We start from the raw sequence: 225,338 nt of genomic DNA on the forward strand, positions 1-225,338 counted from the left end.
GCGTTTGTTTTCAGTTTTATTTACATTATATAAATTTTTCCACAGCAAAATAATTTTAAATAATTTTAAATATTTTGTATTTGTTTTCCAAGAATTTGATTTCGAGACGTCAGAACTAGATTTTGGGGTATCGAAATTTGTATGAGTGTGGTAATAGTGACAATAGTGACAATGGTGACAATAGTGACAATGGTGACAATAGTGTTTTTTCTTCTTTAATAGTTATCTCGCAACCCAGTTAGTTAAAAGACCGTTCTGTGCCAATAACAATATAGTGTCCAGGGTCTTTATTAAGAAGAAATTAATCTCCTCAAATTAGAATAAGACTTCAACTTTAAATTGACGTTAATCAATATTAACTGTTGGTATATCTGTATAACATATTCCGCCGGCACAGTCAATAGAATCTATTTACAAGTAAATAAATAATTCAATACCTGCTGCATGAAAGCATTCCCCCTTTTGGGAAGGAGGGTGGAGCGACTTGATTTTTCTGCACAAACGAGGGTTATGCAATCGAAGATAAACCAAAGGCATGCGGATGAAAGTGTCCTTGCTGCGCAAAAGTTTTTATTACACTCTTTGATTATGCTTTGATATTGATTGATCATAATTTGATATTGATCCACCTGGGCACATGTCACATCACACTTAACTGTGCATAGTCAGCACTTTTGAAATTAATAAAGAAAAGTAAAGCAATACCTAACGACGACGCAAATAGTGTTCATATGAAACAAAGTAACATTTGGGGGCTAACAAAATATTTAGAAAAAAATAATGGTACCGAATTAATTTAAACTTCTTTTTCAGATGCAAGCCGTTTAAAGTACATCTCTATGTTAACAACATCCCAACGGAAAGAAAGGGTTTAAATAGAACGATAATCTTACCTGGATGCCTGGAGTAACCCGGGAGCTGACGAGCTATCCCTCCCGTTGTCAGATTGATGGGTGGATGGAATATTCAACTCTCTTCGGAACCCTCCGTGGGTTATAAGCAAGTGGGGGAACAGAACGCGTGATCCTCAGCGGAGGGTGTAGGAAGGAGGAATGGCCTTACTCGAAGATGCATGTGCAAAGCATTGGAAGAGATAAGCTCATGAAAGTTTTGAATTACGCAACAGGTCCAATAAACAACCCCGGTGAAAAAACCGCCAAGGCTGGGCGGGTCGCTGGGGCTGAAGATCCAGGGTTCAGAATGCGTGGGTTATTGCTTGGCGGGGTTCCTTGTTGGATAACGATTCCCCAAACGTCTTTTTTTTTTCATTGAGTTTCAATTAGCACCTTTGGGTTAATCCCAGACATTAGGTTTTGATTGTGAGATAGCTTAAGCTTTTATTGAAACAACCGATCAATCTCAGATCTTGTAAAGTTTACATAATAAACAGGCTGTCTTAAAATGTATTGTACGCTATGTGTGTATCATCTATGCAACATTGCTCATAAAATGTTCGCTCACAATTACAATGACTTTCAAACAAGTACATATCGAATTATTTTTAAGGGGCTGAAGTCTTCTATCTTCAATCTTCAATGTTAAGATAAGCATGGAGGAATACAAGTATCCTATAAATCTGTTTGATACCACAATAAATAGCTTCCCACAGGACCGTCTAACTCCCCCCCCCCCCCCCCAAAAAAAAGAGAGATAAGCTCATGGTGTGACCGTGGTGTGATCACGGTGTATGGTGACACTCCTAATTTCTAAATTTAAATTCAAATCTCTTCCAGTCCCTGTCCGACGTAAACTCTTGGATCAACTTGTGCAAGTCACCAACAGCCTAGTAACATCCCATATAAAAAGCTACCCCTGGCTGAATGTTCACGGTCATTAGAGCACTAGTCAACGCATAAGGAACGACCAGACGCAAGCTGTTCTAGGCCCACTTAAGATAGCAGATTCCTAGAATTCCCGGGGGTAACATTTTGGCACAAAAATGCGATAAATGTTCCAGCCGAATCCTTCGTGGGGGGGGGGGGGGTTCAGTGGCCGGCCCGATCGAAAGGTGACAAGTCAAAGTTCTACTTCACATACGCACAAAGCTACGGCACAAAAGGTTCCATCAACATCGTGTGTGTTTATAATAATGGTTTAAGTTTCAAGAAAATGTGCACAATGCTCCCAAAGAACGACACCAAACATGGCATATACCATGGGGTGCACCCCCACTATAAATAGGGAGAAAACGGCGACGGCCCATTATTAAACATACAGTAGGCCTATATTCTGATGGGACAAGATACCTTTGAGAGCCAAATGAAAGGAGTGTAAAAAATATGCCATGTTGTGAACCAGGGGGAGGGGGTCTTCCAATTGGAGAAAATGTATATTTTTACCGAAAATAGCTCAGATTTTTTTTCGAGATTGATGCTTGGTTCGGGGAAAATTTTTTGAACAAATTGTTTTTAAATGTTTTGAGGGACATTACTCGACGCCTATCGATTGTGGGACACCGCAAGGGATATGCCCGTCCATCTCAAATAAGCCCACCAAACAATTTTCTCTTAACTGTAGGCCCTTAATCATCAAAATATTCTTTCACAAAAAAATTGAATTCATTGATATCGTTTAAAGGCAGTGGACACTATTGGTAATTATTCAAAATAATTATTAGAATAAAACCTTACTTGGTGACGAGTAATGGGGAGAGGTCGAAAACATTTTGAGAAACGACTCCCTCTGAAGTGACATAGTTTTCGAGAAAGAAGTCATTTGTCACGAAGTTCATTTAGATCTTTTAGATTTAGAATTTGAGGTCTTGAAATCAACGATCTAAACGCACACAACTTCGTGTTTTTATGTCATTATTATCCCGCAACTTTGACGACCAATTGAGCTCAAATTTTCACAAGTTCGTTATCTTATGCATTATATTGAAATTCACCAAGTGAGAAGACTGGTCTTTGACAGACAATTACCGATAGTGTCCAGTGTATTCATTGTAAGGAGTCTATTTAGCGGGATGAACCCCAAGGACTTCTTCATGATGTAACCGCCATAAGACCATCCCCTCGCCACGATGGGCGTGCGTGCTGTTCCCCTTTTACTTAGCACAATTTGGAGAGTAACCGTTCTTGCGATAATTAATAAATAAACACAGGAACTGGAAACAAGGAAGGAACGGGGTAGCTTATCAGTTTACCCTGTGTCGCCATGCAGACACAGGGTTGCAAGTCTAGTGACTTGTGTGAACAAAATAGTGATGTAACAGCACCAATATACTTTACGAAATACATCCTGCCGCCATCTTTTGCAAGTTCCATGTCTGTTTTTTTCGAGTTATGAAACAACATTTTATTCCACTTCTAACTTAAGTGTAATTGCCTATCATGCATTCGGAGACATAGTATGACTGCCAAGGTCAACTTTGAAGGCCAAAAACTTTAATTGTTAATAATTGCGTCTAAATGTACTGGCCCAACAATTCTTGAGTGCAGGCTGAGCTGAGGCCATTCATGAGCAAGGATTGCTCCATGGACTAACGAAGAGGCATTTGGTAAACTAACAGTAAAGATTCACTCCTGTTTTGAGAGTATTCTGAAATTAGGGAAAACTTTGGGTTCGAATCTTACTTTTTAGACTATAAAGCTCCATTCTTGAAATTGCGGCGGCAAAGAAGCAAAATGAAATGATTTCAACTTTTGAACGTGTAGTGTTCAGAGAAATGCAGGATAATATTATGAATTAAACAGTGTAGAAAAATCATATTAAGTTCACCTCGGATGGCCCATAGTGCAAGGCCTTGTTCGTAATTTCCTTATTTCACGCAACTTCAATAAATTCCATCCAATTATCTCCTTATGAACTATTTTTATTACTTCCCCTGTCTCAATGCATTACGTAAGTATGGATCAGTACTTGTTTGTAGCATGTTTGTAGATAAGTGGACAGAAAGTTCACTCTCTCGTAGCCATTTCCCTCTCCGGGCACTATAGGTATGAGCATGGAGGTAATCCTACCTCCATGGTATGAGGTTACTTAAGCCATGCAATTGAGCATGACCACATACAAATAGAAATATAACCCGACATTGACCGACTCCGGAGTTTTAAAAGTAGTTTTAGCATTGATTGCTCCGAGCATGAGCATAGAGAACGGACCAAGGAATTATAAAATGTCGGATTTGTTTGTGGGGCGGGGGGAGGGGGTAGGGAAGGGGGGTCGGCTCTCCTCAATGGTCGGACCATCAGGCCGAAGGCGAGGCTTTGGGCTTTGAGATCTGATCAAATTCCATGTAGGCGTTTAGCAAGGTGCACGTAGCGCAGGAACCTAGTTTTCGCCGACTAAAAAAAAAGGCACAACATTACGCCACGTACATTATACATCCATTGTCCTTTTGAAGGTTGGCCAAGTGGCTAAAATGGCCTGTAATGTGTAATATATCAACACAAATGTACAGGAATGCTGAACACGTAAACAACCTGACTTTTTTCATGACTGTAAATTGTAACCACGGTGATAATTAATTGTGACCTCAAAGGATCTGGAATTAGTCATCATTCATTGAAACATAATAAACAAGGAAAAGTAGAAGCATATTTCAGGGATATTTGTGTCAATCGTTCTCTTTTAAAACATCCGTCCGACATACTAATTTCAAAACAAACGCTTTTATATATTAACCATAACGGAAAATCCGAAGTTAGTATGAAAATTGTTTGATTGCGTTTGGTGGGTATACAATGTAAGGTTTGCGGAGACACCCAAAGAAAACTCTATAGAGTTGTGTCGTTTTGAAAAGAGCTGGTGGTTTTTAACAAACTCCGAGTCTTCTCAGAACCAAATTTACGCATAGAAAGATCAGATGTATGATGTGCCTTCATAAGCATTAATTTGTTAGGAAATCGCTGATCAAATGAAAGTGACTTTTAAAAGAAAAGAAAAAAAAATCAACCAATATTTTATGCTAGTTCGATCAATTCGATTTCAAGAAATCTGGTGGTTAGCCTGTAAAAGTTTAACAACACATAAGACAGATTTATTTCCTCCATGGTAGAACCATGATAAAACCATGGAGCAAAAAAACCAATGTCGAGCCAAATAATGGGAAAGACATTGGAGTTTACTACAGCAGGATTTATTGCTTGTAATCTCCAGACTATCAACACGCTGTAAATTTAAGTTAAACAACAAACAGAAAGCTGAATGCAGCAAAATAGCTCCCCAACAATGCAATGTCAAAACCTCTCTGGTCGTAGTAAACAGGTAGCAGGTACCTGTGTTTAATGAACTGCTTCAGTGAATTTGATGGGAGAAAAGACCACTCCAAAAGCTGCTTCTGAATGGGAAAGATTCACCCTTTGTCCGGCGGCAAGTGTCACATGGTCGAGATGATAGGGGTGCCGTTCACAGCTTGAAACACGCCGGGTGTTTTGGAGTTACAAAGGGGTGTTTCAGCTGGGATTACCTGCCTAGTGATCGATGTTCTATTCAGTTTCTCGTATAGAAACAATTTGAAACAAAAAATTACAGATAGTTTCTGTTTTAACCCGCATTATTTACAAGAGCAAAAAAATCACCCATTATAAGTAACTTAAACGCTAAGAATAAAAAAAAATATGCCTTTTTAGAAAAAAACCCTGAGTCTTGGGGTGACTTAAAAGTGTGGACAATTAACGAAGAGGTTAATCAGATAGAAGATAGAACAAGTGCAAATGAACGATCCCTATAGGTGTGGCGTTTAGTACAGTCAAGTGGATACAGAGAGATGATATTGAATGACCAGATTTGGAAAAATAACTTCAATACAATTCTCGTCGGCATAGGGAACCAGTGGAGAGATCGCAACACTGCTGTGATGTAACTTCTATCTACGATAGTAAACTTCCTGGGCGGTCCGCAGACCCGCCGGAAATGTTTGCAGGAATTGTGCCTTTGATTACAAGTATGGTATTTGGCTCATGGTTAGAGTAGGCCCAGTCCAGTCAGACAAGCTGTTCTTGATAGTTGATAGTATTAACAGGATGAAATAAATGCACGAAATACGGATGTACACTCAACTGTCGAATCCGAGCGTATTGTGCTAGTGAAAATGTTGCCCAACTCCTCTCAAGAACAACCCCACTTAGCAGCAAATGTGGAAGGCAAATGATTATCAGAACAACATTTTCGGGGGAAATAAGAAGTGCAGCCAGCCATAATATTAATAATTAACCGTTTGACAAAAAGAACTGTTTACTTTTTTCCAATCAAAATATTTATTGTTGGATATTGGTTTATTATGTCAAATATACACGTTTCATTTAAATTGCAATGAAGAACTTAAAACATGTACTAAGCAGATTCATACTCTTTTACAACCATGGCTAGGTACAATCATACATTGGTAGTCCAGCCAATGCAAGTTCAAAATTAAAGTTCCCATTGATACCAAGGATCTGCACAACAACGTATAAGTGGAATGCTAAGCTCAGTTCATAGTTTAAAAAAGATTGCAACAACTGCATTTGAATAAATTGCATAAAAAGCTTTACAAAATACTGTTCTTTAAATATTTACAAATCTTATGGGCTAATTCTTTGGGTTAAACGGCCAAACCAAATTAAGCGTTAGTGTCGGTAGACGCAGTTTTGAATAAGTTTGAGCAAAAAATAAATTGCACCATCATGAGTTTCTGGTCCATTGCAAGCACTCTTGTTTAAAGAGATTTATAATAATAGTAATAGTAAAAGACGACAATGTATTTGTATGCGTTAAAAATATGTGGTCTTTCGTTCTATCATTATTGAATCACCCCCAACAAAATGAATCAAAGAATGATGACGACATGCTTCCCTGTGCTTGGAATTATATGTTCAATAATGATTCGGCGATTTTTATATAAAACATGGATGAAATATACCCAATAACTTCCCGGGGTTAATTTCCTGTGAGTTTGTTGGGCGGTGTGAACAGGGTTCATGAAGGGTAGTTTATTTATGGGATAGCAAGATTGCAGTTTTCGTCAAATCGTACTAGCTCCGGATGTCTGCACATATCCAGCCAGAGGAAACACTCGTTCTGATAAGTCTGCCCGTTGGAGCCACAGAGTGGGGAGTATGACCTGGTCGGACAGCTCTTCTGGCATGGTTCTAGCATGGAAGAAAGGAAGAAAGAAAAACATGTTGGGGCAAATTAATTTATGCTCAAGTCGGGGTCCATTTTCGAATTTTAAACAACCTATTATGTAGCTTAAAATATCTCGATATCTACCCATCAGCATTAACAAATCACTCTGAGACCGATTGTCAACTTATAAGCACGTGATGTCATGACCATACGGTCGTAGTTAAATAATATTGTAAATAGGTTTGTTTATGTCATTGTTCTCTAAAAAATATCATCTGCTCCCTTTATATTTCGATTTAAAAAAAAAAAAAAAAAAAACTGAAAATATGCTGTCCACACGTGCTTAGGTATTTTCGATGGTTTAATCATATGTACAAAGATGATTTAATTTGAAAACCCCCATCCAAAAAACCAACGGAGTGCTCTAGACCCCCCCCCCCCCACCAATAACCACCCAATTTCAAACGTTTTTTGTGTAGATATTAATAAAGTGGTGGTCAAGATCGTAAGAAGTGTGTGTAGGTACGGTGCTCATCCATGCATGGTACATACCGGTAGTGCATAAGTAAGAGTTATTTCTATGACGTGAAACAACACATTAATACAGTAAACATATTTCCCAGTTCACCATAAAAAAAAACTGATGTTTTAAATTACTAACTTCTCCCGAAAAATAAAGGACTGTTCATGGTTTTAAGGATCCACCTACCATTAACGCAAAGCCCTCTATACGCAGTTTGAAGTTCTTGTCCGTCAATAATATTGGACTGACATGATGCCATTGTGATGAGACAAAGGGATGGGTACGAGTTCCCATCCGTTCCACACACGGGGTCATTAATCCCTGGACAGCTCTCTGGACAATCTACAAACCAGGATATAAAGACACAAAACAACTTATTAAACTTGTCTTTAAAGGCAGTGGACACTATTAATAATTGTCAAAGAATAACCCTCACAGTTGGTGTATCTCAACACATGCATAAAATAGCAAACCTGTGAAAATTTGAGCTCAATCGGTCATCGAACTTGCGAGATAATAATGAGAGGCAAAAACACCCTTGTCACACGTAGTTGTGTGCGTTTAGATGGTTGATTTCGAGACCTCAAGTTCTAAATCTGAGGTCTCGAAATCAAATTCGTGGAAAATTACTTCTTTCTCGAAAACTATGGCGCTTCAGATGGAGCCGTTTCTCACAATGTTTTATACCATCAACCTCTCCCCATTACTCGTCACCAAGAAAGGTTTTATTCTAATAGTTATTTTGAGTAATTACCAATAGTGTCCACTGCCTTTAAACTCGTGATACTATTTCTTTTGTCCTAATACGTTAATTTTTCTGGTAGAATCCAAACATGATCCAAACAATCGACTGGCTTCGGGTCTGGGCCCAATTTCATAATCTGATCAGCAGATAATTGTTATGATAGGCAAAATTAAGCGGTACACCAGTCGCAGCGATGTAAACTTAACGGAATTTTTGCTGGTAACCCATTTTTGTTGAGCAATACTTGTATGTGCTTAGCACGTTTTGTGCTTACGGACCCTGGCTCTATCCAACGGTGCTCTATCTTTATCTTGGAAACTGTGGAGTAATCGGTAAGCTGCCACAAAAACTTTTTTGTTTAACGATTTCTTTGAATCGATTCGTGGAAACAAACAAACAATTCCCCAACAAAAAGCATCACGACAGTGGTAATGTTGATGTACCAAAGAACACAATTGCCAGTCAAAGTTACTCATCGTCAGCCGGTGTAGGCGTTGAAGCTACGGAGTGGCTATACGCACCACACCATCTTTATTTGCATAAGAGAAACAAGTTGCAACCCCATTAATTACCGAATGGCCACATGCAAAACAAGGATCAGCTGGCGGCGAGGATCTAGACAAGTCCAGCACCCTCTTTTGGTCGGGCATGGAGGTTGTTGAGGTGTCCCGGTGTGGCGGTTTCAACTTTCCGCTGTGTTCAGTTTTCCGAATGGCCAAATACGGTAGCATTACGTCATGCGATGCCTGCGCACAGCAAGCGAAAGTAGTCAATTTTTAGTGCCGTATTGAGTTATCCGTTACCCTCCGGTAGCTGTCATGGCGGCGCCCACGAGTCGAGTGCAACTAGCGGCAAACGCGTGGATCGTATCATAATCTCCGGGTCGCACGAGATAATATGTCGTGCGCACGAGATAATAATGTTTTTGGCATGGACAAAATAATAAACTTTCATCCAGTTACTAGATGTTATTGACCGACACATAAAAAAACGCGCGTGTAAACTGGGTGAGAGCTCAGAATGGAATGTCTGCCAACCATGCATGCTGCCCAAAGACTATACTGTGAGAACGACAGCGCCCCTTTTAAACATGGACTAGTTGCTGCTTAACCATGGATGAGGTTCATGTAGATGGTTTAACTTACCCAATGGTTGATGGTCACATGATCCCTGGTGACGAACTTCGGGTTTGCTCTCGTCCCGAAGGCAAGCTATGCGTCCCATGTTGCACTCGCTGTAATAAGTCATGCCGTCACTACCGCAAACTGGATCAAACTGGTCTGAACAGGATTCGTCACATCCTGAACATAGAACATTTAATAATGAAATTACTTGTTTAGTTGGTTTAACCGTGGTTTAACCTGATATTTTAATCCCTAATGGGAAGCACATTTTAAACAAGGTCACACTGTTCGGTTCATTTCTTATTATATATATATATATATATATCAAATAATAAACCACACGGGAAACTGACTGGGTACATTTTTAAATGATTTTTTAGGATCGAACAAAGAAAAATTGACTAGAGCGGGATTTGAACCAACGACCTCCGGTTTAATATATATATATATATTTTTGAGCGGGGTTAATTTTTTTTATAAAATATATTTGTGTTGTTTGATAGTATGTTCAGCGTTCATGGATATTTACTGCCATCAGACACTATAAAAACAAACTATTTTCCCCAGGACACTGTTTCATAATTATTGATGGTAAATTTTTCTTGTTTTTCAGCTGAGCTATAAACCTCACCATACGTTGTGAAAGTACCAGCACAAAGACTGTTGTTCATATAGTCTCAGTTATACGTACGTTTCAAAGCAAGATGTCCACATCATCAAAAATTACAATGTCACACACTGCTAAGTTTTAGTTTAGTAGACTCCAGCACTGGGACATTTCATTTCCCTCTATGCTATATCGTTTGTCGAAAGAAAAGTCAGCGTCAACACTACACTAGTGTATAATAGGCCTACTTGAAACAAGGGTTAACATTGGTACCTTGAAAATGAAAATCGTAAACACTGTGGTGCGGGTATCCAATGGCCTCAGTGCAAATGAAAAATCAACGAATGAACTTTCCTTACCGTTTTCCCCTTGCTCAAGACACTCTCCCATGTGCACAACGGAGAGTGAATCAACCACCACCCTGTTCCCGCAGGCGACCACCCTAAGGTGGCACCATGAGAGGTAAGTCACGCCGTCTGAACCGCAGACTGGCAGGTACAGCAAAGAACACTCGTCTTCAGAGGGGCAATAGCTCTGACGCTGTGGTCTGTCGGGCATGGCTGCCGTTACGGGCCTTGGTGCCTCGGTTGGCTCTGCTACTATTGTGGGCTCTGGCCTCGGCAAGGCTGGATTTTGATCTTCAAAAAAGGGAAAGTGCAGTGGTTCGATGCATGGTCCGATGTACGCAACCTGACGAAAATTACAAATTACAACAGCAATGAGAAGTGAAGACAGACAATAGAGCAAGGAACATGGACAGACGCAGAGATATCCTACAAGGGTCACCGATTCAAAAACACTTAAAACACAATAGTGTATAGACAGAGAAAAAAACCATGGCAATAATTGCAAAGAGCAAACTAACAACACACTGTACTTCCTACAACAGTGGGAGTGGGTTCGACCTCCATTGTTCTCGTGCATAATTGACTCTTATCAATGCAATTTGTAACAATTCGCGGTTTTGACTGTTCTCACCCTATATGGTTCTAAAATACCATTTTTTATACCTCAGTAACAAACTGTTAAGTTTGATTGGTCGAGAATCAATCATGTGACGCGCAACAAAAACGCATTTTACATGGCTCGACGGGGGCCGGGTAACCTGAAAAGTGATGTACACCGGTGTACATCACCTTGATCGTTCCCAGCGTTGGTCGATTTCGCGCTGTGTACGAAATAACCGCGGGTTCGAGGGAATTGTTTCTTGTTCGTCTGCTTATTAAACAATGAACAGTCCGTCGTAATAATGTTTGAAGATGACAGCAGAACTTCGAGAAGAGGAATAACAAATACACAAAGGTATAACAAAACAGTTGTTGCACGTTGTGACTGGGGTCCATGCGTTTTGTACACCGTCGAGAGAAAATGGCACCCTCGGCTTCGCCTCGGGTTCCATTTCCCCCCTCGAGTGTACAAAACGCCATGGACCCCGTCACAGCGTGCAACAATTGTATATTGTGTACCTGTATGCCAGGGTCGCCAGCCTGGCACGCAGCTGATCGCAGGAGACATTCAGAGTTGTACGTCTGTCCATTCGTGCCGCACACATAGCTCGTTTCAAGCGGACAGCTCGTCGGACACGGTACCGTCGTTCGCGGCGTTGACTCCGGCGTGTTTGGGATGGGAGGCACGGTGGCCTCGGGGACTCCTGGAAAAGGCGGAAAGGCTGAAACGAATTCGATAGAAATGGAATAGAAATAAGGTTTTATTGAATGATGTCCAACATGCCTGATGCCCAAAATGGCTTGTGGTTAGACCTAAAAACAGTATGTAATGAGCGAAAGAGTTTTCAGTTTAACAACCAATCCCAAGATCACGTTTAATTTGAAAAAAATCATAATATACAACAAACCAAAACAATTATTTATAAATTAAATAAAACCCACTGAAATAAACCTGGACCTGAAAACGAATGGATTTTGTTATTTGTTTTCATAAGATAACATAATGCTGGAAGAAAAAACCACACAAACAAACACTCGACTACTATTAAACGAACAAAAACATATTCTCACCCATTGTTGTCAGAGGGGGTCTGTCTGTTGTAAACCTTGATGTCAAGCCAGATGACGTCATAGTTGGTGGATTTGTTGCTGGATAAGTTGGATTGACATCTAATAATAGGATTTAACGGGAATTATTAATGCCGAGTTCACTTGTAAAGTTTTAGTCTAACGGTCATTATTTCATAACGCTATTGTGCTACAGCCATTTCTCTGGGTGAAACGGCCACACGACTATCAATTTTTCTCTTCCTCCGTGTTTGTAGGGCCATGGTTTGAGGCAGAGCCCCATTGGGACTACATGAAGCTGTAGCAAGCTGTATAGAAACGACACATTTTGATCACAAAATGTTTGCCCTCCCCGGCTCATGAAACCGTAACTAGTTCCACACATTTAATGTGTTAGTTTGGTTTGGTTTGGAATAAAGGCAATGGTAACATAGTAACTTAAGTACTTAAGTGGCATAATCGACCACATTCTTTTTTAAGAGGGGAGGGTGTGGACCGTGGTTTATACTATAATCAAAATATTACTGAGCTTTGCAAAAGGCGAAGTGAGTGAAGGGTGCACCATCCTCCACGATGCCCACGGGCGCCATAGACCCACCCAAGGCTGAAAAGTCTTAAATAGGAAATTGATAATAACATGATTCCATACCGTTATTATCTTCTTCAGAGTCGTCATCCCCATCATCGTCATCATAATCGTCGTCGTCTTCATCATCTCCATCTCCTCTTTCTGTTGAGTCATCCTCTTCACTCTCATCCTCAATTTCTAATGGCTGACCTCTACCTCTTCCAGTACCGCCATAGTTACCCCCAAGAGTGCCTGCCACTGTACCTCCGGGCGGGTTTATACCCAACTCGCCCCTACGGCAAGGACCCTTGGAGGCTACTCTAATCAGCCGTTTCTCCCGACAACCTGCCTGGCGTAGATGACATTTGGACCGGTATGTACGGCCGTCGTCGCCGCAAACATTTACCTTGGTTGGTGGGCAAGGCAACCCACATAACGCTGTCGAAAGAATGGGGGGGGGGGAGGGGGCGGAGAAAGGTTAATGTAAAATATACATTTTTGATTTTTTCATTCTGCTCAATAATCTGTTTTCCTCCCAGGATGTATACATGGTAAGCTTGTTTCCTTGCATTTATGAGTGGGAAGTATGCCGACGCCCGAAACAAGACAGTTAATGAGTGGCTAGGTTTCTAGTCAAAAGGGCGGCAAGAGAAAAACCCGATGGCATAGGCCTGTCCATTGTTTTTTCTTACATATACAAGATCCGATAAGAGCCAAATTTCATAACGAAAAAAGAAATAATGCTTTGCAAATTTCTTTAAAGCAAACATGAGTTGGCTACCAGTCACAACAACGTTAACTTTATGTAAGATTGGCTGGTATTGTAACCCGTTTCTGTTTAGCAATGCTTTGCCTGGCAAGTTTTCGTGCTTACATGCTTTATGAAATTGGGCCCATTGTATAGTTATAAAATACAAGGTGACCCAAGTTCCAGAGACACAATGGATGTGTCTGTTGTTAGAGTAGTAAAAACAAAATTGCCCAACCATCGCAACGAAAATCAACATGCCTGATCTATCCCGGAAGTCTTGGTATGAGTCAGGTGGGCAGGCCCCAGTGTGTGCCACACGTAGCCCCGTCTGGCCTCTCTGCTTCAATTGCTGACACGAGGTATGACGAAGCCGGCAGTGACTCTGATACGTCAGACCGTCTGATCCACACACCGCCCCCTGGTTCAGATGGGCTGGGCACGGTCCGCAAGGCGGCAGAAGACCCGGGCGACCTCTTCCTAATGTAGAAAGTCGAAACGTGTGAATTTTCAGACATCCATGACAGTTTAAAAACAAAACAAAATAACCCGACCATATTTCTTGTTGAAATATGAAGCCTTACTTGTATTAAAATTGTTGAGTGAAAATAAACCCTCTCTAAAAAAAAACTGCGTTACTTCAAAGGGGGTCGATTCATAACAATAATACTAACAGCTCTCCAGTGCTCTATACAAGAACGTACGTGTGTTTTGAAGTCATTAATTTGTGGAATGATTTAAGTCATTAATACATAGGAACTGATATTTAGCACAACAAAACGTAAGAATGACAAGCGCGTATCTGAGCAAAAGTAGAAAATAAATGCTTTACCCGAATCATCTGCTTGCGCCAACCAGCGACCATCCAAAGAGAATGACAATAAGACCAGAGTCACGGCGTACCGGTACGTCCCGAGGAGAACCATCTGAGGGTTGATTATGTTGGTTTCTTCCTGCAGGGCAAGAGATTCATTCAAACACAGAGCAATAAAATCATAGTAATCGTGTCTTGTTCAAGTAATATTGCTTTTATAGCCCAACTTCTTTTTGCTTTTATAAACACCAACATACACCGTGCCCGATATGTGGCAGAGGTTGTGTCCCCACCCTCCCCCGCCATTCTTATAACATAATGGGTTAAATTTCAAACAATTATAGTGAAATCTGAAATCTATTATATTGTAATTGGCCTTTTCATCCACCGATATTTTGGTGCTCTCTCACTCGTCCTCCTTTTAATAGGTCCATGCTTGCTCGCTCAAACTTGAGCAACGATAAGCAACAGCGGGAATAACCAGCGGAACCATAAATTCCTCAACTATACACTATACACTATACTATACTAGTGATCACAATAAAGATTCGCATGACAAAATAAATGTAGATTGTTTGTTCTGTCTCCATTCCTCAGCCAAGGCCAGTAACAGTTTAATGCTGCCAAAAGCAAGTATTTGTGTAATGTTTAGCTTGAATACTATTACAACACTGAACGTACTTGCCGGTGTTTTGCGATATTATTTTGTACATAAAAGATGAAACTATAATAGTCTGCGTTTGAGTTCTGCTGAACTTAGTGTGACTTTTTGTTTAACTTTATAAATCTAATGAAACCATAAATTCCACTTACCAGTAGTAATGAGTATTCCGATTCAGTTTCTCAAAATGAAGTCAAATTGCGCCTAACCTCACAGCATAGTTTATACCGCAATCACTTCCAAGCCATGTGTTCTCTCACACAGACACATTTCGCGTCGCAGCCGTTTACGTGAATCTCGTGCATCCACATGGATGGGATTGTGTATACGTGCGCAAGGAAACGCACAATTAACCTCTTGAATTCGAGGTTAGCCAAGGCTTGTAAACCGATTTTTTGTAATGAGTTGAAAAGCAGACGTGCTTTATGATTGTACCGGATTACAGATGTGTGTATTTGCAAGGCGCATATCCGGTAGCGTTAATTAAATCTGTTTCAATTCCTTTGTTTTAGGCCAGTGTTATACACACTATCGGGCACGTGTACTCTAACAAAGGATTGCAAAATTAGGACAGGTACTTGGTCAAGTATTACTAATTAGATCAATAAATTAAGCTTCCTTTGATGAGTAAAATGACCGTACACAAAATAACTTCGAAATAAAAAAGTGAAGAACACTACACGCTGAGAGAACTTTCAAAAAGGAAGTTACAAACTTTAAATTTATCAGAGAAACAGACTGTATAAAGGGGCGTGACGTCAGCAGTCGCAGGATTCCGGACGTTTACTCTTGTCTAATGTTAATCAATAGTATTCACCTTAATTGCTATGGTTGTTTCACACACACACGCACGCACACACACACAAGCATGTTTATGGTGCAGACCGTGGACTTCTCTTTGTTCTCCCATTGTTTGGACATACTTTATTTTTCAGACGTCCCCGTTGGTTTTGTACACAAAATCTACCGAGGACTGTCCCCGGTGTGACTTTTTCTCGGATCCCTTTTGTTAATGTCCTCGGTTATCAATAGTAGCCATGCCCACACTCACACACACACACACAACCCAGCGCAAACTTATAGAGTATTATCATTAAAACCAAAATAAATGCAAAGTAATTAAGCTATGATGAACCATCGTGTCGGCAATGGTACTGCAAACATACGTCATTTGACACTTTACCCGGTGATGTTATCATGTTATGTTTTATTTTATTATTCCAGTCTCAGTATACTGGAAATGAGATAGATATCAACAACATCCGGTAAGTGGCCGGTTTTAAAGACCAGCTTGAACGAAGATGGCAAAAAGTGATCTTCGGTTGAGGCTTAATAACATGTTGATCGGTGATAAACGAAAAAGGGTAAAAAATATCTTAATTACGGTTAAAATGATAAACGAACACATAGTATCAGGTTTAAATAGCAATCCCCATTCCATTTGGTCCTGCTCAAGAAGCTGTTAAATAATTGTCTTATACGAAAGGCATTCCGGATGGAAGCGAATATTTTACGGTCCATTTTGGATGGAGCCGGATGATTGTGTATTAGCGAAAATAATAGACGAACTGCTCATACATAGACCACAATCTTTGGTGTAAAACTATGAACAAACGCGTGGTACGCGCTGCGCACGACTCTCAGCCAATGAAAGCCTTTCCCGCGTGCATGTTTCATCAAAGATGGCGGTCAATGCAAGGGGTCACTTGTTGTTTGATATCGGTCAATACGCTAACAAAATGAATGTTGCCAAATGCCAATTACGACTACTGCTATAGAAGGGCTACCTGCAAACCTACACTAAGCAGTGTCCAAATTTTGCACAATATAGCTTATTACACCCTTAAAGTTTTACAACATTTTTGTTTTCAAATTCAAGCTAACATTGGTGTATATGTTTGTACAGATCCAGACCGTCCAGAGAGTATCGGAGTCATTTCAATTTGATCACGGCTCTCATCTGAAGCCTGTCGATTCCTTGTTATACTCATAGTCCTAGATGAGTACAATCGGAAAGCGACTACTGCCAACAAAGATGCGAGTGCTATAGATGAGAACGCCACAGCTACTCTGGCTCCCATCGGGAGACGGGATACAACTGGCGGGGCAGCGGTACCAGGAATCCTAGGAGGGAGGGTATCGGTTTCCAAATTGGTTCTTAAGGAACATTTTGTGTTTTGGGGGCAGTTGGGAAACTTCGGAAGTTTTGGAAGTTCCCTAACCGACCTTTGTAGGCCTACTCCACATTTACAGCTTTGAGGGCCCGACTTGTCAACGCAATACATCGGCGCGGGCTTCGAAGGGAGGGATGTTGGAAGTGTTGGCTTGGGTGTGGTCATATCTTCATCGCTCTCATCTTCAGTGGTTTCTTCATCTTCTTCATCGTCTTCTCCCGGCTGCCCGGTAGGCCTATCCCCGCTGCCAGCATGGCCACCGTCGCCAGTTTGGCCACCGTCGGTTGTTTCTTCAGATGAGCTTGTTGCCGATGATGTTGTGTCCAACTCTGATTGGTCGTCGTCATCAGAGTCTGTCTTGGTCTTACGAACAGCTCCTGCTGTATTGAATGATTTCGTAAAATATTTTATTGGTTAAACCCAATGTGGGCCCTTCTTCTTCATCAAGGGCATGTTGAGTGGTGAAGAAATTATCTATTTCATGTTTCATGCAAATTGGTTAGCCTGATCATTTCAAACTTGCTCTGGTTTGGTTGCTGGTTGGCGATATGCGAGTTTCCCTGTAATGAACGAAATATTGCAACTATAAGGTAGTAATTTACCCCTGAATTGCTATAAATATGATTTTATATATAAAAACTTGGGTTGTAATTGTTTTAATGAGAAAATCCAGCCCAGCTCCCATAAACCACACCTTCTTAACAAATACTCTCATCTTGAAGTCTCACCCTCTTTGTCAGCGTATTGGTATTGGCAGGCCCCGATGTATCCGACTTGATTATTTTTGCCGCTAATACACGTTTGATAAAACAGATGGCAGGCACTATGGTAGGATTGGCCGTCCGTGCCGCATACCACCCCTGCTGATCTACCCTCCCTCTGACAATCGTCGAATTCTGCTCGACAATCTCTCGTTGAATTAATCACCTGTATTTCTGAGAGAGGGAAAGATATTGCATTAATTTTTTTTATTTTTTTATTTTTTTTTATTACTTATTGATTTTGGGGGTGAACAAAGAATTGACTGCAGTGGGATTTGAAACAACGACCACCGAAATAACGTACCGGTATACTAATTGCTGTTATTGCGCATAAATATTTATTCACAAATACCTCAGACAGTTTCGCTATTCCTATTGGTGGAGAGCGCGTCACGTGGGTGTATATAAACCTTTGTTTATGACCAAAAAAGTGTTGAAACATGGGCGTGACACGCGAGTTTGCACCTCCGTCTCGGTAAAATTATCAAGAACCAGCAGCCGATTTCACGAAACGCTAGGAGTTAGGACGAGTAACTCGTTCTAACGTAGGATTAATCTTAAGGTCTGCACGCTACAGCGCAGGGTTGGGACTCGTCTAAGTCCTAAGATCAATCTTAAGTTATGAAGAGTTTAGTGAAATCGACGGCAGGCCTCGTTGGGATTAAACCATTAGTTGAAAACCTCTTCACCACACATTGATTCCCTTATTGCTGACACCTAGATTTGGGTATGTCACACAATGACCACTAATGGCGGGTGCTTTCTATTGGAACTTATACAAGCATGTTTCTCTTTAAGCCACATTACAGCAAAGTATTTCCTATATTTATGCTTTTCCCCAACCCTTCAATGTATATTGTGACTCACCGTTACTGTTACATTTTACTGATGAACCAAAGAACAGAAACGCTTGAAGCACATACGATGACGTCACAAGATGCGTAAGGAGGACCATGGTGACGTTCTCAAAAGAGTGGTAATACGTCATATTATCATACTGGATTGGATATAAGACAATAACAGACAGTACGTCTGGTCATCATGCATGTAAATCGTCGTTTTGATTTGAGTTTTTGCAACTGCAACCTTGAAAGGTATGCCAGGTAGATTGAAAGGTCAAAGGTCACTTCCTCCTCCCGTATTAAGGCCGTGTCCGAATTGGCGACTTCGGCTACAGCTACGGCTAGGGCGCGCGCATCTGCTATTCTTCAACACTGACAGACGCGCTGATCTAGACGTAGCTGTAGCCAAAGTCGCCAATTCGGACACGGCCTAAACAACAAAACAGTGATTGGCAAAACACAATGCACTTGTCCTTATTTCCTCCATGGTCAGACTAGATCACTTAATATCATTGTGATTTGCTAATTATCCAAATAAATTTATAAATCAAGTTGTTACGCATTGGGAACATTCCTATATTATAGGCCTACCCAAATGCAAATCTAACTCATCAACTCATACAAAAAAGTGCGTTCGTGGTTTGGGGCCGGTTCAACAATAATGTGCGAGTAAATTTTGTTTTATCAAATTGACTTCTTTATCATGTTTAGTGGTAAATCACTGCCAGATTACCGGTGTCAAAATGAGTAACACAACTCGATTTGACGCTATATTTTTAATATCTGGTACAAGAAGATGTTAATTGGGCATTACGTATGCAGTTACGAAGAGTAACATTATCAGTCTTTTACGTATTTACTATATTATCGTATCTGAGGCTACAGCTACTTGACGTATCTACTCAAAATGAAATCCTACCTTTATAAAGACGTGATTCCCATCATGGAGTTAAGACGACGACTTTGAATCACCACATTTTACCGTGGGGTTTTAAAAGAAACGAACAGACTACAAGTTTATGCTATACATGAACAACCATACGATTGTAGTTCTCAGAATAAGATGAACAACCTCGTTCTTACAATGATCGAACCCCTATCACGTAAGGTACAGTGTTGATGTTTTGGCACTACCGGTGTTTGATGGAACGATTTTGGGGGTACTGAACACACCCTCCTAATGTATAATTGTATGACAAACAATAGCTGTCATAATATAACCATCTTGTTTTCGGGGAAAAATTTAACTATCGATGGAAGTAGAAAGTATGGGATCTTATCTCCTTCATTTTTTTTTTACGCTGTCGCATTTAGGATCATGGGCGATATTTTTTGCTGATTTGACCGTAGGCCTTGCCAGGGTCCTTTCTCTATGCTCTATGGTAGAACTAAAAGCATTTCTCCGGTGTGCAGTTATATTTGCTTTATAAGTGTAATTTGGTGTTTTAAGACTGGACCAAGCAGTAACGAATGTTGCTTTTTATAAGCCGTAGTACTCCATTTAACAGCGCACGTTTCCTGGCAGGGTATAGTGTTTTAGAAAACCTATACAATGGATGTGAGGTTGAGTATAAATTAAGTATTCATTTATGATTCCTGTTGACTCACATCCGTTTGATACCTTCCTGCCCACTGAGTCTCTTATCTCTTACTGGTACACCAAATACATTGTCAGTATCAACACGCAAAGAGTTGAAACTTTGCAGGGGGTGGAAATACGATAGTGTTTGCGAAAGTCTTTCTCCAGAAGACGATTAGAGCATACTGGTCGAAACGTCGAGTTGAAACCAACGGTTCTTTTCAGAACCACACCAACGCGTTTAGAGATTATCATTATGGTGTTACCGCAAACCTTTGCTATATAATATCTGAAACGCTCAAAGCTACCTGGATTTTGATAAATTTCTCACAATCATGAAACTATGCCTCTTTTTGTTTTCCTTTTCTAAAAATTTAATTTTAGATTTCTGTTTAATATCTATAAAGAATTTTACTCTTTTAAATGAGCAGGGTCTGGGAGGGCACATCCTCTTCTCCCCTTATTTTTTTAAATTACTGTATTGTCCAAAAAATTAAAGCAGAACTTCTATTTCATAAAAACTGCTTAAAGACACTGGACACTATTGGTAATTGTCAACGTTTTAATTGTAATTTTCAGAGTTGGTGTATCTCAACATCATGCATAAAATAACAAACCTGTGAAAATTTGAGCTCAATCGGTCGTCGAAGTTGCGAGATATTAATGACAGAAAAAAACTACCCTTGTCGCACCATGGTCACACTAAGTTATGTGCTTTCAGATGATTGATTTCGAGACCTCAAATTCTAAATCTGAGGTCTCGAAATCAAATTCTTTTTTTGAAAACTACGTCACTTCAGAGGGAGCTGTTTCTCACAATGTTTTATATGATATAACTGGCATACAGATCCTTGTCATTTGATTGGTGGAACTTTCTTCACGTGACATTCACTATTACTCCCATCCGCACCGGCGATCAAAAAGACCTATACGCCCATGGGAAATAGCATTTTCCATTCAACAGTTAGGATTATCCTTGTTCCCAATGTTTTTGAGCAGTACAGTGCCGCCGCGCCGCTGCTAAAACAATTAAAGGAGCACCTGTGCAAAAGGTTGTGATCCGATTTGTGCATTGTTGCCACTACGCGGCGCTATATGATTTTTGGTTGTCAGTAATTTGTGTGATTTTTCATAATACATCAAATACATCAAATGACAAAATGTCAGTTATATAAAACAAATATTGAGTGGCTTTAATTTGTGGAATGGAAGGAATAATTATCGCTAGGTAAAATTTGGACTGTTCCATTTCACTCGGCTTCGCCTCGTGAAATGGAACAGTCCAAATTTTACCTTGCTATAATATTCCTCCCATTCCACTCAATATCCCATTCCACTCAATTTATAGCCACTCAATATTTGTATACTATCAACCTTTCCCCATTACTTGTAATCAAGAAAGGTTTTATGATAATTATTTTTTTGAGTAATTACTAATAGTGTCCACTACCTTTAAAGGCAGGGTATTCTTTCGGGAAGACCATTATTATCACTTTGTGTCTCAACATATGTATTAAATAACAAACATGTGAAAATTAATTGGGCTCAATTATTGGTCATCAAATTTGCAAGAAACATTTTTTAAACAAAACTGTTCAGTATATAGATAAGGCTATTTTATATACATAACCTCATTGCACTTAATATGACAATTGATTCGCTAATTCGTCAAAAGGTTTATTATAAAGCAAATTATATTGTTAAAAATAAACGTAAATTAAAATAGTTCTCCAATATAATTAAGCAAAGTTATTTTTATAATCAATTAAGCAGATTTTAAATTATTATGGGGGAGAAGCAAATTTGACAAAATTTTAAAAGTGCTCCCCGGTCCCCTGTTCCGCCGCCCGTGGGGGAGCTAGACCGAGGCCAGTGAGGGGTGTGGGCTACAAACTGTTATTCTAGTTTTCATGTTTACTAGAATTCCGTCTTATATTTTTCCAGAAACTCCGGCATTTTGACTCCGAATGATGGTGCTTTCTGGCTGCAGTCATCAAATGTAACATCTTCTTCACTTGCTACACAGTACTGCTTTACGTACCGGTACTTCTTGTCTTTGCTGCCCTTGTCGGGGGTGCTGTCGGGGGTGTTGTCGGGGGTGTTGTCAGGGCTCTTGTCGGGGGTAATGTCGGGTGTGTTGTCAGGGCCTTGTATTTTATCTTCACAACCTTTCAAGAAAGAAGAAAGAAATAACGAAGAAAGAAATAACAATGAAAGAGTAGAAAGACTTTTCCAAAGACTATTTTCGTGAAGAACAACGTTCCCTAGTGGAAAGAAATCCGTTGAGGAAACAATTTTTTTTCGGACAAGGATGATTTTATTAATTGATTTGAACAACCCAACGATTCCACAAGTTATGCTTCAGCTTTGGTAAGGATGCAGAACTAGCTACCTTATTGAATAATAATAATAATACTCACTTGGCTCTTTACTCGACCCCGGGCATGTCGGTTTAAAGACTGCATTTTCCTTTTGCAAAGAACAAAAACCACAGTACCACTTCTTTTTCTTGTTTCCCCTCCCGCACACAGGTTTGAGCGCTGGAAAAAACCATCGGTAATCGAGAAAATCAACACCCTTTTGAAAGTTTCACAAATCAAAAAATTAAAACATTGCAAACAAATAAATTTGACAAAATGTCGTTTTTCCCGCGAACTATTGATTTTATAGAACAGGTAGATTATAGGCTAATTCGCTTATATTAAGAATAAGAGGATCGGAATGAACTACCCCTCGCCAAAGAAAATGGTGGTTCAATGTTTAAGGTTTTGCTTAAAGGCAGTGGACACCATTGGTAATTGTCAAAGACTAGCCTTTACAGTTGGTGTGTCTCAACATATACATAAAATAAAAAACCTGTAAAAATTTGAGCTCAATCGGTCATCGAACTTGCGGGAAAGCAGTCCGGAGCTGGGTATTGGAAGAGTTGTGACAATGACTGACCAGTTTTCGTTGACCGAGTGGTTACACCATGGAGGAAGGAATAGAAGGAGCTCGAACGACCCGCAAAACCGCAGAGTAACAAAAGAATACCCTGACAATGCCCCGTCTAACCAGTGGAAAAAGATAGGAGACCTCCAGCTGGACGGCCGATTAACGAGCAGGATTAGATTTCGTTGTACAGAACGCGCGGTACCGCCGCTCTGCACCGTTGCCTTAGTGTAAAGTTGAATCATTGGAGACAAGAATTTATTGTGAATACACACGTTTTCATTTACCATTTGTGGTGTTTCACTGAAACATCATGGCATATTTTTTCATTTTTTTTGACTTTCCGGTCACTAGCGGTGGTTCAAAATTTGGGTATTAGCACACGAGGGTGGTTGGTATTCAATTGTGTTTTTCGATTTGGTGAGCACAAGTGTACACAATTTTTATCAGGTCTCAAAAAAGTTGTTTTTCTGTATTATATCCATACGACATACGACACCATGGTTGAGTGAAGAACCAAGTGCGCACGCGCAAACTCACATACGCCAGTCAGTTCGCCTATTGTCTGAAGGTATATCGGTGATTACGAGGTGTTGTTAAACGACCGCGGTACCGCAGGTTCGACTTTTGATGTCCCTTCGTTCGAGCTCCTTCTATTCCTTTCTCCGTGGTTATACTGAAAGCCAAAAGTTGCACAATGTGCAGTCTATAGTCTGGCACCCTATGGGCATGTAGTTTCCTTAATCGTGGTTTCTGTGAACCAACAATGGTCGTACACTTACTCTTTGTTGGCGTTGTGTGCAATGCATCAGCGGTACACCTTTTAGTGGTAGAACCTGCAGCTGTGGATGATTTAAATCTTCAATTACAAATTTCGACAAAGCAACAAAATTCATTGCAAGACAATTGTCGGCAATACCATTGTGATTTGTATTGTGACATCATACTTTACTTAGCAACTGCGATAGATTTGCAGTAAAGATCAATTTTAGCTCTTAGTGAGTTTTTTTTTTACCAGGACGAACTACACACGTTCGTCCTGAAAAAAAAAACACCACACACCGGGGTCGACCCAGGGAAGCTAAACGAACGCACCCTACACAAGTCTCATTGGGTTAAAGGAACACGTTGCTTTGGATCGGTCGACGGAGTTGGTCTTTGAAAAGCGTTTTTATAAAATTGATATGGTTAGAAAGATGTTGTCAAAGTAGAATACAATGATCTACACAAATATGCCCCAAAATTGCGTGGTTTTCGTTTTACCTCGTCGACTAACACGGTCGGCCATTTATATACATTTTATAACAAACGGTTTCAAACGCTTTTTTATAGACCAACTCATCCGATCCAAGGCAACGTGTTCCTTTAACAGAAAACGGGATTGAATGGTTTGCTATACCTGAACAATATGACGTATGGACAATAGTAATAGGTCCGGGGAGGTCTTCTTCTTCTTCATGGTCAATGGAACACAAATCGCAGTACAACCGATAAACATTCAGGCCATACCTAACACACTTGGAGCTTTCACTCAAGTCTGTGAAAAAACACAATGAGAACATTATTCTTAGATAGGGCTACTCAACGATACAACATCCATGTTCCGGTGTCCATGGGAATTCTGTCCACCGGAGATTCGGTCCTTCATATGGGAAATTAGTGTGCTTTCGAAAGACCACGGAAGGGACACAGGACGGTGAACAAATTCTAAGTGCGTTTTTTCCCCAGTGAAGATGAGGTACAATAACAACGTGTGCCTTATGGAGGAAAACTCCATGGCCTTACCGTCCCAATCATGGAGTTTGCATGTCGATGCAACACAAGTACACGTGTATAGAGGGTATTCTAGACACGCTTGGTTGGTTGCGCCGATATGAGAAAGACGGTACATGTACAACACGTACATAAATGCTTAGTGGCCTCATCTTTCCTGGGGTAAAAATACACTATAAGGGATTACTGATTGTATATAATAGAGATCAGTGTATTAGGGAGCAGGAAAATCGATCGACGCATGCGCCAAACTGAAGTAGACTCCGTCGTGAAGAGATTGAGGACGCTATTTTGGTGAAACAACGTCCGGTCTGTACGACAACGGACTGATGTCGTTTGTACACGTTGTATGGTGGGGAGACTTGTGATAGACTCGATTCAAGCCCCGTTCTCGTGCGAGAGATCCTAAACAATCATATCCGACTTCAAAATGTAGCGATTGTGGTCCCGAGAATGACCAGGCACAGGGGGGCTAGGTTGGGGGATGCCAACATCGCAAAAGTTGTCTGATGTTTAGGCGATGAGACTGTAAATAAAAAGGACCCTTATGGGGACTGGGACTTGAATCATTTCTATATCACCATGCGGTCCACAACATCCAGGACGGGAGCACTCAAGCGTGAGAATACAGATTACTTTGCTATGCTCTCTCCCGTCCTGTGTGCTCCGTGCCAAAAATCGAAAGCTCGCTATTAACATGGGCTGGAGGAGGATGACTCTGAAGAGGGCGCTATCAGCAGAAGTTAGTACACACATATACACAGTTTGCCATACTTATGGGGGACCGAATCTCCGGGGGACAGAATCTCCTGCCACACCAACAGAATTTTTTTAAAGGAAGCTTACTTCTTGCCTAAGGCTAGCCTGCATTTTGAAACCATGTTTGTATATTTCATTTGGTTGGGATAGCCACCGGGTTAGCTCGGAGTCTCTAGTGGTAAGACATTTTCTCTAGCAGTGCAATGGTCATGGGTTTGAATCCCACCAGAGTGATTTGACTGTATGAAGGTACAAAAACTTCAAATGGCTTATGAAATAATTATCTGCATCATGGTCGTCTGTAATAAGTTAGAAGAGCAAGCATGCAGGGCTGGGTTTTTACGAAGTCATGCTCTGTAGTTTTTCCCTGCACACCTCCGTAAACCCGCAAGAATCCAATTCTTGACAAGCACTTCGCACCATATATGGGTTTGATTGTAGTACCTGATACCGTCTACTTCAGAACAATAACACCGATAATCACGAGTTCTTCACCGGCAACCAATTGTAAATTGTAGTAATATAATAAATTATGTGAACACTGAGCTTGTATGTCGCTCAATGATCCAGTGGATGATGCAAAACAAAAAACAAATCCCAACCATCAAATCCTAGTTAGGCCTATATTTTCTGTTGAAGGCAAAGTGTAAAGATTAAAGAACTAAGGTTTTCAAACAAAACTATATTAATTGAAGGTCTAGGGTCATAGGGTACACATTATTTTAAACCAATCATCAAAAGATACTGCATTGCGGGACATAATCAGAAAGATTCGACAGAAACTACAGTGAGAAAAATTGTGAATTGTTAATTATTTATATAAACCAACCTGGGTCCTGAATCAGAACGCTGCTGAGGATCCTTCTACTTAAAGCATTGATTTATACATATTATTTATTATTTATAACTATTATAACGCCGTTATGCACATCTCCCTCATTGGTGGATTATTTCAAACAGCGTTACAACGTATAGTCTCCTACTCAAGCCAGGAATTGGCAGTTAACATTCCGCCATTGATCAATGCTCCTGAAACGAAACTCCTAAAGAGTATGCCTATTATAGTCTTCAAAGAAATGTGAAGATTTCTACATTTATCGACAAAACATAATAAATGAGAGGTTTCAATTTAAAACATTCACGAAATGTGTACGACGACTCAATAACAAAGGCATTGACCAGGGGGCATGGAAGCAATCGCCTTCGTTGCCTCCGTGAAGTATCGGGCCCGCCATTGCCAATATATTATTTCATGGTATTTCAAAGTTTACTTGAATCGCCTTTGCGCATCGCCAATGTTACACCGACTACTATATCTGTTGACAAAAAAGAGAGAGAGATAAAGAAAAAAGGAAAATATAGAAAAATATTATCAAGTCATAAACGTTGAGTTAGAAAAATATTATCAAATCATAAGCGTTGAGTAAGCAAAAATACCAATCAGTGAATCAGTTCGATCGATCAATCAATCAGTCAATAGATCAGTTGATCGATCATCCAATCTATCAATCCTTAGATACTATTATTCAACAGTTGTTGCTTATCTGAGTACATCACAGGACTCACACGAAAAAAAGGTATTACATGGTTTAAGTCGTTTAAAGACACTGAACACTATTGGAATTGTCTAAGATCTCAACACATGCATAATATAACAAACCTGTGAAGATTTGAGCTGACTTGGTCGTCGAAGTTGCGAGATATTAATGAAATAAAAAACACCCTTGTCACACGAAGTTGTGCGCTGTCAGCTGATGCTTGATTTCGATATACTTCAAAATCTAATTCTGAGGTCTCAAATTAAAATTTGTGGATTTTTTTTTCTTTCTCGAAAACTACGTTACTTCAGAGGGAGCCGTTTCTCACAGTGTTTTATACTAACAAGAGCTCTCCATTACTCATTACCAAGTAAGGTTTATGCTAATAACTATTTTGAATAAATACAAATAGGGCCCAGTGTGCCTGCCTTCAATGGAGATTATCGTGGGAGATATTCCGGGGAGGGGGGTGGGGTGGCATGATTAGATATGTACCAGTCGCAATAACTAAAATCAGGTTTGGCACACGAACGAGTATTTGTACATCTTTAAGCCAACTTGAAGTATTCGCACAATGACTCGCTTGGCAAATCAAGAAGTAATTTTTTGCACAAAGTATGCAACCTCGTAACTGAACGATTATAATTGTATTAGAATCTTATTTTTGACCGCGCGAGGGCGTTATAAATAGTATTTTTATCACTCCCGGGGGTACACGCGATTCGCCAATAGAAGTTCTGTCAGTTTGTTGGGCGGCCGTTGTTTCAATTTGCTTTAGAGGTGGATTATAACAGCTCATTTTAATGTCCATGTTGGATTAGCTGTCTGTGGTGGTAATGTGTTCCAATTTTTAATTATTGTTTTGGGTATGAATGAATGAATACCGACGAGTCATAATGGAGATCAATGATACACCTCCGGAAGTGATTGAACGCGCCCTCAAGCGGGCAAAAATATGGCCCATTGGACATACTATGTTAATGATACAAATTGTAAAGATTTTTTTTTTCTTTTTTTCTTTCGATTGGAGTTATTCTACTCCGTTTATTCTACAAACGACAACATACATCACTCAATCCACATTAACAAAGAAGCATACTAAATACTGCTATTACATAGCAAAAAACGAACATTAAATAAATATTCTAGTATATACAAATATATAAAAAAAAAAAAAAAAAAAAAAAACTTTAGCGTGACATTTTCACGAAATTGTAAAGATTTATTATTTGATTCAGTTTTACCTTTTGGGAAGATTTCTTCTTGTGACTCATCTGATTCATCTACGAAAACAATGAAATTAAATACCAATAATAGTAATACTTTCATGCGTCTATTTCTAAAGAACTCATGATTAAGTTACCATATAGCGGCATGACTGCAAGTATGTTACTATTAGTACACAACTGTCAATACGTTGGCAAACTTTCAATTAGTTGACGGGGTGGTATAAACTATCACTGTTGGTCGAGTTGTTTGGTTATCTGGTGCAAATAATCTTCTCAGTGAGATATACAAATTATTATTACCGGGATAATTTTCAGTATCGGCATACTGCGACATGACAAAATGATCGTCTCAATTATCTGAATAAGTGATATGGCATTTCTGGGGCTCCGTATAATTCATATTCAGGAAATGTTCTGTTTTTGTACTTTGTAATTGGGAAGTGCAAAACTTCCGTTGCCAGTTGGTATCAATGTCATATAAGTAGAGTGTTAAACTTACCGGCGCTTAAATCGTCATCACAATTTGCAATCCGTGAAACAATACACAGACCTATACAAAGCTGAAGACACCATAGCCCGATGGTAATGGTGGGTCTACGGATTCTCATTCTCTTCGTACTTTGTGTAAATGTCTGTGGAAGAAGGAACAGTTAAAGGCAGTGGACACTATTGGTAATTGTCAAAGACTAGCCTTCACAGTTAGTGTATCTCAACATATGCATAAAATAACAAACCAGTGAAAATTTGTGCTCAATCGGTCATCGAAGTTGCGAGATAATAATGAAAGAAAAAACACCCTTGTCACACGAAGTTGTGTGCGTTTTAGATGGTTGATTTCGAGACCTCAAGTCTCGAAATCAAATTCTTTGAAAATTACTTCTTTCTCGAAAACTATGGCACTTCAGAGTGAGCCGTTTCTCAGAATGTTTTATACCATCAACCTCTCCCAATTACTCGTCACCAAGAAAGGTTTTATGCCAATAATTATTTTGAGTAATTACCAATAGTGTCCACTGCCTTTAAAGGAGATCCGTAATTAGCTCTTAGTACAACTCGCCCATCCACGCCCCCTCCTCCCCAAACGAAGACACCCACACACACACAAGCGCTGGTCAGAATTGACTCACTGGGATTCCGAGTCATTCTGGCACATAATAATATTAATTATTTGTGTTCACTTACATGGGTGACTAAAATTTAACTGTTCACGAAGATTATCAAAGTTTAATGTAAATTCACAGTATGAGATGACAAAACTGCCAAAATAAAACGTATAAATTACAAATATCCAAACAAAGACTCGCACACAAATTATTTTTCAAATGTGTACAACAATAAACATCCGTTCACTTGTATTCTTTATAATGCAGACCTATTATAGTCAATAGAAAACTACATTTTAAAATAATGCTCTTTTTCGATGTTTGTGTTTCTTTTATGGTACGTAACCACGACCACGATTAAAAGAAAACAAGGTGTAACAAGAAAACCCCTTACAAAACAAAACTAAACTTACCGTAATTAAATCAGTGACTTATCTCAGCAGAGGTTCACACGTCGGACAAAAGCTCGAGTTGTAGTATTTTCGGTATATTATTATCAATACGTGTAAATTGTGTCCTCCGTTCTAAAGCCGGATCTTTCACTTCCTTAACACTCATTTCCCCGACGCTATGCATGAAATATCTTTGGCTCTTACCAGCGTCCATTATTAGATATCTCTAATGATAAGGACCAATCACATGGTGTGCTCATTATTACCATTTTTCGTTTGAAACCCGAAAAGGATTAAACGCACATTTCATCGGCCAGGATTAGGCCTACCACTTCCTTTAATACACATTATTATTGGCCTGTAAATTTTCTCGCAGCACCAAAGATTATAAATCAAATTCACTTCGGAAACAATGAAGCAAAACTGAACGGGCTTATGGAATTGAGATATTAAATTTCATAGGAATTGGAGCTAACGGATGGGACGTAAAGCCATTGGCCCCGTGTGTTGTGTTATGCACGTAAAAGAAAGGAGAATGAGTTCGCTCCGCTGTTCCTGGTTTGATTGACAGCATATTGCGCCCCATACATTGTAAATCATTAAATTGTGCTATGAATAAAAGGAGTAGATCTCATGTATCATAATTCAAACGTAATCCCACAGATATGCACCTAATACTTTTGTCGAGTAAGTCTGTGTGTAAACGCGTAGGCTAGGCCTATATATATGCCACATCGTTCTAATGTTATCGCGAATTTTGTACCATGCCTATAATCGACCATGTAACCTTTGTTTACAACAAGAGTGACCTTGTACGTTCCATGTCATTTCCTGAATGGCGAGGGAAACACTGTTTACATGGAGAAATTCAACACAAATTCAACGGAGTTAAAAAAAAAAAAAAAAAAATGTATGCATATACAAGATTTGAAAAAATGTTAAAAAACTTAAGTCTTACAATCTCATAAGAAACGTAAGATTTTGATTTTTCCCCGTTAAGCCAGGTTCAAACCTTCCCCAAATGCGAATCGGGTTTTGACATCACAGTGCTGTTTGGGCAGCGAGTTGAGAGCAAGTCAACTGTCTGGGACTTATTATTTGTTGCAAAAATATCTACATCAACATTCGTATCGCATTAGCATGGAGATGAATTCGGCTTCAGGCCTGTAAGAAGTATGTGCAAATCTGCCGTCAGGAAGTCCATGGCTGGAATGTGACTTTTTGCAAGTGGTGTCACAGTTTACAGTAGACTGATGTAATACTAAAGGCCTGTTAATCTTCATCTGATGAAGGACAGAGTTACACATTTGAATCTAGTATTCGAATGTTCGAATTAATAGTTTATAAAAAGTACAAGATATTTTAGACGCGGATTTTAAAGAAAATGTTTTTTCTTGCAGCCCCATTTGATTCGCTCCAATCTAAGTGAGCATTTACAATCATTTATTGTCTGTGTGCTCATGAAGCTGGAAGATAATAAAGATGGCTACCAAATAATGAATAGCATAAATATAACAACAATGTGTTCTTACTGTGATTGTTCTTTCCTGCGGAAATTTCTTGAAACATCAAGAAAAACACAAAGCTCGTCGCACAGAGAAGCGTCATATTATTAGGTAGGCCTGCCATCCCACGACGTGCCATCATGAACTTCAGTTCCAACGTTTTTGGCTTCTCAAAATGGCGCGAAACAATTTCCAAAATTATAAACACTTGAACATAATATAGTGGTCAGAACTGACTGTCGTATTTATTCATATCGTATGTTTTCCTGCTGACACAAGAAATAAAAGAGGGTTTAAAACAAAGGATGTGTGGGTTCTGTGTAGCGGTATCCTTAAGTAAGTTGGATTAAAGGAAAAGTATGGACATAACATGTGACAGATAAGACAAGCGAAAATAAACGTCTGTACACAAAATCTCTGCTATATTGTTCAGTTGTTGAAGTCATTATTGTTAACCACTTAACAAGAACCTTATTGATGGCATACCACTCCACAATGTTTTTGAAAATGCTTTGCTTATCAGTTTGTGCATCACTTGAACCATGGAGGATCCGTGTTTGACTGTGATGTGAATTACATCTCAAATTGCCAGAAAAACAAACCTTTCCGCGAGTCACTACAATATGATTGCATAGTTAACTTGATTATACACACTCTCACATGTTGGTTTGATGGTATGTCAACAAGTTTCTCCTTCCCAAAACATGCAAGCACCTTTAAAGATGAGATCGCGTGAAACGGAAGAAATTGTTTGCATTGTTATCCATACCAAAGAATCTGGGTATCCGGCCTGTCAGACCTCAAAACTGTACAAAGGATATCTAGACCGCGGAAACAGATTCCTTTGAAGCAAACATGTCATATGCTTTCGATCGAATCAAAACAACTGATTAATAATCACAAGAAAATGGCATTGCAACGAGATTGTGCATGGTCAATAAAACATCTGAAGTTAAAGGAACACGTTGCCTTAGATCGGACGAGTTGGTCTATGAACAGCGTTTGAAACCGTTTGCATATGGTTAGAAAGATGTTTTAAAAGTAGAATATAATGATCCACACAAGTATCACTCAAAATTGCACGGTTTTCATTTTACGTCGTGAACTAACTCGGTCGACTATTTATGGGAGTCAAAGTTTTGACTCCCATAAATGGCCGACCGTGTTTATCGACGAGGTAAAACGAAAACCACTCAATTTTGAGGCATATTTGTGTAGATCATTGTATTCTACTTTTACAACATCTTTCTAACCATAACAAGCGGTTACAGGACGCTTTTCAAAGACCAACTCGACCGATCCAAGGCAACGTGTTCCTTTAATTCCTTTAAGAATAAGTAAAGCTTTCTTGGTGCACAGAAGACGCAGGCTTTTGTTTTCTGCTTCTTTTGAAAACCACTGTGGCGTAGCGACAACGAGGGACGCATACCTCTGTGGGTATAGGGGAGGCTCTAATTCCTGGGGAAGGGTTTGTAGGGCTGAGCTGCACTATGTGGGAATAGGGGAGGCTAATTCATGGGGATAGAGCTATATACATGTAGCTCTATGGTGGTAGGGCTGAGCTGCACTGTGGGTATAGGGGCAGCTCTAATTCCTGGGGATGGGTGGTAGGGCTGAGCTGCACTTTGGGTATAGGGGAGGCTCTAATTCCTGGGGATGGGTGATAGGGCTGCGCTGGCATGCTCTGTGTGAGTATAGGGAGGCTTTAATTTCTGGGGATGGGTGATAGAACTGAGCTGCACTGTGGGATAAGGGGAGGCTCTAATTCCTGGGGATGGTTGGTAGGGCTGAGCTGCTCTGTGTGTGTATAGGGGAGGCTCTAATTCCTGGGGATGTGTGGTAGGGCTGAGCTGCACTGTGGGTATAGGGAAGGCTCTAATTCCTGGGGATGGGTGGTTTCGCTGAGCTGCTCTGTGGGTATAGGGGAGGCTCTAATTCCTGGGGATGGGTGGTATCGCTGAGCTGCACTGTGGGTATAGGGGAGGCTCTAACTCCTGGGGATAGGTGGTAGGGCTAAGCTACACTGTGGGTATAGGGGAGACTCTAATTCCTGGGATGGGTGGTAGGGCTGAGCTGCACTGTGGGTACAGAGGAGGCTCTAATTCCTAGGGATAGGTGGTAGGGCAGAGTTGCACTGTGGGTATAGGGGAGGCTCTAATTCCTGGGGATGGTTGGTAGGGCTGAGCTGCACTGTGGATATAGGGGAGGCTCTAATTCCTGGGGACAGATGGTAGGGCTGAGCTGCAGTGTGGGTATAGGGGAGGCTCTAATTCCTGGGGATGGGTGGTAGGGCAGAGTTGCACTGTGGGTGGTAGGAGAGGCTCTAATTCCTGGGGATGGTTGGTAGGGCTGAGCTGCACTGTGGATATAGGGGAGGCTCTAATTCCTGGGGACAGATGGTAGGGCTGAGCTGCAGTGTGGGTATAGGGGAGGCTCTAATTCCTGGGGATGGGTGGTCGGACTGAGTTGCACTGTGGGTGGGGGAGGCTCTAATTCCTGGGGATGGTTGGTAGGGCTGAGCTGCACTGTGGATATAGGGGAGGCTCTAATTCCTGGGGACAGATGGTAGGGCTGAGCTGCAGTGTGGGTATAGGGGAGGCTCTAATTCCTGGGGATGGGTGGTAGGGCGGTGCTGCTCTGTGGGTAATAGGGGAGGCTCTAATTCCTGGAGATGGGTGGTACCGCTGAGCTGCACTGTGGGTATAGGGGAGGCTCTAATTCCTGGGGATGGGTGGTAGGGCTGAGCTGCACTGTGGTTATAGGGGAGGCTCTAATTCCTGGGGATGGGTGGTATCGCTGAGCTGCACTGTGGGTATAGGGGAGGCTCTAATTCCTGGGGATGGGCGGTATCGCTAAGCTGCACTGTGGGTACAGGGGAGGCTCTAATTCCTGGGGATGGGTGGTAGGTCTAAGCTGCACTGTGGGTATAGGGGAGGCTCTAATTCCTGGGGATTGGTGGTAGGGTTGAGCTGCACTGTGGGTATAGGGGAGGCTCTAATTCCTGGGGATGGGTGGTAGGGTTGAGCTGCACTGTGGGTGGTAGGGGAGGCTCTAACTCCTGCGGATGGGTGGTAGGGCGGTGCTGCACTGTGGGTATAGGGGAGGCTCTAATTCCTGTGGATGGGTGGTAGGTCTGAGCTGCACTGTGGGTATAGGGGAGGCTCTAATTCCTGGGGATGGGTGGTAGGGTTGAGCTGCACTGTGGGTATAGGGGAGGCTCTAATTCCTGGGGATGGGTGGTAGGGCTGAGCTGCACTGTGGGTATAGGGGAGGCTCTAATTCCTGGGGATGGGTGGTAGGGTTGAGCTGCACTGTGGGTATAGGGGAGGCTCTAATTCCTGGGGATGGGTGGTAGGGCTGAGCTGCACTGTGGGTATAGGGGAGGCTCTAATTCCTGGGGATGGGTGATAGGGCTGCGCTGGCATGCTCTGTGTGAGTATAGGGAGGCTTTAATTTCTGGGGATGGGTGATAGAACTGAGCTGCACTGTGGGATAAGGGGAGGCTCTAATTCCTGGGGATGGTTGGTAGGGCTGAGCTGCTCTGTGTGTGTATAGGGGAGGCTCTAATTCCTGGGGATGTGTGGTAGGGCTGAGCTGCACTGTGGGTATAGGGAAGGCTCTAATTCCTGGGGATGGGTGGTTTCGCTGAGCTGCTCTGTGGGTATAGGGGAGGCTCTAATTCCTGGGGATGGGTGGTATCGCTGAGCTGCACTGTGGGTATAGGGGAGGCTCTAACTCCTGGGGATAGGTGGTAGGGCTAAGCTACACTGTGGGTATAGGGGAGACTCTAATTCCTGGGATGGGTGGTAGGGCTGAGCTGCACTGTGGGTACAGAGGAGGCTCTAATTCCTAGGGATAGGTGGTAGGGCAGAGTTGCACTGTGGGTATAGGGGAGGCTCTAATTCCTGGGGATGGTTGGTAGGGCTGAGCTGCACTGTGGATATAGGGGAGGCTCTAATTCCTGGGGACAGATGGTAGGGCTGAGCTGCAGTGTGGGTATAGGGGAGGCTCTAATTCCTGGGGATGGGTGGTAGGGCAGAGTTGCACTGTGGGTGGTAGGAGAGGCTCTAATTCCTGGGGATGGTTGGTAGGGCTGAGCTGCACTGTGGATATAGGGGAGGCTCTAATTCCTGGGGACAGATGGTAGGGCTGAGCTGCAGTGTGGGTATAGGGGAGGCTCTAATTCCTGGGGATGGGTGGTCGGACTGAGTTGCACTGTGGGTGGGGGAGGCTCTAATTCCTGGGGATGGTTGGTAGGGCTGAGCTGCACTGTGGATATAGGGGAGGCTCTAATTCCTGGGGACAGATGGTAGGGCTGAGCTGCAGTGTGGGTATAGGGGAGGCTCTAATTCCTGGGGATGGGTGGTAGGGCGGTGCTGCTCTGTGGGTAATAGGGGAGGCTCTAATTCCTGGAGATGGGTGGTACCGCTGAGCTGCACTGTGGGTATAGGGGAGGCTCTAATTCCTGGGGATGGGTGGTAGGGCTGAGCTGCACTGTGGTTATAGGGGAGGCTCTAATTCCTGGGGATGGGTGGTATCGCTGAGCTGCACTGTGGGTATAGGGGAGGCTCTAATTCCTGGGGATGGGCGGTATCGCTAAGCTGCACTGTGGGTACAGGGGAGGCTCTAATTCCTGGGGATGGGTGGTAGGTCTAAGCTGCACTGTGGGTATAGGGGAGGCTCTAATTCCTGGGGATTGGTGGTAGGGTTGAGCTGCACTGTGGGTATAGGGGAGGCTCTAATTCCTGGGGATGGGTGGTAGGGTTGAGCTGCACTGTGGGTGGTAGGGGAGGCTCTAACTCCTGCGGATGGGTGGTAGGGCGGTGCTGCACTGTGGGTATAGGGGAGGCTCTAATTCCTGTGGATGGGTGGTAGGTCTGAGCTGCACTGTGGGTATAGGGGAGGCTCTAATTCCTGGGGATGGGTGGTAGGGTTGAGCTGCACTGTGGGTATAGGGGAGGCTCTAATTCCTGGGGATGGGTGGTAGGGCTGAGCTGCACTGTGGGTATAGGGGAGGCTCTAATTCCTGGGGATGGGTGGTAGGGTTGAGCTGCACTGTGGGTATAGGGGAGGCTCTAATTCCTGGGGATGGGTGGTAGGGCTGAGCTGCACTGTGGGTATAGGGGAGGCTCTAATTCCGTGAGATGGGTGATAGGGCTGAGCTGCTCTGTGGGTATAGGGGAGACTGAAATTCCTGGGGATGGGTGGTATGGCTGAGCTGCACTGTGGATATAGGGGAGGCTCTAATTCCTGGGGATGGGTGGTAGGGTTGAGCTGCACTGTGGGTGGTAGGGGAGGCTCTAATTCCTGGGGAAGGGTTTGTAGGGCTGAGCTGCACTATGTGGGAATAGGGGAGGCTAATTCATGGGGATAGAGCTATATACATGTAGCTCTATGGTGGTAGGGCTGAGCTGCACTGTGGGTATAGGGGCAGCTCTAATTCCTGGGGATGGGTGGTAGGGCTGAGCTGCACTTTGGGTATAGGGGAGGCTCTAATTCCTGGGGATGGGTGATAGGGCTGCGCTGGCATGCTCTGTGTGAGTATAGGGAGGCTTTAATTTCTGGGGATGGGTGATAGAACTGAGCTGCACTGTGGGATAAGGGGAGGCTCTAATTCCTGGGGATGGTTGGTAGGGCTGAGCTGCTCTGTGTGTGTATAGGGGAGGCTCTAATTCCTGGGGATGTGTGGTAGGGCTGAGCTGCACTGTGGGTATAGGGAAGGCTCTAATTCCTGGGGATGGGTGGTTTCGCTGAGCTGCTCTGTGGGTATAGGGGAGGCTCTAATTCCTGGGGATGGGTGGTATCGCTGAGCTGCACTGTGGGTATAGGGGAGGCTCTAACTCCTGGGGATAGGTGGTAGGGCTAAGCTACACTGTGGGTATAGGGGAGACTCTAATTCCTGGGATGGGTGGTAGGGCTGAGCTGCACTGTGGGTACAGAGGAGGCTCTAATTCCTAGGGATAGGTGGTAGGGCAGAGTTGCACTGTGGGTATAGGGGAGGCTCTAATTCCTGGGGATGGTTGGTAGGGCTGAGCTGCACTGTGGATATAGGGGAGGCTCTAATTCCTGGGGACAGATGGTAGGGCTGAGCTGCAGTGTGGGTATAGGGGAGGCTCTAATTCCTGGGGATGGGTGGTAGGGCAGAGTTGCACTGTGGGTGGTAGGAGAGGCTCTAATTCCTGGGGATGGTTGGTAGGGCTGAGCTGCACTGTGGGTATAGGGGAGGCTCTAATTCCTGGGGATGGGTGGTCGGACTGAGTTGCACTGTGGGTGGGGGAGGCTCTAATTCCTGGGGATGGTTGGTAGGGCTGAGCTGCACTGTGGATATAGGGGAGGCTCTAATTCCTGGGGACAGATGGTAGGGCTGAGCTGCAGTGTGGGTATAGGGGAGGCTCTAATTCCTGGGGATGGGTGGTAGGGCGGTGCTGCTCTGTGGGTAATAGGGGAGGCTCTAATTCCTGGAGATGGGTGGTACCGCTGAGCTGCACTGTGGGTATAGGGGAGGCTCTAATTCCTGGGGATGGGTGGTAGGGCTGAGCTGCACTGTGGTTATAGGGGAGGCTCTAATTCCTGGGGATGGGTGGTATCGCTGAGCTGCACTGTGGGTATAGGGGAGGCTCTAATTCCTGGGGATGGGCGGTATCGCTAAGCTGCACTGTGGGTACAGGGGAGGCTCTAATTCCTGGGGATGGGTGGTAGGTCTAAGCTGCACTGTGGGTATAGGGGAGGCTCTAATTCCTGGGGATTGGTGGTAGGGTTGAGCTGCACTGTGGGTATAGGGGAGGCTCTAATTCCTGGGGATGGGTGGTAGGGTTGAGCTGCACTGTGGGTGGTAGGGGAGGCTCTAACTCCTGCGGATGGGTGGTAGGGCGGTGCTGCACTGTGGGTATAGGGGAGGCTCTAATTCCTGTGGATGGGTGGTAGGTCTGAGCTGCACTGTGGGTATAGGGGAGGCTCTAATTCCTGGGGATGGGTGGTAGGGTTGAGCTGCACTGTGGGTATAGGGGAGGCTCTAATTCCTGGGGATGGGTGGTAGGGCTGAGCTGCACTGTGGGTATAGGGGAGGCTCTAATTCCTGGGGATGGGTGGTAGGGTTGAGCTGCACTGTGGGTATAGGGGAGGCTCTAATTCCTGGGGATGGGTGGTAGGGCTGAGCTGCACTGTGGGTATAGGGGAGGCTCTAATTCCGTGAGATGGGTGATAGGGCTGAGCTGCTCTGTGGGTATAGGGGAGACTGAAATTCCTGGGGATGGGTGGTATGGCTGAGCTGCACTGTGGATATAGGGGAGGCTCTAATTCCTGGGGATGGGTGGTAGGGTTGAGCTGCACTGTGGGTGGTAGGGGAGGCTCTAACTCCTGGGGATGGGTGGTATGGCTGAGTTGCACTGTGGATATAGGGGAGGCTGAAAGTCCTGGGGATGGGTGGTATGGCTGCGCTGCACTGTGGATATAGGGGAGGCTCTGAAATTCCTAGGGATGGGTGGTATGGCTGAGCTGCACTGTGGATATAGGGGAGGCTTTAATTCCTGGGGTGGGTGGTGGGGCTGAGCTGCACTGTGGGTATAGGGGAGGCTCTAATTCCTGGGGATGGGTGGTATGGCTGAGTTGCACTGTGGATATAGGGGAGGCTCTAATTCCTGGGGATGGGTGGTATGGCTGAGCTGCACTGTGGATATAGGGGAGGCTCTAATTCCTGGGGATGGGTGGTATCGCTGAGCTGCACTGTGGGTAGGGGAGGCTCTAATTCTTTGGGATGGGTGGTAGGGCTGAGCTGCACTGTGGGTACAGGGGAGGCTGAAATTCCTGGGGATGGGTGGTAGGGCTGAGCTGCACTGTGGGTAGGGGAGGCTCTAATTCTTTGGGATGGGTGGTAGGGCTGAGCTGCACTGTGGGTATAGGGGAGGCTGAAATTCCTGGGGATGGGTGGTATGGCTGAGCTGCACTGTGGATATAGGGGAGGCTCTAATTCCTGGGGATGGGTGGTATCGCTGAGCTGCACTGTGGGTATAGGTGAGGCTCTAATTCCTGGGGATGGGTGGTAGGGCTGAGCTGCACTGTGGGTATGGGGAGGCTCTAATTCCTGGGGATGTGTGGTAGGGCTGCGCTGCACTGTGGGTATAGGGAAGGCTCTAATTCCTGGGGATGGGTGGTTTCGCTGAGCTGCTCTGTGGGTATAGGGGAGGCTCTAATTCCTGGGGATGGGTGGTATCGCTGAGCTGCACTGTGGGTATAGGGGAGGCTCTAATTCCTGGGGATGGGTGGTTGGGCTGAATCTGAAGTGAATTCCTTTAAGAATAAATAAAGCTTTCTTGGTGCACAGAAGACGCAGGCTTTTGTTTCCTTCTTCTTTTTAAAACCACTGAGGCGTAACGACAACGAGGGACGCGAAGCAAATTCTCGTCCACTCCACCGTCAGCCCTTGTCAGAGAAGGTTCCCTAATATTTAAAGAAGACAGTTTTCGCCACTGCTGTTTTCTTTAGCCAATATAACAGGTTTGGACTTGGCTTGGTGGCGTTTGCCCCTTACAGGGAAGAACTTGCTCAATGGTTAAGGTTGTAAGTAATATATATTAATTTATTCGCCAAGGCGATTGCAGGCATTTTTCATAAGTTTAGGCCTCGGCATTTGCAGGCCTCAACTTGTTTGTAACGTTTATTTAAAGGAACACGTTGCCTTGGATCGGTCGAGTTGGTCTTTGAAAAGCGTTTGTTATAAAATGCACATGGGTAGAAAGATGTTGTAAAAGTAGAATACAATGATCCACACAAACATGCCTCGAAATTGCACGGTTTTCCTTTTACCTCGTCGACTAACACGGTCGGCCATTTATGGGAGTCAAACTTTTGACTCCCATAAATGGCCGACCGTGTTAATTCGCACAGTAAAAGGAAAACCACGCAATTTCGAGGCAAATTTGTGTGGATCATTGTATTCTACTTTTACATCTTTCCAACCATATGCATTTTATAGAAAACGGTTACAAGACGCTTTTTATAGACCAACTCGTCCGATCCAAGGCAACGTGTTCCTTTAACTCTTAACCACAAATCCACTGGTAACAAACGGAAACAAACGCCGTTTCACTTATATACACCATGCCCACGAACATTGGGTTGAGCTACAGTTTGAACCGGGAGGCAGCAGTTACGTCAATATTACAATTTGACAAAGTCGACAAAAGAACCTTATAATACCCATTTTCTTTGCATATCTAAATAACTAAATTATTGCCTAATGATCTCATGACTACTTTAGGAATCGCAAGTTTTACTGTCAATCTCTCTACATGTAAATCACCTCACTCGTCTTGAAACCAGTATCCACATACGATATAATTGACTCCATCTTTTATATAAAACTACTCCCATAACAACATTATGTAGGCTTTAAAATCTTTAACATTTGAATGTCCTCATAGTAAAATAAAACGATTGTATTTTTAATGTCAAAATGTCTGATGTAGCGTATTTTTTTAATCGACCATACGTCTTTCAATTTAATGGCCGGAGGTTTGGTCATGAAGTGACAGTAGTGTGTTTTGCCGACGTGTCCTTAAAACATTAAAACAAAATTGCAGCAAACTAGTTTAATGGAAACAAAGTTCAAAACTCATTTGTCAACTTTCTGGTAAGTTTTGAAAAGTGACAATTTCGGAATACCTCACAATACAGAATGTAATGAACAGTTGTACAATGCGGGTCATACAAAATTACCAGAAAATATATCATCCGAAATTGCTTACAGAGGCTTCGCCGACTTGGAAACCAACATCAAGAGTTGTACAAGTTAGTGAGGTACTTAAAATTACCCATATTAATGGTCCATTCGAAGAACCATATTGCATTGTTGATTCCTAATATGCAAATAAGGCATAAACATTGATGATTCCATTGTAACTCTGCCTGGAATAGTTACATGAAAAGGTTATAGACAGAGCTTACAAACCCGTAAATATTAGCTCCTGTGCACAAAATGGTTTGTGACGATTGAGCGTGGATTGCTGTTTTAAACAGCCGGGTCCAATTTGGACTGACCCAGTTCCAGATCTGGAAGGCCTGGAAATGTTTTTACAAAAGGGGACTTTAACTCGGATAAAAATGGCAGGTAAACATAGTTATTTCGTCTCTATGAATAAAATTTCGTTTGCTCAAAAAAATTTGTTTCGTTCCTCGCAATGTACTTTCGGGGAAAGAAAATCAGTTTCGTGGAAATAAAATGTTACTTTCTGTTTTGTTTTACTATTTTAGTTTCGTTAACTGTCCCAACTTGGTCCCTTATACGTATGGGGATCTATACTGGTCGGTTTGAACAGGCCCGCACAATCACTGAAATTCTTCAACCGAGAGGTGCAGTGATGCTAGGTGGATACCTAAGTGATACAGGAAGATGTTTAAAGGCGGTGGACACTAATGGTAATACTAAAATTAACACTTTTTAGCATAAAAACTTACTTTGTAACGAGTAATGGAGAGCTGTTGATAGTATAAAACATTATGAGAAACGGCTCCTCTGAACTAAGTAATGTAGATTTCGAGCTAGAAGTAATTTTCCTACAATTTGATTTCGAGACCTCAGAACTAGAATTTGAGGTTCCGAAATCAAGCATCTGAAAGCACACAACTTCGTGCGACAAGGCTGTTTTTTCGTCCATTATTTTCCCGCAACTTCGACGAACAAAATGAGCATAAATTTTCACAGGTTTGTTATGTTACTGCATAAAACACAACAAAGTTAAACGGTATTAACATTGTGTGTGATGGTGCCCAACAACCCTTTATTCATTGAAAACGTCCCACAATCTGAAACTTGTCGGTTTCGAACCCCCCGCCCCCCCCCCCCACAGCATCAACCATCGTAAACATTTGCTATACGTACCAGGTCCCCATCAGCAAAACATATGGAATTTCATACCGCCAATGGTTGTAAAATTTAGATGCGTTTGACGTCATCATTACATAAAAATTAATGCAGTAAAACAACAATAACAACCAATAAACATGGTTTGTTGCTTTACAACTTCTACGAGATGACGTGGCGGGTAGAGAGCGACTGCAGCTGGTGATCAAACCAGAGACCACACCCTATATCAGTCCATGTCATCCCCCAGAAGTAGACACAACCAGCTTGAGACAGATCAGTGAAGACTTAAAACCATCTATATCACCCAAGACTAATTACAACTAGACTACACGTAAAGCGAACCGTTCTATTGCAATGTAAGTGGGTACAACAATAACTTTATTATTTGATTAGGTAGTTATTTAGTTACTCTTTCACATTTTATTCTCAGACAATACATTTTCATATTCACATTAATAATGGCCGGGTTTAAAACAAATACAATTTTTGAAATTTTCCCCAATAATGTTTTGGATGGAACCATGAAATAACATTAACTTCTTCTTGCAGTTGTGCTATAGGATATTCTTTTCGACTTCATCGCTTTTTACAGTTTTTTTTTGCAATAGTATAATTTTTTATAGCTTTACATTTTATATATTTTTATGATTCGTAAATCAATGTATTTACAACTACGCCTAGATTTTAATGCCCTAGGGCCCTTAACCAGTTACTTGAAGACAACATTACTGAGTCATTGGACTGTTAATCTTACAGTATGCTGAAGTTTGTTGGACTGGCGTTGGTGATGTGGCTTGTGATGGCACCATTGGTGTTTAAAGGAGGAGAAGTGGACGCTGCTGGTAAGTAATGGATGCACCATCCATAACTTTTAGCTTGGGTAACACGCCTGTATGCTTCGTTTTTGAAAAGGCAAGGGGGCCAGGGCACAAAGGCAGTTGCGAATGTATGAAGTATGTTCAAGGGCACAAAGGCAATGACAAGGAGGGCATGAAGCCAAACGCATTTGCTACCTTCGTGAAGTATTAGGCCTGGAGTAACAAAGAAAATAAACAAATAATGCAATTAAGACAAAACACATGAGATGTAAACAACACAGAAACGCCTCCTTTATCAAAGAAGAGCTATAATCAGTTTACTTGGAGAGCCATAACTCATGTTTAATTTGAGCAAACAGAAGTTGAAATTCATTGCCCCCCATAAAAAAATTAAAAATAGAATAAAATTAAAAAAACAGCATGACAAACGAATGACATTGACCATGCATGAACGACAACGAAATTGAATGCATAAACAGTTTACAAGGGAAAGTTTGAATTAAACGCATGCGAATAAAATTGAAAAAAGATGTTGCAGAAATTGGCTGGAAAAACTATTTAATTTAATACCATTTCATTTCACAGTCAAGAGCGGAAACTGTCTCTCTCCAAATTCGCTGATATCCATTGACAGCAGGGAGTGTGAAGTAGATGACGAGTGTAAAGGAGCTAATAAGTGTTGCGACAATGGCAAGGGAACATCTTGTGTTCCTCCCATTTAAGGTATACAAACTTGTCACAATTTCATTCGCAAAATGCAAATTTACAACAAAGACTTTGACAACTCGGTGTACAACAAATCCGCATTCGTACTATCAACACTTACTGGTCATTTCTTGAGATGTCCAAAGATGGCGCAAAGTGAACCTGAAATCTGATTTTCGGATGCAGGAATAATTATGTATGCCAAGGCAGAGTCAGTTACAAATTCCGTCTCACTATCAAGCTTATTTCATGAATTATTGTCAACATTACGGAAGCACTCAATTTAATATTACAAAATACACAATGTTTTTTTCGTTGGGGGGGGGGGGGGGAGAGTATAAAACTCAGGACTCAGTGCTAACACACATCGGTGAATGGGTAAAAACCAAAGTTAATAATAACGGGATGTTTTCCATATTTTATTTTGTTCAATTAAAAGGTGGTCACAACAATTATTTATTTTTAACACGATTGAATGTTTTCCAAACATTCGGCCGTCCATGCCAGGCAGTGCAGTTTGTTTATCAGCAAAAAATAGAATGGTCCAAAATTCAAGTATAACCTGCTGTCCGTCCACAAACAAGGAGTTGTTAAACTATAATACATGAGACATAAAATGTTTTATTCTGCACTCTAATAGCTCCTGGGCAAGAATCAAATCGAACTCTGGGGTCTATAGATGGCCTGACCCACTTAAATGATTCAGGCTTCCCCTACAAGGATTCTTTGTGAATTTGACCCAGTTCTGGGTCGTTCTGACACAGATTCCGGGTCATACTGACCTAAAATGGGTTAGGATGTCACACGGGGCGCGGCCCGGATCAGGGTCAATTCTAACCCAGGGGCTTTTAGAGTGTGTACTCTCACGCACTCTTACGTCTTTGTTTCAGGAAATACTTCGGGAAGCAGATCAGAGCCACGGTCTACCTCGGCTGGAGAAACATATCTTATAGACTCAGCATAATGTGCACATTTTAATGTACGTGAAACTCAATTTCAACTCTATTACAACACTACAAGAAAAACAGCTAGGCTGCTGCACCAGGCTGTTGTCAAAGCTGTGTTCACTTCGTAACTACTCTAATCCGTGGAAAGGACAAATAAACGTTATTATCGCATTCATGCAAAGACTGTATTGAAAAGTAAACCGTGTGCTGATCTACGACATCGATGTATAAACTATATAAAAAATGTATTAACCATGGAGGAACTGTTGTACCTACAAACTGTGAACTGAGACTGGATAACAATTATTTATTACTTGGTCTAATTGCATTTAATTCCCCACCCCTACGAAGAATAACTTTCAGCGACTACAGAAGACGCTCTCTTAGAATTCATCCGATAGTTGAAACACTTGTTCCAATGTACAAAGACATTAAGTCATTCATGTTGTGCCTTTGTTACATAAACTTTACTGTGACAACCGAGCGGCAAAACAAGGAAGTTTACCCCACATGTAAACCACAAACCCATTAATGCTAAACAACTTTCGATGAAATCATAATCGCAGTTTAGTTTACATTTATAATGTGTACACCCGTGTCAACGGAGTAATTAAACTGCTTTATGAAAATAAACCAGTCAGCTTCAGGTTAATGAAACTTTTTGCCCATTCGTTCTATGTCTTATTAAATTTCGTTATTTCACACGCATTTATAATACACCGTTGTTTTTGCCACACATTTTTAAACAAAATAGCCTACGTGCTTTCAATAGTGTAAAACACTCACTCTGTGGGGATCGAAAAACACACCAAAAAGCACACTAGGCCTACTTGCGGACAGGAATGTAAGGGCTTCTTTTTGTGCACAATGGTCAACAATCGTACACCATACTATAACTCCCCGTATGTTTTTCCACAAATCTGGGCTATAAACTTCGCATTATTTTGGTCAATGAATAATATTAAACAGCCGTCAGCCGTGACTGGCTTAGAGTTGTGCGCGCGTTATTAAAAGACATCAGCGCCGGCGGTCATAAGATCCTGAAAAACGGTCTAGTGACGTCGGGGCACTATTACTAGTTTGGGGGAAAATTGAAAAGCAAAAAGTGTTTCCACTTTATTATTTTTTATATTCCCGCAAACTTTTCTGTACCGTGCATGCGATGACGCAAACTGAAGTTGAACATTAGCACGGTGTGTCGCATGCTGGTTGTCACAAAAAACAGTATTTTGGATTAAGTATAAATATATTTTCTTATTTGCATTTTACCCCAATCCCCCTGTATTGTAAATTGTCCTGAACCCAGTGCCCGCAATTATGTCCATTGTGTAGTACCGCGCCCACATTTGTATGGTCTCAGTCCTAACTCAATAAATTGCATATTCAAAGGGTAGATTTGAATAAGAAAGAGATTTTTGCTGGAGTGATGTGTGAGGGAATACAGTGCATATTTATGCTAATGAAACGGCAATAGGGGGTAGAGCAATTGAGTTTGGTAGGATGTGAACACAGTCCTTCCGAGAGAGCTTGTACTGGATGCACTTCACACCCTGTTTCTGATGTGCGGTAGTATGGCTTTTTGAAAACCACATGTTTTTCAAAGAAGTACATGTATATTGAAAAAACCAACCTGAAATTTTGCTGTGCTAGCTTTGCAAGCTTAATAATTTTATCAGCTGTTGTAGGCTTTGAGCATTCTGCCACTTGGAAAGGAAGACAGGTTGGAGGATACATGTACAATCGTGAGTAATTTCTTTTAAAATAAATTCATTTATTCATAAGAATTCTTTCATTTTGTAAAAACCCATGTAGTGTAAATTACAAATCTTTGAAAACTTGCACAAATTCACAAGTCATTTTGCAATGTATTACTTGGAAAAGTATTGGTGGACAACCAGCATTATTCGGAGGGTGATTAGACTGCCATTACTTTGCATTTTGCCTCTTTGATTGACAACTCTGTGCTGTGTACAATAAGGAGATGGAAACCTACAGCTTCACATAAAAAACACAATAAATATGAGAAAAACAAGCTCAATTCAACTATCTAATAAGTGGAAAACACTATCATGACCATGTGTGTTGCATTTTTGTGTAGGCCCTACCTTTCTTCGGCGCGGTGCGACCTCGGTTTGGTACAGCTTGAGATGCCACGACTAACCCGTATCTCATTGCTCTATCCGTGGGTCCTTTCTCATGATTTATCTCATCCGCGGCTCCCTGCTGGTCGGTTCACTCCTACCTCCATGCCCATGGTTCACTCCTATCCTAAACTCCCCCTATAAAACACGTACACCACATTGGCCCGCCAACGATAGTTCATTTTCTTCATTTCAGTTATCCGTCGATGGCGGGAAATCTCGCAACTTCAAAAAATTCCCTTTTACTATTATTTTGTGATTTCATCGTTTCTTAATGGCCATCTTCTTCGAGATAACAATTATTGACGATTCTGTCTGCTCTCTTCTTGGCTGATTGTTGGGATCTTCTGCATTTGTTGAAGGGCGCCGCCAAGAGAAACAAATAATTGCCATATATTTAAGATTGCCGCCCTCTTTTCCGAACACTTTCAGAGACACTGACTATATCGAGGTTCATTGTTGGATGGAATGACGATAAACGTCTGGGGACCACCCATCCATACACGGACGGTTTGTTGAGTTGAATGGAAACTGGAACTGCAGTGATATTATGAGTATCTTCTGCCCCTTTTATCACAGATATTGAAACACCAGGAATGTAAGTCAACTTTCAATTTGGTTAGTAGCATTTGCTGATACTCCGGTACAACTACCATTACCAAGTCAGCTGTTTGTAGGATAATACGTATTGTTGTCTGTTGTGTTCGTAGTTGATAATCGATTCATATAAAAAAAAAATTGGAACTCAAGAAACGGTAAAGAAGCCTGTCGACTGTCGTAACAGTCATGACAGTACACAGGCCTACACTTTTAGGGCTAGTAGCAGTAGTACTAGTACTAGTACTAGTAGGCTAGACCTATTATTTTTAATTAATTTAATGTAAGTTGCGTGTTTGTAATTGACTGTGGTGAGTGTTGAGGTTGCATGATGATGTATAATGTATGATATGAATATGATTTGCAGGACTCCTTTGATTTTGAAATTGAAGCTTTTGCTTGTTGAAGGCAAGTGTTGAAAATTGAAGTAATTGTCAGACTGTTTCATTCAATTGAATGAATTGAAAAGAGAATAAAATTACAGTAGTCTAATTTTCGTGAACATCATGGCACGGAGGGACAAGACGTTATTGAACTTTGAAGAGACTTAACTTCTAAAGAGTGTAGTATACATGTAGATCACTGACTGTAATCGTGAACAAGAGAGCCAGACAAGAGATCGCGAAGCTCCACATTTTTATTTATTTTGGAGAGGTTTTGTATAGTAGGGTCATACTCATAGTTATCGATCCTCATTTTTCGCCCCCCCCCCCAACTTTGATTCTTGTTTATCGCGAGACTGTGGAAGCTCCACCGAAGACAGGAGCTCTACTCTTGGTCTGTATTTTCGTCAGGATTAATCATGGTGAGAATAAAGTTTCCTGTCATAGTAGGTTATGCTCAAACGTAGTTGCAATAACGTAACCCTCCTCCTGACGGCCGCCAGGCCGGAGGGTTACGAGATTCTCTCGAGCGGCAAATGACAATCTGGTCCAACACGTATAATTTCGACAGCTAGTCACCAGATTTGCCCCATTTTTACCACTTTCAAAAATCATGACACAAATTCTAAGTGCACGAACTTAATCCTCAATGTCTAATGAACACTCAAAACACCATTAAGAAAATATTTTTGAAGAAAAAAGGACAAAAACTTACCAAATCCTGGAGCGAATTCCCAGGTTTATATTTTGAACCTGTCGCATCGCTTTGCAAACGTTTTATTTTTTGGTTGGACTAAACCATTTTGTGAAAGGGGTGTTACAAGGCAGTACGTGCGCCCTGTGCTTTTACATTGCCCGCCGTTCACTCATACCTTATTGTTTAGCATGGTTAGTGTTGCTGGGGTTGGTTTTACTGTGTGCTTGTGGACGTACAGCAAGCAAGGGTAAGCTGGATTAGCTGTTTCTGATGGGGAGATGTCAGAAGAAGAAGCAAAACAAAGGATTGTAGTATTTTGAATTTAGTAAATATGGGGAAGGTTACTTCGAAAAGGCTCCTCGTGAGCCTTATAGTTATGGGGTTAAAACATTTCGGGCCTATGTATAAACCGTACAATACAATTTCAAAAAGGTCATTGAACTTTTTTATCAACATGTTTTGCTCTTTAGCCAGCAATAACTTATGTTTCTTTACATACCTAACAATTTCAACACACTGTACATTCAGAATGCTTGTGAGGCCTTTTGCAAAGTTACATGAAAAAATGTCTTAAAAAAACCCAGAAATATCATTCTCAATACTCATGGTTGTTTTGTTGCCAAGAATACATTAAATACATGACTAACTCGAATGGTTGGCCCGACGAGTCTGTGAAAGGGATGTAAAGTACAGCTACCGCCCACATGTATAGTGTATACATGTATCGCACAAATAAAGACAGCGCAGTGTGCGACCAGGACCCTTGTATTTTATAACCCCCTTTTCACAGAATGTTTGGTCAAACCATTTGTGTTTCATTCAATGAATTCAAGAATTGTGGTTACCTGCTTACTGAATCTTCCAGTGGTTTTTTGTTTTTTGTTTTTTAGATTGAAGACACTAGCACGTTTCCAACCATGGAGACACCGGCTGTTGAACCAGCTGGACAGGATGCACAATCCAAAGGAGAAGCGTCACCTCAGCAGACCTCAGCTCAGTCTCAACAAGATGAACATCCACCACAAGGTGCATCTGACCATCAACCGACAACTGTGAGTATTTCATGTCTACTATTTGTTCTGTTCTTGAAAACCCACAAGTAAAGCCAGGTTAATACTTCCTGTGAATGCTAATTAATGCAAAGTACACTTTTACGTCACATGGCTGTTTTCGCAGCGAATGCCTCACAGGAGTTGAACACAGTTCATTTGTTTGGAAAGTTTGACATTTCATTTGTTGCGAATTTGTGACATAAACATTTGTATCGCATTTGCATTCGCAGAGAGTATGAACCAGGCTTTAAATGCACTGGACGCTATTGGTAATTACTCAAAATATCTGTTAGCATAAAGCATAAAAAGTTACATAAATTTTGAGAAAGAAGTAATTTTCCATTAAAATATTTGAGTTCGATTTCGAGACCTCAGAATTAGATTTTTAGGTTTCGAAATCAAGCATCTGAAAGCACACAACTTCGCGTGACGAGGGTGTTTTTTCTTCCATTATTATCTCGCAACTTCGACAACCAATTGAGCTCAAATTTGTACAGGTTTGTTATTTTGTGCATTTGTTGAGATACACCAAGTGAGAAAACTGGTCTTTGACAATGTTACCAAAGTGTCCAGTGCCTTTAATAATAATAAAAACAGACAAGTTTTGAGAAAGTTTTTTACTTTTAACCAACACGATAGTGGTACTAAGGCAATTTGTTCATTTAACAAAAGTTTATGATCTTTTGAAAAACTGCTCACGTACAGATGTGAATGGACACCTCTTGTTTTTTTGACAACCCCAGCCGAATTTTACTTTTAACAAACACGATAGTGGTACTAAGGCAATGTGTATATTTCACAAAGGTTTATGATCATTTAAAAAAACTGCTCTTGTGACAGATGTGAGTAGTCGCCCTCTATTGTTTTCTTGTCTTTCGCAGCCGCAATTGTAACATTGTAGAATATTGCAATGCCTTTTAATCAACTCCATATTATCAATTTGTTCTTGATAGGAGGATAAGAACTGTGGGAAGAGAGTTAGTTCTGGGAAGAAGGGAAGCAAAATGGGTACTCGCTCTAAGTCAGGGATTCAGGCCATGAAGCAGAAAGGCAGAGAGGCTGTTAAACGAAGCGGAAATGAAGACGATCTCGCTGCACAGATTGCTGGAATGGTAAGTGTCAAAGAGAGTGTTGAAAATCAAATTGATATGATGGCAATTTACCTCAGCAAGACCAATACATGTACCTTCCAATTGAGACCTTAGTAGAAAATACTGCTGGACAGATTACTTTGTAAAGCAAAAATAGTATTGGGTCACCAGCCACAACAATTCAAACTCAATTTAATTTTGGCTGGTAACCTGCTCATGCTAAGCAAAACTATTCCAATTTTTTTTAAAAAGATACACCTGATTTTCTCATTTATTTGCAGACAATTTCAGATACACCAAAGGCTTTTCCACAAGGGTAAGTCCAGGTTAACGTTCTGTGGTAGCTCATTGTGTTGCCTTTATTGTGTATGCATTCGACATCAATTTTGAAGTAATTGTTAAAGTCACCTGGAAGTGGTATTTTGTCAAAATAAAGCTTTTGTCACTAATATATTTGTTTTGATGAGTGGAATGTGAATAAACAGTTAACTAGGGTTCTAAAAAATTAGTTTTTATCGCATTTACAAATTTAAGAGTAGGCCCCTACCCGAGAGGGCGCTGTTCATGACGTCAATCGAGGCGCGATATTTGAAGAGAAAATGCTGCACAGCGCTGAAACAGACGTCGGACCGGACTACTAGGCACTATTGCTCTTGTGAGTCTGACCAGCCATGCAGACTGACCCAATCTTTAGTTGTTTTGCTGCATCCAGCAGCAATACATTTGGTCGGCATTGCTTGAAAAATGCAAGAAAAAACTTTGTTTGAACTGTACAAACTCACGACTTGGACTTGCATGTACTTTGCATGTGTGTTTACTTTACGCATCAAGGCAAAGTCTGCCTCGCTAGGCGTCACAAAAGGGGCAGGCGGAGTCAACCCCCCAAACAACTTTATCTATTTTTTAAACATATAAATCGTTACAAACAATTACTAAAAAAATTGTTTTATTGTTACTAAAGATATATACTCTTATGTTTGAAAAAATAAAAATTCTATTTTCAGGTGACTTTAAGATGAGGCAGTATCACCAGCTGCTTTTAATGAGTCTGCTACCTTAAATTAAAGCATGTACCGGTAACCGCAATAGTGACAAATATAAAACTCCCCTCGCCCCGATCATTTTATGCAAACAAGCGGCCAATTTGCACATTATGTTATTCAATTTGATGCAAAATTTTAAAATCCTCAAAACAGTTATTCAGTTACACTTAATGTGCCAGCAAATGTTCTTTACTCTCAAGTCATCGATCACAAAAGATAACCATTCAACTTTTCAGTCGACTCGATCAGCTTTCAAATTGCATCAGAAGAAATATCTTATAGTATCTACTGTGCTAAATGAATGGTAATTTTGCAGAGTGTCGGTCACTTCATACCCATGTCACTTTGTACCCAAAATATCATAGTACCCAGTTTACTTTTTTGGTGACGAAGCGAATGACAATCTTTTGCATGTCTACAAAGAACCCCTTATAATTTAATTGAATATGAGTTGTTACATATTCCTCAAAGTGAAGTTGAATGTTGCATGCCCCCTTAAATAAACAAGAACATTTATAAAAGAAATATTTTAATAACTGCTTAGTTTGTCCAAAGATCAACTAGGGCTATATAGTCACTTCAGGTTACCTTTAATACATTTTTTCCTACACTACATTCAATGTACCTATTTCATGATTTCCACATACAGGACTGGCCTGGTGTATGATGAGCGTTTAACCCAACATGCATGCCCCTTTAATAGTAGGCATTTTCAAAGTGAAAATGGCGAGCGAATTCTACAATGTCACAAACGACTTCAACACTACAACCTTCTGGACAGGTGCACTAGAGTGCCAGTAAGTAGCAGGCATGATATTCTTTCTACTTAAATCTGTTTTCTGATGTGTTTGCCCTCAGGAAAATCTTAGAAATTGTTATTAATAAGGCCTAGAAAGTCTATTAGTGCCTTCACCTTGTGTTTATGTAGGCCAGCCCTTGTACTTAAAAAATGTTTCTACTTTCTTCCAAGGACCAATCATTCCTTAATCAAATATCATGCCTGAATCAGTTGCTTATTTGTAGTATTATGACGCCTTCCATTACTTTCTGTTCATGTGGGTTCTCAGGCATTGCATGGTGAGGTATCAATGTGAATCCGGTTTACAGTAAGACCATTAGCCTTTTTGAGATATTGTGGACACAATACTGTTTGATATGGGTACTTACAATGTACAGACAGATTTACACAAACCTTACAGTGGCATAGTATTGTGTCCGCCATCGCTCAAATGGTTTATGTGTGTAGCTCCTTTACTGTATAGATTGTAATCCATTGAGAACTTGTCTTGCTTTTGATTCTACTGCCCCAGTAGCCTGGACAGCTGAATTTACACTTCGAGGCTTGTGAATCGTGCCAGAGATCTGCCACTGCGCCTGCGTCAATCCCCTTCCATAGTCACCATTGACTTACACTATTTCATCCTACACGCATTCTAATTCTGTGTCCTGTCACCTCTTTTGTATTCCATCTATTATTGAATAATTATAAGTCCTTAAACCCGTCACATGAATTGTATTGATGTGCTCATTTACTGTTGGTTTTATTACATACATGTATGAAAGTTTATCATATTCTGTCGACCCATTTTATTTCCAGGTCCGTTTAGCTTCTGATGAGGAAGTTCTTACAAAGCACAGGTAAATATTCTATTACCTAGGTTTTATATGGTACTTTATCTGCGCTTTTCTCAAAGCACTTTGACTAATATTTTTAAGATGTGTTTTGTACAAGGTGATGCAATGCATTCAGCAGCCACTGCCAAAAATAACGGGACAAACTCCTTTTTGTAAAAGAACTATGAACCCCCTAGATTTTGCACTTGGTACATTTTCATTATTACCCATATTCATTATTACAACTTTGGGTTTTCTCTTCTGATTGCAGTTCGGAATACTTGGAGAGTGTGAAATCTACTCAGACCATGTCAGATAATGAGCTGAAAGATTGGGCCAACCAGGTTTCCGACATCTTTGTCAACAATGTAAGTATGATGCTTAAAGGCACTGGGCCCGATTTCACGAAACTCATCGCAAGTTGCGACGCATCGCAGGGTTTGCGCTGCATCGCAGACCTATATAACACACGTCGCAACTTACGACGTGTAACCGGTCGCAACTTGCACTTGCGACGCGTCGCAGCGCTTCGTGAAATCGGGGGCAGGACACGTTTTGTCATTGTCAATGACCAATATTCTCACTCCATGTACCCCACATACATGTTTCTGTAAAATAGCAAATCTGTGAAAATGTTGCCTCAATGGTTGAAAAAATGTCTTTGCTTTCAGATACCTGAGAACGGCTTCCAGCTAAATATGTTAGTGTGAATTTACCTCCTTCTCAAAAACTGTGTAACTTCAGAGGGAGTCGTTTCTCCTGATTCTATTGTCATGCCATGTCTGAACTGTGTCCTAAAAGATTTGTTAGCTTTATTTAATTCCTGATAATTTTTTTTTTGACAGCATTCGTATGAATGTGCGGCGCTAGCAGTTGGTGGAATGCTGGATCTGACAGAAAAAGTGGTCAAAGGAGAAGTGAGATATTTTTGTCTAGACATTACTCATGTTTTAATTTGTTGAATAACTGATTTATTTTGTTTTAAAACTCATAACAAGGTCGGTTTGATCATAGGGCCAGAAAGAATTACCCAGAAAAAATAGAATGTGCTCTTACCTTGCTGAAAGCTAAACCGAAAAGAGAAACTTCCAAATGTCATCGCCCCAAACTTGATTCATTATTATAGATAATAGGCATTTTGGAAAGTTGCATTTTAAAAAATGTTTGTACGAAGTATCGCCAACTTCACAAGGCCGACTGCTCACTTCAAGTTGAAGGCTACACTTAATTGATTTGGGCTGTTGACCCAGGCGTACGTTTCCACCTACTCCTAGGGTTGAAATGGGGTTACCATTAACCTATGAGGGCTTGTTTTAGCTTGCAATTCACTGTGCAGGGTAATCGGAGTAGACCGTCCGCACAGCAGCCGTAGTGCGTGCAGTCTGCTCCGTGACCATAGTTCTGTACATAGGCATCATACCGATCAGGTACCCAGACGTAGTGTACATTGTACGGGGCCAGACTACACATTTTCTCTTCAAATATCGCGCCTCGATTGACGTCACGAACAGCGCCCTCTCGGGTCGGGGCCTACTCAAAGATTGGTTAATAAAATGAGAACTAATTTTTAGAACCTTAGAACTGTTGTTCTCATTCCACTCATCAAAACACATATCTTAGTGACAAAAGCTTTGTTTAAAAAAAAATACCACTTCAAGGTGACTTAATTCTTATCAAACAACTATTTATTTCTTAATTTCCAACTTACATTGCCTTTGATTTGATATTGATTGTGATTTTGATACTGTGGAAATAAATTGATTGATTGATTGATTGACTGGTCGGTCTTGTGCCTTGCTCAAGGGCACAAGTCTCATGATTGGGATTCAAACCCACACTCTGCTGTTGACAACACTGGAGCTTGGGTCCCTTGAACTAGACTGCTCGCCATATATGACACTTTAAGATATCTGAGGTTGCAATTGTTCTCCCTGCATAATTTAACCATTGATGGAATACAAAGTTTATATTTTGGTAAATGCTGTAATCTGAGTTTGTTGTTTTGTTATTTCTAACAGCTTCGCAATGGTTTTGCTATTGTTCGGTAAGTCCTTTCTTATGTACAGTGTTGTACCACGTACTATAGCTCCGTGACTGAGGTAAATTCTCACAGCTTCCATTATCAATCTCTCTTTGTTAATCTTCACAAGAGTTCTTAAAGTTTTCAGTTGCGACTTTATTGCTTTATTCGCTTTATTGTTTTGATAATTCTAATAAAATATAATTAAAAATCAAATATTAAATTATTCAAATTATGGAAAAAAAGTAAATTTTCTTTGTTCAACAGCAAATCAATTCGCTTAAATGTAATATTATTTGCATGATGGATTAAGAATACCATTTCCTCCCCCCCCCCCCACCTTGCGCTGTGTGATAAGGACTGTGTACTTTTCCTGATTCTCGCGGGTAAGAAATCGAACTGCTTGAGTTGGACTCAAACCCCCAATCCCAGAATGGATGCTTTAATTATAGACTAAGAAGTGTGTCAGTTGGAAGAGGCTGTTCGAATCCATGAACAGTTACAGCGGGGACTGTAACCAAACAACTTTACATGATGTAAACATAAGAAAAATATCGGAACAGAAATTGCAGTAAAATCTGATGAGAAAGCAGATACAAAGCATGGTTTTTTCCTACTTTAATCCAATTTTCAATTATTGTTTTGCACTTAGAAAATTTGGCAAAATGGTTTGAAAAGTCTCATGTATATTAAACAAATTGGTCAGCATTTGTACTCAATGGTTTTTCCCCAACAGCTGAAATTAACATGCCTTATGAAATAGGTATTTTTTGTTATGAATAGTTTATTTTTAAATTAAACTCGTTTCTTGGGTTATTGTTATTAGTATTGTTTGTTTTCATCTAAGACTGTGTCTGCCTTGACGGCTATGGCTGCGGCTGTTGCTAAGGGTGTTTCTAATGACCGACACATGATGAGGCGTAAATCTAGCCGTAGCCGTAGCTGTTTTCGCTAATTCAGACACAGCCTAAGTCGTTATTTATTTACACTCGTGTCCTTAGGCCGCCTGGTCATCATGCTACAAGGAGTAAAGCCGATGGGTATAGTCTTTTTAACACTGTGGCTATTACAGCTCAGACTGCAAAGCATCAATGGAACTGTGAAAGGTAGGCCCTAGCATCTATGATCTTATGTTGCAGTTTAGTCAGCACCAGACCTTATCTTTACATGCAGTGTGCCCCCCTCAAATTTGCACGACATTGACAGCTGTAGCCATGTTTGACGTCAGTGCAAGGGTTCTATTGACCTTTGTCATGCTGCTTCCATTTTGGTCATGTTCCTCGTATGAATAACAACTATGAATGCTATTAATTATTTTGCAAATAGGAACCAGACTATCAATGGGAGAAATTCAAGATGGCTGCACCTTTATAAAGGTCTATAGTCGGTACTTAAGAGAAAAATATACAGCGAACCATACTTCAGCGCACTCGAGCTCTGATAAGCAGACTATGGGTTCAAGTTCCGGTCATTACATTGTGTCTCTAAGCAAGGCATATTGCTTTGTCGTGGGTGTTGTGTAAAAGAACCCATTACACTTATTTTGTTAAGAGAATGAGTTTGCTCCAGGTTTTTTCTGGTATGGTTGACTGCAGATTGCACCAAACCATATTACCTCGAAGGGAACTCTTTATTAAAATAGTTTATAATTATCAACAGCTGCAGTGCTTTTCACAAAGTGAGTTAATATGATCATTAATTATTAGGTATTTACTAATCAGTGATCCAATTTTTAAGTGGTCAAACAATTAAGTTACATAAACCAATAGTTGTTTATGTCAAAACATTTTTTTACAAGAAGGTTAACAAGAATTAAACACACAGTCACAAGTTCATGCTACTTGTTTCTTTTTGAGAAGTGATTTACTCTAACTGTATTACTTCAGGGTACTGATTGTTGACTGGGATGTTCACCATGGACAGGGAGTGCAGTACCACTTTGAAGATGACCCAAGGTTAGCTGTTGATTATTGTTATTTTTTTGTTATGAGATTTTGACTAATATCACAAGGCCGGATGGCTTTAACATGTTGTAGATCATTGTCCTTCGCAATTCAGCTTTTCAGCTACCATTAAGGTTGATAAGCCTCCCAAATTATCTTTTTTGTAATATTTTTACAATGTCTTGTATCATCATAATTTGAATGGCGTGTCATGGCCGAGTGGTTAAGAGCACCGGATTCAAGCTCTGCTGTTCGATCAGCAGAGTGTGGGTTCAAATCCCGGTCGTGACACTTGCTACATAAAATTGGGGAGGTAGTGCTTTCTGCTCTACCGACCAGGCTTCGGACTGATGATACCCAAGCCTACATCCGTATGGACTGTAAAAGGGGTAACCCTGTTTCAGCCCTAGGAGTAGGTGGCAACAGCCTCTGGACAAAAACAATTGTAGCCCACACCTTGAAGTGGCCTTCAGGCCTTGTGTGTCTGGCGACTTGCATAAAAAATATTAAAAATCAGAATGTTTTGAATGCTCCCTTGTTATACTCGCCTTTAATTCAGCTCCATGATGACCGAAATCATGATGAGAAAGTTTTACATTTTATAAATTTTTTCACAAGTTTCATTTAGCATCCAAACAGCGCAAGTGCCAATAACAGGATGGATAAAAATATTTAACATTGTAAAACAGTAAAACGTGATTAAAGTTGTCTTTTTTTGACCATCACCAAAAGACAAACCTTTGTTGTTCTTCCAGTGTATTATACTTTTCCATTCATCGGTACGAGCATCAGGAGTTCTGGCCTTGTCTAAAAGATTCCGACTGTGATGCCGTTGGGAAGGGGAAAGGTGTTGGCTTCAACATCAATGTTCCCTGGAATGAGGTATGTGTATTTTAATTTAGTCTTAGTTCAAGAAGTCATTGTTCATTAACATTCAACCATCGTGATTCCCCACTCTGCACCATGCGCTACTATCGAACATTAGCTGGCGCTGTTAGAGAAACTTGAATTCTTCCATCACCCACCACACAACTTACTGATAGTCTTCCTGAGAACGTCCTCTATTGGTGAAATAGTTGTGACGTATATGCAATGTTGAGTGCGTCTTGCACCAAGACTAGTAAAAGAACAAGAAAGTTTGACCCATTTTCTACCATGCCAACAGTGTTGTGTGAGCCCTGTAGACCTTTATCACGGTGTGGCCATCTTGATTTTACTCCATTCCAACTCATTGTAACCAAACTGAGGCTGGACGAAATAACAGTCTGGTGCCATGTTAGTTCAATGAATGTTAGCAATCATTACTGTTATGGAAGCAGGGAACATGACCAAGATGGTGACAGCGTGATAAAGGTCTATAGAGTTAGTTCAGGGTGATGTACAGGTATGGATGTTTGAAATGTGCTATAATAAATTATCAATGTGTTATTCTTTGACAGATTGGATTGGGGGACAGTGAGTACCTGGCTGCCTTTCAGCAGATACTCCTGCCAGTGGCATATGAGGTATGTACTTAATTTTTTATTTCTTTATGTTTTTCTGTAATTTAAAAATAGTAGACAAATTTTCTTATTCTCTGTAATTTTAAACCAATGATAATAATCTAACCATACTCCACTTATCATAGGTCCCAGTACAAGAAGTATTTGCTTCTGTTACATCAACGCAAACAGAAACACCAACTTGAAGCAAATAGTTAATCCTTTAAAAAAAAAGGCACACTTTATGACAATAAAACATGAACAGTCATAAGTTACTTTACACCTTTAAGCTACATGTATGTATGGCAGGGGTGACTTGTGCGTAAAGCATTCGCCTTTCATATGTGCCCCTGGTTTTTATTCCTGGCGGTGGTCAAATGTGTGTAAAGCTGTGCGATGGTTATTCCTGGTGCCAAAAGGGTTTTTGTCTGAGCCCTCCTTTTTTCCGCCCTCCAGAACATTATACCTTTTGGACCTCTGGCTGTACTCCATGGACTCCATGGTCTTATGGGCCAATGAGGCTGGTTGCTAATGCACCCTTGCATGCCTGCGGCTTGATCACATTATAACCACGTCCTTTGTTACTCATCTTTTTCACTGCGAGTAAGAATGATCAGCCTCACAAATTATTTTCGTTATTGTTCTTGTTAATATTAAAACATCTAAAGCCTGAAGTGTGTTGTTTCATAAAAGGCAATAAAAATAAGAATTCAAAAAGTGATTATCTGTGTTTTCCATTTTACAGTTTAATCCAGATTTGGTTCTTGTCTGCTGTGGGTTTGATGCAGAAATTGGGGACCCAGAGGTAAAAATGATAATGTAATTTATGACATCTATTAAATAGCAATTTGTTTTTTCCATTTCACAGTTCAATCCACATTTGGTTCTTGTCTGCTGTGGGTTTGATGCTGCAATTGGGGACCCAAAGGTAAAGATGACCAATACAGTTTGCATACAAAAAAGGTTGCACTATAAAAAGGTTGCATTATAAAAGGTTGCACTGTAAAAAGGTTGCACTAAAAAAAAAAACACTACAAAAAGGTTGCACTTAACTTTTAAACATCAACAAACTTTACTATTACAAACTATTAAAATACCCCAGTCGTGACACTTGTGTCCTTAAGCAAGACACTTAACCCTTCGTCTTTCAGATGGGACGTAAAGCTGTTGGTCCCATGTGTTGTGTAACGTAAGTAAAAGAACCCAGTGCTCTTATCGAAAAGAGAAGGGGTCTGCCCGGTGTTTCCTGGCTGTGGCTGCTCTATGCGCCATAGCACCTTGTAAAAACCCTTATATGGTGCTACATAATTGGGTCTCAGAATTCATCACTTCAATAACCTATCTTTCTGAAAGTTTGTACATGTGTATATACTCAGCGCCTTGAGTACCTTATTGGTAGATACATGTACATGCGCTAGATAAGAATTTTACAGAAAGTGAAATATAGCTATCGCTAATCGTTGCTCCCCCTACTTTATATTGGGCTTTTAACTTTCCTTGTGTTTTCCTTGGTAGGGTGAAATGCAAGTGACCCCAGCAGGATTTGCTCATCTCACCCATGCTCTGATGGGGCTAGCTGATGGGAAAGTGGTTTTAGCCCTTGAGGTAAAAAATGGACCCAGTGTGTTGTCAGGATTTTTCCTTAAAGACAGTGGACACTATTGGTAGTTGTCAAAGAACAGTGTTCTCACTTGGTTGTATCTCAACATATGCATAAAATAACAAATCTGTGAAAATTTGAGCTCAATTGGTCGTCGAAATTGCGAGATAATAATGAAAGAAAAAACACCCTTGTCACACAAAGTTGTCTGCGTTTAGATGGTTGATGTCGAGACCTCAAATTCTAAATCTGAGGTCTCGAAATCAAATTCGTGGAAAATTACTTCTTTCTCGAAAACTGCATCACTTCAGAGGGAGCCAGTTCTCACAATGTTTTATACCACCAACCTCTCCCCATTACTGGCCACCAAGTAAGGTTTTATGCTAATAATTATTTTGAGTAATTACCAATAGTGTCCACTGCCTTTAAATTCAATTCAATTCAATTAAATATTTTATTTTTCTCCAAGATCTTCCTTTCTTTCCAAGAAGACATAATATGCTATATAATTAGGTGTTCAAATTTAAATTTTGCAGATCATACTTGTTGTACTTACTCATTTTGCTTTTTTGTTTCTTTATGTATTGATTTGTATATTTTATATTTTTTTGCCAGTTTTTATGCTAATTAAACTAAAACTAATCATTGATGCGAGTTTGGCGGCACAGGCTGTTACTCCCCAGGGAGCTGAGATGGTTTAGGGAATGATTTAAGGCCAAGTGACCAGGGGTAATAATATGGAAGTGCTTTGAGACATGGTGTATAAAGCGCTATATAAAAACCAACTATTATTATTATTATTACTATTATTATATAATTAGTTGTTCAAATCTGAATTTAGCCCTTCATACGTGTTGTACTTACCAAGCTAATGACTGCTTTGAGATACCCTTCATATGTGATTAAGCGCTGTATAAGAACTGGATATTATTATTGTGTTATTATTAGAAGGAAAAGATTACCTAATTTCCAAACAGTACCCCGAAATGAAATAATCAGATCAGGCTAAAATGCAGCCAGGCATTTTCCTTGAGAAAGTTTGGAGTCCTCTGGTGACAGAGTTGCCAACTCAGAGTCTGCAGAAAGTTCCCCTGAAATAAAGCCATTCTGATGAACAAATAGACCCTTCCCATGAAACATGTAAGATGCGCAAAGCGCGTGCGCACTTTATTTTGGCTGGCAAAATGAGGGAATATTGTGCTGTTTTGTACACAGCTAATGGGTGCGTGATTGCGCGTCTGCTTTGTGCACAGCGCTATAGTGTTTGCCAACCAATACGCCTCTCTTAATATTTATGCATGACGTCATAATTCGTACCCAAAATGAGGCTATGGGCGCACGTCCCCCATCACTTGCAGTGGCTGCGCCCATCGCCACGTTTTGAGTTAGCATTGTGACGTACCTCATGCATAAGTATTATGAGAGGCGTATATGGTATGTATGCATGCATGAATGTAATTAGCATATTCATGGGAAGGGTCAATCAGATAATCTCCCTGATAGTGGAAACTTTGTCCCTTATACATTTATGTTAAATGTTATTAAAGTAACTCCCTAAAATATCTCCCTGGTTTTTATAAAAAATCTCCCCTGTTTGTAAGACGCAAATGTTGGCAACTCTGTGGTGATTTGAGGGCTAAAGAAATCTCTCATATTTCTCAGGGTGGATACAATTTGAAGGTGATTGGTGAGTGTGCTGCTATGTGTACACAGACATTGCTGGGGGATCCCTGCCCAGTGCTTCCGAAAACCACTGAACCAAGTAAGAGGTAAGAGTATATTCATTTTATTCATTTTATATATTTTTCTTTAGTGGGTGTTACGGTAACTTTTTTAGGATTTTCATATTTTACACGTTTTTTACTATTGTGAGAATTGAAAGTTTCTAATTGATTTGAAATGATGATTCTCTTTCCAGTGCTGTGGAATCCATTCTTAATGTGATTAAAAATATCAGACCTTATTGGAGTAGCTTGAAGTACCAAGGTAAGGCTTAAACATTTCCAAACAATGCATCACATTGCATTGTAGTTGTAGTTTTCATTGTTTATTTTAAAACCAAATTCTGTCCTTTCCTTTAAAAACACTTGACAATATTGGTAATTTTCAAAGACCAGTCTTCTCACTTGGTGTATCTCAACATATGCATAAAATAACAAACCTGTGAAAATTTGAATTCACTTGGTCGTCGAAGTTGCAAGAGAATAATGGAAGAAAAAACGCACACGTTGCACAAGTTGTGTGCTTTCAGATGCTTGATTTTGAGACCTTAAATTCAAACTCTGAGGTCTTGAAGTCAAATTCAAATATTTTAGTGAGAAGTTACTTCTTTGTCAAAAACTATGCTACTTTAGAGGGAACTGGTTCTCGCAATGTTTTATACTACCAACAGCACTCCATTACTCATTACCAAGTAAGGTTTTATGCTAATATTTATTTTGAGTAATTACCAATAGTGTCCAGTGTCTTTAAACTTAAATTTGATGTTTATTTTTATAAATGAATTGACAACCAAATATGAAAGAACTATTTGCATGGCAAGAGTGGGCTTGGCTCATGATATACTGTTGAGTTGTCTAGATAGTTGTTGAAGTTGTTTATTGAAAGCGTACTTTCCTTAAAGACACTGGACACTATTGGTAATTGTCAAAGACTAGGTGTATCACATGCATAAAATAACAAACCTGTGGAAATTTGAGCTCAAATGGTTGTCGAAGTTGTGAGATAATAATGTAAGAAAAACACCCTTGTCACATGAAGTTGTGTGCTTTCAGATGTTTGAAATCTTATTCTGAGGTTTTGAAATCAAATTCTTGGAAAATTACTTCTTTCTTGAAAATTACTTCACTTCAGAGGGAGCCGTTTCTTACAATGTTTTATACTACCAACCTCTCCCCATTACTCGTTACCAAGAAAGGTTTTATGCTAATAATTACTTTGAGTAGTTACCAATATTGTCCGCTGCCTTTAAAGCCAGAAGGTTGAGTAACTACAAAATTTCTAAAAGCAAAACTAATCCATGATAAGCAGAGCCATGAAACTGGGCCTGGTTTGTCAAAACGAAATTGTCCAGTATTAAATATTTTATATATTTTTGTGCAGTTGACCCAGAGTGTTTACAAAGTAAGGTTGTGTCAAGTTCCAGTTTAAACGAGCCACTCCTCCGAGATGACCAATCACCTGAGAGTAAAACTACCACGGGTCCAGAGCCTGAAGAGATTGACAAGTTGATTGACAAGTTGATAGCGGAAATAGACTTGACCGTCCCCAAAAACAGGTTTGTTTGTTTGGATAGTCATATCAAACTGAGCCAATGCAAAAAATAGTTAGTGGCCTGACGTTTCAACCCTATAGCAGAGTATTTCTAGAAGGCTAAACAAATCAATCAATCAATCAGTCAATCGAATTAAGTTTAAAGTCACCTGGAAGTGGTATTTTTTCAAAATAAAGCTTTTGTCACTAATATATGTGTTTTGATGAGTGGAATGTGAATAAACAGTTGACTAAGGTTTTAAACAATCAGTTCTTATGTTATTTACAAATTTAAGAGTAGACCCCGACCCGAGAGGGCGCTGTTCGTGACGTCAATCGAGGCAGACTTTGCCTGTAATGCGTAGAGTAAACACAATTGCAAAGTACATGTACGGACCAAGTTGTGAATTTGTACGTTTCAAAAAGAAGAAAAAATTGTTTTTTTCCGGCAATGCCGACCAGGTGTATTGCTGCTGAATGCAGAAAAACACTTTTTGAAATGTACCAACTCACGACTTGGACGTACATGTACTTTGGACGTGTGTTTACTATACGCATTGCAGGCAAAGTCTGCCTCGATTGACGTCACAAAAGGGGTAGGCGGAGTCAGCCCCCCAAACAACTTTATATATTTTTTAAACATATAAATCGTTACAAACAATTACTAACAAAACTGTTTTATTGTTTGTAAGCATATACTCTTATGTTTGAAAGAAAAAAAATTCTATTTCCAGGTGACTTTAAACAGAAATTTTACGAACCTGAATTCTTTGCTCTTTTCTGCATATGGCATTGCAAATAGTTTTTATTTAGAAGCTGTTGAATTTTTTGACATGTCAATTTCTCTTTAGGGTGGATAGAAATAAACTGTAAAATAGCTTAATTGAGAGCGCCAGTACGTTTATCCGGAGGTTGTTGGTTCAGGTCCCACTCCAGTCAATTTGTCTTTATTCAAACCCAAATTTTTTAAAATTAAATTAAATAAGTTGATCTGAAGTTTGTTATCTGTTTTTTTGTTTTTCTTACAGGACCTGTCTCGTATATGATGAGGAAATGATGAGGCATAAGACAGCTTTGTAAGTTTTCTACTTGTACTTTGGTAAAGATTACACTACTGTTCTACACAAGACGAACCATTATGCATTTGATTTATAGTGTGTAACATATGTTTCTGTAAGTACAGCATTTCACAGGACCACTGTGACCAATGACTCAAGTTATCCTGCTATACCTAAAGAAATTTCACTGCATTCCCCTCGCTTTTCCAAGTGCACACTATCCTCTTTATAGCTTAATAATAATAGTAGTAAGCCAGACTTGTGATACACAAAACTGAAGGAAGTATGATATGCTGTACAAAAGTTGAAAATGACCATACCCCTTTCAAGAGCAAGTTCAAGGTCTTGGTGCCAACTGAAATCAAGCTTTCTACAAATTGTGCAAGTGTGGTGCGTATTGAGACAGTTTTTAGGATCTGGGTTTTCATGAGCAGTGTCTTTTGGTTGGCTATTCCTTAGGGTATGCCCATTTGTCGGGAGAAGACGGGGTTTAGTGCTCATAGTGTGAAAAGAGTTATAGTTTATCATTCAAAACATCAGTGGATGGTATGGTCAGACGGGTGGAGGGTAGTGTTCTTTTCTGTAGTAAAGAAGGTATGCTTACTACACACTGATGTATTTCTGTAGACCATGGCAACTAACAACCATTCTAGTGACTGGTTCTGTCAACTTTTTCAGCCAACACCCGGAGAGACCAGACAGAATAGCCAGGATTTTTTCAAAACACAAAGAATTGGGCCTTGTCCAAAGGTGTCTCAGAGTTGAGGTTTGTGCTTACAATATTATTTTCTATGATGCAAGAAAAGTGTTTGAAATGTTGTTGTGCAGGTACTGGTAGATTTAACTGTTTTTTCTTGTTAGTGTTGGCAAAGTTTCATTTTTAACAGAACCTTTTTAAAGACACTACTGGTAATTGTCAAAGACCAGTGTTCTCACTTGGTGTATCTCAACATACGCATAAAATAACAAACCTGTGAAAATTTGAGCTTAATCGGTCGTCGAAGTTGTGAGATAATAATAAAAAAAAAATTAAAAAACCTTGTCACACGAAGTTGTGTGCTTTCAGATGCTTGATTTCTAGACCTCAAATTCTAAATCTGAGGTCTTGAAATCAAATTCGTGGAAAATTACTTCTTTCTCGAAAACTATGCTACTTCAGAGGGAGCCGTTTTTCACAATGTTTTATACTGCTAACAGCTCCTCATTACTCGTAACAAAATAAGTTTTTATGCGTACATTATTTTGAGTTTTTACCAATAGTGTCCACTGCCTTTAAAGGTAGGGTCATACTTTGCTAATGATCCCGAAATGTTTATCCAGAAGCCAACTTGTTATGAAAGATAAAATTGTTTTGACTAAATTGCCCCCGTTTTTTAAAGAAATCAATACAAGTATGTTGAAAAAAATGTGCATCTCTGAAGACCGCCAGCAGGCATCTTTTGGAAATTTCCATGGTGTGTGTTTGAATGCTAACCTCCATCTGGCCAGAAATGTGGTTGTTGGTACCTGCTGTCACCTCGCTATACTAAGATGAAGTAAAAGTTCTTGATGAAAATTACTGTGAAGTTTTTGGTCGTTTCTCAATAAGAAGGCAATTTTTTTTAACTGAAACTTTCAAATTAATGTGGTTTTTGTTGTATCTTTCTTGATAATTTTGCCCATAAATAAACACTTCATTGGCAAAACCAAACAATGATCCTACCTTTACAACTTTCAAAATGATTGATTTTCTTTGCTGTGTGTCTTGAGCCCTTTTTGAAACAACGACTTTGGTTTTGGTTCCATCTTAGGGCTCTGTCCAATACACTTTTATCATGGTGCAGCCATCTTGAATTTCTCCCATTGATATCAATGTTACCAAACCGACGCTGAAAGAACAAAATAGTCTGGCTCCTCTTCGCAAAATTATTATAGCATTCATTATTGTTATTCGGTACGAGGAACATGACCAAGATGGAGGCAGCATAATAAAGGCTCATATTGTTTGAAGCAGAGCCTTAGCCAGATCCTTAGCAAGAACTGAACTCTAAACTGTAGTTTCAAAAAGCGCAAGAAATTAAGAACCTTTGTTGTATTTATATCTTTTTATTTTGCTGTGAAATGCTTGAGTTTAACTTTTTCTTTTTAATCAAATTGAAGTTTTTAACTTTTCATTTGAAATTGATGATGCAGTCATTAGTAAATGTGACTGATCACAGAAAGAGTGTCTGTATAAAGGGAAGAACAAATGGGGCTATAGAGTGCAAAGAGCTAGCAGTCACATTTTCTTACACAGTTGGTATTTGCTCTTCTTTTCTGCCGTTAAAGAGATCAATAGATATCACAATATACCATTGCTGTGTTTTTGCATCTTTTTTTTCTTTTCTTTTTCTTGCATCTTACCCGGAAAAATGGTAAAACAAGAAGTTAATTGTTAGTTTCCTAATTTTCTTACAGTCAAGACGAGCAACTAAAAATGAACTTCACCAATGCCATAGGTAAGCCTCTATCAGGGTTAATAATGATCCCCTGGTGAATGACCATTTTGTTGAACTACCACTGTGGGCTTTGGGAGGTTGAAATAAGCCTACTCCATTTATGAAGGAATTTGTAATCAGTGCACTCACTTGCAATTCTATTCAGTAAATATTTATTTCATGATGACAGTTACACAAATAAGTACGGGTTTTTCACAATTATATTATTATGTAGGTGTGAATAATAAATTTTACATTACAAAACACAATCTTCAGAAATATCCAGAACCCTTAAATCATACAGCATACTTTGAACCATGTCTTGTAACCTTCTGTATGAAGATTCCAGTCTCGGACTTGGATCTATGGATTTTAGTCTAGGATCTCAGTGTCTTGATCTCATTTTAAGTCATGGTTTTCCACATTTTGTTCTTGGTCTTGGTCGCACCACTGTGTTCTAGCTTTCAGAAGACTTACAATGTACATCCGTTTGAGACAGGCACTCCAGAGTCGCGCCCAACCAAATTCTAAATTAAGTATTTGAAAAGTTTGATGTCTGAAACAGTTGGAGCGACTGGGCACGCTAGAAGTCGATAGATCGACTGTTGCAGTCGCTCGGAACGACTCTGGAGTGCCTTGTTTTCAGATGGCGATCTTGTCATGAGCCGAGGCAATGTAAATGCTATGTTAAGTCTGCCTGTCTGAAACAAAATTTATTTGGGTCGACCTAGAGTCTCTCCTAATCTATTTGGTTTGGCGCGACTCTCGCCCGCCTGTCTGGAACAGGTGACCTCCATAGTTGATGATGATGTGATAATTATTTGTAATTCTCTGTTTTGTTAGTGCTAAGCACATAGAGAGACTAGAAGCGATGCAGTCAAACACACCTCGAGAACTCAACAAGATGCAAGATGACTTCAAATCTATCTACCTACACCAGGTATAATGATAGCTCTTAATAATCACGGTTTCCTTTTTAACTGCTTTGTTAAAAAATAAAAATAAAAAAATACATGTAGATCAATAAGATCTTTTAAATATTTTAATCAAATCAACATGTAAACGTTTTTGCTAGTTTACTTCCTTTGTATTTGTAACAATATTGATTAATAACTAACACAAGTTTTTATGAAGTGCTTTATCACGGGCATCTCAAGGTGCTCATTATAACTTCGACGTGTTTATGCTGTGTTTTAATTACGAGACCAGGACCTGAACCCACACTCTGCTTATCAGAATTAAATATCAGTGTGCTAGACTTCTTGGTTTTCAAAACTTGTTTTAACAAGTTTAGCTGATTAAAATCAGCTCTTGTCACATTTCAGGATTGCTAAAATAAATCTTGCTGCACCAGCCTTCTCTATTTTACAATGCCTGTCTCTGTGCATGAAATTATGAAGTAAACTCGTTTACGCATGTTTTATAAAAAATACAGGTTTTTAATGAAAAATACAGGTTTATGTGTTTCAGAATACAGTTTTGTGATCCCAGAGGTTGGCATGTCTGCCTCTTAAAGATTAAATAAATAAATGAGAAAAACAAAAAGAAAGGAGAGTTAGGGGCAAGATACTTTACTATAATTGCTTCTCTTCACCCAGGGGTAAATGGGTACCTGCGAGGGAAGAGGTTGATATTGTGTATGAAAAAGCCACAAGGGCCTTATAGGCAGCTCAGGGCTGTATACTCCCCAGGGGGCTGAGAAACATTAAAAAGAGATGTTATTGGTCCTATGACCAGGGCACTAATACGGTTGTTGTGAAATGCGCTATATAAGAATTTGTTATTATTATTTGTTATTATTATTTGTTATTATTCTTCCTGGATACCTGTCGTAAAGCTTTCACTGTTTTTGTAGCATTTTACATATTTACCAATTAATTCAATTGCTTGTTTTGATTTGTTTCATGTTTGATTTGGTTTTGTGTTTTGATTGAAGAGTTCTTTTGACTGTGCACGTCTTGCCGCTGGTTCCACGCTGAATGTTGTCGACACTGTTCTCTCTGGCCAGGTAACTTCAGTCTTTGGTAGTCTATTTATACTAGCAACATGTAGATGTCTTGTATTAGTTATGTTTACTCTTGGAAATAGAAGCTGTGCATTAGCCTCGGTGCAAGATAGGGTTATGTGTCTACATTTATTTTCCTAAAAAGTTAAATAGAACATGTGTAGCTGTATAACCCTTTCTACTGATTCCAATCAAATTTTAGATTTGCAGGCATGTGAGATTTTCTCTTTCAGCTGATTTCCTCTTTTTGGGTTTTGACTTTCCTCTTTTTTTCTTCACTTTCTGTGTACAAAAGTATAGGAATAGTATCTTTTTCTCTTTTTTTTCTCGTCCAGTTTTCTCTTTTCCTCTTTTTTTCATGGATAGTTACTCACATGCATTGATTTGGAACTATGAGCCGATCTGTACAAGGAGCAGATGTCACTAAAACTTTCCAGGATTAAAAATTTAACACGATACCCAGTCCTGACTTTCACAAAACCACAAACCACAATGTGCTGGCATATCCCTTGTAAACTTGTGTACAACTACCCTCCTGAACTCTCAGCGGGATGAAACAAATTTACAGAAAGTTAAAGCAAAAAAGAAAAACCTTTTTAAGTTTTATTAGAAATTGGTGCTTGTGTTTTTATCTGTTTACCTCCTTTTCTGTGTTCTTTTTGGAATCTTTTTGTACTTCACTGCTTGTGTTACACTTTGGTTATATATACCTGCTCATGTTTGTTGAGTTGTCATTATACCTTCAAGAAAGATTCTGCTAGGGTTGACGTCAGGCCATTAACTTTTTATTTTTATCGGTGTATTGGGCATTCAACCCTTCTGCCTGTATAACCAAAATGAATAGATCTTAAGTTGTTGAAAATTCTTTACAAAAGACTTTAATCCGGAGGTCACAGGCTCAAATTCTGCATGCTCTCGTAAATTTGTCTTTGTTCAACCCAAAATAAACTAAATATTCATCCAGTCAGTTTCCCTTTTAATTTATTGGGTGATTCTTAATACTGTCTTTTATTTTGATTACAGGCAAGAAATGGAGTGGCCATTGTTCGGTAAGTGGGCTAATTATTTAATTAAAGGGATGCTGCAGTGAATTAAAATAAAACAGTTAATTTTGCTGTCATTTATTTCTGATATATGTATTGAACATCAATAAAATGTGTTTTGTTTATTCCCGACATATCTGACTTACGTAATTAGCAAATAAGTCATGCCCCCCCCCTCTGTTGTGGATTGTTACCGCCCCCTACCATCGACGTCACGTCGGGAATTCAAACATATCGTCGGCAAAAAGAGTCTGGTCCCTAACTACACGCGCCTAGGTCTATGCCACACAGTGCACACGTCTCTATGTGCACAGAGCCAGGGGGCCCGACGGCTCGGGTTACCGACATGACGTCATGTTTATGCAAATGAAGGCTCCCTTTTAGGGGCGGGGTGGGTTCCATTTTTAAAATACTTGCGCATTTAATAAAAAATTCCAAAAAATATTTCAGGTTTAAAAAGTCAAGTTTAATCGTTTAAATGAAAAAAGAAAAAAAAACTGCAGACACCCTTTAAGTCTTAGTTTAGTCTAACTAATTACATGTAACAAGTTTATACCAATGTAGGTCCTTCTGTCACTTGTATAGATCATTTGGACTGAAGCCATTCACAGCTACCGTGTGCCATTTTTTGAGTCAAATTACATATCAAGATATGTTGCATGTATAATCGCACACATGTTACATAAAAGATACTTTGGGAATCTCACTCCCAACCATTACCAAGATTTACATGGGTGATGACATCTGGGCCCGCAATTTTACAGAGCTGCTTAACAGAAAATTTTACTTAACAATTTGTTGCTAAGCAGAAATGAGTAGGAAACCAGTTAGATACTGTTCATTAGAAACCATATATTGGCTGGTACCATTTTCTGGTAAGCATAATTTTGTATTGCTCGGCCATTTTTTGGCGCTAAAGCATCTCTTTAAAACTGGATCTCGATGAATTGGGTTATTGGCTAAATATGGAAACCCTCATAAGAATTGGCCCTTTTCATGACGTGCGTGACGCCGACACAACTGCGTCTGCTTAGTGTACAACTCTATGGTGTTTGCAAACCAACAGGGTCTGTACGCATGTGTAATACGGGTCCATTCTCGGCAGTGATGGTCTCTGCACTGTACTTGTATAAGGCCACACTAAAAACACATGCACTTCCTCAAGGCATGCTCCATAAACAGATGCTATGAGTTCATTGACAAGGATGCTTTCCTATTGCACATGTTCTGGTGAGAAAAACACCTAAAGCAAGCTATTATAGCTTGGTGTGTACCCACCATGGATTTGTGCAATTTTATACCTCCATAAAAAGCTTTAAAATTAATTACATGTAGGTTGTCTTCCCGGTCTTTAATATAATTTACTTTTCGTTATTGGTAGTTTAAAAATACAACATCAGTAGGTTCTTCCTTCATGGTTTAAATGACCTTTTCCAAAAGCTAATTTGGTAAAGGCTTAAGGGTAATCAATTGGTTCATGTAGTACACCAGAGCTACCTTGTAATTAATTGGTCCATTTAATTATATTTGTTTATCAGTCACAGCAGCTAAAATGCAACCCTTATATTTATCAGAGCTACCTTGTAATTAATTTGTCCATATAATTACATTTGGTTTTTTTCAGTCACAGCAGCTAAAATGCAACCCTTAAATTTATCAGAGCTACCTTGTAATTAATTGGTCCATATAATTACATTTGTTCATCAGTCACAGCAGCTAAAATACAACCCTGATAATTTATCTGACACATGCAGTTGTGAAATTGTCAGTGTTAAAAGTAATGACTTGATTAAAAAATTTCTGAAACTTTTGACTTATGTTTGCTTCATGAAGAGTTTTCAGTCTGCTGGATCAATTTGATCTAGCCATGACTTATATAATAAGTGGTCTATTTTTACCATTCTTTAGTACAATGTTATACGAATGAACCATGTAAGCTGTGACTTGTTAAAAGAACCACAGAACCTGCAGGTATTATTTGTACACAGCTCAACAGAAGAAAACAAAAATCTTACATTTAATGGAAATTGCACGTGACTATTTGTGGCAGCTTTTGGTAACAAGTGTGACCATAATTTCCCATCTTGGTTGCCAGGAAATGCCCTGCCTCCAATTTTAAGGAACTTGAAACTTTATGATTATGCAACTTGGTCCACTTGCAGAATACACAGGCTGTGCAGCACTAACGCAAGAAATCTAGCACAGGTGGACTTTTGCATTTTCCGTATATTTTCATGCGATTGGCTGCTGGAATGCACAAGGTCGGGCTATTTGTTTTAGAAGGTGACATTGGCTCAATTTCATGAAGCTGTTCAGCTGAAAAATCTTTGCTAAGCAAAAATCAAGTCCGGCACCAGCCACATCAATATATACTAAATTTAATTGGAGCTGGTATCCTGCTTGTACTAAGCAGTACTATTCTGTGCTAAGCCAGTTTTATTAAATTGGACCCTGGTTTATTTCACTCTAATAGACAAAGATGATGTGGGGAAGCAAAGAACATTTATTTATTGCCGAAGAAAATCAAAATGAAGTAAAATAAATTGGATTTTTAACTCGCTCAATTTATTTATTTAATTGCAGGCCGCCTGGTCATCATGCGGAGTCTCACACTGCGATGGGATTTTGTTTCTTCAACACAGTAGCTATAGCAGCACGCTACGCCCAGCAGAAGCATGGACTCAAAAGGTAACTATACTATTAGCATTGATCTTTTTTTTTTTTTTTTTTGATTAACAGAACAATACAGAATGAGCCAATATACAATTGTTGCATGCTGTGACGGGGTCCTTGGCGTTTTGTACACCCGAGGGGGGAAATGGCACTCGAGGCGAAGCCGAGGGTGATATTGTTTTGTTATACCTTGTATACATGTAAATTGTTTTGTTATACCTTGGTAACATTAATATTCCTCTTCTCGAAGTTCTGTTGTAACCTTCAAACAATATTACGACGGAGTATTCATTGTTTAATAAGCAGACGAACAAGAAACAATTCCTGACTGTTCCCTCGAACCCGCGGGTGTTTCGTACATAGCGCTGTAAATCGACCAACACTGCAAACGATAAAGGTGATGTACACCTGTGTACATCACTTTTCATGTTACCCGACCCCCGAGCCATGTAACATGCGTTTTTGTTGCACGTCACGTGATTGGTTCTCGACCAATCAAACTTCACAGTTTGTTACCGAGGTACAACAAGGGTTTTTGTTGCACATCACGTGATTGGTTCTCGACCAATAAAACTTGACTCTTTGTTACCGAGGTATAACAAGTTATGTACAACAGCAGTAAAAAGGGAAGTATGCAAAGACAGGCAAATACAGAAATACATGATTGTGGTTGGTGTTTGGGATCGATTGTTAGGGTAGGGGGTCATTCTCTTGATCAGCTGTATACTATTGTCATAAAAGCTCCATTTGAATTCTTGCTTTTGACAGTTCCTTTTCCAGAAATAAGTCAATTTTTTTGATGAATTAGGCAATTTAGACACAGTAGAAATATGATGAACCCTGCTGCAGACTCTACAATAAATTATTCTTGATGATCAAACTATCAAGACAGTGTCAACTTTGCCAACCCACACAAGTGTGTGTACGCCTGCAACTGTGGACCTCCTATTGTCTCCTTTGTTTAAAATACTCATTGTTTATCCTTTGTTCGACAACAGCTCGCATTGGTTATGTACATGTTATCCAACTAAAAAAAATTGACCTTTCTCGAACCGTGGACCCTATTATCCATTTTTTGTTATAGTGTCCCGATTTGAATGTGTATACCTACTCACCTTTATCACATCTCCATAACACCTGTTCCTATTATGGTGACAATACAAGCCATCACAAATTCATCCTGTGGAGAACTCTGTGTTTATGTAAATGTGGCCCAAGCAAGTCACATTGAACTTGAACAAGACAATTAAGTTGTGGTGGTTTAACTCATTCAAAGAAGGCTGCTTGGATTAAAATGTCACCACCTGCGAGCCTTGGGGCTATTGTTGGATAGAAAAAGCAAGTAACTGAATTTGTTAGTTACACTTGCACATGTACAAAAGCTTCTGTACTTGTAAGCTGATTCATTGTCGGTCTGATATTTTTTATCTCTGATATTTTTATTCAGATCTGCACATTTTGCCTTTTGCTCTAAATAAAACATGTAGTTGTAACATCCTAAAAAATGAACCAGTTAAATTTTTTAAAGAGTGAAATCTGTCCAGTGTAGAACTTACATTCCCAGGCCTGTATGATTGGTTTCTGAAAGGCCAAGGGCACTGAGGCATTTTCTCCTAGGTAAAGGGCACCCTATGAGGAAATTGTAAATTGCAAACTTCTACTGGAGCATTTCAAGGGCACAAAGGCAATGACCAGGGGGCATGGTGGCAATTGCCTCCGTTGCCTGCGTGAAGTATCAGGCCTGCATTTTATCTATGAGAAGATTTTTGTGACAGAAGTTATGTGTTTCCTGTTGGCTTCATTTGCACACAGGATGCACCAGATAGGTTATTTTGATGTACGGCCGGAAATCAGTGGCCCATAATGAACAGGATGCAGTACATCATTTGCGTAAGCCTAATGCCAGTTAAAATTTATTTTGACATTTTTATCACTGATCATGTATTCAATTCAATTAGACTCGATTTTGAAGTTTTGAGGACTGTTAAAGTTATTCTAAGGGCCTTAATTGTCACAGGCAACAGGGAGGTAACCAACTGCAGTGCATACCACAGCACAACTTTGGTAGCACATGAGTGATTTTTCAAACAATACGATCCACAAGAATAATTATAACGTGAACCTTGAAATATGAGATTGCCTGGAACTAGTTGCATGAAAATTGCCTTGTGTGATGACTTTCAGACATTTGGAATAAAATTGGATTAAAATAAACTTCACTGAAACCTACATGTATGGTACTCCTCCTTTTAAGCTCCTCCTGCATCTGGCGTTATTATTGTTGCTTTTCTGTTTGATCTTAAAGGGTGTTGATCCTTGACTGGGACGTCCACCATGGTAATGGTACCCAGCACATGTTCGAAAACGACCCCAGCGTTCTGTATGTGTCGTTGCATCGCTATGAGAATGGTTTGTTCTTCCCTAGTTCTCCGGATGCCGGACCGGATATGGCTGGTGAGGGAGCCGGTGAGGGGTTCAACGTCAATATTGGATGGAATGTGGTGAGTCTCTGTGTCACGCTAATTATGTGTAGTAAGTTTGGTATAGACCGAATGTATTGATGTCAACCCACCGCCATCTTAAGCCCAGTTCATACTTCATTTGAAGTAAATCTTGACCCATTCTTGGTTTGAGTCAGGTTAACCTTAAGGTGCGTTCGATTAGCTTCCCCAGGTCGACCTTGGTCTGCCCCCGGTATGTTAAAATAGCTTTTACTTTATTCCAGGCGCTCAGTTAAGTCAGCCCCCAGTGCCCTGCTTGTGGAACAGTTCACTTGGGGCTGGCCCGAGGTGCATGACGTCACTATGAGATTGCGAGTGTGATCGTTTGATTAGCTCATGTCAGGGGCACAACCAAATGAGCACAGTGGGGTCGACACGGGGAAGCTAATTGAATGCACTCACAGTTAACCATGGTGCACACTCAGACTTGCTCAAAATTTACTATAGTTTAGTCTAGTGGACTCTAGTTACCTGCCCTTACTTGTTCATTAGTGTGAAAGGTTCAATATTTGAATATTATGTGTTGTTGTTTGTAGGAAGTAATGGGAGATGCAGAATACCTAGCTGCCTTTATGCAAGTTGTCATGCCGATAGCATATGAGGTGAGTCAGCTTTCTATAGAATATTTTGATTGTTACAGTAAATTTTTAAGATAAACCTGCCGCTTCCCAGGTTGTAACCCTGAACAAAGACATTGACATAATAGAGAGACAACCAACATAGGGGTAGATAAATCAGCTGGTAGAGCTCTGCCTTGGACTGGAGGTTGCTGTTTTAAATCTCACTCTTATAACTTGTTTAAATTTTGTCTTTGTTCAACCCTAAATCAAACAATATTTAGTTATACTGGAAAATCTTAGTGCATTTTGGAATTAATTTATTTAGTAACTAAATTCCTTTGTTTCCCCCTTAGTTCTGTCCTGACTTGGTGTTGGTGTCTGCTGGTTTTGATGCGGCGTATGGTGATCCACTGGTGAGTTTTGGTCATTAATCGTTAACAGCATCAGAGGCAAGATTCAGCCATGGTAGGATCAAAAACTTTCTTTAGCTAGGCCTTCTGATGGAAGCTTGGGTCTTTTGGAAATAACAAGGATGCCACCATGGCTAGATCAAATGTTTGACCTTTCTTCATTTGGACCAACTCTTCAATACTTGGGTAGACTTGATTAGGGCACAATTTCATAAAGCCTGTTTGCACAAAAATGTGGTAAGTACAGGGAAGTATTGCGTAGCTAAAAAACGTTTACCAGTCAAATTACATTGTGTTTGAATTGTTGTGACTGGTGCCCCAGCTTATTTGTCGCTTAGCAGAGAAATTTTCTCAAGCAGATTTCTGCTAAACAACATTATGATTTTAGGCCCAGGTCTGAATGTATTCATACATGTATAGACATTTTCCCACTATCCACTATTTTGATGATTAAAGGCAGATGACACTATTGGTAATTGTCAAAGACCACCCTTTACAGTTGGTGTATCTCAACATATGCATAAAATAACAAACCTGTGAAAATTTGAGCTCAATCGTTCATCGAACTTGCGAGATAGGAGTGAAAGAAAAAAACACCCTTGTCACACGAATTTGTGTGCGTTTAGACGGTTGATTTCGAGACCTCAAGTTCTAAATCTGAGGTCTCGAAATCAAATTCGTGGAAAATTACTTCTTTCTCGAAAACTATGGCACTTTAGAGGGAGCCATTTCTCACAATGTTTTATACCATCAACCTCTCCCCATTACTTGTTACCAAGTTAGGTTTTATGCTAATAATTATTTTGAGTAATTACCATTAGTGTCTACTGCCTTTAAATATAGAATAGTGTTAATTATTGTTCTTTGTTTTCATTGTAATATGTTTTGTATTGCAGGGAGGATACAAGGTAACACCAGAGGGCTATGCCCATATGACACACATGCTGTGTAATCTCGCAAAAGGAAAGGTTATCGTTGTTCTAGAGGTAAGAAATATTTGATATTGTGTACAGCCTGGTTCATACTTCGTATGAATGCAAATGCAACACGATATTTGACGCCACAAATTTGCAACAAATAATTTGCAACAGTTGAATTGGGTTCAATTGTGCGAGACATTCGCTGCAAAAACAGCCATATGCTGTCAAGATTCACTTTGCAATCACTTTCACAGGTCCATGAACCAGGCTTAAGTATTATCCCCTCCCCTCCTTATAGTATTTGTTTCCATCGTTTCCTTTTGCTTATCTTCCTTCCATTTCATCATCCCTTCTACCGTTGCCTTCTCTGCCTGACAAGCGCCTTACAAGTGTTTGAATGCTTTTAACAATGGTGTGTTCAAAGCAACCTTTCGAGAGCCAGTCAGTGTTAATCTTCAGTGCTTTCCTTGAAGGGGTTAGTGGTGAGAGTGATCGATGTGTATCGAGCTGCCCATGGTCGGGAGCCTGCCTGTGCTCATTCAAACATGAGGCATCCTTTTAAGCTACTTTCAATAAGCCATTTTGAGATATGGCAGACACAATACTACAACACTTGAAAGGTTTGGGTAAATTTGTCTGAATACACCCAAAACCAAACGGTGCACTGCTATCCATCCGCTACACCTCAAAAAGGCTAATGGCTGTGGCTGCCATGCTCTTTTTGACAGCATTGCCAGCTTGCAAAGATTCTTCATACAAATCATCCATCCTTCCCCCCCCCCCAGGTCCCCCAAAAACCAATAGTGTCTTTGGGAAAACATGAAAAAGATTTGACATTTTTTCACAATGTAGTTTTGTATAAATTTTATGAAAATCAGTATACTCTGTATACTCGGACCAAACCGGCTCTTTTCAGAGCCAAAACCATAGAGATTTAATACCGTTTGATGGTTGTTCCTGCAAGTTCTCTATTATTTATAGTTTATTCATAAATACCTCAGACAGTTTCGCTATTCCTATTGGTGGAGAGCGCGTCACGTGGGGGTGTTTAAACTGTGATAATGACCAGTGTTTATAACCGATTGTGAGCGGAGACTCCGCGCTAGTCTTGATGCAAGACGTTTCTGGTAACGGGCGATGCAGGCGCTGTCGGTGAGTTGGCCGCGCTGTGTGTAAAAGGAAAACCAGGAAATATGCACCAAGACTATACGTGGATGTGCACGAACGGAACTGGAAAACACACGCGTACGGACGTCGTACATATGCATGTAACATGTATCACTGAACGGAACATACCATGGAGGTGGAAACAAACAGAGCTCAGCACTCGGAAACCGATAAGTTTTAAAGAGTTTCTTACTTTATTACGCCTTTTAACCAAAAAGGTATTTATGAATGGGAATCAAAGTGTGTTGAATCGGTTTTCAACTAGTGGTTTAAACCCGCCGAGGCCTGGTTCTTGATAACTTACCTTGACTTCGTCTCGGTTATCAAGAACCAGGCCTCGTTGGGATTAAACTACTAGTTGAAAACTTCTTCACCACACATTGATTCCCTTATTCAAATATACGTTACTAAACATTGCTAAGATTTTGATGACTTGTTGTATTGATATTTTTGTCTTTCTGTTGTATGGACAGGGTGGATACAATCTAAACTCTATATCCCAATCCATGGCTATGTGTACAAGGATCCTTCTTGGTGATCCCTGCCCGGCCATCGACCCAGGGCTCCCTAGTCACAATGCTGTCAAATCTATTTTGGAAACCCTTCATGTTCATCGGAAATACTGGAAGAGCCTGAAATATCAAGGTGACTTTTTAAGTTTTTTGGATTTTATCTTGTCTTCTAAGGGAGCATCAGGCATGATATTCTTACAATTTTTTTTACCACCTTGGTAAAGATCTGAAAAACTTTGATTGAATAGACCCATTGCATATGAAGTCACACTCTCAAGAAGGAGGCAGACCATTGAACAATAGCTGTTCTCTGTGCATAAAAATGGGGAGCAAGGAGAGCTATATTGATTTCTTCAAAACAGCATGCGCCTTCGAACAAGTACGCGTCATTTTGGGTGTCAACTCTTTTTTTTGTGCATGTTTGTATCTGATTTGGACACCCAAAATGACACCCAGGATAGGCACATGTGAGTTCACTGCTTGTATTGCAGGGGGTCTATATCCTATATTTACAAAGACATGTAGAAACCTCAGCTGGAATCCAGGAAGATTGTGGGGTTACAATAATAGTAATAATAGTAATAATACACAGCTTTTATATAGCGCTTCACACTAAATAGTCTCAAAACGCTTAACAAGAAAGAAAGAAACAAAAATATATGTAATCCTAAGGTTTATTTTATTTAAAAGAATACTTTTCATTCAGTGTGTATTTATAAACTAAAGAACCTATGGCTGAGATTGAATGCACATCATTTTGTTTCAGTTAACCTACCAAGTCTACCTCCCTGTGAACCAGTTGAAGTGACGAGCACAAAATCTGAGACCAAGTGGTGAGCCAAAACGATTTTCATTTTAATCTTTTATTTCCATTGCTGTCTTCTGTCTCCATATTTCAGGTATTTTGCTGGGTCAGAATTTGTGCCCAAATACTGGGCTGCTTTTCATAATTACTTCTTAATTTACCTTGGTCTTTATGCCTCGAAGATAAGTCATTTTCCTGTATTTGCTTTCATTCCTTTTATTCAGAGTTTGTTCCCAAATACTGGACTGGTTTTTGTAATTACTGATTTACCTTGTCACTTAATTTGGCTGAAGAAAAAGCTTTTTTCCTGTTTTCGTTTTTCTTTTTTTAATGGTAACATAAAATAAAAAATGTTATCTAGGATGATAAACAAGAATTTGTTCTCAAGGGTAGACATGCGTATCATTCACATAATTATTCTATTGAAATTCACAAAGACTGCCGCTCATCTTTTTAACTTCCCAGTTGTTGAAAAGACGTAAAGTTGAGATAAAAAATCCAGTGTAACCCAAGAATTACATCGAATTTAATAAAACACTAACTACCAGAACGTCTGATCCTGTACAATTTCTTAATACCAAGTAAGCTTTCTCTTTAGAGCATTGTTAATCTTTCCTGATGAACAATTATTCTATAGCCCTAGGGGAGCTGCAAAGCAGTGGCCTACATTATCATTAACGGACAATGAGATGGTATATAGGGTTATCATACTAACCAGACAATTCATTTTTTGCTCTGTTTTTTAAAAATCTCATTTGGGGTTGAATTGCAGCAATGGCATTATAATCGCTGTCTGGTAAATGCCATTACTGCAATGCAAACTGGATGAATAGGGCCTACCAATTTGGCTCAGATTGTTTTTGTATATGACTAAGTCTACACATTCTTTGGCCGTGTGTGGTTTTACACGGCCAGATGGTCAGCTTTCAATTTGTTTTGACGTGGATTTTTTCAAAAGGGCTGTTTTTTATCAATAATGCTAAATTTATGAAAAAACTACAAAATGTTGCCGGAAAACCAAGACAAATCAACTTGCTACTGGGCTGAAGTTCGTAATGAAGCACAGTTTAATACCCAAACAAAAATGGGAATTTTTTAGTGACATTGTAATGATTTCAATCTGTGTCTTGAGTTGTTCAAAAACAATTAAATGGTATTAATTGATTAAACATGTTTAAATTCTCATGAAAAAGGGCTTTAAATTCAACTAGATTACCTTTGCTTTCAAAAATAGTAGTCATTTATGGCAATGAAAAGCATGTATTTATACAAATAAAGTATAACTACACTAGTACACAGACATTTAGCTATTATTACCATTTGCAGTCAGAATGGTTGTACATGAGAAATACAGGCAGAGCCTAGAGAAGTCAATAGAAATAATCTAAAAATATGGCTAAAAGCTTTAAGCTACTTAAGTTGCTTATACACTGAATGTTATTCAAAGAGTAAACTAAACATGCAGCCTCTTTGTGTTTTGATTATGTATAGTTGGGTGCGTCTTTGTTTCTCTCAATTTGTGGTGTGCTGTGGCTGAGCGATTAAGAGCACCTGACTCAAGCTTTGGGGTTTATTGTCAGCTGAGTGGGAGTCATGGGATGGTCAAGACACTGGTGTCCTTGAGCATGACTCCCACTCAACTTTACCATACAATTGCTTTATCCTCCGGATGGGGCATTTAGCAGTTGGTTCACCAAACTCATCTTTACTTGGGATTAATCTTAGGACTTAAGACGAGTTAAGTTCCCTATCCGAAGACGTAGGATGCATTAAACCCATCCTAAGTTAGGATGGGTTACTCATCATAACTCGAGATGGGATTAATCCTAGTGTTTCGTGAAATCAGCTGCAGAACACTTATCATGGAAGAGTAGGCCTAGGGGTTAACCATGGTGCTTCTGGTTCACATACCAAACGCCCTTGTTTACAGGTTTCATCAGGCTTGCAAGCTTTTCAATTAGACATCCTTGGTTTCATTCCCAGTAAAAAAAGGTTTGTTTCATCTAAAAGTTTAATTTGTATACTGCTCAGTGGAATGACTCTTGAGCAGTTTATTAAATTATAAGAATGGGTCATGCACATGACACCTCATAATTCCTATTTATAAGGCGCTTTTTTCCCTTTGGTGTCAAAACCCCTTTTTTTTTTTTACAACTGATAAAGACCCATTTCCATCCTTATTGTAAGGAGATGCTGTCCTATCTACAGCCAATCATGTCAACAAAAATAGAAAAAAAAACAGCTTTCTTAATGATAATTATGGGACTTATTATTCCAGCCAAATGGATGGGACACTGCCACTCAGTACACCTCTGAGTACACCCCCAGACGATATTGTTACAAAGTTGTCTTTCTTCAATCCCAGAATCATAATCTGTGATAGCCTGTATTAAACAAATGGTTCTGTTTAATTATTTTTGCATTTTGACCAGATGATCACTTTAAAATATAAGTGCAAAACCAGTTATATATACCCAAGAAATGAAAAACAAAACATTCCAAAACACAAAACGGAATGTTACCTTAGTAATAGTCAGTTTACAAGTCTATTTATTGTTTTGTTTATTTGCCGACCCAGTCCTACTATATATTTACACTGAATAATTAAATCTTAAAGACTAAATTTAACCTTGAAAAAAAAATAATAATAATGAACATGAATGCATCGTGACTATCACACATGATTGGAAACTGACTGAAGGCCATGTATTTCACGCATTGATTCTTAATGGGCATCAACATTCAATGTAGACAACACCATTGATGTAAAACGGTATAGGGCGGACCTCAAGTTAATTAAATATCAGAACAAATTAATGAAATTTGATGGGTTAAAGTTTCTGCAATAAAGTGCGGTAGTCGTAGACATTCCGGTTTTTAGTTTTAATTCCCGATCCCACTAAAAAATATACCTTAAAAATAAACACCAGAATTTGAGTTAATATTTATCAGAACAGAAGACATTTTGAAGTTGTCCCTGTTCGGTTGCAAACTGTATAAGGTAGGAGAAGATTCTTAATCATTTTCATATAAAACACCCAATATCAAAGGGAGGGTATACTTTTGGTAAATTGTCAAAGACCAGTATCGTCACTTGGTGTATCAATTGATGTAGAATTCCAAACATATTCATTAATTACCAAACCTTTTAACATTTGGGCTCAATTGATCATCGAAATTGCAAGAAAACAAAATAAAAGAGAGCAAATAAACACCCTCCATGCCGGAAGTCTTTTGGGTGAAACAATACCACTTTCTCTTACATTACATTACATTACTTTAAAACAATACCACTTTCTCTGACATTACATTACTTTAAAGGGGCCGTTTCTAACCATGTTTTATATATCAACAGTTTTCCAGTGGCCATACCAAGTAAGTTTTTTATCGTGTTTAACTTGTGGAGTAATTACCAAATTAAGTGTCCACTGCCTTTAAACCCAGTTTGATCTCTGTCTGTTCATTGTGTAAAGTCAGTTGTGTTTCAACCACCAATCGGGGAGCCCTGTCCATACCCTTTTATCATGCTGTCAGTCACTTATTTCTTGGTTCTGTCTCCTTGTCTGCGGTCAGTTTATAGTGTCAGAGTACTTTGTTGGTTTGAATTCAAGTTCAGGGTTTTTGTGTGCATTAAAAACAATTCATGTTCGATACTTCGTTCTTGTAGGCGCGCGGCAGTTTTTACTTGTTATACTGCTGTAAGAGGGAAGGGGGGCACCAAGGCAATGACCAAGGCATGGTGTCGTTGCCTTCTTGAATGTGTGTATACCCATCAAGTGTATACAGCAACACATTTCCAGGTGTGTGTGTGTAAAGAGTAATTGTACTATGTTTGCAATAAGATACAAACCATACAACTCAACAAGCCTTTTTTTACAGTGATTAATTGTTTGAATATTTACCAATCTATCACCCACCTTCAAACGTATAGGGCTTATTGTACACATGGTATATGTAAAAAATAATTGATGAGATCCCTTTTTAAGCATGTAACAAACAACAAAATCAATTTAAAATCAATTTAAAATCCAATTTATCTCAATGCAATCCGTAACCGCATAAAAGTGTCAGGTTTGACGTGACAAGGCAAGAGATCTGCCCGTACACATAAAAGGGTTACACACATGCCAGAAGCAATGTTTTGAGTAGCCTTCTGTTCTGTAAGTAAGATAAGAACCCTCAACCGAGATTGAAAACGCCATCCGCCGCTGAGTGTTTTTCAGCAAATGCAATTTTAGTATCTGGAGGATCAGATTGAAGACATTGTAATATGTTTTTACTCACTTTAGGCATAATCCTTGAAGGCGCTGCACTGCAAAAACTAGGGTGTTAGATTTATCACCATGGTGCTGTGGATCCCCTATAAAAGAATCAGAACTTACACCATCATATCGGCAGGCACACATACGTTTGTGTTATTTTAAAACGCAATGGTGTCACTTTTAATTTCCCGATTTTTGCAGTTTGTTAGGCTGGGGCGTTATCTTCTGTGTAATGGGTGGGTTCGATAAGCGTCCCTGGGTCGACCCCGCAGTGCTCATTCGGGTGAGCACCTGACAAGAGCTAATTGAACGATCACACTCGCCCTCTCGTGGTGACGGCATGCACCTCAGGTCACCCCCAAGTGACCCACTCCACAAGCAGTGCACTGGGGGCTGACCCGGGTGAGCCCCGTTAGAGCTATTCGAACGTAGGGGAAGACCGGGGTCGACCCAGGGAAGCTAAACGAACGCACCCATGATATGATCTTAACGTTGTAACACAAAACAATGTGCAGAGAAATACATAAACTTCTTGGTCAGACTTTGGTCAGATGACCCGGAATAATATGTGTCAAAAACGCCCATAATTGACGACTTTGTTTTCGAGCTGAACATCCACTTGTTAGACCATTTTCTGGGTCAGTCATACTCGGTCCAAATTTATAAAATATGTTGATTAGTTTGTTTGACGATCGTGTGGTTCCTTATAGTCGGGAATTAGTATTACCACTCACGCAACTTTTCGGCCGATCAGTTGATTTTTTCATTTGGTTTCTCAGCTGCGTGATTGAAAGTTGATCACCAGTACAAAGTCCTGTGCCGGGACATTTACCTCTTTTAGCTGTTGCCAATATACAGTTGCAAACTTGTTCCACCGTGTTTTAACCTATGCGATGTGGTTAAATTACGAGAAAACCTACGTGTGTGCCCCCCCCCCCCGAAAAAGGTCCACGCACACGCTTATTGTAGATTGTTTTAAAGAAATGTTATTTTTGTGTTTATGTAGAGGGAACATCTTTTTTTGATGACAGTTTGTTGACTTGTGCCTCTACCTGGATGGCCTGTGCTCGTTTGAAATGTATTGTCCGAAGAATAAAAAAAATAAAAAAATAAAAAATGTATAGGGTCATTGTTTTTTCAATGTTATGCTGATTTAGTGAAGGTTTCAGCTGAATGTAGTGTTTAATTGAGAGAGCAAAGAACTGTCACCGTATTTCTTTTATCAAGAATGTCGAATCCATCAACGTTTAGCTAGGCGAAGCGGGCACCAACCGCACCACAAACGGGCACAAACGGAAAATTGAATCCCCCAAACTCGCATCGAGGCAGGTTTTGAGATTCAAATTTGTCGACACACTTTTATCAATTTCGAATCAATGGGACATTATCAGACGACATTACTTCGCAGTAATAACCACCACTAGCACCTTTATAACAAGCTTTCTGTTCCTCGGTGTATGTGAATGGATAACGAATGTATGCGGATCTTTAATCCCGTAATGGTTTAGATTTGAGGAATGTTCGTAAAATAAATGATTCCACAAACGCTTGTCATTAGTGTTATGGCCTCGTGGTCCAAATTTGATGCCCATTGGGAAAGCAGGTGTGCGTATACGTGTGCGTGGAGCGTATTATTTGATTGATTTCCAACAAACGAAGCAAAAGGAACTCGCAAGGAGAGAGGAAAAAACACTTTAAAATAGAATTTGTAGTGCTTTTGAAAATTAAAGCACTCCTATACGAATAGGGTGTGTTCTTGGCTGGGGGATACAGCCTAGCCCCTGATCAGCATCCTCATCAACTGAACCGGGAGTGTACGGTTCTTAAGGCCAAGTGTGTTTCGCCAATTATCACGGCCGACTCTAACATGCAAACTTCATCTCTCCGTAAACTGCTGTCTAACTACCAACTAACATCATGACACTTCTTCATTATCATTATCATATCTTATTTTTAAAGTTTTTTTGAAACCATTTATGCGTCATCAATCTTGTAAATGTTCTTGCATATTATAGGCTTATGCGGATTATATATAATTTTGAATATCAATTTTATTTTTTGTTTTTTTATTTATTTATTTATTTATTATATGTTTATTTATTTATTTATTTATTTATTCATCCTGGGAAATCCATTCAGTAAGAAAACTCACTGATCTCCCATGGATCCCAGCTAATAACAAACTACAGTTTTCGATTGTTTTTTGATCTTTTTAAAACCAGCTGGAGAGGAGAGCCTCTGTATAGGCAGGAATTGGTTTCTTCTATGTATTGTTTCGGGCTCCAGATGCTGACATACCTTTCATTTCTCTGTAATTTGGATGCTCGTGTTGTATCGTTTAATGTTTGACAACCAATGTGCATTATTTATTTTTGTCTGCCCGAGAAGTAAAATAACTATAAATCTAACAGTATAATGATAGACAATATGTTATTTTTGAAACAGTCGAGTAAATTGATATGATATACAATATGATACTCATTTTTAAGTTACCAGACAGTGACAGTGCAGGTTTCGAGACTTTTTGAGCATTTTCGAAAGCAGTTTTTTTTAACCGACGATTTCGGTGACTTCATCGCCGTGAAATTTGGCGGGCAGAAACCTAGCACAGGCTTGCCTAAAGTGTCTGTTCATTGCTACATACACAATGGGGTTAAGACAGCTACTGAACCACACGCACATGCCACTGTAAAAATGAAAAGTCATGTTCTTTACTTGTGGGTCAAGCAGAGTCGCCAACATGTACGGCACGTAGCAGGAGATAAAGACGAGAAAGATGCACAACATCATCTTGGTGTATTGGATATCTTCCCGGTAAATCTTACGCTGCTGCCGTTTGCTCTTTGAGTTTGCCGTGGTCCCCGTTGATGGTCCATTGAGGGATAGGTCATCCCCCGGAACAACCCTCATCCGATGGACTCGCTTGTGATTCTTGCACACGGTCTGTAGAATACGGACGTAACAGAATGTTATAAAGGTCGTGGGGACAATAAGGGCACTTACCATGAAAAACATGCTGTACCCAGAGTTGCTACCACCGCGGAGAAACGTACAAGTTAACGTCTTGGGTTCGTATCCTAAGCTCCCCCATACACCAGTAATAGGTGGGAGGAGGACTATCATAGGTAACAGCCAGCATACGACGACCATCATCGCTGCTCTTCGCTTGACGGTGAAAAGTTTACTGTACAACGATGACTGAGTGATCTTCAGGTAGCGTCCGAACGCAGTACCGGCGAGAGACATGATAGTTGCCCCGACGAATGTGAACATAAACAGGGGGTGTATTTGGCAGAAAGTCGCTCCGAACACCCATGCATTGTTGTAGAAAGTCGTCAACAAAACGGGTAAGACGATGGAACAGTACAAGAGATCGGATACACTTAAACTTATGATGAAGAGGTTTGTCGGTGTGCGGAGAACAGGTGTTCTGGCCACCACGAAAATAGTTATAAGGTTACCGAAGAAACCAATGGTAGTGACTGGTATCCCAACCACGAGTGTCGAGTACTGCACCACAGGGGTGTACTGCCTTGGCACATCGAAGTCTTCGGAATTGTTACTATTGAGCATTGTTGTCAAACTGGGTGCTGTGAACATCTCAGGCACTACTCCGCTTGTATTAGCCATCTTGAAAAGCAACCGCTTTGGAGGATTGCCTCTTGATACAACTGTCACAGCACTGTCAGATTCGTTCTGGCCGTTGAGGCAAATTATGTTTCAGTGAATTAACAGTAACAGTTGCGTACCACCGTCTACTCCATTACGCCAATCCTCGATCGCCGGTTATATGTGACTATTTCCAAGATTATGTCATGAAGTAATCAAGGGAAACTCTTATTTTGAAAAGATGTTTGGAAGAGGAGTTCCAAGCCGCCTCCTCACTGTACGAACGTTTTCCCCAGATCAGTGTAAAAATCCAAAAGACGCAAGCAGCATCACAGCCTTTGAAGACCATTTACGTGTAAGACCCTTGTATAATCTTCAAAGTAAAGACTCCTTCCTATACGTCATGGTCTACGTGTGTGCAATAAACTTCAATAATTATCTTTTATGCTGAAGGTCTATACTGACCGATAGCCTAATGTGCACTCCAGGTAGATCAATCACACTGATGGCCAAGTTCTAGAGATGGACCACGTATCAGCCTCCTGGCTGAATTACGTAAATGGAGTGTCAACATTTTTTTAACTTGACAAGTTACTAGTTTCCAATCATTATTCAGTTCCTGCAGGTTTTCGTAGTTAAGCATCAATCCGGAGAATCAACGTATATTTGACAAATTAATTGTCAAAGAAATTAATTTTTAGGTCACTGCAAAATAACAAGCATGTTTGGTGATTGGATGGTCTCGTTGGATGACAAAAGAGAACTGCGCGTAATCACATTGTACAGCGCTGCCAGTTTCCTTAATTCTGTTACTCGCGAAGACCAAACTCTTGACATGCAAATCAATATTACAAACACGTAGAAATTAAAATTGAAAATATAGCAACTGCTCGGCCGACTGAATTCAAATAAAGTCGAAATTAAATCCACGGTGCAAAGTCGATTATGAGATTCACCTGTAATTTTCGTCAAAACATCTTACATTACAAGTTAGTGTTTCCATACAGCATCCTGAGTTTCCAAACGGTTCATGAATCCAATGGGTGAGAAGAGCTCTTGTTCAGCTTGTGCCCAAGCTCCTAATGGGTGATTGGGAATCTTACATATGTAATGATTCGAATCATGGTATCGCCACTTTGGTGTTGTTGTGTTTGGGTGCGTGTCGACAACGCCAGCTACAACAGTGCAAAAAGGCTCCGGCTTGTCACAAATCAATACGGGCATGTGTGCTTGGTGTCAACGAAGCTGTTACTGCTTGGTGACAAATTACACCTTGTCGGGCGTGCTTGCATTTAAAATGACGCTTCACACAAATATCTTCACAAAATATACAAGAGGTGTAGTTTTATGCCGGTAACGATTATATACATAAAGTTAACGGCGATATTGTGACGGAAGAAAGTAACCGCCCATTTATTCAAATTACCAACTATGCACGTGTGTAAATGTATACCAATTTAATCAAATACATCATCTACAATAACTCTTTGATGCGCAACTTTGGGCTTATAGGCAGTCTCCCCATTTGTTTTCGTGATTTCAGCAGCGCACATTTAGACCGTGGCGCAGCATTTCAGTAAATTAAATTTGAATCACAAAATGATAGACCATGGACAGATAGTCACGTGTCACGTTAGTGACAGGGGTTGTACACCACAAGTATGATGCTTACACAAAAAAAGTTGAGGCATGTGACGTCAAGGTGACGTTTATTCTTGCGCTCGCGTTGATATAATTACATAGTGACAACGTAAGTTTAGGGGATTTGTGATTAAAGACAGTGGACACTATTGGTAATTGTCAAAGACCAGTCTTCTCACTTGGTGTATCTCAACATATGCATAAAATAACAAACCTGTGAAAATTTGAGCTCAATCGGTCGTCGAGTTTGCGAGATAATAATGAAAGAAAAAAACACCCTTGTCACACGAAGTTGTGTGCTTTCTGACGCTTGATTTCGAGACGTCAAATTCTAAACTTGAGGTCTCGAAATCTAATTCGTTTAAAATTACTTCTTTCTCGAACACTGCGTCACTTCAGAGGGAGCTGTTTCTCACAATGTTTTATACCATCAACCTCTCCCCATTACTCGTAATCAAGAAAGGTTTTATGATGATAATTGTTTTGAGTAATTACCACTAGTGTCCACTGCCTTTAAACTTCATGAGTCCTTATTCACCCGGTCCGGTAATGTCAATATTCGTTAATTAAACTGACCCGTAATTAAATCAGAGTCCAATTTCTTTACTCTCGCTCGATGGCTACAGTGTCTTTTTATTGCACTCAACGCCACGACACCGAAGGGTCCTTTGGTGACTTTCCGAATGAATTCCTAAAAGGCACACTTTAACAAAATTAAAAAATGGCATTTTAGAAAAAGAAATAACATTTACAAATGTTGGTCTTGTCTCAACAAAGCAGTGTCCATTACGGGACTCTGTGAGATTCGTAGAACGAAAAATCTATAGTTTCCATGATATAAAATAACACTAATAGGCCTAGCTCCTTTTGTCCTTGCTATTATTAAATATATCCTTAAATATAGTATCGTTGTTATGTATTTGTTGTCCACCGTTAGGATATTTTTTGTTGCTGTAGTTTTTGCTATAAATAGTTTAGGTTTGTATTTGTAAGCGAGTGTTCCCCTTAGTTGTGCCTCATCAAATGCAGTCCAGCATCCTGTTTTAATGCAGCATTTTCGTCACGCAGACGTTGCTGACGCAGACGATATTATTTATAGATGAATTTGCCATTCGAAACATCCTCTTTTAACGTGCCCACAAATAGCCGAATTATTAAAACCGAGCATTAATGCCAGTCGCATTCATCAAATAAATAGGTAATTGGGCTTATTTTTGATATTTATTTTTAACTATCGTCTCTACCCGCAGGAGGACTACTTGGAAGTAAGTCTACCGTCATCATTGTACCGAAGCGAGTATATTAATATATTTAAAGGAACACGTTGCCTTGGATCGGACGAGTTGGTCTATAAAAAGCGTTTGAAACCGTTTGTTATGAAATGTATACGGTTATAGAGATGTTTTAAAAGTAGAATATAATGATCCACACAAGTATCATTCAAAATTGCACGGTTTTCTTTTTACGTCGCTAACTATCACGGTCGGCCATTTATCCATAAATGGCCGACCGTGTTATTGGACGAGGTAAAAATAAAACCACGCAATTTCGAGGCATATTTGTGTAGATCATTGTATTCTACTTTTAAATCATCTTTCTAACCATATGCATTTTATAACAAACGGTCACAAAACGCTTTTCAAAGACCAAATCGACCGATCCAAGGCAACGTGTTCCTTTAAGTAATCATCAACCGCTCCGTTATGTTTGCCGTCTGCTATAGTACTACTAACATTGCCTGTTACTGACAGTATTGTTTTGCTGAACATTTGTGAAGTAGATGCTGTAGTTTTTGAGAAATTTCACCGAAATTATTTAAGCCTGTAGCCCTGTACAATGGATTTACTCGACTCTCCTGAAGACATTGCTCTGTGATTTGCATTTCGTTGGTTGTTGAACCTCTTTTCCCCTTCAATATGTGCGTGTTAAAGGAGAGAGGAAGCCATTGAGATCAATCCGTTCTGATTAGCCACACGAGTTGACAGTTATAGTCCCTTAGTGATAACACTGGTGTGCACTAACTATATCTATATGCATCTTTCCAAAAATAGGCTTTATGTACATGTATACGCGGAACTTGTGTGTTCTTATATGATTTACAGGCCATTTCTTTGTTTTTAACCAAGAGAAAGTGAGATCCCCGAGAACCGTCTTAGAAACGTGCACTGAAATCAATGAGCTCAACACTCATTAGGCCGAATATATCATATCATCATATGAAATATACTTGCATATTGTCATCCAGGTATTGTAATTAAAGGGAAACTATACGTTTGGTTATTATTGAAGACAAATATTAACTTAAAAACTGACTTGGTAACGAGCATGGGAGAGCTGTTGATAGTATAAAACATTGTGGGAAACGACTCCCTCTGAAGTAACGTAGTTTTTGAGAAAGAAGTAATTTTTCACTAAACTAGAAGTTTTTTATTCTTATTTGGAATCACGCAAATTCGTCCAATAAGGGTGTTTTTTCTTTCATCAGCTTTCGTAACTTCGATGACCGAATGAGACCAAATTTGCACAGTTTTGTTATTTTTGTGGTTATGATGGGAAACACTGATTGAGAAGACTGGTCTTTGACAATTACCAAACGTGTACCTTGGTTTTGACTCCAATCATTATGTTACAGGCCTACAGCAACTTACTTGACAACCGAAAGTTGCCCGGTTTTGAGGTTATTCCATTATGTTTGTATGAAAAAGGCATGAACGAAAGGCGATCTGATTTAGTGTCCGCTGTCTGGCGTTATTTAATATGTGAAACTCGCCAAGAGTTTTTCAATTTGATAAGAAGTAATTCCATATGGTGTTGGTTAGAAAATTGTTTTATTTGAACAAGGGCGATCTAATTCAATTTCTGTTGCATAACAAACAATCACAGGAGGGTCAAGTTGTTTGATGTTCACTAGCTGCCATTTTGGCCGAGTTACGGTAAATATTTGGTGATAACCTTTCTAGTAAAATGCGCTTTCGATAAGATTAAATTCTGAAATAATTCAGGGAACATCAATTCAAAATGGGTTGTTATTTGGTCATGGGAAATTGCGTTCAATCTATTCAAATATTTTCGTTTTAGCAAGTTTTTTTTTGCATGAAGCCATGGTTCACAATTTGTTTGATTTATCAAATAGTTTGTTTTCGACTATTATAAACAGTTGTCATGCGACTGTATCTTCCAAGCCTACTCCCCGCCTCCCTACCTCAATTAAAACCTCTACAGTAATTCATGGAGCAATTATCTAGTTTATTGCTCCATGAGTAACTCAATGATCTAGTTATAACGCGAGTATGACTGCTCATTGATTGCCACGGGGAAAAAAATGCCGACCACTTTCAGCGATAAATGATTTATTAATATGTTGTCTGTTGGTCTCTTTCCATACACAGTCTTCCATCATCCAATCTATCAGAAGACGTAGGAGGTGGTGATTCTGAGGTATCCACCACCACTTCAAGAATGTCTCCGAGTGATGCTATTCCCATGCAGAGTTCTACCGAAGAATCTCCCGTCACGGACCCTTCCCCAGTGTCCACCGTGGGTGGACCTGTCACAGGAAGTGGTGGGTTATGATATTCTATCCTAAGAACAACGTTAATAAACGAATGCTATGTTTTTGTCAAGAAATGTTTTCATTAAACCTATTCTGTCCTGAGATATGTTGAACAACTTTAAAGGGAAATCTATGTTTCTAATAAAGGAAAGTTTCAATCGAAGCTTAGCTTTATACAAACAAAGTTCTTTAAACCAACCTGTGTACAATTATTTTGAAACAGGTGGTCCCGTTTACAAAAAAGGATATTTGATGTAGATGTGTGTAAATTTTTTCAGTTGAAACCATTTATTTATACTGACAAAAATGTGTTGCTTTAAAAAAGACGAATGCACTGCCCTAACAGAGCGGTGCTGTACGTTGATGATATAAATTGCAAGCCCCTTAAAACGGCTCGCATAGTTTTGTCCAGACAATTCTGGATTACCAAACTGACTTTTTGCCACTTACGAAAAACAATTACCACCGAAAGTTCGTGTATGTTTAAATTCAAACATAACAGCCCAACATTTCATCAATTCTGGAACGTCCTGTTCTTCAAACTCGGTGAAACAAATTGGTATTGGTAGTTTCATGTTTGTTTTCCATACCATTTGTACATGTAGTACATGTAGTAACTGGAAGTGGTATCTAACGTAGTAAATAGATTTATGTGTGAACAAACAGGTGATGTATTCGTCAATGTTCGTTCGAATAATGAGAAAAACAATCATAATCGATACCTATCTGGAGACGACGGCGCCGAGCCATCACCCGAAGGCGATACCTCGAGGGATGTAATTAGATTAACACTCAGTTCTTAACTTTGCAGCACAGAAAAGTGACTAAGCAAAAGATAAATTGTTCTCACCAGAATTAGGACACCAGCCAAAATTCCATGTCACACGTACAGTTTATGACTGGTACCCTGCGCCTTTCTGCTAAGCAGAAAATTGTTAAGCAGTATTTGCTGTTTTGAAGCTCCATGAAATTTTGGCTTGCTTTTTAATTGTACTTACCAGATTTAGGTTAGCAGCCAAAAGACAACTTCTTGTGAACCATTTGTGACTGGTATTTGCTCATTTTACTTGGCAGATATTTGTTAAGCAATATTATCTGCTTAGCAGCTCTAAATATTGGGACAAGTTTGTTTACAATGTCCATGTGGTATATTGTCAAAGCATGCTAACAAGGTTTTCCCATAGGTTAAGAGACTTTGGTCTGCATGTGTCAATATTTTGTTATCAAAGTGTGTTTATTTACGTAAACAGGTATTGAGTGGATCAATTTATTAAGCTAATTTGTTTGCGTAATTAATTAAGTTTTATAATTTGGTTTCATCTACCATGGACAATTGACTTAAAAATTGACGTACGCTGGCAGAGTTTGGTCCTTCCCCTTCTAACCAACTTCCCCGACCCCTGCTGAATGACACCCCTCTAGGACATTTGGCATGGTCCTGCATAGGGTGTCATGCCATATAAACTGATCTGTTTGTAATACGTGTTTAAGAAAATTGAAATTTTAAAACAAACCAGCATTTGCTGAGAACGGCACTCACTGCAGGAAAGTACACCACTGTCCATCATGTGCTACAATAATATTGTGAACGGAACTTTTTCAACCCGTTTTACAAACCTAGATTTTATTTCAACATAGAATTATTATTAAATAAGGAAAGTGAGAAATTTAAGACTTTCAACTGATTCAGACCTCCTTTGGCGTCTTTAAAGGCAGTGACACACTATTGGTAATTGTCAAAGACTAGCCTTCACAGTTGGTGTATCTCAACATATGCATAAAATAACAAACCTGTGAAAATTTGAACTCAATCCGTCATCGAACTTGCGAGATAATAATGAAAGAAAAAAAACACCCATGTCACACGAAGTTGTGAGTGTTTAGATGGTTGATTTCGAGACCTCAAGTTCTAAATCTGAGGTCTCGAAATCAATTTCGTGGAAAATTACTTCTTTCTCGAAAACTATGGCACTTCAGAGGGAGCTGTTTCTCACAATGTTTTATACCATCAACCTCTCCCCATTACTCGTCCCCAAGAAAGGTTTTATGCTAATAATTATTTTGAGTAATTACCAATAGTGTACACTGCCTTTAAAGGCACTGTACACGTTTGGTAATTGTCAAAGACCAGTGTTCTCACTTGGTGTATCCCATCATATGTACATAATAACAAACCTGTGAAAATTTGGGCTTAATTGGTCAATTGGTCTAAAATTTTAATGATTTTGTGTCAAAATTTGCTGGGAAAAACCTGCAATAATAAATAAAATACTCAATAAAACATTTCAAAAATAACAAATTAGTTTATACGTGAAATTGCAAAGTTGTTTTGCATGTAATGTACACAGTTTTTCTTTTAATGATGCGTAATGTTGTCACTAACTCTGAAATTTGAACGCTCTGTTTTTCCGCTGCAGATGAAAGCCAGAATCTTGAGACATTGGGCGCAGCCGCCAGTGGAGCGGAGGCGGGGGCAATGGCCGCGGGTGGGAAGCCGGCCACAATCGTAGAACTGTTCGGGCCGGAGGTTTGTTCGTTTTTGTGGGCTTTTTTTGCGCACCACTTTACAGTTCGTAGTTTCAAATGCATACCGTAATATGGATGTAAATATAACAACATTTTTATTTTTTATTTATTTATTTATTTAAAATCTTTAGACATACACAATAGTAACAAGCTGTACAGGGGCTGTCAAGGTTAAAACAAAAGTATACAAACTGTCATCAAAAGATGTGTAAAGCCAGACCCCTGCCAACGATAAATATGTAATTATACAATATAAAAAGGTGATTGCACTGAAACATGTAAAAATCAAATACAAGAAAACATTAAAACACATTAAAACACGAGCAAAACCATTTGAAATACCATTCACTCAAAAAAATCTAATTTTAATGTTTGGGCCAAAAATCTGACATAGCATCTTTAAAAAATGAATGATTTTATTATCAGTATCATTTTGTGAAAGTGTCGAAATTTGAGATTTACATTTTTTTAATCATAAGTTATTCAAACTTGTCTTTTTAGGCACAGTTACATGCTGTAGTGCCCTTAACCTGGTGCCCGCATCTAGATAGTCATGTCTTACCAAACCCACCTTCAATGCCTATAAGTTCCAGCGACCCGTGTTTAGAATGCCAGGATACTAGCGAAAATTGGGTATGTCTGCACTGCTACAAGGTATGTACTACATTTGCTTTTGTTCCCCCCGCCCCCCAGGAAAAAAAGGTCTCTGTTACGAGTTTACTTTTGTTTTGCCTGTATATTGCGTGTCTGTACCTTTTAGAAACATTTGTATGGGAAAACTGAGCCTTTAGGTTATATATATATATTTTTTTTCCTCAGTCTTACCTTCTCCATATCTATCTGTATTTCTTTTGTGTGTTTTTGTATTGAACTTGTGGAGAGAAATAAAATAATAAAAAAGGTTTAAAAGATGAATAAGGTAACAAGAACATGCCTGTCGTCCGTGACTTATTTTTTGCCGAAGATGCAAATTGTTAGGGATAAGGTTCCACTTAAATGAGTTTTTAGATAGAAAAGTATTATAGTCAAAACCCGTCTTAGATCTACCTGCAGAGATTGACTAAGCCGTAAATGGAGTCGACGGAAGTAACATCAGTTTCAAATAGAAGGTCTCTGATTCTCTTTGATGTTTATTTTCGTCTGAAATATGTTTGTTATTTTACGCAAGTTTCCTTTTGTGAAGCCGCGTAAAAGGGTCCGTGAAAAATGAGGGATGTGGTGTGGCCTTAACATTTAGCCACCTAATATCTTGTCTGATAGGAAAACTTTAAAGTTGGCATGCTCCGAGAAAGAATATACGGAGCTTTGGAAGTACCATCTGACATGTTGAGACCTGAGACAGTTTACTGCAGGATGATGACACAAATATAAGATGACCTCATCCCGAGATGATTTTTTTTCTCGGGATAATGACACCAAAGTAAGATGACGTCTTTTTTTTTTTTTTTTTTTTGTCTTTTGATGTCCCTGCTGAACGGAAGCTCATTAAACTGCAGAACGCCATTTTATTGTATACTGTTTCAGAGTGAAGTTTGAATGTCATCGGACACCAACAAACAAATTTGAATGTCATCGGACACCAACAAACAAAGTCAATGCTGGTTTGATTGAATTTCTTGTTGGTTTTTTTTTTTTTTTTTTGGGGGGGGTGTCAAAAACTTGCATTTGAAGGAAAGCTTAGCCATACTTATTGCCGAGAGTCGCTTTGATAATGGTTGCCACTTTAGGGGGCACTGGTTGTCGATTCTGCAACCAGAAGAAAAACAAAAAGTTGAAGTGTAGGACCTAAAGAAATTCCGTACTAAATTGGCTGTTAAATGTTGTTTGTGTTGTGTTTAATGATTGTTAATTTCATGGAAACCTGCAAGTATAATGACAAACCAAATGCTGTGTTTGAAATGTCATTTCTTTGCGTTTCTCTTCTTAGTTGGCAATTAACATTCCAGATGGCCATCGAATTAACAGTATAGTGCAACCTGATTGATACATTTTTTTTAAATGCCATGCCACGTTCACTCACCATTTCTTTTCCTCGGGATATTTAGTTGATGGTGACGCTCACTTTGTTTCTAAGAAAAATAATTATAACGGTTAGATTTTGTTTCGATTATTTCCCTGACATTTTGATAAGGCTTTGTTAACTGTTTCCAATTTCCATTTTCCATAGTGTAATTCTATGGGGCTGATTGGTTTCCCAACACAAACACATTTCTAATGCCATACAACTGCTCTGGTTTTGAGTCTTTGCAATTATAAATAATTATGTCGGTCATATGATTACTTTAGTTTCATCCATAATGAGGCGAGGATCCATCGTTAGTGAATTCAATTTGTGAAAGTGACCAATTGATTTGTGTTTTTGAACGTCAACATGTTTTCGTTCGGTTGAAATTTTGCTCTCAAAGCACTGTCTCTAACTTCATTAACATCAACCTATTTCCTCCGGAAAGCTCAAGATTTTTTATTTCAAAAGAATTTATAATAGCAGGCCAACTTAATTTACACATGCCGTTTACATGTTTTTTTTTTTTTTTTTTTTTTTTCAAATTGTATCGATTTAATTTCACGGAAAGACAATTAATTGACGTTTTTTTTAAGGGGGCTATATTATGTACGCTCGATTATTTCCCCCGGGATGAACTTTATACCATGTCAGTTTTTTAATTGAAAACAATAATTAGCTCTCTGATAATTACCAATTACCGTTGGACCATAATGGACACGTTGCATTCAATCTGAATGGTCAACTGGCGTGTCCAAATGGCAGAGGCTAACTATCAAACCTGATGAAGTACTGCTGTCACGTTTGGACCGAAGTTGCTGCAATCAATACACAAATCATTTGTTTTTCTTGGTAACCGAGCAATGGTTAAATAGTTCAATGAATTCAAAAAAGTGGATGCTGAGTTCGTATTTGTCGTAGTTAAATGATTAAATTAAAATGTAACGTGGAACGATGCCTGTCAAAAAAAAAAACCGAAATGGAATGCTTGTCACTGTTTAATGAACGACCACAAATTTGACACATTTAAGTCGTTTTCATCGTCGAGAGCATTTTAAGAGGGTTCGAAGGAATCAACGGCTGACAGCGAGTACTTGAATCTGTCTATTTCACTTGCTTCGTTAATGTAGTTGCTATGTTCGGCATGTAGCAGCTCCAAATCTTTGACTGAAAGTCTTTGGAGAAGGCTGTGCTAATCAGACCAGAATAAATTGACATTTGGAGATGGAAAGCACGGTCTGAAATCAGCGTTTCGCTTATTAGCGTGAATTGGCCTACTTGTAGAACATGCAAACTATAAATCAATCTTTCATCGACATTCCACGGAGACGGTTTTGTCAATCAGACCGGAATAACGACGGTTTGTTTGGATGAGGATGGAATGATGCCGTATAAATAAACTTTGTTATCAAGGGAGAGAATGTTGCCTTGTTTTGTAGGCAACCAAGCGAAATATTAACTTAAATCATAAAACATATCATTTTGCAACTGCAATGTCACACATCATCCACGCATCAAATGGTTTGGTCGAAAGACGTTTATATTGAGATTTTGTACACGTTCGTATGGTTTGTTACTTGGTTTATGTTGTTGAAGAAACTTGGTGTTGTGGGAACGTTCTCGTATGTCTTATTAGGCTATATCACTGTCGATGTTTTTCAACGCCAAAGTTTCAGAAAACAATCGTTATTTCTTTGCCTGTTTTCCTTCCCTTACAAAATGACCAGGGGTGGATTTTACAAAGAGTTAGGACTAGTCTTATCTTGAGTTAGGACGAGTTACTAGTCCTAACTTAGGACTAGCTGTATGTTTTTGATATCTCTTAGGACTAGTCCTAACTCTTTGTGAAATCGACCCCTGGGCCCAATTCCATAGAGTTGCTAAGCACAACAATTTGCTTAGCATTACATTTTTTCCTTGATAAAAACAGGAATACCAATCAAATTTCCATTTGTCGCATATTGCTTGTTACTGATATTCAGCTGTTGTTTGCTCATCCTGAAAATCATGTGGAAATATGGTTGGTAATTCTATTTTAATCGAGGCAGAAAATGCATGCTTAGCTTATTTTTTTTAGCTTAGCAGCTGTATGAAATTGGGCCCTGGTTGGCTTTAGGTGTATTGACCTCCCATTCAACCCCGTGTTCCATGGTTCCAATCCCACTTCGGATTAGCCTTTAGTCAAGGCGTACGCGGCACCCTCAGACGTCAAGCACGACCCCAGATGTCACGCACGGAAAAAGACCAGCGCGATCGGCGGATCCGTGAAGCACTTTTAGCAACTCGTTTTGGGGCCTTATGTTTTGTCTGTACTTTTTGCAACAGATTTGGGTGGGAGAACTGTAATTGATAATTAAGAGCGTGATGAGTTGTTGGCCAGTAAGAAGACGCAATACCATAGATCACACGCCCCGTGACCAACACACTCACATTAGTGCACAAAAAAGTCGCGTGCCGAGGGCAACACACAGAAGGTGCATATATAAATAACTAATTAGATAAACGAGTTGCTAAAGGCGCTTTGCGGCTTTGCCGCTCGCGCTGGTCTTTTTTCGTGCGTGATATATGGGGGTGCCGCCGCATGGGAATTGGGTGTTCACAGCCTTTAGGGACAACCTGATTACGTCGGTCTTGAGGCCGGTTTATAGTCGGTCGCGCAATCATAAAAAGGCACAGTTTTTAGGCCCCAGTCTTAGGATTGCGCGCAAGATTTCCATTGCACGACCATCGCGCGACCGACTATAAACCGGCCTTTATATAAAAGGGTTTCCCTCCTACATATAAAACTGGATAGTTTGATTCGTCGTCATTCTTCTTGGTGGCATGTCTTTAAGCCTTCGGGTTACAGCATTGGTAACTTTGAAAAACAAATACTGCTCTGGTTAAAATGTTAACCACACAGCAATTGCGGTTGACTTTCTTCACAATTGGTGATCCCTTGGGTGTATTTTCAGAAAAGAAAGTTTAAAACAGAAATATTGTTTCCACTTGCAATGTTTCTTTCTGTTTGCCCTCATCAGGTCCTGTGTGGTCGTTATGTCAACGAGCATATGCTCTTCCACAGCATAGATACATCGCACCTTATGGTACTGAGCTATGCAGATTTATCAGTGTGGTGCTACGGATGTGATTCCTATGTGCACAACGAGGTAAGCCAATGAGCAATGTGGCGCCCTCTTTTGAATAACAATCTTCAGGTTCGATTTACCAACACTTTCTCTCACGTATGGGAGGGGGTGGGCAAGGAAAGTGCCCCTTCACTAACCTTGTCTTCGAAAGTCTAAAAGTAGGCCCTACTATCTTGGAGATATTGATATATTATTTGAGTCACACTATGCCGGGTACATACATTTTAAGTTAGATATCAATTCAGAAGAGAAAAAATTGGGGGAAAATGTTACTTAAAAACACTTCATTGGTCGGTTTGTGCCAAATAGTGCTGGGAGACTATTGAGATGATTGTGGCGGTTGAGTAGGACGCCCGCTATCGTCTGAAAGGTCTCCCGTTGTGCCCTATAGTTTGAGGATTGTACAAGTTGTGCTTTCTTCAAATTAACCAGCGTCCATAAGGAAAAACAATGTTTCATACCGCTTTTTTTTTTTAAGGCAGTGGACACTATTGGTAATTACTCAAAATAATTTTTAGCATAAAACCTTTTCTTGGTGACGAGTAATGGGGAGAGGTTGATGGTACAAAACATTGTGAGAAACGGGTGCCATAGTTTGCGAGAAAGAAACAATTTTCCACGAATTTGATTTCGAGACCTCGTATTTAGAACTTGAGGTCTCGAAATCAACCATCTAAACGCACACAACTTCGTGTATGACAACGGTGTTTTCTTCATTCATTGTTATCTCGCAACTTTGATGACCGATTGGGCTCAAATTTCACATTTTATCCATGTGTTGAGATACACCAACTGTGAAGGCTAGTCTTTGACAATTACCAATAGTGTCCACTGCCTTTAAGTACAATTGTTTTGTTTTAATGTAAAATTGTTTTGTATGACGTTTAATTCCTTCCCAGATTGTTTTTCCAGCGAAGAGGGCAGCACACATCAGTAAATTTGGCTGCGATGTCCCTGGCATGTGATTGTTACCCTACCAGTCTTCGTAAGTCCGTAAATTCTGCTGCATGCCAGTGCAAGGTATTTGAAAAAAAACCTCGTGGTGTTGTGACCACAACGAAGTTTAAGGATAAGTTATATAAGTCACTGCTTTGCCTACATAAATCAAAGTACGAATGAACAATTTTCTGACGACGGAGTGTACTGTCTGAAATTTCGACGGCAAGAGCGTGGCCTACTGTCCAAAACGATGGGTCCAATCGACGGTTCTTTTCGGAACAACAATTACCCGAAAGAGAGATTAAGCAACATGGTGTTACCCAAACTTCTTACGTTAATGAAAATGGTCACTTCAAAAATTCGTAACAAGTCCATGAAACTGCCTTTTAGTTGAACGTTATTAACTTATCCGCCGTTCATTTGGCAATTCTAAGGTACTACACTATTATGGCTTGGGGGCGATGTACGTGCACACAATGTTTACATACAACAAGCTGACCAACTATATCGTGACGTCGTTGCATGATTTTTATCGGGCTCAGTACATGTCGTAACTAGATCGCAAACTGCGTATCCACCGCAGAGGCGCCTGCACGATTTAAAGTTAGAATTTTAGGTTTTATATTGTTTAAATTTTCGGAGTTTAACAATATTTAATAATGAGTTGGGTTTTGTCTCTTCTTTTTTATATCAGGCCTATGCGAGAATTTACTTGTCAAAGTAAATCGTATTATATTAATTATTTTATTTTACTTTTGATATGATAGAATAGCGTTTGTCATAATTTACATTTATTAGTCTGTAAGATTTAATATTTGACTCGTCTTGTACAAAGTGTCGGTGTAGTTTTTGGCCACACTACAGTTCATTTAGGTAAATGTTGAATTGACATTGCTTGAAGTTCTTCGTCAGGGTGGGAACGTGTAAAGAGGCGCACAACTTATCCTGCGGAACTAAATTTAGGTGGCATGTGGTATTCAAACTGACTGACTCTGTAGTGGTGTTTGTATATGCCTACAAGAAAAAATAATAAATATCTTTAATGATAATTATCAGTTAATCAACTAAATATTTATATATGTATATTTATCTGTATGTAGATTAGTTATAACATTATGATTAAATATTAACATTAATATTAACACTAATATTGATTATTCTCTCAGGTTCAACTTTTCATCGTACTGAAAAGTAGATTGATGTTTTGTTATGTTTACCGGATTCCCTTAAAGTTGCAGCGTGTGTGAATTTATACTGCGTTTCCGTTGTATGTGTTTGTTTGTAGTAGTGTTTGTTTTTTGTATTTCTGTATTTAGTTGTTACGTGTTATATTACTTTGTTTTCCTTTTTGTTTTGGTTTTTGAAGAGTATATGATTATCAAAACCTTATGGACACAATGGAGTAGCTGCGTGTCGTACGAATTATTTTAAGAAAACGGTTTCTTTACTATGTTCTTTATTAGTATAAGCATTGATAACATTGCGGGCTTACTAATAAAGGTGCAAGATTGTCAAGCTTTTGTTTTCTCTTTTTTTTTCTCCTAGGCAGATAAATGTTTATCGATAGTTAGACGTGCTTCAGTCACAATAACGAAAACGAAAGTGACTCTCAAAATCGTTACTGACAAATGGCGAACAGGAAATACCAGAAGTCTTCGCCGAAATTTCGTTGTACATATATACAAATAAATACGTAAAATAATGTTTTAAGTTTTGTTCATGTTTTATAATTTTCTTTAATTTACATGGTTGGTGACAGTATTATTGTCCATTCTGGTGTGAAGGAATTCTTTATGTCGTTACAATTCTTAGTTTCGCTTTTTATCGCTGAATTCAATAAGATCAAATCCAGAGTTTACCAGGATTCTGGGCTTCAGGAAGGCTTAACCATTTCTGGGTCAGGCTGACCCCGGTGTTGTAAAAATAAAAAAATGCGGTTTTTAATTAGGTGTCTGCGTCAGTTTGACGCATTTCTGTGTAATTTTGACACTGGTTGGGTCAGGCCCAACGGGACCCGGGATCCGGGTCTTTTCTGCTCCAGTAATTGTTAGAGTGCACTGGATAGGCCTGCTGTATAGAGGTAAACAAAAACATGACAAATCTCTTTGTTTAAATCTGTTCGTTTAGTGTTTTTTGTGGGGGGGGGGGGGGGATATCCCCTCGACCCCATTTCAGCGTGCAGTTGTCCGACGTAAAGTCTGTCGTTTCTGTCATATGATATATCTACGCTAAGAGGGCGGTAGCCTGGTAACGGCACTTAGGTTTTATAGTCCGTTCTGAAAACACCCATTCAGAGTCCCCAATGTTGACTCAAAGTTTTGTTGACAATACAAAGCGCGTGTCATGCCCCACTGGCCATAAAAGCCATACCTCCTCAAGCCCAGAAAGGCACCCAAATAGGTTCAGCCATGGGGTCTTTCGTTGTCGCAATACGGAAACAGCGGCCTCAGTGATGACTTTTAGCGATATTTCATGATCCGTTTAAGGTTGACGAAGGCCTTTGCTGAAGTGTTGAATGCATGCAGTTTTGGTGACGAGGTGGTTTACCAATATCACAATATTGTTTTTCTGTAAAAGCTGAATGGTCCCTCCTCAGCGCACGGATGTATTATGCCTTATAGTCTTTCAGTCGGCCTTATATTTTTCAGGAACTATAATATGCACGGTGTGAAAACAACACGACTTTTCAGTTAGTTTGTTGTGATTGATATTGGAGATCCAGATGATTACATCTCGTCGCTCCACTGCCTCCCTGCTAGATAAATACCTAAATTTAAAACATCGGCAGATCTGTTTTAAGTGCGACGTTGTCCGACGTTGTCTCAGCCCAAAGATTGAATAAAATTGTGTGGTACATCGGAGCAACCACAGAGCACGGGAGCAACTCGGACTGATAAGCCCGGCTGGATTTACTGATGTTTGCTGGCACACGATCGAGGAAAGGGCTGTTGTTGTAGACACCATGGAAATTGAAAAGGTGAGTTAAAACATGGAGGAAACTCCATTATAATTCCCATCCAAAAGTAGAGTAGAAAGTGTAGGCCTATATACCTGGAAACGTGTTCGTATCACGCCACCACTTGTTCATTCCCGTTCATTCGATATAGGCCTAGTATCTAGTTTACCTCAATGGGATATCCCTTTTTGTAAAAATGAGTGGGAAAAGAGGTGGCGTAATACAGAAAGTTATCCCTATACATCGTTACCTATAGGAAGGGGAAACCTGTTTTCAGTGTTCCGAAATGTGTTATATGATTTAAAATTATACTGATTGCAAGATCGTTGTCTATTTTCTTTAGGGAATGTTGATCGCTGCTTGCGCCTATCGGGTAGGCATTTTAAACTGAACAAAATATTTTGAAATTGCCCCATAAAGATTGAGACGCAAATTTTGTTTCTGTCAAGTACTGTTCAATTTATTGGATTAAAAATCTAGACCAAAATAACATTTGCATGGGACTGTCCATAGGCCTATTGTATGCCATGTTTTTTAACCATTGATTTCCAAATGTTGTAACTCGAAGTCTCCCAGTTTGGATTATAGTACATTTGCGACTGCTCTCACTAGCGGCGGCAAAGTCATACACTGCATTTAATTATTTAGCTAAAATCAATTGGCAAACACAAACTTATTTGCGTACCTCATTTAATATGTAAACACTGGAGGTTAGACGACGTACACGGAACCCTCGTTCTTAACGAGTACAGTCAAAATGGTTCTGCTACTGATGAGTTAAATATCTGAAGTCTGGAATCTCATTTCTGCGTTGTGTTTCTTCATTTATTTGTTTCCTCTTGTAAATGTTCATGGTTCTAATGGTTGATTTGACCAGTGCGCTCTTGTTAAAACGACTATTAATTAATGTTAAACCAGGAGATCATGCCTCCTTCAGCAGTCTGACCTATAAATAATTGATTAAATTATCAATTAGAGTAATTTTGAACAAGGTGAAATAATTTGCCTCAGTCTCTATTTGTTCTCTCAATCTGTGTATTGACATTGCGTCCATATAGTAATTATCTAGTGATTAATTTGTAATCCATAACACGAACTGTTAATATGATTAGGGAATGTTTGTTAACGTTGTTGATGAAGTCATGGGAACAAATTCAAAGCTCACAGCTATCATCTCATAATGTATTGACACTGGAGGTTCATTTTTATCTCGGAGAATCGTGACAATTATTAATTGACTATTATAAAGGGAAGGTTTGTATCGTATTATTCTACGCAAGCATACCTATCACGGTTCGGGCCTCTTGCTTTTCTGCCTGTCATGGTCATACTACTGTAACCAAACTGAGGCTGGAACTGAGAAATAGTCTGGTTCTATTAATTCGAATGAGAATAACTGTCATTATCACTGTGTGAGCAGGGAAACCAACAAAGATGGTCGTACAATGACAAAGTATACCATTGTTTTGGAAGAGTACCACTAACAGCCAACCGGTATATTATGTTTTGTTCGATCACGTTTAAAACGTTTATTGGTAATCACTCTTAAAATTAATGTCAATAAAAACTAACACTAGGTAGAAGTACAACAGCTATCGACAGGTTAAAGCATTTGAAGAACATTTTACTTAGAAGTAATGAGGTTTTGCAAAAAATATGTAATTTATCCCAAAAAATTTGAATCTGAGAAGCGTTTCTGTCAAAACTCTTCTAAGATTGAGTATTTCAATTACAGATGATTTTTTTCCGGAGAATTCTATACATTAGCGCGGATTTTCGGCAATATCTCAAAAACACGACCGCCTTTTGAAATGAAAGTTTCACATCAGTTACAAAAAAAAACCCAAAGGTATGCTTTGCTAACATATAAATGGTCAACAAAGAGACGGTTCATTTGAATGACTTTCACACAATGTTGTCGGACACTTGCTATACTCCTACTCGACTAGCCGATCCGATTTGCTCAGGTAGCTCACACATCATTGATCCAAAGCTGTGTTCAAAAATGCAAACACTAGTAAATAGAGGATTTGTTCAAGTGAAGGGACACACACAAAAACTTTGATCCGTCTGCATTACTGCGTAGCATGTAGCATCAACACAAGCAAAGTTAACTCCAATTTGGGTTATTGCGCTTGAGTGGAGCGCTGTTGTGTTCCACGGGACCCCAAGGTCTGATCGTTTTGAGTACTTTGTGCTCGGTGTTTTGGTTCCTAGTTGCCAGGGTCGGAGGTCAGTGCAACTATGGTAACGAACAAACTTTTGGTGTGAAAATGCCCATTTTTGTCAGGGATCGTGTGTAACTGTAAATGGATAGCAAAGGAGAAGCAGTTAAAGACTCGTTTAGCTCAAAGTTGGTATGAACTCGTTTCGTTAGCCATATGGTGGGCTTGAACTACTTTGATGCCGTCTGCCCTTTTGAAACTGAAAAAAAAGAAACTTTCCACATAATTGTGTCAAACGATGGTTGAGTACAACATATCTTCTGATTATCAATGATGTATTGCTACTTGCTAGGCCTATTAATATCGCGTAGAAGATTTTATAAAAGGCTCAACGTTATTTTAAAATTAAATGGGTGGTGTATCATCAATGACCGCAACTTCTGTATATATTTTGTATTTTATAATTAGATTGTCAGCACTGAACTTCGGTATTCCAAAAATGCAAAATCCATTTGTATATACTTCCTTTGTGCTTTTACTATAAAGGTTCCTTCCCAGAACTTAACAGTCAATGACCCTCACATATAAAACACCACATACAAAAAGCTGCTCCCTCCAAACATCATATGCCTTGTTCAACATGCCTAGATTGATTGATTGATCGCAGTGGTCAAAGGAGACAAAAATCAATTCGTGTTAAAACTTTATGGAGTGTGGTGTGGGTCGATATGCAATTTTTAACCCCCAAGAGGGGACATGTCGACAGACTGTGGTTTAGGCCTACGTGACAATACAGTATACATTGTACATGTACATGTAAGTGTACTAGTTAGTATACACGGTGTACACACCGCACGGTTGTTAAGAAGATATTTATGTCAATTCACACGTAACAGCTTTTCTGGGCCGGATTTTCACTTTTCAGTTTAAACATTGAGGTAGAGTTGGTATAAAAGAACCAAGATTTAAATTCGATTTGTCATGGGAGCCTGTATGGAAATGTATTGAGTTAACTGCTGGAAAGATGTAGAGTGATTTGTAAATCGCTTCGTTATGACTGAACTGGTTCATGAACAACTGGTGGTAAGACAGTGCAAACTGTGACATATTGTAGTAGCATTTGATGATGAGTTTGTGTGTATGTTCGTCCTCCGTTTTGCGTGTTAAGTGCTGTGACATATTGTAGTAGCATTTGATGATGAGTTTGTGTGTATGTTCGTCCTCCGTTTTGCGTGTTAAGTGGTCGAGTCATGTGGGAAGAAATGTGAAGATGATGGTAGAAATGACCGCCATGAGTATGATTTTTTATACTTCAGGTACGACCTGGAAAGTTTTGATATTATGAAAATGGATGTCAAAGATATTTAATATAAAAACGTTTACCAATCATTGATGGACTAAAGTTCGCTTGGAAGTTTCAGCTCTTGATCAGTTGGGTATAAAACCCAACCTGTATACCTTTATAAGAATGGTGCGGCCATCTTGATTTCTCCTATTCAAATCAATGTAACCAAACCGAGGCTGGAAAGAGAAATAGTCTTGATTCTTTTTGTACAATGAGTACTATATAAGCATCAATCTCTGCTATTTTGGAAAGAGGTATACATGGCCAAGATGGTGGCAGCATGTTAATGGTCTATTTCTGTCATACCTGTAGGTTTTTTTATTGGGGTTTTCTTGCTGCCAACATTTAGGTCAGGTTCAATTTTGTATCCGGGTGTGATAGATCACCAATCAATGTGACCTTATGCTGCGAAATCGCGCGGGGATATTTTTAGGTCACGAGTTACGAATCACCCGGCTAATACTTTGATCGTGTGCCTGGCAAAGAACATAAATCTTTTGCGCAATAAATCGGTTTTTTTTTTTGAGAAGTCAAATAAACTAATATGTGGCCTAAAGTAACCCATGTAAGTCACGTCTTATTTTCTTTTTAAAATGGACAAATATTTTGTATTTAGTTTGAATGGATGACAAGGAATTGGAAGGAGCGTTTATGAGATTATGGGAATATTCAGAGGAATCGTGAAAGGAATTATGTCTTTGATGATACAAGATGGAATTTGGAACATACAAATGCAATGTATATCATGAGAAAGTTTTTTGGCTAAAGGCCTTCGCAGATCTTTCCTAACCCCCCACCCCCCCCCCCCCCCCCGCCCATGAATAACACGCACAATAAAAATTGCAAAAAGCCACTATTGACAGTTTGTCACCCAATGTATATTTTTTCTTAATAAGGAGAAAACCTGGGATGGACCTTTAGCCAAATATCTTTGTCAGGATATATTCTGATATTATCAATTTCCATGCTTTTGTGAATAATCACCGGCCTGCCGTGGGATGGCCAAGGAATATATTTAAGCTTCCATGGTGTTTTTTTTTTCAACCCCAAATGCTTATTTTCCTGTATTTTTCTGCTGTTTCTAGGTAGCAGCCCACAATGCAGATGCCTACAATCCGGGAAGAGGTTCAGCCCAAAAACGAAAGGTGCGCTTAATTAACATTTAAATACTCTCATGCTTACAAATACGTTAACACCTAGCACTATAGTCAACTTTTGAACATACATGTACACCGGAGGTCGGACATTTCTTTTTATGGTTACACTCTTAATGTAAAAGAGTGAATAAGCACTCTTTGAAGAGCCATATGAAGGACAACTCTTTTTCGAGTGGTCTTCCACTCTTTTAGATTGAAGTTTGCATCTTTTGGAGTGATTTTTCACTCTGTCCTGGAATGGGAACCTCTCTAAAAGAGTGAAATGACCACCACTCTTTCTGAAGAGCCATATGGAGGACAGCTCGAAATGTAAGAGTGGTGTTTTTCACTATTTTACATTAAGAGAGTATAGGCCTACGTTTCTTGTAAAAAATATTATTATCCCCAACATTCTCGGTGGCGTTTTGGACTAGTTTGTAACAGTACAACTTACTAAAAACCAAAACTAATGAAACAAGTGATTTTACTGGCAATTATCGTTGATAATTGCAGCTGTACTTTTCGGGAAAGAAAGTGGAAGTGTGGGTTCATATGAAATATCGCTCCAACGACCAATTAACACTTGCCATTCTGTTGGGGAAAAAAACGAGAGCAAAACGACGATTTCAAACTGTCATGGGTCTTCATGTTAACAAACCTACTCGTTCAGACCATCCCAGACGATGGACGGCCGAAAATTGATGCAATTTTGTTTCTTGAATATGAAAAAACACCCAGCGGAACGATTTCGCTGGTGATTACTCACAGTCAATGACGTTTTGTAGTAACCCGAAGTACATTTTCATATTTGCAAATGATGTAATCTATCTATAAACAGAGTGTTGCTCAGATACACACTGCGTATAATATGAGAAAATCATCCTTCAACATTTTTCGTCTGGCAACCTTGCAAATCAAAAAGGTTTTGCGCATGAGCACAAGGCCGGACGTAATCCACTCATTTAGAGAATAACAACTGGATCAAGATCTTGGATACACCCAGTGGAAATCACTGTTGTTCCACAACTTTGGTATTCGAATGCATTTAGCATATTTTCCAACAATGATGTTAGATAACCTACTGAGGACTCTATACCTTCCAGCTTGCTTGCGGCATGCTTGAGGCATGCTTGAGGCATTGTTAAAAACAAAATCTCAAGGCTCTCCACATTACATGTATACGTTATTAGTAGTCTTATTTTTACACACAACCCGAGGCTCACGGGCCATTAGCATCTTTTCATAGCTCTCTGATTGGTCGATAAACCCCCTGGCCGTGATGGTTGGCCTCACAAGGCTCGAAACTAGACCTCCTCGAAGACGAATGGGGGTGAAAAAAACACGTGAAAAATAAAAACCAAATTATTCACAGCAGAATTGACCACGTAGCCATGTGAACGAACCGACAGTGTTCTCACAGGCAGGCCACCCTGATGGATGGATGACTGCACGAGCTCCATGTCAGAGAGGTCGACCAGAGTCGATGTTAGTTTTGTCATCCTGGTTCCGTTACTTTTGAACTTTGCATTTTGCACCTTGATTTATTAATATAAGTCGTCACTTGAGTGGATTATATTGGTGCAATATTTGACCAATCTGCATTTCGATCTAGAGCCTGATGTTGTGTAGAGTGAGCAGTGTTGAGCTATGCCTAAAATTTGAGCTGAGTGCGGATGGAGACTTTTTATGCGAGGAAATTCAGATTAGGGCTTTCTGCGATCATTTTTTCTGTCGTGAGAAGAAATTTTGTATTATGATAGGACGATGTTTCTGTACAAAAGCTCAGGTAAATGGGTTTGAATTACTGTTTAGTCTACCTAAAGAGTCTGGGTGGTATTGGTTACACATCTCGGCTTTTTGAGGTGTTGTATAAAAACGTCTGGGTGTGATTTCTAAACATGATTTTGTTCTCTCTGCCATCCACAGAGGGACAAAGCACAAGAGCAACTGCGACACCGGATGAGAAGACGGAACAATGGTAAGTTGATATTTGTTTTTAAAGTATCCATATATATTAATTTTAAAGCTATTTCGTAAGCTTAAATCATTACAATTGGGAGTTAATATCCATTTGTCAACACTGATTTGACACATACACATATTTTCTTACAAACTTTTATTCCAATATGGTGGCTGGTCGATAAAGTGAAGACAGAGTCAGTTGATAAGAAAAAAACCTCCCGGGTCAGCGTTGAACTGGATTCTAAGTCCCGTTTCTACTTTCCGAATCAATTGACCTAGGAACTGACTTAAACCTTTTTTGCCAGGTTTAAACCATTGCCAGGTCATTTCGAAATAGATTCCGGGTCCAACTGACCCCAGAAATGAATCAGGTCCAAAGGGACTTGGAGTCCATATTTTGATCAGGTAGTCTTTGTAGTGTAGGTATGAGCGTAAAAAGTTGAAGATTTTGTGGTGGTGAACAAGTCTGTTTTATACTAAACTTGTATCTGCATGGTAAGAATACCCAGCACTTGAACAAAACACGACGAGGTGGTTTACAAATTGTCGAAATATTTTGAAGCTTGTGCCGAGTAAACAAAGCGAGACCTACTTTAGCGATAAGCCTAGATTCGTGTATGATTTCTGCAACAAATCGTAAGTTTGGGATAACACGCCACCTTTGTCTCTAGGTCAAAATTGTATGTCCAAACATCGAAACATAGATTGCTTTGGCTCGTCAATATTTATACTTCTAGAACACGTCTCTTAGATAAATAGTTCCAACTTATCTTAATAATGACTGGATGTGTTCATTTTTCAGTTAGGTTGTCTCGTTCGTGGTTTTAAGTTTGCGTCCACCGTTTTTGAACTTAGGGCGTACGTTTAGACCGTGCAAGGAGGCAACGTCAACCGCCTTCGTTACCTCCGTGTGAGTGCCTGTGGCTCGTCAATATTTATACTTCTAGAACACGTCTCTCAGATAAATAGTTCGACTTATCTAAAGAATGGCAGGATGGGGTGTTCATATTTCAATTAGGTTGTCTCGTTCGTGTTTTAATGTTTGCGTCCGCCGTGTTTGAACTTCGGGCGAGCCGGTGGGCAGTTTGTATGGCGGCCTAAGTTAAGATCGTGCATGGAGGCAACAGCTACCGCCTTTTGAATTACTGTCGAGGACGTTATTTAGTTGAAGACCCCTCAAAATCACCAGTCCTTATTTAAATTGCCACAGTTGCAGGGGAAAAAATAAAATGAGATTTTCATTGTTTTCTTTAAAGGCAGTGGACACTATTGGTAATTGTCAAAGACTAGCCTTCACAGTTGGTGTATCTCAACATATGCATTAAACAACAAACCTGTGAAAATTTGAGCCCAATAGGTCATCGAAGTTGCGAGATAATAATGAAAGAAAAATAACCCTTGCAACACGAAGTTGTGTGCGTTTAGATGGTTGATTTCGAGACCTCAAGTTCTAAACTTGAGGTCTCGAAATCAAGTTCATGGAAAATTACTTCTTTCTCGAAAACTATGTCACTTCAGAGGGAGCCGTTTCTCAAAATGTTTTCAACCTCTCACCATTACTCGTCACCAAGAAAGGTTTTATGCCAATATTTATTTTCAGTAATTACCAATAGTGTCCACTGCCTTTAAAACAAAAACGTGACCACCGATTTTTATATGATACTTCCGTACAGAGCTATATTACATTGTCAATATATATAGCTCTATGGAAACTTCACATGATGGTTTTATGGTTTAAGTTTAGAAACTATAGAGAATGTTATGCGAATAAAATTATTATTAGTATTAGAAAAATATATGTTATGCACCCTATTCCTTTGTAACCTTGGACAAGATTTAACCCTAAATAAAAAATTAAATGCAACTTTAACGGTTTATTAACGATTTTTACATCATGACATACTGAAAATAAATATTACAAGAGTGAGATGAGAGGGCATGGATCATGTAAATATTGTTCATGTTTTGCGTCATTCCAGGTACCTCTTCCTCCATGGTTTCATCCAGACTAAAGAACTCCTCCCACAGCGGCATGGGTGAAACCACTCAAGTAAAAGGGGTGAAAACCGTGTGGCACACCATAAAGAACAACTCAAAAGACGAATGGTAAATAAGTTCTGATACTCCCTGTGGGGTAATTTCAGCTTAGATTGTTGACAAACTCTTCAAATTCGTGTTTACATTGCAACATTTAGGAGGGCCTGCTATTCTAGTTTATCGTTAATGTTCTATGTTAGACCGAATGCGTTACAATAAAACATTTTGAACCCATTTGTGATGCAGTTACAAATGTACAGCCGTCTAGCATCCGAATAGTTGAGAGTGCTGAATAAATCCTTCATTGCAGTAAACAACTTAAAATGCATTGCCTGCATGTTATTAGTGCTCAAATTGCCTACTTGGATGCTGGCTTGCGAGTCCGGTAACCATTTTATATATGAAAGGCACTGGACACTTTTGGTCTCTACTCAAAATAATTATTAGATATTTACTCAAATAATTATTAGCATAAAATCTTACTTGGTCACTAGTAATTGGGAGCTGTTGATATAGTATAAAACTTTGTGAGAAACGGCTCCATCTGAGGTAACATAGTTTTCGAGAAAGAATTTGATTTCAAAACCTCAGAATTATAATTTGAGGTCTCGAAATCAAGCATCTGAAAGCACACAACTTCGTGTGAACTGGATTGTTTTCTTTTCATTATTATCTCACAACTTCGACGACCAATCTGAGCTCAATTTTTCACAGGTTTGTTATTTTATCGGATGTTGAGATAAACTGAGTGAGAAGACTGGTCATAGTTAATTACCAATAGTGTCCAGTGTTTTTAAAGGCAGAGTCTGACTTCAATTCTCCAAACTGAAAACCATTAGTGGTTTTTGTATTGTGTGCATTTTCTTTTGTACTGTCACTTTCAACATGTTAAGGACAAAATTATCATGTCATGATTGTTTTTAGCAGTTTGTCATGATTTCTTACTCCCAAGAATTCAGTGAATTTACTCTATAATTCAATTGAAATCCTACACATTGGTTTTTGAATTGTGCTAATTTGTCACTGTCACTTTCAACAAAAACAAGTTATCACGAAGGGAGAGTTTGTTTACCATATATCTGACCTTGGGTCTTAGATAATTATCACTAGTCCAGTGGTGCCTTTGAGTACTGAGTTACCGTGTTTTTTTTTTGTGATTTAAGTAATCTACAATTTGTAACTGTTCAGTCACAAGTGAAATCTGAGATCGATGTTACCTCCTGCAATACCTACAAACTTCGTTTTCCTTGAATCGGACATTTGAACATTAAAGCAAGCAGACAGACCATACACAGGCTAGACCTACTAGTAGGCTTTTTTCCACATCACAAACCAAAGTTGATAGGCACATCAATTTTGTAGGCCTTATGTTCACAAAATCAAAACTAGTCTAAAGGATAAAGCATGAAATAAATATATAAATATGCAAATTTATCTTTATAATCATCTTATATTAAACTTGTCCATTTAGCCACTGGACCACCCACCTGCCTATAAGGGTAAAGCAATACACTTTAACATGCGGAAGGGAAAAACCTCAAACCTCGCTTGCTTGTGTTTGTAGAAAACAAATTAACTTAAAAATAAAACTTGATAGTCATTAGAACGCATTGGTCAATCCATGTTGACTGGAGATCATTATTAATTCCCCTCCCCCAATATCACTAATGATGATGAAATAATTTAGCTCTTACCTGACAGAATGACCTACCGTTGACAAAAACTAAATAATGTCTTCTTTCATCGTAATGATCATTGTCAAAAACAAACACCTTAGCAATTACTGATTGAGCATTTAAGCCAGATAAAAAAGCCTTGAGTGCTCATGCGTTCATTTGAACCATAAAAATTCCTGGTACCCGTTATTGAGAGGCGTTTATTGATCCCTGGGGACTTATTGCTTTTGAATAAATATAAGTACAAACATTATTCATAAATAATTAGCCTTGGTTATCTAGTAAAATTTACAACCACGATTCTAGTAATTTACTGCAGGAATCTTAAAAACTAATTACCTTATCAGAAAACTCAGGTAGTGCAAGGACTAGAAGGTTAATCAAGGGATTTCTCAAAAGAAAACTATTTGTGATTAAATATGTGCAATGTACCATGTGAACTTTGTTTACAACAAGTGTGACCTTGTTGAGTATTCTGGCAGGCAAGATACTGCACTGGTCAAATGGGAAAGCTACACTTTTTTGTCATAGCTTCCTCATAAATCCAATAGTTATGAAAGTAAACGCTGGACAAGTTTTGAGATGTGTCCCTTTCATAATATCAAAAGTTGAATTAGACAGGAAGAAGTCCATGCTCTGTGGCCCTTTTGCCTTAAAAGGCTTCCGACAATACTATTACGATATTAAAAATGCCTTCCTTGAATACATACACAACCATCAACTATAACACATTACTCAGACATTATCGCGATATGTGCTGAATAAGAATAGTTGCTATTCTGTCTCAAAACTGATCTTTCTAAATGCTATTTTTTCTCATCCAGGCAAACCCAGGAAGCTCATTATAGTGCCCTCGCCCACCCAGATAGGGTGACGGGTGGTGAAAAGAAGGCCAGGCATGAGGTTGTACCATTAGGGGAGCTGGTGGACAGGGTGATGCAAAGAAGAGGTCACATGAAAGACACCTCCCCTATGACCATCAGGTAAATGTTACTTAAAATCTTGCTTGAGTTGGTTCGTTCGAAGAGTAATACCCACCATTTTGGCATATATCAGCTCCGTTGACTGCTCTTTATTCCGACACCCCTTTGCTCCACAACCCTATGTTATGAAAAACCCTGTGATTTATTTGATGGGGTTAGAGTTATTGACTAGGAATAACGTTAGGATGAGGAAAATACAATAAGGTTGTAGGAACACAGGGGTGTCGAAACATAACCATCAGCACACATTGCCCTCACTCAAGTTGGCTTATGATTCTTCAGTATTAGCCTTTTATGTGGGTGTATACAGACAAATTTACCCAAACCTAACGGCCTTATAGTATCAAGTCAACCATATCTCTAAATGGCTTATTCAAAGAAGTCTTCAGTCACTTTCAGCTTGAGTGTGCAACTCTATTCAGAAATAAGTCTTATGAAGCATTGACTGATGAGACCTATTATCTTTAAGAATGTTTCGCTCACTTTTGGATTAATATCTTTCTCTTGCAGAGCCATCAAACCCCCTGCACCACCGTATGCAATTCAACAGCCTTCTCTGATCAGGTAGTTATGTTTTCCTTCTGTCTTTTAATATTTACCAACTTGACACATGAAAATTTACCATCTCCCAACGTGCTTATTTCTACATAGCAAACATCTAGAAATCATCAGGGCCCAGTTTCACAAAAGCCTGTAAGCACTAAAAACTTACTTAGCACCGGGAAATCTTGCTTAGCAGAGAAACAGCCTCCAGCCAACATTCCATTAGGTTTAAATTGCCGTGACTGGGGCCAACTCATTTGTTATGTTTGGTAAGCAAATTAATTTGCTAAGCAGTATTTTCTGCTAACCAGCTTTATGAAATAAGGCCCTGATGGATTAAACATTGAAAAGGCTTCTGCCTCTATTTAATATGTTTTGATGACTTTTTCCATTGAATACAGAAAAATGGTACATGTACAGCAGCCCATCACCAAAAGGAAGCCCAAAAGTAGTGGACCATATGTTGTCGTCCTGAAACGAGACATCTCAACTAAGAGCTCAGATCTAGCCATGAATACCGGGTCAAAAGCTCTACCTCCAATCAAACAGCAGAACAACTCAGAGGATGTGGAGATGGGGACATGGAGACCAGAGCTTGAGACGAACCACAAACCCTACATTCACCCAAATGCAGAGGACAGGTCTGTGACAAACTATCGGCTACAGATGCAGCAAGCTATTAAGATAGCGGAGCTCAGAGGTGATTTCACCACCAGTACTAAACCAATGCACAAACATGCACCTCTCCCTGCCATCCAGGTCTCGTATGAAGTACATGAGGATCAGCCTCTTGAGACAAGTGTTAAGGTGGAACTTGACGTCGATGCTACAACGGCAACAGAGGAACCGATAATTGTTGAACAGAAAGAAAAACAGGTGGATAACCAGGAAAGTGTGAAGATTGTAACCAAGGACTCGAACGTATTAAATCCTAACAGATTTACATCAAGCAAAGAGGTACTGACACAAATGCAGGCTCGGAAGCAAGCAAAGAGGAGGAAAATCAAAGGGGATGATTTCAATAATCCATTGAGAACTCGCAACAGGTACACTGCAAAGTCTAAGCAGTTCAAAGCAGACATTAACAAGGAACGGGAGCTGTCAATGATCCAGGAGGACCAGTCTTCGATAAGTGACAGGCTGAGCAGATTGTCTGCTGGGAGAACTAGTGTAGCCTCCTTCCGGAGTGTTGCTTCTCTCAAACGAATTGAGGAAACTGAGGTGCCAGGTGATCGTACAACACGACCCCAAGCTGGTAGAAATAGAGGTTTAAACATCACTGAGACACCAACTAGAGGAGATGAACACGATACACAACCATCAGCCAAAGAAGATGAAAATGGAAACAGTGACCCTGAGAGAGGTCTTTGTCCTGAGTACTCATCTGAACATTGCTCCAGCAAAAATAACATTCATGGTGCTAAACATAATAATGAAACCAAGTCTGAATTTGAACCTAGCAAGACCGACACAATCATAACAGACACTGATAAACCCTCAACAATGTCAAAAGATGAAAGTATTTGTCAGACTAGCTCTGTTGTTGTCCAAACGTCCTCTGAAATAGATCAAAATATGGTTTGGATTCCTGGTAAGGGCAGCCCCTCACCAGACAGTTTCACGGATTCTGAAACGGAAGCCAGCAATGATGACCCATCAACATTTTCACAAGATAATAACGGTGAGTTTCATAACTCGGACAGAACAACAGATGATTCTCTAGAGGGAGACTCAAATAAGTCAAATCGTACCAGTGAGAATCCTGACAAATCAGAGGATGACTCGCTCGTTGTTATGGACACTATAAAGCAGCAATCTGTAGATCGGTTTAGAGAGGCAGACAGTCACCAGGGTATCCCAGCTCTGGAGACCTTCGATAGGAGAGACATGATCTTGCCGGCAGAGACTGTTCAATAAGGGGAGGTCTTTTATTTATCTTAATAGTGGCTGATTCTTATACATGTACATGTTTAGCACAAATTCATTTGCACTCAGTGACACTCAAGGCGCTTCAACATTCACTATTATCCTGGTTTTGTTTGAGGAAGTTCCCCACCCCATCTAAATCCAACAGCATGATTTGTTTGATTCTGTTCAAATGAGGATTGCATTCTAAACTGATGACCCTTTACAGAGATCAGACTATAATTCGGGGCAGTCATGGAAGTGCGCATTTAAGTTGGTTGGAAAAATAGCATATGCACTACCTTTTAGAGCAAATTCACAGATTATATCAGGGTAGAGATTGTTCAGACTTCTCAAGTGCTTTGGATACTGTTTCCTAAAGCTCCTTGGAATCTATAACCCCAGGGGTTACCAAACGGAAGAAATGGCATCATTTCAACATACTTTTTAATTTGTATCCAAGTTTACAGACTTTTTCGTTAGTAATGCTTCTCGCCCCTGTTATATGTTTGTTCCAAGAATTTGCTTTATAGCAAAAAACATGCGACATTTGGTAAAGATCTATCATCAGCATTCAAAACCATGCATTATTTTCACCTTTGCATATTGTGCGTTAGTTTTTGAATTCTATTGTTGGAAGCTTTTGTGCAATAGCTCATGCCCACAAAGGCTAGATAAAGTAGCGACATAAAATTTTGCCCTGTTCGGAAATACTTATTGTCAAGAAAACAAAAATATTGTTTTCATAATGATCATGAAATTTACAAAACACAGACAATGTACTGCACATGTCTTCTAGTGAGGTTTGCAAGTACACCATTTAAATTAACTTAATCTTAAAGATGTGATGGTTCTAGGAAGAACCATTGTGCCATGAGCATCTACGGTACAGGAGATCGCTAGACTCTTCTGCTGCATGCTGCTCGTACTGCCAAAGAAGTTTTGCTAACGGGTAAAAACAACATTGGGCAGCCGTCCAGCAATCTTAAAACAACATTGGGCAGCCGTCCAGCAGACTTCTGAAGATGAGCTGAGCACATCGATTGAAGTGTTGAATTGTTATCCAAGGGTTCTTCATTGAAAGAGTTCATTTACATGGTGTGTTTGCAAATTTCATTAGATTGTAATCCCACTATGCAAATGTTTAAATCCTGCATATGTCTTGCTCAATCTGCAGGGCACATTGAGTAAAAAAAAACCATTATTTCAAACAAGAACTGGATAGACATACATCATCATCATGCTAGACTGACACATCATACATGTTCCTTTAATTATTTTTACACAGTTGATCACATTGTGATAGAAACAAACCTGCAAGTGTCTTGTACCTGACAATAGATCGATCCACTAAGCTCCGCCCCATTGCGTATTGACCAATCACAACGCAATGAAGGTCCGGCAAATAAGGTCCGACATATGTGCGCGTATCTTGGCGCGCGCGTCAGAGTTGTGCAGAAAGGCATTGGAGAGCCCCATGTGTTCTTGCTCACACGTGCGTCGTGGGCGGAGCCTACTGGATCGGTCTATTACTTTGTTATCACAAAATATTCACACTTCAAACTAAAATATGTTATTTAACAACTCTTGTATATAATAAAATATTTATAAGTGTACTCATTTTTGGATATTTACCTGTTTACTAGTTCATGTGTGTACCATATCAAAATGTATTTAAATACCTATATTGCAATATACATGATTTATTGACTGTTATTAGATATACATGTACTCAGTCAGTGAATCCTTGTAAGTTTTTTACTCCCATATTTAATCCTTAGCTTGACTTCACAAAGCACTAAGATTCAGTTGTTGGTATCACCATAGTTATTTGAATTGTGACATCACACTTTGCTTAGCAATTAAGATTGATAATAATCGATACACATTTAAGAATAATCTTAACTCATTGTGAAATCAATTGGATTCCTGGTAAGGACAGCCGCTCACCAGATAGTTTCACGGACTATGAAACGGAAGCCAGCAATGATAACCCATCAACATTTTCTCATTGTGAAATGGAGCCCAGATGAAATTGCAGCAGACTCGTTACGAGTCAGAGAAAGTCCTCTCAAGTACTGGGCATGGCTTTCATGGACATCATAGCCTCTGTTAGCCCAGGTGATGCCCTTTCAAGTCATTTAACAGGAGACAAAAAAAAACTTTGTTTTTCAAATGAGAGCAGTATTTTTCTAACTGGCAAGTCTTTTTAACTTTTAGTGCAGGTTCGTGCATTTCACCAGGCTCACTTGAAGTGATTTTTTTATTAACATGCATGATCTCAGCACTGAACACTGTTTCACTATTTGTTCCTGTTTTTAATTGCTCAACTTTGTTATTAAAAATATGTTATCGTTCAATTTACCTATTTTTTACATGACTGATTTATTTACCAGAAAACAGCATGAGCATATTTCCCCATAAAATATAAATGCTATGATGTGTATGTACATGGCATAAAATCGATTAAAAGAGTAACAAAACTAGATGCATCTTTTAAATACAAACCTAGGTTAAACAAGTGCACTATTAAACTTACCCTGTAAAAATTTGAAGGGTTGTAAAGTGATGAAACCACAACTAATGTCTGGATTATAAAAAAAGACTAAATTAGACTAAATTGAGCTGACTAAATTCACCTTGAAACTTTCACAGGTACTAAAGATGCGAGTGTCCATTTGAAATTCCACACCTAAAAATGTGTCATGTAACGGCCGAGTGGTCTCACAAACCAAAATCAAGTTCTAGATGGACTAATCATTTTTTTGGAGAAAGTTTGTGGATTGGTTCAGAGTATGTCTGACGGCAGTGATTACAATGTTGCAAAGTGCATTGATGTTGGCAACTAGGAATGTGCGCTGTGCAAGACCCATTTATGACCCATTATTATTATCAATTGTTACCCATACTAAGGCTAGAGAGCACAAACCAATTTGTGAAAGATCAAACTTAGATAAAAGCTACCCATTACAAATACATTGTACATTACTCTTTAGATTATTATGTATGTGTATCACTCTTCGGACTTGTTATTATCTCCATCGTTGACTTCGTTCAAAACTTTTTCAAGTCTCATTTGAATGCTACATAAACACAGTGACATAACCCTTGCCACACCCCCCCCCCAAAAAAAAAAAAAAAAAAACCCAAACAACACACAAATGAATGGGTCTTTACATTAAACAGCTTCACCCCAAATTATGTTCTTGCCTGCGCCTGACCCACTCCCCCCCCCATACAAATGTTGGGTTATGCCACAGCATAAACACTACCCTCTGTTCCACAGTTGTTCAACATCATTTCCCTTCATGACTACATGATATTTCCCTGTGACAGATCACAGCACCTAATAAATGTTTTGGAATAGTATAATTATCATTATATGACTGAGGTAAAGTCAAGTTGTATAGAGTAATATTTCAGAACATACCCCGAGTATTGATATTGCAACAACCTCACGCATAATTCTGCCACAGCCAGTCATGATACTTGTTCAGCATATGATCAGTCGGTTCAACCTGAAGATCAATAAAACAAAGACTATCGACTAAATTCACTTGACGTCAACATCACAGAGAAGTGCAAATTTTAGGTGACGGAGCGTTACTTATTTTAAAACTTGTTGAAAAACTGTTTTGTGCAAATGGGCCTTTTCCACTAGGGTTAAAGTTTTAAAAACAAATGGCTCTGAGTTTGCAACATTGAGCAAGTTCAGGTGAGCGACTTGACTTGTCTAGACTGACTAGACTAACCAGAAACCATAGAGTACAGGGGGATTGACATTGGGTGCGTTCGATTAGCTTCCCTGGTGAGCTCATCTAAGTGGTAGAATTTATTTTTTCCAGGACGAACGCGGGCACTGATAATTACCCCAGGTTCGTCCTGGAAAAGTGGCCTATTTTTTTCAGGATGAACGTGTGCAGATATTTACCCACGTTCCACCTGGAAAAAAATACGCATCATCACGTGACCCTTCTCGTGGTGACGTCAATGCATCTCGGGTCAGCCCCAAGTGCCCCACTTGTGGATAGGGTCACTTGGGGCTGGCCCGAGGTGCACTGACGTCACCACGAGAAGGGTCACGTGATGATGCGTATTTTTTGCCAGATGGAATGTGGGTAAATATCTGCACACGTTCATCCTGAAAAAAATAGGCCACTTTTTCAGGACGAACGTGAGGTATTTATCAGTGCCCACGTTCGTCCTGGAAAAAATAAAATACACAATAAGATGAGCACCCTATATCGAACACTGGAGCCTGGTCAACTATGGTCATTTCGAGAGCTACGTTACGACCTCTGCTCTGGTGAAGTCTAGATGCTCACTCGAACTTGCTCATTGGTTCCTCTAATATCTTGAATCAAGAGCTTACCTCCTTCCATTCTCGAACACAAAAGATGCGGTAAGAGTCATTTCCATATTTGCCAATGCCATGGAGTTCAATGGGATAAGTCCAGTCCTTGGATAGATACTCATCTAGAAAAACAAAACGTAATGAGAAACAGGTAAATTAAAAGTGTGAGACTCAAAAGGTAGTTGGTATAGTGGTGATTAATTGATAGACAATGAGTTTTTGATGTTCACCACCTTTACATGCAACTTTCAGAAGCTGTGTCAAGCATTCTACATGTAATTGCTACCCAGCCAAGTGGTTCAACATCCAATAATGGGTAGGATTTAATCAAATTTCAGCATGCCCTGCACGCCATATGCAGTATTTACACAAACAAAACTTGTGCGTCCAACAAAAATAAATATCATTTTCTATCAAGTTTATCAACTTCGCAATGTGTAGTAAGGGCAAGCAATTTTTTGTAATAGCAGACTTTCTAAACTGAGCAATAAATTTGTTAAAAATCTCAACTAAAGTGTGTTGTGATTCAAACTGTAAGCTATCCAAATAAATAAGAGTTCCAAATGCAAAAAATAGTACACTTACTGCCATTAACATTAAGATCATATCCCTGGCAACATAAAGTATTTTTTCAGGCACCCTTCTTGTTCCTTGACCTTGACCTCACTTGACCCCATGGATAGGGGGTGGAGGGGGAAACATCAACCGGGGGGGGGGGGGGGGGGGGGGCGGGACCTTGCGCTTGCGCCCCCTTAGTTTTAGCCGCTATTCTTTTTCTAACATCTGCTGAGGGAACTGAAGTCATTTTCCTTCCTATATTGATGAGCAGATCATTATCTTACCTGAGAATCTGACGATCATTTGGGCTCTCTTCAGATGAAGTCCTAGAGGGTGAAGTAGCTCCACCATGTCCGTCCAGTCGGCCTTACGAGTTACCTCAGCATTGGGCCAAGACTCAAAAAACTTCCACAGCACTGGTATTGCTTTAACCCCTGTTAAAATAACAAGTGAAATGTTTCGTTATGTATATCTTGTTTTTCTACTTACAAAAGCCTTAAAGCCATGGACACTTTCAATACAGAAAAAAAGTTACAAGTTCACAGATTTACAAATAACTGACAGGGTTTATAGAAGGTAATGGTGAAAGACTCACCAGGAAATATTATTCCATGAAATGCTTTACTTTTTGAGAAAACATTGAAACAATATCAATTCTCGATATCGAGAATATTACAGATTTATTTTAAACACATGTCATGACACGGCGAAACTTGCGGAAACAACAGTGGGTTTTCCTGCTATTTTCTCCCGACTCCGATGACCGATTGAGCCTAAATTTTCACAGGTTTGTTATTTTACATATAAGTTGTGATACACAAGTGTGGGCTTTGGACAATACTGTTTGCCGAAAGTGTGCAATGGCTTTAAAAGCGCACATTATGACAAGGAAAAAACATCTGAAGAAGAACAGAACAGAGCACACTGTTCGAAATATCAGCTACACCTCGAAGCTTGGTCTTTTGAGAACCAGCTTGGCCGTTTCCAATAACTTGTTTAATTTGCAAAAATTCAATTATACAAGCTACTATTAGAAAAATCACATGACCTTTTCAAATTTCCTCACATTTTGGTATCGATCCCTTTCACAATGCGGACCGCACTTTAAAGCACCTATATTCTGTCGGTCACTTACTTCGTCAAAATGTACAGATAGGAATGGACTCCCAAAACAAAAAGTCAGACATATGCACATTATGTGGAGGTGCGTTCCGCGTTATGCATGCGGTCAATATTCACCTGTAGTTCTGTTCAAGAACATGGTGGCAACAAGCAACTTCCACGAATCATGAAATAAACTCTCCTGTACCAGATTAAATGGTGACTTGGGTGGAGTCCACTTCTTCTTTGGTGGTTTCTTGGGAGCCTTCACTGCCCCCTTGCCAAAATATGGACTTCTTTTTGTAGGTTTTCTCAGTCTTGTTGATGTTCGTCTTTTGGGAGCCACTGTCAGACTACTTCTCTTTCTTCTCTTCTTGCTCTGTTGAACTTCACTGGAATCCTCCTTTGTACTTGATGAGCCTAAATAAATACAGTAAACAAATGTATGCTCTAACTTTCGTGTTATATCAGAGACAAGATGCATAGATATGTATGGGGATAAAGTACTCCTAGAATAGAACTATGAGGTTCGTTCCAATATCGATAGCAGAACTACAAAGCAAACTGGTCATGCTAGTCTGGTAGTTGTGATAGCATAACCCTCCTCTCGACGGCGGAAGGAGGGTAATGTTATCGCAACTACTGGTCTGGCACATATGCAGCTTGCTGTGTGGTCAAGTGGTCAGGCACACTGGTGTTTCTGATCAGGGGATTGTGGATTTGACTCTTAGTCTTTATACATGGGGGCACCCTGGCACTTAAAACCATTGTCTTCGGACGGGACATAGAGCCATGGGTAATACTAAATATGAGCCAAGAATTCAATTGGACGGAGTACACTACAGTCCAGAGTTTGTTATGCCATGGGGCTACTACTAAAATACAGAGTTCATATTAACTAAAACAAATTATACAACAAGTTATTGTATGTTGTGCATTAAATAATGCCATATAAATAATTATTTTAGACGGAGGAGAGAAGTTACAAAATGGTTCATTGTTGCTCAGCTTTGCAAATTGTACATATATCTTCATAATCATATGTCACACTAACAATATGTCAGTGTCACACCAAATTGAGGGAGAGTAGGCTCCATGCAGGGACCATGGTCACACTAGTAAAAAATAAGCATGATAAGATCATGGTTCATTGATTCATCATCAATATCTAATTCTAAGCGTGATTGAATATTCTTCCAGTATGATCTTACATGTACGTACCATTTCTACCAGTACCACCACCACCAGTGCTGGTTGTTGCCCGTTGAGTCGCCTTGATGCGTGCGGGGACGGTGGAGCTACCGACGACTTGGCTAAGTTTTCGTTTCTTTACTCTCGTTTTCATGTTGACGTGATCACGTTTACTACTTACGATCCCGAGATCGTTTAGAATACATTGCACAACCCATTGAAATCAAATTCTTGTGTTTACGTACGTAATGTCATTACCAAAAGTAATTGCAGGCACCCGAACATCGGAAATGAGTAACTCAGTGGTGACCGTGAATTTGATGACTTTGGCTGGCTTCGCTGTGATTTTTCGACGGCAGCCCTTGTTTTTGTTGATGTTAACAGCGCCCTCAAGAGCCCGCAAGGACACACTTTTTTAGCGGCGGTATTAAAAACTTGTTTTTTTTACGCCTCCCCATCATCAAGGAAGTTAGAAGTTGATTCAAAAGACGAAAGCAGACGAAAGTGCCACACAATGCAACTTTGAGGGCACATAATGATCTCCGGGGCACACACAGAGGTAAGTAGGCCTACCAAACAAACTGTTTGATATTTAATTTTAATCTTATCGGTGCGGTCCTTTCTCTGTTTCAAGTTTCACCCGCCATGGTTTCACAATTCTAAATTCTATTCTATACTGTTTCGTGAAGCCTCATTCAGCTTAGCAAGCTAGTGTGTATCCTTGTGTCATGTGTTTTCAGTAGGATAACAGGAAAATTGTTCACAATCAAAAACTGAATGGTTTTTTTTTCAAATCATCTATCCAATTTTTTAACAATGGCCTTCACTTCATGCTGCGAGAGACAGTCCGACACTTTTTATTACAGTGCTCATGCATGCACGACATTGGAGCAACGTCAATATTATGTTTTCACACCTTTCATTGGTTGGTATTTTATTGAATATTCAGAAGCTAGTATGGCGTGCAAAATAAATCAAAAAATATTATTCAATTACTATCGTAGCGTCATACGTTGTCGACCCTCACATGTTTTCGAACCCCAACTTTGATTCCCGTTTACCGCAAGATTGTGCAAGCTGCACCGTGACAGAAACTATGCACGGTCTGTATTTTCATCAGGCTTAATCATGCTGAGAATAAAGTTTCCTGTCGTTGGTTGCTCAAACATTTATAAAATGATTGATTTTAGGTACGAACGGTCAGAGACGAACACCGTTCGTCGAATACATCTGTGACGGTGTATAACTAAAGACATAAAAATTATTATGGTTATACTAAAAACCATTTTACAGAAAACACAATGAATATTACTTGTACCTTACCAAGTTGTTAGGACGTGTTTATTGCCAGAGGGTTAGACTTCGGGAGACATCGACATGGATATACCAGCTGCGGTATCATGATACTGCATTTCTGTAGTGTGGTCAAATGGTCGTTCTTTACATTAGTAACTTGCATAGTTAATTTTAACACTAGGTTTAAAAATCCGAAATGGCTGTCTGCAGAAAGGGGCTATTTATAATAAGTGGAACAAATGAAAGTCCGCATACTCAACAAGATGTACAATTAAATGATAAGCAACCCTGCACTCTCAACTTGTACAATACTAAATTATAAGCAATGAAAGTATACGCTCTCAACAAGTTGTACAATAATATCAAGTAAAGCAATTCCCGTATTTATTAATAACAATTTGCAACTTACGGGTTTCGTCGGGCTGTGGCAGGGAGCTATATGTCATTAAATTTGTTGACGGAACATGTAGCTTAAGTCAAGTCAAAATTGTTAACCAAAATAACGGAAAGAACGAAAGACTCCAAACACGTCTTGCCGCTGTCGCTTCTTGTGTGGGAATAATTTGAGTAAAGCGCTGCCAATGCAGGATAGCTCTGCGTCACACCCTTAACGCCTCAGCGAACTGCAAGTATTCTTAATAAATTGAAATTACTTGTTAGGAAAGGAATTCGATGAATTAAAATAACTACGTAACCAATTTACTGCTTCCAAGTCAGTTGGTTACATAAGGGGTCTTCCTCCGTATACATTTTAGCTCAGGATTTTCGGAGATATCTCAACACGGTCGACGTTATAGTTTTGTAAATCTTCAACACAATAAAACGGTTCCAAAGACCCAAGACATACTTTGCAAAGGGCAACAGACTTGCAAAAGTCTTATTTATAATTGTCAAACGAATATTGAAACCTACGTCTCTGAATTGTCCTTGTTCCATCGGAGAGCATAATAAAGTGTTTTTGCCGAGGCCCTACCCTACTATAAAAGCGCGCGGGCCCCAGTTCCATGCCTCCATAATGGATTTGACATTACATGTGTTATAACGCCCTATACGGCGTTATAACGCCCTAAATAACGGCGTTATATCGCCCTAATTGAGAAATAGGGCGTTATAACGCCCTATTAGGGCGTAATAACGCCCTATACGCCCTATAAAAATAAATAAAAATAGCTAGCCTCCCTTGATGAAGTGATTTTTTCTCAAAAATTGTGTTTTTTAAATAATGTTTAGACATTTTCATGGTTGTAATCCGCTGCCCCCCCCCCCCCCCCCAAATGAGGAAAGACGAAAGGAAGTTTGTTATTGGTGCAAAAAGTGCCACAGCTTTTATCGGTGGGTGGGTGGGGGGGGGGGGGGGGAGTAGAATCCTGGAGAAAATACTACAAGTTTCAAAACTCACATTAAAAAGATGTCAAATGCCGTATTGCCATTGTATTTAGTACATTTCCGATTGGAATTTTGTCGAAATCTCAAATCTTCTAATTTTATTACATGATTATATTGGTCTGTAGATTTTTTTGGGACAGGATTTTTGGTTTCGGTTAATTCCTGATTTTCGGTGACATTCAATCAACCCCAAAAGTAAGTTACCCTTCTGACTGAGCAGCACATTTCTATTTGGAATGTACAGACCATTAATCCCATCACGGTTCAAATTTGCTCTGAAAGAATTCCATAACGCAGTAAAAATTTGCACCAGAGGTTTCCTTTCATAAGGACTCTATCTATTATTATGAGTGCATCACACAATTTTGCCCTTACATAGAACCCTTCTTCCTAGGAAGATTTCTGTCGCATAGTTTTTTAACCACAAAGTGTTTCCAGAAAACAAAAGTGCTTATAATTAACTGTGAGTTTTATTTTTATATATTTTTTATTCTTGCTATATATGTACTTGACATAATATCACCCTTCGTGATTGAGGACTAGAAAAATGCTTGTCACCGTGGACCTTGCTTTTAGCTGATGGTTTTTTGCTAACATTAATCGATAGGCGTCGTTTCTGTGAACATTATTTAATAAATATAATTTGTATGCTATCCCCATATTTTGTTTTTTAAAACGGATGCTAAATCTACAAGTTTTCATATTTTTTTCTGAATTATTTGGCATAATATAATTACTATTAAAAATACAGATTGGCTGGAAAGCGCTGTTTTATTCTTTAACTTCTCCCTTTGGAAAACAACTTGTGGAAGAGTAGAATAATAACACGCTTTAGCCCTTAACTTGTGAAGAAAACATAAAACACTTTACAAAACTTGAACAAGAATATCTAAAAACACGGATCGGTCTATAGTTGGTCTTTGAAAAGCGTTTGTAACCGTTTGTTATAAAATGCATATGGGTAGAAACATGTTGTTAAAAAGTAGAATACAATGATCCACCCAACAAGCCTCGCAAAATGCGCAGTTTTCCTTTACCTAGCTTGTGACTAACACGGTCGGCCATTTATGGGAGTCTAATTTTTGACTCCAACAACTAATGGCCGACCGTGTTTTTACTCAGCTTTTTCGTTCCATCCGAAAAGTACCATTGCACGCAGCGTGCAATGGTACTTTTCGGATGGAACGAAAAAGCTGAGTAAAAACATCACTGCGTGCGTGCGCGTGTCTTTGGTAACGCTGCAGCAGTGTTACTGCAAGGCATAAAAATTAGTAAAATTACTAGCATTCGGCTTTTACAATTAAAAATTGTAGGCCTACGCTTTGTTTGTTTTCAAAATGACAAAGATCTACTTGGATGTTATATAAAACAAATAATGAATGTTTTTCATTCGTGCAATGGTGCGAAAGCTGGAATGTTCCATTCAACTCGGCTCCGCCTCGTTGAAAAGAACATTCCATCTTTCAACTCATGAACATATTATTCGCACCATTGCACTCATAAACATTCATTATGTGTATAATAACGCCCTACTGAAAAAGGGTTTATTTGTTGGCGGAGATCAGCCACCGTATCAATGTTTAAATTGTGTGTGTCCCTCAAGGGCAACCATGCTACGGCGAGTAGGCTAGAAGCACATCGATATCTACCGGAACAACATTTTCTGTGAGTATGGTGACGCACTGACATAACGACATTGTCTGTAGAACTAATTTTGGAAATTGGGGTGCTTGCTTCAACGTTTATGAGACATAATCTGTTGTTCAAAATAGTTTCCTTGTTTTTTAAATTGTCCGGACCATTCTGTTTGGTTCCATGTTATATCTTGTTTTTAATGTTCTCTTATCTTGCAATGTGTATTTTAGATTAATATGTTTATTTTGTCTTAGTCCCTAATGTAATTCTTATCCTTTATAGTTTCTCGATGTCCTTGTATAAGCCCTATTCAACGCAATTCAGCCTATACTGTGTGACTTAAAGGAACACGTTGCCTTGGATCGGACGAGTTGGTCAAAACAAAAGCGTTTGTAACCGTTTTTTATAAAATGCATATGGTTGGAAAGATGTTTTAAAAGTAGAATACAATGATCCACACAAGTTTGCCTCGAAATTGCGTGGTTTTCCTTCTACTGTGCGAACTAACATGGTCGGCCATTTATGGGAGTCAAAATTTTGACCCCCATAAATGGCCGACGTGTTTAGTCGACGAGGTAAAAGGAAAACCACGCAATTTCGAGGCATGTTTGTGTGGATTATTGTATTCTACTTTTACAACAGCTTTCTACCCATATGCATTTTATAAGAAACTGTTACAAAGGCTTTTCAAAGACCAACTCGACCGATCCAAGGCAACGTGTTCCTTTAATATACATAACACATTGAATTGAAGTGAATTTCAAGTATTTCCCCGACTAATACCTCTCCGAATTTCCACAAAAAATATCTATCAATTATAAAACAAAAACACTGAAAAGAAAACCCTCAAATATGAAGACGTAGCGCATAAATAAATATTTCATTTTATGTGAAGGTTATCGCGTAAAAATTGTGCCGTAACTACCCAAGGTGTGTACGTGTTGATATTGGCTTCCCATAGCAACAGTAAACAATGATGTGCTACCGTGGCAACCAAAATACCGTATCACATAGACTTCCACAAGTCCATGGACCTTAAGTCATGCCTGAATTTGGCTTATATCTATATCAAAGTTGGCAAGATGACAGTAACAGAATCGAATGTCAAGTAAGACTTCGACTGAATAATAGTCCTTTTGGTTTTTATAAAATTTGCCATTATAAATGATTTTTTATGTGAAACAAAAGAGTATGTAAACGCACGAATGACTAGTTCAAGTCTTGTATGTGGCATGCCACCTTTATGGCCTAGTTAACAACCAAATCGAATCCTAACCAAGGTCGGTCAATGTCGATAGCAATAATCAAACCCTTATAATTCCTTTATGAAAGAAAAACCAACACAGTTCTGCCTATGGGTACATGAACCAGTGCAGCTTTCGTTTTCCATTGAGTGGTGTGTATAGGGTAATGTCAAGTGTAGTGTAACTGGTAAAGCACATGCTAACGTGATTTCCGCAATAAAAAACACACCAGATATAAATCGTAAGCAAAGTGAGCAATGAATACACACACCGACTACAGATAAGATAAGTGCTGTGGAACTGTGCAGTATTGCATTATCTCAGTTTCTTAAACGGTGTTTAGAGTTCGGTCGATGACGGTAGGGCTATAACCATGGATGTACAGCGTGTGATATTGCAGGGTGACTTGAGCCGCCAGTTGCCCAAGCAACGTTCTAAAGTTGTGCGTATATTCACCAGTTCTACATTCACAGGTAAAGTATATACACCTTATTCCACCGTACAACATTATGAATTGAGATCTGTAATTTTGGAAAAAAATAACTGTGAACTCTGATCTGCACACATTTGCGATAAGATTATGTAAGCACTGTCAAAATAAAGTGATTGGAAACAAATAGTATTATTCCTGAAAGGGACTGGCAACACGTTGGATGTGTGCAGGTTTGGGGGGGGGGGGGACACGGGGAAATTTAATATGTACAAACCATGATTCATGTCTTAGATGTAATGGGGGCATACGTTTGTGTAATTGTAAAACTTATCATTAGGTTGCACGAACGACTTCGTATAACTCAAAACATTGGGTGCCGTTTGTCTAACTATTGTTTTCGCATGTTTGTCACGTTGCCGTGGTTGTAAATGTACATAAAATTAAAGTGTTGCCAACAATAATTGCTTTTATATGATTAATACGAGGCTAATGGTTTCAGATATAAGCCATGAAAATATTATGGTACATTATGTTTTTTAAAGCCATTGGACCCTTTCGGTTCAGAAAAAAAAAAGTTCACAGATTTACAAATAACTTACAGGGTTTACAGAAGGCAATGGTGAAAGACTTCTCTTGAAATATTATCCCATGAAATGCTTTACTTTTTGAGAAAACAGCAAAACAATATAAATTCTCGTTAACGAGAATTGCGGATTTATTTTAAACACATGTCATGACACGGCAAAACGCGCGGAAACAAGGGTGGGTCTTTCCGTTGTTTTCTCCCGACTCCGATGACCGATTGAGCCTTAATTTTCACAGGTTTGTTATTTGATATAGAAGTTGTGGTACACAAAGTGTGGGCCTTGGGCAACACTGTTTACCGAAAGGGTCCAGTGGCTTTAAATCATGGTGAATCATAAAATAACCGAAATTGAGGCAACTTTAAAAGAGGCTTATATGAACCATGATATTTATGTCAAGATTTATGATGATTTACGTTTTGATGGATAAATATTAATTGTATGTCACGTTGTTTGTGAGCCGTGATGGATGGCTCTTGGATGTTCATTAGTTTACAAACCATGAGACTCGTATCAATTTGTGATTTGTATTTAGTGTAACTTATGGCTTACAAACAAAAAGCACACACTTTTACTTTAGACTACTTGCTATGTTAACATCTTACAATAAACAAAATAAGCAGCACTTTCTATCTCACATTATTGTTAAAAACCATGGTAAAAAGTACGTCAAAGCTGAAAAAAAAACCGATATTGGCAAACGACGCTCTCGTTGTTTGTATTATGGAAATTTGATTTAAATTGTCCTGCCGCCTACTTCCATTTTTAGTTTTGCTCTTTAGATTTATTATGTGTTTTACGGCCTATTTTGCGGTTATAAACTTACTGAAAAAATATTTTCCCTTCAGCTAGTGTCTTTGATTTTCGACTTCCTTTGATAGATACTTCAACGGAACGCAATGCATTAATGCGCGACGTGTATCCCCGTCTTAAGGACTACTGCAAGTCTAATCATGGTCTGGAGTTTCAAGTTATCGACATGAGATGGGGAGTTCGGGACGAGGCGACAGACGATCACATGACGTCACAATTATGCATGGCCGAAATAGCTCAATGCCAACGCCTCTCCGTGGGACCAAACTTTGTGGTGAGTGGCTTCAAAATAGTTCAAATACAGTTTGATGTTGTATATCGGTGAATGATAAGTGATGAAATTTATTGGAATGCTAACATGCCATTATAGAACTTTTAAAACGAAATACACTTTCATTTCACTTTACAGACTTTTCTGTGTCAGAAATACGGGTATCGACCTTTCCCGCCAAAAATTGAAAACGACGAATTCACCCTTCTTCGAGATGCGTTGATCCGGAACGAGAAACCAACAGAAAAACTGGACATGTGGTTCCTGCGTGACGACAACTGCGTTCCTCCTGTTTACGTGTTGCAGCCAATTAGCTCTAAGCTACCATACTTTAATCGCCGTGACGAGCCAATCAAATCGAAGGAGCAACAGGGTGAGTGGTGGTCGACGTTTGAGCTACTTCAGAGCCAGTTACGCTTTGCTGCAGAAGAGGCTGAAACAAAGAAAGTTCTTACACCGGAGAAGGCAAAGAAGTATACTGTATCAGGTTAGTAAACATTTATGAGGTTAGGCTTTAAGTTGGAAACAGTTGTATTAAGACATTGCCAAGCGACTAATTTGGCCATCAGCATGGCCACTGAAAAACTGCGTATTGCTTTCTGTGAATCAATTAAGACGTTCATTTAGACACCAATACCAAAGGCATTTTACTAAACAGAGGTGGTTTTTTTATTTTTAATAGTTACACAAGACGAGGTACAGCACGGCATTTTGAACGCACCATCCGATCAAAAGGAGCATTGCCTGTGTTTTGTCCGGAAGTTCAGCGATTTAGAGACCAAAGGTGAAGTAAGAGAAGCTTCATCATTCATTGACATCCAATCTGGGAAAGTTGATACCGATGCCCAGGCACTTTTGTCTAACCTACGCGACAACGAAGTTCCCCGGGTACTCCCCTCTACCAATATCATAGTTACTGACCTCGGCGAATGGTCAAAAGAAGGGGTTCATGTTGAGAATAAGCGGCACAAAGAATATCTGGAACGGTTCCTTGATGCGTTCTATACTAAGATGGTCGGTATGGTCGATGCTGGAGTGATGAAAGAGAAAGCGGCGAGCCTGGACAACCCTTTGCATCAAGAAATTCTCCAACACCTGTCATTCTGTGTGACCAAGTGTATTGGGTTCCTGGGTAGGGAGGACGTCATCGGTGAGGTTCAGAGATATGTATTGAAGTGGACAACGAGGAAGGAAAGTAGTCAGGAGGAGAAAGGTTTGCCTCTGGTACTGCATGGTGAATCTGGATGTGGAAAAACGTCAGTCATGGCAAAATGTGTTTCACTCGTGAAACAAACCTGGTTATCTGGAAGTGATGCCGCTGTCGTCATTCGATTCCTCGGTACGAGCCCAAACACCGCATCAATTCAGCGGGTACTAGAGACGTTGTGCAAACAAATCCAGCAAGTTTACAACCAGTCAGAGTTCCAAGTTCCTACTGAATACAACAAACTTGTTACAGCTTTTGTAAAGTTTCTGCAGTTCGCCACAAAAGCAAAACCTCTCGTCATTTTCTTGGATTCTCTCGATCAATTATCGGCCGACCATGGAGCACATCGGCTGGCATGGCTCCCCAAGACGCTGCCCCCGCATGTCGCCCTCATTGTCTCAACCTTACCCAAAGAGCACGGCATCCTGGATAAACTTAAGGAACGACTCCCCAACTCAGGGCAATACATCCAAGTGACGCAGTTTTCACCAGAAGAGAGCACAACGATTATTAAGTCGTGGCTGGTGACTGCAAGCAAAGAAATGGCAAGCTCCCAGTTTGACATCATTGCAAAAGCTGTCAACGAGTGCAGTCTGCCACTATTCCTGAAACTTACCTTTGATCAATGCATAAAATGGCATTCATACCAGTCTGCAGAGAAATGCATTCTCGCATCCAGTATCCACGATATGATCAATCTTATCTTTCAGCAGCTTGAGGAGTACCATGGACGTATCCTCGTATCCAGGGCCTTAGCTTACATCACTCTATCTCCAGACGGTCTAACTGAGATGGAACTTGATGACATTCTCTCATTAGATGACGATGTATTGAATGACGTGTACCAGTTCTGGATGCCACCGGTGCGTCGAATCCCTCCTTCATTGTGGACAAGAATCAAGAACGACATCAGCTCGTATCTGGTAGACCGAGATGCAGATGGAGTGACAGTCACCTATTGGTATCACCGTCAGTTCATCGAGACGGCCAGGCAGCGGTATCTCAGTGATCCCGACCTCAGGAAGAAGCTTCATCAGACATGTGGAGAGTATTTTAATGGCACCTGGGCAGGAGATCGTAAGAAGCCATGCCGATATTCAGCTCTTCAAGTAGAGCGTTTTAAAGTCCCTGCAGAGTCTGAAGAGAACCGTCAAGTTTCAAGCCAACCACTACAGTTCACTGGACTGAAAGACCAAGTTAATGCCAAGTATAACATCCGGAAGCTAACACAGCTGCCGTTTCATCTGTTGGGAGCAGAAGACTTGGATTCTTTGAAGAAATTTGCTCTCTGTAACTTTGACTTCCTCCTCAGCAAAATCAAGGCTCTCTCGATGCAAGAAGCTTTGGATGATTTCGATAGAGTAGGAGAGAAGAAGCAAGATGATGAGCTAAGCATTCTCAGCAGTGCACTCCGACTGTCTTCATCCATTATCTCGAACGATCCTGATCAATTAGCACCGGAGATTATGGGACGGTTGATAAATGCTACGGATAAATATCCCAATCTGAAAGAACTTCTACAACAAGCCTCAGAAAGAGGTCTCGTGTTACACCCAATGCTACCAATCAGCACATGTTTAAAGCCACCAGGTGGGATGCTGGTGACGTCACTGGAGGGTCATACCGAGGAAGTTGTTGCTCTGTCAATATCACACGACTCTCGACTGGCAATAACTGGCTCGAAAGACACCACCGCTCGCATCTGGCTGGTTGAAAATGGCAGTTTGATTCACACGTTGACGGGCCACCGTGAGGCTGTGTATGGAATCGAAATGACGATGGACGATCAGTATTGTTTAACGTACAGCCACAGCGGAGAGTACATGAAATCAGGCAAAATTTGTTATTGGAACGTGGAGACCGGAGATCTGATTCACCGCCTCAAGGGTCACACTGGTAAAGGTACATCCAATGTTACGATCAGCCAGGACGGCAAGTATGCTGTGGCTGGCCTGCAGACATTAATCGACTACGATGGCGAAAATGAAGATACCGACTGTGAAGATGATGAAATCATAGCTGAGGGGAAACGGCAACACAAGAGCAACAAGAAGAAGGAGCTTGGAGATGACTGGGACGATGAGGACTATGAAGATGAGGCCAGAGATGTGGTGGTCGTCTGGAATCTGGAGACTGGGCGAGTTATGCATTGGTTGTACAAGCAAACAGGTGAGTTCCAGTTTTCTACGGTCTCGTTATGTAAAAATGCTGTCGATTTCTAATTCTGACAATTTATATGATTAGAAATAATAAAGCTGTCATTTTCCCCTAAATTATTGTATAACGTTCCAAAGTGGTACAGAATTTACAGGTTCTTAGCTACCATAGTCGTTACCCTCACTTACTTGTAACTCCACCTTTGTTTACCTCCAAGATCATATAAATGGAGTTCTATCGATGGTGATAGACGACCGGCAGATAGCCGCTTCGTTCTCCAATGATCACACTATCGTGCTGTGGGACATAATCAAAGGAGAACCACTTCGTGAGATGACTGATGATCGTGACCTGCCCATCATTAAGATCGCTCTGTCCGATGACCAGCGGCTTCTTGCAGTACACGGAGGTGACGTCTCGATCCACAGTTTCCCCGACTTCAAGTTCCTTGGAGAGTCGACGGACCCAGATTCCAGCTCAACGATAAGGGCCATGTTCATCACGAAGGACAACTCACGAGTCGTTTCCGGACATTGCTGTGGACTGGTCAGAGTTTTCGGAACCGGTGAAGGCACAGAGAGAACTCGACTCCTGCAACAGGAATACTTCGACAGAGAATCAATTGATAGCATGACTGTTACACCTGATGAAAAGTAAGCTCATTGTGTGTTAGTGTTACAAAAAGTACACTTACATTTAAAAAAAGACGAACATTCTCAAAATATGTCCGTTTTTTCTGTCTGTGTCAACTTCTTAAAATTTTGTTTTAACTCCCGTGCGTAAAACAAAAATCTGTTTATGTCTTTAACCAAATGTTATCTGTATGTTTGTTGCTTTTCTTTTTAGGTATGTTGTTGCATCTTGCAATACCAAGTCTGAAGCTGCAGTTTTCCACCTTCATAACTTAGAAGTAGCTACCATACTGCCTCACGACCTGGCAGTTTTGGCAGTGGATGTAACACCGGACAGCTCCAAGATCCTCACCGCATCTAAAGACAAAAACGTCCGTGTTTGGGACCTTGGTAATATCAACGCGTCTGAATCCACCAAAGAGCTAGAACGTACTCTAGCTAAACACAACGATTACGTTCTCCTGGTACTTAGAATGAAGTGTGACGACAATGTCATCACGACGAGCTCCGATGGCACAATTAAGGTATGGGACGTAAGAACCGGCAAGGTTGTCAAGAGTCTAGAAGCACCGGAAGATGGCGACTGTCACGATGCTGCCATCAGTAGTGATGACAGTTTCATGGTAGGGTGTGGCTCCCGTCACTGGTACGTCTTGGGTCTGCCAGACTTTGACGTGAGGGGTGCGTTCACAGAGATGATGCTGCACGTGTCTTGTTTAGTGATAACCCCAGATGACAGGAGAGTCGCTATTGGACTCCAGCGTCCGAAGTTCGAAATCAGAATCTGTAACCTGAAAACAGGAGAGACTCTTCAAGTCATCGGGTTGAGGTCAACTTCTCTCCACATGCTTTCGTCAGGTCTGTTCGTCAATCAATTTGAAATACAAATGTATGACGAGTCGGGAAAAAGTAAAATTTTACAGCTGATCCAAGGTGATACTGGAAGAGTGTCGGCAGCGCTTGAGCATAAAGATAAAGTACATACCTATGCGGTATCTGCAGATGAGACTATGCTCATCTCAGGTAGCAGCAGCACTGTTTACCTTTGGGCCCTTAGTAATGCATCACTCATAGCTACAATGGAAGGTCACGGTGAATGGGTCAAGGCAGTTGCATTCTCTTCTGAGGGAACTATCGCTGCATCGGGGGCAAATGGCGGTGAAATCATCATTTGGAATATCCAATCAAAATCGCTGAAGCATACGATTACGCATGCCCACGAATCGGACATCAGACAGTTGGTGTTTAGTCCTGATAATCGGTTACTGCTTTCGTTAGCACAAGATGATAGCTATGTTCAATTGTGGGACGTGGAGACAGCCCAGTGCGTCATGAGGTACCACACGTACTCTAAAGTACGGACGGCTGTCATCTCAAGGAAATGCAATACATTTATTGTTGCACTGGAAGACGGAAGGATGGCTTTCTTGAAAATATCACCGCCTGGAGTAAAACCACAGCCTGAATTATCAGGCAACAGGGCAAGTCGTCCTGCCGATATAGGACCTACCGCAGTTGACCACCAACTTAGCCCACAACAACAAGGCCAGCCGCAGTCCTTGACACAGTCACAAGACAAACCGATGGACGGTAGTTCCCCAAATCGGGCGCGAAAAAGCTCAATGTGTCAGATTATTTAATTTGTTTGTTTTTTTCGTTCAAATAATTTGGGGCTCTTCGATTCCAAAAGGAAGAATTGTTTAACAATGTTTGCATCTGATTTTGGGAGAAAAATGAGGACAAAAGAAACTGGTACGACTTCAACAGCTGCCACTGTTCTCTTGTTAGGGATAGTTGGGATTTATGTTGGTTTAAAGTGTTCTATGTTTCTTAGCACAATAATTTTGATAGTTCTCTAAATTATACTAGTACAAAGAGAGATCTATAAGGGTCATTATGCATGTGTCCTTTTTTGGTGAATATGTTTTATCTTCGAGTGCAAGAAATGATTTTGGGCGTACGAAGTATAAAAACTCTTGGTATAGGACAATAGGCATTAAAATAATAAGACATTTTCGTCATGTCCCTTGAGGGGCTCCGTATATTACATTTTGCTTTTACTTTGATTGAGTTAGTTGAAGTGAGAACATTTAGACACAGAATCCGTCAAGGTATAGACCTTTATCACTATGCAGCCATCTTGAATTTTCACCCATTGATATCAATGCTACCAAACCGAGGCTGGAAGCACAAAATAGTCTTGTTCCCACGTGCAAAATAGTTATCACCTTTCATTATTGTTATTGGATACGAGGAACATGACCAAGATGGGGGCATCAGAGGTAAATTCTGACTAAGGAAGTGTCTCGTTGGTCATAACTTCTCTTGCCGTTTTGTTGTATCTTGCAGTTGTGGAATGCCCTGTTCAGTCAGGTAGTATTGTAAAAAGAAAAAGAAAAGTACGCAATTTAATGGCCTATCTGTACAATGTATAAGGTATCGAAGCAACCGCCACTTATTCAGATGCAATGAACAATGTTTTTGTAATTGCATATGGTTTTATTCCTTACATGCGTTTTTCAGGTTTATTCAAACATTATTCAAAGAATATCTCGAATCTTGAAAAAAAAGTTGTATAAATGAAAATATAAATTTGTTGGACAAACCGGCCTTAAATAGGTTTTAATACTTTAGAGGTCACTTCTAGGTCTCCAAGCATATGTGTACAATTAAAAAGCACTAATTTATGTAATTTAATAATGGAATGAGATAAATAGGTTAGATTGAGATGGTATACAATAATTATTGTACATAATGTAATTGTTTGATTACAGCAGTTACATAGTCCTAACGCTTCTCAGAATTGTACATCTTTAGGGATTATTCTTACTTTCGCTCTCCGGATTTCCGGCGATATCTCAAAAATGCAACCTTAGATTTTGAGACAAAATAATCGACGACAGTTCAAAAAAACAATGTAATTCTTTGCCTTTAAAGGTCCTCAAAATGGAGGTAGAAATAAAAACCTATAATGTAGTTAGTTCGGTCAATCATAAAATGTTCGTCGAAATTTTGTAATGCTTGTTCAGTCAATACAAAATGGCCCACGTAGAATAAACACCATTAATTAGTTCTATCCGTCAAATCAGATCGGTGTACTTTGTTTTCCTGTTTTACTTGATTAATATTGTAGCGCACACCCCCATCTCATATACGGCCCCGCCCACATGAAAAACAAGGGCTCACACATTGCCGTGTCCGAACTGGCAGCTACGGCTACGACTGTTGCATAGAACGTCCTATGTCCTACACTTCAACGCATGGTGACGCGGAAAAAATAGCCGTAGCCGTTGCCGCGAGTTCGTACACGGCCCTTTCGCGCTCAGCGTTCAGACGAGAGGACAGAGCCTGAAGCCAAATCAAAAGCTGAAGCCGTGGTTTTGAAAAGGGCCTTAGTAGTCAGTGTCCGTTACGTGCAGATCTTTGTTACGCTGTGTTTATCACTATGCGGTCTAGGGACTTTTTGTATGCACACCCTGAGTACCCCGTAGAAAAAAACCACTGCCCGGCGGCCGAGTGGAGGAGGATTCTGCTATTATTTTATTACACGTGTGTCAAATTTGGGGTTTTCTTTTTACGACGGAGCGAGCGCAAAGTGGACTTAAAAAACGTATTTACCAGGCCTGCAGGTAGGTTTTTTAAGCGTCAGAATTCGCATAAATGATTACATTTTCGAGTTCTTTGCTCGACTGCACTTGACTTTTTAGTTTAGTTAGTCTAATTTATTCCTCAAAGTCAAACGGTGAGTTAATGCATGGAGGTATACTATAGTACAATGTACCTCCATTTAAAACAATTTTTGACTTCATCTGTCGTATGAAGTCAAAACTTGTTTTAAAAGGAGTACAGCGCCCCAGTTACTGGGTCTACTCCATGGTTAAACTTAATGGAGGAAGGAAATCAAATGGTTTAGCATGTTTAGTCATGTTTGTTACTTCAAATCAAGTACAGTTGGTGGAAAAGTTTCCGTATGGCGCCACCACTTTTTCATTCGAAATAAAATAATAGACCCTATATATAGTATCTAATTTACCTGATTGATATATCCCTTTTTGTAAAAATTAGTGACAAAGTGGTGGCGCCATGCGCAGCGGAAAGTTATCCCAATTGGTATACAAAACATTGATTGATGAGGACTGAGGAGTGCTTTCTCCGTGGACCGTCCCCGTTTTGTTAACATTGAGATTTAAATTAAGTAAGAAGTACAGTACAGTACTGTAGACGTAGTCAGTAGCAGTACTACTAGAAAAGTACATGTATTGTAGGCCTTGCTACTTACCTCTTACCTGCCTCACTCAGCAGAGCCCTATAGCTAATAGCACAATCCATGTTAATATTAAATAATAATGTTATTATGTACCAATTATTATTTACTACTATAATTATATGTTTTATAATAGTAATTTTTAAAAATATATTATTATAGTGCCAACTTAGGGTGTGTTCGATTTGCTCCCCAGGTCGACCCCGGTGTGTGGCGTTTATTTTTTCCAGGACGAATGTGTGCAGATAATTACCCACGTTCACTCTGGAAAATAAAAAAAAACGCCACACACCGGGTCGACCTAGGGAAGCTAAACGAATGCACCCTTAGTCATGTTAGTAGCTCACCTTGTTCTTGTTTGTTGAGCTGTACGTCCTGCTAGTGTAGTGTAGCAAAATGACTCTCTTAAAAAAAAAAAAATATTTGATCTTGTGTCACAGTCGCCATCGACAGTGATGAGACGGGTATGTTTCTATTGGTCTCATGTTCGGACCAATGTTAAAAAGAGATGTTAAAAGAGAGCCATTTACAGCTCAACAAGGTGGGTTGCTACGTAGTACAGTACGTGCCAACTAGTCAAGCATCCTGGGCCTGACACTCGGGCCATGACATATCTATCATGTCTAGTACATTATTTAGTAATATGGACAACAGAGCGAACCTTTGCCAATGCCACATAAATAAATGTGGGGCAACCTCTCTCGTCTTACTTGAGCCCATCCCATTTAATAAATAAAAACAAATTGTCATTATGCTAGAGACTCTCTCAGCTTTTTGGCGCCCTAGTACGCCCACAACCACATAAATGGCATCAGGAAGTGAGATAATTTTTCAACAAGAAACCTACATTTTTTGCCAGGTCCCCCACCCCTCCTGCCCCTCAGTTGTCACTAACGCCGATAACCATGTCCCAGCCTAAATTGTGGACAGTTTATTATATGAAAATGAAAGTCTTAAAGGCCCAGTGTATTTCTGACAATTAACATTAAAAACATCAACATAACCGATGTTCATTTTCTTTCTTTGCAGAAACTGATCAGCTGAGGGAGAGCAATTATTGCTGCGGAGTTATGATAAAAGTGTTGACGTCATGACCAATCAGAGAACAGGCAGGCCCTCGGTGGCTCAGAATCGACGTGTCGGACTCGGATTTCTCAAGTTTCTTCAAGAGAGTCATCGAGGAGATGTGGACAGCAAGGAGATAATGAAGACAGCTTTCCTGAAAGAATACAAACCAAGATTAGAGAAAGGAGGAGTAGGTAAGAAGCACAATTTCATACAAGAATTCTGCATTTTAGCAGAAGACAAAGTTTGTAAGCCTGACTTAATGCTAAAAATGAGTGGTTTGGTTGTGAAGTAATCTGTGCACAGGTGCTTCGTTTTAAAGGGCTGGGGCACCAATACGTTTTTCCTCAGTAAAGGGCACCTCAGAAAAAGAGACTTGTAAATTTCTATTGGAACACTGGACTCGAGTCAAGGGGCACCAATAAATTTCCAAGGGCAACAGGCAATTGCCTCCATCAAGTATCAGGCTTGAACTTGGGCAACACTGGATGGGTGTGGGGTGGGTATCTTAATTGGAATCGTAGAATTATCAAAGCATCCATAAGAAAATGTCACACCAGCCCAAGAACCCCCAGGGCTCAGGCAACACCCCCTTCTCTTAACAGTAAGTGTATTTGGTTCTTTAAGTGCATAAGTACAGCCCATCTGAATGACACAGCATAATGGTTTAAGCCCTTTTCACACGGCCAAAATGTAGCCAGGGTCCCTTGCTACAAAATTTACAAGCATGGATTGTTTGTTTGTTATCACCATGCGTGACTGATTTTGTGAGCTTTCACACTGCAAAGTTAAAAAACTAACAACCCTTGTGCGACATGAGAGTGATATGACGAATTGGTAAATCCTGATCACCTTAGTTGGACAAGATAGCACCAACAATGGCATGCGCTGTACGTGTACAGACTGTACGTGTATGGGCATTTTCACCTAGGCATCGTTCAATAAACAAGGGTTCCTTTCACACGATGATGTAGCCCACGTCCTTGGTCAAAACTTCCGCTAATGTAAGATTTTGTGGTAGGTCCGGACCTCTGACAAAATGTAGCAATGTTGGACAAGATTTGACAAGGTACCCTAGACACTCCAAAAATGATTTTCCTTTCACACGTTGTGCATTTTGTAAAATCTTACAACTATGCTACAATTTAGCAAGGGACCCTTGCTAAATTGCTCTCGTGTGTAAGGGGCTTAAGTGTCTCGCACATGGAGGACACAAGTGTCACGATCAGAGCTTAAAACTACACTTTGCTAATCAGATCACCAGAACTTTAGCCAGGACATGCAACCATGATTTGATTAATTTCTCCTTGCCCCATTTAGGAAGTTAAAGAAACACGTTGCCTTGGATCGGACGAGTTGGTCTTTAAAAAGCATTTGTAACCGGTTTTTTATAAAATGCATATGGTTAGAAAGATGTTTTAAAAGTAGAATACAATGATCCACACAAGTTTGCCTCGAAATTGCGTGGTTTTCTTTTTACTGTGCGAACTAACACGGTCGGCCATTTATGGGAGTCAAAAATTTGACTCCCATAAATGGCCAACCGTGTTAGTCGACGAGGTAAAAGGAAAACCGTGCAACTTCGAGGCATGTTTGTGTGGATCATTGTATTCTACTTTTACAAAATCTTTCTACCCATATGCATTTTATAAAAAACGGTTACAAACGCTTTTCAAAGACCAACTCGACCGATCCAAGGCAATGTGTTCCTTTAAGTCAATTTGAAGTTCAAGTCATTTATGGTCAGTTTCACTTAACTTAATATGAAGAACAACTCTGTCTTTGTAGGTTTCAACTTTTCAAGCATACTCTATGCTTTGAAGACCAATGGCAAGATCAACATCAGAGATGGCCGAGTCCAAGTTCAGAACAGTTTTGTTTCTGTGGATCAGTTCACCACCCTCAAGAAGCATGCCCTTGACCAGAAAGACACAATGAGGGCCAGTACAACGAGGGCTGGTGCAACGAAGCAGAGCCCAGGTAAAGGAGGCAAGTCCAGTGGGCCGGAACCGTACCCATTTTACTGCGAGGAGTGTGGCATCCAGGGGAACTCTCATCAGTCTTTTAATGCACATCTCCAAGGGAGTAGACATCGGCAGCAAATGATCTTCAAATGTGTCAAGAAGAGCAGGTAAACAGGATGTACATTTTTTTTGAACCCCCGAGAAGAGTGAATGGCCCAATTTCATGGAGCTAAGCATCATAACATTTTGCTTACCAGACTAAAATTGCCAGCCAAAATACCATGTCACATGTACCATACATGACTGGTATCCTGCTTATTTTCGCTTAGCAGAGTGATTGTAAAATTTTATTGTTAACCAAATGCCATTAGTCTATGACTTTTTATTTGGTCTTGTATTTTTATATGAAAATAAACCAATTTTGAATTTTCTATTTGTTTCACACTCAGGTCAAAGTTCATTGAAAACAAGAATGGCGTAGAGGTTACCAGTGAGCATGATGGTCAGGATGGGACCATTGCAATGAAACTGGCACGGAGTGCCAGTCAAACCTTCAGTATTACCATCAAGAATGTAAGGTAAGTGATTAACCAACAAAACTCTCTATTGTGCAGCAGGACACGCTTTTCACACAGTTTTGTATGCTATTTCACAAGTACTACAAAGTTCCACTGTGAAATAAACTACGTAAGTCCCATGTACTGAAGTGTTACACAGAGTAGTGCAGGACTATGGTGAAGCTAACCTGTCATGCTCGTACAGTGCTATGCATTCGTTTCCCCATACAAAGAGGGACAGAAGGTACTTGATTGCATGCGTGCAATGTCCCTTTTTGCAGGGGTTAATTACATGTGAGAACTTGTGTTTTGTATTTCTGAGGTGTCAGTGTTGGCAGGTATACAGCCATTTCATTTATTCTGCAGTGTATACTATTTTAGGTGTTGAAACACATAATATAATTTTTGTTTTTCTTCTTACTTTTTACAGTGATGACTTAACTACCGCATTCCTATCTTGTGTGCTGTTGAAAGTGCAGCCTGCCTTTGTGCTGACGGATGAGTATGATGTGACCCAGTCTAAAAAAGTGGTCCACCTCAAACCAGGTGATAAGGAAATTTAATAATCGGAACTAAATTCAACTTCATCATGATTCAAGTGTAAAAACGAAGCTTCTAAAATTTTAAGCCATGCAACGTTTCAGCTGAATAGCTGATTAAATTTGTACTTTCTTCAATAATAGTTTCATAGAAACTGAACAACTTTTTACATATTTTTAGTGAGATTACAGGGCTTGATTTTGGGTGAACATCCACAAAAAAAAGGGCTTGATTTGGGGGGAACATCCACAAGAATACAGGGCTTGATTTTGGGGGAACATCCACAAGAATACAGGGCTTGATTTTGGGGGAACATCCACAAGAATACAGGGCTTGATTTGGGGTGAACATCCACAAGAATACAGGGCTTGATTTTGGGGGAACATCCACAAGAATACAGGGCTTGATTTTGGGGGAACATCCACAAGAATACAGGGCTTGATTTTGGGGGAACATCCACAAGAATACAGGGCTTGATTTTGGGGGAACATCCACAAGAATACAGGGCTTGATTTTGGGGGAACATCCACAAGAATACAGAGCTTGATTTTGGGGGAACATCCACAAGAATACGAGCTTGATTTTGGGTGAACATCCACAACAATACATGGCTTGATTTTGGGGGAACATCCACAAGAATACAGGGCTTGACTTTGGGTGAACATCCACAAGAATACAGGGCTTGATTTTGGGTGAACATCCACAACAATACATGGCTTGATTTTGGGGGAACATCCACAAGAATACAGGGCTTGATTTTGGGGGAACATCCACAAGAATACAGGGCTTGATTTTGGGTGAACATCCACAACAATACATGGCTTGATTTTGGGGGAACATCCACAAGAATACAGAGCTTGATTTTGGGGGAACATCCACAAGAATACGAGCTTGATTTTGGGTGAACATCCACAACAATACATGGCTTGATTTTGGGGGAACATCCACAAGAATACAGGGCTTGACTTTGGGTGAACATCCACAAGAATACAGGGCTTGACTTTGGGTGAACATCCACAAGAATACAGGGCTTGATTTTGGGTGAACATCCACAAGAATACAGGGCTTGATTTTGGGTGAACATCCACAAGAATACAGGGCTTGATTTTGGGTGAACATTCACAAGAATACAGGGCTTGTAGCTCAATTGTTTTTTACTAGTTCAGAATTCTTTTAACAAGACCAGAATCAAAACAATAACAAACTGTACTAATATGCTTTTATTTGAACAACACTAAGAAAAGAATTGTTTTTTTTTTAATTATTTTGTTTGTTTATGCAAGTCGCCAGAGACAAAATGCCTGAAGGCCACTTCAAGGTGTGGGCTACAATTATTTTTGTCCAGAGGCCGTTGCCACCTACTCCTAGGGCTGAAACAGGGTTACCCCTTTTACAGTCCATGAGGATGTAGACTTGGGTATCGTCAGTCCGAAGCCTGGCCGGTAGAGCAGAAAGCACTACCTCCCCAATTTTATGTAGCAAGTGTCACAACCGGGATTCAAACCCACACTCTGCTGATCAAACACCAGAGCTTGAATCCGGTGCTCTTAACCGCTCGGCCATGACAGGCCACATGTTTAGTTATACTTTGATACTTGAAAGATGTTTGTGAGACTCAAACTCTAAATTGAAAACTTAAAGGTTTTATTGATTCTTTTTAATGAAACGGTGTTTGTGGTTTGTTATGTAGGGAGTGAGTACTGTATTCAGGTGGCTGTAGTGGGAGACTCCGTGGGTGTTCTCAGCAGCCCACTGATACTTGCCTTCAAGAAAGTACCATCCAACGAGGTACGTCTACCTTAAGCCCAGTTCAGACTTCCTGTGAATGTGGAGCGAGTTTTTACATTACAGGGCTGTCTTCGTTGCAAATGTTTTACAGGAAATGAGCTCAGCTCAACTGTTGTGATTTGTTCGTTTCGAATTTGTGACATAAATACTTGCTTCGCATTCGCAGGAAGTATGAGTCAATAATGCATTACCTGGCAACCCAATTTTTCCACCACTGCGGCAGCCGTTTTTCAGTTTAAAGTTTGGTAAATGCTCAAAAATGAATGACCCCAAAAAACTTACATGCTGCAGCTATTGATAGTATAAAATGTTTTGATAAAATTCCCTTTGAGGCAATATTGTTTGGATAACTTCACCCCAAAATAGAGATGCAGTTGCTTTCACCTCAATCAAAGTGGATGAATTTGATGTTCTTGTGAAAATGCTGTTTTCTCAGCAAGTAGAAACTCTATTCAGAAGAAACTTTAATATGTGAGTTACATCTTTTTTTATATTTTAAGTATAAATAAGCAATCCATTGGCAAAAACTAATATAGGACCTTGCCTTGAAAGTTTTAATACTTGAATGGTTAAAGAATCATTTTAATGAATAGAGTGATGCTTTCTTTTTTCAAAAGGTATTTCATATTCTGCGCTTTGTGACTGTGGAGGTGGAGAGCGAGGTAGCGAAGGATCTACCCCCGTCTGTTCCTTACCAACGCCCACCAAGGGTGGCAAGAAGGCAACGGAAAGGAGAGACTGTTGAAGGAGTGCCCCTACCACAGTAAGCTTCAATCAAAAAACCTCCATCTTATTGTCTTGGTGATTGTTGGATATATTTCATGACCAATTTCACAAAGTGACGAATCTGTCATAAAAATACTTATGGTAATGGCTAGAGCGCTTTCACAAGGTGACAAAACCTTTGACCTGTCTATTTACTTCATCTACCCACACATTCAAAACACATACTGCTATCATGTATTTCACACCGTGTATTTCACTGTATAAAGTGACAAATGAGTAAATGAGCATTGGTCACTTTGTGCTAGAAATCTTTGTTCATAAACTCATTGTCAACATTGGTTCTCATTGCAAAACGCAAGGGAAACCACTAGTTGCCGACATCTCCCCCGTCACGATGTGAAAACACAAAACTACAAATCTTGTGATTCACTGGTCATGCTAATTAGGGTTATTACAAACTCTTTATTTTTGAATGTTGTGAAATTTTGTGACAAATTTAACAGCAAGGAATGTATCTAAACAAGATTATGCAAACTTTTGTATTCTATTTTTTTCTGTGATTCAGAAAGTAACTGAATCTTTGTGTGTGGAAGTATTACTCAAAACTGTTTGATGATGTTAAATGTATTTATGGTAGGATCGAGAGGTAAAGCGTTCAAGAATTTCACTGATTGCATGGTATTTTTGCTTTTATCTGTCGTCTTAAGGTCCTCCAAGAGCAAACTGAAGATGAGACAAGCCAAGTATTACCCAATTCCAGACCATCTCCGCTGGATGCTGAACAATAAACACAAAATAGAGGAAGTCAGGTCAGTTATGGAAGAGTGGATTTTTTTTTTTTTAACATTGAAACAGCGATGTGTATGTTTTGAGTTGTTGACAAATCCAGTTCTTGCCAGAACCCCTGCAACCCATGAAGAGTTTTGTTGTTGTACATAAAAATATAAATATAATGATTTTCTATAGCGCTTTATACACCATGTCTCAAAGGGCTTCCAACATTATTACCCTGATCACTGGGCCTTTTCATACCTTAAACCATCTCAGCTCCCTGGGGAGTATACAGCCTGTGCTGGCAAATATGTAGCGCACACAGCTAAATCAATCATAAGAACCATCTCTGCCCTCGCAGGTACCCACTTACCCCTGGATGGAGAGAAGCAATTATAGTTAAATGTCTTGCTCAGGGACACAAGTGTCACGACCGGGATTCAAACCCACACTCTGACAGCAGAGCTTGAGTCTGGTGCCCTTATCCAACCGGTCACGACACCCCACATGTAAATGTTGTTTGCGCAATTCTTACAAGATTGTATCTCCACCATACAAAGTTTAAATTCTTACTTGGAGATTAGCAAGGCGCTGGACTGTATATAAAGCTTGGTTTAAGTTGTATTTCTTCATTGCACCTGATGAAGTAGCTGTTGCTACAAAAGCTCATCACATAATCTTTCTTAATTTTAGAAAAACCATCAAGCCTGATCTGGCTTGGGTGAACTACGTCAGTAAGTTATCCAACCTTCTCTACGTAGAGGAGTGCCAGATGGAAGTTGACATCAAGAGGTACGATATGAAGGGAGTGCCCATGCAGCAGGACGGCAAATTCCTACGACTAAGAGTAAGTCATTTACCCTGACTCTAAAAAATTTAAATAAATTTAACTGTGTAAAAAATATAATTTGCTGGTTGAATGGTGTCTGACTGGCACCCCAAACAGAGATATTGACTAAGTAGCGAGACCAACACCAGTAGGGATACAATGTAGATAGCTCAGTTGGTAGATGCAGCATGCATGGGTTTAGTTAAAGTGAAACTCCTCGTATGAGTGAACATTTAACCACTTGGCTGATTGACAGTTAAATTGTTGGCAAAGCTCAAAGCCAAAATCTAAGTTGCCCATTTGTCGTCTATCAGCAATAATAGACTAAAGTCTTGTCTGTGTTTGAATGTTAGGGGCCTGATACTTCACGGAGGCAAGAAAGGCGATTGCCTCCATGCCCCCTTGTCATCGCTTAATGTTAGTGCCCTTGAAATGCTTCAGTAGAAACGTTTAATTTTCTAAAAGGGTACCCATGACCAAGGCGAAAATGCCTTGGTGCCCTTGCTCTTTCAAAAACGAAGTATACAGGCCTGGAAGCTGGGGCTTGCATGTACATTGCTTTAAGTAACAAACAAAATCCTATACTCGCAAGATTGGCACAGTCCATTGGGCCTGAACATTACCTTAACTAATTGTCATGATTTCTTTTAAAAAAAGATTCCAGGTCTTGCTGAGAACCGTCCCTCGGTCCTCAAAGGTGATCATCTGTTTGCCCGCTTCAGCACTGACTCTGAAGATGGCAAGACCTACAAGGGTTATGTCCACCGAGTGGAAATGGAAGAAGTGGTTTTGGGATTCTCCAAAGAGTAAGTTGTTTTTTCCTTCTATTTTTATAAGTGGGACTTTTGTCTCTTTGTGAGTCCAGTCTAGGTTTGGGAAAGATGGTTTAGGTTTCACTTTCCACTCGGATTTGTGAAAGCTGGATTGGTAGTCTTTTTAAGTTTAATAGTGAACAAAATTTAGCAATGCTTTCTGTTAAAAATGTTTTGAAACTTGAAAGATTTTTTGTGTGGAAGCTTTTTGTGTTTCTCTATTCTAGAAATTCTAGGGCCTTGGGCAGTAGACTCGAGTTTTTAATTTACAGAATGTGGGTCTGGTCAGTAACAACACTTGTGCCGTTGAGCAAGGCAAGTTATCATAACTGCTTCTCTCTACTCCAGGAGTACAAATGGGTACCAGTGTGAGCTGTGAGGAAAGCTGAGATGGACTGGCATCCTGTCCAGGGGGTATAGAAATATTCTCAGTCGCTAAATGCCTGTGAAACCAGATACATACACCGGCCCGATGATCCATATAAGCTCCGGCTTAACTTTGTTGTTTACCTGGCTAGGGAGGGGAGGTCAAACTTGCTGTTAGATTTTGAATAATCTTTCCACTTAAATAGCTTATCTCCATCTTTGTAATTTTGATCAATTTTTTTTCAGTTTGGTGAATAGGTTTACCCAAGGACTCAAGTTTGACATTGAGTTTACGTTCAATCGTTTGCCGTTGCGTCTACAGCACAATGCTATAGAGGACGCCCTCAAGAATGATCTGGGTAAACTCCTCTTTCCCGACCGATCCAACATTGGAACAACAAAGAAACTCTGCACTGTGCCAGGTGATGACAGGTATGGCAGTCTGTACTTCTGTATGATTTTCTGTACATTTTGTGTCAAGTAATATGATTGCTGGTTATAGATACATGTAGGCATCTAGCTTTTCAGCTGATTGGCTCATTTTTTTCTTCTTCTTTGTTTCAGCTGTACTGTGTCGCTGAAATGCACAATCCAAAAATAAATTAATAAAAAATGCTGCTGCGAGATCAATCACCCCTGGAAGCTAGGTTGACCCATTATGTTTGTTGTTAGTAACCCTAACTTGTTTTTCATTAACCCTAACCCTTCAAGATCCTAGTGCTAAAATTTATTTGGTTGAGAAGTTTGGATCGTAGAATCGGAGCTCAACAGTTTGGGTTTTGAGGTAAAACATTTTGTTGAATGTTGTAATACATGATGGTGTGACAGGATCCTGTTAACTCACTGGAAAGAGTTGAAGGTTAATAAAAAAAAGTTTGGTATTTAAACATGGTTAAAATCTGTTTTGATTTCAGTGATTTTGCCAGACTGTTCTTTGACAAGAAACTCGCCACCAACGTGGAACAAATCAAAGCCGTTAAGCACATTGTTTGTGGGTCATCTCGCCCTAGTCCTTACCTAGTCTTTGGCCCACCAGGCACAGGCAAGACAGTCACCATTGTAGAGGCCATCAAGCAGGTATAAGTTGTCAAATACATTGATTGTTGTATGAAACAAAGACTAGTATGGATGTTTTCAGGTCAAATTTGAGAAGCGGCTCCCTCTGAAGTAACATAGTTTTCAAGAAAGAAGTAATTTTCCACGAATTTGATTTTGAGACCTCAGAATTAGATTTTGAGGTCCCGAAATCAAGCATCTGAAAGCACACAACTTCGTGTCACAAGGGTGTTTTTTCTTCCATTATTATCTCGCAACTTCAACGACCAATTGAGTTCAAATTTTCACAGGTTTGTTGTTTTATGCACATGTTGGGATACACAAAGCGAGAAGACTGGTCTGTGACAATAACCAATAATGTTAAGTGTCTTTAAGGTCTGTATTTATTGGGTTGTAGCTCTGAAAATTAATGGCAATGGTAATTTACATGTTGAGAAGTACAGCAGCTTTGGATAGTATAATGCATTTTGAGAGACTTTTCACTTCACACTTCTGCGATAATCACATTTCATCCCTCACAAAATTTGAATGTAAGGAGAGTTACCATTATAACGATTCTCAGATTGTGTATTCCTATTAGGGATTATTCTTCGTGGTTGGCCATATTCGCTCCAGATTCTCAGCGGTATCCCGAAAACCCAAACACCTTTTAAAACAAATTTTTTATTGTATATCTCTACATTTGTATAGGTTTGAAACTTTTGACCGGTTCCAGAAACCAAGGGTTTACTTCGCCTTTAATTACGTTTACAAGATACAGTTAGTGAGTTCCAGCAGTACGAGGGGAAAATGTATTTGAATATTTCAACATTGAACATAGATACAGTAAGCAGGTAAAGTAAAGGAGATAATAAGACGGTTACTTTTGACGTTTCTTCCATTTGTTCTTCCATCCCAGACATACCATCAACTTCGTGGAAGTTATATCCTTGCGTGCGCGCCATCTAATAGTGCAGCTGACCTCATCGCGACACGCCTTCTGACCGGGGGCACGCCCATTGCCAAGACTAGCCTCATGAGAATCAACGCACAGAGTCGAGATTGGAGGACTGTTGATGAAATTCTGAAGGTTAAAAGAAAAAGTTTGCTCCAGATTTGTTAACAGTATTGAATATTGAATACACTGCATTCTTTAGAGTTGAACACGAGACCTTAGGGAGCATGGCAAATTATGTCACCGGCACGCCTGCTATCCAACGCAATCCTTCGATACCATGGCTAAGGTCATATGTGTTGTGAGTTTGGTCTCTCTGTCTGTGGGTTGTCCGGTTTTCCTCCCTCCACAAAAACACTTTGATCTCTGGCTGTGCTTCATGGTCATACATGTGTATGGGGCAATGTAGATGGCTGTTCAAGGCGCCATTGCATGCCTGCATCTAAAACACACTGTAGCCATGTCTTCCCCAACTCAGCTTCTTGGCTGCGAGTAAAGATGATTAGCCTCCCAAATCATTTTAAGTTTATTATGATTATTATCTAGGAGAAGGATGTGTGTAACTTTGACAAGCGGGGAACCAGGGAAACCTTCTACCCTTCTAAAGAAGAGCTGATGGAGAAAAGAATCCTGGTGACCACACTGTGTACTGCAGGCAGGTCAGTACATCAATATACCTCTTGTTGGTTCTGTATTCCATATGGCATGTGATAATATTAATAATAATTATAAGCGTGTATTAAAATTTGCGCAGTACCCACTGCTAGGACTATAGAATCTAAGCCTTTAGCTATCTGGCAAGCTATGTGTGGAAGATGTCTGCTATAGAATGGCCAAGGTCGTGTTTTCAATTCTCACCCAAGTAGTATTCCTGTTGACTTTTTCATGCGACTTTGGAAAATACAAATGTTAATAGTTTTTATTTAATATCCTATTTATGAAAAAGGCCTTTTCTAAGAGCACCTTACAATATTGCTACCTTTGTACATCTGGCCCTAAGCTGGAAGTGTCGTGGCTGAGCAGTTAAGAGCACGGCATTCAAACTCTGGTGTTTCTGATCAGCAGAGTGTGGGTTCGAATCCCCAGCCGTGACACTTGTGTTCTTAAGCAAGACACTTAATCATTGCTCGCCATCGAATGGGACGTTAAGCGGTTGGTCCCATGTGTTGTGTATCGCATGTAAAAGAACCCAGTGCACTTGTCAAAAAGAAAATAGTTCGCTCCGGTGTTCTTGGCTGTGGCTGCTGTATGCACAATCACTGCAGTAACCTATCTTTCTGAAAGTTTGCATATACTCGGCGCTTTGACTACCTTGTTTGGTAGCTACGTGCGCTATATAAGACTCTGATACTATTAAGCTCTCCTGAAACCAAGAGTTAAAGTTTTTTGTCCTCAATCCCCAGACTGTCTACAGCTGACTTTCCCTTGAATCATTTCACTCATGTATTCATTGATGAGGCTGGTCATGCAGTAGAACCGGAAGCCATTATAGCCCTGTCTAATCTCCTGAATCCAAAGAACACCAAAGGAGGTCAAGTGGTTCTGGCCGGTGACCCCAAGCAACTTGGTCCCATTCTGAGGTCACCTCTTGCTATTGAACATGGACTAGGTGAGTAATGTTCACCAAATTTCATCTTGGGTGCTCAACTGCAGAAGACCTTGTCCGTCTCTCGGATGACACCCCCATTCAAACATATTTATTCAGTCTTGAATCATGTGTATAGCTAGGTTAAGTCTATTTTGTTTTGTTTATCACCTTAAATATTATTAATTGAAATTATTTGTTGTATGAATGTAAATTAAACAAACAAACGAAAGACCTGATTTCATAAAGCTGTGATTTATAAAATAACATGTCTTAAGCACAGTTAGTTACAAAGCAAAAAACTACCATTGTGCCGTTTGCAACAATGTAAATTGCATTTCCTTTTGGCTGGTAACCATTTTCTGCTCAGCAAAGCTTTTGTGTGCTAAGCAAATTGTTAAAACTGATCAGCGCCATAAAATTGTGCCCATGTTGTGTTGGGACAAAAGCGCACAATAAACATACTCGAGGGGCAACCCAAAGTGTTTGTACTTGTTATCGTTGATACATTCACTACATTTACCATGCTGCGTAGATACAGTCAACACTTTGTACATATATCAATTTCCAGGTTGGCATAGTTTATCAGCAGTTGATCTAAAAGTACAGTGAATTATATTGAATGGTCATGCAGTAGGAGGGTTGACTGTTTAGTGTTTAGATGCATATGATTTCATCGTGCAGACTGCCGCAGCTTATCTATCATTCAAAACCACAAAGATTATGGTCAGACAGTAGGAGGGTTAACTGTGTATTCTTAGATGCATTTACCACATGATATCAAAAAGCTGGCATAGTTTATCTTTTGGTCAAAACTTCAGTGGATGGTATTGAATGGTCAGACAGTAGGAGGGTTAACCGTTTAGGTGGCAATTTGATATCTCTAAGAAAATGTTATCTTAGGTTTATCTTTACTTGAGCGACTGATGACTGAATGCGATATCTATCAACGTCAGGAGGCTGAGCCGCATTACGACAGCAGAGTTCTGACCAAGCTACTGCGTAACTATCGCTCTCACCCTGCTATCCTCAAACTGCCCAATCAGATGTTCTATGCAAATGAGCTGGAGGTTCATGCAGATGAAGCTGTGAGGACGTCGCTGTGCAGTTGGGACAGGCTACCTCAGAAGGTGATAGTTAACAACTGAAATGTTGACCTCGGAGAAGTCTGCTTCTTTTTTATGTTTAGAAGCACTCCTACAGACTCACTTTTCTTGTTCGAACCCTTGAGAGAACTGTGCCTTCTCCTGCATCTTTTTACACTCATCATTTGCATGCTAAATTATACTAAATCAAATTCCATCAAGTTTTTGTGTTCAGCAGACAAACTTTCTTGGCAATATTTTTTTAGCCATTTTTTCCTGAGACTTGTCATTTGTTTAGACAAACTTGTCATTAAATTAGTACTTTTTGATAATAACAATAATATTTTTTTTTGCAGAACTTTCCCATTTTGTTTCATGGGGTAGAAGGGAAGGATGAGCGTGAGGGACATAGTCCGTCCTTCTTCAACCTAGCCGAGGTGACGATCGTTGTGGAATATGTGGAGGATTTGCTGAATAAGCGAGGGGGGAGACAAATTAAGGAGTCTGACATTGGGATCATTTCACCATATCGTCGACAGGTAAGCTGCTGTACTTCATTGCTAGACTTTGTTTCTTTGACATATCAACTCATAAACAAGGTTTCCGGAAGATTCCTGCGTGTTAGAATACATGGGAAACTTGCAGTGTATTATTGAAAAACCAAATCCTCACTTATTTGTATTCCATGATAATGGTAATCATAATGAACCACTTGGCCATGACGTGCCTCAGAATGCCAAGAGAAGCACCGATCAAGTTACAGATTCAATGTGTACAGTTATTGGATGTAGTAGCTACTAACAAGCTGGAAGTAACCATCATTGGTACCCTGCATAAGTGGTACAATTTGTATTTTGTGGAGAACTACTATGTATAATTTAAAAAAATATGAAAATTTTATGCAGTAGTCAGAAGCCACCCTTGTGCAATGAATAATCCACACGGCTCAAAATCTGGCAGCTTCTACTATACGATGATCACCGTTTTTGTGAACCTTTGCTTTGCATTCAATCAAGTATATACTGAAACTTTAATCTTTTGAATATTGTGTCTACACATAGGTTCAAAAGCTACAGAAAGTCCTACAGAAGCGTCACCATAAGAACATCAAGGTGGGGTCCGTTGAAGAGTTTCAAGGTCAGGAGAGGTTGGTCATCATCGTGTCCACAGTCCGCAGCACTAAAGCAGAAAACATCCAGATGGACATTGACTACCAACTCGGCTTTCTCAAGAACCCTAAAGTTTGTCAAATTCAATTTTCATTTTACCCATATACATACTCAGTACTTTCCCGAGTTCTGTGAAAAAAAGTCACAGGCATATTACTCAGGTCGGACTAGTTTCTTAAAGCAGTGTTGATTATCATTTTTTGAGCTACCTTCAGGTTGACCCATGCAATGACACAGAACAGTTGGGAAACAAGTAGGATTTGAAACTTTGCATGGTGGAAATACGATATGGAAAGGTTTGCGGTGTTACCACGATCAGAGCATACTGATCGAAACGTTGAGTTGAAACTGACGGTTCTTTTCAGAACCACCCCAACTCATTAGAGATAGTCATTAGGTGGTGTTACCGCAAACCTTTCCATGTAGTTGGTAAACAATTTTGCAAACGTAGTATTTGCTGAACATGTAAGTATTCCTTCATAGACCCAGCCTGGATTTTGAGGGATACTTTTTGAGAAAGTTTGTTCAACATTTTTAATGTTAACCCTTTATTCTACAGATCTCTACAAATGCCAGTGTTGGATTTTGGGATTGTGAGCTCTTTTGCTTCACTTGAACTTTGTTAAAGAAGAAAGGTTCAATAAAAAGTTGACAGCCTTTAAAGTCCTTTTATGTTTTGTTTTACTCTCTGACAGAGATTGAATGTTGCAGTCACACGAGCGAAGGCGTTGTTGGTTTTAGTGGGTAACCCATACATGCTATGCAAGGACGATAACTGGAACAAGTAAGAATGACATTTAAAATATTTATTAGCATTCTTGGGCCTTTTTTAACAAAAATGGTTTCAGCTTTGAAAATTAGGCTCTTATCTGGGCTCAGTTAGGTATTGAAAAGTGGGCTTGGTTTTAAACAGCCAAACATAGCCCAAGCCGTAGCTGTAGCTGTTGTATAAAAAAGCCCCTTATGTGGGGTGTCATGGCTAATTGCACTGGACTCAAGCTCTGCTGTTTCTGAGTATAGTTGTTTGAGTCCTTGTTGTGGCACTTGTAACTTTAAACAAGATACTTTACCATAATTGCTTTGTCCTTCGGATGGGACATAATGTCCTGTGTGCTAGAAATAAGTATAAAAATTGTGTTTTTTTAGAGTATTTTTTTTATTAACTACTTGTACTTGTACTCTTACCATGTTACTCGGAGATCCAAATACTTAGTACTTATCCTTTGAATTCAGCACTTGGATATCAGAATACTCATGAGTCGGACACTTGATGGCTTGTAATAATGCTTGATGGCCCAAGCACTGTTACTCAAGTACTACTTGGCCAACCTAACACTTGGTGTACATAATAATCGACTGAAAAGTACTGCAACACTGTTAAGAAAATGCCCCTGCTTCATCCCTATGTTAATGTAATTATACCTGTTGTTGAATTGTCAGTTTCCTACGTTACTGTATGGAGAATAACGCCTACACGGGATGCCATTTTGAGGAAGATGAAGATGAACTTGAAGCCATCATTCAGAGGCTGGACAATGTCAAACTCAGCGATCTTGGTGAGTAGTAGACACTCAAGACTTATCTCCCGTTATGCCGAATACAATGATAAACAATGGTGGCAGCCAAATCCAAAGGACGATGGTCTGGAATTTGGGTTAATATAAAGTCCTTCTAGAAAAGGGGGAGATTTTAAGCGTGATTTCTTGAACCCATTGCCCCTCATTTTAAAGGAGTACCGAAACATTGCACGGTGTATGCATGCTACACAATGGAATGTCCCGGCGTGTTAATGTTTCAGTATTCAGCATGCTTACAAAAGCGAGTTCTGCATGCTTATAAAAGCGAGTGTATGTCACTTCATGGGAGTTGTGTCCCAAAAGCTTGTGCATGCATAGGCCTACACATCACCCAGTCCCAATTTGTTAAAACATTTCTGTGTAGGCAATAACCAATCCAGATAATTTTATCATTGATGACCAATTTTAATCAATGAAAGCTATCTTAAACTAAAACTTAGTTTATTAACATTTCAAGCAAGTTTGAAATATCTTGTTTGCCTGATTTTTAATGATTATTTTAAATGTCTATTTGTTTTTCTTTAGTGGATACACCTGAATCCAATAACTTACAGGGATTTAGCGCAGTGACTGAGCAGAATGACCCAGAGTGGAAGAGAGAGAACTAGAGATGAACTTGAGGACACAGTGAGCCCATTCAGACCTCTTCTCCAATAAACCCATTTGTTTACTGCACCCATTTAACTCATTTTTTCTCTGTTTGTGTATTTGTTTTTTCATTTTTATCTCTGCATTTTTTTTATTTGTAATGCGCAGTAGAGTATATTTATATATAGGTTACTGCGCAATATAAATGTCCTGACTATTATTATTATTACTAACAATGACTAATTCATACTAATAATAGTAATAATGTAACTCGGGTGGGATTCAAACCCACAACCTACTGAGTTTACAGTGCTAACCCACACTGGTGTATATGGGTAAAAACACATCATTAATATTCTTTATCCCAAATGCAAATTTCCATCTATTAAAAGTAATAACATTCTTATCAGACTTGACGGGTATCTCAAAGTTCAACTTTTGTTTTGACACTGGATTTATCGTTTAGTGTCTTACTCAAGGACAAAAGTGGCAACACCGGGACGTAAGCCCAGATCATGGCAATATAAGATACACAGATTTGCCCAAACTCCCAGTTTTAACTCAATTACACCCTTAGAGTCTTTTGGATTAACTAAATTTTTCTGTCGGAAATATATTTGGTGCTAACCAAGTACGGATTGAGTCCTGCCAGCAATATATTTTAAATTCTGCTTTTGTAAAATTTTAAATGAACAATTTAGTTTCTGAATTTTAATTTTAATTTAATGTTTATCAGTGTCGCTATTAACCACCTTCACAGTTATGTGCACCATCTTGTTCAGGAAATATATTTGGTGCTAACCAACTACGGATGTAGGTCCTGCCAGCAAAATATTTTAAAATCTGCTATTGTAAAGTTTTAAATGAACAATTTAGTTTGTGAATTTTAATTTTAATTTAACGTTTATCAGTGTCGCTATTAACCACCTTCACAGTTATGTGCACCATCTTGTTCAGGAGGCAGATTTGTTTATATCTACCATTTTTTGCCGCCTGCACCTGGGGGCTATAACTTCATGCAACTTCTGGAAGTTGTTTGGCAGTTCCGTCGCGGAGTCGCAGGTGGCTACTCATGTTCTAAGTAACTTATTTTGTCCTTTAAATAAGACGACAGTGTAATGTCAAGGTGCTTTTTAGTTTCTTTTAATCTTGATAGTGTTTGTATTAAATAAGTTCATCGAATCTTTGATCTGAATTTTGAACGCAAAATTCATTGACCATCTTGCCAATTTCTCAAACTTAGAATAAAGAGATAATGCTCTTTAACTCTTTAAATTTGTTCTCCCTGAATTAATTTTACATAAATGAATTCTTTATTTGTTTTCCTGAAGAAGATGAAACACACTGAATGAACTTTTATTCCAGCTTTAATGAAATTCACATTGATATAGGACTGGACAATGCAATTAATTCAATAGCATTATCTAATTTTCCTAATTCTATTGTGTATATCGTTTTAGCCAACAAATTTAAAAAACTATTTTTGTATAATCTTCTTGGGCTCAAATTCATGGCAATGCTGCCTACCATCTTTGCTTGCGTAAAATGTTTTTTAAATTTTCTACAGGCTCAAGCTGTCAACCACAATTGAACTTGACTGGCTTAACTTGTAATACTTTTAGGTCGATGAAAGAAAATTTTACTGGTGCAGGACTTGAACCCGCAACCTTTGGATTAGTGTGCCGGGGCTCTATTAAAGGCCGTGGACACTATTGGTAATTACTCAAAATAATTATTAGCATAAAACCTCATTCGGTAACGAGTAATGGGGAGCTAGTATAAAACATTGTGTGAAACGGCTCCCTCTGAAGTAACTTAGTTTTCTAGAAAGAAGTAATATTCCACAAATTTGGTTTCTAAACCTCATAATTAGATTTTTAGGTCTCGAAATCAAGCATCTGAAAGCACACAACTTTGGGTGACAAGGGTGTTTTTTCTTTCATTATTATCTCGCAACTTTGACGACCAATTGAGTTCAAATTTTCACAAGTTTGTTATTTCGTGCATAATGTTGAGATACACCAAGTGAGAAGACTGGTCTTTGACAATTACCAATAGTGTCCAGTGTCTTTTACTGAGCTATCTAGCCCTGTTTTCGCGGTCTCCCTATGTCAACAAAATCACTGGCACACTCAAATTTTATTGACAAAATAAGGAGACCAACAGCATTGAGATGGATAGCTTAGTTGGTAGAGAGACTGACGTTATTGGGGGTCGCAGGTTCAGATCCTGCTCTGGTAAATATTTCCTTTTTAACCAAAAAATTGTTTTGAGGATATGAGCGCAGAATTCCCCGGTAGGTAGTGCCATGAATTTGGGCCCTAATTGATGTAAATGTATCCAGTGCACCTTTCATTCCCTAGTATGAACATTTTTATGACAAAGTTTATAAATTTTGAATTTTAATACACTCTGTTTTTAGTTCATCAAAACTTAGCCATTTTTAAAATTCAATATAATGTTTTAAAATAAAAATGAACTTTGTTGTATTAAATGTAAATAGAAGTTATGTAATCAATATTTGTTTAAGGGGCTTAATTTCTATTGAACATATGCGCTGCTCCACATTGAAACCAGACAGTTTTCAGAAAGATTGAAATAGCAACCGAAACATCAGCAAGGATCATGTTGGATCCATCATCAAGTCGAGCGCCATTTAGGAGCTCGAGCCTGCCCAGTGGTTTAAGTCACGATGTTCCACTCCAGCTTGCAGGAGCGGAGGTCCTAAGCGCTGGCCAAGCCGATGTCACGTTTCAGGGTGTCTACGAAGGAGAGACATCTTCTCCCACGTGAAGCCTTGCCTTGGGTGGGCTCCCAGAGGATGGTTGGGCAAGCGGCAAGTTCCGAGTGGCAGACACAGTGCCCAGCAAGCTTGAGGCGCCGTTCACGGATCTTTTCTGTAGCTATTGGCTAGCAAGCATTGGGTTGGAGTTTTTCATATGGTCCTGCCAGGGGCGTTTAGGCCCATACACAGCATCCTGGTGTGTAGCTCTAGCTGGATCCTGATTGTTGCTGGCAATTGTGTCTGCCATGCAATACTGTTCGCTCCTGACACTTTTGCATATGCAATTGTGTGCGGGGCTATGCGAAAAAATCGTCCAGTGGACATGTGTAGGGGGCCTACATAATATGATTGCTGCAATACCTAACAGCCGAACATTTCCCATGTCATTCATGACATGCACTTAGCTTGTAAAAAAATGGCGAATGTGTTCCGTCGAGCAAGGGCGTTTAAAATACTGCAAGGACGGTTTTGCACGGGGGCGGACACAATTGCATATGCAAATGTGTCCGGGCGGACACAATTGCATTATGCAACAGCGTCCGGGTGGACATGATTGCATATGCAAAACCGTCTGGCAGACATTATTGCATATGCAATAATGTGCTCTGGGCAGTTTTGCATAGAGGACATAATTGCATGCGGCACCTGCATAATCTGATACCCCACCGAATTCCGCTAGTGCACCCCCAACATAACAAAAAGGGTGCATGATCGATAGAACGTGTACAGTGTATGTACATGTATATTTGTACGGTTAACATGGTATGAGTGGTGTACATGGTATGTTCTGTGTGAGTACAGTCATGGACGTGGCATGATTGCAAGCAGTAATACGTCATTTTCAGTTGCGCCTGTGATTGGCTAATGTTTAGAATGAAACGCCCACATCCTGCATAAGCGCTTTTCTTGGGTTTCCAAGAAAATATATAGAAACACATGAGCTTTCAGTTACAAGGCTGTTGTTTGAGCCACGCGGACAAGGTTGAAAGACACGACTGTACTCACGACTTCGCTTTAATATTCTCATTGTACGTTGTTCGTGTTTGCGCTGCATGCAGTTGTTGCCTAAAATTGTGCCGGGCTAGGGCACACTAGGCCAATAGCCTTGAATAAAATTTTGATGTTTTTTTTTCTGTGAAATTTGATGTGTGCGCAAGGCCTTATCGCTTTTACGGCAAAACGTGTTATGTACACAAGCCTTACTTTTTGGGGCAAAATTTGGTGCCTTTTAGGGCAACCTTTTTTTGGCATCTCAAGATAAAGTTTGAAATGTACACAAAGCAGTCTTGATGCTTTGTTTGGGGGTACGTTTGATGTGTTTTTTCCTGTGAAATTTGATGTGTGAGCATAAGGTCTTGTCATTTTTTTACGGCAAACTTGATACCCACGTACACAAGGCTATATATATATATAGTTGTGTTCCTTTTTAGGGCAATTTTTTTGTCTTTACAGGCAAAGCTATGTAAGTGCACAAGGCTGTAGCCTTAATGCTTTTTAGGACAAAATAAGTTGCTTTTTAGGGCAAAATTTGTTTTATTTTCAGGCATAATAACAAGGCATAGCCTTGTTGCTTTTAAGGGAGAAATTTGATGCATTGTGGGACACAATTTAATAATTTCGTCGAGTGAACAACATGTTAGAATTGCTGTATTTCTCTATTAAAATCGTCGAGCATATTCGTACATGTATGTGGAATGAAAACGTCGAAATGCCAGACAGTGTGTACCGCCGCCTGAGTGTATGATGGTTCACCCTTCACACCACACGGCAGCATACCTACGGTGCAGTCCAATGACACACATGAATGTACGCATGCTGCCGTAGAGCAAGGCCCTCCCCTTAGAGTGTTGAATGGCTATCGTTAAAATTATAAAGGATTGGAGGCCAAAATTCCACTGCCTTTTACTGCATGGATTCTATTTCCTTAATTTTCGGGCCAGAAATGGGGTCACCCTCAGGCCAGAAACGCGGCTAGCTTCAGCTCGATGGGGGAGCGAGCGACGGATCGCGATAGTTGAATGCACCATGTGGGAAGACTATGTTTTCAGAACGTCCAGTGAGAACGAGTCCGTTGTGATCGGGGTAGTGCCAGTGTTTCTTTGTAGCAGCAGCGTCAAGCATCGTGCCTCTTGCTGTAACATCGTCATCCCGGCAGCTAGTTTATGAAGCCATAGCAGACATAAGGCAGCGATTTCTTGAGGCAATGTTGTTTTTCTAGTGCTACAAGAGTTACTAGTGTTATCTTCGTCCTTATCTTCAGTGCCAGTGTTGCTTGAGGTCTTGAGTAAGGTGGGCCATTTGCAGCACAAATTTGACTATAAACTGGACTCCAGCAACCGTAAGTTACGCTAGTATGAGCTAGTATGATCAATAATCCACAAATCGTGAAGAGCATTTTTGAACAGCATAGTTATTGTTTGATTGAAATTGTTTGATTGAAACTATATGTTGGATAACGTTCCGTATTGGGCCACACTATTTCACTAATTTTTACAAAAAAAAGGGATGTCTCATTGAGGTAAATTAGAGGATAAATTCCGTATGGGGCCACCACTTTTTCACTAATTTTTACAAAAAGGTATATCTCATTGAGGTAAATTAAATACTTTATTATTTCATATCGACTGAAAAAGTGGTGGCACCATACGGAAACTTTTCCAAATTGGATACTATATTATTTCATTTCGAATGAAAAAGTGGTGTGGCCGTACGTTAACTTTTGCTAAATGTTTCGGAGATGTATTTGGAGACGCAATGGCCATTATCCTAAAACCTAATTGAGGCTCTGTGGGCCAACGGCATAGCTGATGTTTGCAAAACCACTCTCATCACATACACCAGGGCCAATCTGTACAGAACCACCCACCATCCAATACCCGGTGAACTTAAAGGCTGCTGTAGTGTTGTACAGAGTTGATTTTTGTGCTGATACCTTATCCTGTCCACAAACCTGCAAATCTAAAACTTCTCAATGCTCAAAGTAGTACCAATGTTGTGCTGTATTTGGTTGATGTTTCTCGAGGCTCATGATGCTATTTCTCTAAGTTATGCAAGTGTACCGGTATTTCAGCTCTCAAATTGTCCACAAGTGGATGGTGTAATATTTGTTTTCCCCAAGCATGTTGTGCCATCCCTTGAAGACTTGCCAACCTAAAGATTTTTTTTCCAACTATCAAACTGTATTAAACAAAGGTCCAGTCCAACTCTCAAAATTAAATATTTTACATTCCATCAAAACATGTTGCCCAATCTATCAAAACTTGCTGATTTTTTGCTCAACTCTGAAATATTATCTTAAAATGAATGTTGTTCTCTCTCTGTTAAAGGCAGTGAACACTATTGGTAATTACTCAAAATAATTATCAGCATAAAACCTCACCTGGTAATGAGTAATGGGGAGAGGTTGATAGTTGAAAACATTGTGAGAAACAGCTCCCTCTGAAGTGAGGTAGTTTTTGAGAAAGAAGTAATTTTCCACAAATTTGATTTTGAGACCTCAAGTTTAGAATTTGAGGCCTCAAAATCAAGCATCTAAAAGTACACAACTTCGTGTGACGGATATTTTTTCTTTCATATTTATCTTGCAACTCCGACAACCACTCGGGCTCAAATTTTCACAGGTTTGTTATTTTATGCATATGTTGATATACACCAAGTGAGAAGACTGGTCTTTGACAGTTACCAATAGTGTCCACTGTTTTTAATTGTCTCTGGGCTAATGCTGCGCAAATCGTTCAGTACCAGCATAATTTCAAAACCTGAAGAATTTTAATTAATGATTTTTGGGTTGAACAAAGAATTGACTAGAGTGGGATTCGAACCAACAACCTCCAGATTATTGGCCAGCGCTCTACCAACTGAGCTATCTAGCCCTGTATTGGCGGTGTTCCTATTTTGTCATTATCTTTGTTCGGGGGAATTTTAATTTAGTGATGAATTGTTCCGTGAAGCCAGTTTTGTTTGTCTGGGAATTGACAGTATCACATTTCAAAAACTTTTCCTTGGTTCATTGTTTTGCTCATTTTTTTTTTATCCAGTCACTCACAGACCTGCCAATCTAAAACTTCTCAATGCTCAAATAGTACCGATGTTGTGCTGTACTTGTTTTTCGAGGCTCGTGTTTATTTCTCAACATTTTGCCAACTTACCGATATTTCAACTCTCAAGTGGTTCACAAGTAATGTTGTAATATTTATTTTCCCCAAGCATTTTGTGCCATCACTCAAAGACTTGCTAGCCTGTTGATTTTCTTAACTATCCTGATTGACTGATAGATTGAATTTCCATGCAACAACATCAACAAGAAATTGAAGTAACAAAAACAGACAAACCTAGACAAGGGCAGCAGGAAGAATCATGGCAAGAACACACTAAATAAATAAATAAATAATCAATTAATTAGTTAAGTATTTTTTAAATAATTAATTAATTATATTGAATCAATAACAAATATATCCTGTAACTCACAAACCCTGACAATTTAAAAACATTTCAATGCTAAAATTACTATTTGTACTGTTTATTTCTATGAATGTTGCCAAATTTCAGCTCTCAAATTATTCCCAAGTCGATGTTGCACAATTTATTTTTCCTACGCCCGTTTGTGTCATCCCTCAAAGACTATGACGTCACGTGTAGCAAGGCACCTGATACCGCATACATTCTACAGTTGTTTGCTAGAAATTGGTTCCGCATTGGTGTCACGTGGGTGGGACTCTGCGGCAAACATCCACTGTGATGAAATTTCTGCCCGCAATGCAACGTTGTTCGTTCGAGAGACTGATCGAAACATCGCGATGGCTGCGTGCAACATTTTTCTGAATTCAGTTCATCTCTGGGGTATTTTAATGTATTCGTACGATAGATTTAATAACTGGTTTATGTTCTTTTATGTTCTTTCTTTTTATATCTCAAGTCTATTTAAAAAAAATAAAAAATCTTCTCCTTATTTATAAATTTTCCCAGATTTCTTTTCTTCAATAAACACGTTTTTTAGCCTCTGGAATTACCTTTCGTTGAAGTTTTTTACTTTTTAACATACAATACATTACAAAGAAAAAGGTCAATTACCATGATTAGTCATTTTAAATTAAGCAAACAATTATTATGGTAAATAACGTTCGATATTTTGATTGGTGCAAACACTTGTGTGAAGTATGATTTTTGTTTAAAATGTTCAAAAAATATTCAAAAATTGCCTCTTCTTTAAACAAAAATCTGTATCAGGAGTATCACAGCAAAGGGCTCCACAATATTATGTGGACAAACTTGTACTCCATTATTTGTACTACTATAAAATAATTTCAGATGAATTGAAAGGGTCCAAGAAATGTCTCTGAAATGGCATTAGATTGCACTAGAGAGCATCTTCGACATAAAATTTTCTAATGCTGCCCAGTCCCTGAAAACTTCCTAACCTATATGTTTGTCGATCCTATTGACAAATATCGTTCTCAAGCAAATGTTGTTCCTGTTCTGAAACTCCACAATGAAAAAGTTGTTCAGTACGCCTACGTCTCTGAAATGACCCGAACTGATTTTGTGCTATTCACTCACAAACCTGCTTATCTAATAAAAAAAAACCTGAATTGTTTTTAGTTGTTTAAATTATAGCTAATGTTGTGCTGTATTTGGTTGATGTTGCTTGAGGCTCATGATGTTTATTCCTCCAAACTTGCCAATAATATACTCATGTTTTAGCTTTAACAAGTTTTACAATCTGATGTTGTGATCTTTAATTTTCTCCATGCATGTTGGCATATCCTCAAAGACAACCTTGAACTCACAAACTGTTTCCCAATGCTGGCTCAACTCAATGTTATACCATCTAATTACATTTTCCCAAAACCTGCTGACACCCGGTTCAGAAAAGCGAATTTAACATGACATAACATTTATTTCACATTAGGTTCGGCTCATGACAAGATCAACGTCTGAAACCAAGGCAATCCAGAGCTGTTCCGGACAACTGAAACAGATGATCTTTCGACTTCTAGCAAGACCAGTCGCTCCTTGCTGTTTCAGATGTCAAACTGATACCCACTTAGTTCAATAATTTGGTTCGGACTCTGGAACGCCTGTCTGAAAGGGTATAACTTTATGTTTTTTTTAATCCCAAAACAATTGTACTGTTTTGTTGACTGTCTTTAACATGTTTTTACCAATCATGTGATTTTAATATGTGGTTGATAGTGTCATGTATGTCTTGATTCTGTCTCTGTTGCTATGCTGGTTGTTTCTTGGACAGAGTTGGCTGCTGTCTGCACAGATGATGAAAGCCCAACAACTTGGAACATCTAGAAACTCACTGCAGGCTATCCATGTGTCTGTAAAGGTTGTGCTATCTAGAAACTGAAGGCTTCACTCCAACCACTGTATAGTTCATTCATGTGACGGCAACTATTATCTTCAATGGGTAAGTCTTGAAGTTTTATCCCATATATACTAAGTTTAAACTGTACTTTGTCTCATCAAACAAAACTTGTCTCGTGCACCGGGGTCATATCACTCTGTGGTTTTTTACCTTTTCAAGTCCTCAGACACTAGTATTTAAACCAAAGAAACTCACTTTTAAATTGTTCCCAAACCGATTTGTGGCATTCATGAAATATTACCACAGTTGGTCTTTGAAAAGCATTTGAAACCGTTTGTTGTAAAATGCATAAGGTTAAAAAGTTATTTTAAAAGTAGAACACAATGATCCACACAAATTTACCTTGGAATTGCGTGGTTTTCCTTATACTTTGCAAACAAACACGGTCGGCCATTTATGAAAGTAAAAATGGCGATTGATACTTTTGTGGATCATTATATTCTACTTTTAAAATATCTTCTATTCAATATGCATTTTTTTACAAACTGTTACAAATGCTTTTCAAAGACCAACTCGACCGATCCGAAGGCAAAGTGTTCCTTTAAACAAAAATTGGCAAATCCAATGATCTTGTTGGATTCTTCTTTGAAATTTATTTCCTTTTTTGCTCTCAAATTGACGAATATAGGGAGGGAACCTAGATGGGTACCCCCCCCCCTCCCCCAACTCTAAAGAATAAATTGTTTCTATTAGGTTACAAGTGTAAAAAAATTTGTTTGAAATAGACGCTTTATTGACAGGTTAAAGAACTTACTAATCAGACAACCCTGGATTTAATCAAAAAGTTTTCCTTTGCCTGTTTAGGACATACCAGTTTTTAAAAATTGTGTTTCCGTTGTTGCCATAATGATATTGTACTTAAAATATGCAATCCAAAAACTTTATCGATTAGCATGTTTCATATTTTGCTGATTAGTAAACTCAATGCTTCATTTTTACCACTGCAGGTTATCCATGTGACTGCACAGTTACTGCTCCACTCCAGCCACGCCAGGTCATCCATTTGAATACTCACTGCTTCACTCTAACCATTGTAGGTCATCTGTGGGACAGCAACTATTATCTTCAATGGGTAAGTCTTGTAGTTTTATCCCATATCTACTAAGTTGAACTTTACTTTGTCTCATCAAACAAAACTTGTCCTGTGTACTGAGTTCATATCTCTCTGTTTTTTATTTACCTTATCAAGTCCTCAGACACTTGTATTTGAACAAAATTGCTTCCACTTTTAAATTGTTTCCAAGATTAGTCACCCATTTGGTTGCGACATGAAAAACTGTTTCCCAGTGCTGGGCAAACTCTCAAAAGCCAATGTTATACCATCTAATTACATTTTCCCAAAACTTGCTGACACCCGGTTCAGACAAGCGAACTCAACATAACATAACAGTTACATAAGGTTCGGCTCATGACAAGATCAGCGTCTGAAACCAAGGCACTCTTGAGCTGTTCCGGACGTCTGCAACAGACGATCTTTTGACTTCTAGCGCGTCCAGTCGCTCCTTACTGTTTCAGACGTCGAACTGTTCATGCACTGAATTCAATAATTTGGTTCAGACTCTGGAACGCCTGTCTGAAAAGGGTGTAAGTTTATGTTGTTTAATGCTCAAAACAATTGTACTGTTTTGTTGACGGTCTTTAATTTGTTTTTACCAATCTTGTGATTTAATATGAGGTTGATAATGTCATGTATGTCTTGATTCTGTTTCTGTTGCCATGCTGTTTGTTTCATTACAGAGTTGGCTGCTGCCTGCACAAATGATATAAGTCTAAAACTTGGAACATCCATAAACTCACTGCAGGCTATCCATGTGACTGATAAGGTTGTGCTATCAAGAAACTCAATGCTTCACTCCAACCACTGTATAGTTCATCTTTGTGACGGCAACTATTATCTTCAATGGGTAAGTCTTGAAGTTTTATCCCATATATACTAAGTTTAAACTGTACTTTGTCTCATCAAACAAAACTTGTCTCGTGCACCGGGGTCATATCACTCTGTGGTTTTTTACCTTTTCAAGTCCTCAGACACTAGTATTTAAACCAAAGAAAACTCACTTTTAAATGGTTCCCAAACCGATTTGTGTCATTCATGAAATATTACCACAGTTGGTCTTTGAAAAGCGTTTGAAATCGTTTGTTATAAAATGCATAAGGTTAAAAAGTTATTTTAAAAGTAGAATACAATGATCCACACAAATTTACCTTGGAATTGCATGGTTTTCCTTATACTTTGCGAACAAGCACGGTCGGCCATTTATGAAAGTAAAAATGGCGATTGATACTTTTGTGGATCATTATATTCTACTTTTAAAATATCTTCTATTCAATATGCATTTTTTTACAAACTGTTACAAATGCTTTTCAAAGACCAACTCGACCGATCCGAAGGCAAAGTGTTCCTTTAAACAAAAATTGGCAAATCCAATGATCTCGTTGGGTTCTTCTTTGAAATTTATTTCCTTTTTTGCTCTCAAATTGACGAATATAGGGAGGGAACCTAGATGGGTACCCCCCCCCCCTCCCCCAACTCTAAAGAATAAATTGTTTCGATTAGGTTACAAGTGTAAAAAAATTTGTTTGAAATAGACGCTTTATTGACAGGTTAAAGAACTTACTAATCAGACAACCCTGGATTTAATCAAAAAGTTTTCCTTTGCCTGTTTAGGACATACCAGTTTTTAAAAATTGTGTTCCCGTTGTTGCCATAATGATATTGTACTTAAAATATGCAATCCAAAAACTTTATCGATTAGCATGTTTCATATTTTGCTGATTAGTAAACTCAATGCTTCATTTTTACCACTGCAGGTTATCCATGTGACTGCACAGTTACTGCTCCACTCCAGCCACGCCAGGTCATCCATTTGAATACTCACTGCTTCACTCTAACCATTGTAGGTCATCTGTGGGACAGCAACTATTATCTTCAATGGGTAAGTCTTGTAGTTTTATCCCATATCTACTAAGTTGAACTTTACTTTGTCTCATCAAACAAAACTTGTTCTGTGTACTGAGTTCATATCTCTCTGTTTTTTATTTACCTTATCAAGTCCTCAGACACTTGTATTTGAACAAAATTGCTTCCACTTTTAATTTGTTTCCAAGATTAGTCACCCATTTGGTTGCGACATGAAAAACTGTTTCCCAGTGCTGGGCAAACTCTTAAAAGCCAATGTTATACCATCTAATTACATTTTCCCAAAACTTGCTGACACCCGGTTCAGACAAGCGAACTCAACATAACATAACAGTTACATAAGGTTCGGCTCATGACAAGATCAGCGTCTGAAACCAAGGCACTCTTGAGCTGTTCCGGACGTCTGCAACAGACGATCTTTTGACTTCTAGCGCGTCCAGTCGCTCCTTACTGTTTCAGACGTCGAACTGTTCATGCACTGAATTCAATAATTTGGTTCAGACTCTGGAACGCCTGTCTGAAAAGGGTGTAAGTTTATGTTTTTTAATGCTCAAAACAATTGTACTGTTTTGTTGACGGTCTTTAATTTGTTTTTACCAATCTTGTGATTTAATATGAGGTTGATAATGTCATGTATGTCTTGATTCTGTTTCTGTTGCCATGCTGTTTGTTTCATTACAGAGTTGGCTGCTGCCTGCACAAATGATATAAGTCTAAAACTTGGAACATCCATAAACTCACTGCAGGCTATCCATGTGACTGATAAGGTTGTGCTATCAAGAAACTCAATGCTTCACTCCAACCACTGTATAGTTCATCTTTGTGACGGCAACTATTATCTTCAATGGGTAAGTCTTGAAGTTTTATCCCATATATACTAAGTTTAAACTGTACTTTGTCTCATCAAACAAAACTTGTCTCGTGCACCGGGGTCATATCACTCTGTGGTTTTTTACCTTTTCAAGTCCTCAGACACTAGTATTTAAACCAAAGAAAACTCACTTTTAAATGGTTCCCAAACCGATTTGTGTCATTCATGAAATATTACCACAGTTGGTCTTTGAAAAGCGTTTGAAATCGTTTGTTATAAAATGCATAAGGTTAAAAAGTTATTTTAAAAGTAGAATACAATGATCCACACAAATTTACCTTGGAATTGCATGGTTTTCCTTATACTTTGCGAACAAGCACGGTCGGCCATTTATGAAAGTAAAAATGGCGATTGATACTTTTGTGGATCATTATATTCTACTTTTAAAATATCTTCTATTCAATATGCATTTTTTTACAAACTGTTACAAATGCTTTTCAAAGACCAACTCGACCGATCCGAAGGCAAAGTGTTCCTTTAAACAAAAATTGGCAAATCCAATGATCTCGTTGGGTTCTTCTTTGAAATTTATTTCCTTTTTTGCTCTCAAATTGACGAATATAGGGAGGGAACCTAGATGGGTACCCCCCCCCCTCCCCCAACTCTAAAGAATAAATTGTTTCGATTAGGTTACAAGTGTAAAAAAATTTGTTTGAAATAGACGCTTTATTGACAGGTTAAAGAACTAACTAATCAGACAACCCGGGATTTAATCAAAAAGTTTTCCTTTGCCTGTTTAGGACATACCAGTTTTTAAAAATTGTGTTCCCGTTGTTGCCATAATGATATTGTACTTAAAATATGCAATCCAAAAACTTTATCGATTAGCATGTTTCATATTTTGCTGATTAGTAAACCCAATGCTTCATTTTTACCACTGCAGGTTATCCATGTGGCTGCACAGTTACTGCTCCACTCCAGCCACGCCAGGTCATCCATTTGAATACTCACTGCTTCACTCTAACCATTGTAGGTCATCTGTGGGACAGCAACTATTATCTTCAATGGGTAAGTCTTGTAGTTTTATCCCATATCTACTAAGTTGAACTTTACTTTGTCTCATCAAACAAAACTTGTCCTGTGTACTGAGTTCATATCTCTCTGTTTTTTATTTACCTTATCAAGTCCTCGGACACTTGTATTTGAACAAAATTGCTTCCACTTTTAATTTGTTTCCAAGATAAGCCACCATTTGGTTGCAACATAACAAACTGTTTCCGAGTGCTGGGCCAACTCCCAAAAGTCAATGTTATACCATCTAATTACATTTTCCCAAAACTTGCTGACACTCGGTTCAGAAAAGCGAACTTAACATGACATCCAGTCGCGCGTCCAGTCGCTCCTTACTGTTTCAGACGTCGAACTGTTCATGCACTTAGTTCAATAATTTGGTTCAGACTCTGGAATGCCTGTCTGAAAAGGGTGTAAGTTTATGTTTTTTAATGCTCAAAACAATTGTACTGTTTTGTTGACGGTCTTTAATTTGTTTTTACCAATCTTGTGATTTAATATGTGGTTGTAAATGTGATGTATGTCTTGATTCTGTTTCTGTTGCCATGCTGGTTGTTTCATTACAGAGTTGGCTGCTGCCTGCACAAATGATATAAGTCTAAAACTTGGAACATCCATAAACTCACTGCAGGCTATCCATGTGACTGATAAGGTTGTGCTATCAAGAAACTCAATGCTTCACTCCAACCACTGTATAGTTCATCTTTGTGACGGCAACTATTATCTTCAATGGGTAAGTCTTGAAGTTTTATCCCATATATACTAAGTTTAAACTGTACTTTGTCTCATCAAACAAAACTTGTCTCGTGCACCGGGGTCATATCACTCTGTGGTTTTTTACCTTTTCAAGTCTTCAGACACTAGTATTTAAACAAAAAAAATTCACTTTTAAATTGTTCCCAAACAGATTTGTGTCATTCATGAAATATTACCACAGTTGGTCTTTGAAAAGCGTTTGAAACAGTTTGTTATAAAATGCATAAGGTTAGAAAGTTATTTTAAAAGTAGAATACAATGATCCACACGAATTTACCTTGGAATTGCGTGGTTTTCCTTATACTTTGCAAACAAGCACGGTCGGCCATTTATGAGAGTAAAAATGGCGATTGATACTTGTGTGGATCATTATATTCTACTTTTAAAATATCTTCTATTCAATATGCATTTTTTTTCACAAACTTGACCGATCCAAAGGCAAAGTGTTCCTTTAAACAAAAAATTGGCAAATCCAATGATCTCGTTGGATTCTTCTTTGAAATTTATTTCCTTTTTTGCTCTCAAATTTACAAATATAGGGAGGGAACCTATATGGGTACCCCCCCCCCCCCGCCCCCTCCACCAACTCTAAAAAATAAATTGTTTCGATTAGGTTACAAGTGTAAAAGAAATTGTTTGAAATAGACGCTTTATTGACAGGTTAAAGAACTTACTAATCAGACAACCCTGGATTTAATCAAAAAGTTTTCCTTTGCCTGTTTAGGACATACCAGCTTTTTTTAAATTGTGTTCCCTTTGATGCCATAAAGATATTGTACTTAAAAAATAGTCAATCCAAAATTTATATTGATTGGCATGTTTCATGTTTCATAGTTTGCTGATAAGTTAACTCAATGCTTCATTCTTACCACTGCAGGTTATCCATGTGACTGCACAGTTACTGCTCCACTCCTACTGCGGCAGGTCATCCATTTGTTACTCACTGCATCACTCCAACCACTGTAGGTAATCTATGTGACAGCAACTATTATCTTCAATGGGTAAGTCTTGAAGTTTTATCCCATATCTACTAAGTTGAACTTTACTTTGTCTCATCAAACAAAACTTGTCCTGTGTACTGAGTTCATATCTCTCTGTTTTTTGTTTACCTTATCAAGTCCTCGGACACTTGTGTTTTAACAAAATTGCTTCCACTTTTAATTTGTTTCCAAGATTAGTCACCCATTTGGTTGCAACATAAAAAACTGTTTACCAGTGCTGGGCCAACTCTCTAAAGCCAATGTTATACCATCTAATTACATTTTCCCAAAACTTGCTGACACCCGGTTCAGACAAGCGAACATAACATAACATAACAGTTACATTAGGTTCGGCTCAAGACAAGATCTCAGCTGAAACCAAGGTGCTCCAGATCCGTTTTGGACAACTGCAACAGAACGATCTTTCAGATGTCGAACTGTGCACTTAATTCAATAATTTAGTTCGGACTCTGGAACGCCTGTCTGAAAAGGGTGTAAGTTTATGTTTTTTAATCCCAAAACAATAGTACTGTTTTGTTGACTGTCTTTAATTTGTTTTTATCAATCTTGTGATTTTAATATGTGGTTGTAAATGTGATGTATGTCTTGATTCTGTTCTGTTGCCATGCTGGTTGTTGCTATCAAGAAACCTCATTGCTTCACTCCAACCACTGTATAGTTCATTCATGTGACGGCAACTATTATCTTCAATGGGTAAGTCTTAAAGTTTTATCCCATATAATACTAAGTTTAAACTGTACTTTGTCTCATCAAACAAAACTTGTCTTGTGCACCGTGGTAATATCACTCTGTGGTTTTTTACCTGATAATGTCCTCAGACACTTGTATTTAAACATCAAAAATTTCACTTTTAAATTTTCCCAAACCGATTTGTGTCATTCATGAAATATTACCACAGTTGGTCTTTGAAAAGCGTTTGAAACAGTTTGTTATAAAATGCATAAGGTTAGAAAGTTATTTTAAAAGTAGAATACAATGATCCACACAAATTTACCTTGAAATTGCGTGGTTTTCCTTATATTTTGTGAACAAGCACGATCGGCCATTTATGAGAGTAAAAACTTTAACTCCCCTAAATGGCGCTTGATACTCGTGTGGATCATTATATTCTACTTTTAAAATATCTCCTATTCAATATGCATTTTATAACCAAACTGTTACAAACGCTTTTCCAAGACCAACTCGACCGATCCGAAGGCAAAGTGTTTCTTTTAAACAAAAATTGGCAAATCCAATGATCTCGTTTTTTGTTGTTGTTTTTTTAAATCAATTTCATTTTTTTCTCTCAAATTGACAAGTATAGGGAGGGAACCTAGAGGGGTAACCCCCCCCCCCCCCAACTCTAAAAAATAAATTGTTTCGATTAGGTTACAAGTTTAACATTTTTTGTTTGAAATAGACGCTTTATTGTCAGGTTAAAGAACTTACTTATCAGACAACCCTGGATTGAACCCAAAAGTTTTTCCTTTGCCTGTTTAGGACATACCAGCTTTTTTTAAATTGTGTTACCTTTGATGCCATAAAGATATTGTACTTAAAAAATAGTCAATCCAAAATTTATATTGATTGGCATGTTTCATGTTTCATAGTTTGCTGATAAGTTAACTCAATGCTTCATTCTTACCACTGCAGGTTATCCATGTGAGAGCACAGTTACTGCTCCACTCCAACCACGCCAGGTCATCCATTTGTGTACTAACTGCGTCACTCCAACCACTGTAGGACATCTATGTGACAGCAACTATTACCTTAAATGGGTAAGTCTTGAAGTTTTATCCCATATCTACTAAGTTGAACTTTACTTTGTCTCATCAAACAAAACTTGTCCTGTGTACTGAGTTCATATCTCTCTGTTTTTTTATTTACCTTATCAAGTCCTCAGACACTTGTATTTTAACAAAATTGCTTCCACTTTAATTGTGTACAAGATTAGTCACCCATTTGGTTGTGACATAAAAAAACTCCAAGCTCATGTTGTGTTGTTCCTCAAAAACTAAGATGTTGGGCTGTCTTTAAATTTACTGAAAATCATTTGTCAAGTGTTTTTCAAAATGTGGCATTCTTGTGATTTTTGTAATGGGATTTATAATTGTCATGTATGATTTGATTTCATCTAGATTGCCATGCTGGCTGTCCTTAGACAGGGTTGGCTGCTGCTGGCACAGATGATGAAAGCATGTCAACCTGGAACAAAAGAACATCGCCGAAGGTTCTACAGCATAAGTTGCCGTTACATCATTAAAGGTATATGCAAACCTTTTGAACCTTGTGATTTTATTACACTTTTTTACACTTCTATTGTCTGAAGCAATACACCAGTGTCCCCCCCCCCTCGGACCTAGGGTCATTTATACCCGAAGTCAATTTAAATAGGAACCTAGTCTCTTCATTACCAGTCCCCCCCACCCTCCAAGGTTATGTTGCACTTCTCAAATCATTTCCAAAATTATTTTGTGCATGTCTCAAAGCCACCACCAAGTTTTTGTTGTGTCGCTAAAGTTATTTAAATCACAAATTATGTCAAAGACACTTTACACTTATTGCTCCCTCCTTTAAGTGGGGCGTAATGCTGGTGAGAGAACCCAATTTAACTATCTTGGAAAGAAGGGTTTGTCCTGGTGTTTCTGGCATGTTTGGCAAATGATGTTGGATATATGGGTCTTGTGTTTCAACAAGTTAGCATAAATGTCTTAAACATTATGGCTCTCAGTAACTAAATGGATGACGCTTTATAAAAGCTTTATTTTATTACTTTTCAACTATTTCAGATCAAGGAGGCTCTAGAAGAGGGTCAGAAGACTCAAGCGGACCACGTTGCTTCCAAGATGTTAGAGATTTAACAGAAACAGTATAATGAGACCAGCAGTGATGAACACGACGTCTAGATTCCCCATCAAGACAACTGCCTCAAATCTTTATGAGAACACAGGTTGGATGCTTTGTACTGCCGGGAAGGAATTTATTGAGCATCCTTTTTGTATCAACCCCTAAATTTTCCAAAAGCACATTCTGTCCATCCTCAAAACTTTTCATCCTACTGATTTTCAAACACCAAACTGTTCATCTGCTTAATTTTTTTTTTAACCTTCTCACCACGCCTTCCTGCTCTAACATGCATCTTCAGCTACCACTCTCGACTAAGATCGAGAGTTGGAGTCGAGCAGTCACCTGAAAATTGAAATTGAAATTAGCGGTCGCCCGGTCGCCAAATGCGAGTGAAAATAGCGGCGGGCGAGTGAAAACCCTTTCTCACTAGCCCGCCGGGCGAGTCAAATAATTATTCCTTTTCACATATAAATGAGGGTTCAGTGGCAAAATCCCACAGAAAACTTTTACTAAAGCTTTTAAATTAGTAAGTTTGACAATTCTAGATACTTGCTAGATTTAATTTTGCCGTGATCGGGACCGAAATTGCCGTCGTTTGTTTCAGAAAACATGTGCATGACGACAATCAATTGAAAACACGATGCACAAACCACATGGTGCCGAGTATCCTTACAGTACATGTACACGGTCGCCCACTGGTACATCCATGCAGTGTGCCAATAGTTTCTGAGGTAATCATTCTCCATCTATCATAACAGTTAAAAAACTTTCCAAAGACACTTAACCACTATTGCTCCCCCCCTTTAAGTAGGACGAAATGCTGGTGAGAGAACCCAATTGTATACATGGTGTTTCTAGCATGTTTTACAAATGATGTTGTATATATGGGTCTTGTATCTCAACAAGTTAGCATAAATGTTTTAACCATTATGGCTCTCAGTAACTAAATGGGTGACGCTTTATAAAAGCTTGATTTTATTATTTTTTCAACTACTTCAAATCCAGGAGGCTCTTGAAGAGAGTCAGTCAGAACAATCAAGAGGACCACCTTGCTTCCAAGACGTTAGAGATTGAACGAAACTGTCTAATGAGAACAGCAGTGATGAACACGACGTCTTGATTCCCCATCAAGACATCTGCCTCAAAGATTCATGAGAACACAAGTTGTATGCTTTGTTCTGCTCGGAAGGAATTTATGAAGTATGATTTTTGTATCAACCCCTAAATTTTCCAAAAGCACATTCTGTCCATCCTCATGCCTTTTCATCGTACTGATTTTCAAACATAAAACTGTTCATTAGCTGCTTATTTTTTCCCAAGCCAAATATGTACAGACCCTTAACTTTTGGGTTGACTTTGGTTGGGTTGGTCACCAGTTGGTTGTGACACAAAAAAGCTCCTAGCTCATGTTGTGTTGTTCTTCTAAAACAAAGATGTTGGGCTGTCTTTAAATTAACCGAAAATTATATGTCAAGTGTTTTTTTAAATGTGGCATTCTTGTGTTTTTCTATTCAATTGAGTTTATATTGTTTATATATGGTTTGATTTCATCTAGGCTGCTGCTAGCACGGATGGTGAAAGCATGTCAACCTGGAACAAAAGAATCGCTGAAGGCTCTACAGCATATATTGCCGTTACATCATTGAAGGTATGTATACTTTGTTTAACCTTGTGATTTGACACTTTTGTTACACTTCTATTGTTCTCAAGCCACAACTGTGCCATCTCTGATAAGCAGAATGTTGAGTCCCTCAAAACTTGCTAAGCTGAATAAATTTTGAGTCGCTACAAGTTCACAACCCAATGGTGTGCGGTCTCTTGAAATAATTAATGTTATACCAGCCCTTTAAAAAAACTTGACAATAAATCGACTGGTGTTACTCTGAAATTTGTATGCTCCCTCGATGTGGTGGTGCTTTTGATATTTCATAAAATCTCCTGTTGTCCAATTTTGTGGCATCCCTTTGAAACCATACCTACAATCCTGGCCATATCTCGTTGGGCCCCCCTGCCCCCTTTCAATGTTGGTTCCAATTGCCGATCTTCTTATGAGTTACAGTCAACATTGAGCGGGGGGCGGGAAACAGTGTTGTTATTGTGAATGGGAAGTGCACAGTGAATTGTTTTGTGTAGCGTTAGGAATGGGTGGCCCAAGCATTTTGGCCGGGATTGTGGTTCATGTTGAACTGCTCCGGTCATTTTCAAATCAACCTTGTACATTCTCTCATGGTGACATTGTATGGCTGTAATTATTGTTTTAAGGAACACATTGCCTTGAATCGGTCGAGTTGGTCTTTGAAAAGCGCTTGTAACCGTTTGTTATAAAATGCATATGATTATAAAGATATTTTAAAAGTAGAATATAATGATCCACACAAGTATCACTCGACATTGCGTGGTTTTCCTTAATATACCTTGTCGACTAACACGCTCGGCCGTTAAATGGCCGACAGAGTTAGTTCGCAAAGTAAAAGGAAAACCACGCAATTTCGATGTAAATTTGTGTTGATAATTGTATTCTACTTTTAAATCATCTTTCTAACCATATGCATTTTATAACGAACGGTTACAAACGCTTTTCAAAGACCAAATCAACCGATCCGAGGCAACGTGTTCCTTTAATTACAGCAATTCAATGTCTTGCTAGATGACTTTTGATGAAATTATAAACGAATTTGTTTTTTCTTCTTCAGATTATTCACTAATTGGAGAGTCAACTCATTGTCCCAAGTAATACACCAGCCCCCCCCCCTCGGACCTGGGGTTATTTATAACTGAAGTCCATTTGATTAGTAACCTAGTCTCTTCATCACCTGTCTCCCCCAGACTTAGGGTCTTCTATACCCAAAGTCAATTCATTTAGGACCTTGGACTCCTCACCACACCCTTCCTGCTGCAACACACATCTTCATATTACCACTCTCCATTGTGAGCAAGATTTGGAGTCCAGCAGTCACCTGACAGACAGAGAATACTGTCCGTTACACTGAGCCCGATGGTTCTTCTCAGAACCGAAAATCACTCAAGTGAGATCTACCTACTGAGTTTGGCAATCATCATGTTGCCAAGCTTCGGAGGGTTGGCATTTTGTTGACCTACCCCAAATTTCTGATGCTCAGTAATACAATTTTTGTACCTTAAAAGCAATGTGCACTTTTTGGAAACTTTGGAGTGTTTTAATCCTTTATAAATTTAGTTGTATACAATAAAATAACCTTGAAAATTTCATTTCAAAATGTGGTCGTGGTCACAGTTTTGAGATATCGCTGAAACTTCGTAGCAAATCTACCTCCGTAGACATCTGCCTCAAACCTTCATTTTAACACAGGTTGGATGCTTTGTTCTTCTGGGAAGGAATTTATTTAGTATAATTTTTGTATCAACCGCTAAATTTTCCAAAAACACTCTGTCCATCCTCAAAACATTTCATCCTACTGATTTTCAATTATCAAACTGTTCATTAGCTGCTCAAATTTTCCCGAACCAATTGTGTAAAGACCCTTTAACTTTTGGCTCGACTTTGTGTAGATTGGTCACCCAGTTGGATGTGATATAAAAAATCTCCAAGCTCGTGTTGTGTTGTTCCTCAAAAACTAAGATGTTGGGCTTTCTTTAAACTTACCGAAAATCATTTTTTCAAATGTTTTTTTTTTTTTTTTAAATGTGCCATTCTTGTGATTTTTATTTTATGGGATTTAGACTGTCATGTATTCTTTGATTTCATGTAGATTGCCATGCTGGCTGTCCTTAGACAGGGTTGGCTGCTGTCAGCACAGATGATGAAAGCATGTCAATCTGGAACAAAAGTACATCGCTGAAGGACAGCATAGATTGTCGTTACGTCATTGAAGGTAGATGCATAATTTTTGAACCTTGTGATTTTATTACACTTCTTTACACTAATATTCCAAAGCCAAAACTTTACCATCTCTGCTAATTAGAATGTTGAGTCCCACAACACTTGCTAAGCTGAATATATTTTCAATTCGCTACAAGTTCACAACCCAATAGTGTGCGATCTCTTGAAATAATTAATCTTATGCCAGCCCTTCAAAAACTGATCAATCAAACAACATTTGTTACTCTCCAATTTGTATTCTCCCTCGATGTTGTGGTGCTTTTGATATTTCATGAAATCCCGTTGTCCAGTTTTGTTGCATCTCTTGAAACCATACCTAGTTCATGTTGAATTGCTCAAGTCATTTTCAAATCAATCTTGTACATTCTCTCAATACCATTTCATAGTGATATTGTATCGTTGTAATTATTGTTTAGTTCCAGCGATTCAATGTATTGCTAGATGACTATTGATGAAAGCTAGATGACTTTTGATGAAATGATAACCAGAGGTTTTTTTCCTTGTTCAGATTATTCACTGATTGGAGAGCCAACTCATTGTCCCAAGCAATACACCACCCCCCCCCCCCTCGGAACTAGGATCATTTATAACTGAAGTCAATTTGATAAGGAACCTAGTCTCTTCATCACCAGCCCCCCCCCCCAGACTTAGGGTCTTCTATACCCAAAGTCGATCCATTTAGGACCTTGGACTTATGCCCTCCCGACTCATACATGCATCTTCAGCCACCACTCTCCAGTGCAAGCAAGAGTTGGATTCGAGCAGTCACCTGACAGACAGAGTATACTGTCTGAAACATTGAACCCACCGGTTCTTCTCGGAACCAACAATTACTCAATAGAGATCTATACCTACTGAGTTTGGAAATCATAATGTTACCAAGCTTTGGAGGATTGGCATTTTGTAGGTCCACCCCAAATTTCTCAAGCTATTGTTACTACTCATTATTGTGTCAAATCAACCTTATAGTATACTGTGCCAATAATTTCTGATGCCCCATCCTGACAAAAAGAGTCAGAAAAGTTTTGAAGCTTATAAGCAATGTGCAATTTGTGATAACTTTTGATTGTTTTAATTCTTTATAAATTAAGTTGTATACTCTAAAATTAACCTGTGAAAATTTATTTCAAAAGGTGGTCAGTGGTCACAGTTTGAGATATCACTGAAACTCCGGAGCAAATCTTTACAGGAATACACAATCTAAGAAGCGTTGCTGCAGTAATGCTTCTCATTTTCAAATATCTTGAGATGGAAAATTAAATCTTTTTCCATAATCATAATTCTTCAAATTGCAATGTTTCTCAAAAATGGATTTTACTCTCAAAAGCTGTTGTACATCTTAGTTTTATTTCCCTTAGAGAGGAGAGTTTGCCCTGGTGTTTCTGACATGTTTGGCAAATGATGTTGTACATATGGGTTTTGTATTTCAAAATCTTAGCATAACTGTCTTAAACATTTCTACTCTCAGTAAATGAATGGACAACGCTTTTTTAAATGCTTGATTTTATTATTTTTCAGCTGCGTCAGATCTAGGAGGTTCTTGAAGAAGGTCAGAACACTCAAGCGAACGACTTTGCTTCAAAGACGGCAGAGATTGAACAGAAACGGCCCAATGAGAACAGCAGTGATGAACATGACGTCTAGATCCTCATCAAGACACGGCCTCAAACCATCATGAGAACGCAGGTTTGATGCTTCGCACTGCCCTCAAGGAACTTATTAAATGCTTTTTGAACCGACTCTTAAATTTTCCAAAAGCACATTCTGTCCATCCTCAAAACTTTTCATCCGACTGATTTCCAAACATCAAACTGTTCATTAGCTGCTTAAATTTTCCCAAACCAAATGTGTATAGACCCTTTAAATTTTGCGTTGACTTTGTTTAGACTGGTCAACCAGTTGGTTGTGACATGAAAAGCTCTAAGCTCATTTTGTGTTTTTCATAAAAAACTAACATGTTGAGCTGTCTTTAAATTTACCGAAAATCATTCGTCAAGTGTTTTTAAAAATGGCATTCTTGTCATTTTTATGATGGGATGCTTGTATGCTTTGATTCATCTAGATTGCCATGCTGGCTGTCCTTAGACAGGTTTGGTTGCTGCTAAAACATGACGAAAGCATGTCAACCTGGAACAAAAGAACATTGAAAGAATTATACACATTTTTCAACCTTGTGAATTTATTACACATTCTGTACACTTCTATTGTTCCCAAGCCACACCTGTACCATCTCTGATAGTGTCCGATCTCTTGAAATAATTAATGTTATGCCAGCCCATCAAAAAACTTACCAATCAAACGACTTTTGTTACTCTGAAATTTGTATTCTCGCTTGATGTTGTGGTGCTTTTGATATTTCATAAATAACTCCTGTTGTCCAGTTTTATGGAATATCTTCATGTTGAACTGCTCAATTTATTTTGAAACCAACCTTGTACTAGAGTCCCACTCAAGACAACCGTCTCAAACCATCATGAGAACACAGGTTGGATGCAAAATTATCTTTCAACTCTTTAGTGTTTCGTTCAACTAATTTTTTTCTTTTACCTTTTTGTTCACCCATTTTATCAAGTTCTTTCAATTGTTGTGTTTTAACTCTTTCAAACTTTTCATTTGTTAAAAGTTGGTTCTGGTACCAGTCATCTTGAAACATTTTTTTAAGCTCAGAATTTACACAAATAAAATCGGTATAATTTGGTTGATATCCCTGACCCATTCCCCCCCCCCCAAAAATGATTAGTTAAGCTGGTGTTGGGTTTACTAATTTGAACTTGAATAAGCCGAGGATACTTCAGATGGAACTTCTTTTGCCAGAGGACACTTCAGATGGAACTTCATTTGAACCTGTGAGTATGAACAAATATCTTTACTAACCACGCCAGATCATGGAACAACGACACTCCAGATTGAACTTTATCTTCAGCTTCATTTGGACATGTGAGTATGGAAAACTTTCTTGAAAAATCACGCCACACGCACAACATGGAACGGAGCATATGCGGCCACAGGCCAACGGTCCTGAGTGCAAACCTTTATCAGAGCTATCCTTAAACTATTCTATTTCTCACTCCAAAAAATCGTCCCCAAAGTATCTACCAAGTCTTCCCGAAAGTATATACTAAGTGCCCTCTCTGAGTTTAAGTTTTAATTTAACTCTGAAATTAAAGTTTCTTTTGAGTTTCTCTTCAACTTTTAACCAAATCTTCAAAGTTCTTTATAAACTCTTCCAAGTTTTCCCTCGACTCTTCCAAGTTCTAAATCAACTCTTTAAAATTTTCTTAATTTTCTATTTTCCCCCTTAAATCTTCCCAAGTTGTTCTTGACCAAGTTTTAGCTTCTCAACTCTATCAAGTTGTATTCTAAACTCTTCCAAGATCTTAATAAGCTCTTCCAAAACTGTTTTATCACCTCACAAAGTTCCTGTTCAACTCTTCCAAAATTTATTAATTTTCCAGTTTTTATTCCCAAATCTTCCTAGTTCTTGACAAACTCTTTCAAGTTGTTTTTTATAAACTCTTCCAATTGTTTTCAATTCAAGTTTTCTTAATTTTTTCAAAGTTGTTCTTAACCAACTAATTGGTTTTCTCAACTCCAAGTTCTTAATCAACTCTTTCAAATGTTTGATCACCTCTCGAAATCTTTTTAATTTGCCAGGTTTTTACCCAAATATTCTAAGCTCTTAATAAACACTTGTTGTTTTCTCATCTCTTCTTAGTTCTTAGTCAACTCTTCCTATTATTGTACCACTTCTTCTCAAAGTTGTTTTCTAAATTCTTCCAAGTTCTTATTCAACTTGTCTAATTGTTGTATCACCTCTTCCAAGTTCATAACCAGCTATTCCAAGTAGAACAGTTGTTCAAATTTTCCAAGTTGTTTCCTAAACCTTCCCAAGTTGTTCTTGATCAACTCTTCTCATTCAACTCTTTCAAGTGTTTGCTTCTCAACTCTTTCAAGCTGTTTTCTAAACTCCTCCAATTGTTGTATCACTTCTTCCAACTGTTTTATCACCTTTTCCAAGTTTAATTATTTATTCTTATTCAACTCGTCTAATTGTTGTATCACCTCTTCCAAGTTCTTAACCAATTATTCCAAGTAGAATAGTTATTCTTAATCAACTCTTCCAAGTTCTTAATTTACTCTTTCAAATGTTTTATCACCTCAAATGTTTTATCGAAGTCTTTTCAATTTGCCAGGTTTTTACCTAAGTTCTTAATAAACTCTTCCAGTTGTTATATCACCTGTTCTAAGTTCTTCTTAATCAGCTCTTAAAGTTTGTTCTCAACGCTTCATTTTATTTTATCAACTCTTCAAAGTTCTTAATCAACTCGTTCAAATGTTTTATCGCCTCTCAAAGTCTTTTCCACAAATATTCCAAGTTCTTAATCGACTCTTCCAATTGTTGTATCCTCCTCCAAGTTCTTAATAAACTGTTCTTAGTTCTTCATTTTTTAAATCAACCAAGTTCTTAATCATCTGTTCTAAATGCTTACTCAACTTTTCCAAGTATTTTATCAACTCTTTCAACTATCAACTATTCTAATTTCTAAATCAACTCTACCAATTTTTGTGCCACCCTGAAACTTATTCAACTCTTCCAGTCTTCATCTTTGAAATGGGCGTGGCCTATTTTATTTGTCTTTTAAATGGGCGTGGCCTAATTTCTTTATCTTTTCAAATATGCATATTAATTTCTATTGTCTTTTAAATGGGCGTAGCCTGTTTTCTTTATCTTTTTAAATATGCATATTAATTTCTATTGTCTTTTAAATGGGCGTGGCCTATTTTCTTTATCTTTTTAAATATGCATATTATTTCTATTGTCTTTTAAATGGGCGTGGCCTGTTTTCTTTATCTTTTGAAATATGCATATTAATTTCTATTGTCTTTTAAATGGGCGTGGCCTATTTTCTTTATCTTTTTAAATATGCATATTAATTTCTAAGGTCTTTTAAATGGGCGTGGCCTTTTTTCTTTATCTTTTCAAATATGCATATTAATTTCTATTGTCTTTTAAATGGGCATGGCCTACTTTCTTTATCTTTTCAAATATGCATATTATTTCTATTGTCTTTTAAATGGGCGTGGCCTACTTTCTTTATCTTTTCAAATATGCATATTAATTTCTATTGTCTATTTAATTGGCGTGGTCCACTTTCTTTATCTTTTTAAATAAGCATATTAATTTCAATTGTCTTTTAAATGGGCGTGGCCTACTCTCTTTATCTTTTCAAATATGATATTAATTTCTATTGTCTAATAAATTGGCGTGGCCTACTTTCTTTATCTTTTTAAATATGATATTAATTTCTATTGTCTTTTAAATGGGCGTGGCCTACTTTCTTTATCTTTTTAACTGTGCATATTAATTTCTATTGTCTTTTAAATGGGCGTGGCCTACTTTCTTTATCTTTTTAAATATGCATATTAATATCTATTGTCTTTTAAATGGGCGTGGCCTACTTTCTTTATCTTTTCAATTATGCTCATTAATTTCTATTGTCTTTTAAATGGGTGTGGCCTACTTTCTTTATCTTTTCAAATATGCATATTAATTTCTATTGTCTTTTAAATGGGCGTGGCCTACTTTCTTTATCTTTTCAAATATGCATATTATTTCTATTGTCTTTTAAATGGGCGTGGCCTACTTTCTTTATCTTTTCAAATATGCATATTAACTTCTATTGTCTAATAAATTGGCTTGGTCTACTTTCTTTATTTTAACTATGCATATTAATTTCTATTGTCTTTTAAATGGGCGTGGCCTACTTTCTTTATCTTTTTAAATATGCATATTTATATCTATTGTCTTTTAAATGGGCGTGGCCTACTTTCTTTACCTTTTCAATTATGCTCATTAATTTCTATTGTCTTTTAAATGGGTGTGGCCTACCTCTTTATCTTTTCAAATATGCATATTAATTTCTATTGTCTTTTAAATGGGCGTGGCCTGTTTTCTTTATCTTTTCAAATATGCATATTAATTTCTATTGACTTTCAAATGGGCGTGGCCTGTTTTCTTTATCTTTTTAAATATGCATATTTTATTTCTATTGTCTTTTAAATGGGCGTGGCCTATTTTCTTTATCTTTTTAAATATGCATATTAATTTCTATTGTCTTTTAAATGGGTGTGGCCTACTTCTTTATCTTTTCAAATATGCATATTAATTTCTATTGTCTTTTAAATGGGCGTGGCCTGTTTTCTTTATCTTTTCAAATATGCATATTAATTTCTATTGACTTTCAAATGGGCGTGGCCTGTTTTCTTTATCTTTTTAAATATGCATATTTATTTCTATTGTCTTTTAAATGGGCGTGGCCTATTTTCTTTATCTTTTTAAATATGCATATTTATTTCTATTGTCTTTTAAATGGGCGTGGCCTATTTTCTTTTTTTTTTTCAATATGCGTATTAACTTCTATCGTATTTTAAATGGGCGTGGCCTATTTTCTTTATCTTTTCAAATATGCATATTATTTCTATTGTCTTTTAAATGGGCGTGGCCTACTTTCTTTATCTTTTCAAATATGCATATTAATTTCTATTGTATTTTAAATGGGCGTGGCCTATTTTCTTTATCTTTTCAATTATGCATATTAATTTCTATTGTCTTTTAAATGGGCGTGGCCTACTTACTTTATCTTTTCAAATATGCATATTATTTCTATTGTCTTTTAAATGGGCGTGGCCTACTTTCTTTATCTGTTTAAATGTGCATATTAATTTCTATTGTCTTTTAAATGGGCGTGGCCTACATTCTTTATCTTTGTATTTTTTCTTATGCAAATTAGCGTTTTCTGCCTATTTAAATTGGCAATTCCTTTTTCTTTTTGCGTATGCAAATTAGCTTCTATTGTCTTTTTTCGTATGCAAATTAGCTTCCTTTGTCTTTTTTGTATGCAAATTAGCTTCCTTTGTCTTTTTTTCGTACGCAAATTAGCTTCCTTTGTCTTTTTTCGTATGCAAATTAGCTTCCTTTGTCTTTTTTCGTATGCAAATTAGCTTCTATTGTCTTTTTTCGTATGCAAATTAGCTTCCTTTGTCTTTTTTCGTATGCAAATTAGCTTCCTTTGTCTTTTTTCGTATGCAAATTAGCTTCCTTTGTCTTTTTTCGTATGCAAATTAGCTTCCTTTGTCTTTTTTCGTATGCAAATTAGCGTTTTCTGCCTATTCAAATTGGCAAATCCTTTGTCTTTTTTCGTATGCAAATTAGCTTCAAATGTCTTTTTTCGTATGCAAATTAGCTTCTATTGTCTTTTTTCGTATGCAAATTAGCTTCCTTTGTCTTTTTTCGTATGCAAATTAGCTTCCTTTGTCTTTTTTCGTATGCAAATTAGCTCCTTTGTCTTTTTTCGTATGCAAATTAGCTTCCTTTGTCTTTTTTCGTATGCAAATTAGCGTCCTTTGTCTTTTTCGTATGCAAATTAGCTTCCATTGTCTTTTTTCGTATGCAAATTGGCAATTCCTTTGTCTTTTTTCGTATGCAAATTAGCTTCCTTTGTCTTTTTTCGTATGCAAATTAGCTTCCTTTTGTCTTTTTATATGTCTTTTTTCGTATGCAAATTAGCCTCCATTGTCTTTTTTCGTATGCAAATTAGCTTCTTTTGTCTTTTTTCGTATGCAAATTAGCTTCCATTGTCTTTTTTCGTATGCAAATTAGCTTCCTTTGTCTTTTTATATGTCTTTTTTCGTATGCAAATTAGCCTCCATTGTCTTTTTTCGTATGCAAATTAGCCTCCATTGTCTTTTTTCGTATGCAAATTAGCTTCCTTTGTCTTTTTTCGTATGCAAATTAGCTTCCTTTGTCTTTTTTCGTATGCAAATTAGCTCCTTTGTCTTTTTTCGTATGCAAATTAGCTTCCTTTGTCTTTTTTCGTATGCAAATTAGCGTCCTTTGTCTTTTTCGTATGCAAATTAGCTTCCATTGTCTTTTTTCGTATGCAAATTGGCAATTCCTTTGTCTTTTTTCGTATGCAAATTAGCTTCCTTTGTCTTTTTTCGTATGCAAATTAGCTTCCTTTTGTCTTTTTATATGTCTTTTTTCGTATGCAAATTAGCTTCCTTTGTCTTTTTTCGTATGCAAATTAGCCTCCATTGTCTTTTTCCGTATGCAAATTAGCTTCCTTTGTCTTTTTCGTATGCAAATTAGCTTCCTTTGTCTTTTTATATGTCTTTTTTCGTATGCAAATTAGCCTCCATTGTCTTTTTTCGTATGCAAATTAGCTTCCTTTGTCTTTTTTCGTATGCAAATTAGCTTCCTTTGTCTTTTTTCGTATGCAAATTAGCTTCTATTGTCTTTTTTCGTATGCAAATTAGCTTCTATTGTCTTTTTTCGTATGCAAATTAGCTTCTATTGTCTTTTTTCGTATGCAAATTAGCTTCTATTGTTTTTTTCGTATGCAAATTAGCTTCTATTGTCTTTTAAATGGGCGTGGCCTACTTTCTTTATATTTTCAAATATGCATATTATTTCTATTGTCTTTCTATTAGCTTCTATTGTTTTTTTTCGTATGCAAATTAGCGTTTTCTGCCCATTCAAATTGGCAATTCCTTTGTCTTTTTTCGTATGCAAATTAGCTTTTATTGTCTTTTTTCGTATGCAAATTAGCTTCCTTTGTCTTTTTTCGTATGCAAATTAGCTTCCTTTGTCTTTTTTCGTATGCAAATTAGCTTCCTTTGTCTTTTTTCGTATGCAAATTAGCTTCTATTGTCTTTTCGTATGCAAATTAGCGTTTTCTGCCTATTCAAATTGGCAATTCCTTTGTCTTTTTTCGTATGCAAATTAGCTTCCTTTGTCTTTTTTCGTATGCAAATTAGCGTCCTTTGTCTTTTTCGTATGCAAATTAGCTTCCATTGTCTTTTTTCGTATGCAAATTGGCAATTCCTTTGTCTTTTTTCGTATGCAAATTAGCTTCCTTTGTCAATTTGAATAGGCAGAAAACGCTAATTTGCATACGAAAAAAAGACAATAGAAGCTAATTTGCATACGAAAAAAGACAAAGGAAGCTAATTTGCATACGAAAAAAGACAAAGGAAGCTAATTTGCATACGAAAAAAGACAAAGGAAGCTAATTTGCATACGAAAAAAGACAATAGAAGCTAATTTGCATACGAAAAAAGACAATAGAAGCTAATTTGCATACGAAAAAAGACAAAGGAATTGCCAATTTGAATAGGCAGAAAACGCTAATTTGCATACGAAAAGACAATAGAAGCTAATTTGCATACGAAAAAAGACAAAGGAAGCTAATTTGCATACGAAAAAAGAGAAAGGAAGCTAATTTGCATACGAAAAAAGACAATGGAGGCTAATTTGCATACGAAAAAAGACGTATAAAAAGACAAAAGGAAGCTAATTTGCATACGAAAAAAGACAAAGGAATTGCCAATTTGAATAGGCAGAAAACGCTAATTTGCATACGAAAAAAGACAATACAAGCTAATTTGCATACGACAAAAGACAAAGGAAGCTAATTTGCATACGATAAAAGACAATGGAGGCTAATTTGCATACGAAAAAAGACAAAGGAAGCTAATTTGCATACGAAAAAAGACAAAGGAAGCTAATTTGCATACGAAAAAAGACAATAGAAGCTAATTTGCATACGAAAAAAGACATATAAAAAGACAAAGGAAGCTAATTTGCATACGAAAAAGACAAAGGAAGCTAATTTGCATACGAAAAAAGACAAAGGAGCTTATTTGCATACGAAAAAAGACAATAGAAGCTAATTTGCATACGAAAAAAGACAATGGAAGCTAATTTGCATACGAAAAAAGACAAAGGAAGCTAATTTGCATACGAAAAAAGACAATAGAAGCTAATTTGCATACGAAAAAAGACAATAGAAGCTAATTTGCATACGAAAAAAGACAAAGGAATTGCCAATTTGAATAGGCAGAAAACGCTAATTTGCATACGAAAAGACAATAGAAGCTAATTTGCATACGAAAAAAGACAAAGGAAGCTAATTTGCATACGAAAAAAGACAAAGGAAGCTAATTTGCATACGAAAAAAGACAAAGGAAGCTAATTTGCATACGAAAAAAGACAATAAAAGCTAATTTGCATACGAAAAAAGACAAAGGAATTGCCAATTTGAATAGGCAGAAAACGCTAATTTGCATACGAAAAAAAACAATAGAAGCTAATAGAAAGACAATAGAAATAATATGCATATTTGAAAATATAAAGAAAGTAGGCCACGCCCATTTAAAAGACAATAGAAGCTAATTTGCATACGAAAAAAACAATAGAAGCTAATTTGCATACGAAAAAAGACAATAGAAGCTAATTTGCATACGAAAAAAGACAATAGAAGCTAATTTGCATACGAAAAAAGACAATAGAAGCTAATTTGCATACGAAAAAAGACAAAGGAAGCTAATTTGCATACGAAAAAAGACAAAGGAAGCTAATTTGCATACGAAAAAAGACAATGGAGGCTAATTTGCATACGAAAAAAGACATATAAAAAGACAAAGGAAGCTAATTTGCATACGAAAAAGACAAAGGAAGCTAATTTGCATACGGAAAAAGACAATGGAGGCTAATTTGCATACGAAAAAAGACAAAGGAAGCTAATTTGCATACGAAAAAAGACAAAGGAAGCTAATTTGCATACGAAAAAAGACAATGGAGGCTAATTTGCATACGAAAAAAGACAATGGAGGCTAATTTGCATACGAAAAAAGACATATAAAAAGACAAAGGAAGCTAATTTGCATACGAAAAAAGACAATGGAAGCTAATTTGCATACGAAAAAAGACAAAAGAAGCTAATTTGCATACGAAAAAAGACAATGGAGGCTAATTTGCATACGAAAAAAGACATATAAAAAGACAAAAGGAAGCTAATTTGCATACGAAAAAAGACAAAGGAAGCTAATTTGCATACGAAAAAAGACAAAGGAATTGCCAATTTGCATACGAAAAAAGACAATGGAAGCTAATTTGCATACGAAAAAGACAAAGGACGCTAATTTGCATACGAAAAAAGACAAAGGAAGCTAATTAGCTTCTATTGTCTTTTTTCGTATGCAAATTAGCTTCCTTTGTCTTTTTTCGTATGCAAATTAGCTTCCTTTGTCTTTTTTCGTATGCAAATTAGCCTCCATTGTCTTTTATCGTATGCAAATTAGCTTCCTTTGTCTTTTGTCGTATGCAAATTAGCTTGTATTGTCTTTTTTCGTATGCAAATTAGCGTTTTCTGCCTATTCAAATTGGCAATTCCTTTGTCTTTTTTCGTATGCAAATTAGCTTCCTTTTGTCTTTTTATACGTCTTTTTTCGTATGCAAATTAGCCTCCATTGTCTTTTTTCGTATGCAAATTAGCTTCCTTTCTCTTTTTTCGTATGCAAATTAGCTTCCTTTGTCTTTTTTCGTATGCAAATTAGCTTCTATTGTCTTTTCGTATGCAAATTAGCGTTTTCTGCCTATTCAAATTGGCAATTCCTTTGTCTTTTTTCGTATGCAAATTAGCTTCTATTGTCTTTTTTCGTATGCAAATTAGCTTCTATTGTCTTTTTTCGTATGCAAATTAGCTTCCTTTGTCTTTTTTCGTATGCAAATTAGCTTCCTTTGTCTTTTTTCGTATGCAAATTAGCTTCCTTTGTCTTTTTTCGTATGCAAATTAGCTTCTATTGTCTTTTTTTCGTATGCAAATTAGCGTTTTCTGCCTATTCAAATTGACAAAGGAAGCTAATTTGCATACGAAAAAAGACAAAGGAAGCTAATTTGCATACGAAAAAAGACAATGGAAGCTAATTTGCATACGAAAAAAGACAAAGGAAGCTAATTTGCATACGAAAAAAGACAAAGGAAGCTAATTTGCATACGAAAAAAGACAAAGGAAGCTAATTTGCATACGAAAAAAGACAAAGGAAGCTAATTTGCATACGAAAAAAGACAAAGGAAGCTAATTTGCATACGAAAAAAGACAATGGAAGCTAATTTGCATACGAAAAAAGACAAAGGAAGCTAATTTGCATACGAAAAAAGACAAAGGAAGCTAATTTGCATACGAAAAAAGACAAAGGAAGCTAATTTGCATACGAAAAAAGACAAAGGAAGCTAATTTGCATACGAAAAAAGACAAAGGAAGCTAATTTGCATACGAAAAAAGACAATGGAAGCTAATTTGCATACGAAAAAAGACAAAGGAAGCTAATTTGCATACGAAAAAAGACAAAGGAAGCTAATTTGCATACGAAAAAAGACAAAGGAAGCTAATTTGCATACGAAAAAAGACAATAGAAGCTAATTTGCATACGAAAAAAGACAAAGGAATTGCCAATTTGAATAGGCAGAAAACGCTAATTTGCATACGAAAAAAAACAATAGAAGCTAATAGAAAGACAATAGAAATAATATGCATATTTGAAAATATAAAGAAAGTAGGCCACGCCCATTTAAAAGACAATAGAAGCTAATTTGCATACGAAAAAACAATAGAAGCTAATGTGCATACGAAAAAAGACAAAGGAAGCTAATTTGCATACGAAAAAAGACAATGGAAGCTAATTTGCATACGAAAAAAGACAATAGAAGCTAATTTGCATACGAAAAAAGACAAAGGAATTGCCAATTTGCATACGAAAAAAGACAAAGGAAGCTAATTTGCATACGAAAAAAGACAAAGGAATTGCCAATTTGAATAGGCAGAAAACGCTAATTTGCATACGAAAAAAGACAAAGGAAGCTAATTTGCATACGAAAAAAGACAAAGGAAGCTAATTTGCATACGAAAAAAGACAAAGGAAGCTAATTTGCATACGAAAAAAGACAAAGGAAGCTAATTTGCATACGAAAAAAGACAATATAAGCTAATTTGCATACGAAAAAAGACAATAGAAGCTAATTTGCATACGAAAAAAGACAATAGAATTGCCAATTTGCATACGAAAAAAGACAATAGAAGCTAATTTGCATACGAAAAAAGACAAAGGAATTGCCAATTTGAATAGGCAGAAAACGCTAATTTACATACGAAAAAAGACAAAGGAAGCTAATTTGCATACGAAAAAAGACAAAGGAAGCTAATTTGCATACGAAAAAAGACAATAGAAGCTAATTTGCATACTAAAAAAGACAAAGGAATTGCCAATTTGAATAGGCAGAAAACGCTAATTTGCATACGAAAAAAGACAAAAGAAGCTAATTTGCATACGAAAAAAGATAATAGAAGCTAATTTGCATACGAAAAAAGACAAAAGAAGCTAATTTGCATACGAAAAAAGACAAAGGAAGCTAATTTGCATACGAAAAAAGACAAAGGAAGCTAATTTGCATACGAAAAAAGACAATAGAAGCTAATTTGCATACGAAAAAAGACAAAGGAATTGCCAATTTGAATAGGCAGAAAACGCTAATTTGCATACGAAAAAGACAATAGAAGCTAATTTGCATACGAAAAAAGACAAAGGAAGCTAATTTGCATACGAAAAAAGACAAAGGAAGCTAATTTGCATACGAAAAAAGACAATAGAAGCTAATTTGCATACGAAAAAAGACAAAGGAATTGCCAATTTGAATAGGCAGAAAACGCTAATTTGCATACGAAAAAAGACAATAGAAGCTAATTTGCATACGAAAAAAGACAAAGGAATTGCCAATTTGCATACGAAAAAAGACAATAGAAGCTAATTTGCATACGAAAAAAGACAAAGGAATTGCCAATTTGAATAGGCAGAAAACGCTAATTTACATACGAAAAAAGACAAAGGAAGCTAATTTGCATACGAAAAAAGACAAAAGAAGCTAATTTGCATACGAAAAAAGACAATAGAAGCTAATTTGCATACGAAAAAGCCAAAGGAAGCTAATTTGCATACGAAAAAAGACAATAGAAGCTAATTTGCATACGAAAAAAGACAAAGGAATTGCCAATTTGAATAGGCAGAAAACGCTAATTTGCATACGAAAAAGACAATAGAAGCTAATTTGCATACGAAAAAAGACAAAGGAAGCTAATTTGCATACGAAAAAAGACAAAGGAAGCTAATTTGCATACGAAAAAAGACAATAGAAGCTAATTTGCATACGAAAAAGACAAAGGAATTGCCAATTTGAATAGGCAGAAAACGCTAATTTGCATACGAAAAAGACAATAGAAGCTAATTTGCATACGAAAAAAGACAAAGGAAGCTAATTTGCATACGAAAAAAGACAATAGAAGCTAATTTGCATACGAAAAAAGACAAAGGAATTGCCAATTTGAATAGGCAGAAAACGCTAATTTGCATACGAAAAAAGACAAAGGAAGCTAATTTGCATACGAAAAAAGACAAAAGAAGCTAATTTGCATACGAAAAAAGACAATAGAAGCTAATTTGCATACGAAAAAAGACAAAGGAAGCTAATTTGCATACGAAAAAAGACAATAGAAGCTAATTTGCATACGAAAAAAGACAAAGGAATTGCCAATTTGAATAGGCAGAAAACGCTAATTTGCATACGAAAAAGACAATAGAAGCTAATTTGCATACGAAAAAAGACAAAGGAAGCTAATTTGCATACGAAAAAAGACAAAGGAAGCTAATTTGCATACGAAAAAAGACAAAGGAAGCTAATTTGCATACGAAAAAAGACAACAGAAGCTAATTTGCATACGAAAAAAGACAACAGAAGCTAATTTGCATACGAAAAAAGACAAAGGAAGCTAATTTGCATACGAAAAAAGACAAAGGAAGCTAATTTGCATACGAAAAAAGACAATAGAAGCTAATTTGCATACGAAAAAAGACAATAGAAGCTATTTGCATACGAAAAAAGACAATAGAAGCTAATTTGCATACGAAAAAAGACAAAGGAAGCTAATTTGCATACGAAAAAAGACAAAGGAAGCTAATTTGCATACGAAAAAAGACAATAGAAGCTATTTGCATACGAAAAAAGACAATAGAAGCTAATTTGCTTACGAAAAAAGACAAAGGAATTGCCAATTTGAATAGGCAGAAAACGCTAATTTGCATACGAAAAAGACAATAGAAGCTAATTTGCATACGAAAAAAGACAAAGGAAGCTAATTTGCATACGAAAAAAGACAAAGGAAGCTAATTTGCATACGAAAAAAGACAACAGAAGCTAATTTGCATACGAAAAAAGACAATAGAAGCTATTTGCATACGAAAAAAGACAATAGAAGCTATTTGCATACGAAAAAAGACAATAGAAGCTAATTTGCATACGAAAAAAGACAAAGGAATTGCCAATTTGAATAGGCAGAAAACGCTTATTTGCATACGAAAATGACAATAGAAGCTAATTTGCATACGAGAAAAGACAATAGGAGCTAATTTGCATACGAGAAAAGACAATAGAAGCTAATTTGCATACGAGAAAAGACAATAGAAGCTAATTTGCATACGAGAAAAGACAATAGAAGCTAATTTGCATACGAAAAAAGACAATGATAAAGATAAAGAAAGTAGGCCACGCCTATTTAAAAGACAATAGAAATTAATAGACATATCTGAAAAGATAAAGAAAGTAGGCCACGCCCATTTAAAAGACAATAGAATTTAATCTGCATATTTGAAAAGATAAAGAAAGAAGGCCACGCTCATTTAAAAGACAATAGAAATTGATATTCGTTTTTGAAAAGGTAAAGAAAGTAGACCACGCCCATTTAAAAGACAATAGAAATTAACATGCATATTTGAAAAGATAAAGAAAATACTGTCCGAGTTGAATAAGAAGAATAAAGAATTGATGATTAAGAACTTGGAAGAATTTTTCACAAAAAATTCAAGGAGTTGATACAAACATGAAGGGTTTAGAACATGTTTTATTGATTTAGAAGAGTTTAGAAAACAACTGTTCTACTAGGACGAGTTGAGAAAAGAACTTGGAAAAGTTGTGAAAACAGCTTGGAAGAGTTGAGAAGAAAACTAAGGGAAAAATTAAGAAAACTTGGAAGAAGTGATACAACAGTTAGAGAGTTGAATGAGAACTTGAAAGAATTTAGTAAACTCTGAAGAGTTGAATAATAACTTTGAATAGTTGAGAAAACAACTTGGAAGAGTTGATTAAGAATTTGGAAGAGTTTAAAACAGTTGATTAAGAACTTGGAATATTTGTGGAAAAGACTTCGAAAGGCGATAAAACATTTGGAAGAGTTAGTTAAGAACTTGGAAGAGGTTACACAACAATTAGGAGAGTTGACAAAACAACTGTTCTACTTTGAAGAATTGGTTAAGAACTTGGAAATGTTGTGAAAACAACTTGGAAGAATTGAGAAGAAAACTAAGGGAAAAATTAAGAAAACTTGGAAGAAGTGATACAACAGTTAGAGAGTTGAATGAGAACTTGAAAGAATTTAGTAAACTCTGAAGAGTTGAATAATAACTTTGAATAGTTGAGAAAACAACTTGGAAGAGTTGATTAAGAATTTGGAAGAGTTTAAAACAGTTGATTAAGAACTTGGAATATTTGTGGAAAAGACTTCGAAAGGCGATAAAACATTTGGAAGAGTTAGTTAAGAACTTGGAAGAGGTTACACAACAATTAGGAGAGTTGACAAAACAACTGTTCTACTTTGAAGAATTGGTTAAGAACTTTGAAATGTTGTGAAAACAACTTGGAAGAATTGAGAAGAAAACTTAAAACAGGTGATACAACAACTGGAAAGATTGATTAAGAACTTTTAAGAAGTGATACAACAATAGGAAGAGTTGATTAAGAACTTAGAAGAGTTGAGAAAACAACTTGGAAGTGTTCATTACGAACTTGGAATATTTGGGTAAAAACCTGGCAAATTCAAAAGACTTCGAGAAGTGATAAAACATTTGAAAGAGTTGATTAAGAACAACTGTTCTACTTAGAATAGTTGGTTAAGAACTTGGAAGAGGTGATACAACAATTGAAAGAGTTGGTTAAGAACTTGGAGTTGAGAAAAACCAACTTGGACGAGGTGATACAACAATTGAAAGAGTTGAGAAAACAACTTTAAAGAGTTGAGAAGATAAAACTTGGAAGAGTTGAATGAGAACCTGGAAGAGTTGGTCAAAAACCAGATTTAGGAAAAGCTTGGAAAACTTGAAAAATGTATACAATTAGGAAGAGTTGATTTAGAACTTGGAAGAGTTGAGGAAAACTTTGAAGAGTTTATTAAGAACTTGGAAGATTTGGTTAAGAGTTGATAGATTTGAAGGAAGAAACTCAAAAGAAACTTTTAAACGAGTTGAAAAAAAAAATAGACTCAGAGAACACTTAGTTTATACTTTCGGGAAGACTTGGTAGATACTTTCGGGGACGATTTTTTGGAGTGAGAAATAGGATAGCTAAAGTATAGATATGATAAAGGTTTGCACTCAGGACCGTCGGCTGGGCCGCATATGCTCCGTTCCATGTTGTGCGTGTGGCGTGATTTTTCAAGAAAGTTTTTCATACTCACATGTCCAAATGTAGCTGAAGATAAAGTTCAATCTTGAGTGTCGTTCCATGATGTGGCGAGGTTAGTAAAGATATTTGTTCATACTCACAGGTTCAAATGAAGTTCCATCTGAAGTGTCCTCTGGCAAAAGAAGTTCCATCTGAAGTATCCTCGGCTTATTCAAGTTCAAATTAGTAAACACAACACCAGCTTAACTAATCATTTTTTTATTTTGGAATGGGTCAGGGAGATCAACAAAATTACACCGATTTTATTTTTGTGAATTCAGCATGTTTCTTATTAACTATTTCTCAAGATGGCTGGTACAAAAACCAAATTGTAACCAATAATAAGTTTATAAGAGTTAAAAAACAACACTAAAAGAAATGAGTTTAACAAAATTCTAGAAAAAAAAGTTGACAAAATCGGTCGAAGAAAATTTAAAGAGTTGAGAACATTTTTTGTAATATTAACTATTTTTCAAAATGACTGGTACCTGAACTATTTTGGTTCTGGTACCGTTTTTTTAACTTGTTTATTCCAGTATTGATTATTTTGAGCCATTCAAAGATGTCCACCTACGTATTCAGACCAATTCCTAGTGAAAAAAATAGTTACTATTTTTGTTTTCAGAGTTAGGGGGGTGGGGACAGCCAGCATGGCAATCTAACTGAAATCAAAGCATACATGACAATATATATCCCATAATAAAAATCACAACATTGTATAAATTTTACAAATACTTGACGAATGATTTTTGGTTAATTTAAAGACAGCCCAACATTTAGTTTTTAAGGAACAACACACATGAGCTTGCAGCTCTCTATTTGGACACCAACTTGGTGACCAGTTTAAACAGTTTCAAAAAAGCCAAAAAATTATGCTGGTCTCATAATAGACAGTTTCCGTTCAATCTCTACCATCTTGGAAACAATGTGGTCCGCTCGAGTGTTCTGACCCTCTTCAAGAGCCTCCATAATCTGAAGTAGTTGAACAATAATAAAATCAAGCATTTATAAAGTGCCATCTATTTAGTTAATTTGAGCCATAATGTTTAAGACAGTTATGCTAGCTGGTTGATACAAGACCTGTAAGCTATATACTTAATCCTTTGTCATACATGCCAGAAGCACCAGGGCAAACCTTTCTTTCCAAGATAGATACAATGGGGTTCTCTCATCAGCATCACGCCCCACTCAAAGGACGAAGCAATAATCGTAAAGTGTCTTTCAAAAAATGTGCAATTTAATACAACTTAAGCCAATGGTTTTGAGAAATTGCACAAAATTACTCTTTGAAAATGATTTGAGAAGTAAAACATAACCAATATTGGAATTGTTATGATAGATGTAGAGTGATTACCTCAGAAGTTATTGGCACAGTACAATATAAAGTTGGCCTGGCTTCACCTACCCTCCGAAGCTTGGCATTAAGATAATGATTTCCAAACTCAGTAGGTAGATCTCTGTTGAGTGATTTTTGGTTCTGAGAAGAACCGGTGGGTTCTATAATATTTAAGACAGTTTACACTGTCCGTCAGGAAACTGTGGGAATCCATCTCTTGCTCATACGGGAGAGTGGTAGCTGAAGGTGCGTGTTGAAGCAAGAAGGGCGTGGTGAGCAGCTTAGGGTCCTAAATGAATTGACTTTGGGTATAGAAGACCCTAAGTCTGGGGGGAGACTGGTGATGAAGAGACTAGGTTCCTAATCAAATTGACTTTGGGTATAAATGACCCAAGCTCCGAGGGGAACTGGTGTATTGCTGGGACAGTGAGTTGGTTCTTCAATCAGTGAGTAATCTGGAAAAAAAACAAGACACACAATATTAATCATTTCATCAAAAGCCATCAAGCAAGACATTGTGTGGCTGTTATTTAATGATAATTATGGCCATACAAAGGCACCACAAATTACACCATACAATGTCAACATAAAATGGTATCAAGAGATGTACAAGGTTGCTTTAAAAATGACTTGAGCAGTTCAACATGAAATAAGTATGGTTTCAAGAGATGCCACAAAACTTGACAACATGAGCTTTGACAAAATGTTAAAGGCACCACAAAAGCTAGTGAGAATAAAAATGTCAAAGTACCAAAGTCATTTGGTTGGTAAGTTTTTTTAAAGTGGACAACACATTGATAGTTTCAAGAGATTGCACACCATTGGGTCGTGAACTTGTAGCGAGTTGAAAATTAATTCAGCTCAGCAAGTTTTCAGCTCAGCATTCTGCTTGTCAGAGATGGCATAGTTGTGGCTTAGGAATAATAAGAGTTTACTAAAAGTGTTATAAAAACACAAGGTTCATAAAATGTGCATATACCTTCAATAGTATCATGGCAATCTAAGGACAGCCAGCATGGCAACCTAAATGAAATCAAAGCACACATGACAATATAAACCCCATCACAAAATCACAAAAATGCCACATTTTTAAAAATACTTAACAAATGATTTTTGGTAAACTTAAATATGGCTCAACATCTTAGTATTTGAGGAACAACATAACATGAGTTTGGAGCTTACCACATTACAACTAACTGGGTGACCAACCCAAACAAAGTCAAGTCTAATATTAGATGGTCTTTACACATTTGTTTCAAAATTGTGTAGAGAATTTAAGCACAAAAGCAGCTCATAAACATTTTGATATTTGAAAATCAGTAGGATAAAATTTTTTAAGGGACTGTACAGAATGTGCTTTTAGAAAAATGAAGGGTTGATACAAAAAGTCTACTTAACAGTTTCTTTGAGGGCAGTGCGAAGCATCCAACCAGTGTTCTGTGGATGGTTTGAGGCGGTTGTCTTGAGGGGGACTCTAGACGTTGTATTCATCACTGCTGTTCTCATTAGACAGTTTCAGTTCAATCCATACCATCATGCAAACAAAGGGTCCAATTGAGCATTCTGACCCTCTTCCAAGAGCCTCCTTGATCTGAAGTAGTTGAACAGTAATAACACAAAAAGCATTTTTAAAAGGACATCTGTTTAGTTACTGAGAGCCGAAACAAATTTAGACAGTTATGCCAAGTAATACAAGACCCATATATACTACATCATTTGCCAAACATGCCAGACTTTAACACTAATGAGCAAGACTTTAACACTAATTACACCATCTGATGTCAAAATGACATGGTATCAAGAGATGTACAAGGTTGCTTTAAAGCCATTATACACTTTCGGTAAACAGTATTGTCCAATCCCACACTTCGTGTATCACAACTTATATATAAAATAACAAACCCGTGAAAATTTAGGCTCAATCGGTCATCGGAGTCGGGAGAAAATAACAGGAAAACCCACTCTTGTTTCCGCGCGTTTCGCCGTGTCATGACATGTGTTTAAAATAAATCTGTTATTCTCGCTAACAAGAATTTATATTGTTTTACTGTTTTCTCAAAAAGTAAAGCATTTCATGGACTAATATTTCAAGAGAAGTCTTTCACCATTACCTTATGTAAACCCTGTAAATTATTTGTAAATCTGTGAACTTTTTTTGTTCTTTCTGTACCGAAAGTGTATAATGGCTTTAAAAATGACTTGAGCAGTTCAACATGAACTAAGTATGGTTTCCAGAGATGCCACAAAACTTGACAACAGGAGCTTTGACGAAATTTCAAAGGCACCACAAAGCTAGTGAGAATAAAAATGTCAAAGTACCAAAGTCATTTGGTTGGTAAGTTTTTTTAAAGTGGACAACACATTGATAGTTTCAAGAGATTGCACACCATTGGGTCGTGAACTTGTAGCGAGTTGCAACTTTTATTCAGCTTAGCAAGTTTTGAGGGACTCAACATTCTGCTTATCACAGATGTCACATTTTGTGGTTTAGGAGTGATACAAGTTCACTAAAAGTATAATCAAAACAAAAGGTTCATAAAATATGCATGTACCTTCAATAGTGTCATGGCAATCTATTTTGTAGATATTTCAGTGATGTTCTTTTGTTCCAGGTTGACATGCTTTCATCATCTGTGCTAGCAGCAGCCAACCCTGTCTTAGGACAGCCAGCATGGCAGCCTGCATGAAATCGAAGCATACATGTCAAAATAATTCCCATAATAAAATCACAAGAATGCCACATTTAAAAAAATACTAGACAAACTATTTTCGGTAAATTTAAATATGGCTCAACATCTTAGTGTTTGAGGAACAACATAACATGAGTTTGGAGCTTTCCACATCACAATCAACTAGGTGAAAAATCCAAACAAAGTCAAATCTATTGTAAAAGGGTCTGCATACAATTGGTTTAAGAGAATCTAAGCATAAAAGCAGATCATAAACTTTTTGTTATTTGAAAATCAGTAGGATGAAAAGTTTTGAGGGAGTAGACAGAATGTGCTTTTTGAAAATTGATGGGTTGGTACAAAAAGTATACTTCAAGATTTCTTTGAAATGAAGCATCCAACCAGTATGAAGCATCAACCAGTGTTCCGATTATGGTTTGAGGCGGTTGTCTTGATGGAGAATCTAGATGTCTTGTTCATCACTGCTGTTCTCATTAGAACAATAATAAAATCGAGCATTTATAAATCATCATCTATTTGTGGAAAAACGATATAGAAAGGTTTGCGGTAACACCATGTAATGACTTACTCTAATGAGTTGGGGGTGGTTCTGAAAAGAACCGTTGGTTTCAACTCGACTTTTTGATCAGTATGCTCTGATTGTCTTCATGAGAAATTTAGTTACTGAGAGCCATAAAGTTTAAGACAGTACTGACAAGTTGTTGAAATGCAAGACTCATATTGTATACAACATCATCTGCCAAAACCAAACATGCCAGAAACACCAGGGCAAACCCTTCTTTCCAAGACTCTTGCTCATACGGGAGAGTGGTAGCTGTGGATGCGTGTTGGAGCACGAAGGGCGAGGTGGGAATTCTATGGTCCTAAATGAATTGACTTCGGGTATAGAAGACCCTAAGTATGGGGAGACTGGTGATGAATAGACTAGGTTCCAAATCAAATTGACTTCAAGTATAAATGACCCTAGGTCCAAGGGAGGACTGGTGGAATGCTTCGGACAATGAGTTGGTTCTTCAACCAGTGAATAATATGAAGAAGAAAAAAAAATACAAAGTCATCTAGCAAGACATTGCATGGCTGTTATTTACCGATAATTACGGCCACATTAATCTTTCATCAAAAGTGATCTAGCAAGGAAGGAGATTCTATGATACATCAAAGGCACCATTCTGCTTATCAGAGATGGCACAGTTGTGGCTTGGGAACAATGGAAGTGTAAAAAAATTGTAATAACATCACAAGGTTAAAACAAATGTGTATATACTTTCAAGAGTGTAACGCAATCTTTGCTGTAGAACCTTCAGCATTGTCTTTTGGTTCAGTAAGGTGAAAGCTTTGAGGGAGTGGACAGAAAGTGCATTTTTAAATTTGAAAAGTTGAAACAAAAAGTATACTTAACAAAATTCTTTGAGAGCAAAACTGAGCATCCAACCACTTTTCTCATGATGGTTTGAGGCTGTGTCTTGATGGGGACTCTAGATGTTGTGGTCATGACTTCTGTTCTCATTGGGGTATTTCTGTTCAATCTCTACCGTCTTGGAAGCAAGCTGGTCTGCTCGAGTGTTCTGACCCTCTTCCAAGGGCCTCCTCGATCTGAAGTAGTTGAACAATAATAAAATCAAGCATTTATAAAGCATCATTCATTTAGTTACTGAGAGCCATAATGTTTTAAGACCTTTAAACTTAAACTTGTTCAAAAACAACATAATTTGCCAAACATGATAGAAACACCAGGGCAAACCCTTCTTTCCAAGATACAAATGGGTTCTCTCATTAGCATTACGCCCCACTCAAAGGACAAACCAATGGTAAAGTGTCTTTGGAAAATTTAAAAAAAAACTAATGCAACTTAAGCGCTACAGCACCAACTTGGAATGGTTTTGAGACATTGCACAAAAATAGTTTGGAAATGATTTGAAAATTGCAGATCGTCACCTTGAAATTGTTATGATAGATGGAGAATGATTACCTCAGAAATTATTTGCACAGTACACTTTACAGTTGGCCTGGCTTGAATAGAGAACACAACAATGAGTTGTAAAAATAACATCAGAAATTTGGGGTGGCTCATAAAAAAGCCCACCCTCCGAAGCTTGGCAACATAGTGATTTACAAACCCATTAGGTAGATCCCTATTAAGTGATTTTTTGTTCTGAGAAGAACCGGTGGGCTCAGTGTATCAGACAGTATACTCTGTCTGTGTGTCCGTCAGGAGGCTGCTCGTACGGGAGAGTGGTAGCTGAAGTTGCATGTTGGAGCAGGAAGGGCGTTGTGAGAAGTCCAAGGTCCTACATGAATTGACTTCGGGTATAGAAGACACTAAGTCTCGAGGGAGACTGGTGATGAAGAGACTGGGTTCCTAATCAAATTGACTTCGGTTATAAATTACCCTCGTTCCAAGGGGAGACTGGTGTATTGATTGGAACAATGAGTTGGCTCTCCAATCAGTGAATACTCTAAAGAAGAAAAAACAAAAACTCCATTAATCATTTCATCAAAACTCATCTAGCATCGCTGTAATTAAACAACAATTACAGCCATACATTGTCATCATGAAATGGTGTTGAGAGAATATCCAAACTTTTTTAATGAAATATAAAAGGCACCACAACATCAGGCACAAATACAAATTTCAAAGTAAACAAATTTGTATGGTTGGTAAGCTTTTTGAAGGCTGGACATTAATAATTTCAAGAGGTCGCACACTTTTGGGTCGTGAACTTGTCATGAATTGAAAATGTATTCAGCTTAAGGTACGCGTTGCCTGGATCGGTCGAGTTGGTCTTTCAAAACCATTTGTAACCGTTTGTTATAAAACACATTATGATTAGAGAGATATTTTAAAAGTAGAAAAAAATGATCTACACAAGTATCACTCGTAATTGCGCGGTTTTCCTTTTATCTTGTCGACAAACACAGTTGGCCATAATTGACTCCCATAAATGGCCGACCGTGTTATGTCACAAAATAAAAGGAAAACCACACAATTTCAAGGCAAATGTGTGTGGATAATTGTATTCTACTTTTAAAACATCTTTCTAACCATATGTATTTTATAACAAACGGTTACAATCGCTTTTCAACGACCAACTCAACCGATCCAAGGCAAAGTGTTCCTTTACTAAGCAAGTTTTAAAGGACTCAACATTCTGCTTATCAGAGATGGCACAGTTGTGGCTTGGAAACTATAGAAGTGTGAAAAAAGGGTAATAAAATCACAAGGTTAAAAAAATGTGTATATACCTTCAATGATGTAAAGGCAACCTATGCTGTAGAACCTTCTGTGATGTTCTTTTGTTCCAGGTTGACATGCTTTCATCATCTGTGCTAGCAGCAGCCAACCCTGTCTAAGGACAGCCAGCATGGCAGCCTAAATGAAACCAAAATCAAAGCATACATGACAATATAAATCCCATCATAAAAATCACAAGAGTGCAACATTTTGAAAAACCATTGACAAATGATTTTCGGTAAATTTAAAGACAGCCCAAACATTAAGTTTTGAGGAACAACACAACATGAGCTGAGTGCTTTTTGTGTCACAACCAAATGGGTGACCAATCCAAACAAAGTCAAGCCAAAAGTTAAAGGGTCTGTATATGTTTGGTTTGAGAAAATTTGAGAGAATTTAAGCGCAAAATCAGCAAATAAACAGTTTCATGTTTCATGTTTGAAAATCAGTGGAATGATTAATTTTAAGGGACTGAACAGAATGTGCTTTTGAAAAAAATAAGGATGCAAGGAGAGATCAATTCTTTTTTTTTAAATGGCAAAAACTTTGGTAAATTTCCTGACTGATCCAAAATCAGCTTGGGCACAAATTAAAACTGAAAAATATAATGATTTTAAGTGTCCAACAATTGGATCAATTAAGTGTGTATTTCAGGCGAAAAATGTTACATTCATACCTTGATAAAATGTTGTTAATTTTTTGAGTTGGAAGAGGGAGGATGGCCCCCATTGGTCCCCCTTACTTGATTTTATTATCAATTTTGAAAAACAAAAATCAATTTTAAAGAAGAACCTCAAGAAAATGTCGAACTTGGGATAAAACTTCAAGACTTACCCACTGAAGATAATAGTTGCTGTCACACGGTTGACCTACAGTGGATAGAGTGTAGCATCGAGTTTCTAGATAACCTTTAGTCACATGGCAACCTTTAGTAACATGGATAGCCTGCAGTGAGTTATTAGTTATGTTCCAAGGTGTTAGGCTTTCATCATACGTGCAGGCAGCATCCAACTCTGTCAAAGAAACAACCAGCATGACAACAAAAACAAAATCAAGACATACATGACGTTATCAATCACAGCATTAAAAATCACAAGATCGATAAGTTTTTGAAAGACAATCAACAAAACAGTACAAATGTGTACAGTTGTTTTTTTAGAGTTGTATGGGTAGGGGCGCGATATTTTTTTTCCAGCTCAGTTGCGGCAGAATCAATAGGGGGCGCTGTTGCGAGATTTCGTCATAAAAAGATATATGAATTATGCATTAGCTCAGTTGCGTGTTGCTTCCTACACAGTACTATGATCGCACACACACGGGCAAGGCGCTGATGGTGATAATGTGATACACCAACAACATGTTTGTTTGTACTGTTGTTTTTTTTGCATACCATCAGTGTATTGATTCATTATTCCACAATACAAAGCATTCATATCCATGGAGGAAGAAAATATTTTCTTCCTTACACATTCATAGATCATCTGCAATGGGAATTACCAATCACAACTGCCATTTATTTCTGCAATGGGAATAACCAATAACAACTGCCACGTTATTTCTGCAATGGTGATAACCAATCGCAACTGCCACTTATTTCATTTTTAACTGTTCAGCTCACCGTAAATATAAACCGTTTGGACGTAGGTGTTCTCATGGCTTTAGTCTTTAACTAAGTGTACCGATTGGTACTTGTAAATGCTCAAACATTTATGATCGAAAATGCTGACTATAGTGCGACCACCCATGTTATAAATAGCTCACTGAGTGCTGTGAATCCACGACCCTAGCTAGCTATGGAAGGACAAACCCAACGGAGTGTATTTCCACCATGGAGAAGAAACTCCTCCATAGTTGATGTGTGGGTGCGAGTGAAATGTACATGTACAATACACTGTATTACAAACACGCGACACACAACAGCTGTCCGTATCAGCCAGTACTATGCTATCACTATCAGCCACACACACACGCAGCTATGCACGCTTGACTGAAAACGTGCGACAAGAAGCTAAACATGCATAATTCATAGATTTTTCTACGACGAAATCCTGCAACAGCGCCCCCTATTGATTCTGCCGCAACTGAGCTGGAAAAAAATATCACGGGAGGGGCATGGCTCCAGCGACCAGCCATTGATTATACTGCCAATTTCAACACAAACATTCAGTTTTAAAAAAAGTTCACAGAGAGAACAATTTATTCTATTGAAACAATTGAGTTGAAATACCATTAGATTTGCAATTTCTTCAAAGAATGGCACAAACTTTGACAACATTTCATGAATGACAAAAAATCAGCCTGGGAACAACTTAAAACTGAAAAATATCACGACTTCAGTTGCAAGTGTGCAAGGATTGGATCAGGTAAAAATGATGGTGAGAGATATGGCCTTATTAGTGCATGGGACAAGTTTTGTATGATGAGACAAAGTAAAGTTGAGTTTGAGTATAGATATGGGATAAAACTTCAAACTTGCCCAAATTTGCTGATTATTTTGCCGAAAACGCCATTCCATTTGACTTTCCAATGCGCATACGTTGGATGTAACAACGATCGAGAATGGCCTACTATGAGCCACTGCGCATGCAGTGTTATCCATGTGTTTGCCAACTATTTACCAGTTCTCCGTCCCGCTGCAGCAATATTGGTCAGTTTCCCAATTACCAGAGAAGTTTTGCTGTAGCGATCAGTGTACACACAGGGCCATTGAAGGTTGCAAAAGTTGGTGTTGCAGTTCTTACATACGTCCCAGCCTTTCTCTATGGTCAAACTTAGTAGATATGGGATAAAACTTCAAGACTTACCCATTGAAGATAATGGTCGCTGTCACACGGTTGACCTACAGTGGTTGGAGTGAAGCATTGAGTTTTTTGATAGCACAACCTTTACAGTCACATGGATAGCCTGCAGTGAATTTCTAGACATGTTCCAAGTTGTTAGGCTTTCATTATCTGTTCAGGCAGCAGCCAACTCTGTCAAAGAAACAAACAGCATGGCAACAGAGACAGAATCAAGACATACATGACATTATCAATCACAGCATTAAAAATCACAAGATCGGTAAGTTTTTAAAAGCTATCAACAAAACAGTACAGATGTGTACACTTTTTTTTTGAGTTGTGTGGGGAGGGGCATGGCTTCAGCAATCGGCCCTTGATTATATTGGCAAAACATTCAATTAAAAAAAGTTCAAAGAGAGAACAGTTTATTCTATTGAAACAATTGAGTTGAACTATCAATGGATTTGCATTTTTTTTCAAAGAATGGCACAGACTTTGATAAAATTTTATGAATGACGAAAAATCAGCATGGGAATATTTAAAAACTATAAGGTATAACGATTTTAGTAGCAGGTGTCCAAGGATTGGATCGAGTAAAAATATTGGAGAGAGATATGGCCAAAGTTTTGTTTGATGAGACAAAGTAAAGTTGGAATTGAGTATAGATATGGGATAAAACTTCAAGGCACCTGGAAATAGGATTTTTTTTCTTTTAAACATAAGAGTATATGTTTGTTAACAACAAAACAATTTTTGGAGTAATTGTTTGTCACGATTTATATGTTAAAAAAATTAATTAAGTGCTTGGGGGTTGACTCCGCCTACCCCTTTTGTGACGTAGGAAAAGGAAGACTTTGCCTCGATGCGTAGATAAACACACGTGCAATAGTACATGTAATTCTAAGACGTGAGTTTGTACGCTGCGAAAAAGGTTTTTTCTGGCATTTTTCCGGCAATGCCGACCAGGTGTATTGCTGCTGGATGCAGCAAAACTAAAGATGGGGTCAGTCTTCATCTATTTCCTGCAGATCCCAAGTATAGGCGGTTGTGGGCTGCGAAAGTCAGATTAACTAGAGCAAAGTGGTCCGGTCCGACGTCTTTTTCAGCGCTATGCAGCGAACACTTCGAGCCGTCGTGATTCGAATCCGGGATACACCACTCATTTGACATGACGAGAAGAGCCATTCTTAAACACGACGCCGTCCCAACAATTTGTCCAGCTAGTGGGAAATCGAAGAAGGTATCTGAAAGACGTGACGAACCCAATGGAGCATTTGCTAAACGTGAAAAAATTCGGTTAAGTTTGAACTTTGAGGGTATGTTTTTAGCTTTTGCCAAGTGACACGATTTGTTTTGGTACCGCATGCGATTCACTGGCGTGCAGGTCCTATGTGATCGTCCGCACATTATACAGCAGCCATAGTGCATGCGTGCAGTCTGCTCCGTGGCCGTATTTCTATAATAATACTAGACTAGACCCACATCTTACAACCCATTTGGTCAGTAAAAAGTCGCATAGTTAAATAAAAATAGCAGCAAATAGCTTTTGTAAAAACCACTAGGCGTTCAACATGTTCAAGTTTCAATGTACGTATGTGTGTGTAAAATCGTGTCTAAATTTGTTTTGATGTGCCATGTTCCCAGACGTAATGTACGGGGGCCTGACTACAAATTTTCTCTTCAAATATCGCGCCTTGAAATACGTCACGAACAGCGCCCTCTCGGGTCGGGGCCTACTCGTAAATTTGTCAATATAATCAAAACTAATATTTTTAAACCTTAGTTAACATTTTATTCACATTCCTCTCGTAAAAACACACATTTTAGTGACAAAAGCTTTATTTGAAAAAAAATACCACTCCCAGGTGACTTTCAAGACTTACCCAATGCAGATAATAGTTGCTGTCACATAGATTACCTACAGTGGTTGGAGTGAAGCAGTGAGTACACAAATAGATTACCTGCCGTATATGGAGTAACTGTGCTCTCACATGGATAACCTGTAGTGGTAAAAATGTAGCATTAAGTTTACTAATCAGCAAAATATGAAACATGCCAATCGATATAGTTTTTTGAATTGTAGTTTTAAGTACGATATAATAATGGCATCGAAGGGAACACAGTTAAAAAAAAGCTGGTATAATGAAAACTTTTAGATTACATCCAGGCTTGTCCGATTAGTAAGTTCTTAACTGTCAATAAAGCGTCTATTTCAGACAAAACATTTTACATTCATAACAAAATCAAAACAATTTATTTTTTTACATTGGGGGAGGGGGATTGCCCCCGTTGGTCCCCCTCCCTTGATATTAAAAATTGTGAAGACAAAAAATAAGTTTTAAAGAAGAACCCTAAGAAAAATTCAAACTTAGTAAATGTGAGAGAAAACTTCAAGACTTACCCATTGAAGATAATAGTTGCTTCACATGGCTGACCTACAGTGGTCGGAGTGAAGAATTGAGTTTTTTGATAGCACAACCTTTACAGTCACATGGATAGCCTGCAGTGAATTTCTAGACATGTTCCAAGTTGTTAGGCTTTCATTATCTGTTCAGGCAGCAGCCAACTCTGTAAAAGAAACAACCAGCATGGCAACAGAGACAGAATCAAGACATACATCACATTATCAACCACAGTATTAAAAATCACAAGATTGGTAAGTTTTGTTTTAAAGACTGTCAACAAAACAGTACAAATGTGTACATTGTGAAAATTAAGAAAAAGCACTGTGCTTTGAAAAAATATTTAAGGATGGAAAAACACTAGGTTTAGAAGTTACGATGGATTTAGCTTTTTACATCTAGGGTTGTCCGGTTATTAACTTTTTTAACCTCCCAATCTAGTATCTATGAACACACACAAAAATGTCACATTCCTAACTTAATAAAAAACACCCTTTTTTGTTTTTAGAGTGTTGGGGGGGGGGCAATGGCCCCAATGATCGGCCCTTGATTATATTGGCAATTTAAACAAAAAATCAATTAAAAAAACAGGCCCCCAGACAGAGAGAACATTTTCTTAAATTTGAAATATATGAGTTGAACTATCATTAGATTTGCAATATTTTTAAAAGAATGACACAAACTTCGGTAGAACTTCATAATTGATGATGTCCGATGGTTGGATCAGGTAAAAACAATGGAGATAAATATGGCCTCAGTGTTTAAAAAAAGTTTTGTTTGATGAGACAAATCAAAGTTCAGTTCAAGTAGATATGGGATAAAACTTCAAAACTTGCCCAAAGAAGATAATAGTTGCTGTCCCACAGATGACCTAAATTGGTTGGAGTGCAGCAGTGATGAGTAGCTGTCACATGGATAACCTGCAGTGGTAAGAATGTAGCATTGAGTTTACATGAAATAAGCAAATCGATATAGTTTCTGGATTGCATGTTTTTAAGTACAATTCCAAATGGCATTAAGGGAAAAACAGTTAATAGAACCTGGTATGTCCCAAGGAGGCAAAGAAAATCTTTTGATTACATCCAGGGTTGTCTGATTAGTCAGTTCTTTGAACTGTCAATATAGCCTCTATTTCGGGCACAAAATGTTACATTCCTAACAGTTGAGAGGGGGGGGGGCATGGCCCGGGTTGGCCCCCTAGGATCGGCCCTTGATTATATTGGCAAGTTCAATAAGAATTCAATTAAAAAACAAGGATCCCAAGAGATAACAACTAATTAAATTTGAAACAAATGAGAGTTTTATTTTTAAAGAATGGCACAAACTTTTGTAAAATTTTAGACATGACACAAAATCAGTCTGGGAACAAAAACTATTTTTGTAGTGACAAGTGTCTGAGGACTGGATCAGGTAAAACAAAATTCGAGAGACATGATTTCTGTGCACGGGACAAGTTTGTTTAATGAGACAAAGTAAAGTTGGAATTGAGTGTAGATATGGGAAAAAACTTCAAGACTTACCCATTGAAGATAATAGTGGCTGTCACATAGATGACCTACAGTGGTTGGAGTGAAGCATCGAGTTTCTAGATAGCACAACCTTTACAGTCACATGGATAGCCTGCAGTGAGTTTCTAGACATGTTCCAGGTTGTTAGACTTTCATCATCTGTGCAGGCAGCAGCCAACTCTGTAAAAGAAACAACCAGCATGGCAACAGAAACAGAATCAACACATTCATCAATCACAGTGTTAGATGGTAAAAATTGGCTTTTGAGAGTTGGGCCAGCACTGGGAAACATTTTGCGAGTTAGGTTGTCTTTGAGGATATGCCAGGATGCATGGAGAAAAGTAAAGATCACAACTTCTTTAAGGTAAAACATCAGTTAATTGGAAAGTGAGCCTCAAGCAATATCAACCAAATACAGCACAACGTTGACTATAATTTGAACAACTAAACACAAATCAGTTTTATTTTCAGATAACCAGGTTTGCGAATGAATAGCACAAAATCGTCTCAGGAAAAGTTTAGGTTAGAAAAAAAACTTTTTTGAATTGTGCTTGGGTCTTTTCAGAGATGTCACACTGGCTTCAAGAAACACTTTATAATTTGACAACTCTTTGGGTTTGGAAGTTCTATGGTAAGCCTACTGAAAGTTATTTACTAAAATAATTGTTTGCTTAATTTAAACTGACTAATCATGTTAGGAATAATTGACCTTTTTCAAAGTATTTGTATTGTATGTTTGCATATAGTTTTTAGTATAGGTTGTTTAATTTGTGTAAACAATAATAAATAAATAATAACACTAACATTACACTTAAAAACTAGGACACGGGTCAAAGGAAGTTGCAAACGCCATCTTTTGAAAAAGAAATAAGGGCTAACGAAAGACAGTACCATTACGTTTATCCAGATGTAAAAAAAATTAAAAAACGTGTGTACGGGAAAAAAAAATCTGGGAGAATTTATAAATAAGGAGAAAACGTAAAATTCTAAAAATCGACTAGAGATTTAAAAAGAACATGAAGAGAACATACGAATACCCGAATACACCAGGGATAAACACTGAATTCCGAAAAAAAATGTAGCACACAGCTATCGCGATATACTTGCATTGCGGGCAGAAAAAAAAATCATCACGTTGGATGATTGCCGCTGCATCCCACACACGTGAAACCAACACGGAACCAATTTCTGGAAAGCAACTGTAGAATGTATGCGGTATAAGGTGCTGTGCTACGCGTGACGTCATAGTCTTTGAGTGGGACGGCACAACATGCGTGGGGAAAATAAATATTACAACATCCACTTATACAATTTGAGAGCTGAAATATCGGTACATTGGCAACATTTAGAGAAATATACACGAGTCTCCAGAAATATCAACCCGAATACAGCACAACATCACTCATAATTTTAACATTGAGAAGTTTTAGACTGGTAGCTTTGTGGTGAGTTACACGATATGTTTGTTATTGATTAAATTTAATTTAATTAAACCCATATTTAATAAATACTTTAATAAACTAATTATTTATGTATTTATTTATTTATTTATTTGGTGTTTTCTTGTTTTGTTTCACATGATTCTTCCTGTTGCACTTGCTAGACTTGTCTGTTTTTGTTACATCAATTTCTTGTTGCCAATTTTTAAGCCTAAGATATGGCTATGTGGTTATCCTCGGATATTTTTTGTATTGTATTTTTATCTTATGCTCCATTTATGTGTATCTTATTTCATTGTCTTTTTCCCATTTTTGTTGTGTATTATGCATTTTTTACATGTTTTTATGCAAATAAATTCAATCAATCAGTCAATCGGGATAATGAAGAAAATCATTAGGTTGGCAAGTCTTTGAGAGATGGCACAATATGCTTGGGGAAAATAAATATTACAACATCCACTTCGGGAACAATCCGAGAGCTGAAATATCGTACATTGGCAAAATGTAGAGAAATAAACATGAAACTCGGAAAACAATCACAGCACAACATCAGTAATATTTGAGCATTGAAACGTTTTAGATTGGCAGGACTCTGACAGGTAAACAAAAATTTAGCAAAACAACCACCCATGGAAAAGTAAAAAAAAAAAAAAAAAGTTCTGATCTGTTTGTTTTTGAAATGTGCTACAGTCATTTCCCAGACATAACAAAACTGGCTCTAGGGACTCAGCGAAAGGAACACGTTGCCTTGGATCGGACGAGTTGGTCTATAAAAAAGCGTTTGAAATCGTTTGTTATGAAATGTATTTGGTTGGGAAGATGTTTTAAAAGTAGAATGTAATGATCCATACAAGTATCACTCAAAATTGCGCGGTTTTCATTTTACGTCGCGAATTAACACGGTCGGCCATTTATGGGAGTCAACTTTTTGACTCCCATAAATGGCCGACCGTGTTAGTCGACAAGGTAAAATGAAAACCACGCAATTTTGAGGCATATTTGTGTAGATCATTGTATTCTACTTTTACAACATCTTTCTAACCATATCAATTTTATAACAAACGGTTACAAACGCTTTTCAAAGACCAACTCGACCGATCCAAGGCAATGTGTTCCTTTAAAACTCTTCAGGTTTCGAAATTCTGCTGGTACTGAACGATTTGCGCAGCATTAGCCCAGAGACAATTAGCAGAGAAAGAACAACATTTCAGAGTAAGTACTGTTTGAAGCTTTGCGTGGTGTGGAGAAATAAGAATTAACTATAAATAAATATTCATAAATACCTCAAACAGTTTCGCTATTCCTATTGGTGGGAGAGCGCATCAAGTGGTGGTGTTTAAACGGTTGATAAGGACCAGCTGGAGCTCCGTTTATAACCAGATGTCATCGGATACAACAGGCTAGTCTTGGAGCAGGACAATTCTTGTTACGGCTATGTGGGTGCTGTCGATGAGCTGGCCGTGCTGTGTGTGAAAGGAAAACGAGAACGTCATACATGTACACACTCAGCTCAAGCACATCGGAAACGGATAAATTTTACAGAGTTTATTAAGCCTTTTAACCAAAAAGGCATATACAAATGGGAATAAAGGAGTAGAACTCGTTCTTTAGCCTCAAATTAAAACCTTGCCGGGTCGTTGCCGTGTGACAAGGCAACAACCCCGACTGTTTTTAACGGCCGTTGTGAACAATTTGAGAGCTGAAATATTGGTACACTGGCATTATTTAGAGAAATAGCATCAAGAGCCTCGAGAAACATCAACCAAATACAGCACACGACGAAACCGAAATAGTTCTAGGAGTAACGATGGTAACACTATGAGCATTGAGAAATTTTCGATTTGCAGGTTTGTAAGTGACAGACAGGATAAGGTATTTGCAAAAAAATAAACTCTTTACAACACTGGATTTAGCCCTTGTGTTTGGTTTGTGTATGAGGGTGGTTTTTGAAAACACCGGCTATCCGCTATGACGATGCCCCTCAGAGCCTCACACAGTCAATTCGGTTTATAGTCTCTAAATAAATCTTGGAGACATATTTGGATAACTTTACGTATGGCGCCACAACTTTTTCCCTCATTTTTACAAAAAGGGATATATCAATTAGGTAAATTAGATACTATATTATTTTATTTCGAATGAAAAAGTGGTGGCGCCCTACGGAAAGTTTTCCACATTATTTCAATCAGACAATCATATGCTCAGTTCAAAAATAATCTTCATGATTTTTGGATATGATCAACTAACATAACTTACGATTGTTACAGGCGTCTCTTTACTGTGTAGGCTGTGCGTCCCAGTTTAGTCAAATTTGTGCTGCAAATGATCACCTTACTCAAGACCTCAAGCAACACTGGCACTGAAGATAAGGAAGAAAATAACACTAATAACTCTTGTAACACTAGAAAAACAACATTGCCTCAAGAAATTGCTGCCTCAATGTGGTCTTTGGCTGCACACACTAGCTGCCGGGATGACGATGTTAGAGAGGCACGACGCTTGGCGCTGCGACAAAGAAAGACAAAACCAAAATCACACCAGACTCGTTCTCACGTACTTTCTGTAAATGTAGTAATAGCGCACATGGTGCATTCAACTATTCAACCCCGCTCGCACCCCGCTCGCTCCCCCACCGAGCTGAAGCTAGCCGCGTTTCTGGCCTAATTCCTAGCCCGATTACTGGACCGAAAATTAGGGAAATAGAACCCATGCAGTACAAGGCGGTGGAATTAAGGTCCCCAATCCTCTATAATTTTAACGAATTTGTTATTTGGATGTAATTGGGAGTATTTTTTTTTCACAGTTCTGAACAATTGGCAGTGAGCAAACTTAGAGGTAGAATTATATTAATTGGTTGCATGTTAACAAGCAATTAGCCGCTGCAATTAAGATTAATCACGGAAATGTACCATTTATGTTGCATACAAAATTACAAATTATTACATAATCGGGTAGACCATACCTCTGGGCAGACTTTATTTTTGGAGGAAGCTCAATCGGTTCACTAACTATTACCTTATGAGCCGCTAGAATACACGCCGTGCTGACACACGACACATGGGAAGTACAGTACAGCCGGTAGAAAAAATGACTGAATATAGTTGTGCCGGTCGAGTGGCCATTCAGCACCATAAAGCAGAGCCTTGCTCTACCTATACTACGGACGGCAACATAGGCATAGTACGTGTATGCTCATGGGACTGCACTGTGGCATGCTGCAGTGTGGTGTGAATGGGTGCGAATGGGTGAACCTCCAGGCGGTGGTACACACTGTGACTGTCTGGCATTTCGAAAATTTTATTTCAGCGTGCAGCACTGTGGGATGGGCATGTTGCCTTGCTGCACCGTGGGCAAGCTACCGTGCAGCGCTGTGGGCATGATGTAGTGTGGGTGGGTGGGTGAACCGAAGGCGGTACACATTGTCTGTTATCAATTTTGACATTTTAATTCAACATACGATATGCCCGACGATTTAAATAAAGATATACAGCAATTCTAACATAAATGTTCACTCGACGAGACTTTCAAATTTTATCCTACAATACAATGCAACAAGGCTATGAGTGTGTACTTATCAAATTTTGCGTGACAATGCAAAAAAACAAAATGCTCTGAAATTGCAACTCCCTAAAAAGCAACAAGGCTTGTGTGCTTATCAAATTTTGCCTGAAAATGCAACAAATTTTGCCCTAAAAAGCAACAAAATTTGTCCTTAAAAAGACAAGGACAGACTTGTGTACAAATCAATGTATTAAGGACATATTGGTACGATATCAGGTTTTTTTCCACATCGAGGCTAGTGACTGTTAAAAAATCATCATAAGGCAATGAACACCTTTGGTAATTTTCAAAGCCAGTCTTCTTACTTGGTGTATCTCAACATCATTATGCACAAATTATCAAACCTGTGAAATTGAGCTAGTTGGATCGACGAAGTTGCGAGATAATAATGAAAAAACAAAAAACGCCCTTGTCACACGAAGCAATTTGTGTGCTTTCAGATGCTTCATTTCAAGACCTCAAAATTTACATCCGAGGTCTCGAAATCAAATTCATTGAAAATTACTTCTTTCTCGAAAACTATGTTATTTCAAAGGGAGCCATTTCTCACAATGTTTATACCATCAACAGCCCCCCCATTACCCGTTACCAAATAAGGTTTTATGCTAATAATTATTTTGAGTAATTACCAATAGTGTCCACTGCCTTTAAGATGGCAAGTTTTTAAATGACTGGACAACATGTGCTTTGGAAAAAACCTAGATGGCACCACCCACAATATGCACATGGTAACAACTTGAGAGTTGAGAAATGGAAAATCATTCTGATTGTAATGCACTGGGCATGCTCCGTTCCATGTTGTGCGTGTGGCGTAATTTTTCAAGAATTTTGTTTTATACTCAAATGTCCAAATGTAGCTGCAGCTGAAGTTAAATCTGAGGTGTTGTTGTTCCTTGATGTGGCGAAGTCAGTAAAGAAATTTGTTTATACTCACAGGTTCAAAATGTAGTTACCATTGAAGTTCCATCTGAAGTGACCTCAGCCTCAAGAAGTTCCATCTGAAGTGTCCTCAGCCGAAATAAGTTCCGATTAGTGAACCAAACACCAAGCACCAATCATGATACTTAGGTGATACTGTAAAGGGACGCGTGTGTTACCTTGGATCGGGCAAGTTGATCGGCCAACTCACCAACAGCAATATTAACAAACATGTCCAGTGCCTTTACACACTTTGTGTGTTGGCAAACTCATTGGAAATCATTACCTTGAGAAGTTTGGAGGGATTGGCGACTGGAGTTTTGACAAAACTTAAGGGTAGGCACAACATTAGGTTAGCAACTTTTGAGAGACTCCACATTAGCAAGTACAACAGATTTACGCGACTCTCCTAAAAACATTGCTCTGTAATTTTCACTTTCTTGACGACTTCAGCTGAAACTTCTACAGGTAAACTGTATTTACTAACAATAGTGAGTAGGGATTCATGTCATGGCCCAAAACTTGATCTACACTACAAAAGGTATTAAAACTAAGCCTGGGTGACTAGAACGACTAGTGTAACAATCGTGACAACTGTTTTTCAACTACTCAGTTAATCGTGCTGCCACTTCTACTACATAAATAGTTTTGACTGCCTGCTTGGTGAACCAAGTGTGTCGCTCACGACTATTCACCACAACATTATTTACTTACAAAGCACAATCAGACATCAGTGACACATCCTTCAATCCTTTCAGCGTGAACTTTACTGTATAACTATATTGCGGCTGTGGCCAAAAATTTGTCGTAATGCATATTAGTGGTGACTAGTGTCAAAGTCGCAACCATTTGAGGCAGGTCTGGTAAATTTTTACTAGTCAACCAGGCCTAGCCTTTAAGGGAAACGACTCCTGTGGTCTAGAGGGCATGGCAACACTATTGACATTGGGTGATGTACATTGTACCCCTCTTAATGTAAAAATTGGCTATGGATGCAGTCGGATGGAAATCACAGGATGCTGTAGCCAACAAGAAAATGGAAAACCTTTTGAGATTAAACATTAGACCGAGTTCACTTTACAATAAGGAAAGTGAACATTGCACATTGCAACCTTCTTAGTAAGTGATTTCTATTATTTTCCAAGTGTAAATAAATGATGTAACATAAGAGAGCAATCAAGTTGAAAAACAAATTTTATTTAGGATTTTGTGACGTTGTCTTCATATCAAATTACATGTAACCAAAAATCAGTGTCCCATAATACAGTATAGAAATATTGACTGCTATGAGGGGCACAGTTAAGATTATAGGCCCAAGGTGATGTCAAAACCATGACATCACTGAGAGCCTATAATTAAAACTGTGCCCTGAATATTAAGAAGTCAATAGTCAAAGAAAGATTATTTCTTTTATAAACCGAATATAGATTCTTCTAATCTGATTAGTTAAAACTTCCTGAAATGACTTTCTGAACTGACAAGGCTGTAGCATAGGCTTTAATTTTGAAATGTAATAAAAGTGATGTTACCAAAATACATGTAAGTCTCCATCGAGCCGTGACACGAAACGCTAGACTTACAATGGACGTGTACAACACGAGCGACCTGTACCAGTGTGTCATTATTTTCAGGGCGGGCACAGTTGATTGCTGAGCCCCAGTTAATGATGACATCATCTTGATGAAAAAAGGGAGCCCAGTTATTTCAATGAGTCTACTTTTAACCAATCAGGGTAGAGCACGCATTCAAGTTATTTACAGGCCAGTAAAGTAATTGAAGTACGTACATAGCTTCAACCAGGAAGTACCATTTATGTTTCCTATGTGTATGCAATACCCTTCAAGTACTTACAACTAATAACAAGTAATGGTTGACCAGCTTATTGCTGACTGGGTTTTTACCATCGGGCTAGCTTGGTGCTTCTGATTGGCAGAATGGGTTCGAGTCCCAGTCTTGACTCTTATGTCCTGAGCAAGATACCTAACTATCATTGCTTTATCCTTCGAAATATTTACATAAAAGTAAAACTAAAAGGCCTCCGTGGCTGAAACTAGATGTAATTTTTATGATACATTGATGTGCAGTGAAGACCTAATCCTGGAGAAAAATATCTCCACTGCCAGTGTTATAGCTAGACCAATTTTAGTGATGCGCTCTAAATCCAATTTAGTCCACCAAGGGCTCAAGCAGTTTAACAAAATGAGTCATGTTTAGATATTGGGCAATCATTGCTGAAGTGCAGTCTGGGGGAATCTGTGCTTGGCAGCACAGTGTATTTTGCAAAGAGTGCTGGGCGAAAATTGTTAGTTCTGAGCAGGCCCACCCGGCACCGCCCACTGTGACTACAACACTGTCCACAGCACCTTTCCAGGAACTTGCATAAGTTTACAATGATTTTTGATAAAGTAACTTAGAAATACCGGTCCAGGTAGTGTCTTTTCCTGTGGAAATCCTGACGAAACTGGCCAATGTTCTTTTTCAGTGTCATGTATCTCGCTGTCTAATGTTTGTTTCCTGTGAGTTCGTGTCCCTGGTCCTCTTCAATGGTGGGCCGAACTGTTCCATTGTCTCAATGGTCAGATTGAGAAAATCCGTGAAGGAGCCAACTGCCACTCTCAGTAATCTTGCTTCTGATGCAGTAAAGGACCTGAAATATGTAAGGATGGAATGTACCCATTCAGTTTGCGGTCACACTTGGCCCGGGCAACTATTCAATCATTAGTCGAGTCGCTACTATCGTTTTTCAACTACTCGGTCAATTGTGCTGCCTCGATTACTACAAAAACAGTCCAACCTACTACAAAAATACCGGTTACTTCCTGTTTGGTGAACCAATTGTGTCGCTCACTACTATTCTGGACAACTCAATTAACTTACGAAACTAAATCAGACCTCATTGACACCATCCTTCAATCCTTTCAGCTTGAATTTTACTTTCTTGACGTGCGGCACACATTGCCTCAATGCTTCTTGAGAATTAAAAATTAGTCGCAACTAGTGTACTAAGGCAGAAGTCGCAACTATTTGAGGCGCCACTAGTGGAGGATGAGTAGTAAATTTCACTGGTCGCCCTCGACTAGGTAATTAAATACCATGTGTATCTACATTTAATTCAAGTAGGATTTGACAACTTGTAATCAAGCACATCCTTGTACCAGACAATACTCAAATCACGTAACACGTAACTGACTTATAACCAGTTTTCAATGTGACTAGGATTGGCAGTAAAATATTTTGAAGGCCATCTTAACAACTGAGCAAAGATTTTAACTTACACTTTCAACAGATGCCCTTCCAGTTGCAAATGTTTGGTAACTTCTTTTCTTGGCTCTTTATCGACTCTCAATGTGTTGAAGGCAATTTCCGCTTCCCTTACTGTGCCAAATGGTATCGTCAAGTCACTGTTGGGATAATTAAACAGTAAATAAAGACAAAGTACTTGTAAATTCTTTATTATAGTTATCTAAATAGTATTACTAAATAATGTCAGTTTAAATAAAATAGCTAAAAAATTCTTCATCAGGTTTCCACTTCTAATGGTTAGGTCAATCACTTAATAAGTGGTGGCTGATGCAGAAATATTTCCACACTAAATCATTGCTGACGTAGCCCCCCATAATTGCCATAAATAGCGCAAATACGCTGGACCTCCGATTCTGGGCCCTACGCCCAACCAAGTCTCTCCAAAAGTGAAATCATTGTTCGAAAAATACATGCTTTTATGCAGATATTTTCCCCTAGTATTGTCACTTATCATAGCTCATTTTGTGGAGAGCACATGATCTTGGTTTAGTGCAGTTTTATGAAAAACTTTCGGAACTGACGGCAACTGCTTGATAACATCATTCGTGCTATGTTTACCAATGCACATGATATTGATAACAAGGGAGAAGAATGGAGCAGACAACTCCATTTTATGCTTCCCCAGTTGTCAATTAGTACTAGTTGCGATAACGTAACCCTCCTGCCGACGGCGCAACTAAATTAGTACATGCACAATATTACAAAAATTTGCACCCTCCTGTTGGTGTAATTTCATCAACAAAACCCAGGGCAAATCGCAAAATTTTACATCGTCGTTTGGCCCAATGATGTTTACTGATGCATATAATGTGTACACAAGCACTGATCTAATTTGCTGAAACGGCAGCATTGCCTGCCAAGTCTTCCTAGGTCATTGCAACGCACAACTTCACGGGCGCCCAAATTTTTGTAATATTGCAGGGCGCAGATTGACGCCGCGCTGCTTGCTGCTGATTCATGTTTAGCTGTGGCGCTGTGAGCAAAGAAAAGGGTACCTGACTTAAGACCACCAAACACATACACGCAAAAGTAAACATCTTGTCGCCGACTACCCGGAACTATGAAGTTTGCTCCACTATCGTCTCCATTACATGATATGATTGCGGAACAAACCTCAATAGTAGGCGCCAATGATGTTTTTTTAGCAAAGTGTTTCATACCAAATTATACAGTGTACACCAAAATGAGAGCGCACATTTTGAGGTAAATCTGCATGCACAAACTTAAACAATTGAGCTACGGTCATGGGTTATGATAACTGGCTAGTGACAACACGGAGGAAGGAATGGTGGTGACAAGTGCACAGGTCTGACAGTGACTGAGAAACACTTTTAAACAAAAGGCAATAACAAGAGCCAAAGCAAAGGCAATTGCCTCCATGCCCTCTGTTCACCAATGCCCTACCTAGTGCCATTGAAATGCTTTATGCGTGAAGGGCCGGTATTTTGTAAACAAACAGCGCACGCACTGCCACACGAGTTTGTAACACCCCTTCTACAAAATGGTTAAGTCCAACTCGGTAGTGGCTCAGCAGTTCGGCGAGTAGGCTGGTGTACAGCGCTTGGTAGTCTAGTGACCAAAAGATAAAGCGTTGAGCATATTGAAAAGTCAAAAAACGTGCGATGCAGCAGAAAAACAACAGTAAGTACCGAGCAGAAAATTGCATTTTTTGACGATGTTTTTTAATTTCACTCAACAAAAAGGAAATACAAGCATTGTGAATGTATATTGAGTATGTGGGGAAAGTTTTGGTAGTGTAGTACACAAAAAAATTCAGTTATGGCTGGCTAACGGTCATAAAACTTTCACCTATCAACGCCGATTTGAAAAACGTATACCTTACGGAGGCCCCAAATACTAGACCCCTAAGGCTCACAGGGGAGCCTTACAGTTTCTAGAAGTACCCCCAGGTGACCCACTCCACAAGCAGGGCACTGACCGGGGTGAGCCCCGTCAAAGCTATTCGAACAAACCGCAGAGGGTCGAGATGCCAAGTCCAGGGCTAGTGCGATAACGTGACCCTCCTTCCGACGGCCGCCAGGCCGGAGGGTTACGAGATTGTTTCGAGCGGCAATGGTTAATCTGGTCCAACACGTACAATTTTGACAGCTAGTAACCAGATTTGCCCCATTTTTACCACTTTCAAAAATCATTACACAAATTCTGAGGGTACGAACTTAGTCTGCAATGTCTAATGCAGCCTGCCATAATACTCAAAACACCATTGAGGAAATATTTCGAAGAAAAATAGACAAAAACTTACCAGAACCGGAGCGAAGTTCACAGGTTCAAATGTCGAACCTGCGTGGGGCGGAGCTTTGGCTCTACGTGTGTGACGGACCGCCCATGTGTGCACTGTTGCCAGGCTACACAATGCACCCCACGCATTGCCACAACCTTTTGAACTACACTTCACACACGTAGAGCCGAAGCTCCGCCCCACGCAGGAACCTGTGAATTTCGCTCCGGTTCTGGTAAGTTTTTGTCCATTTTTCTTCGAAATATTTCCTCAATGGTGTTTTGAGTATTATTATTATGGCAGGCTGCATTATATGATTAGACATTGCGGATTAAGTTCGTACCCTCAGAATTTGTGTAAAAAGTGGTAAAAATAGGGCAAATCTGGTGACTAGCTGTCAAAATTGTACGTGTTGGACCAGATTAACTGTTGCCGCTCGAAACAATCTTGTAACCCTCCAGCCTGGCGGCCGTCGGGAGGAGGGTTACGTTATCGCAACTAGTCCAGGGCCAGCTATGCAATTGCTCACCAGAGCAAAATGCTACACAAAATGTATCAGTTTTTACTCAAAACCAGGTTTTTCTATTCAATATTGGAATTCATATGTTCTGACACACTGTGTGTCATGTGTGTGTGCACACAACGAACAACCATATGATTATGATATCGGTCGGTTGACCGAATGTTTTTGTGCTACTCCCTCCGTCCTGGCTGGATGAAATCGTTCCCTATTTTAGCTGGCTCTAGTTTAGCCACACAAAAGTGGGGTTACTAGCTTCGGTCAGAAATTTGTGCGTGTAATTAGAATCAGAAGGCTTTCCGTCACAATACAAACGAGGTTCAATTAATAATCTGTAGTTGCATAATTACCATTCGTGTTTACGTTGTTCCGTCATATCCACGGAAGTCGCCATCTTTAAATAATGTTTTTTATAATGGCGCCAACTAATTATTTACCGACAATTGGTGGCGCACTTCAAAGTAAAAAAAAAATACAAGTGCTAAACAAAACTTTTAAAAATACTTTCAAAATAATTAGAACTCTCTCAGCCTCCTTAAAACAAACCAAAAAGATTTTTATGACAACTAAACTTCGTTTGGATGATGGTGTTTTTGATAGGCTCCAAAATAAGTAAATTGGCCACCAGACTCTTTGGAAAAATTACATTACTCTCAACAATGCTATCGCCACTGAACTCAAAAATGTTCTTGGATTAAAAACAAGTTGCTTTGCACATGTTTTTCTCTCAAAGTGTCGCTTGATTTGAATTAACGTTCTCATAAGTAACTCATGGGTCATAAGGCCTATACTGGTCATCATTAGTAATGTGACTCAGTGCACAATTTTTTTGTTCGTCATAAACAATCCAGTTTATTCCACAAACACAGTTAACCACAACTCGCACAAAATAGCAAGGCTGTAAGAATTGTTTTTATGATAAT

The 225,338-nt window shown here is 38.7% G+C and overlaps 10 protein-coding genes and 1 long non-coding RNA gene across 40 annotated transcripts; 4 read left to right on the plus strand and 7 right to left on the minus strand.

Annotated features, from left to right (window-relative positions):
- Window positions 1–6,211: 6,211 nt before the first annotated feature.
- On the minus strand, window positions 6,212–18,917 carry LOC139950049 (uncharacterized). Its single transcript, XM_071948681.1, has 14 exons — window positions 18,658–18,917; window positions 17,758–17,964; window positions 16,736–17,409; window positions 16,091–16,145; window positions 15,008–15,036; window positions 14,213–14,333; window positions 13,642–13,860; window positions 12,714–13,070; window positions 12,068–12,166; window positions 11,516–11,718; window positions 10,409–10,739; window positions 9,464–9,619; window positions 7,760–7,915; window positions 6,212–7,073 (listed from the first exon to the last, which is right to left on the minus strand). The coding sequence occupies exons 1-14, from the start codon at window positions 18,776–18,778 to the stop codon at window positions 6,919–6,921; spliced, it is 2,883 nt and encodes a 960-aa protein (XP_071804782.1). The 5' UTR covers window positions 18,779–18,917; the 3' UTR covers window positions 6,212–6,918.
- A 1,732-nt stretch (window positions 18,918–20,649) lies between these two features.
- On the minus strand, window positions 20,650–31,719 carry LOC139954331 (uncharacterized). Of its 2 annotated transcripts, XM_071954086.1 has the most exons (7): window positions 29,958–30,794; window positions 28,941–29,073; window positions 28,457–28,495; window positions 24,542–24,679; window positions 23,925–23,984; window positions 22,632–22,751; window positions 20,650–22,379 (listed from the first exon to the last, which is right to left on the minus strand). In XM_071954086.1, the coding sequence occupies exons 2-7, from the start codon at window positions 29,047–29,049 to the stop codon at window positions 22,129–22,131; spliced, it is 717 nt and encodes a 238-aa protein (XP_071810187.1). In that variant the 5' UTR covers window positions 29,050–29,073; window positions 29,958–30,794; the 3' UTR covers window positions 20,650–22,128. The 2 variants fall into 2 exon arrangements, with proteins under 2 accessions (XP_071810187.1, XP_071810188.1); XM_071954087.1 differs by lacking the exons at window positions 28,457–28,495; window positions 28,941–29,073; window positions 29,958–30,794 and adding an exon at window positions 31,469–31,719.
- An 8,153-nt stretch (window positions 31,720–39,872) lies between these two features.
- On the plus strand, window positions 39,873–103,496 carry LOC139953751 (histone deacetylase 6-like). 6 transcript variants are annotated; one of them, XM_071953321.1, is made up of 40 exons: window positions 42,500–42,658; window positions 43,059–43,144; window positions 43,706–43,843; window positions 44,716–46,514; window positions 47,346–47,531; window positions 49,481–49,642; window positions 50,596–50,754; window positions 51,015–51,049; window positions 52,426–52,573; window positions 53,374–53,414; window positions 53,662–53,758; window positions 54,236–54,307; window positions 55,409–55,434; window positions 56,412–56,516; window positions 57,297–57,365; window positions 58,109–58,235; window positions 58,793–58,858; window positions 59,703–59,762; window positions 60,350–60,439; window positions 62,097–62,203; window positions 62,353–62,420; window positions 63,537–63,711; window positions 64,715–64,762; window positions 65,372–65,510; window positions 67,181–67,221; window positions 68,044–68,140; window positions 69,137–69,208; window positions 70,229–70,254; window positions 72,832–72,936; window positions 75,227–75,422; window positions 75,959–76,024; window positions 76,336–76,395; window positions 77,289–77,378; window positions 78,953–79,124; window positions 79,758–79,824; window positions 92,698–92,870; window positions 95,279–95,388; window positions 95,889–96,041; window positions 100,410–100,538; window positions 101,417–103,496. In XM_071953321.1, exons 6-40 carry the CDS (start codon window positions 49,508–49,510, stop codon window positions 101,480–101,482), a joined length of 3,390 nt encoding a protein of 1,129 aa, XP_071809422.1. In that variant the 5' UTR covers window positions 42,500–42,658; window positions 43,059–43,144; window positions 43,706–43,843; window positions 44,716–46,514; window positions 47,346–47,531; window positions 49,481–49,507; the 3' UTR covers window positions 101,483–103,496. The 6 variants fall into 6 exon arrangements, with proteins under 6 accessions (XP_071809438.1, XP_071809422.1, XP_071809413.1 ...); XM_071953312.1 differs by having other exon boundaries at window positions 47,346–47,511; XM_071953337.1 differs by lacking the exons at window positions 42,500–42,658; window positions 43,059–43,144; window positions 43,706–43,843 and adding an exon at window positions 39,873–39,997 and having other exon boundaries at window positions 46,449–46,514; window positions 47,346–47,511.
- On the minus strand, window positions 86,609–87,688 carry LOC139934081 (protein trapped in endoderm-1-like). The gene has a single exon (XM_071928374.1). The coding sequence runs from the start codon at window positions 87,686–87,688 to the stop codon at window positions 86,609–86,611; it is 1,080 nt and encodes a 359-aa protein (XP_071784475.1).
- A 318-nt stretch (window positions 103,497–103,814) lies between the features above and the next one.
- On the plus strand, window positions 103,815–121,286 carry LOC139954147 (uncharacterized). 5 transcript variants are annotated; one of them, XM_071953834.1, is made up of 7 exons: window positions 103,815–104,433; window positions 109,008–109,067; window positions 110,985–111,036; window positions 113,000–113,126; window positions 115,558–115,716; window positions 116,227–116,280; window positions 116,661–121,286. In XM_071953834.1, exons 1-7 carry the CDS (start codon window positions 104,419–104,421, stop codon window positions 118,174–118,176), a joined length of 1,983 nt encoding a protein of 660 aa, XP_071809935.1. In that variant the 5' UTR covers window positions 103,815–104,418; the 3' UTR covers window positions 118,177–121,286. The 5 variants fall into 5 exon arrangements, with proteins under 5 accessions (XP_071809935.1, XP_071809934.1, XP_071809936.1 ...); XM_071953833.1 differs by lacking the exon at window positions 103,815–104,433 and adding an exon at window positions 107,380–107,660; XM_071953835.1 differs by lacking the exon at window positions 103,815–104,433 and adding an exon at window positions 107,381–107,642.
- A 47-nt stretch (window positions 121,287–121,333) lies between these two features.
- On the minus strand, window positions 121,334–125,716 carry LOC139954148 (methyl-CpG-binding domain protein 4-like). The gene is made up of 5 exons (XM_071953838.1): window positions 125,399–125,716; window positions 124,316–124,597; window positions 123,361–123,510; window positions 122,537–122,640; window positions 121,334–121,682 (listed from the first exon to the last, which is right to left on the minus strand). The coding sequence occupies exons 1-5, from the start codon at window positions 125,520–125,522 to the stop codon at window positions 121,620–121,622; spliced, it is 723 nt and encodes a 240-aa protein (XP_071809939.1). The 5' UTR covers window positions 125,523–125,716; the 3' UTR covers window positions 121,334–121,619.
- An 86-nt stretch (window positions 125,717–125,802) lies between these two features.
- LOC139950410 (putative helicase MOV-10) lies at window positions 125,803–161,156 on the plus strand. Of its 9 annotated transcripts, XM_071949125.1 has the most exons (22): window positions 129,356–129,450; window positions 129,654–129,715; window positions 142,320–142,549; window positions 144,144–144,486; window positions 144,769–144,897; window positions 145,307–145,422; window positions 147,107–147,204; window positions 147,822–147,967; window positions 148,638–148,739; window positions 149,395–149,548; window positions 150,188–150,336; window positions 150,955–151,140; window positions 151,623–151,785; window positions 152,663–152,833; window positions 153,245–153,357; window positions 154,102–154,307; window positions 155,187–155,413; window positions 155,725–155,907; window positions 156,430–156,609; window positions 157,233–157,321; window positions 157,978–158,093; window positions 158,640–161,156. In XM_071949125.1, exons 3-22 carry the CDS (start codon window positions 142,381–142,383, stop codon window positions 158,720–158,722), a joined length of 3,123 nt encoding a protein of 1,040 aa, XP_071805226.1. In that variant the 5' UTR covers window positions 129,356–129,450; window positions 129,654–129,715; window positions 142,320–142,380; the 3' UTR covers window positions 158,723–161,156. The 9 variants fall into 9 exon arrangements, with proteins under 9 accessions (XP_071805234.1, XP_071805191.1, XP_071805182.1 ...); XM_071949133.1 differs by lacking the exons at window positions 129,356–129,450; window positions 129,654–129,715 and adding an exon at window positions 125,803–125,927; XM_071949121.1 differs by having other exon boundaries at window positions 129,338–129,715.
- Window positions 161,157–172,536: 11,380 nt separating this feature from the next.
- Window positions 172,537–182,997, plus strand: LOC139934050 (uncharacterized). 9 transcript variants are annotated; one of them, XM_071928332.1, is made up of 10 exons: window positions 172,555–172,659; window positions 173,229–173,395; window positions 174,296–175,112; window positions 176,052–176,176; window positions 176,537–176,663; window positions 177,188–178,445; window positions 178,801–178,893; window positions 179,939–179,975; window positions 180,974–181,096; window positions 182,623–182,997. In XM_071928332.1, exons 3-6 carry the CDS (start codon window positions 175,109–175,111, stop codon window positions 177,271–177,273), a joined length of 342 nt encoding a protein of 113 aa, XP_071784433.1. In that variant the 5' UTR covers window positions 172,555–172,659; window positions 173,229–173,395; window positions 174,296–175,108; the 3' UTR covers window positions 177,274–178,445; window positions 178,801–178,893; window positions 179,939–179,975; window positions 180,974–181,096; window positions 182,623–182,997. The 9 variants fall into 9 exon arrangements, with proteins under 9 accessions (XP_071784439.1, XP_071784433.1, XP_071784437.1 ...); XM_071928336.1 differs by lacking the exon at window positions 182,623–182,997 and having other exon boundaries at window positions 177,188–177,976; window positions 178,251–178,445; window positions 179,939–181,634; XM_071928337.1 differs by lacking the exon at window positions 182,623–182,997 and having other exon boundaries at window positions 177,188–177,348; window positions 178,251–178,445; window positions 179,939–181,634.
- Window positions 182,998–202,807: 19,810 nt separating this feature from the next.
- Window positions 202,808–210,526, minus strand: LOC139934013 (uncharacterized). 4 transcript variants are annotated; one of them, XM_071928284.1, is made up of 6 exons: window positions 210,409–210,526; window positions 208,550–208,717; window positions 206,580–206,758; window positions 205,757–205,883; window positions 204,903–204,969; window positions 202,808–204,106 (listed from the first exon to the last, which is right to left on the minus strand). In XM_071928284.1, the coding sequence occupies exons 2-6, from the start codon at window positions 208,551–208,553 to the stop codon at window positions 203,989–203,991; spliced, it is 495 nt and encodes a 164-aa protein (XP_071784385.1). In that variant the 5' UTR covers window positions 208,554–208,717; window positions 210,409–210,526; the 3' UTR covers window positions 202,808–203,988. The 4 variants fall into 4 exon arrangements, 3 of the variants coding, with proteins under 3 accessions (XP_071784385.1, XP_071784386.1, XP_071784384.1); XM_071928285.1 differs by lacking the exon at window positions 210,409–210,526 and having other exon boundaries at window positions 208,550–208,924; XM_071928283.1 differs by lacking the exons at window positions 208,550–208,717; window positions 210,409–210,526 and having other exon boundaries at window positions 206,580–206,820.
- A 1,237-nt stretch (window positions 210,527–211,763) lies between these two features.
- Window positions 211,764–216,361, minus strand: LOC139949823 (uncharacterized). The gene is made up of 4 exons (XR_011787585.1): window positions 216,131–216,361; window positions 215,158–215,337; window positions 212,448–212,615; window positions 211,764–211,847 (listed from the first exon to the last, which is right to left on the minus strand). It is a non-coding gene; the product is annotated as an uncharacterized lncRNA (long non-coding RNA).
- Window positions 216,362–219,527: 3,166 nt separating this feature from the next.
- On the minus strand, window positions 219,528–224,823 carry LOC139954173 (EKC/KEOPS complex subunit LAGE3-like). The gene is made up of 3 exons (XM_071953872.1): window positions 224,766–224,823; window positions 221,629–221,754; window positions 219,528–221,000 (listed from the first exon to the last, which is right to left on the minus strand). The coding sequence occupies exons 1-3, from the start codon at window positions 224,807–224,809 to the stop codon at window positions 220,838–220,840; spliced, it is 333 nt and encodes a 110-aa protein (XP_071809973.1). The 5' UTR covers window positions 224,810–224,823; the 3' UTR covers window positions 219,528–220,837.
- Between the last annotated feature and the right edge of the window lie 515 nt (window positions 224,824–225,338).

This window comes from Asterias amurensis, chromosome 2 (assembly GCF_032118995.1).
Source record: "Asterias amurensis chromosome 2, ASM3211899v1".
Lineage (NCBI taxonomy): Eukaryota > Metazoa > Echinodermata > Asteroidea > Forcipulatida > Asteriidae > Asterias > Asterias amurensis.

Bases quoted from the DNA above. Each gene is read 5' to 3' on its own strand.
- LOC139950049 (XM_071948681.1), bottom strand. From the start codon at position 18,778: ATGACGTATTACCACTCTTTTGAGAACGTCACCATGGTCCTCCTTACG. The intron at 17,410-17,757 runs GTGAGACTTCAA...CATTCAATACAG, and splicing joins CCAATACGCTGACAAAGAGG to CAGGAGCTGTTCGTAAGACC. The intron at 12,167-12,713 runs GTATGGAATCAT...TCCTATTATTAG, and splicing joins CTCTGAAGAAGATAATAACG to ATGTCAATCCAACTTATCCA.
- LOC139954331 (XM_071954086.1), bottom strand. From the start codon at position 29,049: ATGAGAATCCGTAGACCCACCATTACCATCGGGCTATGGTGTCTTCAG. The intron at 28,496-28,940 runs GTAAGTTTAACA...TTGTTTTCGTAG, and splicing joins TGATGACGATTTAAGCGCCG to ATGAATCAGATGAGTCACAA. The intron at 22,380-22,631 runs GTGAGTATTATT...CTTTCTTGAAAG, and splicing joins GGGGTCGAGTAAAGAGCCAA to GTTGTGAAGATAAAATACAA.
- LOC139953751 (XM_071953302.1), top strand. The intron at 59,763-60,349 runs GTAAAGATGACC...TTTCCTTGGTAG, and splicing joins CTGCAATTGGGGACCCAAAG to GGTGAAATGCAAGTGACCCC. The intron at 76,396-77,288 runs GTGAGTTTTGGT...TTTGTATTGCAG, and splicing joins CGGCGTATGGTGATCCACTG to GGAGGATACAAGGTAACACC.
- LOC139934081 (XM_071928374.1), bottom strand. From the start codon at position 87,688: ATGGCTAATACAAGCGGAGTAGTGCCTGAGATGTTCACAGCACCCAGT.
- LOC139954147 (XM_071953832.1), top strand. From the start codon at position 110,677: ATGTTGTGTAGAGTGAGCAGTGTTGAGCTATGCCTAAAATTTGAGCTG. The intron at 111,037-112,999 runs GTAAGTTGATAT...GCGTCATTCCAG, and splicing joins GATGAGAAGACGGAACAATG to GTACCTCTTCCTCCATGGTT. The intron at 115,717-116,226 runs GTAAATGTTACT...TTTCTCTTGCAG, and splicing joins ACCTCCCCTATGACCATCAG to AGCCATCAAACCCCCTGCAC.
- LOC139954148 (XM_071953838.1), bottom strand. From the start codon at position 125,522: ATGAAAACGAGAGTAAAGAAACGAAAACTTAGCCAAGTCGTCGGTAGC. The intron at 124,598-125,398 runs GTACGTACATGT...GTATTTATTTAG, and splicing joins TGGTGGTACTGGTAGAAATG to GCTCATCAAGTACAAAGGAG. The intron at 122,641-123,360 runs GTAAGATAATGA...TTGTTTTTCTAG, and splicing joins AATGATCGTCAGATTCTCAG to ATGAGTATCTATCCAAGGAC.
- LOC139950410 (XM_071949071.1), top strand. From the start codon at position 131,303: ATGGATGTACAGCGTGTGATATTGCAGGGTGACTTGAGCCGCCAGTTG. The intron at 131,403-132,827 runs GTAAAGTATATA...TTCCTTTGATAG, and splicing joins CACCAGTTCTACATTCACAG to ATACTTCAACGGAACGCAAT. The intron at 133,518-133,712 runs GTTAGTAAACAT...TATTTTTAATAG, and splicing joins AAAGAAGTATACTGTATCAG to TTACACAAGACGAGGTACAG.
- LOC139934050 (XM_071928338.1), top strand. The intron at 176,177-176,536 runs GTAAGTCTTGAA...GATTTCATCTAG, and splicing joins GCAACTATTACCTTAAATGG to ATTGCCATGCTGGCTGTCCT. The intron at 176,664-177,187 runs GTATATGCAAAC...CAACTATTTCAG, and splicing joins TTGCCGTTACATCATTAAAG to ATCAAGGAGGCTCTAGAAGA.
- LOC139934013 (XM_071928283.1), bottom strand. From the start codon at position 206,780: ATGCTGGTTGTTTCTTTGACAGAGTTGGATGCTGCCTGCACGTATGAT. The intron at 204,970-205,756 runs GTATATACACAT...TTTCTTCTTTAG, and splicing joins TTGCCTTTACATCATTGAAG to AGTATTCACTGATTGGAGAG. The intron at 204,107-204,902 runs GTAATTTATAAC...CAACTACTTCAG, and splicing joins AGTCTCCCCTTGGAACGAGG to ATCGAGGAGGCCCTTGGAAG.
- LOC139954173 (XM_071953872.1), bottom strand. From the start codon at position 224,809: ATGGCGACTTCCGTGGATATGACGGAACAACGTAAACACGAATG. The intron at 221,755-224,765 runs GTAATTATGCAA...TTATCCCAACAG, and splicing joins GAACAACGTAAACACGAATG to TGACTTGACGATACCATTTG. The intron at 221,001-221,628 runs GTAAGTTAAAAT...TACATATTTCAG, and splicing joins GAAGGGCATCTGTTGAAAGT to GTCCTTTACTGCATCAGAAG.